This window comes from Salminus brasiliensis, chromosome 3 (assembly GCF_030463535.1).
Source record: "Salminus brasiliensis chromosome 3, fSalBra1.hap2, whole genome shotgun sequence".
NCBI classification, from domain to species: Eukaryota; Metazoa; Chordata; class Actinopteri; order Characiformes; family Bryconidae; genus Salminus; species Salminus brasiliensis.
In genome coordinates this window covers 43,624,392-43,843,249 of record NC_132880.1, presented here as the reverse complement: position 1 = coordinate 43,843,249, position 218,858 = coordinate 43,624,392, and the positions used below count along the sequence as shown (strand labels likewise).

The following is a 218,858-nucleotide window of genomic DNA, read 5'->3' as shown; positions in this document are numbered from 1 at the left end:
CAGACTTTGATACCGCAGGTCACGGCTAATCATAAACAATGTACAATATCATTTTTAATGATCTGATATTCAGTTAAATCCCTGCAGTAAAAGGGGAATTTTCTTTAGACAAAGTACATTAACAGCCTCCACCTTTAATCCAGTTAAATTGGACATTAATTCTGTAATGTAACCATTTAAACTGATCATTTTAGCTGCTGAACTGTTAACCGTTCACGTGTGAGGCTTCCATAAGGTTAAGTTTTACATTTTTTGGAGAAAACCAACAGTTCTGAGAATCTTTCTTCAATAAAAGTTAAGAAAAACATTAACTGTCTCATACATAAAGTTAAGATAAAGACACATCGTGGAAAACTTTTTATTTATTTATTTTGAAGACACTTTTGTGGAGGTCCATCTAGTTTGATATTTTGCAGTGTCTGTGGACGACTCAGGTTCTCAATCTGCGTCCTTGTGTGTATTTATGTTCCCGTGGACCAGCAATCAGTTGCAGCCAAAGTACAGCTCCAATCAAAAGCTTACAACTAGCACAGTTTAGTCCGAATGCCCAGATGTGTTTTTGTTCCGCCAGTGCCATCGAGGATACATCAGGACATGACGTATATGGAGTTGGCACAGCCAAATATCCCAGAATGCATTATGCACAACCCTGCTGTTCCAATTGCAAAGTTACCGTACAAAGGCCCCCTCCCTCCTCCAGAGTTTGCACTCGGGAGTTGAACTTGCCAAGTCAGTTCTACCAAGCACACCAGTCCGAAACTGGCAAACTTTGTATTAAGATAATTCTCAAGGTCCATTGTTTTGTGAGCCTGAAGATCTCCATGCTTAGTGGGCTGGCCTTAGTTGTAGTTGCTAGTTATCGGATGCAGCAGATGTTCAGCCTGCCAGCCAAATCAGATTTCTGGGATATGTAGAGTGTATCCAGATTGAATTTTGATAGTCTGGACAGGCAAAAACCACACCTAATCCAATTTGAAGGTTGTTTGAAATGCGATTGCAATCACATTTATACAAATGTGTCTCAGTCTGGATGCTCCAGCCGCTCACATTGGATTTCCAAGTTTCTTTTGCGTCTCTCAAACTGACAGACGACGACCACAGGGGATTCTCAATACAAAAGTATGGCAGTTTCAGACTGGTGTACTTGGTAGTGCCGACTTGGCAAGTTCGACTCCAAGTACAAACTTGAAGACGGGAGGACAGAAGTGCAGTTGCAGTTGGGACAGAAGTAGGGTACGCAGTGCATTCTGGGATACTTGGCTGTGCCAAGTCCACACAAGTGACTTCCAGGACCAGCGTTGGGATCCTCTTCCCTAAATGAAATAATGTGGAAAAGGTTTTTGCTGTCTAGAGTCACTAAGACAGATTACTCAACAGCTCCATGCTGTTCTGCATTACAGTCTGTGTGATGCAAACTGATGAGGCACAAGCATCTGTATCACATTAGCCAATTAGGACAATTAACCCACCCATAGTCAATCAAATCAGACATCTGAAACCACACAGACTTCATTTGTGGCAGGAGGGGAAAATGTGTAAATTTGACTTTGCAGGACCAAAAAGAATCTACTCAGATTTGCTCAACATAGTCGCTGAGTATTCCCGATACAATGAATACGGCTTTGGAGAAACCAAGTTGTCAAAAAGACAATTTTACAGACAAAATTGCAGGACAACACATTAAGATACAGTAGAGGTTCACATCAGTGAGAAATGAGGACAAGTTTTGCAGTATAGGCATAAAATACCAATTTATTACTTTGCACAATAACACGAATAGTCCCTGCAGGCTAAAAAAAAAAGAAAATTGAGAAAAAAAAAAAAAAAAAAGGGAAGGGTGAGATTTTTTTTTTTTTTTTGGAATGTCACATAGCAATACACCAACTGATGTGGCACTCTGAAAGAAGAGGCCAGAGGAAGCTCTAGCAAAGTAGTAAGAGCACCCTCTATTGCTATTAGACAAGTCACACAGCTCAGAACACTAGAATACAGCACGAAAAGCTACACGAGAAAATAAAATAAATTACAATGCACTTTAGTCCAATAACAAATTTTATATATCAAAGAGAATTAAAAAAAGATCATGCTCTCAATTTCAGAGGGATGGGGGTAAAGAGAGTGGGAGAGATGGGGGGAGAGAGAGAGAACGAACTGGTAAAAAGGTTAAAAAGAGGTAATCCTTGTGTAATCCTGGAGCATCTGGACGCATGGAGAGAGTGCGAGTAGAGGTGTCAATTAGGCAGTGCCACAGTACTACAGAGAAAACAGCCAAGAGGGCTTAAAGCCAAGCAGTGAAGTGGCACATCACTAACCAAACAGAGGGGGTACCGGGTCAGTCTTGGCACTCCCTGATTGAAAATAACAAAAAAAAAAAACAAAACAACAAAAATCACGAAGTACCTCGTTTGAATGGGAGCTCGTGCTAAGATTTGACTCGGCATCCCCTTCCAGCATCCAGCCTGTCACTCAGGAGTTACTGACTTATGTGAAGGAATTTTCTAATCTTTCCAAATGAGACTGGTTAATATTGCTACCCTAAAAACAGTCTCAGTTAATTCATGAAACATTTACCCAAAAAAAAAGTAATTTTTTTCTCCTCGTTTTGAGATAATAAATATTCTCTAAGAGATTTAGGACGTTACTCCAGCATGCAGGCGAGCAAAGTCTAAAATTTATAATTCTCCATAGAGCCTAAAGATCTAGTCCACCGAATGCACATTCCCACTGATTGATACAAGCAAAAAAAAAAAAAAAAAAAAAAAAAGTACAGAAACAAACGCCATTAGGCTATCAGACCAACCGCCACAGTAATAAGAATTATAGCTTTGCCTTGTTCATAATTTTGATTATATTGCTGTGCAATGAGAATATGAAATTGTAATTATTGTCCTTTCAAGATCAGCTTAGTGACCAGCTTCATGAGACACAATTGCTCCAAATGTAGCACAAGGTGGGTCGGTTGTAGAAGAAAAGTTGAGTAGAAACTTGGGAAGTTGCCTAACACCTTTATCCAACTTATTGCAAGTGATGCCTTGGCCCCCACCCTTCCTCAAAGGGCCAGCAGTCATGCCCTGAACAGGCGAGAGCTCAAACTCCTTTATAGCAAACCTGCTGATTTACGGATGGTTTATTACAAAAGGGTTTTTTGTCAAGCCGCCCCCTGACAAGGCATGCATGCTGACGCCTCTCAACACCCCCATAACCCAGGGCAAGGCTCGCAGTCATTCGGCCACACCAAGCCAGGTGTTGTCAGGTCCAAAGGCAGTGCTTATGCTTGTGTCTCTTAGCCAATGGTATAATGTTCTTCTTTTTCTCACGTCGTCAAAGAAAATACTATAAGACTTTATATATAGATACACATGTTCAAAAACACACACGCACGCACAACAGTAATAAAAACACATAGTAAGTGTAAAATTCAAATAACTGCCAACTATCTAACCAGCACTAATTTCCCCCCTGAGCCCTGATTGTCACTCATCCTCCGTCCATCCTTTCTAATCCAATCATCGTTGCCACCAGAGGAGACACAACCTCCCCAGCGAGCCACTGGGGGACTCGCGGGGGCCGAAATCAAATCTGAAGTTTTGCCACGATAACTTGTTACTTCCAACACAAAAAAAAAAAAGAAATTCAAATCACAAATGAGCCAAAAGGAAGACCAACCAAAGCACTTTGGGCCCCACAACCAACCATGGCCAAGAATGCTACAACATGTTCAGCTACGAAACCAGATGCACCCAACACCATCAAAACGACTCCTGGATAAATTTGTTATGCAACTGAGCTGCTGACTGTCTGATATTTATAATAGCAACAACATTAACAACGGTAGGAACGACATCGACTTTCTACACTAACAGTTAAGAAGAGAACCACAAAACAGTTTTATATTAAACTCTTAAAAATCTGATTTGAATCTTACATAGAAATGCATAAAAGGTAAGGGAGAGTGCCGTAATTTCTAAGCTTCGCTTTGCCTTCTGTTCACAATGCCAGCGCCCGATTGGCTGACGTCATGCCAAACACCATGCTAAGGCCACATCCCTGCACCTTATACGTAACCATCCAAACAAGGACGTAAAGTTTTCCAATCTTGCCACAGGCAGAACGCCACCTGTGCCAAGCCCTCGCTGCCCTGGCCTGATACTCGGTCGGTCACACAGCTGAGACCATGGGTAAAATGTTACTGCTACAGACAACCACCAGCTTATGCAAGCCTGTAAAAATCTACTGAAATAGGCTTATGTAGATAGTAAATATTTTTTTTATATATATCTATATGTGTGTAACTATAAAAAAAGAAAAACAAAAGAACTGAGGCATTTACAGCAGTTAACTCCTTGATTTCCCTTTACAATTCAGTGGCCTGCCATGAAACACACACTTACACACTTACACACTTACACACTTACACACTTACACACTTACACACTTACACACTTACACACTTCTCTGCAAAATGGGAGAAGAGTAATGGGTATGGATACCCAGGTCACCTCGTTTGTAAAAGACTGAGCAGAGAGAGTTAAAATACGATTGTAAAAAGGACAGAAAGAAAAAAAAAAATTATATAATAATAAAACAACCAACCATTCTCAAATCATGCAAGCCCCACCCCACCCAAAAGACAATGTGACAAGATTCAGCCGATACTGGCTTGAGGTAAAGGTAGACAGAGTCCAGCTTAGCTGAGAGAGCCAGAGCTGTCCTGACGAAATGGCGCAGGTTTGCTCACACTCAGTGTATATTACAAATAAAAAAGGAAAAAAAAAAGAAAAGAAGAGACATTCAAAACTGAAAAACAAATTAAAAAAATGGCTCAATTTTTTTTATATCTCTGTGCCTTGGAGACCAGCGGTCTCTCAGTGCAGGATTGCTGGTGGGCGGTTCCATTGAGGCTAACCATGTGGAATTGGACTTGTGGTCGGCCTGCTGGCTTTGGAACCGTTTTGGTGTTGATGAAGACACGATAGACAGAGAGAGAAGAAAAGGGGACAGAAAGAGAGAAAGAGAAAGCAAGACAGATGGAGAGTTAGAGAGACTGAAGAGAGAGAAGAGGGAGCGTAGAAGTGCGTCTCCTGCTGGTTGAAGTAGTCAGGCGAAGTACATGGTGTGCTGGGTGTCATAGTGAATCTGGACGGCCTTGGCCAGGGCCTGAGGGTCCCGGCCATTACTCTGGCCTGATACGTGACTGCCCTCGGCACTGCAGGGTAAGCCCAGTACGATGAGCCCAAGTCAGAAACAGAGAAAGAGAGAATTAGAGAACGGGACTTATTTCAAGACTAACATCAACCAGTTGTAGTGTAGTCCATGTTTCTAAGTAATCTTAATGGGTAATTGTAGAAAATCACAACCTTAAAGCCCATTTCACAGCAGATGCGGTAACCACACTAACAGCAAATGTAGTACTGCACACCAGTCAGGTGTGTCACGCAGCACCACAGCTATGAACATGCTTTTTGACTGGTGTGGTGCATGGCATTCTAGCAGTTTTAGGTAAAAACAATCCAGACAAACAAACCCATCTGCTGGAATGAGGTATTAAGTTAAATATCACAACAAGTTATTTGCCAACTGATATTGTGAACAAAACTAGTTAACAACAAAAAAAAGGCTATGCTCACATTTTGTCTAAATAAAGATTATTTAAGCAGTACATGGATAAAACATCCATTTGTAGCTGATATTTCCATCACAAGAAAAACAGAAAATGAAGTCTGGTGTGAAACAAGAAGGCTCTGGCATTGGTTGTTTTTACACTGATTATTCTTGCTGTGAAATGGGCTTAAAAACTCTTTTCCTTATATAACCCCCCAAAAAACTGCATACCTGTCATGATCTTTGTCCACCAAGTGATAGCGGGCACGGAAGGCGACAAGCCGGGCATAGTAGGCCGGCGCTGGGATGGACACAGAGCGAGTGCAGCGTACATATGTGTGGCACAGCTGGTAGGTGAGCAGCTGCAACTCATCTGCAGTGAAGCAGTTGTCGTCCCACAGTACGTGGTAGTGCGAGGGGCGACTGGTGCCCTACAAGAAGTACAAAAGATATGCATAGCTTGAGAAACATTGGGATGCAGGAGTTAATTCCTGAATGAATGAACAGAAAGGTGGTACAACTCACCTGGATACCAGCATGGCTGCACAGGTAGAAGTCAAACTCTGAGGGATGTGTGATGGTGCTGTCCACTGTTGTGCCTGCTGGAACATTACCACTCTTCCCAACCTTCAAGGGGAAATGTTAAAAAGTTAAATTCATGGACCTTATAAATAAAGAAATCTGCATAATTTTTTTAAACCTTACCATGAACTGATGCAAGAAACTTACCCTCTCGGCTTTGTCAGAGCAGAAGAGTCGAGTGTGGTGGCGTTTCTGCACTACAATGTAGGTGATCCCTGGCCTGTAGTCTTCCTCCAGACTGATGCATGCTTTCCTGATGGCTATGAGCTCCGGCCATGCAACCTAGACATAGAAAGGGAATCAGATACCGCTGAACCAGCACGCCAAGTTGTCTAAAGCCCATATTTATTTATAATTAAACTGAAATTTGTTCTTAGCCATATTCTAAGCTTAGATGCATCCTGAGCTCACCTGTTTCATCTGCCCCTCCGACACACCCCCACGGTAGTAGATGATACGTGTGGGTTTGAAGCGGGTAGACTTGTAGAACTGGATGAGCAGCTCACGCACCATGTTGGTGAGATCCTGGATGACTTCTTGGCTGTACAGCTGCTCCTGGGACAGATCCTGGCGTGAGGTCTGCACTCGCACGGTGGCACAGTAGCGGCTAGGGTGGCCGTCCATGCTGCCTACTACCGCTGCAATGGATGGCTTCTTCCCGTCTCCTGCTGGGGGATGAGTGACATCAGCCCCCAAGAATATCACTGGTTGCTGGAATACAGAAGGCCTGGCGGAGTAGAATGGTAGAGGACACAGTGAGAGGCAGAGGATACATGACCAGTCTTTCTAAAGGGCAAAAACTATACTACAGACTACAGAACCCAGTTTAACTAAGCTTACAGCACCCAAGACCAGAAGTCCCCAGCTTTAGAAATATGTAAAATTGTCCTGTTGAAACTATGCACTACAAAGAAAGAGACTTATCATAGGTTATATTTCTAGAACTTCACATCAGAAACAACCTAAACAGCAGGTAGTCCTCACCTCTGATGAGGTACCAGGACATTGTTGATTCCACCAAGCTTAGCGTTGATTTTGAGGCAGAGGTTGGACAGAGTCTGAGGAGAGGTCTTCACTACATTCTTCACCTGCACACACTGAGTAGCCATGCCCAGCAGAGTGTCACCAACACGCTTCACCTCCGCTATGGGCACAAGGAACACAAAAGTTTAGCAAAAGAATGGCTTCTAGAGTTGCTGCAATGTTAACCCACTATTTACAGTAACAACATTATTTGTTACATCATCTCTTTACCATAGACAGGGGTTTTCCCAGGCAGGATGACCACAATGAGTTGCAGACCAACGTAGGACATTTTAAGGTGCTTGAACATGGGCTCAACGCTGTCAGCTCCCTGGGCATACTTGCAGAAGCAGGGTTGGCCCTGGATTGGCATGCCTGCATCCTTAGAGATCTTCCTCAATTGGTCAGTGAAGCTCCTAAAAAGGCAGGTAAGAGACAAGTAGTATATTTATAAAATATAGTCAATTTGAACCGGTCAACTTTACTTCCTTAAAATAATCAAAGAAACATTCAGGGACTTAAGTCACAAGGAGAGTGTACAAAAGAAAGGACCTGTTTACATCCAGCATTAACATGGGTATTTTACCTGTATAGTATCTGGACCTACTTTGACCGGATTTTGTTTGCACTGGTCATTAAAACGCTGCCGCAGCGTGACTAGTGGAGATCCGATTTTACTTTCCCCACATAAAAAGCACACAAACACGTACATCATTTCCAATTTACTTTCTGTAAAGAATCACTTCTCATTAAAATGGTCCTGCTCCAGGAGACTGAACAGTTTAGAGGAACAGTGGGGTTTCTACAGCGTGGTGGAACAGACGGCTCCATCAAAAAATGCGACAAACTATTAAAACTGCAAGGAAACAATGCTCTCATCTACCGATAAAATAAAAAAATAAAAATAATAATAATAAAAAAAAGCTTTAACACATTCGCTTGAAATTTGCATGAATGTGGAGGAGATGGTCTTGGACCGCCACTGAATGAGTGCTTCAATCATAATCCGATCACAATGCGGCTTTGGGGGGGTTTACACCTGGCATGAACAATGTTTTTAGTGATCAGATAATGTTCAGATTTGACTTGTCCGCATGAAAAGTCAGGTATAAACAGGCTCAAAGTGAGGAACAGTCAAGAATGCCACCTTGTAAATTATGTGGCAGAGAACCACCATGAACTTATTCACCATTAAGAAACATTGGTCATGTACTCACTTGAGCAAGTCCTCTCGGCACTGTTTCTGAGGGGCAAAGCAGGCCACGGCCCACACCTTGATTTCAATGCCTGCGTAGAACTGCTTCCCCCTCATGTCCCAGACGCCCTGGTTGGGTGTAGCCACAGTCTTATTCTGGGGAGAGAGTCCCTACACTCTTAGTGAACCCCTCAGCCTCGTAATAGGATACATACATTACTCAAAGCAAACCTAGCCCAGCCCACCCAAACTAATTCTCCAACATAGGCTGATAGAATAGCACAGAGTGCATCACGTAGCATCAAGAAACCACACAGGTATTTATAAACAAGCATATTATAGTAGGGTAATAGAACATAGTTCACATGCAAGAGAAGCAACCATATATCAAGTCAAAGTAAGTCAGTGTGAAAATGTCAGGGCTGAACACTGAGTTGAGCAGCTCCAGTGTTCAGGAGATTTATAATTCAAGCTAAAAAGATGGAGACACTGTAAAATGTATATTTACATATTTTAGATTCCAATATTGAATACAGTTTAAAGTACATCCTGAAGACTGGAGATGATCACAGTGTTAGAATTGCAGGAGGATAGAACATCAGGACATTCAGAAAAGTGTTGAAGGATCAGAGCTTGCGCTTTTAAAAGGTCAGGAATACACGTCACAGCCAATGCAGTTATACAGTGCTTTTTTACATAATGATATCACTCCTTTTTTAATTCATTTTAAATTTACATTTAGTCGGTTAATAAATGACCCTGTTAAAAGAGTACAGCAAAACATCAAGCAGAGCATGGTGCAAACAGTCAATTAATTAAGCAACCCTGTGAAGTTAAAGTTCAATTTAAGAGACTGCTTTTCTCTTTACACAGGAAACCAACTGAAATGAGGAGTAAAATCATTGTTGTAAGCAATTCCTTGGCTAAACAGAAAAGCAGTCTTTCACACATTCCTGAGAAAGACGATAAGACTCCAGTGGTCAGGAACCTTCAATTCCATTACAACACTCTTAACAAGCTACACTATGTATACTCAGAAGAGTCAAACGCAACCAAATGAGTAAAATCTTTTAGTGGTCAAGTAAAATCTTTAATATATTTTTATTGTCTCTAATTTGTGTAGATTAAAGTAAAATTGAATATCCCCAAACACCGTCGTATCGCAGCATCAAAAAATACTACAGGCCGCAGACCCTGGAGTCTGATCCTCCTTCTCTTGATTAGTCCAGTCACCCCACTGCAAATCACAAACACAACCATACACACCCCCACCCATGTTTCTGACCCACCCGTACTCACCCTGCACCCGTGCCCCAGTACTCACCCTGCCACAGTCCCTCCCAGTGTCTGTACTCACCCGGCCCCCATACTGCAGCATGGGCGCTGGGAGGACCCGCCCCGTCACCTCCGTCATGTCGTTGTGCACCACGATGCCAAACTCTTTCAGGTAGGGGTCAGGACCACCTACCATGCTGTTACTTTTGACCTAGAAAACAGGAGTCAATGTGCATTGAAAAGTATGTGATGCACTGAGATTTAGGAACTAAAAGCACTCAAGGCTTTATCTGTAAGTTTACAAAACTGATAAGACAATATGCATGATGTAAGATGTAGGATTTCAGGCTGTTTCTGAAGTTGCAGTTCTGTTGTTGAGGTTACAGAAGTGGCTGGTTGCCACCATGACTAACTTTTTTTAAATAGATAATGCTTTTAATGACGTTAAACAATAAGGAAGGCATCTTAAAATCCAAAATGGGTGCAATCTGCTTCCAACACTCCCCAACCAGACAAAAGCCTAACAAAAAAGCCTGTCTAAAAGCCTTCATACCTGCTGAGGAGTTTTAGCACTGGAATATTCATTTCCCCTCCACATTAGCCGTTTTCTCACGTTTGCAAGTAAAGGAATAATTCCATGAAAATTGTCATTAAAGCAACACTATGGAAAATTGGCATTTCTTACTTCAGAGCTGCCCCTGCAGTCAGGATGAGTAACTTGAGCCATGGTGTTTTACACCACGCTAAAAGGCTTTTGGCCAAGCTGAGAGAACAGTTACCAAAAGTGAAAGAAGCATGTAGGCTGAGGTGGTAGAGGAAGAATTTTACACAATTGTGTCTTATGGTGAAGCTGGAAGAAAGCAGTCCAGAGAACGATGTAACGCAGCATAACCGAAGTTACAAAATGCAGTTAGCAGGATGCCAAGCCCAGAGTAGCACGAACAGTGACGTTATTCTCCCCCTGACCATGTTGGTCAGTGGAGCATTGCTATGATTTTAAAGCAGTCACTGTAAGGTAGACATGCTACATAGTGTTGCTTTAACATGATCACTTACCCTGATGCAGTCGATCAGCTAAGACATGGTTCAATATCTGACCTGCTGAAAAATCTATAAAACCCTGAAAAGCTATTAAAAAAAAAAAAAGTGTTGTATAAAACAGCATTAGTTTGTCCTAGAATTCAGCTGCTTAACACAGACACCTTTACCAGTTTGAACTGAAGTATATCAAATTTCAAAGCAATTTAATGCAGCTGTAATATTTGGATTCAGTGACAGTTTAGCACTTGTCCAACATTCAGTACTCGAATTGCTACGATAAGCAAGCATTTATTTTCAACCTGGTGTGTAAACATAACTTCTGTTTACATAAATAATATTCTGCAGTTCATATAATGTTTGATTTTTTTTTGACACTATGTAGGGAGTAGTAAATGAGTAGACCCCCTTTGTGTAGAAGACGGTCACCCCCACCTGTGATGGTTTAACATATGCTGTTTAGATTTTCCATTTTCTTCTCTACAGTCACCCAAATATCTAATCTAATAACTCCTATGGGTACTTTGATAGTTACCATCTCTGGGAATTAACTATATGCTTCTGCGTACAATAAATAAAAAACAGACCTTGATTTAACATTAGAAAATGTCATTTCAGACAAATTAAGACTTTCAGAACTTCCAGGCACCCTGGATAAACGCTCACTTTAAAGGCTCATGTTGCTTAGCGCATTCCACCACCTAGTGCTGCCCACTTTAAGGTTTGTTTCTGTTCATACAATGAGAACAGAGCTGAAGCAGTGTCAATTTCATCTGCTCGAGGCACACTCACCAGCCTGCTGATCTCCTCCTGACGGTCTGGAGCTGAACGGGCTGTGGCTTTGATCATAGTAGAGGTCTGGTTATCGGTCAGCTTCTTTATGCAGCGTTGGCCTGCCACAATGTTACAAACCTGTGAGGGCAAACAAGTTTAGAAATCTCACTGAAGTATTGATACAACATATTGAGAAGATTGCTCTTTATGGGGGAATGTCTGTCACACAATGGCTCACCTCCAGGGGCAGGTATGTGTGCTTTTGTTCTTGCCCCACCTGAAGGCAAGGCAGGTGGGGGTATTTAAGCTGCAGACTGTACTTCTGTTTGAAATATTGGGCAACAGTGCATTCCATGGCCTGTCCATTTTCTAGCTGCAAAGGAAACCTGTCAAGAGATATATTCATCACAAGAATGCAAGTTTTTAGATGTGATAGATCAGTGTTTCAGTACAACAGTGATTAAAATTAGACTATATTTAATAAACAAAAACACTGTTTTGGGGGAAAAGAAGAAAGAAAAAAAAAGTCTCACGTCTGGTGGCTGGCTGGGCGGCGCGTGACATTGCACACGCGGTACTTCCTCTTCATCTGACCACAGTGTGTGACCTCCACTTTCAGTCCTGTTTACACAAATAGCAGCCATTTTAAAAGCAGTAAAGACCAAAGTGCCTTAAACAAACTAAGTGGTTTATGTGTTAAATGTTGTCTTTTGTATCAAACCCAAAACAAGGTCAAGGTTCATATACAGATCCAGGCCCAACCTGCCTGCTCACCTCGAATCTCCTTGGTGAACTTGACACGTTGAGAATCTGTCAGGGGTTTGGTTTGCTCATTGATGTTTTGGATGTCTAGAACCTCACACATGAACTCAATCACTGGCTGGGCACGGTAGAATGCAGTGGCTGAAACTGCAGGATTGGGAAACATAGATTAATAAACAAAGCACACACACCACAGAAACTCCTTTTCAACCATCAAAAAGCCCATCAAAGATCTCTTACCATCGATGTTGAGCATCATGTTCCACATGGCTGGGCGGACGGATTGGTGGAACCCAAACCAGACCTCTCGCCCTCCTCCTAGCGGATGGTAGTATCCTTCAGGGGGAGAGAAGAAAGAGCGGCCTACAGGAGTGTACCTGCACAAAGGCAGCCGGAAAACAATGTAAGCCACATTAACCACATCACATACAATGCCTTAGAGGTATCAAATGAAAGACAATTTATTTGCTTGGTTTCAAAGACTTTTGAAATCCTTTGTCCAGCCACCAAAAAAAAAAAAAAAAAGCAGAAGAACCGCCTGTGAACAGAATCACAGGGGATCAGAATTTCAGCATTATTCTAAGTCAGAAAGACCAACAGTAGGACAAATAAAACAAGCCTCTTTAACAGATTTACTTCCAAGTACTGATTTTACTTCAAATAAGGTAGCACTTCGGGACTTAGGATTAGATGTGGTCTTAATCTCATGCAATTCTTCCTTTAAATGAGCCATAGAATGGTTTATAGTATAGGTAAATGACGAGAGCTTGGCACATGGGAACCTTAAACACTGTTCCTCACTATATTCATATATAATGTGAACATACATAAGCAAAAATGAGCTGGGGTTTAGGTTTGCCAAAGTTAGATACAGTAACAGAATGTGGTGAATATGGGCAGAATATGGTGCTGAGTTTAATTTCTTCCCAATGACCAAGGCTGTGCCTATGCTACAGCCCTTGGAAACTCAACTGTGGTGCTTTTCTATATTGCCCTGGATCATATCAGTTAAGTAGAGAGTGTTTTCCCTTGGTTTGGTTCATTTTCGCACAGGGAAAAGTCCAAGCTCACCAAAATGCTTCAAAGCATACAACATGAGAATGTGCTCTGCACACACTGGACATACCTGTCTGGGATAAAACAAAAATAAAATAAAAAAAAAATACAAAAAAAAGAAATACAAGAAGGAGGTCCAGTGCTCTGGACTAGTGCATATTTATGTGCAGTTTAACATGGAGCAACATCAGAGATGGCATTTGTTCATAGCTGTAGTAATTATCTGGACAATATATCATGTTAACTGCAAAGCACACCTGGCTACAGAAGGCCGTTTAGCAAGTAATGGATGGGTCGGATCGATGGTCAGATCACATTCAACACAACCAACCACTCCAGAGATTGTTTGGGACCAGACCTAGACCGACCCCTTTCTACAGCCTCAGTGCAGTGGTTTTATCCGCACTCGAGTGCGACTACTGTATTCACACCTGCTAAACAAATCACAGCAAGGCTGAAAGCGAACCAGATTCTGATTTAACCAGAATGAAAAAGGCATGCAGTTGCTAGCAATTTAATAGCATATCTCAAAACTTGCTTAATATTCCTAAAGATCTGTGACTATATTTACCAAAGAAATGTTATGAAAAAAGAAGCCCACACAAAATATTGATATGGAGAACTATATTGAGCTAAACATTAAATGGAGCAAAAAAAGCTGGAAAAACAATCTCTCTGTTCAGGACTGTGTGGGCATTTCAGTCTGCACATTAATTGACAGTGGTGTACCCATGGCAACGTAAACCGCGGCAACAGACTTCTCGTTTTCCTTTTATCTCAGATGATCAGATTATGGGACAAAGTTACGTTTAACTGGAGGTGACTATAGTATGTCTTTGTAAAGAGTCTGACTAGCAAGTTTTCTACACTAGACCTTTAAAGCAGGTCTCAGGCACAATTACGTCTAATACAACTGTGGCTGTGTCCAAAAACACACAACTCTGTACTGGGGCAACATGAACACTATATATTTGAATACGAAGGGCCGAGGTCAAGTGTAAGCATTACTAGAGTAATTTGACTGAAGTTTTTTTTTTTTTTTTTTTTTTTTTAATTACGACTGTCCCGGACCGGATTCAGTGCATATTTTAGAAGATCAGTTTCGGCTATTTTAATCCCAGGGCAATTTAGTGTCCTCAATGCGCCATAAATACATATGGTCACCCAGCCAGCGGCAGTGCGGACATTTTCAGAAGGTAAATAAAAGTTTAGAGTCTGCAGTGTGTAGCTATTTTACAGTGGAACTTGAAAACATACCATAATATCTGAAACTTGACATTTTTACCAGCGGGAGACACGCTCACCTTTTTTGTTTTAAAGCAAGCACTGAACAGAGCGTTCAGTACAGAGTGGAGGCTAATGCTACTGCTAACACACACACATGCTATAGAAACCCAAATCACAGCACATTTACTTCACTATAGAACAGTTATACTCCACATTAAGAGACCTATAGGATCGGGGGGCAAACAAAACTGATAGATTTCTACTATAAATGCATTTTAATATATTTATAATACTGATTAGAATCAGTGTTTAGCATCGCAAACTGAATCATTCCTAGTTACTTTTTAATCAAAACAAAAACTAATGAATCCTGAATCAATTTCCTTGCAGTTTGTTTGCATACTGTCCATTTTACATTTATTTATAGCATATATTTTTCTATATTTACTTTATTGGACTTAACAGTCACCTGTACCAAGAGAAACTCCTCAGTCATGTGGTACTTTGTATGTTTAACTTGAATGATAAAGAATCATTCCATTAGAAACCGTTAGAAATAGAGAAAAGCAAACAGAGCACAGAGAGCTGGCGATTAACAGGTTTTGCTTGCCTCATGGAAGGAAGGTGGCGCGTGATGACATCCAGGGCCTGGACGGAGTCCTCAGGGACCTCATTCAGGTGACCAGACAAAGCCTCCAGCAGCATCTGCAGACTGACAACCGACACCCACTGCAGAGATACTTTAAAGGTTTGGTCCTTCCCCTCACCAGGTAGAGTCACCTCCAGATCCACCTGAAAAATCCACATACCTATTAGAGACAGCTGTTCACAGCAGTTTCAGAACACATCACAGCATGGGATAAGACTGAACCTCATTATGTGATCTTTGCTTAACAGGAAGATGTAAAAGCTGAGATATCACATTTCTAGTGTCCAATTTATTAGGAGATCAAGTTGAAAACTTAAACAGGAAGATCTGCCTCAATCTTACTCTGTCTCTCCCGATGGGCAGTGGGTGAGCCGTGTACATATTCCTTTTGCCATCATATCCAGGTTGTCGATCCCCAAAGATCTGCATCTTGAAGTGCCTTACCATCGTGTCCACAACCTCTCTGTATAGGATTAGAAAGCAGTTTGTAAAAACCAATACCAAATGATCACAAATCACTCCCTCTCTCATTGCCCACTCTTACCTGTTAACCCTTCGAGGCCGTTTCTCTGGCTTAATTTCGATGTCATAATGGTAGACGTCAATCTTGGGGATTTGCACCTGGAAGTGATTGGCCAGCAGGCGAATCGGCTTTCCCACCGTGCCCAAGCCGGGCCGGCGAGGGGGCTGGAAAAGGGCGGTAGGAGCAGGCGGGCCTGTAAAACAAGCACACGAAAAATTACATTTATTAAAAAAAACAAACAAACAAACAAACTAAAAAACACCACCATCATTGTCTTTAGCATACATGACGTGATTAGGGGTGGGCAAGATGACAACACCATCACATCATGATACACTTCGTTATTGTGCTACACAATATGCTTTTCTATTGAGGACTACGCCAGTGCTTCAAGAACACTGACCAACAGCATATTTTATTACAAACAGCATAATTATTTAATTATATATTACCATATCGCCTGTCCCTATAACATCTGACCGGCTGAAATACACAAAAGGAAGCAATGGGGGCAACATGGTTTTAACATAAACTAGATTTAATTGCAACACAGGACTGCTACATAACATTTTGCTCATCTGCACTATGATTATTTGCACAGCTATATAGATGATCATTTTCTGTATATGTTTATATCACCTGTAACTTTCTGTACATAACAGTTCTGTGCATGTCTCCTTATGCTAGTATCCATACCTGAACAAGTACAGATTTTTACATCCATCTTAGCTCCCTTAGCTCTTTTTACTTTTATTACTTTTTAAACTTTATCATCATTTATTCTATTTATTATTTAGTGCGCTTTTCTTGTATGCAAAAATACTTGACAAATAAAAAATTGAGATTCTGAACTACTACAAGGGATACAGGTGTCATGATGGGGCAAAGTGAGGAGGGTAATACATAAGTGTGCACTACTCCCATATCATAAGCAGTCTTAAATCAGCCTCAATCATCCTAAATGCCAGTATATTCACATCTGCTCATATTTATTGAACATATAATCGCGGCCAAATAAAACAGTGACTGGTAAACAGGTGCTTGGACAGAGGGAGACTGGTTGACAGACAATGCAACATAGCGTAAACGACATCCAAGGTCTTGCCCTCTGGCCTACTAATGATGGACAAAAGACAAAGGAACACTGAACAATGATCCACAATTATCAGCACCTCAATCACAGCGTTTGCCCCCCACCTCACTAAAACGTATGTACGCCAACCAGACAATGGGTGGTGTGAGAGACTGGCAACAGCAGGACCATATGGGGGGGTGGGGGGATTAAACTAACAGAAACCACAAAATGTCATACAGAAAAATCATCAGCACACATTTAGCTAATAATAGCTTTTTAGAAAAAGAAGAAACTGTTAGAACTGGCTATGAAGTGCCATGAAGCAAAAGTCCCCTTTGTTTAAACAGAAGACTACATTCAGTTGAAACTCTAAAGAAGACTCTGAAGTTTCAATCCCCCTTCTCTCAAATAAATGACCCAACATTACAGAGGAACACATCCCACCTCACAAAACCCCCTGTATCATGTTCACTGAAACTGAACTGTCTTATTACAGTAACACAGTACACAGGAAGCTAAATGGGGTACAATGTGAGCTACTGTACATCACGTCAAGCTGTGTGTGAGGGGGTGGATGATGCTGTGCAGCTTTACCACATTGTGGAGGGGCTTTGTGGGGTATATGTCCCTCATGTTCCTACACGCTCCAGTTAGCATGTGAAGAGTGGGGGGTTGCATGTGTATAGGGATGGTGGTCATGGGCATCTATGCCCCTGCACTGTTCTTGAACCATGGAGTCCCCATAAAGCCCCTCCTCCTCCTCAGATCTTTATGCAAGAAACAGAGGCAGAGTACGCAGTCCAGACAAAACCACCTCCTTGTTTCTTCAACCATTATTAGTCATTAGATCAGGTCTACTCTCCATATAGGAGCCGTGTAGATCTACAATTCCAGACTGTAGTCCATCTGTTTCTCTGCATACTCCGTTAGCTTCCTTTCACCCTGTTCCTCAATGGCCCAGACCCCACAGGACTGTCCACCACAGAGCAGGTAGGAAGGTGGGTCATTTACAGCACTGAATTGGCACCGACTGACATGGTGGTAGTGGTGGTGTGTTAGTGTGTGTGTGTGCACTGCTCTGGTGGTATGAGCGGAGACACAGTAGTGCTGCTAAAGTGTTTGAACACTGTGTCCACTCACTGTCCACTCTATTAAATGCTCCTGCCTAGTTGCTGCAGTCAGAGACCGAAGCTCTGATCTGTTGCTGCACAGTTTGTCATGTTGGTCATCCTCTAGTCCTTCATCAGTGCTCAGGGGACGCGGAAATGTTTGAACCACTCGTGCCAGCACAACAAACTCAACCATATCAGGGTCACTGCAGTGCTGTGAATGAACCTCCACCCCAATATTACCTGCTCTGTGGTGGCCCTGACTATTAAAAAAAAAAAAAAACATGGCGAAAGTAACAGAGAAACAGACAGACTAGTCTCTTATTATAGCTCTACCGAGTGCTCCTATCTGGTGAGACAATAAAAATAACTGCGTATATAGATAATTAAGGTGGTATTAATGAAGTGGCTAGCTGAAGATGAGAGTAAAACAGGATCCGCTGACCTTCGCCTAAAACTAGGTGTTCGATAACCGTATAACAGCACCCCAACATTCTGTCCAAAAAACAGCATCTTCTATGTTCACACGTTTCCTGTTGCATCTATGCTGCCTTCCTGTGTGAAAGCAGATGATGGGTGCTCAAACTTTGGGCTATTTTACACCACAGGCATCTGGACCCTCAAGCTTGGTCACAGACAAGTAGTTTGTCTCACACAATCTCACAAAACAAAGCCATTCTCAGGGATTTCTGTCACTAATAATCAATACCACCAACATTACACTATATAGACAAAAGTATTGGGACACCTGCTCATTTACTGATTTCTGAGGATACTACAATATTAAAGAGAAAGAGTTTGCCCTGCTTAAAAAAAAGCCTCTACTGTCCAAGGAATGATTTCTACTATATTTTGAAGCATTGCTGTGAGGATGGATTATTAGCACCCTACCTCATCCTGATAGCACTGGATGGAGCACCAACCACCATCCCAGAGAACACAGGTCCACTGCTCCACAGCTCAATGCTTGGGAGCTATATACCCATCTAAGCCTACACCTGGGATTCACCACAGTGCCAATAGTTTCATGTTAATCTGCTCCAGAGAATCCTACTCTATTAGCAATATTTCTACACAAGGACCAGACAAGCTGTGTGTGCACATCTGTGTCAGCAATGGGTGCTTCTTAAAGCAGCTGAATTCAACCAGGACTTAGGGTGTCCACAAACATTTAGACATCGTGCATTACTGTATAAACCATGTGCTCCTCCTGTGTACCATCAGGTATGGTCTTTAAATGCGAACTAGCATGACAGGCTTATGATGAAAAGTGGCTGGATTAAGTGGTGAGTAATGGCACTGGGCACAATGTGAGCTGTCAGATCAGATCTAGGCTACATTGGCACACAGCGTACAGCATAAATGAGAACACAGGTGGATCTCTGGTGATCCTACAAGCTCAAAACCTCAACATTGCTAGATATTTATGTGAAAAAACGTGGGAATCCGGCACTGCATTAAGCTGCAGAGCTTTTGTGAGTCTATCCAACAAAGCATGAGGTAGGAGAGAACTTCCCTAAATGGCACCAATCAAAGCACACATCAGCTACTGAGAGAATAATGACAGAAAGCCTCATTTTCACACTGTTCCTTGCTGATCCCTTATGTTAATTCATTATTGTTTGGCTGTTAATTAATACAAAGTACAGAGGGCTATAATAGTACAAAAAGGGATCCATGTAAGCAGGGCTAATTATGTGCAAACACTGCCCACTACGCCTTGAATTCTCTGAACTGTGCCAACTCTTTACCCACAGCTATTGTCTGAGAACCCAAAGGTCAATATAGGCATGCTAGAAAAGACTAAAATGACAATTTAGTTGATTCATCCAAAAATACATGGGAATAAAAGTATAAAATAGAGGATTAATGACAATTCCATTTGCCTTGTGTGCTTGAAAATGTGCAGAATCCCAAGTTAGTTGGACAGCTTTTGATTCTTTTAACTTACTTATATGAATTTCATGCTTTTTAAATCACCTACAATGCCAATATTGCAAAAATAGATAAAGTAAATAAATAGTTAAATTACATTTTAAACATGAGTTCAAAGTAAATTCAGGTAAATTTGGTGCTTCCTTTTAGATCCCAACCCGTTTACTGCAAATGCCCCATTTAAAGCCTCCATTTCTCTCATATATTTAAACAAGGAAACTCATTACCCCACAGTTAGAAAAAGGGCTTCACAAAAAAGGCTCGTTAGAGGAAGTGGGCAATGACCATATTTATCCTACTGGGATGAATACGCTTTTTCTGAGCACACTGTTAATACGGCCAGTGCTAAAAACACTGATCAGCAGCCTATTTTATTACAAAGAGCTTAATTAACCCTGTTTAACTATATGGAGTGTGGCAACATCTGAATAAAAACCCCTGTACCATGTAGCTTTTAGATATCAGCGTTTAAGATCTACTACTTTGGCATTTTATCCACATAAGATCCCACATTTAACCATTTTGCCCAGCCTGATTTTTTAGGATTAAAGAAATGTTAAAAACTTCCACTTTACAGTCCATTTGCACATAAAACAGCTGTCCATTTCCAAGTGTTGCTCTCATTTAGATTTAAGAGTCTAGCCATTTTTTTGATGGGGCTCTGAATGATGCATGTTGGGTTTAACAATGCTGCCAATGTAGTGGAGTTGCTTCCCAGCCTGAAAGTCAATGGGTAGAGTTAAACTGCTGAAGACTGGTGTACATGGAGATGTAAATGGACTGTTTAAGAATAAAAACAAGTGACTTAAGACAGACAAAATTGTACTTTTGTAAGATCAACAATTCACACATACATTAAACTCTTTTATATTTATATATTCTTTTAAATCCGGATTCAGGTGCATGGGTCCTGTTTAACTGAATAAGGGAATAAAGTGTATCTAAAATAAATAAATTAAATTAAATTTAAAACTGCATTGGGACAGCAGTTCAGTTTTTTGTTTTTACAAATCTAATGCTGCAATATTTTTTTTTGGTAATAGTTCCCTTAACCAAATCATCCAGCCCGACTTGTTGGGGTTAAAGAAATTAAAGAACCCATCTCTTACATTTTTTGCACTTCATTTGCCTCTCTTCTTCCTCACACTTTTTGAACATAAAAAGCTGTAATTCCTTTTTACATAAACATTTTCCTAATTTTCCCATTTTATAACCAAGCCTTTAAATGTGTGGTTTTAACAATACTGCCATGCAAAAGCAGCCCAGGCCGAGAGGCTGCAGGTTCAACATCAATGGTCAGAACATGAATATGTAAATAAACTGGGTTGTAAGACACCGCAACTACTATTACAATATTCATTTGGGCTAAATTGCACTTTAACATTAACCTCTTTTTTAAAATCAGTGCAATGCAATGGTAGGATTGGGTAAAAGCACATCTGCTAGATTGGTGGAGTCCTATTTAACCAGATGGAGTGCATTCAGTCTTGAGAATATATGAATATATATATATATATATATATATATATATATATATATATATATATATATATATATATATATATTATTAAATCACTGTATGTAAGTATGGGGTGGTATTTGGATAGCAGTTCTTAAAACCTACTGGTGTGTTTTTTGGTGTGTCTTCTGCAGAGCTAAACCGATGCAGACTGTTGTACATGGACTGTTTTTGTGAGCCCAAAACCCATTCATTCAACCTGCACTGAAACATAGCTAGCTACTTATGTTAGTGATGCTTATAGACTGCCATAGACCGCTTATTAAACCCCTATTTCTACTAAATCAGTGAAATACAGTAGCAGGGGTGCATCAAGCAGATCCAGTTTCCAGCGCAGAACCACATGGGAGGCAAATTAGGAGAAATACAATAAATCACAACGACCCTCAGGGCTAATTCATGAAAACAGAGATTATTAAAAGGCTCCATAACGATACACCTCCATCTGCCCTGTCTGTAACGAGGCTGGCCAAGAGAGCCTCGACCATTTCGCACGGCACATAAACAAGCCAGGGAGGGATTTCCGTGTCTCCTTCCCCACTCATCTCAGGGTCTTCAGTCAATCTCAGCTCGAGGATATTCCTGCCCCCCAGCCTTCATTTAGCAGCGCTGCGAGCTCAAACACTAAACACAGCGTGGATGAAGTACCATTTTGCTCGTAGGCATGCCTGCATATTGCCGTGAAACAGGCGTCGACATTACCAAACAGCACGGAGGGACCCTGTCCACGGTGGAAGCGGCGCGGAAAGCCCTGTCAACACGGTGTCCAGCACGGCGTGGTCAGCACAACGCCTCGACCAGAGCCCGAATTCCCCCACTGACCACATTTAGACCATGTGCTTGAGGCAGCACGGCAGTAAGCCCAGAATTAATGACTGCAAAAATGCCCAAAATACCCCCGAACGAATCTGTAAGGTCATATTTATGAAATAAACGATTGAAATATGTATAATTCCAGCTCTAAGACAAACAGCAACACGACCAGGAAGAAAGCCCTTCCTCGGTTAAATCCCCCTCCTCGGCAGCACAATGCCGTCCTCCTGCCTTCCGCACCGCTGTGCGTTTGTGTGTGCCGCTGCTTCACCGCGACGCTACACAACAAATACCTGCCCATAAGTCCCTCACACACACTTGTTGACCTTCTGATTCAACTATTAGTCTCAGCTGCTCACGAAATTAGGCAAGAAAGCAGTGCTGGGTCTGCTGTGGCGAGCAGACGCGGCCCGACCGCCCGTTTGTTTTCGTTCGCGTTCGTCGAGGCCTACTCGGGGCAGCAGCAGACCACGGCCCCCAGTGAGGAGGCGCGCCGACCTGCCTGCGCTGTCACTCGGCTTGACTTTTTCACAGCTTACCGGGTCCGAGCGCTTCCATGGCCGAGGGCTCTCTCTCCGTCTCTGTCCCGGCCTGGCGGCTCCGTACCGACACTGAAATTGGGGGCGGTATCTCGAAGCTTAAGGTGGCTAATTTGAGAAATGGAAGGATGCGTAGCTCGTCAAGGGACCGAACTCGGGTTGCGCTGCGTTGTGTGATTTAAAGCGGATCCGTGGGATTTGTAAGTGCGCATGCGTGGGAGCTGGGGGTTCATAACGCGCATGCGCACTACTGGAACTCTAATGGTGAAGGAGTTCCAGGAAAGCCATCAGCTGTAGTTGAAATAAGTTGCAGCTTGTGAGCAAGGGGATTGAGTGGACCGCCCTCATATTTACAAAAACAAATAGTGCTAAACGGTATGGTTGCATATATGTATATATATATATTTTTAAAATATATTTCTTTTAATTACTTTGCAGCAATATGCATACATCTGCTGCACATAAACAGGAGTGGTTGGTGTAGCATGGTGTAGAGTAGTGGGTAACACCACACCCACCACGCTATACCAATCAGAGTCCTTAGGCAAAGGGGAGCATGTGTTATTGGCATCCAATTCAACAAGAAAAAAAGCATCGAGGTGCACTTTTCTGTCTTTTGAAAACTGTATGTGAATGTTTAAGGAAATGTGGGAAAGTGATTCAGGAAAGCCATCATCTGTAGATTCAGATTAAATAAATTACATTTTGTATGTGAAGGGATTGAGTGGGCTAAACTCACATCTACAAATCAATTAAGTGTGCTCGTCTAAAAGGTGTTGTTGCAGACATGGATTATAGCTGCTTTGCAGTAATGTAAACACATCCGCTGCATATAAACGCTAGTGGCTGGTGTGCACCAATAAGAGTCCCTGGACAAGACTCCTAACACTAATGTGATTCACAAGTAGGTTTCTCTGAATAAGAGCATCACACTGAGCTGTAATGAAAATGTAAGTATGAGACACACCGGTTGTGCAAGGAGCAGTTCTTAATTAGTTAGAAAACAGAAAATGAAGATTTTTTTAAATAGCTTGGCTATTGGCTTCATGCTCTTCTCTTGCTGAACAATTTTGATATTTGATTGAAGGTATCTAACTAACTGCCATGTATCAGCCTTGTTTTCCACGTTCCCTTCAAAACATCCCTGTAAGTTTCTACTTCAGACTTTGGAGCTAGTGAGTACAGCTGGGTAGATTTTTTTTTGTTTTGTTTACAAATGAAAGGAAGTATATTTGGCATTACTTAATGAACATAATGGGCATTAGGTAGTCAATGTTTTAGTAGTAAAGAGCATCAGTAGAATGCACTTGTGGATGAGAGAAAGCCATTACAGAAAGAATTTTGCTGTTCATGTGTTGCTGCAAAATGACAAAAATACGGACAGTTAAAAACTATTTTCAGGAGTTTGTCAATTGACACTCCCCAAAGTATGGGCATATCACAAGTCCTACTGGGAAATACGGCTTTGTGGTGGCATCATGATTTGAAGGCAGCATTATGGCAGACCAATTATGCCTAAAATGCCAGTCTTTTTTACTTGTAGAGCTCTGTAATGCAGTTGTTCCTAGTAGACATTCTAATTTCTGATATGATGTTTATTATTAAAAATATCACATCTACAAATATATAAAGCCATATATATTGTCAGCACACTGATTACATAATTCCGACTAGTCATATGCTACAAATAATTTGCATGAGATTTAATCTTTAATTGTTTTACTAATTAAATGTGGTCATTTTTTTTACAAGTACAACTTTTAATTCCAGAAATTTTTACTCTGATTCTGGCTAGTAAAGTCCAGCTCAACATATCTGTAAATAAATTCTGACTAGTGCAAATGCTATTTTAATATATGTCTAATTTAGTTTTGAGTTGTATATTAATATTTAAGATATGTACAGTTTCTGATCTCATATTTAGTTTTTTTCTTTTTTTTTTACTATAAATAATATTATTATTGATACCTTTGATACCTAAAAACTAGTTTTACAGTACAGATAACAACTTCTGCTAAATAATAATAGTAGATATCTTTTGACTTTTGACATACTAAACAATTATAGATAGAGAATTAAATTAATGTAAATCAATGGTAATATATGACAAAATACATTGATCAAATACATATTTCTTTCTTTTTAACTCACACATACACTCACATACAGATAAATATGTACATATGTATACATACACATATATATATATATATATATATACGCACACACAGACACGCACTATTTCATCTGTGTATATATATTTGTATATTTGTATTTTGTATTTTTTTTCTTATATTTCTATATTTCTATATTTTCATATTTTTATATTTTATTTTTAACTTAAATCTAACTTATTCTATTTTTATTTTTTTTATTTTATTTTTCTTTTGCACTTTTGCACTTTACTTCATTAAGTTAAGGTTTAGTTTAAAGGTTAAGTTTAAATGTAGATCTTTATTGTATAGCTTGATTTGGGCAGACTGTCATAAAAGCATTTCACTTTAAGTTATACTGGGTATGACTGTATGTGACAAAAAATTTGATTTGATTTGACATACATATATCAAAATTACATTGAGAATATGTCTTACTGGAATTTCTCTATGGAGCTTTTTCTAAGCTTTTACTAGTGTAAAAAAAAAGGAAACTTTAATGCAGAGATCTTAAATTTGAGTTTTATTCATACATGTATCCTTGGTGGCAAATTTTAGGCTGAATGGTTTCCCCTGCAGCACAATGAGCTATTGAAAGCAAGGCGCGCTTCCTATTTTAAAGATCCGTCCAATCAGCGCGGGTCTAGAGCGCATAGAAACCCTCTGACCAATCAGAGCGCCCGAAAGCGTTGACTGACAGGAACAGGAGAGGCGCTTCTGTCCAGCGCGCGAAAGGTTGAAATTGTATTCAGTGCGGCGGATCCGGCGGGAGATGAGCTCAAACTTTCGCGCTTTGCTGATATAATAGCCCCAGCGCTTCAGTCAGACAGTGTAGAGACCCTTCTTGTATGTTTGCCTTTTCTTCTTATCCTCCACGACAAGCTGTTTCTGCGTTTTTCATGTGTTTTGCCAACGAATAACACAAGCGGACAAAAGATGAGCCTGCTTCCTTCCGAGCGGGTAACGTATCTGGCGCAGCTGGCCGTCCTTACTTGGCTAGCTAGCTACATTTGTGTATTTCGACCAATTGACGTGCTTTAAAAACTGTCGAAACAAAAAATAGTCTTATTAAATTAAAACGACATCCTCAAATCATGTAGCTACCCAACTTGGCTAGGTCTCTAGCGGGCTTGCTAAACGTAGCTAGCTAGGTTAGCTAGCTAGCTAACTCTCAAAAGCTGACTAGCTGACTATCCTAGCTGACTGGTTTCCAGTAGCCGTATTTTGAGTTATTTAAGTGACTGGCTTGTTTGTCAGACGCCACATTTATTTGCAAGTTATGTCTCTGTCTGATTATGGGTAGCTAGCTGCATGTCATTGATGGTTAGGCTTCAACTTCAGCTCAGTTAGCCAGCTAGGCATTTACGCGCAGTGCTTGTTAGCTAGCTAGCGAGCTACGTGTAAGTTAGCCAGTTATCTATCCAGCGCCCCCAAAAACTCAAATATCTGGACCTGGGTGGTTAGTAAGCAAGTAGTTTATCTCTAAGATGTTTTAGGCGTGTTAATTATACCTTTTGATATAATCTATTGATGATTGATGGCATCTGGCTGTTTATTCTAAAGGTTAATGTGGTGTATTGTTATTGAAAATGACATTTCTTGCAGTATTGTGGCATGTAGACGAAATGCACCAGCAGATCCAAATAATCTCCCATACAGTGGTACACTGTTTTTACTCAAAGCTTTCTGCTCACCATCCAGTTAAACAGGACTGATCACACTGTCTGTAATAAAACGTGCAGTTAAGCAGTGGTTATGTCCATGATGGGCCCAGAAAAGCATATTGTGTATCACTATAACAAAATTAAGCAAGATTATAATAAGTGTTTTCATATTTACAATGTAACTCATCTATCTATTGCTCTTGTTTATGTCTCTCCCTATATCTGTACATCTATATAGAGCTGGGAGATATGGTAAAACATTATGTCAAGATATTTAAACACATTTATCACAATGCATGTAATCACAGAGTAAAATACTTCAGTAGAGACACTACTGGTCCGATATTCTCCTGGACTGAATACAGATTTTTATTTATTTATCTGTGGCACTTCATCTAATTAAACCTGTCTAATCACATGCAGTTGATTTATTGTGAGTATTTATTAAGCACTAACTATATCCTTGATATATTAGAAAAGCATATTGTGTGTCCTGATAACTTTCATCATATGATAAAATATGATATTGTCATATTGCCCAGCTCTAACTCTAACTGGGGTTTTATGTGTATGGTGTACATGGCAGTATATGGCAGTATACAGCAGTACACTGACTTGAAAAGTAATAAGTAAGTAGTTATTTTCTAATGTGATGTATGTAAAGTATTTAATCTTTTATAATAAAGGTCTCAAACTTATTGAACCTCCAAATGTCAGGAAGGATTTTTGAATTGTTGGATTGTCTGCCTGTCCGTTGAGCTGTCGGACAGCCAAATTTGTTTAAAAATGACTCTAAATGGAGCATTGTTGTGTGTAGTGTACATTAGCATATTTGACTGGACACTGACCTTGATGTTTTCTATACAGCCCGTGGATCTCCCTGTAGAGAGCCTCCAGGCTGAAAGTGACTCAGACAGTGGAGTGGGCTCACCTATGGATGACGCTGTGACTGAAAAGAACACTGGCACTGAGGCTCAAGGAGGTAATTCAGATACTTCTACAGTACTTTTACAGTTTGAGGGTGTCTAATCCTAGTTTAGCTCTCTGGAATGATTAATGTGTTATGATGCTCATATTGTAGGTCTTGTTAATTACATTTTCTGTTATTTTACACGTTCTGTGTACTGCGATGTTAACAGCCTTTTGTAAACTTGAACACACAATTTTACTGTAAATTACAAAGCCTTATTTAACATTTTATTCTCCAGATTCAGACGATGACATCGCTGTGAACCGGAAGTCTCGATCTCGGAAGGTCCTGGAGGACAGTGACAGTGAAAAGGAAGAGGAGGTGACCGGGATGGCAGAGGCTCTGGTTCTTTCAGAATCTGGTGAGGAGGAGACCAGTGAGGGTGAACGAGTAAGAAAAAGGGGGAAAAGGATATCCCGCATTTCCATGGACAGCGACGTGAGCGAACCAGAGAAAGATGAACCAACGGAAGAGAAGAAAAAGAGGGGGAAGTCACAGAGACGCAAGGAAAAGGAGAAGCACAGAGGTGCTTTAGTGAAGCGATTGAAAGAGAAGCCAGGCACTGAGGAAGTGAGTTGAATTGAATCTTTTAGGAAATAAGTGTCCATAGCTCTTGTCGTTTCTGAACACTATTCATTCTCTTTGTTTTCAGAGGTCCTCTTTGGGCAAGCCTCTCAATGACAGTGGCTGTCTGCTTGGTGATAATGATCTATTTGATGCCCAGCTGGAAGATGATTCAGCTGATGGGGAGATGGAGGAAGCCGAGTCTCTAGATGCAATTAGAGATGCTGTGAAACAGAAGGCCAAGCACAAGGTGAGAGCAGGACACATCCCTGAAGAAAGTGAGGATGGGAGAACTGAACCTGCTTTTATGCCCAGGAGTATTGTTTAGGGTGGATTTGAACAGAAGTGTGCATTCAAGGAATGGATGAGACTGATTTTTAATTGTCTTATCTGCCTGCAGCTCCATTCTAATGACTTGGAGGATGATGAAGTAGATGAAGAAGAGCTCCCTCAGCGCAAGGTATAGGGTGTTTTTTTTTTTTTTTTTTTTTTTTTTTTTTTCTTTCTTTCTTTCTTTCTTTCTTTTCTCTTCCCTTCCCCTTCCTTGCCCATCCCCAGTGTTTATTTGTGAAGCTGATTGTTTTGGATGATGTTCTCAGGAGAGAAAAGCAGCAAGGGCCAGTAAGGAGGCCATGAAACAGCTCCACAGTGACAGCCAGCGGCTTGTGAGAGGTTAGTAACTGGCTGATGAGTGGGTGAATCATTCCTATTTTAATCATTTTTTTTTTCAGTCACATTAAAAAAAAAAAGAAGCTTGGACCGACTGAGACAAAGTTTTAATGGTTTAGGGCAATTTCATAAATCATAAGATGCAGTAATTAGAATTATATAACAGTCCAGAGGGAGATGGTGAGCTGATGAGCATTTTTGTTTTCTAAACTGTGATTTAACATGTGAGAGTGCTGAGAATGAGTTTTTTTTTAGCTCTTACTAATCTTGTGGAGTCCCTTGCCTTGCTTTTCAGAGTCTACTATAGGGCTACCATACCACATGCCGGAACCCAAGGGCATCGACCAGTTCTTTAAGAAGAGAACCCGTCCTGAGGGCCCTGCTATGGTTTTGCTGAAGTATGTACCTTTTTGTATTATGTTGACTTGGGTACACCAAGCTGAAACTGTAGAAGTATGGCCTATATTGTAAAATATTGATTTTGTATTGTTGAAAAGTCTCTACAGAACTATAAAGAGCTACAGAGACCTATGATGTATGCAGTGTATGTTGTACATAACCTTACCTCCTCAGTAGCAGCTTTAACTCTGGGAACAATTTCACATGTAGGGTGGTTTTCAGTACATGTGCCATCATTAACGTGCTGTGTATTTCCTCAAATGAACTTTGAATTCTTCAGCCAGGAGATCCCACCCAGAGAGCACAATTGACTTTGTTGTCTTAGAGTGGGTAGAATGGCTCCTCCACCTACCTCAATCACTCAGCACAATGCTTGACCGTGCATGTCGAGCATTGCAATGAGTGTCAGTCAGTTGTCTTGGCATGTTTAACAGTTCAATAATGTTGGCTTAGTGGATGTTTGAGGGTGGTTTCAGACCTGAAAGTCTGGACCACGGTTCATGTTTTTGATTCATTGTAAACATTTGATCTGATTAGTTTTCAGCAAGCGCACTAATGACCTTAGTTTGATATGATCTCCCATCATCACTTACATGGGCTATATCTTCCTGTAATTGACATCGATTGGGTTGTAGAGTGGCACGCTGCGTTTCCTGGGACAGAAATAATGAACAGCTTTACTACTGTACTGCTAATATTTAGGCATTGCTACTAGCTTCAAATGCAGTGCCTCAAGTTCAAATTCATGGGGAGTCCTATTTGGAATTGGATATAACTAAAATGAGGATTTTAAAAGATTTTAATTTCTATTACTTCTGTTTCCCCTTTTATCAAGGTCTGCAAAATACCAGGCCTGTCTCTCAGAAGCATCTGCAGCAGCCCCTACAGCACAGAGCCAAGTAAAACCATCTGAACAGAACTCAAGCCCTCAGGCTGATGTATGCCTGGACAGACAGGACTCCGGCACCTGCAGCCAGAAGGAGGGGCCGACAATTGATGAGGAAACTCAAGCTGCTATTGGAACCACTGAGAACCAGTCTGGGACTGAATTGAATGCTGAGCTCCAAAACATTGTGGTTATGGAGGAAGAGGGTGCTCCTCCTGCTGTGGAGGTGCCGGAGAAGGCTGGTTCTCCTAAATTGGACCATGAAAAGCCACTGGTCCCAGTTCAACAGGCTGATTCTGAGACAGGGAATTCGGAGCAAGCTGGCTCTACCTTTGCACAGCCATGCTCAGTGATACCTAAAGCCAAGAAGGATAAGCTAGCTAGACTGCGTGAGCTGGGTTTGGAGCCTCCTCCAGTAGCAAAGCTGTGTGCAGATGATGGTGCTTTTGTCCAGCTGGAGCCTGCTCAAGCAAACCCAGGTGAGGAAGTGGTCTTGTCTTAAGGCTTTAGTTAGCCCTAAAAACAGTTTTGGCACTATAAGGCTGATCTAATGCTTTCTATTTACACACATAGATAATATCTGATGTCATTTTAAAGTGAGTGTGTCTGTTACTCAGCCCTGGAGGCACTAAAGGAGCGTTTTCTGAGGCATATCCAGCCGGTTCCACGTGCTACAAAAGAGCGCTCGATAAATATAAATGTGGTGAGAAAGGACAGCACCTCGTCTGGCCAGGAGGAGCTGCATTCGGAGTCCATCACTGTAACCGTGAATGAGGGGAAGGAGGAACCTGCACACACTAAACCAGGTACAATAACTGAAATACTTTAATGTTTGTATGCTTGTTACTGTGGGGTTTCTACTTAGTACTAACCTCAAACTTTTAAAATATGTCCTCCTCTGTCTTAAGGAGAGAAGTTGGTTCAGCTAAAGTGTCAGCTGCAGAAAGCCATGGCTGTCCGGCGGCAGGAGGAACGAGAACGCCGGGCTGCCCTCCATCGCCTGGACAATGAAGACTGTGAGGAGGAGGAGGAAGCGGAGATGACTGAATCAGAAGATGAAGAGGTACTAATGCAAAGAAAGTGTCTCGGCTGTTTAAACAGTAAAGATGTTTTTGGGAACCATTTTTCTGGAGTGAAAACATGCATCATTGCTATCATGACCAAATTATGAACAGGCTAATAGAAATGGTCCTTTTTCCAGCGCTGTGTGGCCATGTGAAATTTTGATCTTTTCAAATCCAATTTGATTTGTGGGCATGCAAAAATGAATGTAAACAGTCAAATTGGATTTCATGCGTCTTTTTGCCTGTATGCATGTGCTTAGTGCTTTTCTCACCAACTGGCAATGCTGTTGTGCTATAGTCTGACTGCCTCACACAGCAGTATGAACACAACAGATTCTTGTGCTTGTAATTCCTGTTTCTGCTCTTTTAAAACAGAACATCAGAACAATGTGTTTTTGTTGATCTGGGTTATACACACATTTCATCATTATGATGACTTGCCAGTAAAGGCAAGTGCTGTAAAGGCACACTAAGGATTAAATCTGTAAGCTAAGACATAAAAACTAAAGCTTCAAAAAATGGCACAAGTGTACTTGCATCTTTAGGCACAACGCTTGCAGCACGGTGAAACAACTGAGGTGATTACATTTACATTTAAGGCATTTAGCAGATGCTCTTCTCCAGAGCGACTTACAAAAGTGCTTTGCTATTTACCCAAGAAAAACCTCAGCTAGTTTGTATAGGCTTAAATTCAAAGATCCTCTAAATTTAGACTCTACTAAACACAAGACAATAAGGAGACCACTCTGCTATTCGCCCAAGTACTCTCAGAAGAGGTGGGTCTTCAGTCTGCATTTGAAGGCGGTGAGCGACTCTGCCGTTCGGACACCCAGGGGAAGCTTCCACCACTTTGGTGCAGGACAGAAAAAAGCCTGGACGCTTGTCTTCCGTGGATTTTGAGGGATGGCAGGTTGAGCCGAATCGTACTTGAAGCTGGAAGGGCTGTTGGTGCGGATCGGCTTTTGACCACTGCCATCAAGTATGGAGGGGCTGGTCCTTTCTGGGCTTTGTAGGCCAGCGTCAAGGTTTTGAATCTGATGCGGGCAGCAGCTACAGGAAGCCAGTGAAGAGCAGCAGTGGAGTGACATGGCTGAATTTGGAAACGTTGAAGACCTGTAGAGGGAGACCAGCCAGAAGAGAGTTGATATGTTTAGGCAATGTGCATGAATGCAGTTTTAAAAACTGATTCATTCACATTACAGGAAGATACAGGCTGCTTAGATTTATGAAGCCAAATCTGGTCTGAGCAAAAAATGCTCTGGGTAAAATGCTCTTCACATTGGTAAACTGTTGTAGACACTTCTTGGTTTGAAAAAGCACCAAAATGATTCCAATATTGAGTCAGGGAACCCTTTTCAGTTTTATAGAGAACCCCTATTTGTCTTTAGATATTCTGTGGACCTAGAATAAGACTAAGCCCTTTATTTAAAGGTGTTTTATTGTCTACTATTTCAATCTCCCTTTCCTCATAGGGTGTTGATGAGTTGCTAGGTGATGGTGGTGGTGGTGGTGATGAAGGAGAGGAAGAGGAGGTGGATGAAACTGATAAAGATGACGTGCTGGAAAGAAGTCCCTCTCCTGGTTTTAAAAGTCCATCTCCAACGCCATACGCTGATGGCACTTTAATGCTGTTTGCTGGCAGCTCCTGCTCCCGAACAGGGTATGTGTGTGTACGCATCGAGTGAATGCTGGACAGAAATAAAAGGAATCCGTTAATAACTAATTGTTCTTTCTCTTATTGTAAGGGATGGTGTTAGGCCGTCTGGGCAAGCTGGTCAAGAAAGTGACTGCAAAATGGGTGAGTTGGTTGCTCTTTGTTTACCCTCAAAATCAACCCCTCATAAATAGCTTGAGTATGGTTATATGGTCATAGAGATTTTATTCATACTGATAATGCTTCTTACAAACCTTCCCACAGAAGATGAGGATGCCCTTTCCCTAACTAAAGAGAACAGTCACAACAGCAGCTTTGAGCTGATTGGCTCCATGATCCCATCATACCAGCCAGTCAACCGGGCAGCAGGCAGAGGTCTGTCAGCAGGCGCATTTCGTTCACCCTCTCCCTGCCTCTTCAGACCCAGCTTCTTGGGCTCGGCATCCAAGGTCAGTCCCTTCTTGCTAGCTAAGGAACCTCCTATTCAGTGTTGTTTGGCTTTAATTGCTTTAATATTAATATAATATTTAATATATATATATTTTTTAATTTGAGGCATTTAGCAGATGCTCTTATCCAGAGCGACTTGCAAAAGTGCTTCACTGTTCATTCAGAAAATATCCCTAGATCATGTGAATAGACTAGAGGTATGATGCACATTATGAACAAAAGTTTTGGGACTCCTTCATGGTTTCTTCTGAAATCAGAGTGTATCCTGCTTTTGTTGGAGTAACTGTCTCTACTGTCCAGGGAGGGCTTTGTACTTGATTTTGCAGCATTGCTGTGAGGATTTGGTTGAATTCAGTGATGAACATTAGTAAGGTCCGGATGCTCACCAAGATGATCACCACCCCACCACTCCCATCCTCTAGCCTACACCTGGCTTTAGACATGGTGCCAATAGATTCATGTTTATCTGCTCTAGAGATTCCTATTCTATTAACAGTACTTCTCTATAGGGACTAGATGAGCCGTCTTCGCAATAGGTGCAACTTAAAATTGCTGAATGCAACTTAGGAGTGTCCACAAACATTTGGACACAATGTACCCCAAAAAACCCCAAATCATAATACTTGTGCTAAAAACTTATTCCTTCCCTTTCTGTCCTATCCACTTCTCTCAGAGCTCTGGTAAGCTGTCTGAGCCTTCTCTCTCCCTTCCTGTGGAGGACTCCCAGGACCTGTATGCTGTCCCCTCCCCAGGTGATGCTGGCCCTGTAGCTGACTCCCAAGGCCCATTTTCCTTGGAGGAGGACACACACTCCCAGCTGTTGGACGCAGATGGCTTCCTAAATGTGGGGCCCCGTGGCGGCCCGAGCCGTTCCCATAAAAGGCAGCTGCTGTTGGATAACCTGGATGAGAATGCCATGGATGCCAACATGGGTGAGCTTCTGGGACTTTGCTCGGGTGGGTTTGGACCAGGGCAGAGCCAGCCTGGAGCCAGCCAGTCTGTGACAGAAGACGAGCTGCTGGGCCTGTGCTCCGGGGCCTTTACCACCCAGCCTGGAGAGGCTTCTGACAGACCCAGAGAAGACTGCAGAGTCCTGGAGGCAGATACTAGGAGTGGGACGAGTCGTCAGGGTTCAGATGGAGACTCTGCTGATCAGCTGCTTGCTCTCTGCTCGGGCAAGTTTACAGGCAGCCCAGGTACATGCTTTTGCGGCTTTATTATAGCAAATATTTGTGAAAGTGGTCAGTCCCCCTGCAGTGCATATTAAACCCAGGATATTTGAGACCTTTGTAATACATGTGAATGCTTCTTGTTTGTTTTTTTTTAGCTCCATCCCCAGGGAAATCTGTCTTGAGTCTTGCTCTTGAAGACATGTCTGACAGGTAAATAAGCACTCACACACAGTGGTTTGACTTGTTTAGTCAAGTAGTACCACCCCCCATGTAACATTGTGTTTTAGCAGGATCAAGAAAAAGGAGGAAGAAGAAGAGGAGGAGGAAGAGGAAGGCAATTCTGAGTTTCGGCTCCTGTCCGACATGGACAGCCTCAGTGAGAAAGTAAGGGTTTGCTAAATAAGGTGTGGGTGTGCATTTTAATTGCAGATCATGAACTCCATTTAAGATGTTCAACCATTGCAGGAGGATGAGGAGGATGAGGAGGATTCAGACATTGAAGGAGGAGAGAATGATGCTGAGGCAGAGGATGAAGAAAGGGAGGCAGTTTTTGGTCATCGGCCAGGAAAACGGAAAATGTGAGTCTCTCTGCTGTGGCTCAAGTCACTGGAATGGTAATTAACGATCAATGTGACCATGATTTGTGCCTTTTTCTTTTTGCCTATTTTGTCAATGTATTCAGGCGTATGGCTGAGTTTGTGGAATCTGAGGCTGAGCTGTCAGGCAGTGAACTGGGCAGTGAAGACGAAGATGATGAGGACGGTGATGAATATGAAGAAGAGGAGCTACAGGAGGAACTTCCATCAGATGAGGAACTGATGGACCAGGTCAACAAAATCCACATGTAAGAATGAACAGGGAAAATGGCCCATGATGACTTTCTTGTACTGGCTCTGGTACACCAGTGATTTTCAGCCAGTTGCATGCATTAAAATATCCGCACAATATGACCCAAATAGGCTTTAAGCAGTTTCTGACAGATATTCTGGTGTTGATTTTAACATTTTAAGTCTGGTAGCTTGTGTAAAGACTTTAGAAATGAAGGCTCTGGGTGTGTCATGAATGAGATGTACCACTAGGTGGCTGTCTGTGCTTAAAATAAGTGCTTTGCGGTAGGGCTGTCTTATACTGGAGAGAAAAAAAAGGGCATTGAATAAATGTGAAAAGTAGAGGGTCTGAAGATCTGCATATCATGGAAACATTTTCTGACCTTCTCTTCAGATCGTCTGTCATTTAGGATGGAGACTGTAGGTGGACAGCCATTTTTAATTCTCTCCAGAGATGTTTGATTGGGTTCGAGTCAAGAATTTGGCTGGTCTATTCAAGGACCGTCACAGAGTTGTCCCAAAGCTGCTCCTGTTTTGCCTTGACTGTGTGCTTAGGGCTCTTGTTTTGTTTGAAGGTAAACCTTCAGCCCAGTTGGAGGTCCTGAGTGTTCTGGGTCAGGTTTGCATAATGAATATCTGTACTATCCCTTTAGCTTTTTAGCTCCAGGACTAAAAAAAGCGAAAGGTTCTGAAGACTTTCTGACTGGATTGTATATTACATTGTTAAATACAGGGGAATTGTCATTAGATTTCAGCTAAATGAAGGATATTGGACATCCACCTTTGGTAGATGGGTTATGGGAGGGGAAAAAAAAAAAAAAAAAAAAATATATACAGTGAGTCCAAGAAGTATTTGATCCCTTGCTGATTTTCTTCGTTGGCCCACTAATAAAGACATGATCATTCTATACTTTTAATGGTAGATGTATTCTTACATGGAGAGACAGAATATTAAAAAGAAAATCCAGAAAATAAATCTAAGGAATATATATTAATTGATTTGTATTTCATGGAGTGAAATAAGTATTTGATCCCTTAGTATTCATTAGCAGTTCTGGCTTTTACAGACCAGTTAGACACTCCCAATCAACTTGTTACCTGACCTGAAGCCACCTGTTCTCACTAATCACTTGTGTGAAAAACACCTGTCCACAGAATCAGACAGATCACACAGATTTCAAGTCTCCAACATGGGTAAAACCAAAGAGCTGTCACAGGACCTCAGAGTCAGAATTGTTGACCTTCACAAAGCTGGAATGGGCTACAAAAAGATTAGTAAGGTGTTGGATGTGAAAGTAACAACTATTGGTGCAATTATCAGAAAGTTTAAAGAGTATAACATGACAATCAACAGACCTCGGCCCGGTGCTCCAAAGAAGATTTCGCCTCGTGGGGTGGCAATGATGCTGAGAACAGTCAGAAATCGTCCTGCAACCACTCGGCAGGAGTTAGCAAATGACCTGAAGGCAGCTGGGACCACAGTTTGCAAGGAAACAATTGGCAACACTTTGCGCAACAATGGATTCACATCCTGCCCGAAAGGTACCCCTGCTGAAGAGAGCACATGTGGAGGCGCGCCTCAAGTATGCCAATGATCATTTGAAAGATGAACCAAGTTATTGGGAGAAGGTTTTGTGGTCAGACGAGACCAAAATTGAACTTTTTGGCCTCAACTCCACCCGCCATGTGTGGAGGAAGAAAAATGCTGCCTATGACCCCAAGAACACTGTGCCCACCGTCAAGCATGGAGGTGGAAGCATAATGTTTTGGGGGTGTTTCTCTGCCAAGGGTACAGGGCTACTTCACCGCATCACTGGGAAGATGGATGGAGCCATGTACCGCACAATCCTGAGGGACAACCTCCTCCCCTCTGCCAGGGATCTGAAAATGGGCCGTGGTTGGGTCTTCCAACATGATAACGACCCTAAACATACAGCAAAGGCAACAAAGGATTGGCTCAAGAAAAATCACATTAAGGTCATGGAGTGGCCCAGCCAGTCGCCAGACCTCAATCCGATCGAAAATCTATGGAGGGAGCTGAAGGTCAGAGTTGCCAAGCGACAGCCCACCAACCTTCATGATTTAGAGAGGATCTGCAAAGAAGAGTGGGCCAAAATTCCCCCTGGTGTGTGTGCTAAACTTGTGGTTAACTACAACAAACGTCTCACCGCTGTGCTTGCAAACAAAGGCTTTGCCACTAAGTATTGAGTGTGTTTGGCAAGAGGGATCAAATACTTATTTTCCTCATTGAAATACAAATTAATTAAAATATATTCTTTAAAATTATATTCTGGATTTTTGTCTTGATATTCTGTCTCTCCATGTTAGAATATATCTACCATTAAAAGTGCAGAAGGATAGTGTCTTTATTAGTGGGCAAACAAAGAAAATCAGCAAGGGATCAAATACTTCTTGGACTCACTGTATATATATATATATATATATATATATATATATATATATATATATATATATATATATATATATATATATATATATATATATATATTACACATACACACACACACATCAAGCTGCAAGCCCACATAACATTGCACACCCCTGTGCATATCCACATTGAGCTGACTGAAACAATATATTTTGAATCCATTCTATGAGGCATGCTGATATTAGCTTAAACTTTATAACTGTCCAGTGCTGAAAACCTGTTTGCTGGTTTTGAGCTGTGCTTGTGTCTTTAGGAAGCAGATCCTGGATGATGACAAACGCAAGTTGCGTTTATATCAGGAGCGATATCTGGCCGATGGAGACCTACACTCTGACGGACCTGGTCGAGAGCGGCGCTTCCGGTGGAAAAATATTGGTCAGTTTATATTTAAAAATAAATAAATAACTACTCGGATATTGAGAAGAGCCTGTTCTTGGGGTTGAACCTAATCCTAGAAGGATGCAAGAATCAGTTTTCTGTATATGACTGGTCTCTTATGCTATCTGTTTAATCCCTTGCACAGATGATGGCTTTGAGTTTGGGGTTGGTGCTCATGACGAGGAGGAAGAAGAGGAAGAGGAACTGGATCAGAGTGAGCTACAGAGGCGCAAGGAAAGGCTGGAGAGGGAGCAATGGCTGCGAGAGCAGGTGTGAGAGTGGTGGTGGTGGGGGGGTGGGGGTGGTATTTGTAATTTAAAAACAATAAATTAATTATTTAATGTTTAACATTGCATCATGACCTCACAGGCAAAACGTTTAGTGATTTGAATGGGGTGAAGAGACCTTGTTTAATGAGTACACTAACGTTGTCCTTTCACTCCTGTAGTCTGAAGCTCAAACAAAGAAAGGAGATTATCTTGAGGAGGAAGATGATGATGAGGAGAAAATAGGAGAGGAGGACAGTCAGTTTATGAAGATGGCGAAGAAACTAACGGCCAAGACGCTCCGCCAGAGAGGTGAATGTCACAGCAGTGCAACCCTGTGTTTCCATTGGGTATGCTTTAATATTCTGAACCTAACTGTGAGTGTTTTGTAGGACCCTCCTCAGTTCCCATTCAAGAGAAGACAGTCCATAGCACCAACCCTTTTCAGAAGCCTGGTCAGCCTATGGTCAGTATTGACATTAAGTGCTAAAATGATCGTCCTTTTCATGCATGCTTTTAAAAAAGCAGTATTACAAGAGAGGAAGAGCTATAACATGAAGGATCGCCACTGGTGTCCAGCAGCTGTAGAAGATCAGGACACCAGTGCCAATATCTCACATTATATTATGAACCTCAAATATATTTTTGCAGTTATCGCTGTTTAGCATTAGATTTAAAGGACAAGAAAAAAATGTGTTTTTTTTTAAACATTTGTTTAACACTCCACTGCTTAAACATCAGACTAGGACGAATTCATAATTTCCCAATCAGGGTTACAAGCAACTGCCAAAACATTAGGCAATGTTGCAGTTGTATTAACCCCATGGCTACACACTGCCACAGCCATAATTATTAAGGAAGTGGTTTTATCTGAACCTGAACTTTTTTGTATTTGTCCTCTCTGTAATCAAATTGTTCTACCTTAAATGGTGCAGCAGATCATGCTCCCTCTGATTTGCTGATCTAATTTTGTGTCTACCTGCCTACCCAGAAATGTTTTTGATAAGTATTGCTCTGTTGTAAACCCACAGTGTGTTTAGTTTACATGTGTGCTTTGGGATGCCATGTAAATAACAACAATTTTATTTTTTTTATATATATATATATATATATATATATATATATATATAAACACAATCTCCAGCTTTTAGTTTTCATTGGAAACATCAGGTCGGTTATTAAAGCTTCATCTTCCAAATGTAAATAAAAACTGATTACATTTTTTTTCTATTATTGTTTTTGGGTCAGTCTTGTTTGTTGCTGCTTTATTTTGGTGTATTTGTTTGGTTACGTGTGCATGAGTAATACGTTAAGAGCTTTGGTCATGCAATATTGGCACTCCACACCAAGACCTCTCTCAGTCAAGTCGGAATGAACTTGACCCCATATAATTGTCCCCAGATTGTAATACAAAAATATTAAATTCTTTCAAAATTGCTAAAAAAAAAAAAAAACAGGAAAAGAAAGTGGGTCTCAGCAGGAGTTGTTGTTTGCAGAATCTCAGAAGCTACAAGTTGTGTCTTTTCTGTTTGAAATATAACAAAATCAAAAGCTGTTCCCTTTGGTTTCCGCCATTCAGATGAAAAGAGGATCTTTGCTTGGCCAGCCTCGGGCAGTGCTGCAGAAGTTAGCCAACATTTCAGACAGCAACCCTCTGGCACCACGTAACACAAGAGGATTCCTCTTCCAGACGCTGTCTCCAGAGAAGGAATCGTCTGCATCTAATGGCCCCAAGAAACAGGTACTTTACCCTAGTGCATGTGAGGCGGTCATATGAAATTGTTTACAGCAAGATTATGTCACATAGTCTGAGCTGGTTGGTATAAGGGTGTAATTTATGCCAAGTTCACACTACATGATTTTAGCCTTGATTTTTCCACTTGCTGACAGTTTATGGAGATCACGTGGCTCAGTTATTATTGTGAACCGTTTTAAAGATGTGATTTGAGAGTTTGCTGATGCCAGAGCGATATCTACCAGGCTAAGTATGTGGAGTCCACATACTTTACAGATCTTGTAATGTAAAAATTGTCGTCTAACGTGAGGTATCATTCCTGTAATTAAGAACACTGTATCGCAATTGAAAACATTACCATGGAATTCAGTCTAGGCATTTAACCCATTGGTGGCAATAACCGCACTCTAGTGATCAGTGCAGTGAAACACACATCCAGGGTGGTGGGCAGCTACCTCTGTACCCAGGGAGCAATAAGGGGTTATGTTCCATGCTCAAGGGCACCTCAGCCATAGATGCCAGTCCTGAGGATCAGACTAAGGCTGTGAATTGGCAGCCTGGTGATGCGATGCACATCATGATACAGTTATGACTTATGATTCAGTATATTGTGATTATATTAAATACTGTAGGCAAGGTGATCTATTCAATTTAGTAAAATCAAATTTAAAAAAAGGTATTAAAACACTATAGTATTTCAATACTTCAGTAGAACACTTTTCTTACACACCTTTCAGTCCTGCTTTTCTACCTTTAGGCCACAGCTGCTCTAATCTTCTAATTTCTGACTCCCGTCGGTCATGTATGTAGTTTGTGTATAGTTTGTAAACCACTAGGTGGAGCCAAATTCTTAAGTCATATAATTAATAATCAGCTGTGCAAGTGTGGGAAAACAGGCAAACCTTATGTTTCTATTTCTATCTCCATATTTCTATCTGCAGTCAAGGGAAACAAAATATGAAACCCCTTTTGAGACCATTTATGCCAATTTAACTTGCATTCATAAACCACTTTGCATCCTAATGCTGCATTTTTGTTTCTATTAAATGAACTGTAGGCCAACTGCTTTCATTTTTATATATAGAACAAGTCATTTGTTCCATTTGTTGGTCTTATTTCCCTGTTGGTATTACCAGTTAACTTGAATTTGGGCTCCAGTACTGTATGTTGCAGTCGATCGATTTATCTCTTTTATACGAAATTTTTCCGAGTTGGTCCTGCATTTTAGTACAGTTTCATGGTGAGATAATATTAACTAGATTGATAAGTAATTCAAATGATCTGACCCCATCAGGATTGTATATGTATTTCTTTTTAAACCTGTAGGTTAGTTTAAAAGCATTTGTAGAAAATGATTAATTGGCTGTTTCCTGAATTTTTACAGGTGAAGAAAAGGAGTCCAACTGAATCTATTACGCCTCTCGCCAAGCGACCATGTCGAGAGAGCTCTGTAAAGACTTCTGGACCTCCGAGAAGTGTGTTCAGTTTTCTGGAGAATTAAAGCTGCTATAAATCTTCCTAATATCACTGACCTCAAACAAGCCTGTTCTTAGCTTTGCCGGGTCGTATGATGACTTGAACCATTGAAACGTGGCAGTTTTCATGATCCATAATCTAGGTTTTTGATGTGGCTGTTTTTGTTTACTTGTTTTATATAAATTTTATCATGTAAATATTGATTGTTTTAATTGATGTATTTTATTTGTTGTAAAACTGTAAATTAAAGTGTATTCTTAATGCTTTTGACTTATTTTATTTGTAAGCCGGGTTCCATTGCAATTAATGGCCCTGCTTCCTGAAAATCAGTGCAATGCAATGATTTTAACAGTTTAATAGAGCGTATTGTAGCTTTAACATTTTGTCGATCTTGTAACACTCACCGTTCTCCTGCAAAGCTCTTGAGAAATGGAGCCTCACCTGGATTCTCCAGAGATTTTAATTATTCATTTACCATCACAGACCTTGCGCTTCATGACTGGTGAGCCCTGCATGAACCGCTAACCTGTTTCTTAATGATGTAAGCTTGCTTCATGCTCTTGGTGAGTTTTTCACCTACCACATTCTCGTTTATTATGCTCGACATGCTGGAGACAATAGTAGACAATCCTGACCTATACTCTTCAGTGGGTTGGATGCTTCATCTAGATGACCCAGGTGCCATTATTTATTTATTTATTTATTTTTTCTAATGTCCAGTTGGCCACTAGTTCCTCTTCAGGTTTCTTCCTCCTGCTTTTTTTTTGGCCACTGTTCTCACCAGACTGATGAAGCAGCATGGTGACCTTCACCAATCTCTTCCTAAGAATTTTCTTCGTCAGATTTTCTGTTTTTTTTTTTTTTTTAAACGGCAGAATTTGTTAACCGCTAGATTCTTTACCCACATCTCTGCTTCCTCTTGTTGGGAGATACCAGGGGTGGTGCTGTGGGATTACACTGAGCAGATCAGCTTTTAACACCAGTGTCTCAAAGCTCACGGTCTCTCAAGCTTGAGCTATGCTTCTCGTGACCTGTACCAACTTGGGGCGAGGGATGAGCTAATTGTAGTCTAACAAACGGATGGCTATGAAGCGGGCCTTGTGGCATGGACCCCTAATGATCCCTTTATCTTGTGCTTATTAAGTGGGTCCTGCTAATCAGTGGGCTTGGTGTTCCTGGGCAGCAGAGGCAGGGGGCCCTCATTAATGAGGACTGACTGGTGCAGGGGTTTGAGATGGATCAACCTTGCTCCAGGCTGGCTGTGGATCTTCTCTTTAGCCTGGAATTTTCATGAGAATATAAAATTTGTTGGGGGGGAAAGAAGATTTTCTTAACTGGTGGTCATTCCTGGCATGGCACCGAACACCATGTCAGCTTGCTTCCATGAGCGGTGAGGAACCCATTCTCTCACTGTCAGCAGTTAAGCTTAACAGATGGATTTGCTGGTTCCTGCCAACTATGTGGTGCAGACTGTGTTGGGGGTCGAGAGCTACTGGCCAACTGGTTGAATGTGCAGTAGCTGCCACGTTGGATCAGAGCAGAGAGTGTTGACAGTGGCGCCCTATGGGTGCGTCCCTATGGGCTCTGTCACTGCAGCTGAGCTGAGGGAAATGGGTCATTACTGCAGGCTGCTTGCAACCAAACCAGCGCTGTTATTTACTGGCAACGGCGTGGCTTCCTTCCCCTTCAAGGTTTTTTTTGTTTTTTTTGTTTTTTTTACCCTGATGGTTGCTCATAATGCCATTGAAGCCTTAAGTGTGGTTATAACTCAAAGAATAACTATATACACAAAATCAATCGTTTGAAATGATTGAATATTTATATTGATATAGTTACACAGCCTCTGTTTTTGTTTTTTCATGATGAATAATACTTTAACATGTATAAAAACAAGCATTTAAAGTCTGAACCATCAAATAACTGCCCAATCATTTTAATACTTTAAAACTAGATGCATGTTTGCATATAGGACTTTTATTTTGTCATATTTGAGACATCTAGAATGTATTGCTCATGCCAGCTTCTTTATTTTAAACAAAAAAAATAAAATACAGAGCACAGCATTGTTTAACCCCTTCTACTCAAAATTTTACTCAAGTAATTTTAAACACAAAAATCTGTATGTAGTTTTCTGGTGCATGCAGTTCAAGGATGATCCACTGGATGGAGCAGATAACTTTATTTTCCAATATATTTTCTGTAATTATTATTAAACTAATTTTATTTTTGTACTTTTATATTATTTATATTATTTAATACGTTCGGCAAATTAATTAATCATCACACTGATGTTGCAGTGTTGCAGGTCACTATATCATCACTATATCATGATACACCTGGATTTAAAATGTTTTAAATAAATTACTGTTTTAAGGTTTTCTCTTACACCAATAAAAAATAGGCTACAACAATTTAGCATGCTAAAAAAAAAGCACAAAAGTAATTTATATAATTTACTCCTCCCTCACTTGTTTGGCTGGTGTAGATGGCAGTGCATGTGACGGGGCCCCGGGCTGCCTCTTTGTTTTTGATGTATTTTTTATGTGTTAAGGCCACTATTGAGCTGCAGCGGAGGAGCAGAGCGCTGCCCCAAGCTGCAGTGCCTGAATGGGGATGTTGTTGGACGGGATGGAACGAAGAGGAGGAGGAGGAGGAGGAGGGCGGCGGAGGGAGGGGGCTTCCGCCGCCGGCCACTGGCTGTCATGGGACGGGGATCCAGTGTACTTACTGAGTCTGTCTGATGTGCAAACACCCAAAACACACATGCAGTAGACATCGACACACCCAAATCATCCTGCTGTCGACAACACAACCCCAGTCTTGGTGGGATGACACTGAATCAGCCTTGGACTAGACGAGTGTATCATATTTGATACATCAGTGTTTCTGTACCCTGGTCTTGGAGACACCTTGCCCTGCACATTTTAGTGCTTTGTCTACTCCCATCTCACCTGATTCCACTAATCAGCTCATTAACAAGTCCTTTCAGAGCTGCAGGTGGTGTGTGTGTGTGTGTGTGTTAAAGCAGGGAATCCTCTAAAATGTGCAGGGCAGGGTGCCTCCAGGACCAGGGCTGAGAAACACTGTGATGCATATTTGGATTTTTGAGACTTTTGAATTATAAATGGTCAGAAGGTAAAATAAATTATATATTTTTCTGGCAATTATTTGATTAATTGAATTATAATTAATAATAATAGTTAATTACATAAGATAAGATACAATCTGTGAAGCGTGCACCACAAAATACATACCGAATATTTAATGGTACCTTTTAAGGTAAAAGAGGGTTAAACAATGTTGGGTTGTATGTGTTTTAGTTTGTATAAAAAACTAAACTGCTGTGATCAATACATTCAGGATTTATCAAATATGATGTAAATTAAAAGTCATATATGCAAAGTGTCATTTAACACTTTAAAGTCCAAACCACCAAGTAGCTGCCAAAACATTGTAATGCTTTTAAAGTGGGGTGTTTGTTGACCGTTCTCACCAATTATTACAAAATAAAATTACCCTGTGTTTCATTTTGTATCATATTTGATACATCTAAAATTATTTATTGCTCACAGCTTGGTATTCTTTTTTTTAATAAAACACATATAACACAAAAATCCTTAAAAAAATGGTGACATTTTAAACTTCTTAATCTAAAAATCTGTATGTATTTTTCTGTTGCACACAATGAAATCCACCATGTACCTGATTTGTTATTTTTGTAATTAATTTTTAATATAATTTAATTGTTATTAAATGATGCAAAAATACCAAAAATCAATACATATATGGTCAGTAGGTTAAATAAACACTCCAGTTTTAAAGAATTCCATTTTTCTGGCAATTATTTGATGATTCCGGCTTTAAAGGGTTGAATGTTAAATATTTTCTATATACAGGTATGGCCAAAGATACTGGCACCCCTGCACTTCTCTCAGGACAGTGTTGCAGTTACAAATGCTGTGGTATCCACATGTTTATTTCTTTTGTTTGCATTGATTTTCAACACAAAACAGCTGACAAACAAAAGCCAAACCTGATCATTTGACCCAGAACTCCAGAAATGGAGTGGACAAAGGGGTGGATAGTCAGCAAGTGAGCAGTCAGCTGCTGAAGGTGATGTTGGTGTTAAAAGCAGGAAAAACGGGCAAGCATGAGAATCTGAGCCACTTTCACAAAAACCAAACTGTCAAGGCCAGAGAACTGGGCTCTCCAAAACATGGCATCAGGCATTGTTCAGTTCCCAGCACAAACGGTCCAAGTAAGGACAACCAGTGAACCTGTGACTGGGTTATGGACACCTTATGCGATCCATGGAAACCCTTTTCTCACCAATTACAGCACTTAAAGGAAATGCTGCCAGATCCCACAGGACGCCTTCAGAGGTCTTGTGAAGTCCACGTCTCGAATGGTCAGAGAAGTTGTGGCAACACAAGAAGGACATACTCAATATTAGGCATGTGGTACCAGTGTTATGGCTGTATGCTGTACTACAGCATCAGCTCACAGTATCCGTCACCATTTAAATGAAATGGGATGCTATGGTAGGAGACCCAGGAGAACTCCACTGTTGACACAGAGACATACAAAAGCCAGAACTTACCTGGGAAAGCCACAATCTTTCTGGGAGAACGTCCTGTGGACAGATGAAACCAAAACAGAGCTTTTTGATAAAGATAAAAACATGGTTGTACCATTTACAAAAAAACCCCAAAACCCCCAAATGAGGCCTATAAAGACAGGAACACGATCCCTACTGATGAACATGGTGGAGGTTCAAAGATGTTTTGGGGTTGTTCTGCTGCTTCTGGAACTAGGTGCACGACATTATGAAATCTGAAGGCGACCAAAGCTTCCTGGAGCGCAATGTAGGGCACAGTCTCAGAAAGCTGGGTCTCTGTCAGAAGTTATGGAGGGTTCCAGCAGGACAATGGCCCAAAGCATACCTCAAAAAGCTCCAAGACAAAGCCCAGGGGAGATCTGAGGTGGCCAGCAATCTGTATACTATAGATCACCTGTGGAAAGTTCTCAAAACAACCCTGTTCTTCAATGGTCAGGACCCCACAAGACCACCATAGAACAGGTGGTATTTGGGTGTTGGCCATTCTCATCACTGCAGAGGCACTCTCGAGTGGCGAGTGTGTTAGTAGTGTGTGTTAGTTGCGCTGGTGGTACGAGTGTATGAGGCACAGCAGTGCTGCTGGAGTTCTTAAACACCTGCGGATCACTGCTGGACTGAGAACAGTCCACCAACCAGATCTTCGCATCTACAAGCTGGAGCAACTAGGCCGGAGTGTCTAATAGAGTGGACAGTGAGTGGACAGACACGGTGTTTAAACACTCCAGCAGCACTGCTGTGCCTCATCCACTCGTACCACCAGCCCAACACACACACACTAACACACTCACCACCGTGGTGGTCCGTCACAGTCAGTCCAGTGCTGAAAATAACCCACCATCCAAATAAATAATACCTCCCTGCTCTGTGGTGGGGCCCTGACCATTGAGGAACAGGGTGAACGGAGGCTAAGAGAGCATGTAGAGAAGTAGATGGACCATAGTCTGGAATTTCAGATCTGTATGGAGAGTGGAGCTGATCTAATGGACAAGGTGGAGTGTCCCAGTCTGTGATTGTGTTGTTGTCCAGCTTCCAGTCAGCTCAGCTACCCCTGCCCAGTTTAGGAAGTGAGTCATGCTAGGATGGGAGGAGGGGGGCGAGGAGAGGTAGCAAGCTAGCAGACAGGCTTACACACACACACACACACACACACACACACCGCTGCAGAGGCTCGCCTGCTGGAACAGAGGAAGGAGGAGGAGGAAGAGGAGGAGGAGGAGGGCTAAACGTAGAAGGGGCAGCATCTCGAAAACGGACGGTAAGACGAGGCCGTGTGTTTATCGATTCACACGCTAACGTTAGTGCCAATCATCGCCTTATGTAACGGTCAGATAAATGGAGGGAGAGCGGTGGTCTGTGCTGAGAGAGAGAGAGAGAGAGAGAGAGAGAGAGAGGAGCTCGGAGATGGGGTAAAGCTGCCATAACTGCGCGCTTATGTAACAGCAGGCTGTCCAGATTTAATCCACGTCGATGCTCGCTTGTATTTTCACTGCTGAAATATGATGGAGGTTTGGAGGTGAGCGGTGGCAGAGCCACCCCTGCCCGACTAGGAGCACTGGAAGGCTGGGTGTGTTTGGCGCTGGGTCACATCCTACAGGGTAAACAGTGATGGCCAGTGTAACGCTGGTGGATGGGGCCGGCTGGGTAGTTTCTCAGGTTATAGCATTTGGAGTCTCTAATGGCCTAATTTGAACTGTTTTTGTGGCATTTTTTTTTTTATATCTATCTATGGTTTAAAACATGCTCGGATGTCTAAAAAATAAGAAGATTATGGCATTAAATACTGTTTGTATGCTGTATTGGACATCATTAGTTAGAGTTACTGACCAGATTATAATCCATCCAAAATAATCCAACTTGGAATTGGTTAGAGACACTTATCGACTTGAGCCAAGTGGTGGCTCAGGTGGTTAGAGCGCTGGGTTCGATACCCAGGTCTGCTAAGCTGACGGTTAAGGGCTCTTGAGCAAAGCCCTTAACCGCCTCTGCTCCGGGGGTGCTCTAGCATGGCTGACTCTTGCTGTCTGACCCCAGCTTTTGGCAGCTTTGGCCGAAGCAGGAGACAAGAACCGCAGCCAGATGTGTTCTCCAGCTCTGGGGCTGTTAGGTCGTGATGCGACATTCTCTGCTAACCACTATGGGCTTGGACCCCTCTCCCCCCTGTCCCGTCTGCCCTGCTGGAGCCCACTGGTGCCTCTTTCTGGGAGAGAAAGCGGGGACGACACTGGAGGAAGAGAGCCTCCAGATGGAGCACTGCAGCTGTGGCCGAAGCAGGCTTGGGACCGGAAGGTCAATGGGTGGAGCCCCTGGATGTGTACGGCTCCCCGGGCGCTGAGGTGGCTGTCCACCTGTGCATGTGTTGCTACCATGGATGGGTTAAATGTGGAAGCTAAATTTCCTTGCACTGCTGTGGATGATCTGTGGATGATTTAGAATGTGATCCAAAACCATGAGTGAACATATGCGTATCTTCTGAGGTTACTGAGTATGTATTTCTGATAATGGTAAAATAGAGGTGAATCTGAACTATAACTATGAATTTCCTTTGGGGCCTATTTTGCCATCCAAAGCCAAACCCTAAACCCTCAAAGTTCTGGTCAAACAATGTCTCAGGCATCAGGCAGTGTATTCATAACCATTTTGTGCACCAACTTCCTGTGAGGGAGCTGTAAACCCCTTTAATGCTGATCTAGGACCACATGTATAAACTCATGAATTCTTAAGTAAATCTTTTTGTTGGCCTTTTAACAAAACTATGGATTTTCTTTCTCCTCTCTTAAAGAACTACTCCGTCTCAGACAAGTCCAAAAATGCTGAAGCAAGATCGACCTGTGAACCCGGCCTATGGAGGCCAGAAGCCTGGAGGTGCACCTTCCACACTGCGTATCCTCGGCAGTAGCAGCCAGAGGAAGTGTGAGAAGGATGGGAACTTCAACTTCTTGGGCCAAGATGACAGCCCAACGACAGGAGACGAGAACCGCAACCAGATGCGCCCTCGGGCTCTGGGGCTGTTGGGTCGCGATGCGCCTATCTCTGCTAACCACTATGGGCCTGGACCCCTCTCTCCCCTGTCCCGCCTTCCCTGCTGGAGCCCACTGGAGCCCCTTCCTGAGATCGAAAGCGGGGACGACACTGGAGGCAGAGTGCCTCCAGATGGAGCCGAGGAGGGCAAGATCGACGAGGAGATGAGGAGAGTGAGTGATGATGAGAAGGAGTCAAGGGAGCTTGTGAAGAGAGGTGAAGAGCAGGAACAGGAGGACGAGGAGGAGGAAGAAGGGGAAGAGGGGATAGACTGGGATGACAGTGATGATGAATTTGAATTCAGCTACAGGTCAGGGAGCTCTTCTCCTCTCAGCATCAGGAGTGGAGATGTGGCTGGAGGAGACTTACTCAACTCTATCTGGGACCGCGTCTGCGTGGGAGGTTCGAATGCAGAAAGTGGGGACGCAACCACAAACCCAGATGAAAAGCAGAAGCGGGAAGAGGACAAGGAGGCAGGGGTGCGTCGTAAGAGCCACGGAAGCTCCAGCATGCTAGAAGAAGCTTCCTCGGACACAGACAGCGACCCTAGCTCCGAGCTGCCCGAACTTATGGAAGCGGTGTGGACCCTGCAGGACCGGGAGAGGTTCAAAGCCCAGGAGATGGAGAAGCATCAAGTCCAGCTGACCATGTACCGGCGGCTTGCTCTGATTCGCTGGGTGCGCACCCTGCAGGGTCGTGTCCAGGAACAGCAGAACCGGCTCCAGTCCAGTTTCGACATCATCCTTACCCACAGGAAAGAGCTGCTGCGGATGGGTGCGGCCACAGCCACAGCCAGCCAATAACAGAGAGGAGAAGAAAGAGACAGGAGAATCATGGGACCAGCTGATGACCAAGGCGAAAACAAAGGACTATGAGCGTTGACGTCATGTACAGGGAAGATTCCTGCGTTTATCTCGTAGACTCTTTTAAAACAGCGGTTCTCACCTCCAGGCCTGAGGACCCACTGTCCTGCGCTTTTTCAGTTATTCCAACCCTGGACAACCAATCCCAACACCCCCAACAAATGCCGACCTAATACATTATCTAATCATCAAGTCCTGGATTAGGTGTTCTTTGGTGGCAGGGAATACCTAAAGCTGTGCTGGACAGTGGATCCCCAGGACTTGAGTTGAGAGCCACTGCTTTAAACCAAATGACCCCGTTGGAATCCCCCCACTGTCACTCCAGTGTTGTCCATGTCAGTGCTCCAAGCTGTACTTGTTTCTTTGCTGTCATCTGATGTATTTGAAAAGTCACTGAAGCATCTGTGTAGAGCTGTGCATGCATGGCTTGTTGTTTCCTGACTGTATCTGCTGACCTACGTATCCAGTATGAATACCAGAGTTATATATCATGAAAATATCTTCTAAAATATGTGAGCAAAGTTATGTTTGTTAAATATATCTTTAAATTATAAGAGAATTTATTGTCTTTTCCTGTGTGTGAATGAATAAATTCTATTTAAGTTTTGTTGTTGGTGTCCTTTCATAAGCAGTTGTACTAATGTAGGGAATAATGTTGTTTTAGGATCAAAATAAGCCAATGCAGTCAGTAAAAAGCCCTTCTGACTCTCAGTTTCGACTCAACCACTCCAGCAGCACAACAAGATTGTTGTTATCCTACTTGACCTTTCTCACAATGGTCTATTTATTAGCGAATCCACAATGTTCTTGTTTCTTATCACACGAGGAGGAACGAGCACTGGATAAAGAGCGATAGTCTCAGGAAAACTGTGAATCTACATGGCATAGATGGCGTGTTATGTGTTTGAACAGATAGCAGCGTTTGCACCTAAATCCTCAGTGTAAGCATGGCCTCAGGGCCCAAGGCCTCACGTTCCGTGTCCCTGGGGGGCAGAGGGTGTGTGCGCATATGTGCCTGAGGGCACCTGGTCCACTCCGGACCGGTGAGCAGACCCGCGGCCTGGTATCCCTCCACAGCCAAGCCCTGTGGCAAAATAGGGATAATCCATGGGGTCTGCCGCCGAATTTGGGGACTGAGGGCTTATGTTCTGTGCTTATCTTCCTTTTTTGTTTAAGTGAACCGCTTTGCAAATGTATTACACTATTAACACGTCTGTTGATGGTGTGTTTTGTCTCACGTGTCTCACAATTAGATTTAACAGAAGATGTCCATATTTATTTGGACAATGACACAATTTTTGTCATTTCCACCTCAGTGGATTTGGAATTAGGCATTTAATTCACGGGGTTTAACAATATATTGCATTTACATACTCCCAGGCTTCAAAGTATTTTGACAGCTGATAGATAAGTGGTCCTGTAGTCAGGTGTAGCCTGTTCCCTCCTTGTTCTGACAAATTAAGGAGATAAACATAGAGTAGATTCCAAGTATTGAATTTGCAATTGGTAGCCGTTCACGGAAGCTCTTAATATGCAGTCTAAAGAGGTGTTGATGCAAGTGAAGGAGGCTATGATTAAACAAAACAAACCTATCAGAGAGAGAAACTTGACTAACAGTGGCTAAATCAACAATTTAGTGCATTTTTAAAAAGAAGGAATGCACTTACAAGATTAGCATCACCAAAAAACTGAAATGCCCTAGTAGATAACTAAGGTAGATGATGGCAAAATTCTTTCCTTGACATCTAGTCTAGTCAAGGGGGAAGGCATAAAGGACGGATGTGGAGAAGGAAAGGAAGCGCCCGTGATTGGAAGCATACTACATTATCTGTCAAACATGGTGGAGGCACAGTTAAGGCATGGGCACTTATGGCTGTCAATGAAACTGAATTAGTGATGTTTACTAATGATCTGACTGCTGAAAGAGGTAAAAGGGGGAATTTTGGAGTGTATACAGCTTTACTTTCAGCTCAGATTTAGTCAAATGCTGCAACATTGATAGGATGGCGTTTTGCACTACAGACGAATGATGACCCAAAACAACACACAGCACCCTTAAGACCTTCTAAAAGGCAAAGTACTGGAATATTCTCAAAGGTCCAAGTCAGACACCTGATTTCAACCCAGTTGAGCTCACTGAAGAATGAAAACTGAGGCAGACCCACAAACAAGCAGCAAACAAGCTGAAGGCGGCTGCAGTAAAGGCCTAGCAAAGCATCTCATGGCAGGAAACTCAGTATCTGGGGATGTCCATAGGTTTCAGACATCAGGCAGCCATTGACTGCAGAAAATGTATGTATGATGTCCAAGTATTACAAATAATCCTCATATTCATAATTGTGAGTTTGTTTTTTTTTCGAGCCTGTGGAAATGGTTTTTGATTTGGAAATGATTTGCTTCAATTCAGATCCAAGACAAATTTTTGAAAAATGTATAACCGTCCAAATACTTACGGTTCTAACTGTACAACCAAGGCCGAGCTCTACTTATAGTTGCTGTATAAAACACAAAATAAAAATGGTCAAGAGCTAAAATGCCCACTAGTATTACAAAATATACGACATATATAATATGTCCAAATGTTTGTGGACACCACTTCTAATAAATGCATTCAATTACTTTAAGTTGCACCCACAGATGTGCAACTGCACACACACACACACACACACACACACACACACACAGCTTGTCTAGTCTCTGTAGAGAAGAACTGCCAATAGAATAGGACTCTATGGAGTGGATAAACATGAATCTATTGGCACCATGCTGCCTAATGCAGGTGTGGGCCAGAGGGGTATAAAGCCCCCCCAGCATTGAGCTGTGGAGCAATGGCAGAACTGTGTTCTCTGGAATGATGGTTGGTGCTCCATCCAGTACTTTTGGGATAAGTTAGGAAACTGGGGATAAGGGTGGGGTGGTGATCATCCAACATCCTGACCTTAGCAGCTTTTTTGTCGCTGAATGTAATCAAATCCTCACAGTGTTTCATAATCTGCAGAATCTAGCAGAAAGCCTTCTTCCCTGGACAGTAGAGACAGTTGCTCCAACAAAAGCAGGATGAACTCTTTTTAATAGCCCTGATTTCAGAAGAAACAGGGAATAAGCAGGCGTCAGGGTGTAGAAGGTATTTCAAGCTAGACTGTGGTTCTGTGGATGGAAGAGGCCGTGTCACTTACACTGTTACTTTAAGGTACTTCTCTCAAACACCAGCGCTCAGTTTTAGAAGCGGGACTGAAGGTGAAGTGCTAGGCCCCGCAGGGCGCCAATCCCTTCGCCTGGGGACTCGCTGCTGCGCCTCGCTCCTCGAGCATAGCTGCTAATTTAGCCTTCTGAAACACACACAGGCGGGAAAATATACAGTGGAGACAATTGCGGCTTTTTTTTGAGAAAACATTCCCGTCGGGGAGTGCACACAGCTGTGACACCCACAAGTCTGCGCAAAGTTGTTATGTCTGTGTGAAAACGTCCTTATCTGAATACTCATCACCTGTTGTTTATACACCGAGAAGAACTACTCCTGCTTCACTTCTGCTGCTCAGAGTACATAAAACAACTGAGGAAGCTCCTCTGGAGTTACTCTTTCTGAACAGTTCCTCTCTATAAACCAGGCTAATACAGCTAACGGAGACACACTAGCCTATATGTCCAAATGTTTGTGGACACCGCTTCTAATGAATGCATTGCAACCATTGCTGACACAGATGGACAAATGCACACATGCACAGCTCGTCTAGTCCCTGTAGAGAAGAAGTACTGCACAAAGAATAGGACCCTCTGGAGCAGATAAACATGAACCTATTGGCACCATGCTGCCAAATGCAGGCATGAGCTAGGGGGGTTTAAGGCCCTCCAGCATTGAGCTGTGGAGCAGAGGAAGAGCTGTGTTCTCTGGAATGATGGTTGGTGCTCCATCCAATACTTTTGGGATGAGGTGGGTGGAGATCATCCAACATCCTGGTCTTTTCTGAACAGTAGAGACAGTAACTCCAACAAAAGCAGGATACGCTCTTTTTAATACCTTTGATTTAAGGAGAAACAGTGAATGAGCAGGTGTCCCAATACTTTGGTCCATATAGTGTACCTTGTATAGCAGATAGCAACATACTCTACCAAAAACCGTCTAGTACTGGTTCTTGTAATAGTCCAGTAGGCCGTGGCAGGGATGTGAACCTGCCAGTCAGGCCACCATGAAGGGAAAACAGCGTTTCTCATTCTGAGGCAAAATAACAGGACTGTAGCAAGATAAAAGTCTCGAGTACTCGAGTATTTGGTATTTTCAATGACCATAAATGAGCTGCACTTCACTGCACATGGTAAATCCACAGTAATGCCATTTAAATTAAATAATGACATATTTCTAGATAAACCCTAAGTCTTGTACAATTTGCGTAAAGCCAATGAGCTCAGAAAAATGAACATACACAAATACAGTCCAGACCTGGGCCAACAGTTCAGACAGCCTGTTTGCCTCATGCTCGTCTCTGTGTGTTTATTTGGATGTGTTAGCTATTTCTCAACACTGGGGGGCAATATTATTCATATTCAGCATCAAATGAACAGACCAGCAACAAAAATCACTTGTGAGCTTTAAAAGGCTGGATCTCTCTCTCTCTCTCTCTCTCCCTCTCTCTCACCTCTACCACCCCCCCCATCCTTTCTGATGTAGTGTGACAGTGAACTAGCCCCCAGCCCTCTGCTGGCGTGGAAACAATCAGCTTTGACAGAAAGGGGGTGGTAGGGGATGGGGGGATGTTTGCAGCCAGGGGCCAGTGTATGATGAAGTGGATGGGCAGATTTGTCTGGAGACATAGATAGATGGATAGATAGATAGATAAATTAGTACTTGAATCTGTATTTAAATATAGGTGATATTAATGTGATATTTACCACTCATATTTAATCATAGCACATGCACATAGTTGTATGTAGTAAAGTGTGCAACGGTCGTAAGCATTGTACTGTTGCTGTCCCATGAAAATCTTATATCTCCATTTTTTAAATAATGTGAATGTGGAAGGTTTTTTTTTACACTTTCCTGATGAATAGACTGATATAAATGCTGCAGAATGACTGAAATTCTGAAATTAATACAATATTTTGGCATTGACTTCCATTAGAATAAATCAAAACATTTTAAGGTTAAAATCCTGATGTAACATATATGTCAAACCAACAACTTTTATTTCATCATTTTGTTCTAGAAATGGGCTCAGAACTGGCTACATGTAATTAAAAACTTGTATCTCCAATTTTGCTGTTTTTCCCCTTTTGACATAATGTGAATGTGTCAGTTGTCCTTCACATTGATGCAGAATTTAGAAATGCTGGAAAATGAATTGGGGCACAATCTTCTGGCACTGACTTCCATTGAAAGTTAAAATTTTTTGTTGTTTTTTCATGACAGCAGCGATATGTTAAATTATACATAAAGTTATTCAGCTGGGCAGTAAAATGAGACGACTTCAGTAACTGGTGAGCATATATATATATATAAGTGTTATTGTTATTATACATATAAAAGCAACAATAATAACAATAAACACTGTAATATTGAGGCCTTCATACAAAAATAATTAATTAATAAAAAATGTCAATGTAATTGGCTTGTGTAATTGAGTACACAGTGTTCTCTAATCTGGGGTAATGTTTGCAGTATGTGTAGTATAGTGTAGCACAGAGGGTAAAAACACTTGTGGCAGCCGAGGGTTCAATTCTTTGGGCAAGTAAGCACACCACACTACACCAAAAAGAGCCCTTAAGCTGGACTCCTATATTTACCATTATTTTTTTATATCATTATCACAGCTTTCTATTCTACTTGTGTTATAATTTTCTTCATTATTAGGTCTTGTTTTTTTTTTTTTTAAGTAATCACAGCTTTCTGTGAGATGGGTTTTAAAAATGATAGTAGCGATGTAAGGGGTAGGGGGTGTTGTTTTAGGTAGGGGTAAGGGATGTTGTTTTAGGTAGGGGTAGGGGATGTTGTTTTAGGTAGGGGTAGGGGTAGGGGATGTTGTTTTAGGTAAGGGTAGGGGTAGGGGATGTTGTTTTAGGTAGGGGTAGGGGTAGGGGATGTTGTTTTAGGTAAGGGTAGGGGTAGGGGATGTTGTTTTAGGTAAGGGTAGGGGTAGGGGATGTTGTTTTAGGTAGGGGTAGGGGTAGGGGATGTTGTTTTAGGTAGGGGTAGGGGATGTTGTTTTAGGTAAGGGTAGGGGTAGGGGATGTTGTTTTAGGTAGGGGATGTTGTTTTAGGTAGGGGTAGGGGATGTTGTTTTAGGTAAGGGTAGGGGTAGGGGATGTTGTTTTAGGTAGGGGATGTTGTTTTAGGTAGGGGTAGGGGATGTTGTTTTAGGTAGGGGATGTTGTTTTAGGTAGGGGTAGGGGTAAGGGATGTTGTTTTAGGTAGGGGTAGGGGTAGGGGATGTTGTTTTAGGTAGGGGATGTTGTTTTAGGTAGGGGTAGGGGTAGGGGATGTTGTTTTAGGTAAGGGTAGGGGTAGGGGATGTTGTTTTAGGTAGGGGTAGGGGTAGGGGATGTTGTTTTAGGTAGGGGTAGGGGTAAGGGATGTTGTTTTAGGTAGGGGTAGGGGGTAGGGGATGTTGTTTTAGGTAGGGGTAGGGGATGTTGTAGGGGATAGTTTTAGTACATTCAGCAGCAATGTTAGTTTATACTTCATTAAAGAAATCAGTTTATTCACGGTTAGCCTATACCCCTATAATTTAGTATTGTTTTTGTCACTTTTTAAAGACTCTGCTTTCTGTCCTTCTTTCCTTAAATGAGCTTTCTTAAGTTTTCTTGCCTGTGAGCTTCAGGGCCATGGCTGATCAGCTGTGCTCCTATGTGGGGGCCTGTAAAGCCTGTTGGTCTGGGTGGCTTCAGCTGCCTCGGCCGCTTTAACCAGCTAATAAATATGAAAACAGCAGGTTTAAACTTTTATTCGTTCACTGCTTTAAAGGATTATACCCCTCTATGGAGTCCCATGTAAATCTGGAAACCTCATAATGGCCAATGTTGTCCCATAAAAACGTGTTGAACAATAGAGGCTGAATGGAGGCTCTTTCACGCATAAGGGTTTTTTCGCAGGAGCTCATTGAGAGCAGGCCGGCGGCGCCCCGCCCCTCGATTATCTCTCTGTGCCGGTGAAAGGGCGCCTCAGAGCGGCAGGTGCGTGTGCCGAGCTCCGGGGGTCACAGCGCTGGCTAACGCGGGGGGGAGAAGCCGGCTTCGTTCGACCCGCACAGCTGCCGGTAGGAAAATTTTTCAGAGGCTGTCACTTCCATTTAGCCCCGCTCTTTCTCACCCCTTCATACCAAGTGCTCTCCTCGTGTGCCCACGTCCTCTCCCGCTTAGGAGAAGCAAAAGCGCCGCTAAACGGCGACGGCCTCAACAAAAGGCGGCCGGGGGGAGCGAGGCAGCCGCTTCTCGACGCCGTGAAATCGCAGATTAAAGAGAGAAAAGCGGCCCTCCGGACACCGGGGCTTGGGCTTTTCAAGAATGCAAATGCTTAAAGTGCTACGTTAAACGCACTCTTAACACCGCGACCCGGACTATATTCCCTTGATACCACTTTTGTTCAGCTATGAGAAATGCTCAGATAAGCCAGGCCGAGCTGACTGTGTGAAGGTGCGGGTGTGTCAGTCACACTCTCTTACACACACACGCGGTTGTATTACTGTCTTTGTGGGGTAGCCTGTAGCTACATATCCTACTGGTACACCTGATTACACCTAAGCTAAACCTCAGTAACAAAAAAAATAAAATAAAAAAATATACATATATATGTGTATATATATATATATATATATATATATATATATATATATATATATATATATACACATACACACGCACACACACACACACACACACATATATATATATATATATATATATATATATATATATATATATATATATATGTGTGTGTGTGTATATGTATGTGGAAGTGGTATCATACATGTGGGGAAAAGAGTGTGTCCCACACATTATGATGTGTCCCATCATAATTCCTTCTATAGATGGCATGTTTTGGGCCAAAAATGCCGAAATTGATACAGGAGGAAAGCCAATAAGAAATTAGCCGTGTATTTCTCACTTTGTTCGGTGTTCGAACAGAATTCTGAAATTAATACAATATTTTGGCATTGACTTCCAATAGAATAAATCAAAACATTTTAAGGTTAAAATCCTGATGTAACATATATGTCCAAACAACAATTTCATAACTTTTATTTCGTCATTTTGTTCTAGAAATGGGCTCAGAACTGGCTACATGTAATTAAAAACTTGTATCTCCAATTACAATATATATATATGTAAATATGTATATGTATGTGGAAGTGGTATCATACATGTGGGGAAAAGAGTGTGTCCCACACATTATGATGTGTCCCATCATAATTCCTTCTATAGATGGCATGTTTTGGGCCAATACCAGCACAAAATGCTGAAATTGATACAGGAGCGAAGCCAATAAGAAATTAGCCGTGTATTTCTCACTTTGTTCAGTGTTCGAACTGATTAATAGATTAAAGCTTTCAGATTGGTATTGACTGATACTGGCTGATACCCGAACAATGGTGTTGGTGACATAAAAAATGATCTTGTACCATCTCTAGTTTCTTTTCTTCCACATGACAAGTTGGGCTGGGTGACATGATAAACACACATATAAAAGGCACCTGTAGAGGCAGATCTTACAAACTGCAACCCAAATATCATCCCATACTTTCCTCAAAAATATATGTCTGGTTAAAGAAGTGACCCCGTAATGTCAGGATGTGCGCAGTTTCTTCTATTGGTGGCAAATCTTTATCGACGAGTGGGATTGGGTCACTGTCCGGATAAAATGCTGGAGGATGTGATGTTAGCTGTGCATTTCACGTGTCGAGTGTTTGGGTAAATTAAGCATTATGTCCCACTTTTAGAGGCTTATTTTAAGCAAAATTATTAAATTAAGTAATTTAATGCTTTCAGATTAGTATTAGCTAATAACTAATACTCAAGACATATTGGTATTTGTATTGGCTGATACTCCAGACATATCATATTGGTGTTGGTCGATACTCCAGACATATCGGTATTGGTGTTGGTCGATACTCCAGACATATCGGTATTGGTGTTGGTCGATACTCCAGACATATCGGTATTGGTGTTGGCTGATACTCAAGACACATCGGTATTGGTGTTGGCTGATACTCAAGACATATCGGTATTGGTGTTGGCTGATACTCAAGACATATCGGTATTGGTGTTGGCTGATACTCCAGACATATCGGTATTGGTGTTGGTCGATACTCCAGACATATCAATTTTTGTATTGGCCGATACTCCAGACATATCAGTATTGGTGTTGATATCAGAAAATATAAAGTGGTATCATGCTGTGTCTAATTCCTGCTCCTATGGGTGACAAATTATGGTTGGGCGATATGATAAAAAATATTATATTACAATATTTAGACATTTTTACGATTCACAGTTTTATCGCAATATTGTGACACACAGACAAAATTCCAGTATTAAACAGGGTTCGGCAGGACTAATTACACACTGTATAGAAACTTATATTTGGCCAGTGTTCTTTAAGCACTGAAGATATCAAAGATTTGCTCAGAGAAGCATATTGTTGCAATTATACAAAAACCTTGTATCTCCGAAATGGCCTCTCTAAAGGATGTGAAGATTTTAGTCCAAGTCATTTTGAAGCATTTGTATTGGTCTGATTCACATTATGTCCAGTTTTTTTTTCCATACAACGATATATTACATTTAACCAGTTCTAAGGTCATTTCCAAAACAAAATGATGAAATTTGAGTTATGAAATTATAGTAATGTAAAAGGATGTTATTTTAGTGCATTTTGAAAATTTTCTAATGGTCCATTAATCAATACTTTTGTTTAATGTAAACAACTGCCAAATTAAAATTGTCAAAAAGTAAAAAACGACAGTATGCACGACAGTAATGATATTGTGCATTACTAATTCACAACTTATTTAACATCATAATGCAATAAAATACTATTATATTGTTCACTTCTAGGACAAAAGTCCCCACAATGAACTAAATGCATTGCCACACACACATCTCTCATGACTCTCTCTCTCTCTTTCTCTCTCTCTCTCTCTCTGTCTCTCTCTCTCTCTCTTTCAACTGCTCACATTGATTAATTGTGTTTTTTAACACCATTTATCAACACCAGGCCACAATCTCAGGATTTGTGTCTCTATGTGGCATATGTTCCCTCCTCTGATACACAACTCGCACTTAACTCATGAATATGATTAATCCAGCCTGTCCCTCTCTTCTTAATCTGAGTTCAAAACCTGTCGCAGTCCAGCAAACTCTACCCCAAGGCTATGCATCTATAATCCCTATACTCAGATGAGTCCCGTTGGGGCATGGTAGAAACAGTGTGTCTGTCAATCCACAGACAGCGCTGTGCTTTTTTCCCCCCACTCCAACTCTGGCAGTAGAACTGATTCCCTTCAATAGGAACAATAAGATACACGTCTGTTTTATCAGGAGACAGCAGAGCGGGACATTGCTGTTTGGTAACCGCTTTTGTGCCATGTTTTGCAGTAGTGCAGCCGGTTACTGTGTTATGAGTATGCTTCATTTTGACCACATTTTAAGCACAGAGATGAAGCCTAGCTCATTTTCTCCATTTGAAAGAGAACCCAAAAATAATAAAACTGAAAAAAAGGACTGGGAGATAATCATCTTTCCATTAAACTTTCATCCAAAGCAAGTTAGATGTTCAAGGGGCCCAATTATAGCTCGTGTATTTTCACCAGAGCAGTTACAGCTAGTGTATCTGGCTCAAGGCTGCCGCGAGGGCATCATTATGGGAGCGAAGTGAGTGGGATTTGACCCCACAACACGCTGATGGACACGAACCAGATGCAACCTTGAACAGTGTGACGGATGATTAAATAAAGCATACACAGAGAGGTGTATAGATTTTCCGAGCAGATAGCGTGGGTGTGTGTGTGTGGGGGGTGTGTGGGGGGGGGGCGTTGCGCCAGGATTTGTGTCACAGTCTCTGTGTGTGAGTGAGAGTGCATGCGTGTGTGTGTGTCTCAGTGTATTAGCAGTCAGAGCACTGGGGCCCGGAGGCGATTCCTGTGTGTGCTTGCGATAAAGGGGGAAAGGGAGGAAGTAAGAGAGGGGTGGGGGTGAGTGATGTGGGTTGGGGTGGTGGTGGTGGTGGTGGTGGTGGTGGAAGATGGAGAGAGAGAAAGAGTTAGAAGAGGAGGAGGAGGAGGAGGATGTTAAGAAGGAGGGGAGGGGTGGTGAGGGGGGCGGGGGAGTGGTAGAGATGGAGAAAGAGAAAGTGAATGAGAAGTAGAGGAAAGAAACAAGGGCGAAAAACCAGCCGAGTTCGGAGCTTCCATGATGCTGTCAGGACTCCTGGATCATGTCCCCATCGGGCTCTCTCTCTCTCTCTCTCTCTCTCTCTCTCTCTCTCTCTCTCTCTCTCTTTCTGTGTGTGTGTGTGTGTGTGTGTGTGTGTGTGTGTCTCGCTTTCTCTCCCTCTCATGAAACGAGGGGAAGAGTGTCTTGGCAGGGTAATTAAGAATGGCCTCTAAACACAGGAGTATGGCAGGAACGCTCCAGATGAAAGTAAATGATTAAAATAATTACAGGCGCTGAGCTGACGAGCTGGAGTGCGGGGTGGCCGCCGGACATTTGTCGGTAATTAGATAATTAATCTGAATGCAAATTATGAGTCCTAACGAAGCAGTCAGGCTGAACCAGTGACAAATGCCGAGAGAGAAAGAGAGAAAGAGAGAGAGAGAGAGAGAGAGAGAGAGAGAGAGAGAGAGAGGGGTAGGGGGGATACAGAGAAAAAATTTAAATGAGTATGACACATCCGGTCTCACTTTCACTACAATGGTTCCCTGTGCATCTATCAGAAATTCATTTCAAATATGCTACAAGAGCTGCAGAACGCAGACAACGAAAAAAAAGAAAACAACAAACCTGGGCCTGTACAGGAAGAGCAGACATAAACAAATCATTAAAAGAGCACACGCTCGCAGTGTAGGAAAATCACATTTCAATCGTCTTTCCAAAGTAGTTTCAACTGCTATGGGCCGTGTTGCGTAGTGGGTCAGAACATCAAAGCCTTGGAAATGAAATCAAGACTGTGGCGTAGGCAAAGGGAAACGTTTTGAAGGGCTTTTGGAGGCTTTAAAGAAATCTTTTCATCAGCCTGGGAAATACAGGGTAATTCGCGCTCTGTGCATTCGTTTAATCTGCTGGGGGAGGCAGACTGTGTCCTCTGAGCTGCCTTCAGTAGGACACTGTCTGAGCATCAGCGTGAATCACTCTTAGTAATTCAGGTTACTCAGCAGGAAAAATAAAACACACACACACAAAAAAAGAAATTTTATATTCTGAGGGTATGAAATCTTATTTTGGAGGATGAAAACATCAGTAGCCCAAAGCACTGATCTACATCAGGGTCTACAAAGGACTAGTCCACATCAGGGGTCACTGTTCTCATCCACAAAGAGCCAGTGCGGGTGCCGGTTTTCGTTCCAGCAGGGAGCACACCTCGTATAACGGATCAATTGTGAGATAAGGCGTGCAGCCCAATTTCTCCCAAATTGGTACTACTAATTAACCCTATCCGTTCGTAGCTCCCCCTAGCAATAGCAATGCTCTTAACACATGTCTCATAACAACACCTCTTCTTCTGGCATTTTCAGGCTGCTGAAACGCTTGGAGATAAGCACAGAATCCCCAGCTCCACCGCATCAGTTAACAGAGGCCTGTGCCGGCTTAAAGAGTGATGAGGGGAGAGAGCACGGCCAGTTGTTGTTGTTGGCAGTTGCCTCCCAAGATCTTAATTGAGGCTCTCATAGAGAAAGTGTACTCCCATGACTCAAAGAAAGGTCTCTTCACCTCACTCGTGTTCAAAAAGTGTCGACTTCGTACCTGAAGAGGACTTAGAAAGGACCATCCGTCTCCTGAGATTCTCTCTAACGTCTGCCGCTGCACCATTACAAGCATCCTCACTGTGGGACGGTGTGGTATGGCAGCTCCTCTGTGGCTGAGGGTAAGGCCCTGCAGACGATGGTGTAGAATGCTCCCAGCTCCCTGCCAGCTGCCAACTGAGACATTCACCTCCAGCACTGTGTGCGGAGACTGCACAGCATCGTCAAGAACTCCTTCCACCCCAGACACACACTGTATAACCTCCTACCATCCAGGAGGAGATACAGGAGCAACTGTGCTGTTCGGTTTAGGACCAGCTTCTTTCCATCCACTCTCACTCTGCTGAACTACACTATCCATCTATCTATAGTCTCTATCTGTCTATATCTGTATATCCTTTCATCCATCCATCTATCCATCCACCCACACCCCACCCACCTACCTATCTGTCTGTCTATCTAAGCTGAAATGAAGGCCAAATTGGCCCTTTGTCAGTGCCATATTTATCAGGGATGATTGCATTGGCCCCTGTATCTGTATATGCTTTCATCCATCCATCTATGTAGTAAAAACTGATTAATGAAATGAAACCAGTATCCAAACAGGCCATTTCTAAGTGGCATAACTATTAACGAGTGATTTTACTGGCCCCACATACTCTTAAAATCTTCCCACAAACATACTGTGTATGCCCATTCAGTCACAGACAGTGTAGACCCCACAAACATACTGTGTATGCCCATTCAGTCACAGACAGTGTAGACCCCACAAACAGACGGTGTATGCCCATTCAGTCACAGACAGTGTAGACCCCACAAACATACTGTGTATGCCCATTCAGTCACAGACAGTGTAGACCCCACAAACAGACGGTGTATGCCCATTCTTCACAACCTCAGCAGTTAGCTTCCATTAACACTATGTTAAACATTTACATAGACTCTATCTTTGTAACGATTGCCACTATTTATTATCACCACCATTAACCATCATCTCTACTATGATTATATTTCTGTCATATAACATTATGATAATTCTGCAGACCTGAGCAGTAGAATAGTCTTTATATACAACAGTTAACATTTACATAAGGCATTTAGCAGACGCTCTTATCCAGAGCGACTTACAAAAGTGCTTTGCTATTTACCCAAGAAAAACCTCAGCTAGTTTGAATAGACTAATAATTCAAGTTTAGACACTAATAAACACAAGTTAGTAAGGTGACTACTCTGCTATTCGCCCAAAGTATTCATTCCATCTGGGTTTGAAGACAGCGAGCGACTCTGCCGTTTGGACACTCAGGGGAAGCTCGTTCCACCACTTTGGTGCCAGGACAGAAAAACACCTGGGCGCTTGTCTTCTGTGGATTTTGATGGATGGCGGGTCGAGCCGAGCCGTACTTGAAGCTCGAAGGGCTCTTGGTGCGGATCGGCTTTTGACCATTGCCATCAAGTACGGTTCTGACCAGGGGAGGATGGGTCCCCCCTTGTGAGTCTTGGTTCCTCTGAAGGTTTCTTCCTCCAGCTATGAGGGAGTTTTTCTATGCTCCTGTTGCTTTTGGCTGCTCACTGGGGTCTTGTTGATCTCTTGTCTGCTTATTGATGACCAATTCTGTAAAGCTGCATTGTGACAACGCCAGTTGTAAAAAGCACTGTACAAATAAATGTGATTTGATTTGACTATCCAGGAAATCCTGGTGTCTAGCATCTATCTCACTCTTACTTGAAAACTGAAAACAACTTGCACTATTATATATGAATTATTACTCTAAAGCTCAGACTGATTCCATCACACAGTAAGGTAAAGGTTTACATTTGTCGCTGTACTACTGTATGTAATGTGTCCTCTGCATTTGACCCATCTGTGGTAGTGATCACACACACACTAGTGAACTAGGGTCAGTGACAACACACACACCCAGAGTGGTGGGCAGCCAACTCCAGCACCCAGGGAGCAGAGAGGGTGAAGGGCCTTGCTCAAGGGCCCAACAGTGGCAGCTTGCCAAGCCTGGGTATCGAACCCACAACCCACAACTGTCATCAATAGCCTGGAGCTTTAACCGTTGACCCACCACTGCCTCATTACAAATGCATGCAGCAGAGCAATGGTTCTCGTGTGATAATACATATAATGTATTAACTGGCCAGTGAAGTGGCAGTCACTAAATGATATACTGAGACTCAAACAGATGCTCTGTTGTAAGTATTTGGGTTAATGCTAGACGCTAGAAGGTGGAGTGGCAAAGACTGAGAGCATCAGTTTGTTAGTGACTCACAATGAGTCCATCCTTGTGTATCCTAGAGCCTAGTGTAACCACTGCCTTTGGAGGCTAGGATCACCCCTGGTTTACATAGACCTTTCTTTGGCTCATAATGAGAAACACTGAGATTTGCCTTAAATGTGTTTTATAGTTGACCATAAACCTCTGCTTTTTGACTCTAAATGAGTTAATAGCCAGTCCTGTCTTTGGGCCTTTAAATCAGAGTAAACTCAGTAGCACACTGATTGTCTGGTGAGGCACTCCTGCCACAGTGAAGAGAGAGATTCCTGAAGACCTCACAAAAGGGTTTGTGGACTTCAATCAATCTGTATAAGGTTACAATGCCATTTCTAAATCTCTAGGGCTCCACCAAACTACAATCAGGGCTATAATAGTAGTCAATCTTCCTAGGAGTGCACACTCCAAAATCTTGGCAAAAGGGAGATGTAAAATCATCCAGGAGGGGACAAAGAACCTAGGAACAACAGGTAAAGAAGACCTCTGCAGACCTCTGTTGCATCAGATAAGGTCAGTGTTCATGACTCAACCATTGCTAACCCAGACAAATGTAAATGCTTATCTCAAATTCACCAAGAAACACCTAGATCAGAGGTGTCCAGTCTTATACACAAAGGCTGTTGGGGCTGTAGGTTTCAATTCTGCACTGAAGCCGAAGCACACCTGACTCCACTTGTTTATCCAGTTGGTTCCTCAGTCTTTCAAAAGCTGAAGTGTGTTCATAAAATGAAAACCTGCACCCACCGGGGTCCTCTGTGGATAAGGTTGGACACCACTGATTTAGAAGACCCTTCTGAGTTCTGGAACAGTGTCTAATGAACAGATAAGGCAGAGCTTTTTGGCCAACATGGTCATCATTAAATCTATCCATTTAGGAACCTCACACCAACTGTAAAGCATGGTGGTGGTAGTGTGATGGTTTATGGCTGCCTTGCTACCATTTTCTTTATTTGGGGAATCCTACAAAACATACCGAGCTAAAGCTGAAGGAGTGGGATAGCATTCCTCCACAGTGTTGTGAGATGCTAATTAACATCTACAGAAAGCATTTGGTTGCAGTTATTGTTGCTAAGGGGAATGTAACATGTTATTGAAAGAAAGAGGGTGGTGGCTTTTTCACACAGGGGGGTTGAGTGTTGAATATTGTTCCTTAATAAATACATTTAGATTAAATGTCTTCTCGTGGATTTGTTCCCTCAGGGTCACTTTTGAGCATTATTGAGTTATGATTTAAGATGTAATGTCATTACGTGGTTAAAATGTGCACAAATACAGGAATTCAGACATTATGTCGTAGCATACAAGGTTTGGGCTCCCCTGGTCAAAATTCCTTAACTGTAAATAGTTAGTGAGTGAGTGGAGATTGGACTGATATCCGAAAGGCATCATGTGTATTATTTCTGTTTTGTACAGATTTAGAGTGAGAAAATGAAAAGAAGCACCATGCAAAAGTTTGAGGACAAGATTTAAGTTCTCTGAGCGTGTAGGATTTCTAGAACGGCAAATCAAAGCCCCCATTTGGCTGGAAAATTTTGAAGACTCTGGAGTAGCGGTGCACTGTTCTACTGTGCAGCAACACCTTCAAGGAAGGGTCATCAGAAGAAAACCTTTCCTGCGTCCTCACCAAAACATTCAGCTTTGAAACCATTCAAATAAACCCCCAAAGCCTATTACATTATGTAAATGCAAAGGTAAAAAAAAAAGGTAAAGGTGCACGTATTTGTCACTGTACAGTGTACAGCGAAATGTGTCCTCCGCATTTAACCCATCTGGTAGTGAACACACACACACACGTGTGTTAGGGGCAGTGAGTACACACACACACACCCAGAGCGGTGGGCAGCCAACTCCAGCGCCCGGGGAGCAGAGAGGGTAAAGGGCCTTGCTCAAGGGCCCAACAGTGGCAGCTTGCCGAGCCCGGGAATCAAAAGCATGTTTGGGCAAAAAGGGGGCAGCATTTCATAAGAAGAACACCTCTCCAACTGTTACGCACTGGGTGGAGCATTCATGCTTTGGGCTTGTGTTGCAGCCAGTGGCACGGAAAACATTCACCGGTAGAGGGAAGAATTTATTAAATTAAATACCCACAAATTCTGAAAGCAATCAGTACACCCTCTGTAAAAAGCTGAAGATGAAAAGAGGATGAGCTTCTACAGCAGAATAATGACCCTAAACACACCTCAGAATCCACAATGGGCCAAAACACCATCGGAAATCTGAGCAGTGCTGCAGACGGCCCATGAATATCACCACTTGCAAGGAAGAATGAGTGAAAATCCATTATTATAGTGTTATTATAGTAAAACTGTAAATTAATAAGCTGAAAAAATACTCGTGCTTTAAATACTTACAAACTAAATGTTTAATCTTTAGCTTTATGCTTTTTTCAAATCTTGACTTGACTAGTTTTTTTTCACAAATACGTTCACCGGGGTGCCCAAACTTTTGCACGCCTCCGTGTCCACTTGTCATGCGCCCACGTGACCCAGCAGCTCCAGTAGTGTGATGACGACAGTCTCGTGCGCCGCTGTGCTCCACTTCTGCTGTGTAATTCCGACCCCGTTCAGCACGTTTACCTGAGCTCCTCTGTCCGTCTCAGAGATGGAGTATTTAATCGGGATCCAGGGTCCTGATTTTGTGTTGGTTGCATCCGATAACGTGGCCGCCAGCAGCATTATCCAGATGAAACACGGTAAAGATTGATCAGCGTTAGCTAGCTAGCTGAGTGGCTAACTCCAGAGCTAGCTAGCTAGCTAACAGGCGAACCTGCTGGCGATCTGGTGCAGACTTCTGTGCGAATATCATCGCTTGTTTATTAAACTGAGCTCAGCAGCACATTTAATCAATTCTTTAGTTGTAGAAGTTGTGATTTATGTGACTTTATCTTGGTTGATTTGTGCGGAAAGCGCTCCGGGACTCCCTTTTGAGCGAGCTAGCTAACTGGCTAACTGGCTAGCCGGCTAGCCGGCTTGCTAAGCACTTTTTGTGGGTGGAACAGATTTGCTGCTCGTATCTGTAAACATTGATCAAGTTATAATGATTAATATGCTGGTTTAAAGCACAAAGCTGTGTTATATAAGTAAATAAATATAAGTTGTCTGTCTGTAACGTTTTTAAAATAAACTCTTGTTAAGAGGATGAGATTGCAAATCTCTTATGAAAGTGAAAGTGGCTTTTCTTGCCCATTTGCTGGCTGATATTAATGTGATCAGGTTAATATAGTCACTTATCTGATTTCTGATTAATATATTAGTAACTAGAGCTTGCATTTAGCTTCTATTATAATGATGCAGAGCCAGTAAAGCTTAAATAAGGCAATAAAGGCTTAAAGCGTTCAGTCTTTTTTTTAATTGCTCCACTGATTTGACTAAAGTGTCACCTCTTTAATAATTATATTTACATTTACATTTATAGCATTTAGCTGACGCTCTTATCCAGAGCGACTTACAAGGTTACTCGTATTACAGATGTGGGCCAGTGTAGTGTTAGGAGTCTTGCCCAAGGACTCTTATTGGTGTAGCCCAGCAGCACAGTCACCCAGACCGGGAATCGAACCCCAGTCTCCCACATGGTGTGGTAGCTCACTGGCAGGTAGTGGTGTTATCTGTTGCGCCACACCGACCAGCTAATTAAAAAGTGTTGCCTATTAAATTATTAAGTTTAAGTGATTTTAGTGATTTTTCCCCCTGGATACTTCAGTGGCTCTGCACGTTGATACCAGTGTTGTTTTTTTGTGTTGTGGTGTTGGTGATGTCTGGAGGGTGTAGGCCTTACATGCTGTGTTTCCTTTTCAGACTATGATAAAATGTTCAAACTGAGTGAGAAGATCCTGTTGTTATGTGTTGGCGAGGCTGGAGATACAGTGCAGTTTGCAGAGTACATTCAGAAAAATGTTCAGCTCTACAAAATGAGAAATGGTGAGTATTCGCTAAACGTACCATACATAACCTTCCATTGTCAGGATGAGCTCTCTCAGCTTAATCCAGCAGATGTTCAGTATTTCACTGTAGAAACTCCAGATCTTAGAGCAGATACAGGTAAACATAAATCCAGTAAAAAGGAACAAGAGCTTCTCATTCTGAAGAAAGTAGTGAGATCTTGTCGGTGAGCTAGTCTGAAGAACAGAGCTCAGTTCCTTCCAGGTTTCTCTTGGACGCCCCCCAGTCCAGCCAGCACAGCGTGGAGGATGTGTTCAACTCCATCAGCAGCAGCAGCAGCAGCTCACCTAATTTACCATCATTAAGCCCTGATTTACCACCAAACCAGGTGTTGATCTGTGGAGAACTCTAAATAATACTAGACTCCATGAGAGAGGAGAACTTTGGAGATGTTCTAATGATGAACACAGTGATGGAGAACCACCACCACTTTCTGTAGGAGTGTTATTATTAGTGTTTATTCTAATATCAGTGTTTTGCTGAACTAATAAACTCTTACTGAAAAGATAAGTTAAGATAGTCCTTTATTAGTCCCGCAGTGGGGAAATTCACAGTGTAACAGCAGAAAGGGATAGCAGGACACTCAGTTACAAAAATTTGGATAAATAATAAAAGAAGCTTTTAATTCAGGTGCCTAAAACGTTTGCACAGTACTGCATGTATTGTTTGTTTTCTTTTGTTTATTGTTACTGTAGGTGCATTCAAGTGTTGTGACTGTACTCTTTAAAATCATGTTGATTTTCTATGACTAATATAATCTTTTTTTATTGTAGGGTATGAGCTAAGTCCAGCAGCTGCTGCAAATTTCACCAGGAAGAACCTAGCAGACTACCTCCGCAGCAGGGTGTGTATATGCATGTCTTATCAAGCATCTGTCGTTTTTAAGCCTCTATCTGGAATTAAAATTAGACTCCACACATAAACACAAACACTACGCAGTATAGTTGTGTTAAAAATGTCACACATTTCATAACACAATACAAGCGTGAGCTGCATTCTGAGCGTTGCCACAAGGCAACTAAGTTTAACAGTCTAAGTTAAATATACTAAGTTACTAAGATTAACAGTCACAGTAATGTAAGAACATTGGAGCATTGGCATTTGTGTTCAGTATGTTTCTAGCCTTACTGTCCAAAAGGGTGTTCTGTAGAGTTTCTTGTATTTTCATTTACTGCACCTGAAACTAGTATATTAAACAGAGAACAGTTTACATGGCTGCAAAATCATAACTACTCATGTGCAACAGTGATGTGTATGAAAGCGTTAATTATAGCTATTGTTACAGTTGTCGTGATGCACAGTTTCTCTAAATAATTAAAATGAACAGTACTTTCTGTATTGTACTGTATTCAATGTTTGTGCCAGGGTTTCCTTAAAGTCTAGTTGGCACTGTTCTTAAACTCCAGAGTGTATATTATGGGGGACGAAATGATGAAAATATTCACCCAGACGTTTTCTCATTGCAGTGTTTTGACACACAGACAAAATGCACCAGTAGTGTAAGACTGCGTAATGCGTAACTATCCCCGTACATAGATGTATGTACATTTATATATAGGATTTGCTGCAGTTACATACAGTTAAACAAGATTAATTACTCTCTTTGTAATAAAGACGTGCAGTTGGTCAGTGTTTAAGCTCTGGCGATATCCACAATATGCATAGGCGCATATAATGCAATTGTCATATTACTCACAGTACAACAAAAACCTCTCTCTCTCCCCATCAACTTTATTTAAACACCATTTAAGCGCTGACTAAATCCACAGCCTACACAATTGGTCGAGATATTGTTATATTGCCCACTAATAATGTATATATTCAGTGCATATATTCGGTCTTGGAGTGTGATTAGATTTGGGTTTCCAGCCCCCACCAGTGCTCATTTATTAACACTAAACAAACCTGTAAACATAACTCACACTGGGTTGCCAGCGCCGCACTGTGCACCACTAGCTGTGACTAAATGACCCATGTTGACGACGATCAAAGACAGATGTCAGTATGTTGTGAATGTGTGGAGGTGTGATCCGAGTCTCAGAGGCTTATATCTTCAGCACCTGTGTCTGCTCTGCAGCGCGATCCCACTAATCTCAGAAGGCTTCTTCCCATGTGTATGTGTGTGTGTGTGTGTGTGTGTGTGTGTGTGCGCGCGCCCATCTGTGTAAAAGGCCTGCCTCCATCCCGGTCCTGTTGTCTGGCAGTTTGTGCGTTAATTTGTTAGGAAGAGTGTAGCTGCTGCTTGTCACAATAGCAGAAGGGAGAAAATAATTACAAAAAACAATTAGAGCAGCTGATGTGGGAGGGGCTGCAGAGGGAGAGGGGGCCTCGGGGGCATCAGGCCAGGATCCCAAATCAACATGCTTCAGCTGTAGCCCTTCCACTTCTAGAGCATGCTTAAAGAACGGCCTGCAAAACTCGTCAGGCTTTTTTCCCCCCACAGGACCACTTTCACTTTTGTGGTTTGTGGGATTGGGTGGGGTTAAGCATTAGGTGTAATGAAAATCACCTAACACTGAAATTGATATAATTGCTTTTATGCTTATATTTGAGATCATCCAGGGTGACCTCGAAGAGCAGTGGTGGCTCAGTGGTTGTAGGTTCAATAGCACAATCCACTACGCTGCTACTGTGGGGGCTTTGAGCAAGGCCTTCAACCCTCTCTGCTCCAGGGGTGCTGTATTGTGCATGGCTGATTCTGTGCTGTGACCCTGGCTTTCTAAACTGGGATTTACAAATAACAGAATTTAATAATGCTGTATGTAAAGTATATAGGCAGAGTTTAACGGACAATAAAAGTAAATTATTAGGTTATTATTATTGCCTTAGTCTCAAAGCCTTGTTAGATATCTCTCCTCCGATGCATGCACAGCTAGCCACTGTCTCTTTTCAGCTAACCGGGTTCAGCTAACAAGTGCCTGTACCGGCCAACATCACTTAAGAGTGATGATTGGAGTGAGCGCCATCTACCCACTTGGAGCGAGCACGGCCAATTCTGCTCTCTTGGATTACGACTCGGCTCGGGATTCAAATTCAGGACCCCCGGGCCACAATGGCAGTGTATCAGACCGCTGAGCCACTCTGAGCCCCCTAACTGGTTCTTAACCCTTCAGCATGCACCATCCGTTATAAAACCATGCATTTGTAGAGACGGTTCTTCAACAGCTCCTCACCAAATAACCCCTTCATTTTGGAGACCCTAACATCAGTAAGGATGTATGAAACAGCAGGATATGCGTTAGTCTCAGATATGCTTAGATAATGTAGACACTCTTGTCTGTGGTGGCAGAAACCCCACTGGAACTCAACAGCGGTAGGACAGCTATTGTACGCAGTGTACGGACCAGGCTTCAGAAGAAAACAACTGGGCCTGCAGGGAGTCTCTGGAGTCTGCCTGCTCCCACAGACACAGAGATGGTAAGAAAGAAAGAAGGGTTGGATGTTTGGTGGAGAGAGATGGAGGGTCACATGGGTGACTAGTCCGATAAGATTGCATTTAACTACAGCCTCTCCTCTTGGATCTCTTGGATCTCTCCATCTCCATACGCTTTCAAAGACAACAGCCAATTCTGCGCCTTCCAGAGCTGCACACAAACGATTCTAGCAACGGTTTGGCATCTTTGCCTTACAGAAATATTGCTGCATCCCCCTGACTACACAGACACAAATAATTGCTGGCACCATATTGCACGTCATTCCCCTGCACTGCCACAGTTGAACAATTGATACAGCAGACTGGGGAACGAAGCCAGCACGGAGAGAGAGAACATGGCCTTGGGCAAGGAGTGAGAGCATGGAGGAACGCTGGAATGTGCACACACACACATATACACAGATGGAGGGAAAAAGAGGTGAAATATCCCCCGTTTATTCGTCCCCAAGCTATTTTGCTCCTGTATCCATACCTTGATCTGTAGGCTGCAGTGATGCTCGCATTTGTAGTAACAGTCAGCAGCCAGATCCTCCTGGGTGGGGTGAGAGAATTGCTGTTGTGTTAAGAGCTAACTCAGGTGGGGCATGTGTGAAACAGGTGTTGAATTAAGAGGGACTGGGCGTTAGATAGCACTCCAGGGAGCTCTGTAGATCCCTTATCTGGTGTCTCGACCAGGCTCGGCTCTAAACTCCTCTCTCTCTGCTGGGAGAGTATGGCAGCACAGCCAAGCCTGTCTAACACCTCCACTCTCAAACATGCTCTTGAGAGCAGGGAAGCCAAGGCTGTAGACTCTCTGGTGGTTTGAGGTGTGCCTCTAGTAGCAATGCGCCGAAATGACATTTCCAATTCCAAAATTTAAATTTAGGACACTCTGGACCCAAGCTCTGTAAACAGAAACAAAAAAATCTGATTTGTAATATTAAACACATTTTATAGAATTTATTATTGTCTGTTTTAGGAATTTCTGAGTATCTCAATGCAAAGTATTGGCCTATTTCGATCAGATCAGATCCAGATCAGATCTTTTTTTCTTTTTTTTAAATGATAGTTGCATAATTTAGGTAATACTCAAGTAAAATTGCTTTGTTAGAGATGTCCCGATCACACTTTTTTAAAATTATTATTATTATTTATCTATTTCCCCAATCTGATCTAAGTCTTTTAATGTTAAATACAGTCAGATTTAATCTGATCTTTTTCTTTCTATCAATAATACAGCCCCACAACTTAGGAAAGGTTGATCCATTAAAAATTCCTTGGATTGGCCCCTGATCCTGAGTCACTGGATCGGAATGGGAATCACTACACTTTGTTTTTAGTAACAGTTTTTATTATGAGACGTTTTTATGGTTTTATGTTGTTCAGTACTGACTTTAACAAAAAAAAAAAACCTTTTTTAGCCTGTTTATTATATTTTACTCCAGTCTGATGGAATTCCCAGTTCCTTTAAAAACACTGCATTGAAATCACTTGTGTGGAGTGTGTCTGCATAGTAGTACACACTTTAGAAATTTTCTTTTTTTTGCTGACTACTGATGTTAAATTACTGTTTTATAGTGTAATGAATCTGTGTAATGAATTTTATAGTGTAATGAATCTGTTTTGATTTAGTTCTCTAAAAAAGTATTTGAATTTCTGCTCAGTGCAGTGATTCCACAAGATTTTAGTTTATAACCAGCCATTATTTAAGAGTAAAGTCATGATGGGACTGCAGTTTCCCACATGGTTTTGGCAGTAAAGGCAAAAGCAGCAGAAATAGTCTCAAAGGCAGTGGAAGGTTTTCATGTTCCACTGTAAAATTGTTCCTCACTGCAGACTCTAAACTCTTATTCTAACCTCTGGGAACGCTCCTCACTGCTGCAGGCTGGGAATAATGGCCGTTAATAGTATCTAGAAGATGCCAAAAGATGCTCTGCTAGAACACAGTGGTAGAAACAAAGGATCGGATCTGGATCTGCCTTAAAAATATCCAATCCATTAAAGTATGCATGGGTTGAATTGGGTCATCCATATTCTGTATTTTCTTATTTTTTTATTATTATTATTATTAAATAAAAATGTGTGGTTTTGGCGCTTAAAGCAGCACTTTGGGAAGTTGGCATTTTCAGCTCCTGGGCTCCTTCTACTTCCAGGGAGTGTAATTTGTCCTTTGTACCACCATTAAAGGAAACCTTTTTATTGATGAGTGGAAAGATACAGAACCTTGGAAGGTGAAGAAGCATGTGACTCAAGGCGGTAGAGTGTTGTTCTGCCTGCTTCACCAATGTTACATACTGCATTTAGCCGCGGGCCGAGCCCAGAGTAGCTACAATAGAGACGCTGTTCTTCCTATTACAGTCGGTGGGGCATCACAGTGATTTGGAAGCTGTTGTAACTACTAACTGTCCTTGTCAGAAACCGCACAGTAGTTCCAGTTGTCTGACATGTTCAGTATTGAGCTGCCAGTCACTTTAACAGGGACAAAATTACAGGGTTTTGCTGACAGCCAATCACTAGCACTGCTTAAATTCATCAACGATGATGGCCAGTGTATGAATACGGCATCTTTCAGCCACTGATTTTCGTTTTCTGTAAAGCTGAGATGGTTTGCCATTTTTGCCTGTTTTTTTTTTTTTCAGTGCAGCCCTTTACGTGCGAGACTGGAGCCGGCTTTCTGCGGTCCCTCGCAGCGCTGTAATGAAATGGACAGCGGGTTAGTTAGTTAGTCATCTGGTCAGAGTCTGGAGCAGTTATATAAAAGTGCTAAAAGCTCAGAGCATGGAGGGGAAAAAAGACATAGCAGAGATAAAGTAAAAAGCAGTGATAGAAGAGCAGAGTTCGGAAAAGGGAAAACGCGCGAGAGGGAGAGAGAGTCAAAGAAGTTTTAATGAGATCTGGCGCTGCTCCAGGACATTGGGGTGCGGGTGGGTTGGTGGGGGGCTCAGGGAGGGAGGGGGAGGAGAGGACGGGAGGCACTCGGAGCAGCAGGGGTGCTGTCTTCCAGCAGATGTCACACTGCCGGTGACACCAACGACCCCCCAGACCGCTTTACACCACCCCCCCCCCCCCCCCCCCCCTCCCAATTCCCTGTTTCGGCTGTTTCGCACTTTCTCTCTCTCTCTCTCTCTCTCTCTCTCTCTCTCTCTCTCGCTCACTTTCTCTCTATCTGACGCTGGTTTAATGTAGAGAATGCTTTAGTCCTCTATTTTTGTTGAGTTTCTTCAATTGAACTTGTTAATTAAAGCAGTATTGTAGGATCGTAATTAGCTAACTTAATTTTAAAACTCATTTATGGCATTTTTTGTAAACAGCCTCCCGCCAGGTTTGGGCACATAGAACAAAGGGATACAGACAGTCATTACCTGTCTTAAAGAAGTTCTTGCAGCCGTCTCTCAGCTGTGCAGGGCTGTACTTCAGAGTCAGCGGGCGGAGCGGCCAGCAGCCCATTTAATGAGGGCTGATGTCGCTCTCTCACTTGGCTCTCTCACCATCGCTTTCCGAACCCCTGAGTGGGTACGTCACTGCAGCAAACACTTCTGATTGGCCATATAGCCCAACCCTGTCCGATACGTCCCCACTTATTTGCAAAATCTGGTTCTATTAGCGTCTTTTGCATTTGTACTTTAACAATGTCAACTGGTCTACCTCATTAGTAACCACACTTAGGTTTTTTTTTTCCAGATTTCTTTTCCCAGTTTTTCTCAAAAAGATCTTGATGGAAAACCCATTTCTCACTGACATGCTCTTGTTTTCTGTTCCCTGCAGACTCCGTATCACGTGAACCTGCTGTTGGCTGGTTATGATGAGACTGATGGGCCTGGACTCTACTATATGGATTATCTCTCAGCGCTGGCCAAAGCCCCATTTGCTGCACATGGATACGGAGCCTTCCTCACTCTGTCCATCCTGGACAGATACTACAGACCAGGTAAAACTTGTGTATCTCTCGCTTTCTTGTCAGTTATCTTTTATATACCCTTGATTTTGGAAAAAACTGTGAATGAGCAGGTGTCCCAATACTTCTCTATATAGTTAGAATGCCCTATACTTAGGAAATGTAACTTTATTTATATACATGTCTTGCCAATACACAGCCTAATTCATTTTTATGTATTTATTTATTTATTTATTTATTTTTATGTGCCAGTGTGGCATTGCTATTTTACTGGTACGCTTGTTACAACTCTCGGAAAAGCTTAACATCCTGCTGCATATTGCATTTCATAAAGTCTTTAAATATCATAATGTTGTACAGTATGTTTGCAATGTTGTCCACCCTTAAACCGATTAATGTGTCTTTTTGTCTGTGCAGATCTGACGCGGGACGAGGCCGTAGAGCTCCTGAAGAAGTGTGTAGAAGAGGTGAGCTCTCTACATCAGTTCATACATGCTGTCCTCTGCCTCTTCTGCTTTGTTTCAGATTGTTCTTCTGTACCAGCCTTTCCTGCTAGTTTAGGCTTTTGAAAGACCGTTAAAGCTGATGACCCTAGTTATCTGTGCTTGTTTTTTTTTCTACTTCAAACCAATGACTTGAGATTCTGGTCTTCCTGTTTCCCTGCAGCTCAACAAACGCTTCATCCTGAACCTGCCCTCTTTCACTGTCCGTGTGATTGACAAGGACGGCATTCATGACCTGGAAAAGCTTCCTCTGGGTGCTAAGTAACGACTACTTTTGCCTCCCCACAATGTCACTCTTTTGTACTGCGTATCTGAATCTTTTATGTCCGATTAAAACATTACCCCCTGTTAAGAGTGCCTTGTGTTTTGATTCTTGTTTTTATGTCTAACTGTTCTCTCTGTCCCGGTATCAATTTTAAAGCCTCTGCCATGACATCACTATACTTAAAACATTGAAAATCGATTAAAATCACCTAAATAAGGAGTACACTATATGGACAAAAGTATTAGGACACACCTTTTAATCACTGAATACAGGTGTTCTATTTAGGGAAGATCTTCCACCATGAACTGTGAGTGGTATTATCGAACAGTGGAAGCATTTAGGAATCAGCAGCTATGATTTGTCAGACCACATAAGACGTAATGACCAAGTTGCAGAGTGGGATCAGAGCTTATCAAGTACTGATAAGCATAGTGCATAAAAGTTACCAATGGTCTGCTGACTCGATAACTGCAGTTCCAAACCTCTAACATTAACATCAGCATGAAAACTGTGCTCAGAGCTTCATAGCATGGGTTTCAATGGCAGAGTAGCTGAATGCTTGTGTGATGTCTTTCATCACCATGCACAATGCCAAGCATGGAGTGGAGTGGTGTTCAGCACACCACCACTGGACTCTGGAGCAGTGGAAATGTGTTCTGTGGGGTGATGAAGTGATGTCTGGCACTCCTCACGAACGAGTCTGGGTTTGGCGAATGCCGGGAGAATGTTACCTGTCTGACTGCATTGTACCTGCAACTCTCACATTTGGTGGAGGAGGGATAATGCTATGGGGTTTTCTCAGGGCTTATAGGCCCTTTAATTCCAATTAAGGGAAACCTGGTTAGGTGAGTCTGATGTGGAAGAACCTGACTGGCCTGCACAGATCCCCTGAGTTGTAAAGGACAACCGTCAGATTTGAAATATGTCAAAAAGTGAAAAACAACAAAAATGGAGATACAAGGTTTTTGTATGACAGCATCGATTTGCATGCTCAGCTTCGCAATGGTTCCTTAGACTTGACTTTTCTTTTCAAAATGATTGTTAAAAGCACTTGCTTTTGGCTCAAAAGTGGCTTAAAGGTGCTGTATGTGATTCTGGAGAAGGACTGTTGAACTCAATGAATTTCACTGAATTTCAGTTTCCCCTTCTGAAGCTCCGCCCCCTGAATTCATGCATTAGCAAACTCTTGCTACATTGTCTGCTGGTGCTACCAGCTGTGATATATAGGTGAGTCTGATGTGGAAGAACCTGACTGGCCTGCACAGATCCCCTGAGTTCAACTCCATTAAACACCCTAGGGATGAACCTGAACAGGGACTGCGAGCCAGGCTCCCTTGTCCAAAGTTCCTTGATCCTACAAGTGTTTATCTGGATGAATGAGCAAAACTTCTCACAGACACAGTCTTGTAGAAGCTGTTATAGCTGCAAAAGGGGGAGCAGCTCCATATTAATGCCTATAGATTTAGAATGTCAATGTCAACGGTCCTGTAGGAGTAATCTCCATCATGGTCCATCAACCATGCGGGGAAATGGGCCATGTGCAAAATTGGCACATGTACACAGCTATAAACATGAGCATGTACTCAAATAGACTGTGGCATTCAACCAATAAGAGTTTGGCTTTAACAGACCTGAAGTGTGCCAAAAAACATTCTCCTCATTATTACACCACCACCTCCACCTGAATAAGGAGGTGTTTTGCTGTTCCTAATATAGAGATTGGTGAGTAACATATAAGTGGTTCATTTTCCTTGCTTCTGTTGTAAACAGCTCTGGTCCAAAGTAAGCAGAGGACCTAACTGATGAGTAAAGAACGTTCAGAGCCTGAGAACCTTCATGGGCCTCATTCACCAATATCTCCCTACGAATTTTCCTAAAGAAAAGTCCTGACAAAAAGTACAATACATACTAAAACTATGGCCGGAGGGGCGCGAGCGGTCGAATCCTGAGTCATGCCACTTTGTCATCAGCAGCCGGAGACCTAGAGAGCACAAGTATCTGTGCTCTCTCCTCATCACTCTTAAGCAAGATTGGAGAGCACAGGGGTCTGTTAGCTGGAGTGGTGGAGCTGGGGATCCGGCGCTGTCCTCAGAGCATATCGGCTGCCTGGTGATGCTGCAGTTTAAAAAAAAAAAGGCGGTGGCTGGCTTTGCATGTTTTAGAGGATACGGGTTAAGTCCTTACCCTTCTAATGGCAGGAGAACTGCTAGTGCTAGGGGGGACTACGAAAAGGTGGTTAATTAAAACCAAAATTTTATCTATAAATTTGAAAATAAAAGTCTAGGTCAGATTCCTAAAGTGCAGAATTGATGACGGATCCTATTGTCCTTGTAAATTGAACAAATCCTCATTAATAAATCTGCATAAGTGGGTTTTGAGAAGCAGGTTCTTCTTAAGAACGGTTGGTAAACGAGGCCCGATCTTGAGAACACTCCCGATTCTTTAAGCTGCTTCTCCTGCTGCTTTCTCTGTCTACAAATCCGCACCTGCCTGTTTAAGTGATGCAGAAAATTGCTGCTCTAAATTCTAAAATCATGACTGTATCTCAGTCAGCTAGTCTAGGCCTTTTGTCTCCGGAGCTGGCTGTGTGCTGCACTCGTAGAGCTGGCAGCCAGGTTCTTCTGGCTTGTTTGTTCTAGCATGGTTCTGCCTCTGAAGCAGAACTGCACGGGGAAAAATAGAAGGAGTGCTTCTCCGTCACTGTCTTTGTGAAGTGCTGTTGTTTTCTCACCCTTCATACTCAAAAGTATTTTTGTGTTCTTCTTTTACATAGGTGTGTGCAGGTGTGTGTGTGTGTGTGTGTGTGCATTCATCTGTGCGGTGCCACATCTCCCCCTCTGCAGACAGGTGAGATTAATAAACATTAAACAATCCCTCTTCTCCCCCTGAACACACCGGAATCTGCAGGGAAGAGGAGCATATGTTCGCCTGCAGGCACACACTGAACAGCACTGCGAGTGTCAGAGAGAGACAGAAAGAGAAAGAGAGAGAGAGAGAGAGAGAGAGAGAGAGAGAGAGAGAGAGAGAGAGAGAGAGAGAGAGAGAGAGAGAGAGGGAGGGAGGGAGTTTTTTTTTCTTCATTTGGGGTGGGTTGGTTGTGGGGGGTGACAAAGAGAGAGAGAGAGGTAGATTGGGGAATTGACACTCAGGGCGTGTGAGTCAGTAGGGGGGCAGGTATGGAGGTGTAGTAGGCCCCCGAGCAGTAGCAGAAAGGTAGAGTGGCAGATGGGGTGAGAAGGGAGAGAAAAAAACGAGGGAATTTAGCCACCGGTTCATGTGGAGCCCCCTGAGAGACCTGATGAGACTCGGATGCAATGACAGTCATGACTTCTGCTACAGAGGCCTGGCTCAGGGCAACACGCAGGAGGATCCGCTGTGGCAGTGAAACGAATAGACCCTACTGCAACTGAAATAATCAGTGCAAATGCTTAACAAGCAGTTCTATAAACAGTGAGAACGGGTTAAAGAATACACACCACCCTCCTGTTGTTCTCACTGTGTAAATAAGGATCAGGATGGTTAGCATTTCATTCACACGTTCAGCTGTCAACCGTTCAGGACCCCTTGCCGCCTTCTCAAATGTTGTGTGTAAATCTTTTTATTTTTGCTGTTGCTTTTCAATTAGGTCAGGAAAGCGAAGGGTAGCTGCCCAGATTTATCAGATCGATCAGATTTTTACCAACAATTTAGGCAAAAAGGCAAAAATGCATTTTACAGGAGAAGAAAAAAACTTCTTAACTTTCAATGGAAGTCAATGTGAAAAGATCTTAGTCAACCTCATTTTGGAGCATTTCTATTGGTCATTTCACCATCTAATTCGGACACAATGTAAAGGACAACCGTCAGATTCGAAATATGTCAAAAAGTGAAAAACAACAAAAATGGAGATACAAGGTTTTTGTATGACAGCATCGATTTGCGTGCTCAGCTTCGCAATGGTTCCTTAGACTTGACTTTTCTTTTCAAAATGATTGTTAAAAGCACTTGCTTTTGGCTCAAAAGTGGCTTAAAGGTGCTGTATGTGATTCTGGAGAAGGACTGTTGAACTCAATGAATTTCACTGAATTTCAGTTTCCCCTTCTGAAGCTCCGCCCCTGAATTCATGCATTAGCAAACTCTTGCTACATTGTCTGCTGGTGCTACCAGCTGTGATATATACCACTATCTATTCCAAACACAAAACAATACTGAGCGGTTTCTGTAAAACAGTCAAAATTCAGGCAGTTTTCCCGCCTAGCCAACAGGAATAGAGCAACATCCTCATCCCTTTTCAGGCCTCTCAACGTTCGGCGCATCCAAAGGCCTCACTGATGTTTACATGTGTCTTTGACCCTGATCCTCCCTCCCTGTGCACAAGCACAAATGCCCCCCGTTGCCGATTGGATGGGGCCCTTTTTTTGTTCACAGAGCCTGAGCTCAGTATGAACACCAGCACGCAAACAGACCGGAGAGCTAACGAAGCGTGAGGAGCCATTAGCTGAATCTCACTGGAGATCGTGTACTGCAGCTTTAAATGGCAGAAGCGTTGAGTGCTGAGGAAATCTACAGAGAGGAAATCTACAGGTAGATTAGATCCGACCTTTTTCCATTTTCCAAAAACAGCAAGACGATCGAAACCGCTGAACATCTAAACGTCATCAAGCTTATTTGTGTTTTGTTGTATTTCGTTGAAAAGATAGGTCCCCAAAATGCTGACCGAAACGACCATTAGCAAATACATCAGCTTGTGTGTAGTTTGTATTATCCTGTAACAACAAGAAGATATTAAAAAATGAATCGTTTGTTTTTTACAATAAATCAGAAGAAAAACAATCAGTAGATTTAGAATCCATGCCAGAGGTATCAGGCCGACACCATCCGTTATTTCGTTTTTAATAATATATTACATTTACCTTGAAATACAGCAATGATAAGGACAGTAATAACATTGATAATAAACATACAGCAGGGAGTACAAAAGGACAATATTTTTTTTTCTTCTTTTTTTTTTTTAACTACCTTCTTCATCCTCAAGTGGTGTGCGCCATCTCTAGCTGCCTTTCACAGTTCTGTAGTAAACACAGGGCCAGCGCACACGGGGTGTTTCACAAAGCAGGAGTTCAGAGTAAGGATAGATAACTTAAGCCCAAAGTGGAGACCTATAGTGTCCTATAAGACTTCCATTCCTCACCTTAATGATTGACGTATAACAAGCTAACTTTTACATGCTTCCTTAATGGTTAGTGGGCATGTGGTTGTAGGAAGAATCAGCCATAACATTAGTACCACCTGCATAATATCGAGTAGGTCCCCATTGTGCCACCACAACAACTCTAACCCTTCGAGACATGGACTCCACAAGACCTCTGGACCTCAAGGTTTCCTGTGGAATCTGCACCAAGACATTAGAAGGTCCTGTAAGTTGTGAAGTGGGACCTCCGTAGGTCAAATCAATGAGCATTAGGTGGCCATGACCCTGTTGCCGGTTTCTGTTTGCGCTTTGTTGGTGCATGTTTTGGTAGGTACTGACCACTGCATGCCACTGGAGCAAGCCCACAAGACCGGTCTAATGTTTTGGAGAGTTTGGTTTTTACGCTTGATTATTTCTCCTGCTTTAACACCTTCATCACCTTCAGGAACCGACTGTTCACTCGCTGCCTATGTAGATATGTTCTCACTTCACCTAATGTTATGGCTGATCAGTGTATGTGCACGTTTTGTAAACCTCTGTTATCATATTTACAAAACTGAAGATTGAACAATTTCCTTGGGGAACCAAATCTGGGTTCTTGTATGGTTCCACATCTAAGGAACCTTCTTAACGTTCAGTGGAGGTTAAGAATGTTAACAGACTTCACTTTCCTCTTCAGCACCTCTTGGGTGGGTGAGCGGCTTTAGCTTATTATTCAATAACATGGGAATCCATGCAAAAACCCTAATTACTGATATATTAGTAATTATTTAAGAATTATCATGATAAACATTGTTTCATGAAGTGAGGAATGGAAGACCGGCCTCTGACTGACTGAAAAATCCTGCCTTGTGAAATTCTCCCTGGTTGGACACGGCGTGATGAAGTGGGCAGTAGTGAACCCTGCTCAGGGCAAAAGAGGAGCAGTGGTAATCTCTGTGTCCAGAGGAAAACAGATCCTGCAGGCACAAACTCCTGTGATGCAGAGGACTGACCCCAGCTGCTTATGAGTCAGACTTGAGTGGCGAACTTACACACACACACACACACACACACACACACACACACATACGTACATACACACGCACATACATACATAAATACACTCGCACTCTGCTAAAAGGCTGGGGAAGTTCAGTCTCTGTCTGTGTGTCTGTTCGCATGTCTGTCCGTCTTAAAGGTCCCGAAGCTTCATTTGCGGTGTTTGAGATCTTTCTCCTGATGACCCTTGCCGCCGCCCTCGCCTTTGTCCAGCAGTTTGACGAAGCCGTGGGTCAGCAGGCTGAAGTGGGTCAGGCTGCCCTGCACCCCGGGCTCTAAGCATGGCGTGGGCCGGCTGGCCCCCAGCGGCGACCTGTCCTGGGACATCAGGTCAACAAACTCCTTACAGATCTCCCTGGGGGGACGAGCAGAGAGAGAGACAGAGAGAGAGAGAGAGAGACAGAGAGAGAGAGAGAGAGAGAGAGACAGAGAGAGAGAGAGAGAGAGATTTAGTGAGGCTGGGGCACCAAGCATGGCTTTCTGATGGAACTGTTGCATTGTTGTTAGCTATCCTCAGTGGTCAACCACATTCCTTCCATGTTCCTAATATTCCATGAAGTTAGGAAAACCCAATCATTGGGTTCAGCCAGAAATCACATTAAAAAAATCCTATACATTATATGTCCAAAAGTATGTGGACACCCCTTCTAATAAATTCAGCTATTGCTTACACAGATGTGCGAATGCACACAAACACACACAGCTTGTCTAGTCACTGTAGAGCAGTAGTGCAGTATTGCCAATAGAATAGGACTCTCTGGAGCAGATAAACATGGACCTATTAACACCATGCCTAATGTCAGGTGTATGCCAGAGGGGTATAAAGCACCCCAACATTGAGCTGTGGAGCAGTGTTTGGTGCTCAATCCGATACTTGAGTGAGTTTGGGAATCAGGGATGAGGTGAGGTGGTGATCATCCAATATCCTGCCCTTACTAATGCTTGTGTTGCTCAATGCTTTTGTCATGTAGTGTATGTCGAAGGTGATCAACTACTTTTGGAATGCATTTGGGAATAAAACTGGGAAAATCTTCCTTTTTTTTTTACCTGAAATTCACTTTTAAGGCTAAATTTGAATGAAGCTAGAACTTACTTGGTGGCCAGCAGCATGCTCCGCCGTGTGGGCAGCTGGTCCGGATCACTCTGCCTGCATAGGTACTCTGCTGTGGCCCTGGCTGGGAACTCTGTCTCACACACATAGCCAAAGTCTCTGGCCAGGTGCACCGCTTCACCTTAATGAAAGGGAAAACAGGAGAATTTAGAGTTGGGAATGCAGCTGAGGGTTCGTGACAAAGTGTTTGCAGCACTGAGAAGCATGTTAAAATGACTGCTGTTATCTTTCCCTTTCTGTGTGTGTGTGTGTGTGTGTGTTTGGTGTGAGTGTGTCTACGTACCTTCCACCAGTGCTGTGAGGAGTGTGACGTTAGCTGCTTTGCGGCGGCCGGCAGGCAGGTTCAGGCCGATCTTCTCCAGGCGTTCGCGGAGGCAGCGGCCACCATTCTTTGACTTGGCTCTGAGGAAACAGACAGAGAGAGGATTAGCACACTAAACTATCTCTCTCTCTCTCTCTCTCTCTCTCTCTCTCGTTCTCTCTCTGCTGTAACTACACAGGTGTGAAATGTAAGTCAGAGAAAGGTCAAGGGCCAAACATCCGGTGACCTGATTGAAAGGCTGAATTGCTTGTGACCTTGATAAATGGTCTTATTTATTTGTTTATTTATTTATTTATTTATTTATTTATTTATTTATTTTTCCTATAAGGAAACCATAGGTTTTCTGTTTATCCACCAACCAGGAATTATACCCTTATTATATATTATTATATATTATTATATTATTATATATATTATTATTATTATTATTTTTTTTACATTTTATTTAAATTAAAAAGTCTATTAAATGCTAAAGTAAACTCAGTGCAACAATTTTAATTAAGAAAAGGGCAGCACATAAACTAAACTAAACAAAATTAAACAAATAAATAAATAAGCTGGGTTTAAATAGCATGCGAATAACATCAACAGTGTGTTCAGAATTTTCTGTCATTATGTTTCGAACTAATAATAATAATAATAATAATAATAATAATAATACATTAATGATAATAAACTGCTCATATTGTGTCCTAAGGCTTGCTGGCCTTATGCAACTGCTCATATTGCTAATAGTTACAAAAAACCCTGCTCATTAGAGAACTGATGAAAAAAAGTAGTCCTTTCGCTAGTTTGGACCAGGTCATCAGCATGTGATGATGATTTGTGAGGAGACTGTAAGAGGGGAGGGGGGAGAACGCTGAGAACATTGAGCTGGAGTTTAAGTGGCTTCTACTCCCTCCTCTGATAAGTGACAGGAGACAGCAATGAGAGATCAGACAGGGGAAAAGTGAGGAGACGGGGTGGTGGAAGGATGCAAAAGTTTTGCTGTAGACATGTGAGCAAAGTAGAGATGGGGCTTCAGGCATGTTCCTCCTCCCAAAATGTAGTTATTTCATATCACCACTTAAAACAATATGGTTGCAGTCACGCAAAATTCTGGTATCTCCAAAATGTCACTTCACAGTAGAAGGAGAAATCTTCCTGTATCTTCCAATAGAAGTTGATGTGAAAAGTGATACTATTGGTCAATTCATCGAAAAACTGAAAAACTGTTAGATTCAAATATGATCCAGATTCAAATACAGTCAAAAAGTGAAAAAACAGTTAAAATGGAGATACAAGGTTTGTACTAATAACACAAAAGATTTGTTGGGCCTACTTTGCAGGTTGGTGTAAAGGCACTGAGAACAAAGTGACCTTAAATGTCCTCAGTATTTTATTGTCGTTCTGATTTATGAACCACACAGGATAACGCATCTCTGTCCAACCACTGTTCAATCTCTAGCTAGGTCCAACCACACAAGCTGATTGGCTGACAAGCGGTCAAAACGTGCTAGTATTTTGCCTTAACAGTGCGTTTGCCCCCCCCCCCCCCCCACACACACACACACACAAACACTGTATCACTCCGCTGAACACAGTTAAGTATATTAGTAAACAGCAGCATTAACGTAAAACATTAACGTTAATTAGTACATTACTGTAAAAACTGTGACTTTAATTGGTTGGTCGATGGAGAAGGAACAGCAGGCTGAGTGGAGTTCGTTGCTGTGACTTAGCGAGCAACAAGCTGCTTGTTTAGGAACTATAGCTAATTTGGCGGAAGGATATGCTGTCATTAAAACATGAAATGCTACGTTCACGGCTCATTTTATTTATTTCATTTATTTCTTACTTAATTTATTTTTCGATCTGTAGCATAAAGAAAAACGTAAGGTTGGTTGCTATTGTGAAATAACAGCAGGGCCGGCCTTCAGCTCGTGTCTCTTCATCTATTGCTTTAATATGCTGTATGTTGTCTCTGTAGCTCAGCGGTTCAGTCAGTAGCTCCTTTCTTCCCATCTGTACGTTTCAGTGATTCAGTGATCCATTCTTGAGCGTATGAATTTTCTCTAGATTTTCCTCACGTGTTCATCATGTTCATGTTTATTTACGTCACCTAATGTTTGGCTCTCAAAATGGTACAGTTTAGACAGTCAATCTCCACTGTCTGATCCACAGTCCCAGTCAGAGTGCCTCCTCTCTTCACTCACCTCCGCAGCACTCCTCCCAACAATGAGGCGTTGAGGCACTCAGGTGGGCTCAGCCTCCTCTGGACCTCTCCCACCGTCACCTTGTACTTGGATGTGGAGCTGAGGAGAGACAGGCGTCCAGGAACGGAGCAGAAAACTTCACCGGGGTTAGAAACGCCACCCAGGCCCAGGCCGTCCTTACCCAGGGACAGGACGGACAGAGCTGAGCCGTTCAGCTTGGAGGGGATGGGAACTGGAGAGAGAGGGAGGAGAGAAAAGGAGAGGGGGCGCACACGTTAGGCTCATGTTAGGCAGAAGAGCTCTGCTTTTTGCTGTTATTCTGGTGCTTTTATGAAAAATGCAAGAGGCAATGAAAAGTAGGACAACTTGTGTGCTAGTGAAGGAAGTGCTGCAGTTTCATGTGATGCAGCATCAGTAGATCTTCTCTCGTCTGGGTTGGTGGCAGATCAAGTCTCACTAGTGTTGATCTTGGTGTTTTATTACCTTTCTATATCCATAGATATAAATGCACAATATGGACAAAAGTATTGGGACACCTGCTCATTCTTTGTATCTTCTAAAATCAAGTGTATCTTGCTTTTCTTGGAGTAACTGTCTCTACTGCCCAAGAAAATAGAGTCTACTAGGTTTGAGAAGGAGCATTGCTGTGAGGATTTGATTGCATTGAGCAACACAAGCATTAGTGAGGTCAGGATGTTGGATAATCACCACCCCACCTCATCCCAAAACTCCCCAACATCACCCAAAAGTATTGGATGGAGTACCAACCATCATTCCAGAGAACACAGCTCAATGCTGGGGGGCTTTATACCCCTCTAACCCATGCCTGGCATTAGGCAGGGTGCCAATGCATCTATTCTATTGGCAATACTTCTCTACAGGGACTAGACAAGCTGTGTGTGTGTGTGCATTTGTACCTCTCTGTCAGCAATGGGTGCAACTTAAAGTAGCTGAATGCATTTATAAGATTGGATGTCCACAAACATTTGGCTATATAGTGTATGTTATGGTTGATGACTTTTGTTTGAGTTATGGGCCATTTAAAAAAAATGTGATTTATGGCCAGGTTTCCAATAGCGTATATACACTGATTAGCCATAACATTAAAACCACCAACCTGCCTTATATTGTGTAGGTGCTCCCTGTACTGCACTGCACAAGACATAGCCCAGCATTAACCTTACTTAACTAACTCAGCCATTTGTGTTACAGTAGCTCTTCTGTGGGATCGGACCAGACGGGCCAATCCTCACTTCCCACATGCTTCATTGAGCCCTAGGAGCCTGTGACCCCATCTGTGGTTGATGGGATGTCCTTCCTCTGAGCACTTTTGGTAGGTATTGACCACTGCATACCAGCAATACACAAAGTCTCTCAGATTGCACGTTCCTCATTTTTCATGCTTTCAATGCATCAACTTGAAGTGGTGCCACTGTGCCACCAGACAATCAGTGTTATTCACCCCATGTCAGGGGATTTAATGCTAAGGCTAATCTGTGTATATAGGCCTATAACGGCAGTAAATGAGGACTACATTGATTATATACTCTTTTTAAGTCTGTCAGGATGTGAAATGACATTCACCAAGCCAAGATTCCTCTCTGAAAAAATGATTAAGACTTAAAACACTTAAACTCTATTCAGCCTCTAATAATGATTAGCGCTGACATGGAGATGTGAGCCCCATTGGCTTTTCATTTGAGCTGGAGCATCTTTGTTACATCATCCTTTAAACCCTTAATTTGGGTTCAGTAGATTAGTGCATGTAGCCGCCTAATCCCACAGTTCCATGTTCACGGCTGTGTGGGCAGGATTTTCCACAACAATTCAGTTTGCTTGACTGAAGGGGCTCAGAGGCTCTGTATTCAAAAAACCAGCAATGCTCCCAATCTTCCCCATTCTCTGGTGTGTATGTGTGTGTGTGTGTCAGTGTGTGTGTGTGTCAGTGTGTACTGGGCGCTTCGTGGGGACCAAACATATCAAAAGGATGATGAAAAGCATGAACAATATGACTGGAGACGTTAGGTATTTTTCAATTCACCAATCTGCCATTACATTAATACCACTCTCATGATTACCTTTATCGACAGTGGTTGGCTAGGCGACTAGGTCAGGCAGATCGTGGTCAGTACCTACCAATACTGGTCCTAGAAAGGACAACCTGTATACCTGTGGCAGGGTTATGGGCACCTAAGGCTCATGAAGGCTCCACCTTACAACTTACAGTACTTGAAGGACACCTTCAGAGGTCTCGAGAAGTCCATGCTTCTAATCAAAGAGCTCGTTTGTTAAGATTTTAAAGCCACCCTGATTGGCCACCAGCGTTGATAGACGTTGTTATCTGTTTGAATGTAGGTCGTGACCTCAGGTGACCCAAAATCAGTGTCAGCACAACGGTTAAAGCCAACGAAGAATTTGCTGCAGAATAGTGACGACAGCTGACGTTGATATTATGTTGCTTTCAAGTTGTGATAATTGACACAGTGGAGTGAACACACACAGTGAACCACAATCCAACGTCTTCCAAACGTTGCATGCTAACGTCATTGTGGCATAAAATAGTTGTGAGGTGTGCGCCATAAGTGTCAAAACATTACTGCCCACACAACGTGAAATTGTAACGTTGTTGGACGTTGATGTGTTGCTGGTTTGAAGTCATGGTGTTAAGTAACCATAACTACAACTTAACGTCGGTCCAACTTTCAATGCTAGGAATCCATCATTTTAGCTAACAGCACACACAGCAGGGACATATACCCCACAAAGGCAATACTACAAATATCTGTAGTCTGTGTGTGTATTTAACACTCTGTGGGGACCGAATGTCCTCAGGGTGATGGACACCGTTAACAAACACAGCTATGCACTCCTAAATAACAGAGCTATTCAAGGGTTCTGCATTATAATAATACTGAGTATAGAACCCAGCCTAAATGGTTCTTCAATGTTTTTGCCTGGTTATTATGGTTCTTCAAAAACCTTTGAAATTGTTCTAGATAGCACCTAATCGGGTTCCTCTATTGTTATGCATCAAAGAACCAACTCAAAGATCCATTTAAAGGTTAAATGTTTTTTGCCTGATTAAACAATTCTTCTTTATGATAGTTCCCAAAAGAACTTGGTTCCTGATAGCACCAAAAAGGGTTCCACTATTGTTAGGGGTCATAGAACCCGAGTTTAAAGCCACTTCACTTTCTGAGGTTAAGATTATATCTAGCTTGAAGTACAGTCCCTGTACTAAAGTCCCCAAAAGGACAGGAATACCGAATGCAAACGCATATGTGTGTGTGTGTGTGTGTGTGTGTGTGTGTGTGTGTGTGTGTGTGTGTTGAAAGAGGACCCCAAACCCATGTACCCGCCTTCCCATTGCCTACATTTGACACTACAGTGTGTGTGTGTGTGTGTGTGTGTGTGTGTGTATTGTGTCCCGTATTGTAAAGACCGCTCCGTTTTGCGTGGGCAGCGCGCGCTCCCCCCCCTGCGCTCTCGCCGCTGATTGGCGGACAGTGTCTGCGCGAGAGAGGCGCTTAGAGACGCGCGCTCGCAGGCCTGCATTCACGTGGGCTTCGGGTTTGTTCTCGCTCCCAAATCCCTCAGAAAAGCCCGCGAGACTAGCTCCGGAACGGATGCGCACATGCGCGCACTCTCTACAAAACACACGGCGCTTTAGCGCGCGCATATAGAGAAAAAAAAACGCTTTAATCTGTGCGTGCGTGTGTGCGCGCGCGTGTGCGTGTGTGCGTGCGTGCGTGTGTGTGTGTGTGTTAGTTAGAGACGCAGAGGGACGCGCGAGCTTCTGAAGGAGAGGCTGCTTTGCGAGCGGCTCTCCCTGACCTATAAAAATCCAATTTCTTGGTATTTGGGTGGAAAGATCACACTGTGAATTCCTCATAACTCTTCTTTATCACTCCCCCTCTCCCTCAGACCCCCTCCTCTTCCTCCTCCTCCTCCTCCTCCTCCTCCTTCATGCGCCTGTCTCTAATCCCTCTCTCTCTCATATGAGCGTGAACACTTCATTAACACTCGGCGCTGCAGGGAGAGACTCCGACTGAAACAGTCTCTACTTCAAATCAAATGGCAGCGCTGAATTACTTTATGTGTGTGTGTGTGTGTGTGTGTGTGTGTGTGAGAGAGAGAGAGAGAGAGAGAGAGAGAGAGAGAGAGAGAGAGAGAGAGAGAGCATAACACCCACTGGGGAATGAGGTACCATACAATTTGGTTCCCCTATATACACTATATGTCCAAATGTTTGTGGACACTCCTTTTAATGAATGCATTCAGCTACATTGAGCAGCATTGAGCAGTGAAACTCCTGTGTTCTCTGGCATGACTTTTGGGATGAGCTGGGGTGTTGAGGATGAGCTGGGGTGTTGAGGATGAGGTGGGGAGTTGAGGATGAGCTGGGGAGTTGAGGATGAGCTGGGGTGTTGAGGATGAGGTGGGGAGTTGAGGATGAGGTGGGGAGTTGAGGATGAGCTGGGGTGTTGAGGATGACTTGGGGAGTTGAGGATGAGCTGGGGAGTTGAGGATGAGCTGGGGTGTTGAGGATGAGGTGGGGAGTTGAGGATGACTTGGGGAGTTGAGGATGAGCTGGGGTGTTGAGGATGAGCTGGGGTGTTGAGGATGAGCTGGGGAGTTGAGGATGAGGTGGGGTGTTGAGGATGACTTGGGGAGTTGAGGATGAGCTGGGGTGTTGAGGATGAGCTGGGGAGTTGAGGATGAGGTGGGGTGTTGAGGATGAGCTGGGGAGTTGAGGATGAGGTGGGGTGTTGAGGATGACTTGGGGAGTTGAGGATGAGCTGGGGTGTTGAGGATGAGCTGGGGAGTTGAGGATGAGGTGGGGTGTTGAGGATGACTTGGGGAGTTGAGGATGAGCTGGGGTGTTGAGGATGAGGTGGGGTGTTGAAGATGAGCTGGGGAGTTGAGGATGAGCTGGGGAGTTGAGGATGAGCTGGGGAGTTGAGGATGAGGTGGGGAGTTGAGGATGAGCTGGGGAGTTGAGGATGAGGTGGGGAGTTGAGGATGAGCTGGGGTGTTGAGGATGAGGTGGGGAGTTGAGGATGAGCTGGGGTGTTGAGGATGACTTGGGGAGTTGAGGATGAGCTGGGGAGTTGAGGATGAGCTGGGGTGTTGAGGATGAGGTGGGGAGTTGAGGATGACTTGGGGAGTTGAGGATGAGCTGGGGTGTTGAGGATGAGCTGGGGTGTTGAGGATGAGCTGGGGAGTTGAGGATGAGGTGGGGTGTTGAGGATGACTTGGGGAGTTGAGGATGAGCTGGGGTGTTGAGGATGAGCTGGGGAGTTGAGGATGAGGTGGGGTGTTGAGGATGAGCTGGGGAGTTGAGGATGAGGTGGGGTGTTGAGGATGACTTGGGGAGTTGAGGATGAGCTGGGGTGTTGAGGATGAGCTGGGGAGTTGAGGATGAGGTGGGGTGTTGAGGATGACTTGGGGAGTTGAGGATGAGCTGGGGTGTTGAGGATGAGGTGGGGTGTTGAAGATGAGCTGGGGAGTTGAGGATGAGCTGGGGAGTTGAGGATGAGCTGGGGAGTTGAGGATGAGGTGGGGAGTTGAGGATGAGCTGGGGAGTTGAGGATGAGCTGGGGTGTTGAGGATGAGTTGGGGAGTTGAGGATGAGCTGGGGTGTTGAGGATGAGCTGGGGAGTTGAGGATGAGCTGGGGAGTTGAGGATGAGGTGGGGTGTTGAGGATGAGCTGGGGAGTTAAGGATGATCTGGGGTGTTGAGGATGACCTGGGGAGTTGAGGATGAGGTGTGGTGTTGAGGATGAGCTGGGGAGTTGAGGATGAGGTGGGGTGTTGAGGATGAGCTGGGGAGTTGAGGATGAGCTGGGGAGTTGAGGATGAGCTGGGGAGTTGAGGATGAGCTGGGGTGCTGATCCCCCAACCTCCTGACCTCACTAACGCTCTTTCAGCAATGCTCCAATATGTAGTCGAAAGCCTTCCCTACCATTTTCCTTCTTCTATTATGTGTGTGTGTGTGTGTGTGTGTGTGTGTGTGTGTTGCATGATGCATGCTGTCCTTTCTGCCCCCCCACCCAACACACTGTCTTCTCCAGTGGTCTCTTACCTTTCTTGATGACAGAGTGGTCCAGGATCCCCAAAGAGGAGGCCTCTTCCATCCCCTGATGAACAGAAGAACAGCAGTGGTTTGTTACCCAAAGCTCCTCAGAACTTTAACCCTTTACCTGGCTCTCACTGTTGGATTAGGACTGCACTCTTAAGCACAAAGCTGCATAGGGTTCTTTGAGCGATTCCATGGAAGAACCACTTTTGGTTCCATAAAGAACCAGTTTTGTAAAAGAGATAATTCTGTGAAGAACCTTATAAAAGATTTTTAATGGAGTTGATGTAAAGGTCTTTACTAATTTAAAGGTTCTTCACACTCACAGTTCTTTATGGAACCAACGATGGTTCTTCTAGGGCATCACTCAAAGAACCGTTTGTAGCACCTTTGTTTCTAAGAGTGTGTGATTATGAAGTCTGGGTCAGGACTTAGAGACTGAACCTTTGACTTTCAGGTAGAATATGGTGAATGTATGTAGAGCTATCTGACGTCAGATAGACGTTGGACAGCTGGAATTTTAGCTGAAAATTAAACTTGATGTCAAAACCCAACGTTGTACAGATGTTGAATTCTGGCTGGAGCTCGAAGTCACACATCCATCAAAAAACAACATTAGGTTGATATCAACCTCTAACGTTAAACAGACGTCGAAGTTTGGCTACTTAACATCATGACTTAAAACCAGCAACATATTAACATCTAACATTGGTTAGAATGTCATGTTGTGTGGACATTATCATTATGGCGTTTAGAAGATGTTGGGGCTTTATGTCAATCTGACGTTGGCATGCGACGGTTGTGGTGTCAGAACCGCGACTTAACGTCACAACTTAGAACCAACTGTCGTCACTATTCTGCGGCAAACTGACGTTGGCATTAGACGTTGCCCTGACACTGATTTTGGTCATCCGACCTCACGATCTGCATTTGGGTCAAATGACAACATTCATCGACGTTGGTGCCGCGCTGGAGAAGCTTGGAGGTGTCTTTGGACAGATTAGCTTGTTCACATTGGCAAGGGGACACATTTGAGTGGACAGAGTAGTACTTCTGTGGGTTACTCTGGATAAGAGCTTCTGCTAAATGCCATACATGATAATGTTGTCGTTTATATTAATTTAAATTAAAAACAATATAAAATTGGCAGTTGCTTTAGTGCATTCATGAGTCTGTGAAGTTCAGAGGAGCTCAATCTGCACTGGTGCATGAATTATTTACAGAACAAGACATGAAGGAGAACAATAGAAAAAACCCACCCTAAACCCACTAATAAAATCATCACCACCACCAAAATAATAATTATGATTATAATAGGGTCGATAACTGTGTCAACATTTTAAACAGTTATTAATGTAAACGCACAGTGGAGGTCCTGATTCTGACCCAGAAATTAAACGCGTTAAAAACTAAACTGTACAAAAATAGATGTTTTAACAGCAAGACTGCACTGCCCTTCACCCATGATCAAACTGGCCACTGTTGTTTATTCCCATAGTCCTCGCTAGAACAGAACAGGGAACAGTGGGAATAGTGACTAAGATGTGAGTAGAAACTACAAAAGCCAGTCAAATTCAGAATCTAATTCGGGAAATTCTGACGTTCTCACTTGCGAAGAAATTGAGTTTTTATTAAAAATGCTATTACACAAAACTGAAAGTCGCTCAGGTTGTTTTAGGTTGTTTAGGTTAAGTCAGCACCATTCTCAGAATAAAGAACATCACGGCTGAATTAAAACGAGTCGCTTTGCAGAATTAAAAATTAAAAACGCGAATAAAACGCTTTTATTTTGCGTTTTAATTAATGTCACCGTAATCAGTTGACGCCAGCGTAATCAATCTTCTTTAGAAATATTCCTCAGACTGTCCACCAGACAGTCCTTCATACTTTACTCAAAGTCTCAACACTTAAGTGTGTTTACACTCAATCCCTCTAATGGTCGAGCCTCATTAAGAACACACAGAGCTGCTGATTCTCAGGAAGGTGAAATACTACGGTCTAATTTTGAGCTCCTTTCTGTTGCGCTTACACACCACTCTCACATCTGCAGATCGTCGCTGTCACGCAAAAACCTTTTTTCTCCATTTTTGTCCAATTAGTTTCTCACTTTTTTACATAACGCGCGAGTTCTTCTTTGTATTGCGTCAAAATGTCATGATGAATGGGCCAATAGAAATGCTCTAGAATGACTTCATATTTTTACATTGACTCTAAAATGAAGAATTAACATATTTCTGAGTGCCAGTGAAGTTATATTCGCTGTGAATATTTATTATTCTTAACATTACAACGATTAGGTCTAAATACAGGCTAAAAGTTTGAGCACTCCAGAGTCAGATTACACGTGAACACCACGTGTAAATAAGTGTAAGGTGTAAATAAATCTCTAGAGACATTTCTGGACATACCAGTCATAATCACTGCACTTACGTGTTCAAACGGAAAGGCAGGTTTCGCGCTGTTTTCATTATGTTAAAATCCAAATAATAAATAGGGGTTTTTGTTTTTTTAGTTTGAAAGATGTACTCACTTATTTCAACTTAGGAGAAACCCTAAATATGAGCAATGGTGTCCAAACATTTGCATAAGACTGTATGTACAGTGCAAGTCCTTTCAAAGTACCCCATTCAGTCCAGAGCACAAACTCTAAACAGCGGAACTAAACCATTTATTTATCCTTTTATTGTTTATTTCAGTGTGTCTATTTTAGCTCAACGAACCCGGTTCAATTGATTGTTAGCAAATGTAGACTAATCTGGATTTTTATTATTTAAGTATTTTCACAGAACTTTATTATTGTGGTCAAATAATTGCAGTCAACCGTTCAGTTCTAATCTCCTCACTTTTAACTTTCTCTCATTTTATGTTTTTTTTCTGTTTATTAAAACAGGCAACAAAAATAGTCATTGGAAGATTATTTAAAAGACACAATTTAGAGATTAATTAGAGGTAGAATTTAGAGAATTCGAGTTTAAATATGAAGGAGTCGCTGAAAACAACCGTTAACATGTATAAATTAATAATTTATAACTGGATTGTTTTAAATTGGTTTTATTTAAACGCATATCAGTAAAAAAATAACTTAAGAGTTAAGAGTGGTCACATTTCGATTCTAATGTAAATAAAGTTACACTCGACTCTTAAACTGTATTGTTTTTAAAGTGATTTTGGTTTTATTGAGATCCATTATTCTAAATAAAAATAAATAATCTAAAAATTATCCAGTTTGGAGTGTTTACATTAAAATTCCAATAGAAACAAATGTTCACTATAACTAACACCTGGCAATTTAGCCTACATGATTAATGTTCTTTATCTTCATAATTTTCCTTAATTCGTATTTTCTTTATCAGTGGGCGAATCCGCGTTAATCCGGCTTTTTTGAATTCACATTAACACGCGCGTTTACGCTCAGAGAATTATTTACAATAAAGTTTATAGACTGACCTGGAGGTCGTCCATCCCGTGATGCATTGCGATCGGGCCGTCCTCGCCCAGGCCGTGCAGGAGTCGTGGCACCGTGGAGTAGTCCCGGCGCAGAGAATGGGGCAGCAGACCCCCGTCATCGGCGCGGCTCCGCTGGGACAGCCACTGCTGCTGCTGCTGCTGTTGCTGAGGGGGCAGGTGTTGGGGCAGGTGCTGGGACGGGTGCAGGGAGCTCAGGGGCTGGTATGGGTCCGGGAGGTGCGGGTAGGATGCGTCCTGGCTCTGGGGGTACGGCAGGGAGGCCTGTGGGTACGGCGGGGGAAAGTAAGGGGGCTGGAAGTCTGAGGCTGGAGTGTGGCAAAGCGGGGGAGCCGCGGAGAAGGAGGACAGCTGAGGGAGGCGGGAGGGAGGTGAGGAACCGGAGACTCCATCAGCCCGATCAGGAGCCTGCACACACACACACACACACACACACACACACACACACACACACATACACACACACACACAACGATAAATGCTTACTCTACAAACCACACTGGTCAATTCTCTACGTCCAAAAGTATCCAGACAGATTAATGGGACTACAGGGACTAAGGTGCTACAAATTCTTTGAGCGATGCCACAGAACAACCATATTTGGTTCCGTAAAGATCCATTTTTGTAACAGAGATGAGGAACCATTTGTAGAACCTATAGTTTACACCATGCCCAATATCAGGCGTCAACAAGCCCCCCTGCATTGGGCTGAAGAGCAGTGGACCTGGTTCTCTAGAGTGATGGGGCTCCATCCACCCTTTGGGATGATCTGGAGTGGCAGGGCTAATCATCCAACATCAGCACCTGACTGACCTCGCTGATGCTCTTGTTGCTTTAGTATGTTACTGCAGCACAGAGGGGTGAGGGGGGGGGGTCTCTATTTCCACCAAATAAAATCGATTTCAGAAGAAACGCTGGATGAAAGTTTAACTGGCTCTGAATAGTGGTAGAGGCGAGTCACAAAATAATAAATAATAAACATACAACACAATTACAAATTAATAAAAACACAAATAAATAGCTGCACAACAAGAGTCAGGCTGGCATACATACATACCTACACTTCTAAAATATAAAAGATGTTACAACGGTTTTTTGAGCGATGCAATAGAAGAACTTTTGGTTCCATCATTTTTGTAAATGTAATAAATGCGTGGGAACCTTTTAAGGGTCTAAAGGATCGCTCAAAGCTCATATCTCTTTTACAAAATTGTTCGTTAAGAAACCAAATGTTGTTTTTTTTGGTAACTTAATTTTTTCACGAATAAATACAACAGTCTCGCGTAACTGCGAGCCGAAAAGAGGAAAGTAAACTAACAAAAAAAAAAAGGAGCAAAAATGCAAATAAAGGCAAATAAATAAAACCTAAATATAAGTAACGTAATAAGTTGTTCACGTTCAGATATAAGAATTGAAACTACACATAAACCAGAATTAAAACGCTGCGCGGTTAAACTAAACGATTTCATTGTGAATTCCGTTTAAAGTCCAATAAATTAAAGTCCTTAAAAATAAAGGGAATTGAGCGACGCCAGTTTTGGGTCCAAAACGAGCATTTTTTTGTAAAAGTGCTGAGTGTAAACGTTTAAAATCAAGTGAACGTTTTTTAAACATGTAAAATGTTGGTCATACTCCTGCACCTATTTTACAAACAGGTTTCTTTACTGAACCAAAACTGCTTCTCGCTCCCTTTGTGCCAGCTTCATTTTTACCAGTTGAAATTGACATTATTTACATTATTAAGTTATCTGATCAACACAGTAATAATTAATAAACGAGGAAATGTTATGATGACAAACATCCGATTTCTTTTTACACTGAATATTTGAAAACGAATTATTTTGACGTTTCCTTTTTATAAGAACTGATGTACTGTTCATAAGCAGGAGTGAAGAAGATGTGTGTGTATGTGTGTATATATATATATGTGTGTGTGTGTGTGTTCGTGCAGCAGGTGTCCCAGTGTTTTCAGGCAAATCTGATTATATTAATACACACGGAGCTCACTCCACTAAGAACGAGGAGTCTCGTCTGCTCAGCCAGACTGAACAGAGGAGCGGTCAGACAGTCAGTCGTGTGAGGGTGAATCAGTCAGACCACAGTCGATGACCAGCTGCGCTGAAATCAATTCAGAATTAAAGCTGGAGCATCTAATAAACCAAGCAGTTACAACTCAGACCGGCTGCTGCAGTGTCGGCTGCTTTAACTCCTGCCCCAAACTTCCAAACGTGACCAGCAACCTGAACATGGACCTTCAGCTCTCCCAAATCCAAACTACCTCCCCGACTGCAAACCTTCATCTCCACAAGCCAACAGGTTTAAGACACTGGACTCACCATGGCCGAGTAGGTGTGCACGAGCATGTGGATGTGTGTGTGTGTGTGTGTGTGTGTGTGGAGAGGGGAAAGTGTCCTCCAGATAGATCAGGATAGATCAGTGAAAGTCCCAGAGAGGCATTAGAGGAGTGAGTGGGAGCAGGGGGCCGGTTCTGCCCTGGTTCTCCTGCGCTCCGGCCCTTATACCCCCCCACCCAACACGAGGGGAGGGGGTACCTTAAAGGGCCAATGCAGGAATTCGTCAAACTGAGTTTTTATCATTTTCAATCCTGCAATAACCTGGTCAGTAGAGTTTGTTTTGGGGTCCAAATTCAATGCATTAAAAACCTTGATGTGAGCAAAAAAAAAAAAACTCCGGATGTATCAAATATGATACAAATTCTTAAAAGTCTTAAATGCAAATTGTTAATTAATTAATTAATTAAATAAAATACAAAATAAATGAAAATATATATTTTTACTAACTGGCAAGAAGCTCAAATAAAGACTGCAGTGTTGCATGATTACAAAGTCCGGTGATGATTTGATGGTTCACGCTTCAAAGAAAAAAAAAAATATCCCGAAATGTTATTTTACGTAAAACCGGTGTCGCGCGCACTAAACATAAATATCTGTAGTGATCATACAGTACTGCTAATTTTAATAGTTTACCCAGGTGATTTTATTATTTAGGAGTCCCAAAACAATTCAGAAGAGAGAAGCCAGGCGAGCTCAGTTTCACTCAGAGTAAAAACAAAACCCCTGAAAACATCACACTGACAAATGCTTGTTCCTCGTGCTCGTTAACAACATCTGATAGACAGTGATGATCAGTGTTCGACCTCTTTAATGCAGCCTGAAACTCTCTTCCCATGCAAACCCACTCCTGTCGACCACCCAAATCAATAGGGAACAGCCGGTAATCTGTAAAAGTTGATACAATGCTCGCGCGCGCGCGCGTGTCTGTGTGTGTGTGTGTGTGTGTGTGTGTGTGTGTATATATATATATAATGTGTGTGTGTGTGTGTGTATGTATGAGCTTACCTGTATGCAGTAGGGATCAGTCTTCGCCCGGGATTTCCACAGCATGATGCTGCTGCTGAGATGTTGCCTTGAGGATGAGGAGGAGAAAAAAGGAGAAGCGCGTGGAGCTGCACGTAGAGCGCAGAGTGAGAGCACCAACAGCACGCGCACTTTTATTCACACAAAGAGAGAGAGAGAGAGAGCATGAGAGAGAGAGAGAGAGAGAGAGAGAGAGAGCATGAGAGGGGCGGGAGAGGGAGAATGGGGGGGGGGGTGGTGAGAGATGATGGGGATGTTGATACCAGGACTGAAGATACAGGCTCAGACCAGCAGACTAGACCTACAGTGATCTCACGCGCACTGTTGTTGAACTGTGGGATGTAAAGGTTGATCTGGAAGTGTGCAGGAAGCTTCATCTCCCATGTCTTCAGCTCACGTGGGAAATAAGCAGTCATCAGGCCTAAAAAAATATTGGAGGAAATTGTGGAATTGCTGGAGAAACGGCTGCAGAGATCAGCAGGGATGGGTAGACCAACCAACCCACCCAATCACCCACCCACCACAGCCCCACTGAAGGAAAGCCTGATTATTAGTCCAGTTTAATCCAAGTATCCAAGTAGAAAGAGTCGTAGCTATCAGAAACAGAACACCTTTAAAACAAGTAAAACAAAGTACACCAGATATTATATAATAATAATAATAATAATAATAATAATAATAATACAAATGGCTTATTCCAGCCAATTCTAGCCAATTAAAAAAACTGTCAAGGTAAAACAAAGCCATAAAATAAGCAAAACAAGTAGATTTACATACATATACATTAATATAATTAATATAATTAATTAAAAAAACCCAACAGATATTAAAAATAATTAGCAGTATTTTTTGTACTTAGTGTAAACTGTAAATATAAGTTATCACCCACCTCAAAAACATGTTCATAATCTATCAGAACTAGGCCCAACATTACCCTATATTAAATTAACCTCACCCTCACCCTGTTCATCTAAGCCTTATTCAGACCTTTTAACGCTTTCCGGATTAATTACCGTCACCAATCATTCAACTTTAACCAGATTGTAAAAAAGGCGCCACCTAGTGGCAGCTGCTCTGTTCCAGTAAACCCTGAACCAAAACAAAACCCATGCAAAATAAAACCAACCAAAACTTTCAGAAGAACTAAAACAGAACTGCAAAGCAAGTAAAAAGTGGATTATTTACAAAAAATGCTCATTTTTATACTCTATTAATATTAATACTGTATTAATATTAATACTGTATTTAAATAGTTTAGTAGTGAACCTTAATCTCAATAAGATGCGAGTGCAGTCTGTAAATGTAACTAGTCACCACCTACCTCAGAAACATGAGCCAACATTTTCCAAACGTTACAAAAAAAACAACAACAACCCAAATCCTCGTTCAGACCTTTTAACTCATCCTTTTAGCTTCATCCTTCTCTCATTCTTTTGCTTAAAAATAAAAAGCAGAGGTGATTTAACTATGGAACAGAAAGTAGCCAAGTTGTGAAATAAAGCTAAAACAGGTGTCATTTAAGCAAACAGGTAAATTATTCACAAATAATCTGATCTGAATACAGTAAAATAAATTAACACCCAATACTTTTTACCCAAGTAAATGTAAGTGTAACCTGTAAATGTAACTAGTCACCATCCACCTCAGAAATGTAATGTTCAGAACCAGACCCAACATTTCCCCACGTTACATAAACCGAATCATTATTCAGACCTTTTTAACCATAACATTTTATATTTCTCTTATTCTTTTAAAATCTTAAATTAAATCTGGAAAGTTGGACATGGAAAAAGAATAGCAGAGGTAATTGCTCTGCTCAAAAAGTTGTGAGGAGCTAGAACAGAGCCATAACATATAAAAAACGTTGATTCTTCAGAAATATATCCATATAAGTAAAAAATAAATACATTTTAAATTATTAACTTATTTTACAAATAATTTAGAAGTAAATTTTATACCCAAGTAAAACGTAAGTGTACCCACTTTTAAAACTAGATCCAAAAGTTCACCCTTATTTAGAGCTTTTAACTCATTTCAGATGAATTAATATTACTGATAATTCAACTTTGACCAGTTTGTGATAAGGACGCCATCTAGTGGCAGCTGCACTCATACAGTAAAGGTTCAGAACAGAAAGTAGCCAAAAAGTTGTGAAATAAAGCTAAAAAGGAACAGTAATTTAAGCAAACAAGTAAATTATTCACAAATAATCTGATCTGAATACAGTAAAATAAATTAATACCCAATACTTTTTACCCAAGTAAATGTAAGTGTAACCTGTAAATGTAACTAGTCACCATCCACCTCAGAAATGTAATGTTCAGAACCAGAGCCAACATTTTCCAACATTAAATAAACCAAATCATTATTCAGACCTTTTAAGTCTTCTTCATCCTTCTCTTATTCTTACTTTAGTATGAAGTTAAATATTAAAAGTTAAAGCACAGAACAGAAAGCAGCCACTTAAATTGTAAACAGCTAAAACAGAACAAAAGAAATATTAATTTATATAAATTCATTCCAAATAAATCTGAATTTAAGTACAAATAAATAAATGTTATTTAAAAGTTTCATTAAAAAAAGTTAAACATTATTTTACAATAAAATAAAATAATTTAGGAGTACATTTCTTAACTAAGTAAAATGTAAGTGTAAAGTGTAAACTGTAAATGTAACTAATCACCCACCCATCCATAGAAACGTGCTGTTTTTAAAATTAGACCCAACATTTCCCAACGTTACATAAACCGAATCATTATTCAGACCTTTTTAACTGTAACATTTTATATTTCTCTTGTTCTTTTAAAATCTGAAATTAAATCTGGAAAGTTAGACATGGAAAAAGAATAGCAGAGGTAATTGCTCTGCTCAAAAAGTTGTGAGGAGCTAGAACAGAGCCATAACATATAAAAAACGTTGATTCTTCAGAAATATATCCATATAAGTAAAAACTAAATACATTTAAAATTATTTTACAAATAATTTAGAAGCAAATTTTATACCCAAGTAAAACGTAAGTGTACCCACTTTTAAAACTAGATCCAAAAGTTCACCCTTATTTAGAGCTTTTAACTCATTTCAGATGAATTAATATTACTGATAATTCAACTTTGACCAGTTTGTGATAAGGACGCCATCTACTGGCAGCTGCACTCATACAGTAAACCTCCAACATAAAACACAACAAAATCCACTTTAAGCAAAAATATTTTATTTAATTGTTTGGGTTGAGAGGAAATAACTACAGAAACCATGTTTATATATACATATTTTAGAAATTACTGATGGAAGAATAATAATTATGACTCTGCAGTCATGAGCACCACCACAGCCAGAAAAATGTACAAGGCAGAAACAGGTGGCATGAGCTCAGTCTGTCAGCACCTTCCTCAACTGTGCCATGCCATGCAGAGAGCTTCTCCCATTTCTTTTCATGGATTTGCTGATTTCTTGTCGACAGAGTGGGCATTGGCGGGCGAAGGCACACAGGGCCTCCTCCAGAGCTTGTTGAGAATGGGGGTCTGGCAGGCTGCTGCTGGACTCCAGCAGGCTAACTGTGTTCTGCAGCCAGCCGTCCTCTCTGGCCAGGGCCGTTATCCAGGGCTGTGCGCTCACACAGCCTCCCAGAGCCTGCAGCCCGAGCCTCCACAGCTCGCTCACCTCCTCCCAGCACGACTCCCATACAGGGCTGAGCCGTGCCTGGTCCCCGTTCTTACCTGGTTGCAGCGCCCCCAGAAGGAACCGCAGCGCACAGGAAAAGAACCGCCGTGGACCAGACTCCACCGGACCTAGGGCACAGAGGAGCAGTGATAAGAGTAAGTTGTATCCTGATAAAGTGGATAAGAATAACCTGCCTGCCTAGTTTGTGTATCTTGATGGTTGGGGAAATTTTTATTTAAGGGGTATCCAGGTTTTGTTGGAGTAACTGTCTCTACTGTCCAGGGAAGAAAGCTTTCTCCTAGATTTTGCAGGAGCATTATGATTGCATTCAGCGACAAGAGCATTAGTGAGGTCAGGATGTTGGATGATCACCACCCCACCTCATTCCTAACTCGCCAACTTTGAATGGAGCTCCACTCATCATTCCAGAGAACACAGTTCTTCCACTGCTCCACAGCTCAATGCTGGGGGGCTTTATACACCTCTAGCCCACGTCTGGCATTATTACGTCACAGCATGGTGCCAATAAGTTCATGTTTATCTGCTCCAGAGAGTCCTATTCTATTGGCAATACTTCTCGACAGGGACTAGACACGCTGTGTGCACATTTGCACTGCTTTCTCAGCAGAAGGTGAAAGGGTGCAACTTATAGTACCTGAATGCATTTATTAGAAGGGGTGTCCACAAACATTAGGACACGCACACACACCTGAAATTATGACAAAATGGTAAAAATGGAAATACAAGTATGTTGTGAAAAATGTACATTTTAATGTTCTACATGTTCCTGGTGTGCATACCGGTGGACGCTGGTTTCAGTCTGCCAGTCATGAGACCCAGAGTGCAGCAATTGGCTGTCAGCACCAGGAGGCGTGGCTTGTGAAGGAGTACAGGAAGCGCTTCACTCAGCATTGCCTCAAGGGAAGCAAAGCAAGCATCAGTCCTGCAAACACACAGAGCAGCGAGGGACAATGAGTAGATCCACTAAACTGAACCAAGCCCATTTGAGAGTTCCTTATGTTTCTAGGTTGATGGTGACGCAAACAAGAACTCTGCAGCATGTGTACCTGACTCTGTCTGGTTCTGTGACGGCAAAGTTGAGCAGGGCAGAGCAGGCTGTCTCCAGGCTAGGATCTCTGCTTACAGTTTTCCCACTCTGTGTCCTCAGCACTGCCCAGCCCCGCTCGAGAAAGTGCACCAGCAGGGCTGGAGTGTCCAGGGTCAGGAGCACCTTTCTTGGACCCTCTTCAGCTGACAAGTGGCACAGTGCTGGAAGGAGATATCTGAGAGGGAAAGAGAAAGATAGTAGTTGATGTAGTGCAGAGGTGGGATAATGCTGGACTAATGTAAACACTGCAGGCTTATTTACATGCATGGCACTGGGCTGATACTGTTATCCAGAGCAACCGACACTTGAATCATGTTACTCAGGCAGAATGTAGTGTAGTATTAAGGCTGAGCCCTTTCCTGTAAAGTCATGTCAAGTTCAGCAAGACTTTTCTGGCTCAACCAACCTTAGGACATCCTCTCCTGACCATCTCCTCGTCTGTGAGCCATCGCTGACCGACATCTTTGACATCCAGTCAGAAAGGCCCTTGTCTTTTCTATCTTGTAGGTGCTGTTTGGCATAGCCAACAAGGAAGGGCAAGAGAGCAGTGACCTCCTCCCTCAGACACGAAGTCTCTTCAGCCAGCCAGGCGCAAAGAGATCGAAACGTGGCAAAGAGGAAGGGATCATCATAGCAGCTGGAGTCAACCTGTAGAAACACAGAATTGAAGAACACAGCTGTGATTTGTATTCGAGAGTGGTGAAACTCTTGAAATTGAATATGAACAGCATTTCGTTATTGAAAAAAGTATTGAAAAATGCAGGATAACACAATCAGTAATAAACTGTGACCAAAGAAAATTAGGTAGACAAAAGTATTTGGACACCTACAGGAGCTTTTATGACATTCCATTCTAAATCCATAGGCATTAATATGGAGTTGATCCTCCTTTCGCACCAGCTTACAGACGCTAGTGCTGGCCAACATCGCTTTTAAAAATGATGAGGGGGGGAGAGAACGCCATCTACCCACCCGGTAAGAGAACAGCCAATGAAAGCAGCCAGTATACAAAAGGATGCATATTACCCGCATCATATTTGTGTACTGTGAAATTCATGCATATCACATTGTTAAATACTATCAGGATATTTTAATGGTCAATATTTTGTCACATGTGGACTGTGGTGACACGTTAAATTCAAGCCATTTTCAAATATCTCTCACCTGCTGCAAGTGGTAAATGACTGCAGAGAAAGCCTCCTCCAAAACCCCGAGGACCTGCCTGCTCTGCTGCAGAGTCAACCCAGCAATGGCTGTCTCTGGCTGGGCAGGACTGGGAATAGTGCCCTGAGTGCACGCTTGTTCCATGGCTGCCTCCATGATACGATAGCAGGCAGTAAGTGTGTGCTGCTGCTGAGCAGAAAGCTGTGTACCTGGTGGCTCCTCCAGAACCATCCTCACTTCTACACATGCCCGGTTTACCAACAGACAGCAGAACTTTGGCGAGCCAGTTGGCTCCCAGCCACACAAGTCCAGCAAACAAGCAGACAGCACCAGAACGGGCCCCAGATGATCTATGCTGAGTTTACCCTGGACCATTGGACGTAAAGTTGCCCACAGACTAGAAACCGCATCTTTGAGCTCTTTGGTCTCGGGTTCTCCTGTTGGTAAAGGGAGGAACTGCGGTATCCTAGAGCACATGTCCAGGCGATCCTGGTTTGAAGCTTGGCTAAAGTTCTGTGAGATGGTAGCAAGAAGAGAGAGAAGTTCTGCTGGGTGTTTGCTCCATGCCCGCTCCCTAATATTGCTGGACAGAAGGTGAGCCAAGAGTGGAAGACCTTTCTCATGGCTGAGTGTCTGCTTTTTCAACACAGCCCTGCACAGAGCAGGTACAGCACCACGAGACAGCAGCTGGTCAGGGCCACGCGGGAGAGAACATACAGTGTTCAGAACCTGGTAGCAGTCAGCAGCCAAGGCCTCGTCTAGTGTAGTGGCAGGGGGCTGGACCTCTTCCCCATTGCCTAGGGAACTTTCTGGAACATCCTCTCCTGAAGTGCTTTGCTCTGCCTGACAGGCTGTGAAGTTTCCATTTGGACACGATTCCTCAGAAGACGCAGTTTGAGAGGCAGTGTTGTGCTGGGCTTGCTTCTGACTGGCTGGTATTCCACTTTCCAGCAGGCCAAGGAGGAGAGGGATGGTGCTCAGCAGCTGAGGGTGGGTGGCCATGTCTAGGTCTGTGCTGACAGCAGCCAACAGAGCAGTGCCCAGAGAGAGCAGCTCCTCAGGAGGGAGCCCAGAGCTCTCGCTCCTCCGGATGGCAGTCACCAGGAGGCGTGCAGGGAGGTTAAAACCCACTGCTTCGAAGACACGATGCAGGGTCACCCTGTCAAGCTGACTGGCTGGACACAACCGCGTAATCTAGACAGAGGACAGAAAAAAATCACAGCAACTTGGATTAATACATGTTTGGTCCATATTAATGTTCAATAAATTTAATAGCACTTATGGAAATTTAACCTTGTTAATGCCTCTGAACCACCAGTGGTTTCAGGCGTTTTATATTCATACTGTTTTTGACCTTTATATAGACTTCTATTATTTAGGAAATTAACCAATTTAATCAGAAATTAGTTATAAACTGTAACAGACCTGGAAAGGAAGATTTTATTGGATATCTGCAACACTTCAGAGGTGATAATCATCATGTTGGAAAAGAGGACTATCATAGAACTTACTGATATTATTAATAATCAAGATTTTACAAGAAAATATTCCATTATTCAATTATTTTTGGAGATTGTCCAGGCCTTTATTAACAATGACAACATTTTTAAGCACTATTTAACTTTAAACTTAGCCAATAATGATGGTTATGAGAATGTATATCTTACAATTAATGAAATTAACTAAATTCATATCAGTCCAGCTCAAAGCAAAACATTAGAAAGTGATCATTTAAATGAACTAGTTGTGGTTACACTACTCAGCTGACAGAATGGCTTTACCAGGAGAAGGGCTGCCAATATGTGGCTGTCATTTTTGGCATGAGTGAGAGCGTGCAGACAGCGCTCCAGAACCTCTTGCTGAGCGTCGGACAGTCGGTTTGATTCAGGTGCAGAACCAGAACCATCTGCTTCGGATTGCTCCTCACTGTTTGAACAGTGTTGGGAGGAGATCTCCTCCATGATGATGGCGCTTTCACTTCCAGCCATCTTCAGTGTCAGTCAGCATATCTGAAAACAAAAAGGGTGACCAAATGTTGGGACAGGAGGGTGGCAAAGTGCAGACTGTAGAAAAGCAAAAGTCAACAAGAAACTAAAGCCAAATCCCAGATATTTCAGGAAATGATGACATTGCAGCTTCTTTGAAATGACACATCTTTCAGGTCCTGGAAATATGGACACACTAGGATGTGGACACTTGTACAAAAGCCTAATTAATGAATCTTTCGGTCTTCAAGACATACAAATACACTGGGAAACTTACTAGATGGGACTGCCTGTGCATTTGAGCAGACATGACAAGCAAACGATCACACATATGGAAACAGACAGGCTCAGGGTAGCCAGCTAAGTGGGGTATACAGTGCTGACCATTTTCGAGCAATTATATATCTTTTATACATTTTAACAACCAGACAATTGTGCTGTTCTCCAGATCAAGTTAGTGACATACCTGGGTTGCCAAGTTATCTAGCTAAAATGAGCTAGTTAGCTAGCTAGCTAGCGCCCTTTCTCGATCGTACGTCCTACAACACATACATATCTACCTATAAAACACGCCACACTCTCGATTTACTCTTTAATTAAAGTTTAAAAAGCTAAAAGAAAGCCACCTGCCTGATTGGGAAATCCCAAAAGGTCAAAACATCAAACCACGAGGCTAACGCGTCAAGTTACTAACGTTGGCCATGCGACCAATCACTGACTTCCGGTGAACGGCAAATTAAAAGTCGTGTGAATTTCAAAATAAGCATTTATCAGCCTTTTAAAGCCTAATTCTAATTCTTTTTTAGACATCTGCAGCATTAATGTTATAATTAAATAATATGAATTAGCTATATAAATAATAACAATCATATATAATATATTTAAGTGATAATAATTATTTAAATACATAATAAAAATGATATTTTCTGGTGGAGTATTCGTGTACTGCATGCAACAGAAAAATACATAAATGTTAATTTTGTACAGGATAGAGAGTGTGACCCATACATAGGCAGGTGGTTTTAATGTTATGGCTGCTTGGTGTGTAGCTGTGGCGAGGAGATGGGCTGGTCGCCACCTGGTGGAGGAACTGGAGCGAGAACAACAGGAATCAGGAAATGACGAAGATCAGCGGCTAAAGCTGCTCCTGCGTTTGAAAAGGAAGGAGGTTTTCACGTTTATCCAAAGAAGTTCGTGGATTTTCAGGCAGCGTTTGAAAGTAAGTGAAAGTAAGGGTCTGATGAGGGTCTTGGGCTTACAAGCAGAGCACGAGGCGGACCCTTTCTTATGGTTTTCATTCATTAGTTGTGTAGATTCTGTCAGCTAGGAGGGTCTTCACCCCCTTCAACAAGAAGAGGGCAGCTACTGAGTTACTGACTTACAGCTGCTTAGTTCCTCTCCATCAGAGTCATAGTTTTGTCTTCTCCTTGCAGATGGCAGCTTCTCTGCCTCAAAAGGCTCCAGGTCCTGGAATGGTTGGGTTGCCCCCTCAACAGCAACAGCAGCAGCAGCAGCAGCAGCAGCAGCAGCCTCCTCCCCATCTTGCCCCAGGTTCAGGCCCTGGGCAGCCCCCCCTGGGCCCAAACCAGGGAGCTCTCAGGGAGATCTCTCCTGTTTTCCTTTGTCGAATTGGCCAGGAGACAGTTCAGGACATCGTCACTCGTACTATGGAGATCTTCCAAATTACAAGAGCCACCCAGGTGGGTTAAAAGCTTTATGCGTATGTAGCTCCGCTGAATAATATTCACAGTTTATTCATATGGTTTGGAAAGTAGCGTCAGATTCTGATTCTGAGACACAGGAGCAGGTGAGTGTATTGTGATTAAATAAAAATGATTATGATGAATATTGTGATTGAATAGGTTTGCAATAGGGAGAATGGCGTCTCCGTCATTCCCACTCCAGGCCCGGGACGCTGCAACTTTGCTGGAGCTGCACGAGAACCTCTCTCCTTCCTAACCCGAGTCATATTAGTGTCACATCCTGTAGCATCACTCAAAAGTGTCAAACCCTTGTTTACTCCAGTTGTTAGTTAAATCTTAAATTAAATTGTGGTTCATAAATGAAAGTTAAGTGCAGCAGATCATCGTCATCTCCTAAACAGCAGCTTTACGGGAGAAGAAAAAAAAGTCTTCTTGACTTTCAATGGAAGTCAGTGTAGAAAGATTGAACTCATCATGAAATTTGGACACAATATAAAGAACTGGCAGATTCACGTTCTATAAAACGGGAATATTGGAGATACAAGGTTTTGGACAGTGATGATATAAAGATTTTCAGGTATGCCCACTGAGCATGCTCTGTTTACAGCACTTTTTAATGGTTAAAGGTACAGCGCTGTTTTAAAGATTTAAGGCCAGATTCACAAGAATCCTGAGAAATCCTAAAGAAAAAATTTATAAAAAATCTGGTGATAAAAGTTATTTTATTTTATTTTTTTAGGCATTTTCTTATATAGCTATTATTGCCTTTTATGCTTTTCTTCAGCTAAACATTAACAATACCAGACATATTTTTTATTTCCCATTATTCAGTTAAATCTGTGCAAAGGCGAGCAAACTGGAAAAACAGCCCCCCCCCCCAAACAAAATCTTTGAGAACAATCTCCACTTTTAATCTGGTTAAATTAGACATTAAATCTAGTAATTTAACTATTAAAACATAAAATTTAAGGGACTAACTGTAGATTTTTATTTATTTATTTATTCTAGAGTTTTTATAAGAGGAAAGTTAAATATTAAATACGAAGTCTTAAATACGAAGTTAAGGAAGCTAATTTAAAGCAACGCTATGGAAATTTGGCATTTCTTGCTCCTGGGCTCCCCCTACAGTCAGAAAGTGTAATTTTATATTCCACCACTATAGGATGTTTTTCTGAACGAGCTGAGAGATACAGAACCATCACTGAAAGTGAAAGAAGCATGTGGACTAAGCTGGTGGAGTAATACCACAGGATTTTACACAAATACGCAGTGATGTACAGTTCTCGCTAGTGTTTCCCTCCCCGCCTCTCTAAAGTTACATAGTGCAGTGAGCAACCTGCTGAGCCAGGAGTAGCAATGACAGTGATGCTGTTCTCCCTGTTGCAGCTGGTGGAGCATCACAGTGCTTTGTGGCTGTAGTTCGAAGGTAAAAATACATAATGTTGCTTTAGGAGGAATGTATTTATTAAGACACTGGAAGCAGCTGGAACAGTTTGTACATAATGCATTTTTCTGCATTGTTGGTTGGGACCACCTTTATGCTGTACGCATGTAGCAGCCTGTGTTAATGAACAGGCTCACATGGAAGCTGTGTTGTATTGTGGGAGTATGCTTTGCAGTCTTGATGGCCTTCTGTATTCTCTGTAGTTGCCAAACGGTGTGACTCAGAGTCAGGCAGTGTATCAGGACCGCTTTGGCAAACTGCAAGAGCACCTGCGCCAGTTGACCCTCCTCTTCCGCAAACTCCGACTGCTGTACGAGCGCTGCGTAGAGATGACCTCTGACCTTCAGGAGTCTCCTGCTGAGGTGAGACCTGTTTTCATTGGCGCTGAGTGTCTGATAAGCTTTAATAACTAAAATCAGCTTCTGTGTTTTAGAAATCTTAGACAAGGGACATAGGCAACGAAGGTTCTGTCTCGCTTGGTTTTAGTTAAACAGGGCTAAAGAATCAGTTTTTCCAGAAAAATAAATTGATGTAGCAACATACTAACCGTAAAGGAAATTATAGATAATATTTATAATTATTATAACTATGTCAGTAGGTCCTGATACACTACTAATAATTTAAATTTTAAAAGTTAAGTGGTTTCATCTACAAGTGTTATTTACTGAATTAGCCCTTTAAATGACCATCCCAGATGTCATTCAGTTGTCACTGAATGCAATCAAAATCTCACTGCAGTGTTTCCAAATCTAGTAGAAAGCCTTATCTGGACAGTAGTTAGACAGTTACTTTTAAAAAAAGTAGGAAAATCTTTTCAATATGCTTTCTGAATAAACGATGAATGAGCTGGTGTCCCCATACTTATGTCAAGTCAAGTGGGTTTTATTGTCATTTCAACTACATACAGAGTACACAGTGAAACGAAACAACGTTCCTCCAGGACCATGGTGCAACATAGACAGTGCATACAAGACACAAGTGCAACACAAACAAACAAGTGCGGACAGACAATACAACACAGTACAGACAGAGAATAATAAATAATGACGGTAGTATGCAAATTGTGCAATGTGCAATAAATAGAGTCCAGTGAGGTAGTAAAGTTATTAGTGCAAATGCTTGTGCAAAAAATGCTTCCCATGTTATCTGGGGTAAATGGTTGGAAAGAGAGAGAGAGAGAGAGGGAGAGAGAGGGAGAGTGTACATGTAACAGAAAAGACATCAGTTCAGAAGTTGAGTTGTGTTGAGGAGTCTGATGGCTTGGGGGAAGAAGCTGTTGCAGAGTCTGGTCGTGTTGGACCGGATGCTGCAGTACCTTCTTCCTGATGGCAGGAGGGAGAACAGTCTGTGTGAGGGTGGGTGGAGTCATCCACAATGCTGGTTGCTTTGCGGATGCAGCGGGTGGTGTAAATGTCCATGACTGAGGGGAGAGAGACTCCGATGATCCTCTCAGCTGTCCTCACAATGCGTTGGAGGGACTTGCAGTCAGAGGCTGTGCAGGTCCCAAACCAGGCAGTGATGCAGCTGCTTAGGATGCGCTCTATGGTTCCCCTATAGCAGAGGGTGAGGATGGGTGGAGGGAGACGGGCCTTTCTCAGCTTCCGGAGGAAGTCCATATAGTGTAACTTTTTGGACTTTGTACATTTGGGACAGTCACACAGGAAAGGGACTACTTTCTCATACTGTTACCTCAAATTTGAAAGAATAGAGTTGTGTACTGTGTTTGTGTGCTGAAACTGCACCCTTCACTAGAACTAAGGGGCCGAGCCCAAATCCTGACGGTCTTCCCCAGGGCGTTATCCTTCCTCCTCCAAACATTAACTGTTGACACTGGGCAGTAGAAGACGGCACGTTCTTCTAGCATCTACCAACCCCGATTTGTTCTTCAGGCTGCCAGAAAGTCACGCAGGATTCATCACTCCGGAGAACACGTTTCCACTGCTTTAGAGTGCAGTGGCGGTATGCTTTACACCACTTCAACTGACGCTTGGTATTGCACATAGTGATCTTAATTTGTGGGCAGCCATGGCCATTGCCCATGGAAATCCATTTCTTGAAGCTCCAGTGGCCATGTGTTGATATTGCTTCTAGAGGCAGTTTGGAATTCTGTAGTGAGCAATAATATTAGCACTTACGGTTGGCCAGGGCAGATCTAGCGGGGTAGGACTTTATAATATATCAGCTGATTCGTATTACTACCACTGTGAACAACTGTGATTACATTGGTCAATAAATGTGAATTCTCCTTTTCCTGTTTGGCATGTTTGTTTTAAATGCAACGATCATTACATATCATGGACCATTTTTGTCTTTGTACTTATAGCTGGTGCCGTATGCTGGAGAAGAGGTGGTTCCATTGAAAGTTGAGCCCTGCAGTCCAGCAGTGAGTCAGGACCGACAAGAGGTTTTAGAGGTTTGTTCCATTCATTGTTATTGTCATTATTGCCACAGTAATAACAGATCTTATGCTGGAAAATTATGGAAATATAAACAGAGTGCAGAGTTTGTGCAGAATAACATCAGTGATGCCAGCCTTTTGTGGGAACCTAATAGTCCAAAGTGTTGGGACATTTAATCACAAAAAGCAAAGAATATGGACATGTTTATTTTAATCGAAGGTAATATTTCCCATGATTTTTAAAACCAAACTTACCAAAATTACCTTTACCTTTAGCATTATTTCCACATGTGGCAAATGTGGCTTGTAGAGAAGGAGTCCTGATAGGTTTAATCAGTGTATTAATAACACTGAGGAAGGCATCACACTAAAAGCACATAGTGTCGGTCTCCTTTAGTGAATTCTGAACATTCTCCAACTAAATATGATCAACCAAACACTATAAAAAGATATTGTAAGTGTGCTTTTCGTAGAAATGTGACTCAAGTGTAAACTTCCAGCCTTCAGTCAGTGGAAATGCTGCTCCGTGGGGTTAAGGTCAGGTGACTGAATCTGCCATTTAAGAGCATTTCGTTGCTTTGCTTTAAGAAATGAAAAGCAAAGAAATTGAATGGTTGCTTTTGCAGTATGTTTTGAGTCGTTATCCACCTTTAACTGAATCTGTATACTCAGTACACTTCAGACATCCAAGGGGCTTTTCTTCACCAAGGCAAAGAATTCTGCGATCATCCACCTCTAGTTGTCTTCAGGGGTCAGGCCATTTGTTTTTACATGCCATGGTATACCTAAAACCAGTATACCGCTGCAACCCTAGTTATGAAACTGCTCATCAGTCAGTTGGTCAATTCCTTTAGAGAAAATTGTGAAAATTGAGGGACTATGTAAAAATGGCTGTAATTCCTAAATGCTTAAAGCAATATTTTTTGTTAAACCCACTTGAATTAAAGCTAGATGTCGGAGCTTCAATCACAGTTGTTTGCTTTGCTTAATTCCAAATCCAGTAAGGCGGAGGTAAAGAGGTTAAATTACAAAAACTGTCTCTGTCCAAATACTTTGTCCCTGACTGTAAATAGTACAGTCTGATAATTACAGAGTGCTGTATACAGGCTTTTGAAAGTTTGTTAATCTCCTCATTGTTGGTCCTCTCAAATTCCACTTGGAGCAGTTGGAGGTTTTCATGCCATAAATGACAGGCAGGCTATGGACTCAGTGATGCAGCTGGCTGTGACAATATACATAATTTGAGCTTCATTGCACTAGCTACTAATGAGGTTCTCCTTGTGAAATGCACTGTATATATTGTAAAAGTACATGTGGTACAAATTGACCTTCATAAGCATGCTTGTGTGGTTTGATTTGAATCTTTGTGTGACCTCCACAGAAGGTGAGGCAGAAGAACCAAGAGATGAAGGTGCTGATGGATCAGATGAGGAACCTCCTATGGGATATCAACGCTATGCTCACCATGCGCAAATGACCAGAAAACCCTTCCTCTAACCCCCTTCCATCCAGTATGTTTAGATATAGTCACCTCCCCCACAAATTCTTGAGGTCCGGTTCTCTTACAGGGCAGCTGAGGACAGCAGACTGCCTCCAGATCACTGGTACTATTAATGCCATGTGGTGTTTACTCTCGACTCAGTGAGAGCAGACTCGTCCAGCCTCAGGTGGAGAACTTGCTCCATTTATTTCTTGGCTGTAATGAGAACTTTTGCCTTCAAGCACTGAACTAGTATAGCTTTGTATTAGCAGGGACCTGTAACAGCAATGTGACTTCAGCGCCAAGCACGAAGACTGATCCTGAGTAACTGCTAGAGGGATAGATGGGGAGCAGATTTCCTTTGTGAACACTAGTGTGGAATCCTTGGCTCTGTTTAGTGGACTGTGTGATGTGAGCACGCATTTGCACCCTGGCAGCTATATTCTCAGGTGGAGAGCTTGTGTGTCTGTGTGTGTGTGTGTGTGAGAGAGAGAATGTGTGAGAGAATTAATGTATCCTTTAGTACTGTACACCTGTTCATACACCTGCTCATAACCTTAAAAAAAGAATGACTTGAGCACATCTGTTTTCTGTAAACTGAACTAGCAAAAAGCCCTGAAATCATTTTCTAAAGAAAATAAATGAGGAAAAAAATTTTTTTGCTTGTATTTTATATTTATATTATTATTTGTTTGAGCTTGCATTAAAACTAGTGAATTGGATCCCCCATGAAGGCTTCTGCTGTATATTAATATATTGAAAAATAGATATCTGATCTTCATTTGAACAACACCACGATAATCACTGAATCACCTGTTCAGTCTCTTTCTGGTGTAGATGCTGTCATTTGATATCATCTGTAGCAGGAGATTCTTGTAGGTCTCATGATGACATATTAGGATTGTTGGAGACCTCTTGAGACATTTTGTGGTCTGTTCTTGGGCTGAACTTGGTAGAGCGATCTGACCTGATCATGTTGGCACTTGTTTCACTTGTAAATGATTTAGTGGACAGTGGAACATCTGATTTCTCACTGTTCTGAGATCTCCAATCTTCTTACTAAAGGCCACAGACTCTTTGGATCTGGCCATGGTGATCTTCACCACTCATTTCAACAATCAAGAGCAAACCAGACTGAGGTTTAAATAAGACCCACCAGAAGGGATAAGCTCCTCCAGAATCCTCTTTTACTGACCATCTGCAGCTGATGAGGAGCTGCACCTGATTCTAATTTCATACATTTAAGTAGTAATAAATATGGGGGTGTCCTAATTTCTTCAGTTGTATGTGCTTATTTATATTACCTCTATCTCTCAGCATTGTTCACATAAGGATCAGAAGTCAATATATTTAAATATGTTAAATATAAAAAATATATATTTTTATCACATGACTTTATATCATCTGCAAAAGACAAAAATTTAATGCATTTGTGGAAGCACACAAGTTCTCTGGCAGAACTGCATTTCAGAAATGTTTTATTGGTCATGTAGTTACAACTTTGTGGATTGAGCCAATTCCTTTGTGACTCCTCCGGCACACTGCAATGTGTTAGTCCATGGTACAATCAGCATCTTGCTAGGTGCTAATGTCAAAGCTCTCCGACCCCGAAACAGCAGCTGGGCAGTTCAAAAGCTTTTCCAAATGCTCACGCTTGGATAAAGCTTATCCACTATGCTGTCCGTCCAAAATAAAGAAGATTCAGTCACAGGTAGGTTTAAGGAGGTCCTCCTTCTTTCTCCACCACTGGTTGACCTTTTCCAGGCACTCTGGGCAGGAGGCCTCAGCCAAGGCTAGCCACTGTATTCTGCAGAATCTTTCTGAGACCACTCCTTGAGAGACAATGTCTGTCCATCAGCATGTCCTCCTTCTCTAGCCTTATGTGTTGTCGTTTGGGCGTACGTAGGTCTGTCTGTCTGTCTGGCTCAGGCACGCTCAAGGTCTTTGTACTTCTTGCGCAGCACAGACACGTGGTCCTTGAAGAGAACGGGGTCCAGGCGCAGTTGAGAGTGCACCAGGGGCATGTAGCCAAACCAGCTCGCAAAGGTGTTGACACAGTCCTGCCTCTGATTAAAGTGCTCAGGGGTCGCCCACGGGGCCATATTGGTGCTCTGCAAAGAGAAGAGTGGGAATATGGTAAATGCTGGGTACTGTGGCAGCGACTCCCCTGCTCCCGGTGTCTCTCTGTCCTGGATAATTAACAAGCCCTTTCTGAATTGAAGAAGTAGGTGAGCCCTGACTAGATCATTTAGATGCACTGGATTCACAAGGTCCCATTACGCGGTCACATTGTAATCCCATGCTTAGTTGGTACAGCTGTTTTAGTGTGTTAGTTCTGAGGACCTTCATAGCTAATGGAAAAGGCTGCTGTGCTGTGCTGCCACCAGAAGGTCCACATTTGCCCTCTATACCCATGCATTTGGATTTGGTTGGAGCACAAATCTGAATTGTATGAGGGTCCCGGAGGACTGGCTCTTATAACCGTCAACACTGAGGCCAGGAAGTTACACTAAAATACATCGAATAGAATACATCTGAACACCCATGGGGGGTAGCCTAAGGGGAACAACAACACAACGATGGCTAGTGACAGGGGGAAATACACACCAAGCATGCAGATAGCAGGTGCCAGAAGCTAGTGGGAAAGGTGTTAAGAGTATGGTGGGAGCCTACAGTAACATCCTGTTTATTTCTGTGTGTGAGATAAACTCAATTATTACTCTTACTGTTAAATAAACCAATACAATGTGGAATTTAGTGAAATAAACTCACCTGTGGACCAGGCATCTCTTTGTACTGCTTCCTCTGAGCCACTTTGATGGGTGGCAGGTGTGTCACTGACGATACCAAGAAGTTCATCAGGATGTCCTCACAATTTGAGGTGCGGTCTACTAGCGCCCGTAACGAAGGGGGTAGGTAATGCGAGAACAGGTAATGGTAATACCTACAGGAAGAAAGAAAAGACTGCATTGGAACTGGAAATTGGACTAAATTGGTGAGAAAACATCCTTAAAAAGTAGCAGTATGCATTATGGAGAACAGGCATTCTGTTCATTCGAATATCTAATGCAGTTATCTTCTTTATAAACCAATGTTTACAGACAGCAGAACCAGTTAACACTCCGCTCCAGAAGGTTCAACACTGCTCCCACCTCCCAGTTCTACTCTTTTCAGTAGATTAAACAGCAGCATGACTACAGTACATTTACATTTATGGCTATTTATTTAGCTGACGCTCTTATCCAGAGCGACTACAAGGTTACTTGTATTACATGTACATGTAGTGTTAAGAGTCTCACCCAGGGACTCCTATTGGTATAGTGCAGCATAGACACTTAGACTGGGAATCGAACCCCAGTCTCCCACGTGGTGGTGTAACTCAGTGGCAGGTAGTGATGTTATCTGCTCCACCACACCAACCACTAGGTTGGACATTTTTACGATACACAATATTTATTGCAATATTTTGACAGACAAAATGCATCAGTGGCATCAGATTCTTCAAAAACTGCAACCCAAATACTTTGCCATACTAAGTACAGTATTTTATTCAGAATCTGCTGCACTTCCAATCCAATTAAACATTAGTAATTAAACGTGTCAGTACTGATGATAAAAAATGAGTTTCCTCCTTCTTTTGTTGGAGTAACTGTCTCTACTGTCCTGGGGAGAAGGCTTACTACTAGATTTTGGAGAAGCATTGCTCTGAGGATTTGATTGCATTCAGCGACAAGAGCATTAGTGAGGTCAGGATGTTGGATGATCACCATCCCACCTCATCTCTAACTCCAACTCATCCCAAAAGTATTGGATGGAGCAGCATCCATCATTCCAGAGAGCTCAAAGCAAGGGGGGGGGGGGGTTATACTAGTCCACACCTGGCATTACGCAATGTTGAACAGAATCATGTATATCTGCTTCAGAGAGTCCTATTCTAGTCCTAGTCCTATTCTATTGGCAGTACTTCTGTGTGCGTGTATGTGTGTGTATGCATTTGTGTATATACATCTGTGTCAGCAATGGGTGCAACTTAAAGTAGCTGAATGCATTCCTTAGAAGGGGTGTCCACAAACATTCGGACATATAGCGTAATTCAAAAATGACGTTTACTGTGCTTGTGGAGAGTGTAATCAGTACCCAAATCAGGTCTCCATGCCCCAATTGCTTTTTCGGTTTGCTTCATGAGCACATTTCTCTGAGCCGCATTGTTGAACCTGCAATGGTACATCCACTGTGACCAGTTACCTGTGATAGAAGGCTGCTCCAGTCAGCACAATCGAGTACTCGTTAGTCCATTTCGAGGTGTAACCCCATGTTTTCTTCACAGGGTCCCAGAAATGACTTCTAGGAGGATATCCTACGATCCTCTCAGGGAAACTCTGCCACACATGGAAGGCAAAATTGACCTGCAAGAGACGATATGAAATACACAATGAGGAGGCTCCCAAGTGAACGACCTAGCTACTGTATGTGCCTGCCATCTGTGGTAGAAGAGAGCACAATAGGCCTACTCTGTGGGTGGGAAGGATGGCCTAGAGTGGCTTAGCTCCTTCTCTACTGTTAATGTACAACAATGCTAGCCTTTTTTGTTGTGTCTGCTCTCATGTACAGGTGCATTTAAGCTGCTCCACTACATTGTGTGCAGCAGTTGGAAAAGATGGCTCAGATGAGGTGTGGTATAACCGGGCAGACTGACAACAACCAACACTGATTTTTATAGTAGCTTTTTTTTTTTTTTTTTTACCTCTAAGCTTATGGCATTTAGCAGATGCTCTTATCCATAGCGACTTCCAAAAGTGCTTCACTGTTTACTCAGGGGATAGATGCTCAAGCTAGATGCTGCCATAAACAAAAGTCAGTATGGATACCTGGATACACAATACTCATTCGCTACACTTTGCCTGAATATCAAACAAATCAAGTGCAAGATAAGCTCTGATTTAAGTACTTCTGAGAGAAATGGGTCTTCGGTCAACGTCTGAAGAGAGCAAGCGACTCTGCCGTTCAGACACCCAAGGGAAGTTCATACACCACTACTAAAAGTAGATTTTTTTCTGTTTTGCTTTCTTTCTGGTAAATGATCTTCCCTCAGCTAGATCACCAACCCTTCTCTACCTTACATACACTCTTAAAAATAAATGTGCTTCAAAGGTTTCTTCAAAAAAATACTTTAGAAGATCCACTTTATTTGTATAAGGAACCATGTTTGTGAAAAATGTATGAGTGTGAAGAACCTTTAAAGCAGCAATATGCAAGATTCAGTATTCAGTATTCAGTATATCCCAAGCTCCCCCCAGAGTTGGGAAGTGTAATTTGCACTAAGGACACATTTACACATGCATTTGATGACAAGCTGAGAGATACATCTGAAGAAGCAAAAGCAGCATCTGAAGGATAAGAAGCACGTGGACTGAGGTGGTAGAGTAATATTACAGGATTTCACACCAATACGATTCAGGTTACACAGTATTACACAGTTCTCGCGAGTGCTGTCCTGGCAGCTTCATCAGTTACACAGTGCAGTTTCTGGAGTGCTGAGCCTGGAGTCGCAATGATAGAGATGCTAGTCTCTGACTGTTACAGTCAAAGGAGCATCACAATGATTTTGAAGCTGTTATTATAAGGTTAAAATGTTACATAATGTTGCTTTAAGTTGGCAGATTATCTTTTCATCCAGTGTAAGCATTGCTTAAAGAACCTTTTGAAGCATATGGCGTATATATGCAGTTTACATGTACACACATACATATCACTGTACTTTCTTTTGTATGGATGAATGGACAGATTTATCTGCTTTCTTGCTTGCAGCTACCTTTTAATTATTTGAACCCTTAGTTAAATGATTAGATCAGAATCAGGGCAACACTGCTAAGTTCTTGGACTCCAGTATAACAGCTGATTATTCCTGATCTTGGATAAAGTGTGAGAGGGATGCTCTTACCTCACTGGTCAGTAGCACCGTGTCTTCATCCAGGCTAAGCACCGCTTCAGTCTCAATCGTGACATGGGGCAGGAAACGGCTACTTGTCTGTGGAAAACAGAAAACAGAGATGGAGTGAGCCACGGCAAGTGGGGGAGGGGGGTCTGGTAGCACATGGCCACAGCTTGTCTGTGCTCTCATTTGAAAACACTTACTTTCCTTCTGCCATCTGTGACGACGAGTGGCACTGGCATGGGCGGCCACTTGCTCCGGTGAGGGGGCGGCTTCTCACTGTTCCACAAGATGATGATCTGCAGAGGGGCAGATATGAACAGATCTGGTCACGATCGACAGATATACTGTATGTACCTGTGGAGTCACCTTCACATCACCGTTCTCTAAGGATCAAAATCTTGCAATACGTTTTTCATACCTGTGAGCAGTATTTTGACTTGGACACCACCTGTAGAAGCTTCATGATTGGCTGAGACTGTGACACTAGAGGAGAGGTGGCATGGATGACAGCAGTAAACTCCTGGCCAGGGCTGATTCCTGCATTAATAGAGGTCACATTAAAAATAGCTGAGAAAACACCTCACAGACCAAACACTCTCTCATATTATGTACTCTGATAAGTAAGGTTGATGAGTTCTGTAAATATCTAAACTCTAATGGGCCTCACATCTGCCTACATTCAATCACAATTTTAATTTATTCCCGAGTGAAATTACATCTATGTAATGTAAACTGCATACTACTCTGTAATCTACTGAAAAAACAAAAATAATAAAAAAGCCTCATAACTTGCAAAGGCCTGGTCACACCCACTATGACAGCTTGCATGTGTAGCCATTCATCCAAGGTTTACAGTGCAGAACCGTACAGCCTGCTCGTACTAGAAATGTGCACTGCAAGTAATTATGCTCCACAGATCTCCTTTTCCCAAACGGGTTCATGGTTAAACCAGTTTCTTTTATAAGAGAGGATGCTGGACCTGTTTACCCTCTGCAGTTTTATCTTATGTGTGATTGAGCAATCATTTCAAGCTTGTCGATCTACGAACCTCATTGTTTTTTTTATAGCTTATTTTATTGTTTAGTTCAGGTTCAGATTTTGCTGCATTTTGAAAAAAAAACATGCCCAGCACTCATTCTCTGAATGCAGTACCGCTTCTGGGAAATGTTTGAGACAGGCTGCATTGCTATTGTGAAAGAGTCAATTTTGGACTTTTTTCCCCCTTACATAAACCATTCCATTTTATGGAATTGACAAACCATGAACCTCTGGTGTCTTTTTTCAATAGCAAACCCCATGCCAGTAAAACAGAGCTATGAAACAGGCCAATTCTAAAACCCTCTAAAGGCTCATTTCTGCGCAAAGTCAAATACAGATACGGACAGTACCGTATGTCCATACAGTGCATTGATTATATCCGTATTTGTGCACGTTCTTGGAAAAAGGGATCACATTCTTATGGATATGGACAGAACGGACCAGTGCTGTTGAAAAGCGTGGGGGCAGTGTAGCCAAATAAAACACGACCACTGCTTTACTCCACTTTACGATTGTTTACACCGATTACTCTTTCATCTTGTTTGTAGTAAGTTTATCACAACCTCCTCCACCGTATTGATTTTCATCATTAAATTAAACCTGTCGCTGCTACTTTGGGAGAATATAGAAGCAAGAGTAAAAAAGGCTAAACACTAATGCTAGGCTGCCTGGAAAAGGGAGTGGGCCGACTGGATGAAGCACTGCTGTAGGTATCTACACAGGGAAACCGGATAGGTGATGAAGATTGCGGGTGCAAGGCTCATAGCTAAACTATTTGACCAGGTACAATCCTTTCAGCTAAATGATTTGTTCTTGTTATGGTGTTATGATATGTTAGACTAGGCTATTGGCTAAAACCAGCCAATAAAATCAGACTTACCAAGGCTCAGGTAGTAGAAAGGGTAGTGGGCCAGGTGAGTTGAATATTCGGGCAGCACCACAAGACCCCCGGGCAGGGCATTCCACATAAACTTGTTCCTGGAGATGTGGGCGTACACTCTGTCCTTGATGATCTTGAATGTCAGACAGACAACGACACAGACACTTTAAGCTCACTAGGATATCTCTCCTTTTAAAGTTTCATCAGATGTTTCATCCATGTTAGAAAACATCTTCCATGATTTTCCCAGGACATTTTATATGACTTCCATACATGACAACATACATTCAATGAGAGTATTAAAAGCCTCTCACTAATACATACATGATTATTAAATGTGCACTATATGGACACAAGTACTGGGACACCTGCTCATTCACTGTTAAGGGTATTAAAAAAAGAGCTGATTCTGCCTTTGTTGGAGTAACTGTCTCTACTGTCCAGGGAAGAAGGCTTTCTTCTAGTTGCTGTGAGGATTTGATTGGATTCATGGACAAGAATGTTAGTGAGGTCAGGCTGTTGGTTGGTCACCACCCCACCTCATCCCCAACTCTCCAGCACATCCCAAAAGTATTGGATGGAGCACCATCCATCATTCCAGCTCAATGCTGGGGGTTTTATACCTCTCTAGCCCACGCCTGGCATTAGGCAGCATGGTGCCAATAGACAGATCATTATCTGCTCCAGAGAGTCCTATTGTATTGACAGTACTTCTCTACAGGGACTAGACAAGCTGTGTGTGTGTGCACATTTGCACATCTGTGTCAGCAATGGCTGCTATGAATGCAAGCCGAATGCATTCATTCCAAAGGATGTCCAAAAACATTTGGACATGTAGTATAGAAGTCAGTTTTACAGTGGTTTAACATGTAAATCTTTTATGCAAGATTGAATAAATACAGTTTAGCCAGATTTTCCAAAGTGCATGGAAAACCAGCTTCAATATACTGGTATTGCTGAAGTGTACACTTTGCTTTTGTCCAGCAGAGGGCAGTGCTGCATTGTGCATCCTTCTGCAAAACCAACATTGTGCTTGGCAATTAACCTGAGGGCTGAGGACTAAGTGGGTGTTAATGATGCATGCCATCTTAATCCTTGTTTTAATTTCCCCTAAGAGTACATGCCCCATCACACTCATGCTGCCTACAAGTGACTTGTGAGCCACCTTTCACTTACCTCCAACGTGGTGAGAACAATCTTGTCCACTGAGGAGAAGTAGGCCTCCCAGAGCATCTGAGTGCGCTGCCTCAGAGCCAGCACCCGGTCGATGCCCACGGCCCGCACTGTGGAGGGCACCTGATGGAAGAGAAAGGGGCTTTATCTAGGAAACAGGCTATAATGAAGGTTGTACATAAAAAAAATGCCATCTCCCAGATGTGCCAATACACTGATCAGAAAACACACAGATATGTACCCCAATCAGCCGGATCATTACCACCACTGAGAGGTGAAATAAAAAACACTGATTATCTTCATCTACAATGACATCTGTCAAGGGGTGGACATACTAGGTCTTGAAAGTGATGCTTTACAAGCAGGAAAAATGGGCGAGCATAAGTATCTGAGCCACTCTGACAAGAACCAGACTGTGATGGCTAGATGGCTGGGTCAGAACATCCCCAAAACATCAGGCAGATCTTGTGAGGTGTTCCCAGTATGTAGTGGTCAGTACCTCCCAAAAGTGGTTCAGGAAAAGACAACTGGTGGAAAGGCAACTAAGGCTCGCCAAGGTGATCCATGGAGGCCCCACCTCACAACTTACAGGACTTAAAGAATCTGCTGCTAACGGTACTCTTGGTGCCAGATACCACAGGACACCTTGAGAGGTCTTGTGGGGTCCATGCCTCGAATGGTCAGATTATTGTGGTGGCACACGGGGGACCCACTCAGAATTAAGCTGGTGGTATTAATGTTATGGCTGATCAGTGTATATGAATTTTGTGCAGCATTAAAGATAGAATGAATACCGCCTCCAACATGGACAACTTGAGCTCAACCTACTCAAACACCCCACAGGAAGGTATACACATGACAAGTGTTAGTGTGTGCTATTTTAGGATAATTTTGTTGAGAACTGTGGGTTCAAGTCTCATCTGAATCACATTTGGGGCAGCTGTGTCCTAAAGGTTAGAGAAGCGAACCTGAGACCAGATGTTTGCTGGTTTGATACCCTTGACTGGTAGGAATTGATGGGTGGGAGGAGAGAAGGAACAGTGCTTTCTCCTTCCTCAACATTTACAGCAGAGGTGCCCTTGTGCATGGCACCTAAACCCACCAATTGCTCCCTGGAGACTGAGGTTGCCCACTGTTTTGGGTGTATGTTCCCACTGCCCCAATTTACTACTGTATGCAGTGTGTGTTCACTGCAATGGATTGTTTAATTGTGGTTGAAATCTGTTGTACTGCTGTGCGATGGCTTTAAACTGTATTTCTGATTCTGCTGATACTGGCCCAGTACCTTGTATTGGATCAGGTCCAATTCTAGTTTACTTTGGATGGAATTTCATCATAATGTACAATAAATTACTGAAAACCTAATTAAATAACTAGTCAAAATCAAAATATTTATTGGCCTGTAGACAGGGGTTTCATAATAATAATAATAATAATAATAATAATAATAATGGTTTTTGAGGTCAAAGGGAAAACTGTTCTGACCTTACTGTAAATGTAGCCGATTAGCCAAGGTCTGTTTCTGACAAGTATGACAAACGGTTAATTATTAAACTGCACAAAGATGCCACAATAAGATGCCATATTTTTATGTATGGACAAAAATATTGGGACACCTGCTCATTCATTGTTTCTTCTGAAATCAAGGGTATTAAAATAGTTAATCTTGCTTTTGTTGGGGTAATTGTCTCTACTGTGCAGGAAAGACTTCCTCCCAGCATTGCTGTGAGGATTTGATTTAATTTAGGGACAGCGTCAGTGAGATCAGGATGTTGGTTGATTACCACCCCACCTCACCCCCAACTCCAAAACTCATCCCAAAAATATTAGATGGAGTTCCATCCATCATTCCAGAGAACACAGCTCCACTGCTCCACAGCTTAATGCTGGGGGGCTTTATGTTCCTCTAGCCCATGTCTGACATTAGGTAGTTGGTGCCAACAGGTTCATGTTTATCTGCTCCAGGGAGTCCTATTCTATTTGAAATATAGATGTACTATAATGGATATTCATTTGATATAACTGACATTTACTTACATTTGCATACATGTATAATCCATATATTATACATATGTGTCCCACATATGACACTTACGCTAAGCTCCATTGACAAAAAAAATTGTTGCGTGAGGATGATATAAATACCTGCAGGGTGTGCAGCGAGATTCATAGGTTGAGAAGAGGTGGAACAGTGTCTTGTTGGATTTGTGGAAAATGGGTCACAAAGCAGGTGTTCACGATTGGCATTTGGGTGTGGCAAAGACCACAGTGTGAAATAGTGGCTGAATCTGCAGTTGTATAGAAGTCTCATGGCATACAGGTCTACCAGCAGTGGCAGAAATTCTCGTCAGACCGCCAGCGTGTTTCACGGCTTGTGAATGAAAACCGTTTCACTTTCAGACAAGAATTCCTTCTAGAAGTCACCGCAGGTCCTTCACCACCAATATCTGAAATAACACTTAGCAGGAACCTGCAGTCTATCAATATAATGTGGCTCAAGATTGAGGACAATTTCCTGTAGACTGGCATATCTGCCACTGCTGGTAGACCAGTATGACCATCTGCTTTCATACACCTGCAGATTGAGCTACTTCACACTATGAACTTTAGCACACCCAAATTCAATCATGAACATCTGCTTTGTGGCCCATTTTCCACACATTAAACAAGACACTCACTGCACTGTTCCACCTCTTCTCAACCTGTGAATCTCGCTGTACACCCTGTAGATATTTATAGCCCGATCATCCTCACGCAACGCCACCTATCGTTATTTAAATATATTTAGAAATATAGACCCAAGCCTTATGATACATGAACATAAATGGCCATATATCGGATTTATGTATGGGTCTGTCCTATGAGGACATCAGTCCTTCAGAGACTTCAGCTCTCAGTGTTTGTTAGCGTGCTGTTTACCTGTAGCAGCAACCTCTCGTCTCCCTCGATGACTGCCTGGTTCCACTGGATGACATCAGAGAAGGGCAGCTCCCAACCGTTGCTGAGCAACACTGGGATGCAGGCGGCCTAAGGGACACGCCAGGAAGAGACAGAAAAGAGGCATACACCGTTGTTAGCATCTCCTGCATGTTGCTAGTGGGGTTGCTGCAGACAAAACAGTCCTAAATCCCTCCGGCTCAGAAATAAAGATGCTGTGCATTTCACGAATTCCCGTTAGGGACGATAATCGCATTGAGTTGGGAGCGGGAACTAAGCGGGAGTCGGGACATGAAAGTGGTCCCACGAGACCAGTGCATGACTCATTCTTCCTATCTGAGCCCCCTGAGAGACTCAGCCAGCCAGTCACGTTAGAGTGTGGAGGACCCCTGGCCTGCTAATTAAACAGCATCCCTGCATGTAAGCAGTAGTAGGGGGGTGGGCCATTGTTGGTGAGGGAGTCCATGACTTATTGAAGTACAGTTTGATGTTTCTCATCCCTCTTGTTTACTGTCAGGTTTTGATGTTGCTCTACTTTCTCCGTGCGCACTCTCTCCACGATTGCTTATTTGCGCTAGTTGTTTTCCCTTCCTTCAGCATGTAGCCTATTCTGGTCTATCGTTAGAATTTTCTAATTAAATCACAGGAGAACGCATTCTTAAGAACAGGCGGAGATCAAACATGCCCCCTCTGGAGGCGTGCAGCCAGGCTTTCATGCTACACAGGCCTTAAAGGACATTAACAGTGGACAGCGAGATCGGCTAACAGGTAACAGACTGCTGATTGGGCCCACCGAGGCTCTGTGGAGCCTGGGCCTCGCCTGTTTTTCACACCCAGAGGAGGTGAAGCAGAGGCAGCCAGAATAACACTAGCCTGCTGCAAAGACAAGTATGGACAATTTATGGGTGTGCGTCTAAGAGTGAGTGTGCTAAAGAGAGAAAGGGAGGAGGAGGGTCAGAGATTAGAATGTGTTAAAGTTGTATGTGTGTGTGTGTGTGTGTGTGTGTGTGTGTGTGTGTGTGAGAGAGAGAGTGTCAGAGGATGTTCGAGAACTTTCCACAGTGCTGATAATTGCCAGTTCTTTCTGTGGCTTTGGCTGGCACCAAAGAAGACAAGCTCAAAGAAGGGTGAATGGAAAAGCAAAAGAAGGGAAGAGAGACACAGAGAGAGAGAGAGAGAGAGAGAGAGAGAGAGTCACACAGGAGTGCACTTGGAGAAAAAATAGAGAGAGAGAGTGAGAAAGAGAGGGGGAGAGTGAGGGGGAGTTACTGTGAGAGCAAAGCCGGCTGCCAAACCCACTGTTTTGTGGATTTGTCCATTCAGCACTGAGGGCAACCTACGCAAGCTTCCGGCCTTTTTCACACTCAACTCCAGGAGGCCCGGGAATACACACGCTTGGGAAGTTTTTCCACTCAGCACCTAATGTGTTGTTTATCTAGAAAACCAGGACCATTCTGGCAGTTTTCCGAGCCTTTCTTGCCCGCGAGGTGGTCTAGTCATGTTTTTTTCATACTGCCTACAGAGCAGAGCAGCTGCTGGAACGTAGAAAGCCGGCCGTAGGTCAGATCACGGTTCGGCAGAAGGTCAACTAATACTTGCGTACCTGTAATGACTCCAGGAAACGGAAGGATCCCAAGCGCCGCCCGCGAGGCACCAGGCAGAAGGTGGAGTTGTGGAGCAGCTCCTGATAGTCGAACCTGCACACACAAAAGAGCAGACAGAGAGCCACCATCAGCACAAGGGCAAGCACAAGCTTTTCTCCATACAGTAGAAAGAGAGCTTTGTAGTCCATTGAGAGCTGCTCTGGCACTGCTCGAACCGCAACCTCGCTGAGAGACGTTTTGATCCGGGCAAGCCACCATCCTTGCCGCAAGCTGTTGTCCCTGGCAACTGTTTAGCATTTCTAAGAATAGGCCGAAGAAACCGAAACCAACGCCTTTGTGCGATTGCCACTGTCGGGTGATTAGTGAGTTCGCAGTAGAGAAAAAAGTCACTGTTGACCCAGAGCGAGCTAATGAGCGTGGAAGATAGGGAAGATGGCATAGCGGATTTGATCTCGGATGGAGGTGGTGTCAGCATAGGACATACTAAGTAAAAAGCCGGCAGCTTCACAGAGATGCCCCAAAACTGTCCATTTACCGGCTGGGAAATAACAGTGAATCTGCAAAGATATGACAAAGGCTTTTTTTTTAGCCAGGCCTTGGGAATCGGAAAGGGCAACAATTTGGAAAATAACATAGAAAACAAGTTTCAAATGATCTGTGGCTTTCAGAAGAAAATCTATTTGGTGAGAACTGAAAGCTTTGAGGAATGTTGTCAGTAGGTTTTCACAAAAAGTCCAAATGCAACAGTTGAACCAGTCAAATGTCGCTGACACATAATTGCTTGCAGGAAAGCAAGCTTGTCGCGGTCCAGCCAATTGTGCACCACTTTTCAAAAGTCTGGAATCACTGTTTTCAGTTATATCCCACCCAGCACCAGCATCATGTGAACATTGTATTTTTGGGCTAAATCTGGTTGGATTGCCATGGATTTTATTTAGCCCAAAAAGAGATGCTGAATAATGGGCTGTGTTTGGTCCAATTTAGTGATTTGGTCCAAATTTTGCCCAAAGTGGACGTCCTTTTTATACCAAATATAGCTCTAAAATAGCCGTGAAAATAATTAGATAAGAACATTGTGAACAAACCCAGACTAGTCTTTCTCGACATAATCACATAATCGCTGCTGTTCAAAACCTAATATACTGATGTCTTGGAAAAGAAGGAGACACATAAAACCATTGCTTTTGTACAGATGTTCTTACTGGACTAAAACAGGATTCTATTGTATATAAAATCATATCTTATTTTAAAGTTTTATTTCTGATTTTTAAACCCATTTTCCTTTATTTGGATTGCCAATTACCCAACCTATACATATTCCCCCCCTATCACATGCAATGCTCCCGACCCTGGGAGGGTGAAGACTGAGACACGCCTCCGTTTTTCAGTCATATCCCACCGAGCACCAGACGTCAGATGAACATTGTCTACCACTCTTGAGCTGTGAAATAGAGCTGTGTATATATATCTGTGTCCAAGACAGAATTTTATCTAGTGTAATTTCACAGCTCTGGGCCGGCCCTACGGCCTAACTGCTACTCATTAAGTGTGAGGACATCATAAGCTCAAGTCCCAGCAAGATTGAGACTCAACTCAATCTGTACTGTTGACAATTCTGAGATGCAGCGGTTAAAATGTGAATTAGGAGAACCTTTGACTCAAGATCAGTTGCAAGTTTATGTTGACCTGACTATCATTTTTTACAGTGTGTAGATTAATATCCAAAATGCATTATTTGAGGAAGAATATCCAAACTATTAAATATCTAAACTATAAAAATTAGTTAAACCCTGTAATGTTACAGACTGGAGTCAGCCGTAAAAATGAAAAGAGGCTTTAATTTAAAGGGCAAATCCAAATATTGGCCAGTCGTACGTCGAATCCAGCAAAAAAACACAGCCAAAACATCAGATCCAAAATACAAGCCAAACAGGAAACCAGAGAAGAAGAAACAGTGTAAAACAAAACAAAACAGGAAAGCAAGGCAAAAACTGAAGAAAAGGGGCCAAATACAGAAAGAACGTTTGATATGTCGCAGGGAAACAGTGGCAATACTTCACAAAGCACAATCCAACAAACAGGTTTATAAAGACTGGAGTACAAGTGAAAACTGAAACGTAGAGCTCAAAGATGTAAGCTATGAGAACTTCAGCTTAAAAAATACAGTGCAGACATTTTTAGAAGGGGCACAAATGAAGACCATGGATGCTTCTAAAACTAACTTTACAGCTGTGTAAAATGAAGGATGATGCATATTAAAAAAGATCACATTTTAAAAACCTGGCAAAACTGTATTATTTTATATTGTATACTGTGTATTACTTTTTACTGGACTAAAACGAGATTCTATTGTACTTTTAATAATAATGATAAAAAAACAGTACTGTAAGTGTCAATGCCTTACCCAGAGCACCAGTTCTGTATGGGTTAGTGTATACAAGTCTGCCTCTGGCTGCTAGCTGCCGCTTTTGGCTTCTTCCTGTCGTGCTTTTACTGTAAGACCGTAAGACCCCTCATTTTGCTTGGCTTGGGTCAGCCCTGTGTGGGCAGAACCGTTATGCTGCTGAAAGAATCCAATGTTCCCCGGTGGGCCAGCAGAGCATGGTGACGGTGGCGGCGGCTGGCCTCCAGCGCCACTCCACCAGGAGAGCAAACAGCCTGCTATAAAAGCGCCTCTATCTCCATTCCGTGGAAGACATGTTTATTTACTGCTGCAGCGAGAGAGTAAACACCTCCGCCATCATTTTGGCCCCTCTGGCGCCCCCCTCAAAGCCCCAACAGTGTCTAGAGCCAAGCTACTGGCTTGACTCAACATGCTTCTGAATTCGAGAGCACAACATTAGTACTTAACCCCCACTCGCTTACACTGCCATGAAAACTGTAATTATCCTGCCAAGGTGTTGGCAAGTGGGTTTGTGCTTTCATTAAAACACTAGTTTTACACTGATTTGGTTTCTAAAGTTGGCTTGTTTAGCTTTGTACTGGTGCTATGAGGATAGTGGTGTTAACATGTGGTGAAGGTTTATAGCTCACCAATTGCTGTCATATGGTGGTGAACTATGAATATTAGATCTAGGCCTTTAGTTTGGGTCATAAAGGTCAAAACCGCTGTCTAATGCGTAAGGCCATCTATACAGCTCCGGAGGGTCTAACCAATGGGAGAGCTCACCCTGAACTGTATGTATATATTCATTGTTTACTGAAATCAAACGTATTTAAAAAGAGTTTGTCCTGTTTTTGTTGGAGTAACTGTCTCTGTTGTCCAGGGAAGAAGGCTTTCTACAAGATTTTGGAGAACTGCTGTCAATACTAAAAAAGCGTTAGTGAGGTCATGATGTTGGATGATCACCACAGTTTCCCTGCCCCACAGCTTAATGTTGGGGGGCTTTGAACCCCTCTAGCCCACACCTAGCAATAAGCAAAAGTTTGATGTTTATCTGCTCCAAAGAGTCCTATTCTATTGGCAATACTTTTCTACTGGTGTGTGCATTGGCATATCATTATCAGCAATGGGTACAATGGGTAACTCAATGCATTCATTAGAAGGGGTGTCCACAAACATTTGGACATATAGTGTATGTATGTTGTCTGTATTTGACTCTGTATTATACTTTGACATTGTATATTGTCTATTGTGATATTTGCACAATGTCCGTATATATGTGTAATATATCACACTACAGAAACACCAAAAGACTGAACCTGACCCTTGTGTGAAAGAACATACTTGGCCAATATATCGGACTCCATGACTGATCCATGTCTGGGCAAACACCCCTATGACTTTAAAGACAACAAAGACTGTAATAACTATAAATTAATAAATAATTATGAAGTAAAAATGAACTAATTAAAGATATGTTTGTTTTAGTTGGCAGAAATTATTAGGTCTTCTCTGAAAGCCTACAAAGCCCTGAGAGTCCTTCCTGACACAGACTACTGAAATCATCTCACAGTTGCCAAAAATCTCATTAAGTAATCTTAAATAGGCTTGCTTCTGACGTTTCTGACCCTGTGTGCCCATCTGTTATCTGCAGAAATGGACGAAAATACATTGCGTAGCTAAAAATAGTAATACAGCCTTCAGTGGAATTGATGGCTTCCTTATTGCCATTGCATTAGAATATAAAGGGTCTTAATGTAAGGAACAGAGTATGCTGAAGGTTGCACATAAAAATCTGCCAATACATTGTGCAATCACAAGATGTTGCACAGGTATGTACTCCGATCAGCCATAACATTAGTACCACTGACAGGTGCAGTGACATCTACAGTAACATCTGTCAAGGGATGGGATCTACATATTAGGCAGCAAGTGAACAGTCAGTTCTTGAAGGTGATGATGTGTTAAACGCAGAAAATATGGACAAGCATAAGAATCTGAACCACTCTGACAAGAACCAAACTGTGATGGCTAGACGACTGGGTCAGAACATCTCCAAAACATCAGGCAGGTCTAAAGGGGGTTTCCTGGTATGCAGTGGTCAGTTCCTCCTAAAAGTGGAGTAGAAAGGACAAAAAAGGAAAACTCACTGATGCAATCCATGGAGACCCCATCTCACAACTTTCAGGACTTACAGAACTTACAGGGGCACAACTTATAACTTACAGGGGTCGTGAGTTTGAGATCCGGGCTCTGCAAACTGCCACTTTTGGGCCCTTGAGCAAGGCCCTTCACCCTCCCTGTTCCCCAGGCTCACTGTCACTGTGTGTGTGTGTGTGTGTGTGTGTGTGATCACTTTGATCACTAGTGTGTATGTGTGTGTGTGTGTTCACTGCACAGATGGGTTTAATGGCAGTAGTCCAACACACAGCTCAATATTAGGCAGGTGATGCTAATGCTCGGGCTATTCTGTGTATACAGGCAGTTTTCCTCATGCTAAGTGGTGGCTAAATGCTTCAATGGCATGCTAACTTGTAAATTAGCCTTTTTTTGAGAACTGCTGCTATAGGCCCTTTAATACAAGCTAAAGAAATCTCTGTGCTAACATAAGCTGGCTATTATATTAGAAACACACTCAGTGCTGAGTGTGAAGTCTCATGCAGAGTCGGGGGTTCATTTGTAGGTCTGTACCCCACACAGGCCTTTTTAATGGCCACTTGTTTATGTTGCTAGCAGCTCTGCAGTCTGAGATGTTTAGGGAATATGTGGATGATGGATAAGGTGGTAAAGCTGGCTCTGTTAAACAAGGAGCCACTGAGCTGCTCTACTGTTTAGTACCTGTTGAGAGAGTGGGCCCGTTTTCACAGATGCAGCGCCAACACTGGGAATTCAGTGCGAGCTCATATGCGACGTGCATAATGCATGTTAGCCTGGGTGTCTGGGTGCACTGACGTCTACGTGTGTGTGTGTGTGTGTGTGTGTGTATGTGTGTGAGTCTAGACTTTAGATTAGCTGCGACTCATTCCCCACTACCCCTCCCCCCCCCACCCTGTGCTTTTGCAGTGTCTTCCTCAGTGTATTTTAATGAAGCCATTTACTCAGAAGTAGTGGAACAAATAAATCATTTAACAGTGTTTTGTTTCCACAAGCTAATAAACAGCCTTCTCGCTCCTGTGTTTCCCAGAGCTGAGCGAGGAACTGAGCCAGTTTTGCTCTACATGGGTAACTGCATGTCTCTCTCTCTCTCTCTCTCTGTGTCTATACATGTATATATATATATATATATCTGCTGTGAAACTTTACGAGTTGCTGTGGTTCCTAAACGCTTCCACTTTTCAATTATACCACTCACAGCTGATGGTAGAAGATCTAGGAGGGCAGAAATCTCTGACTTCTTGTTGCAATGGTGTCTCCTATTACATACAGAACCACGCTGGAGTTCAGTGAGCTCTTTAGAACCACCCATTTTTTCACTAATGTGTGGACAGGCAGACTGCATGGCTAGGTGCTTGATTTTATACACCTGTGGCAATGAGATTGAATGAAACACCTGAATTCAATGATAAAGAGGTGTGTCCCAATACTTTTGTCCATATATATGTATACACATATATATACACAGTACTGTGCAGAGGTTTTAGACACCTAAATACATGATTGGTTCCAGGTTTCTCCTGGATGCCCCCAGACAGCATGTGGCTGTGCTCAATTCCATTGCTAACTCTCCTGACTTACCATCCTTAAGAACTGATTTACCAAACCAGGTGTTGGATGAGAACTGTAGATAATACAGGACTACCATGAGGAGAGCTTTGGAGATGTTTTAATAAACACAGTGATGTAAAACTATTACAATACAAGCTTGATTGGGCTATAAATACCTGTGGGTGTGTGACAGGATTCAGAGGTTGAGAAGAGGGGGTACAGTGCAGTGTGTCTTGACACACTTGCAGAGTGGCATGGACAATGGGCCACAAGGACATGTTATTGATTGGCAAAAAGGAGTGACTGGCAAAGGCCATAGTGTGAAGGAAGGAGCTAAATCTGCAGGTGTATGGAAGCGTACGGTCATATGGGTCTACCAGCAGTGGCAGAAATCCCAGATTACAGGAAATTCTCATCAGAATTGTGGCAGAAAGATGAAACTGAAAGACAGGGACAGTTATCGTTTCACTTCCAGGCAAGAATTTCAGCGCAGGTCCTTCACCTGATGGTGATGATGATGATTCTGATTTATATAATAATAATAATTTTATATTTACACTACAGCAGCTGTGGGACACTAGGTGATGTGGAGCATGTCTCCAGTCTGTAATGCTGGGGCATAACCCACTAATAGAGTATATGTGTGTGTGTTTGTGTATGTGTGTATTTGTACATGTGTATTTGTGCATGCCCACAGATGCACTGCAAAACCAAGTCCTTCACAGTTGGCTTCTCATACTGTGTGTTCATATGTGTATACAGGGGGCATTTATTTGTGTTGATGTCTGAGTGGCTGCAAGTATTATAAATGTCAGAAGTGTGTGTGTGTGTGTGGTACAGAATGGAGTAACTGGACACATATTATATATTAATCTATTAGGTGTGTGTGTTTAGTGTGTGTGTGTGTGTTCTGGCACACATGTACGTGTTTACTCCAGCGCAGCACAATGACGCCTCTCAGTCAGGCTTCCGATCGCTCGCCTCTCCAGGGGGAAAAGCTTGTTAAACATTTAGAAAAGAATATGCAGGAAATCCTTGCTGGAGCAGAGGAGGATCTAATCGAGCAGTGTGTGAGTGTGTGTGTGTGTGTGCTAACAGGCAACACATCAGCCATTCACTTCCGTTCCTCGATAATATACTGCATTATTTAGCTCTAAGGCACTGAACCTCTCTCTCTCTCCCTCTACTTTCTCTCTCTCTCTCTCTCTCTTTCCCATCTCTCTCGCTCTCTTCCATCTCCCCTCTCCTCTCTTCTATCTCGTCCTATATCTTTCCCTTCGCTCCTTTTCTCTTTTTTCACTTCATTCTCTCTCGTTTCCTTCTCTCCTGCTCTCATCCTCCCTCTCTGCCTTCACTATTCTCTTCGCTCTTCCCTCTCTCTTCCATTTCTCTTTCCCCTTTCCTTCACTCTCTCTTCTTTTCCTCTCGTCACTCTCTTCCTCCTATTTATCCCCTCTCCCTCTCCCTGCCCTCTCTCTTTTGCTCTCTGCCTTCACAACTTTCTCTCTGCCTTCACTCTTCTTTTTGTTTCTCTCTTGATTCTCTCTCTCTCTCTGTCTCTCTCTCTCTCTCTCTCTCTCTCTCTCTCAAGATTTAAAACAACAAAAATGAAAAACAACAACAGTAGAGAATAAAGATAATAATTATTAAAATGAAGGTTTTGGCATGTTTGCAAATATATATATTCATATATACACACTATATACCTTGATGTACATATTTACATTAAAGCAATAGAACACAAGAGGGAGTGTGTTATCGTGAAATAACAGCAGGGATGTGATAAGGCAGACACAAGCTGAAGGGGAGTGCTGTTATTTCACGATAACACACAACCTTGAGTGTTCCACTGCTTTTATACAACCGTCCGGACAATAAACAAAGTATTACATTTCTAAATTGAGCCGCGATTTCGTTTAATTGAGACTTTGCATTTCATATGTTTTAATGTTAGCATGTCCTTCCGCCAAATTCTAGTTCCCTAGCAGTTGTTACAGGTAGTGGTGGCTCAGTGGTTAGCGCTCCGGGCTACCCATGATAGAGTTGTGGGTTCGATTCCTGGGCTCGGCAAGCTGCCACTGTAGGACCTTTGAGCAAGGCCCTTCATCCTCTCTGCTCCCTGCTGCCCACCGCTCCAGGCACGTGTGCTCACTGTCCACTATGTGTGTTTCACTGGTGTGTATGTGTGTGTTCACTCCACGGATGGGATAAAAGCGGAAAAATTCCATCTGTGTTCGTCACAAATGGTCAATATGTTTGTCTTGTCTTGTTGCTACATCCCAGCAAATAACTCCACTCACTGCACAGCCTGCAGTTTCCTCTCCAGCTCCTTACCCAGAACCAGGGCTGCCTTACATTCCCTAAAAATGTATTAATTGAGTATTTTGGCAGAAATGCTAGAGTTATGGGACCCAATGTAAACTCTTCTCATGGGGCCTAAAATCTCTGGCAGCGGCCCTGCGTAGACCAAGTAATTAAACTCTTGTTTGTTTGTTTTTTTGTTCTTGTTGTTTGTTATTGTGTGTTCTTGTCTTAATCCTTTTGTAGGTTGTTCTTGTTTTCTTTTGCTCACGGCGTTTACAATACTTCTTGCTTACTTATATGATTTATAGCAACAGCGTCCAGCAGAGTGAGACAGTATTAGTGAAAAAATGGTAAATGGAGTACTTCTCAACCAGAAATAACTGTTGTGCATATATATATATATATATATATATATATATATATATATATATATATATATATATATACATATTCTTTAACACCATTAGTTATCTATCTATCCCACTATGTCTCTCTCCCACCCCCCCACCCCCTCTCTCTCTATGTCATTGAGAAGTCTGAGGGGTTCTCTCTGGAGGCAGCTGTTACTCTGTGTGTAACATCGCTGCCCAGCATTCCTGGCCTGCTCAGCTGTTGTCAGTGGCTGGGGAAAGAGAATGTGTGTAAGAGAGAACAAGTGTGTGTGTGTATGTGTGTGTGTGTGTGTGTGTGTGTGTGAGAGAGAGAGAGAGAGGGAGAGACTTGTTTGGGAATGCAGGGGCCGGAAATAGGAGGATCAGGGAGAGGATGGTGTTTAGTCCCAGTCGAGCATGTTGATGCGCATGCATGTTAGAAGCTGAACTTAATAGGCATAGCCCATAGTGTGTGACCAAGCTGTGCTCCGCCCACAAGTGCGCTCTCTCCTTGTGACTGTTGCCTGGTTGGTTAAGCTGTGGAGAATGTTTCCAATTCAGTCTAGTTAATTCAGGTTGGAGTTCCGATTTGTTGCGTAACCATGAGGTTCCAGTTTAAAATGCTAGCGCTGTGTGTGGTTGCAGCTGGCCAAAACCAGGCAGACTGGAAACAGCAGTGTGATGTTTCACCTTCATTCAGAATAATGGCATTTGGAGTGGAGCAGAAGTACGCGAGAATTGGTATTGTTTGTACCTGAGTAGTTCAGTTTACTCCACTGCAGTAAATACAAATCACCCCCTGAGCGCCCCCTCATGGACAGCTGTACACATGCATTTCTAGACAAGCTGAGAGATACAGAAGCGCCGTCTAAAGTGAAAAAAGCATGAGGACTGAGGCGGAAGTGGAGTAACACAAATACGCTATATGTCCAAATGTTTGTAGACACCCCTTCTAATGCTTTGCACCCAATGCTAGGTATGGGCTAGAGGAGTATAAAGCCCCCCAGCATTGAGCTGTGGAGCAGTGGAAGAACTGTATTCTCTGGAATAATAAATCGTGCTCCATTCAATACTTTTGGGACTTTTGGGGAGTTAGGGATGATGAGGTGGGGTGGGGATCTTCCAACATCCTAACCTCACAAACAAACTTGTCGCTGAATGCAATCAATCAAATTCTCACAGCAATGCTCAAAAATCTAGTAGAAAGCCTTGCCTGGACTGTAGAGACAGTTACTCCAACAAAAACAGGATAAACTCTTTAAAAAAAACCTTGATCTCAGAAGAAACAATGAACGGTCAGGTGTCCCAATTTGCTGCTCGTGAGCTCCCCCTACAGGTATGAAGTGTAGTTCACTTTTACACCACTGCAGTAAATAGAAAAGATGCTTTGAGCTCCCCCTTATGGACAGTTGTACACATGCATAATAATACTACATGATTGTACACAGCGTTACGCACTTCTGGCGAGAGGCCTCATGCAGCTCCACCAAAGTTGGAGTGGCAATAACAGTCGGTGGAGCCTTAACACGATACTGAAGCTGCTATTTTAAGCTAAAAATGCTCCATAATGCTGCTTTAACACACTGTAATGTAGGCATTCTGTTTGTCACAAGGCTGGTAGGCTGGGATTTATGCCCGAGTAGTGTGAAGCTCATCCCAGTCTCTCTAGTAGCTAAGAAGGGCCACATTTTGGTGGTGAAATACACCACTGCTGTTTCTATTATATAATGGCTTATTGTGCATTTGATGTATTTTGCTGCTCTGCATGTTAAAGACGAAATCAGGTTATTGTGAGGAGCCACGTTTCTGCTCTTGTGTTTCTTGTGTACGGGTTTAGAAACAGGGCTATATGAAAGCAGCAGCCTTCCAACCCACCTGCTTCTCTCTGATCTCATTATCATTGATGCTCTGGCCAGACAGACTCCAGCATGCTCTCTCAATCTCTCTCTCTCTCTCTCTCTCTCTCTCTCTCTCTCTCTCTCTCTCTCTCTCACACAAACCCACAGCGGGACAAGGCCCTTCTCCTGTGATGGACAGCCACCAGTTGTCCACTGATCCTTCTCTCTCATCCGTATCGGAAGCGCAAAGGTCATCTGTCAATCTCTTTTCCTCTCTCTCTCTCTCTCTCTCTCCCTCTCTCTGTGTCTGTCTGTATCTCTCACTCTCTGTGCAGTGTTTGTGTGGGATTAAGTTTTTAATCTCCATGCAAGTCTACACTGCATATGTATCATCCGACAATGCAGCTCAGGAAGACAACAGCGTAAGACCCTCGAATTAAAATGTTCTTTCTGGAAACAGCGCCGCTTAAGGACGCACTTCAAAGCCCCTGGTCATGCCTGCTTGCGTCCATGTGTGTGTGTGTGTGTGTATGTGTATGTGTGTGAAGGGGTGTTTCTGCCTCACAATCAGTGGATTAGGAGGCATAATTTCCAGCACTCCACAAGTCGTGAGCTGTAAGAACACTTGGATATAATACAGGCAAGGCTTGGGCGTGTGACGGATAGACCGTATACTGCAGTTTTTAAAAATGTTGATGGTATCTGAAAATCTTGACGTATCTGATGTGTCAGATTTCTGTTCCGTGTCCGAAAAAGTTCATTCCCCCATGTGCACTTAAGAGAGCCACAGGGTGGCGGTGCTGTGGGAGCTCACTGATTGTTGGAGTCACGGTCTGAAAACAGTGATACGGAGTTCAACTGAAAGACAGAGCAAGCAAAGCTGGATGAACCAGTGTACTAAATGTGCCAAAACACTCCCAGGATCATTCACTCTGCTTTGTGCTCTCAGATATAAGGCTTTATCCTCTAAACGTGTGTGATTTGGGCCTCTATGCTGTGGTGTTTACTCTGCTGACTAACTTACCTAAGCCTAGAAGGTCAGCTACGAGTCCAAACACAGCACAACCGGTCTCTCATTTCTCCTTTCTGCTTCTCCCGACACCAGTCGCTCGACTTCGCTCTCTCAGATATGAGTTTTTCTCATCAACACTTGTGTCAGTGGCTCAGCAGTAAGTCAACAGCAGCTGTACTGAGCTGTCTGATACTCAGTGGAGCTGTAGCCAAGCTAGTTAAACAAAGGCTAGCTTAGCAAGTGGGTACAGATCTGAAACCATAGGGAACACGCTTCAATTTCAGCTTTCTGTCCTTTTAACTGCAGTCGCTCGAGTCATTATCGTCTAAACGGTTAAGAGGGCTTTCTGTCAGTCGGGTTTTAATTTGTTCTGAGGTGAGCAGATTATTGAATGATTGATTTAAAACTGTGCAGTGTTCACTTTGTCACCCTGTGAGCAAATTGAACATTGTATTTGGTCCATTTTCAGTTTTAAAATAACACTGGATGAAATTGTATGGAAGCCATGTAGAATAATAATGGTATGAAGTATGTGCATGCTAAATGTGCTTAACCCTCATATCTGAACCAGGCCTTTTTAATGTTATTGTTTTTGCATCAAAACTGCACACTGTTGGTCATTTACTTCCTTAGATGACTAATGCCCTATTTAGAAGGTGTCTAAAACAAGACCTACCCACAGGGGGCTTACAATGGAGGTTAATGGGGCAAGTTGAAAGCATTAAACCGTACAAATATGCCCCTTTCCCAGCTGCCAAGGGTACTGGCTTAACCAAACATGTCTTCTGGGCACCCTCCTATAAGCATTTCTGCCATTAAAATTGATCTGGAAAGAATGCATGTGGTGGGGGCGGGGGGCGGTGGCGAGGAAGTCCAGATTTGTTTCAGTGTTACTGGAACCCCTGAAAATGGAGAACATGGTCATCTCAGGAGAAAAAGTCAGCTCAGCACATATTCTAAGTGAAAGCTGATGGAGCTTTACGGTTCTGAAACGGACATATTTGCAAGGTTTCAAGGCTTTGTTCTGCCGTGCACTAAGCTCCATTAACCACTTAACCCTTTGACGCCAAGAGGCTTTTTGCATTTAATATACTCGATAAAAGGTGATTCCCAAACCTGTATCCCATATAAAGGTTAGGGAGGTTCTATAATGTAATTTGTTAGGGATTTTACTGGCTGATCGTGCAGGAAGGGAAGATAAAATATCCGTGAAATTTCCACAAATTGAAACATCCTAGCCTGGATGTCCAGCACGGTGCTCTTAAGGCCTATTCACATCAAGAGTGATTTTTTCGGCTGATACCGATACTGCAACCTTGAGTATCTGCCGATACTGATAGCAATCCGGTACCAATTTTTCCCCTTTCTTAACACTTCTGTGTGATTTTGTGATAGTTTGACATAACTTTATTCACCTAAAAAAATCCAAAGAACATATAAGAGATAGTCACACATGCAATGTTTTTTCAGGAGACTGTAGGTTACTTAAATATGTCTGAATGTGAGATGTAATTATTAACAGAATTTTAATAAGATATTTATACAAATTTGACCATCAATAATTAACTTTATGCCTGCAGTTGGAGTTGGACTGTAAAACATGGATAGATAGGGGAAGTATTGCTGCTTGTTATAATGTTTGGACCCATATTTAGTCATTTTACGTGTGTTATTATTGCATGGTTTTGTTGATGTCCCTGTTATGCTAAATTTGGAAACCCCCTTTTTAAGAGTGTAGACTTTAGGGGGTTTAGTTATAACAAGCAGCAGTGCTTCCTCAAGACTTCTTCAGTAAAAGCAATGATTCTATACAGAACCATTTAAAGAACGCCTTCAGTGCTTAAACGTGGCCCTGAATGGTGAACTTGTGTATTAACTTTAGTTTAATAATGTGAGTTCAGTCCAACGAATAATTGTAAATCTCAAACACTGTTGTCTCCTCATTACAAAGCAAAACCCATAGAAGGAAAACAGGGCTGTAAAACGAGCCAATTCAAAAACTCCAAAAAAACGTCTTGCCTCACGTCTCCAAAACGTACATACACGCAGCCCACTGGAAAGTAAGACTTGGGAAAAAATACAACAATAATAGTTACAGTGTACAGTATTGCTATGCTGCATGGCTCCTGTGAGCTGTAGTGGTGAGTCTATCATGTTTGTCATGAGCCCAGCATAAAGGGAAAATCACCACGTTTCATTCTGAGGCAAAATAACAGGGTTTTTAATGGGCGTCTAGAAACGCATCTGAACCAAAGTCACACACTTACTATTTATACACGAAAGAACAGCTTAAAATACTCAATACATGCATTTTATGGTACCTTTCAACTGGAGTTCTTTGCCTGGTTAAATGGTTCCTCAAAAACAAGAAACCCTTTTGTTTCTTTACAGAAACATGTTTCTATACAGAACCCTTTTCAGTACTGTAGACCCATTTTGCTCAGTGTGTATGAGTTGATGTGTCCAGACCTCTTTGTTTTCCTGGGACTGTTCCTGGGACAGTACATACAACATACAACAATATGTCTGAAAATTGACCAACACGACTTCATATAAAAAAATAACATTTATAAGTGTGACATCATTTTAAAAGTTTTAAAACTTCTTGGACAACACTGAAAGTGAAGTCACCAGTAGATTTTATATAGAATAAAGGGGTGTGTCCATAATGTCATCAGTTGTATTTGAAGTGCTTTAGTTTTACCAGGGGCAGTGTTGTAATTTCAGAAAGAGTTTTTATACAGTGTGTATTAAAGCTGTGAGAAAATATCAATATATCAAAGTATCACAATATTATGCTTTTTAATACTGTATCCATTCTCACTTTATACAACAGGAATATACATAAATATACATATGTATAATTAGCTCCACTCTCTTTCAGACTATATCGGTCTCATAAATGTACATATCAGAGAATTTCTACAGATCTTTGTATATTCTGTATTTTGTGTATATTTTGTGTGTATTTTGTATTTATTTAATATCATTTTTTATATAACTTTATTTTAATATTTTTAGTATGTATATAGTTTTGTCCTCTTATAGAGCATCATCCTGAGCCTCACCACAAGCATTTCGATGCATAAATGTCCTGACATGTGCAAATGAAAAATAAACCTGAAACTTGAAAAACACAGTAGGACTGGACAATTAATCAAAAAATGAATGAAAACCAACACATAGAACCTATAATTGATGTTATCTTATTCTGTTAATATATTTTTTTAATTCCCAACTGTGTGTGTTCATGTACTGCCCCCCAACAAAACTCTACCTCCTGTGTAATTATATGACTCCGCCCCAGCCAGTCTGCAATATGGAAGCAACATGCAGGAAAACTTAAACACCTAGCCAACTCAGCAACTCGAGCAGCGTTTATTAATCATAATCATAAAGGTAAAATGTTCAATAAATCATGACACTGATTTGAATATCAGTATAGATTTTGAATAAATAGTTTACAAGATTGTTGGCAGACAGTGTTGTGTTTAAACCCTGACTAGCAGTGTTGTGTCCTGACAGATGCCACTGTAAACTTCTCTCTTTCTTGTACAGTACTGCTATAAATGAATTAACAAATATTGTAAAGCCAGGTTCCTGCCAAAAGAGGGTGTGCACTGACATCACGTTCCTGCTGGAACACTTGTCTGCTGGTGTCTGATCAAGCTAAAGGCTGCTTGACTCGTCAGTGATCCAACCAAATTACCAAAGGACCAATGGTCCATGGACATCGATGTCCAGCCAGGAACGTCTAGCTAACTGAAGCTCCTTTCGTATCTGAGAGCACAAAGTCGAGTGAATGGCCTTAAAAGTGTTTCCAGGCAGATTTAAAAGACTGCTTCATTTGGGTTTTGCTTGCTTTACCTTTTACTTGAACTTAGCATGTTGCTGAATTCACAACTACAGTGGGCTTGTTTTTTCTCCACCTGTTTTCAGAGTGTCACTTCACCAAACAGTGAGCTCCCACACATTTCGGTTCCTGGATTCCAGAATTGGAGCAACCTATTTGCTTCTCATTTCTTGAGATTTCGTCAGTCTGTTAAAGGAGAGCTCTGAATTCCTGTTAAATCTGTTTGTAAAGTCAGTCGCGCAACAGCTCTTTCCCGTTTTGTGTTTCAGTAGCGTTCACACTGAACGGTTCACCGGTGATGTCACATGCATACCCTCTATAAACAGCTCTAGTGTGAATCACCAGAGTCAGAAGTTTTTATTAATCTGACACAATGATCTTCCTAATTGTGAACTGAAGGGCCTTGAGTCCTCAATATCTCATTCAGATCTTCTTAATCCTCCTGTGTGAACAGCCTGGCTCTGTGTTATCACTGTGTTATTGAGTGTTGAGCCTGGCTGCACTGATCTATACATCCAGGCTGTGGCGTTCCTTAATGAATCTTCACCCTAATCTCAGACAGTGCTTTACAACAATGAGCCAGTTGCAGGATCAGTATCTCCAACACCCCATTCTTATTGTGAACCTTTATGAGGCAAAGGTCAGGCTGACCTCTGGTCAGTGCTGTAGGACTGGCTATAGGTTGAGGGCAGGGTGGGCGTACAGATACAGTATGAGGTCGAGTTTCAATCTGCAGACAAAAAGACAACTTGTGAGCTCCACTTACTCTGAACTAATGGAGGGAGAGATCGAGAGCAGGAGAGAGAGAGAGAGAGAGAGAGAGGGTTGAGATAGGCTGAGTGTGTGAGAGAGAGCAAGAGAGAGAGAAATAATAAAAAAAAGGCAGCACCAGAGGCCATCCAAGCCCCAACGCAAGAAATGTCTTATTATAGCAGTAACTAGATCCCATCTCTCTCTCTCTGTCTCTGGATCTCGCTCACTCTCTGACTGTATCTCTCTCTCTCTATCTCGCTCACTCTCTGACTGTATCTCTCTCTGTCTCTGGATCTCTCAGTGTTGTTCTCCTACTCCCTTTTCCTCTCTGCATCCTTCCCTCCTGCTCTTCTCCCAATTTCTCTCCTCCTTTCTGTCTGTCTAATCTCTGCTCCCACAGCTGCAATGCCAGAATGTTGCTGCTGTGCTGTGCTGTGTGTGTTTGTGTGTGTGTGAGAGAGAGAGAGAGAGAGCTCTGTGTGTGTGTGAGAGAGAAAGCTCTGTGTGTGTGTGTGTGTTGTGCGCAGATGTTTTAATCTGATTGTACGTCTGAGTTTGTTTTTTTCTCTCTCTCTCTCTCTCTCTCTCACGGTGGGGCACAGCAGCGACCGTTGCAGCAGCACCACGATAAGCTTCTCTAGTTTTTCTTCTGTCTGTCTATCTATCTGTCTGTCTGTCTGTCTGTCTCTCTCGATCTGTTAGAGCATGGGTGGTTTATGAGTCATCCGACAGCGCTGTGTCACACTGACATTTCTAAGCACTCACGTTAGCTCCCTGTAACATATGGTTCTGTTAACTGGTCTATTAGAAATGCCAAAACACAGATACATACATACACAACATGTCCAAAAGTTTGTGGACGCCTCTTCTAATGAATGCATTCAGCTACTTTAAGCTACACGCAGTGCTAAAATGAGTGTGCAAATGCACAAACACCAAATCTAGTCACAGTAGAGAAGTATTGCCTATAGAATAGGACTCTCTGGAGCAGATAAACATGAACCTATTGGCACCAGGGTGCCTAATGCCAGACGTGGGCCAGAAGGGTATAAAGCCTCCGATCATTGAGCTGTGGAGCAGTGGAAGAACTGTGTGCCCTGGAATGATGGATGATGCTCCATCCAGTACACTACTTTTGGGATGAGTTGGGGTAGTGATTATCCAACATCCAAATGTACAGTAGAGTATACTTTACAGTACCAGGGTACCAGTACCTTGCTCACCTCTGATGATAATCAAACCTGTTCAGCGTCTATCTGATGGTAGATGCAGATCTTTGACATCAGCTGTGGCAAGAGCTACCTGTAAGCCCTGTAATGACATTTTAGGATTGTTGGAGACTTGTCGTATCTTGCAGTCTGCTCTTGGGCTGACCTGGCCATGCTGGCAGTTGTTGGAACGGCTGATTTCTAATGGTTCCGAGATCTTTTTAACCCCCTTCCCAGACTCAAAAGGCCTTCCTAAAGGCTGCAGAGAGCTCTTTGGATCTGGCAATGGTGATCTGATCTTAAATAAGACAGGCTCCTCCAAAATCCTCTATAACCATGATCTGATCATCTGCAGCTGATGTGGAGCAAATGATTCTAATTTAGCCATTTTAAGTAGCAATAAATGATGTTGGGGAGTTTCTATTTTGAAAGACATTTCTGCAGTAGGATGTGTTTAGTTATATTAACCATTTTGTTTAAATGAAGATCAGATGTCCAGATGGGGTGTTATGGGGTGTCCTATTTTTCCCACATAACTGTAGGCATTACATATGCATCTGTAAATGTAAAATATAATGAATACGAGACTTGCATATGGATATAACCACACGTCCTGATATTGTATAAAAACAAGGATGTGTGTGAGTGTGTGTGTGTGTGTGTGTGTTCCATCCCAGTGCACAGGAAACCACACGGCTAAATCCAGCACTGTTCTGCTATTTGTCCTGGCCTGTGAACTGACGCCTCCCACAATGTGCTCAAATATACTGCCCACTCGCTCCCTGTCATTAACTATATACACATACTCTTTGTGCGTGTGTGTGTGTGTCAGTGTGTGTGTATGCTTTTTATATTCTTCCATTACAACCCCTGCACATTCCTCTGTTCTCTCTGTTCTAGATTTTATTCTCTTTCTTTCTCTGTTAATTACAGGAGGATGGGGATAAAAGGCCTAAGCTCTCTAATCTGGACCGATACGACCTTTTCCACCAGCTGATCCATTTACACCATTACACACACACAAACACACTGGATGACACACACACATACGGACTCACAAACACGCAAAAACAGTCTGTGATATAAGTACATGCTTTGTTCATGCATATTACAAAGTACATACAGTTTGTTTACTGTGTAGAAAACAGTAAGGTCTGCCGTACTACAGGTTAGATATGATGAAATCAGAGATCAGCACTTTTTAGTGTGTGCCACTGAAAACAGGCATGTTGGAAGCACTGGAAAGCTACATCGTTAACATTAGGGAAATTTAGCAGGCGATCGCAGCGGGATAGCCAGCTAAAAGCTTAGAGGCAAAGTGCTGTGGGAGGTTTGTGTGTGTATGTGTGTCTGGTTGTGTGGTGTGAGTGTTTGTGTGACACTGAATGTCCATGGCAGTTCTAGAGTCACGATACTGTGGGCCCACATCTTGTCTCCAAGCCTCAAATCCAGGTTCATGTTTTATTTATGGCCTACTGCATTCAATTCCTACAGTCCAGGTTTGGGATGGGGTGAAGGGGGTGGAGAAAGTCTGCAGATATAATTATTGGCCATTTTTGCCACGTACTTGTGATTTTTCTGACACTGAAACAAAAGGAAACAGAAGTGCAGACTTGAAGTCATGTAAATTGTCAACAGCGCTTCTTAAAACTTGATGTTATTGCAAAGCAGCTTCACAGAAATACATAATTAAGGCAAAAAAGAAAGAAAAAAAGTTCCAAGTATGACCTCAGAGATGAAGGAAAAAGTCTTGGGAGGACTCACAAGGAGTGGACCCACCCTCCTCTGGTCAAACCACTTATAAATGACTAACAAATGGTATAAAGGTACATTAACAGCAGAGAAATCCATTGTTATGCACAGACGTAATGACACACTTAGACAAAAGTATTGGGACACCTGCACATTCATTGTTTTTTCTGAAATCAAAACAATATTTACAAATTATTTGCACCCAATTTTTCCACACCCATTTACTCATCCCACCTGTGAGTACTCTTCCCCATTACATATAATGCTCCCCACTCTGGGATGAGAGGATGAGAATTGACACACTTCCTTGACACATATGCAACCAGTTACCGTCTCTTTTCAGCTAGCAGACGCCCGTGCTGACCAGCATCACAGCAAAGTGATATAGGGAGAGAGAGCAAGCCATCTACCCATCCAGAGAGAGTAAGGCCAACTGTGCTCTCTCTGGCTCTGGCTGCTGATGGCAGGCAGAGTGACCCGGGAATCTAACCAGCGGTCCTCTATAATCAAGGGTATTAAGTAAAGAGTTTATCTTGCTTTTGTCTGAGTAACTGTCTCTACTGTCCAGAAAAGATTTCATACTAGATTTTGGAGCATTGCTGTGAGAATTTGACTGCATTTAGCAATGACAGCTCCCCAAGTCATACCAAAAGTATTGGATGGAGCCCCATCATTCTAGAAAACACAGTTCCACTGCTCCACAGCTCGATGCAGGTCTAAAATATGTACCTTGTGTCACAGTGCATCCCTGAAACTATCCCTCTTTGTTCATTGAGCATGTGACGAGTGCAGAAAGCCGTTCTGACAGCTAGGCCACTCTCTGATGGTGGTCGTGTGTAAAATGCTCTGAACGGAGTGCTGGGCGCTCAGGCAGGAATGCAGGCTGATAATGTCAGGCAAGTGTGAAAACATGAAATATGAAAAGGCTGAGCAGAGCCGTGCACAGACATTCAGAGAGGCAGGGGGTCTAGTCATGTTTGGTCCCGGCCCTGCAGCTGACCTTGCACCTATATTTTGTCACGCTTACAGAACATTACTGCTGTAAATGGCAAAGCAGCTGGTTTATCTTGGAGGAAATAAATAGCAGACTTGATATCCAGAGGTGATTTTGTATATCAAATGTAAAAATATTTAGATTCTGATTTAGCCCACCTTCAGTTACTGGCAGATAGAGATACATTCTAGCTGTAGCTGACTGTAGTTCAGCAGTAAGTAACAATATATGTCTGTAGTTCACTGTAGCATCGCTGTAGTTAATTTGTGTGGCTGTGGTTAACCGTAGTACAGCTTTAGTCCACTGTAGTATATGGCTGCAGTCTCCTGTGATATAGCTGTAGTTAATTGTAGTATAGCGGCAGTTTACTGTGTCATTGCTGTAGTCATTCAGCATGGCTGTAGTTATTTGTAGTAAAGCTGTAGTTCACTGTGGTAACTGTAGTATAGTTTTAATGAACTACTATGGTTGTGGTTAATTGTCCCATGGCCAAAGTCTATTGTGGTAATAGCTGTAATTATGTAGTATGATTGTAGCTCACTGAGATCCAGCTGTAGATAACTGTAGTATGACTGTATTTAACTAGCATAGTTGTATGAAATTATTGAATGGCTGTAGTTAATTAGTGTGGTTGTAGTTATCTGTTGTATAGCTGCAGTTAACTGTATAACAATTGTAGTGAATTGATAGAATAGCTGTGGTTTCCTGTGATATAGCTGTTGTTAATTGTAGTATAGCTGCATTTTACTGTGGTATAGATGTGACTAATTAGCATGGCTGTAGTTAATTGTAGTATAGCTGTAGTTCACTGTGGTACAGCTGTAGTTAATTGATGGAATGACTGTAGTTTTCCACCAGTATACCTCCAGTATACTGAAGTATATAGATAAGTATATAGATAAGTGTAGTACTGTAGTACAGTGTAGTAGTAGTGTGTTGTTGCACAGCTGCAGTTAAGCAGCATGGCTACAGTTAACTAGTAAAGCTGAAATGTAATAAACTGTAGTGTAGCTGTAGTTCACTGTAGTAGGGCTGTTACTAACTATAGCACAACTGCATCAACTATAGTCTGGTTATTATTTTGAGACCTGCTTGAGACTCTATTTTGCTGATTTTGCTCAGCGCTCAGATTTGTTACACTGAGATGTATTACATTAAAAAGTCTCTGCTCCACTTCCCTCTGAATTCCCCAAAGCTGAAGAATAAAATATCCATTCTGAGATGGACATAGCTTACTGAGACTTTCCTGAGCTGTGTGACAAAATATGATACTTTTCTCAGCAATGCCAGTGCCCACATGTGCTGTTACTATGACCATGACTACAGTCTGATCATGCAAATGGGATCTGATCACCTTTAATGATACAATGTGAACAGATTCGAGAAAAATCTGATTGAAGCAACATCCTTTATCAATTTCTCAAGCTTTCTGAACAAAGACATAGAAGCATAAATCTTAGGGTTTTTTCCTCTTATGTGAATGCACCTGCTGCCATGATTTTGTTATATCCAGCTTATCTGGCCATCACACCCTACACACTGGGCCTGCTCTTAGGAGTGGGGAGTGTGTCACCAAGCCATTTTAGTTGTCACTGAAAACACAGAAAAAGCAAGAGAGAGGGCGGTGGGGGGTGGTAGAAGTGGCAGGGATTGATGGAAGGAGTGGGGAAAATAAGGAGGAGATTTCAAAACTGCGTCAATTTTCCTTGCTGGTGAAAGAAATGGCGTTGAATTATTTATAGTAGATTTACACATCAATGACAATCCCTCCTCCATCCCTGCTGCTTTCGTCTTGCCAATAAATTGATGTAGTGTGCCTGGATCTGCACTGTAAGTTAGGTGGGATTATAAATGTGAGGGAGGATGTACATGCGGACGAATTATGCTACTATGTATATCACCACTGTAACGTGGTATGTCCTGGTATGTCCAAAAAGGCAGCTTTAAAGGAGAAGAACAAAAATTGTCTTAACTTTCAATGGAAGTCTTTTTGAAGCATTTCTATTGGCAAATTCTTTACGAAATTTGGACACAATGTAAAAGAAAAAGCCTAATGCCAGGTGTGGGTTAAGCTGTGGAGCAGTGGAACTGTGTTCTCTGGAATGATGGATGGTGCTCCATCCAATACTTTTGGGATGAGTTGGGGAGTTAGGGATACGGTGGGGTGCTAATCATCCAACATTCAGACTTTACCAATACTTTTGCCGCTGAATGCAATCAATTCCTCACAGCAATACTCAATGCTCAAATCTCCTCGAAAGCCTTCCCTGGATTGTAGAGACAAAGACAAAAACACATGTGAGCACAAATGCCCGGCGTGGTGGGCTGCCATTGCTGCATTGCCCAGAGATCAGCGAGGGTTACGGGCCTTGTTCAATGGCCCGACAGTGGCATCAATAGCCTGGTGCTCCAACCACTGAGCCACCACTCCCACCTAAAGAGCTGGACAAGTTACTCCAACAAAAGCAGGATAGACTTTTTTATTACCCTTAATTTCAGAAGAAACAATGAACTAGCAGGTGTCCCAATACTTTTGTCCATATAGTGTACAATGTTTTTGCATGACAGATATGCATGTGCTTCATCCCCAAGTTTGTCAGACTCTGTACATGTGTGCTCCACATAAACTCCAAATAAATGGCGGTCGAAAATCTTTGTGTGTCTATGTGCATCTTCAGTCTCGCCTTGCTGGCCTGTTTGTGTCCTCCAGTCCACTCTCTCACAATAGGTCCTGGACTACAAAGCTGTCCGCTCTGTGCCTCTTGTCCTGCTCTTCAGGCTGGTTGAGGAGTGCCGTCTGAAAAGCAGCCGCACTTCAAAATCGCCACAAAATAAGTGCTTTCATCCAGCTATTACAGGAGCCTACAACACGCTCTGCTCTTTCAGAATACTTTGCCTAATCAAGCTTTCGTTTGCACAAACACTTTCAAACGTGTTCATTAATGCAGCTTGATCCTAGACAAATAGAACTGCTGAAGTGTTTTGTATGGGGGGCAGCTGTGTTAATAGTGGCGGAACTGCACCCAGAGCACAAGGGCCACTGCGGCCGGCTCCCGGCCTGTCCTTTTGTCTTTTGATCCGTTTGTTGTTTCTTTCTTTTGCCGTCACTGCAATTCGGATAGCGGCTCACTCAGCTTTCGAAGGCTGCATACATGCATGTATATGCTTTGGCTTTTTGGGAGCTATTAAGCATCTGCAAAAAACATTAAAGAGATGGTTTTGGCAAAAAATTTAAATTTGCACACTGCAAAATTTCAATTTAGCTATAGTTTGCCAAATGTAAAAAATATCTTCTCTTGTGATGTTAAATGTTAAAATCTGGGTTCGGATCATTTGTTCTGTATTAGGAAGAACTGATGGTCTTGAACTATCTGGTCTTGATTACTTTAAGATCTCTAAAAATCCTCTGCAAACAAACATTATCCTGTTAGGATGTATGGATGAGGAGACCTGGAGCTTTTGAATACATTTTTTAATAAAGTCTTTGGGTAACAAGACCTACATTAGTACTAGCCTGGTCCTAGCAAGGTAAGCTAGTTAGCTAGCTGCCAAACCTTTTTTTCCCTGCAGAAAAAAGAACAGCCTGACCAGCTCAAGATGGTCAAGCTAGTTGACCAGTTTAGCTCTTGATCAACACAGTGTATGTTTTTGTTTGAGTTTAATGGTTCAGCTGGTTTACAAGCATGATCAACCAGACCCAGTTAACCACCAGTCTGACCAAGTTTGACCATGCTGGTTGACCAGTATTACCAGCAAGGCAAAGCTGGCCGACCAGCATTACCAGCATCATCAAGCTGGTTGACCAGCATAACCAACAAGACCAAGCTGGCCAACCAGTAGGATCAGCAAGACTAAGCTGGTTGACCAGCATCATCAAGGTGGTAAACCAGCATGACCAGCAATACCAAGCTGGTCAACCAGCTTGACTAGCAAGACCAAGCTGGTCAACCAGCATGGCCAGCAAGACCAAGATGGTTAACCAGCATGGCCAGCAAGACCAAACTGTTCCACCAGCAAGCCCAGCATTAAATGCAACATATACAATACTATTCAATAGCTTGTTAACCAGCTGTTTTACCAGCATAGAGTATGTTTCTGTCTGGATGACCAGCAAGACCAAGCTGTTCCACCAGCATCACCAAGCTGGTCAACCAGCATAACCAGCATGACCAGCAACACCAAGCTGTTCCACCGACCAGCATGCCCAGCATCAAATGCAACATATACAATACTATTCAATAGCTTGTTAACCAGCTGTTTTACCAGCATAGGGTATGTTTCTGTTTGGATATCAATCACCTTGACCACCAGAGTCCAGATTAGGCCAGCCGAAACCAGCAGAAGCAGGTCTTGAGCTGATTTTTTCCCAAAGGCTTAGCCAAGAACTAACTAATAAATAATCAGGTGATCTGATCTAAAACTCCAAATGTTTTATTATTATTAGTGCTTTGCTTGCTAGCTTACTAATGATCTGTTATTTGTATTTTCTGTTTTAGGTTTTTTAAGGCAGTGCAAATTTTGCAGATTTTTGACGACAATCAAGACCTATATTAAACTAACAGTTACTGAAGCTGCTGGTTTTGTCTGAACAAATTCTTATTAGAGTCAATTTCATGGTGTTAGTTAACACAACAGCGTAGCTTGTTTAGTAAAGTAAGATTTAGTCATTAGCAGAACTTAATCAGAAAAGCTTTTAAAGTTGATAAGTTATTTGTACAGAACAGCATCAACACAAACTGTGGTTGATCAATCAATACGTTGGCTTTTCTTCTTTAGATTAGTGGTTGTATCAGGCTACTGTAGCAAACCCATAATGCACAATTATACCCACCAATTAGCATTGTGTGAATTGAATGCTTAAATCACACACACTTCCCCTAAACCTCATCAAGATGTTAAATTACAACCTGAAGCGTTTTATCAACAAAATGTACAAAAACAGGCTGCAGATAAAATTCAGGCTTCAGGACGGCTGCTACTTAGCTGTATTTCTAACTATGTGACGTAGCCTAGTTTTCTCCATATTTACAGATGCCAGTGTGTTACAAATCTTCAGAGCTTAAGATACCAAACATGTCTTGGCTGACTGACTACATTTGGTTTAAGGGGGAAGAAATTGTAAATCTAACTTTAAGCTGAACTAAGCTAGCGTTCGCTCTCACACACCGTGGGAGCTCGTCTGCCTTTGGGCTGCAACGCACAGTGGAAGAAATGCAGCTGGTTCGAGTCGTGACACTTTTATCCCATTCAAATCCACTTGCATTGACTCGACATATTCTGGCAAAGGTGGAAACGGCATGGAAAGGCACATGAGGGCACTAGCTATTATACCAGGGCAACATATACCTCTCATCACAACAGCTGGTTCACAAATATCTTACCTGAAAGAGTGAGCCGTTTGACAAAGGGACTAAAATACCCCAGGAAGCCCTGAAGCCTGCCAGGACTTCACAGTCTACAGCTCATTTTTAAATCCAGTGCTTTTACACATGGAATGAGTGTGTCATTAGTATTGAGTACTAATTGATACAAATTCTTGATTAAATATATGATATATTGAGATCTGTGAACAAGCATTCTGTTGTGAAGTTGATGGTTTGGGTGAGCAGACCTGGAGCAACTGGATAATGCTAAACCTGGCTGTCCTGACCAATTCTCACAATTAGCATTATTCATTTTTGTATTATGAGCCTTACTGCGTTGTTTAGCTCTTTAACTGTAATTTTAGGATTTGTCAGTGTAAAGAAACTAGTAAAGTAGCTAATAATGTAGGGTGACCAGATCCTCTTGGCCCCACATGTCCTCTTTTTTTTAGAAAATGTGTTCAATCAGGAATTTTAAATCAGGCCAGAATTCACTTTTATGCCAGTGTTTCTTTCTACAAGCGCATCATATTCAGTGTACAGATTTTTACAGCTTTAAACACTTTATCTTTAATCTCTCTTTACACTGCCCTTGTCCCAGTCATTACTGAGCATTTCTATTGGTCAATGTATCACAAAGTACTACAACAATATGAAGGACAACTGCAGGATTGGATGTCAAAAAACAAAAAATACAAAAAACAACAGAAATAAGCTATAGTCATAGGTGACCTTCTTTATATTGCCATGAAAGTAAAAACTGAAAGCAGATAATTTGGCTATACAGGCTATTAAGGTAATTTATTGGTTTTGGTAAATTAGTAAATATCAATGTACTTGTATGTTTTAAAGGTATTAAAGGTATTTAAGTCCCTCCCACCCTCACACATACATATTGCTATGATTCTACAACTTAGGCCTACTTGAAGTCTCCCAGCCACAACATCCTTACCACAGTGGATGCCTGCTTTTCTCTACTGTTTTAAAAAATAGTCACCTACGTAATGTAAGGTACAAATGGAGCTAATTACTCTAGCTAAACAAGTTGCTAACTAGCAAGCTGACGAATGGAACCACGGCATCCATGTTTTCTACAGTCATTGGTCAATAGTATTCTAGTGCGTCTTGATGGCACCAGAAAAGCTGCAAAGGCTGAAAAGGCTGGTATTCATCTAGTTTAGGTCTTGTTACCCATAAACTGAAAGAAACAAGCTGGGTCTAACGTGAAGTCGCACTAGAATACTATTGACCAATGACTGTAGAAAACATGGATGCCGTGGTTCCTTTCCTTTCCACACCATAGAAATTAAGCCAAAACTGTCCACCATGTTGTCAAATTTGCAACCTGTAGCAGCATCTCAAAGCCTAGGCTGCTGCCCAGGTGGACTGCCTTTCTTGGCCGCTACATCAAAGAAGGCTTTCCCAAAAACTGGAGATTGGCAGTGTTGGAATTAGACACTGGAGATGGAAAGCCAGTTCAGAGGAGAAAAATGAGGTGGAAAATGGTCTATTTTGTCATTGGACCATATGGGGATGGGCGGAGCTACAAATATCTTAAGTATCTGAATACAGGTATTATTGGAATGGGCTCGCAGGTTGTTAGACCAGGCTTTTTTTCAGTTCATGTAACAAGACCTAAACTGGACGAATACCAGGCCTTGTACTAGCAGGCCAAGTTAGTTAGCTAGCTAGACACAGTTGATTTTAGACCTGAAGTCAGCTTCATTCCGGCTCATCTTTAAAGTCAGTGCTTTTACACATGAAACGAGTGTGTCACTTTTCAGAGACCCCGAGAGAAAGATGGCGGATGCTGGCCTTTTAGATGGGAGTTCAAATAGATTTCTTCTTTTTCACCTTCCCTCCCTCCGTCCTTCTCTTTTCCTGCTTTTCTTCGGTTATTTCTCCTGAGCGATGCGAAACACAGCTTCAGCAAAAATTAGTCATGGAACGCCATTAGCTACACCAAGGGGAGTGCATGAAAAGTGAAAAACAGAGGGAGCTTGAAAATGAGAGTAAGGCAAGTAAAAAGAGGCCAAAAGAAGGCAAAGAACTATAGGGCTGTAAATATAATTTATTCCTTACTGCTGAGAGAGAGAAAGAGCCAGAGATTGAGTGCCCTGTTTTTCGGCGGATGAACACGTAAAAGAATCGATCACCAGCAAATGGATGACAGGTAATTCACATTACCCCCTCTGCTTTATGGCCCTGACACTGGCTCTGCCATTGCGCCTTAATCAGTTTCAGCTCGACACACCCCTAACGTATGTCTGTATGAGCGCGCATGTGTCAGCGTGTGGGTGTCCATGCTTTCGGTCAGCACATACAACGCCCCCCCCTCCTCCTCCACACCATGTCACAGATTAAGTGCTTTGAAGCCACTCTCACAAATGTACCAGATTCCAACTCTGCCCTAGCGTACGGCTAAGCCCTGGAAATATGCATGTCATCTGCATAGGAACATAGTTCCATTCTTATCTCTTAGTGGATTATTATTGAGCTCCGGGCCCGGCACGCCGGCATTAGAAGCCCAGCAGTGGCTATTTCAGTGCTGCCTCTCGGGATACAGCAGTAGCATTGTTTAGGTGTCACCTCTGTGGTCTGTAGACTGTGGCTTTGTGTTGCAGCAGTGTGTCTGAAAAGTGCTCATTGTGATTCGCTGCATCGGGGCCTTGTGCTGCCATCACGCTATCGGAATTACTGTCAGTGCAAGTTTCCGACCCAAAAGTCACAAAGGAATGTGGGGGAGGGGGCGGTTTATCCAGAAAAGTAGGTGTACAAGAATTACCCTATTTTTTTAATGAATATCCAAAGCGTTACGTTAAAATGTTAAAACATGAAAACAAGCAATTTTATAATCCGGAATGAAAACATCGGATACATATTTAGCCTGTTGGCCTGTTACTGAAAGTCTTAGTCAAATCTAATTGTAAACATTAGAAGGGGGCATATCCCACCATTAGAAAGGGGCATATCCCACCATTTATTGCATATGTATGTTGTTCTTTTCCAGTGAGACTTCCATTCGAATCATGTTACATGGAGTCGGAGAACGTAGTGTTAGGAGTCTTGCTCAAGGACTCTTATTAATGTAGTTTGGTGGGCCAGTCTGTCAACGGAAGGGGGGGTACTGGTACAAACTGGCAGAGACTGGTGAATGAGGAGATGGGCCAAAATATCAATGAAAATTCTCATAAGGCTCAACATGAGGTCTGTTTATGGATAAGTCCTGTCCCTCATCAAAAAGTGCCAAAATGGAGGAAGGTCGTCGATATTGTGATGCTAGCAGGGAAACCCCCCTCCCTCGTTCTAGCAGTAGCCAGAAAATTTATAATATGTTTCTGAAACAGTAATCAGACCTTCAGTTTTGAGTATTTTGGTTTCTACCTATTCTGAAAATAACTGCCTGTCAGCCAAGTGACCAGACTTTGGTACCGGCCCACTTCGAGCACTGCTAAGAACAGTATTGCAGAGCTCTGACTGTTGAGTGACCACATTACTGACAAGCAAGTTTCTAGGGCAAACTTCTTTATTTGTGTGCTGGTCTGAGGACGTCCAGTCTCTTCAGGTGACCCGGACATCTACTGTGAAACTACCTCTTATACGTCTATAGTTGTTTTTAATTATCTTTGTTTAAAGTAAACTTTTAAAGTAACTTTTGTTGGAGTAACTGTCTCTACTGTCCAAGGAAGGCTTTCTAGTATTTAAGGCTTTCACCAAAAGTATTGGATGGAGCACTGCTATTGGATTCTAGCTTATGCAAACTAACTAGGGATATTTAGAGACATTAAATGAGCAGCAAAGCATTTTCTCTAAGTCGCTCTGCATAAAAGCATCTGATAAAAGTGTCTTTGTCCTTAATTTAATTATCTGTATATAATTTAACTTAAAATCTTATTTTTTCCCTTATTTAAGATCTAGGCAAGGCTAGATTGTTGGCAAGCCAGCTGGTATAGTGTAGTGTAGTGGGTAACAACACTGGGGCAGACTGGGGATTGATTCGTGATTTTGTGGCCATGTAAAAATGTAAAAGGTAAGCTTGTAAAATAACGAAAAGCTCAAAAAGAAGAACTTATGTTAAAGGCCTCTTTAGGCCTTCACACATTTTTAAACACTTTACTTTTAGTAGTCACAGATTAGCTACGAACATCTACTTTCATCAAAAGGTAGAATATTACATTTTCATAAAGGTAGAATATTAAAGCAGCATTATGTAACATTTTTCCCTTAAAAACAACAGCTCCACTGATGCTCCACTGACCTGTAATAGAGAGAGTAGCACCGCTATCGTTGCTACTCTGGGCTTGGCATGGCAAATTTAGTATTACAGTAATTATTGGTAACGTGGGGCAGGATAACGCTTACGAGAATTGTGTAACGCTGCAAAACCCTGAGTCCTCTTTGTGTGAAATCATGTAGTGTTACTCCACCTCAGTCCACATTTTTCTTTATCTTTCAGTGAAGGCTTTGTATCGCTCAGCTTGTTAAAGGCATGTGTAAAGTGTGTCCAATAGTGGTGTCTCAAAGTGCAAAATTTGACTGTAGAGGGAGCCCAGGAGCAAGAACTGCCCATTCTCACATAATCCTCCTTTAAGAAAGGGAAGCAATAAGCAGAATAGCTAACTAGCTAATGTTATTGGTCAATGTTTTTTCAAGTGTTCTACCTGTGTTTTATTTCTCACCATATCTGTATCATTACACAATAACAGTCGCATTGCTCTAAGCTGCCGGAACTACTTTCTTAGGTTGAGGAAATGTCCAAATCACTGCTTTACTTTTCTGGGGGCAGGCACCAGCTAAAAGCATGTTCTCTTACTTAAATAGGACCATCCAGCTAGCATGTGAAGGCAGCTTTAATCCAGACTGCCTTTATGTCATAGTTCATGTGCCGCAGACGAAAGGTCAGTAGAGGAACCTTAGATGGTCTAAATAAGGCAAACACTCGCTTAAACTGAATGACCACAGGGTGAGTGTTATTGATTTGTGTGTGTACGTGTGTGTATTTATGCGTGTTGTCTGAGCATGCGGAATGCTCCCCATCGAGTGTGTGTGTGACACCTGTGTAAACACATGTTCAACAGATAAATAACTCCAACAGAGGTCACTTCAAGGGGAGCCTTTCATGTATGGGTGTGTGTGTGTGTGTGATGGTATGTCTATGTAAGAACAGGAAAAACAGTACTGCAGCATGATCGCACATCAGCTATAGACCCTGATCACCATCAATCAACACATATTGCTTCCATAGCCTCACTTTCTCTCACACACACATGCTGCCCTGTCTGCAGTAAGAATGTGAAGAATTCTCCTGACCACTGAGGCACAGACTGTGGTATTATATGTGTGGGAGACTGAGGGGCTGGGGTGGGCAGTGGCCTCTGATGGAGAGGAGCAACAGGCCATTGTTTAACTAGCCACCATGAGCTCCACTCTAGACCCGGCACGGCTCCACTGACCACTGACTGCACCATAAAGTATATAAAGTACAGATCATATATATATATATATATATATATATATATATATATATATATATATATATATATATATATATATATGATCTGTCACATAAATCTGCATTTTTCTATTTTTCACAGTTTGACATAACAGTTTTTGACATTAAAACTGGCAGTTGGTCCACAATTGGTGGCAATTGGTCGCGTCATGATGAATGCACCAATAGAAATGCTCCAAAATTACATATTAAATATATTACATATTAAACATATTAAATCTTTCTACATTGACTTCCATTAAAAGTATTTTTCCTTCTCCAGTAAACTTGCTGTTTTGGAGATACAAGGTGTTTGCCTGACAGCAACAATATACATACAATATACACCATCTGCCATAACATTAACACCACCTGCCTAATTCTGAGTAGATCCCCCTTGTGCTGCCACCACAGATCTGACTGTTCAAGGCATAGTCTCCACAAGACCTCTGAAGTATCTGGCACCAAGACGTTAGCAGAAGATCCTGTAAATTGTGAGGTGGGCCCAAACAAAACTCCCCAAGACCTGCCTGATAGTTTGGAGATGCGCTGAGCCGGTCATCTAGCCATCACAGTTTGGTTCTTGTCAAAGTGGCTCAGATCGGCTTCAAGAACCCTTGACAGATGCCACTGGAGATTAAGATGTTTTTCATTTCACCTGTCACTGTCACGGTACTAATGTTATGGCTGATTGCTATATAAATATATATAATAAAAAAACCCTATCCAGATAAATCACACCATCCGGAAAGTGGTTGTGGTTGGATGAGAAGTATAAACATACACCATTCTGACTCCCTATTGGTTTGTTAGTGATCCATTGCACCTGCACACGTCACGTCACTCTCCAGCAAGCACACAGCAGACGTCTGTAGTCTAGTATGAAGACTGTGTCAGTGGACTCAAGAGACTCAAGAGACCTGCAGTGAAACGTCCCGACTAAGCCCCACATTTACATTCCAATAAAGCTTATTGATCACACGCCTCTGAAGTTTGACTTTCTGCAGCATTACAAAACTTCTAGACAACGACTCCTCATATTCTCCTCCATGAAGCTCATGTTAATGCTCAGTAGTGCACAGAGATGCTCCTTTAATAGAGCTGATATTACTAAAATCCATTCATTTTCAATGGGCAGATCTGCAGCTGAAACAGGAGCCTAGTGCAGCCCAACATTTTTCAACATCAACAGTTTAATAGAAGATTATCATCATTATGGCTTTTAGAGAACTGTGTTTTTGGGGAGGTGGGGTAGTGCACTATAGCACAGCCTCCGCTTTTGGCCTTTGTTTTCCTTCCATTACTTTTACTTTTATACTTCTATAGAAGTCTTTTTAAACCCTAGTATCTACACTTCTACCTGAGTAATGAATGTCAGTGCTTTTGCTTATGACACCTTTGCTTATAGATAAAGGATAAAATTGAATCCCAAACGGCTCCCTCCTCCCATGAATCACTATGTGAGTCATACTACTATGGTCTCAACACCCAAATAGCACTATATGTCCAGTAGAAATCTGAGCAGATAGGTCAAATCCCAAATGGCTCTTTCTTAGCCCTATAATGCAGTGTTTGTATACAACAGACTTATTTTTGTGACCTATTTAGTGCACTAAGTGGAGAGCAGGGAAGCACTTCAGCCTAAGAGATTCAGCTTATCTAAGTAGCAGCAAAGGCAGTTGTGAAGATAATTAGCTCCAAACAGCACTCAGCCGTTCATTATTAGAGCAATACAAAAACAGAAGCATGGCACATGCGCAGGGGGGTAAAATGCATGGTCAAGACTGGGATATGTATCTGGTCTAGGACCACATTTGAATTAGCTCAGATCAGATCTGGTTCCCATCATGGAATTGTGCTTCTTTAAGCTGCCAATATGAATGTAGCCCAATAGATGTGCTATACTGTCTCGATTGTCAGATGGGCATAGTTAAATATGACAGCCAGACCTCCATAGTCACTTAGCTCAGCTTAAATAATAGCCACTAACACCATTTAATGTGTAATGCAACACTAAGTACACAAGCCCATTTGAGCACTTTGTCCCAACAAGCTCTGACACACTCAAACATTGGGTTGGTGTACCACTGCTGTGTGCTACTGCTGGGAAAATGGTCTTGAATTCACCCCTCATTGTTTCGCTACTTTAAGTTGTACCCATTGCCGTCACAGATGTGCCAAGCGTGGGCTAGAAGGGTATAAAGTCCATTGAGTATAAAAAAGTATAAAAGCATTGAGCTCTGGAGCAGTGGAACTGTGTTATCTGGAATGATGGATGGTGCTCCATCCAATACACATCCAATACACTCTTCTAGAATGGTCATCCCTATTTACACAGCTCTAGAGTGTCAGTCTCTATTCACACTGTTCTAGACTGCCAGTTCTACACAGTTCTTGATTGTTAGTCTCCATTCTTACTGTTCTAGAGTGTCAGTCGCTATTCTAGACCGTCAGTTTACTTTCACACAGTTCTAGATTGTTAGTCTACATTCACACAGTTCTAAAGGTAAAGGTACGTATTTGTCACTGTAAATGTGTCCTCCGCATTTAACCCATCTGGTAGTGAACACACACTCACACACACACATGTGTTAGGGGCAGTGAGTACACACACCCAGAGCGGTGGGCAGCCAACTCCAGCGCCCAGAGCCTTGCTCAAGGGCCCAACAGTGGCAGCTTGCCGAGCCCGGAAATCGAACCCACAACCCTGTTATCGATATCCCGGCACTCTAATCGCTGAGCCACCACTGCCACCTCTAGATTGTTAGTCTCCATTCACACAGTTCTAGATTGTTAGTTCATTCACACTGTTCTAGATTGTTAGTCTCCATTCACACAGTTCTAGATTGTTAGTCTCTATTCACACTGTTCTAGATTGTTAGTCTCCATTCACACTGTTCTAGATTGTTAGTCTCCATTCACACAGTTCTAGATTGTTAGTTCATTCACACTGTTCTAGATTGTTAGTCTCCATTCACACAGTTCTAGATTGTTAGTCTCCATTCACACTGTTCTAGATTGTTAGTCTCCATTCACACAGTTCTAGATTGTTAGTCTCCATTCACACTGTTCTAGATTGTTAGTCTACATTCACACAGTTCTAGATTGTTAGTCTCCATTCACACAGTTCTAGATTGTTAGTCTCCATTCACACTGTTATAGATTATTAGTCTCCATTCACACTGTTCTAGATTATTAGTCTCCATTCACACTGTTCTAGATTGTTAGTCTCCATTCACACTGTTCTAGATTATTAGTCTCCATTCACACTGTTCTAGATTATTAGTCTCCATTCACACTGTTCTAGATTGTTAGTCTCCATTCACTATTTAAACTGGTTCATGCCAACACTAAAATGTGTTAGCTGTGGTTAGTTGGTGTTAGCTGGTCTTAGCTGTGGTTAGTTGGTGTTAGCTGGTCTTAGCTGTGGTTAGTTGGTGTTAGCTGTAGTTAGTTGTTGTTAGTTGGTGTTAGCTGTAGTTAGTTGGTGTTAGCTGTAGTTAGCTGGTGTTAGCTGGTGCTAGCTAGTGTTAGCTTTGGCCTTAAAACAAACCCTCCTGAAAGAACTGAGCACAGTGTTAAAACACAGCTCACAAATGAAGGAACAGTTTATATATAGAACATTTAAAGTGACATTATTGGTTCTCTGGAGCCCAAGTGATATATTGCTTGGACCGTCGTGCTTAGGTCGATAAATATTATGACTCAGCATAAACAGTCAGTCTGTCTGTCTGTCTGCCTCCCTTCCTTTTCTTTCGGCCTCATTCTCTTTGCCTCTGTCTTCCCCATCCTCGCACAGCCTATTTCACACTGCTAGTATGTATATTTATACAGTAAGTATGTGTGTGTGTCAGTGTCTGTGATAGGGGCACTGATAGCACAATTCTGTGAATGTATATGTATGTGCAGGAGTGTATAAATAAGCAATAGACTTTCTGTATGTGTATGTGTGTGTGTATGTATGTGTGTGTGTGTGTGTGTGTATAACTGGCTCTTATCCATGGCTGAAACTGCTTCTACCCAGAGACACAGTGTAAATTCAGCAGCACTGCCTCCAACCATGCGGCAGCCCTGTCACCGGCTCACAACCCACACCGAGCACTGCTAATACAATAACGCACATCACTGCATGTGTGTGGTTGGATAACTAGTTAAGAGTTTTCTACATAGGCGTGCAACACACACTCTTAGAAATAAAGGTGCTATAAAGGGTTCTTTGAGGAAGGCCAGAGAAGAACCACTTCTATCACTTCTGGGCAGCGGTGGCCTGAAGGTTAGAGAGGTGACCATGCAAGGACAGGCCTGAAGTGCCCTCCAGTAAGGCAACTAACCCTGCAACTTGCTCCCCGGGTGTCACATCCACAGTTCCGGGCATGTGTGCTCACTGTTCCCTAGCATGTGTGTGTCGCACAGATGGCTATTTAGTGGGTCTTCCTTTTGGTTCCACAAAGGACCATTCTTGTAGGATACAGTTGTGTGAAAAAAATAGGACCCCCTCATCTAGAAGAGGCAATTTTGCTCTGACTGACTGAATGATTGATGGACAAACTTTGTTGAAACGTGCATGCGCAAGGACTGCCTCTTGTTTGCCACTATAAGGAGCAGATATTATGCTCCCAAACTCCCCATTGTTGAAATGCAAATGGCAGTTTTGTGCAGCCAATAGCCAATATTTAAGTACATGACACATTTAAGAGAGGGGGTAATATAACTGCACCCTCCGTACTTGATGGCAATGGCCAAAAGCCCATCTGCACCAAGAGCCCTTCAAGCTTCAAGCATGGAGGCTTTTTTCTGTCCTGGCACCGAAGTGGTGGAACGGAATTCCCCTGGGTGTCCTCAAAGTCGAGTAAAGACCCACCACTTTTGAGAGTACTTGGGCTAAGTGTAGAGTATTATGGTCTCCATATTGACTTTAGTAGTGTCTAAGCGTAGAGGTATCTTTAAATTTTGGTCTATTTAAACTAGCTGAGGGTATTTTTTGCTGTGTAAACAGAGAAGCACTTCTGTAAGTCACTCTAGATAAGAGCCTCTGCTAAATGCCAGTAATATAAGTGTAAAATTATAGACTTGTGATTAATAGAAATACAATTGTCTTGTATTTGGTTCTTGAGAGTTAGCCCACCACCACATTTATTACCACTTAAAATGTCTAGAACTAGAATCAGCTGCAGACGATTAGAACATGGTTAGAGAGGATGTTGGAGGAGCCTGTCTTTTTTCAAACCTCAGACATTTAGTCTTGTCTGCTCTTGATTGTTTAAGAAGTGAGTGGTGAAGATCACCATGGCCAGATCTAAGAGCTCTCTGAGGCCTTCAGAAAGAAGGGTGTAGATGCAGAGGAGTCTGGGGATGTTTTTTAAAGATCAGAACAATTAGAAATCAGACGTTCCACTGTCCGCTAAAGCATTTACAAGTCAAACAACTGCTAACACGGCTAGATCAGACCGCCATAGCAAGTTCAGCCCACAAGATGCAGGAAGAAGTCTCCAACAATCCTTAAATGTCTTCACAGGAATTACAGGTAGCTCTTACTGCAGCTGATGTCAAAGACCAGCATCTACCATCAGAAAGCGCCCGAAAGGGTTTGATTTGTGCAAGGAGGAAACCCTGGTACTGTAAAGCTCACTCTACTGTACAGCTATGGGGTGGAATATTCTAATATAAATAGGCCTATATGGCTGTGCATATGTTTGCTGGTGGGTGTGTATGTGAGAGACAGTGTGTGTGTATGTGTGTGTGTGTGTGTGTGTGTGTGTGTTTCGAGGCTGGGAGCCAGGTTGCACTTTCAGACAGACAGCTAGATGCAGGGTGCATTTATGAATATATTTCAGCCCTCCAGGGAGCTCCATACATAATGACTAAGTCCTGCAGAGAGAGGGGATTATTAATGGCAACTTGTGAGTATGAGTGTGTGTGTGTGTGTGTGTGTGTGTATTTTTGCAGGTACAGGCAGATGTGAGAGAGGCTTCACCTATGACAATTAATGGAGGCCTTCATCATTATCGCCATGGTTACAGACCTCACCCCCTCCCCAACCACTGGCACATCTGTCTCTCTCTGATATATGACTGTCACACACACATACAAACCAGCACACACACACACACACACACACATGGAACTGCATTTCACTAGGTTGCAATTCACACATAAGATTTGAGGAGTTGTCACTTTGTCACAATGAAATGGAACTTTTCCTGTTTTCTCTGGTGTGTACGCTCAGGGCTCCCTCACACACACACACACACACACACACACATATGCACACTGGTTGTTGTCGGGCCGTAATTAGCAGTACAGTTAATTAGACACAGCTCAGTGTGATGAGCTCTCCTGCGGGGCCTCTCTACATATATCATCTCTCCAGAGGAGAACATCTTTCTCTCTCTCTCTAACTCTATCTCTCTCGCCCGATTTCATTCCCTTTCTCTCTTAATTCCACTGTTTTTAACTATCTCATGCTCTCTCTTTCTTGCAGTCTCTTTCTCTCCCTCCATCTTTCTATCCTCCTCTTCTACCCTTCTCTCTTACACATACACACATGCATGCATACACACACACACACACATTAACAGCTTGAGTCCTCCACCGTGGCACTTAAAATGCCGTCTGCTTATCGCTATGCTTGCTGCTGGCAAAGAGCAAGAGGCATCAATGCTACTGTAAACCAGCCTCCTGCTAACAGAGCACTGTACACCTCCCTTCTCTTCTCCCTCCACAGGCGCAGGGGCAGCGCACTGCCTCGGGATGTTTTCTCCCCCGTGGAAAAGAATAACTCCCTACACACACACTCAAACAGACTCTTACACACATACCGTCCCAGGTATCTCTAAGCTGACATCAGTTAACCACCCTCCTCATTACCAACCCTCCACAGGACCAGTCAGTGTGGAACAGGCTGCACCGAACTGCCACCAGTTCAAATACATACACACACACAAACACACACACACACACACACTTACAGTTACAAAATGGTGATGCAGCCTCCACTGCATATTGGAGTTATTAGCAATATGTACAAACCCCTTCTGCTGTTATGACCATTGCAATGCATAACCAGAGGAATTGAGGAATCCTGAGGAATCTTTGCCTATTCTCGATGGGCAGCGGCCTTTAGCTCACTAATATTCTTAGGTTTGCTGCTGCAACTGCCTTCTTTAAATCCCCCCAAAGATTTCCCATGGGGTTCAAGTCAGGCGACTGTGAAGCACACTCCAGAATCTTTCAGGACTTCTTCTTAAACCAAGCCTTGGCGGTTGGTGTGGCGCAACAGGTAACACCACTACCTGCCAGTGAGCTTCCACACTATGTGGGATACTGGGGTTCAATTCTTGACACCTAACACTACATTGGCCCACCTCAGTAATACAAGTAATCTTGTAAGTCACTCTGGATAAGAGTATCAGCTAAAATGCTGTAAAAGTAAAGTAAAGGGTATGCTTGGGATCATTGTCCTGTTGGAAGGTCCAATGACACCCAAGCTTCAGCTTCCTCACAGAAGGCTTGACATTTTCCTGATACTTGACTGAATCCATAGCCCTCCTAGCACTCCTTTTACCAGATGTCTTTTTAATGACCTTTTCACCAAAAGATGGCTTTTCACATTTTACTTTAAAGCTAAATATCAACGCTGTTAAGACATCATGCCAAGTCATCTTTTTAACATCTTTTTAAAAGGTTTTGCTGGGTGATTTATACTGTAATTGAGAAATGGCAGTTAACAGGAACGGTAAAGGTCACACTGAGGTCTGGAAGACCAAAAAAAGAGCTTAGAGTTGGTGGTGCACTGTTCTACTGTGCAGCGACACCTGCACAAATATGGCTTTCAGTGAAGAGTTATTAAAAGACCATCGTTCCTGCGTCCTTACCACAAAATTCAGCGTCAGAAGTAGGGTTGGAAGTAGGGAACTTTGGAAATATTGCAAAATGTATTTATTGGAATTATTAGGAAATATTGGATAATTTAAAAGAACTATATCAACTATATCACTAACATCAATGTACCATTTTTTGTCAACAGCAGATAAGAAAGCATAACAATACAAACAATAACTGTGACATAGTTAGCTGCAAGTAGAACTTCATAAATGCTTCATTTCTTCATTTCATTCTTTCATTGAACAATAAAACGTTCAATCAAAAGACCCATTGAGGCAAAAAAAAAAAAAAAAAAGGTAGCTAGCCTTGGTAAGCTAACCTCTTGATAGCCTGCAAGCCTTGGTGAACTAGTCTCAAATGAAATTGCTCATTAAGCTTTTCTGATTTACCAGAGAGCGAGCAGCGGTGAGATTACACCTTGATTTAAAAGCTGCTGAAATGTTTCAGTGATAATACTGTCAATAAAAATATGAACCTGACTTTAGGCAGTCCTTCGGCCCAAATGTGTGATTTCAGTAGTGGGGAGTGTCAGATTTCTAGAAATCATCTGGACATATGCTGTACATTTGATGGAGGAATGGACAGTGCATGCAGGGGGTGTGGTCTCAATAGCCCTGCCCTGTGTAATGTGCCATGTGCCTGGGAGTGAGAAGCAGCTTTGCTATTCAACTGTTTTGGTATCATCAAGTTTTTCACCTTTAGCTTTGAATATTCTCATTTTATTCCCATTAATTCCTGTTAATTCACACAATTACCTGTTAATTCCTATTTCTCATAATTACTCATTAATTTCTGTTAATGCCCTTGGTAAATTTTCCTGGACTTTTTGCAACTCTAGTCAGAAGTTCTCAACGAAACATCTAAACAAGCCTTTCAGAACAAATCCTGCGGACTAATGAAGTTTAAAAAGTTAGTTTTTATTATTTTGAATCTGTAAAAAATGCTTAAAAAATATTAAAGAAATCTGTCATCTTTAACATTATGCCTTTTTGAAATCATTTTACATCGTTTCCTTGCTTAGCTATTCACAGTAACAGATATTTGGCCCAGGGGCCCCCAAACGTTTGCATGCCGCTGTAACAGCTCTTCTATTTATTGGGTAGAGGAAGCTGAAACTGCCTGCTATAGCTGAGATGGAGCAGTACGTCTGCAAGTTGTTAAAGATTTGGCCTTACAAAGACCTGCAATCTGTAGCTTACCCACTGCAGGTCTGTGAACATGCCCAAGACTGGCCAGGAGGTCAACAGGCTGTTATTTATATCCTAAATTATCAATGGCGCACACACAGACACACACACACACACACAGACACACACTCACACACACAGACACACACTCACACAGAGTATGGGCCCCGGTGCTGTAAACACTCAGCATGTGTTAACTGTGTCAGCAAGTGGGCCTACTGTTTGCTGTATGCCTGGGTGGTCAGTAGCTGGGACGGATAATGTGCTAAACTCCTTGTTAAGGTGGGCAATTTGGCTTTTTTAAAAATACAGCAGTTCTGCTGCTCTTTCTAATCCACCTGAATCATCTCACCATGCTGCAAACACATTTTTACCATTGTGTTAAAGCAGACCCGCAGTGTTGTGCAGACCTGGCAGTGCTGCTGCAGTTTGGTAACCTTTAGAAAGGTTGTGAGAGAACTTCAGTGAGAGCAAAAAGGGCTTTTATAAGCAGCGTTTACTAGCTGTGAAGGTGAGAGAGGGACTAGTTGTGAATAAATCTCTCCCTTTGTTAGTGGAAGGTCAAGCTGACACGAGAGGAAACAAAAATACTCTCAGCTCCACTGAGTGTGTGTGCGCGAGAGAGCGCACAGGGAGCCTCTGAGAGCTCACATTGGTGCTGGAGTGCATGTTGGCTGTTTGTTTACATGTAATTGGGGTTACACATGAGTGAGTGAGTTGCCATCTCAGCTTACGCACACACACACACACACACACACACAAAGCACACACACAAAGCACATAGAAGAAATCAGGAGGAGAGACCGGAGAGAAAAAGGTCTGGAGAGATGAAGAGAAGGACGATAAGGAACCTCAGAGAGAAGCGGCCTGCTCAGTTCAAGCAAAAGTTTGGCAAAAAATCAAACACACAACTCTCCTCTGATCTCGGATATGGTGGTCTATTAACCAGGACATGTTTGGTGTCTTAAGTCTGCTTCTTTTTATTTTCCTCTGGGAGCTAATGAGGCTAATGTGACTAATAAGTATTAGAAGCATATGTCTCACTAATTAGCAATATGCATGCCTTCATGGCTGTCATGCAGAAACCTAGTATCTCTAAAATGGCAGCTTTACCTTAACATCTTAACTTTCAATGGACGCCAGTATAAAAAGATTGTAATCCAGGTCATTTTGTAGCATTTCTATTGGTCCATTCGTCCTCAATTTGTGACACAATGTAAAGAACAACTGCCAAAACTACAAAAATGGAGCTACAAGGTTTTTGCGGGACAGTGTGTTTTTGACAATGTATGTATCATTATTATATCTAAAAAGCTCAAAATCACAGATAAACTTCAGGTTTCAAGATGATACTACTGTTTGTAAGACTTGCAATGCCCATTTTTATAGTCATACAGTAGGGATGTACTGATAGCACTTTTTTCTTTCCGATACCGATACCAGATTTTTAAGTATCTGCTGATACCGAGTACCGATACCAACTCGATACGATAGCTATAAATCCTGATACTGAAGGATACTGAAACAGCATGTACTGGTTGGGTAACTGCACATTTGAAAAGTTTTAGAGCTATGAAACAATGAAAATCACCACAATGCAGTAAGCTAAGCTTACTAATCTTGCTAAGCTCAACCAAACAGCTTTTTATTTGGTGTTTAAAATTCACATTTCATTACAAGAACACGTCTCTATTTTAACAAATACTTCAGTATGTGGCCTTAAAACAAGCTGCTTAAACTGAACTTTTGGTTTTAGAACCAAAAACACCACATGGAAAGAAAAAGTTCTAAAAGTTCCATAAAATGTCTGTTTAATGGTAATAGATATTTATGACTGGCTGTTTACTGGTTGTTTAAATGTTTGGTTTTTAGAAAAGTCTGATAGATAGATAGATAGATAGATAGATCACTTTATTTATCCCACAGGGAAAGTCAGTTTTTACAGCAGCAAAATCAAACAAGAGAGCAGCATGATAGAGGCATAAAAGCGTAAAAAGTGATTGTAGTGCAGTAATAATTACATTAATATAATGTAATATACAGAATGAATTATGTGTAATGTAACAGTGCAGTAACTACATTAATATAATGTAGTGATGTAAGGCATCCTGGGGTATCATTACAGTATAGAGTTTTAAAGTGGCAGTGCAGATGACAGAGCTGTGTGGCAGTACATACTGATGAACAGAATAGTGTCCGATTGAGAAACAGCGGGACTGTTCTGGAAACCAAAATTTTAATGTATGTAAAAAAAAAAAAAGTACAGCATCAGGAAGCTTCATGGTATCGGTGCTCTCTATTGCCAATACCGATACTGTCTGTAAGTGCCAGTATCGGTGGCGATACTGATACAGTATGGGTATCGATGCAACACTATCATACAGTATCAAAAACTGTATAAGCAAGATTATTTGAGATGACTTAAAGGGGCTCTAGAACAGTGGACCCCCTGTACTGTACATTTTAGTCTTTTCCCTGCTTTAACACAGTCAGTGATTTACAGAGGCCTACCTCACAGCTTACAGGACTTGAAGATCTTAAAGGGTCTATTGCTAACATCTTAGTGCCAGATACCACAGGACACCTTGCTTGAATGGTCAGATCTGTTGTGGCAGCACAATGGGGACCTACTGAATATTAGGCTGGTGGTACTAATGTAATGGCTGATAATAAATCACAGTAGTTTAACAACCTGTTCCAATGAAAGTACAGTTCAAGGAGACTGTGTCTCTGCTTACTGTTTGATCCCTCATCCTATGTTTATCCCCTCTAAGTCTGCTCATGCCTCTGAGGGGGGAAATACGCGGGATTTCCCCCCACCCTCGTCCACCCCACCTCACCTCACCTCATCCCCCCACTTGTGACTAGGAGCCATTTTGTTTTCTAAAATTTCTCCGGCCTACGTGTCATTTGCGCTCTCCAGATTCAATTTCCTGTTTGGTCGCTGTGGCGACACCCACGGCCAGCCTCACGGGGCTGACAGCCAATCGATACGTGAGGATGTGATGACTGATGGGCTGTGGCCAGTCCCTGAGCCAATTAGAGAGTGGTTGACGAGACTGTGGTGAAGAGTGTGAGGCAGACTGGGAGAAGGTCATCGCTAGGTCTATTTGCATGTAACATTTTCGAAATGTCATTCCTCATTCCGGCTGTAAACAGCAGCGCTTGTTTCAACCACCGCCACTCTCCCTCTTGCTCGCTCTCTCTCTTTCTCTCTCACTCTCTTTCGCTCACTCTTGCACACACTCTGCTCGCGAGCTCTTATTTAAAAGCATGGCTGTGTCCCCTTAAATTCAACTGGAAAGATTCAAGCTTCTAAAGGGTCGCTTCCCCCTAGATGACATCACAGAGCTCATGCGTGCATTGCTTATCTATAATCCACCAGGCCTTCCACTTATAATACAGTCAAATCTTCCCAGTCGCAGTAGCCGCAAAGAGTCATGGGAGCGTGCAGTTGGCTGTGTACTTGACTGTTAGCTTGGTAAGACTTGACTTCCACTGTAGACGCTTTGTCGATGCTCAGTCTGTCATTTACCCTCCTGTTATGTTGCAAATATAAACAAATACAGGAAAAAAATATTTTTAATTATTTTAGAAGCATACATCTTTTTCTGCTGGGCATAATTAGTGTAAATAAGCATGTAAATGGAAAAAAATACCAATTAAATGTGTTGCAACAGCCTCACACACTGCCCAGGTCATGCAGAACATTGATTAATGGTTAAAATGGGTAAAAATATAAAATTGAGACACAATGTGATTGCTAAATCATGTTTACTTCAAAATCAAAAATTTCATTATATTAAACATTGATTAAAGTAATATTAATTGCACAAAAGGCAATGTTTATGGAGAAAAATATTCTAGTTTTGGATGGTTAAATATGCACTGGGTCCATTTGAAACTTGACTGAAGGTCCTGAATTGAACTTGACCTCTGCTATTGACGTTCTCCCAACGTGGCTATTTAAGACATTTTTGATACACCTGACCTGGATGTTTTGTGAATTATAATGCAAGTTTGTGAGCAACATAATCCGAATATGGGCAACCTGAAAATCTACCAGCCAAAGTTTTAGAAAAGGTGCTTTCAGTAGGGTTTTAGGGCCTTTCAGACCTCAGTCTGTTCTTATAGTAGTAAATAATGACGTCTAACTTCATGCTCATTTTTAGGGATTGTTCTTGTCTAGTTTTGCTGACATTGAGCATTTGGAACACTGTGGTGGAGGTGTGTTTGGCTCTTTGTTAGATTCTCTCTTATATTAAACATAGGACACTAGAGAATACTCCTCTGCATCTGCAACTACGACATATCCAACGATTACTATGATCATTTTCTGGTACCATGTTTGCATATTTATGTATGCACCAGGTACCATGTTTGAATATTTAACTGCGCTACACTGTGTGCTTGTACTCCGTTGGAATGTCAATAAAAGCCTCTTGACTTGATTTGATCTGGGCTTCTACAAAGGTCCATTGTAGGCCCGTCCATTTTTCATATATATACGAAAAATGGACGGGCCTAAAATGCTCTATCAAATTACTCATGAGCATCTCATTTCATTACCTTTGATCAATAGATATCTATGGGAAGACTCACAGATAGAACTGGATGACTCACGGCTTTCCATCTTTCTACAAGTGAAGCAAATGAAAAAGTGAAGCTTCCAGCGACTTTTCCAATTCAGAGCTCCAGACTAAAACAATTTCTTAATGCTTCAGATCTGGCTGAAGTCACTCATGCCTTTGTTACTTCTAAATTGGATTAGTGTAATGCACTGTATTTGGGAATTAATGAAGCATCTCTCGCTAATCTACAATTAGTTTTAAAATGCTGCAGCCAGAATATTAACTGGTACGAAGAGAAGAGGGCACATTGCTGTACTTTGCTGTGGTAATGTATGCGTGTTTTGTGGAGAACGGAGGCTGGAAATCTTTGTTTTTTTTTTCCAAATGTATTTTATAAAAAAATAACTTACAAAAACAGCAATTAAACATTGATTAAACATTTATAATCTGTACTCTTAACAGAGCTGTCCCATGTGTTTAAAAACTTACATTAAAGACATTTAGCAGATGCTTTTATCCAGAGCAACGTACAGAAGAGCTTCACTCTTTACTCAGACAATAGTTACCTTAGCTAGTTTGTATAGACTAGCTTCCAAAAGATCCCTCAATGCTTAGATACTACTGGATACAGAAGGCAGTATGGTGACCTGCAATATTCTATATACACTACTACTCTGCTTAAGTACTCTTGGACGAGGTGGGTCTTCAATCTGTCCTTGAAGTCAGCAAGCGACGCTGCCTTTCGGACACCCAGGGGTGGGGCAGAAAAGTAACTTTTGTAATTGGCAGCAATAACAGCACCTTCTAATGCCTAAATTCACCTTCACTTGACGTAACCCTGGTTCCAATATTAATCTCATCAAGCAGTTTATCCTGCTTTTGTTGGAGTAACTCTCTACTGGCCATGGGAGATGGCTTTCTACTAGACTTTGGAGCATTGCTGTGAGGATTTGATTGCATTAAGCGACAACAGCGTTACTGAGGTCCGGATGTTGGATAATCACAACCCACCTCATCCTCAACTACCTTCATTTTAGAGAACACAGTTCCACTGCTCCACTACTCAATGCTAGGGACCTTATATCTCTCTAGCCCACTCCAGGCATTAGGCATAGAGCCTAAAGGTTAATGAAAGGACAAGCTGTGTGTGTGTGTGTGTGTGTGTGTGTGCATTAGCAAAAGGAGCAATTTAAGGTAACTGAATGCATTCGTTAGAAAGGATGTCTTTGTCATTTAAGCCTTTGTAGATATGCCATAGGGGTCACACCATAACACCTAATCATCCTAACTGCACCTAATTCACCTTTTGAGTCAGCAGACAGCAAGACCCACAGCGTTACCTTGGCTGGAGCAGTTGCCAGTTTAAAATTATACGACAGCAGCTACAAGCTGACAGAGCATTACTGTGCTGAGTGATTGGAGGGGTCCAGATTCAGACGAGGGCCCTCACCTGGAGGAATAAGTCAAACGAGCAGCACCCCTGCATCCAAATGACTATATGCATGCTTAGGCAGGCCAAAACTAATGAGTATATTGGAGCATCAGGCTCACTTTAACTGCAAGCTTGATACGTACATCTCCGGATCAATAAGGCATTAAAGCTGAAGTGCTGCGTGGAAGAGTACAGTCTATTAGGATATTCAGGCCTTTCGCCATACCGATGGATGAAAACTCCATTTGGGGCGCCGGCAGACAGACTGCAGGCAGGCGTGCCCGCTGATGAGAACGCGATTGGCCGTGGGCCAGGCATTCACAGCCTGGCACTGTCAATCACTTCCACTGTTGTGCCTGACTGTGAGCCGGCGTGTGGGTGTGTGTTTGTGTGTGCGCGAGATGCATCATTACACACATCTTTCATGCTCTCCTGACCTGCTAACGTTACTTGTTTTCAGCGCTGTGTGCCAAACTGCCTTGTTAAAGTGGAACGTCCAATTAATTGAAATCCAATTGATGGTGGCGCTGGTTGGCGCATTAAGCGGAGGCAGGCGGAGATATAGTGGGGAGTAAAAGTAGCTGATGCCACGCCATCAGCATTCAATTCTTCTGCAGAGGAGGAGAAGGAGGAGGAGGCTGAGAGCAGAGGAAAACACACTAATGCAATTTGGTGAAACACTAAGCTTCAACGCTGCTTAGATTTGTCTTATTTATGAGTCTGAGAGTTTGTCTGGCGTGAAATAAACTAAAGTCAATTTGTGGCACGAAAAATGCCAGGAAAGGCTGAGAAAAACTGTGTCTTTTCTTGCATCACTGGAGCCTCGCTCGGCTTTTTCACAAACTTGGAGCATTTCTATTTAGTAGCTTCAAAATAAGAGCTCCAGACAACGCCTCAGGACAAACCGTTATTAAGGTGTTCTGGAGACAGTCAATAAACGCATTTTCAGCTATCACTGCTGTATGGAGAGCGAGTCTGGGAGGGGAACTCATGTCCAGCTCTTTCTGAATCTTGAGGACAGGCGCAGTTCGTGCTGCATTCCGCCAAGAGCCTCACGCTGGTTTACAGTGCCAGGACCACGCCTCGACTTAAATGTTATCTCAATGCAGCAGTAAGCTGATCCGGGCATAACATTACGGAGGAATGGCCAAGGCATTAATACTTCAGCCGGTGCCTGGATTCTCCGTGTGGGAGGGCCAAGTGTGTGGGGATCGGTGAGGTCATCTGATCCACCTGCCTGTGGACTGCTGCTGCAAGTGCTGACCGGATGACCCGGGGTGCCGGAACTTCACTTAATGCCAGCAGTGCGAGAGTGAGAATGTGGGCACACTACTGCTCATGAGATTGATATCAATGTCTAGAACTTACAGTTTTCAACAGCACAAAGCATTTATGGAGTATTCAAGTTGTTGTGTGATGTATAAATAGAAAGTATGCTACTGTGGTTGGGGTGGAAAATGCTCAGATGTGGGTTTACAAGCTTATTTACAACCCTGTCACACTTATATTTGTTGTTTGTCTTTTACTAGCCTGTTTACGGCACTGGCGACGTCTCACAGAAGCCTTGCCCCATCTCACAGAAGTCAACCCCCCACTCACTTCCCCAAGTTTGATTTTTGTCAAGTCTTACCATAAAAAAAAATAAGCCGGTGCTTTCCCTTCTGATGTGTGTTTAGCTCTAGTCTGGTTCAGCTGAGGCAGTCCAGTTTGTTTACAGGGGAGCAGACGGTGAAAATAAGGGATGGTGAAGGCTATAGCTTTTAGCCTAGCACAGATCCCTGTTTGCCTTTGGAGCTTTTGCTTTGTCGTGTGCTGAGTTTAAGCTGAATAACTGGCATAACTAACTGTCATAACTAGCAGTTTCACCAGCTTTGACTGGAGGGCTGGGTTTACGTCAGTTTGTAGTTTATTAATTCAAGTCAAGACTGTGATGTAACAGTTTTGTAGTTTTAGAATTGGCCTGTTTGCCAGCTCTGTTTTGGTTCTCTGGATGTTCTTTTGAAGGAACAGCCGTGTTTGAGGTCTACGGTTTGTCACTTCCATGTACTGAACTCTTATTATTCAACTGAGCCATAAATGTTTATATATACAGATAAAACTTTACAGCATCAAAAATGAACAAATAACTTTAATATCCAGAATATCAGAAAAGTGGTGATTGAATCACACATATGAAGGCAGATAACACTTCAGTTTGGATAATAATATAACAGTGTATTATTAATCATTTTAAAACTAGAACCAGTAAATAAAACATCTCCAACTACATTCTGGTGATTGGTTTTTAATACCTCAATCCACCCCATAGAAGTCCACTGTACCTCCCTGTCCTAGAGTTCATTATTCAGCAATGAATGGTGGTCTGTTGATGGGTCAGTGAAGGTTAGGGGGTAAATATGTGATAAGTGATTCCAAACTTTTGCACAGTAGCTTATGTTGGGGTGTGTGTTTGTGTGTGTCTGTGTGTGTGAGTGTGTGGATATCATTTCGGGAGCATACTCGAGCCTTTCTGACCCTGGCCTTGGGAGTGTGATCTGGGCAGGAGGAGGGGCAGACGCTCCAGAGCTTAATGCAGTTACTGGAGCAGAGACAACTCATTCAGTGCACCTGATCACATTACTGCAGAGAGAGAGAGAGAGAGAGAGAGAGAGCAGTACAGCAAGGGAGCAGGAGGGTGGGAAAAATCAGATCTAGTAAATGAGTGTGAAAACCTGGGGGGGAGGAGGAAAAGAGGAAATGAGAGATGATGGCAGAGGGCAGGGCGAGATTGGCGGCGAGAAAAGGGAGGAGAGAGAGAGATGTGAGTGACTGAGGACATGTGCGTGTGTCTCTGAGCGAGAGACGGGGTGTAAGATTGAGGGCTGAAATGACACTGATACCTTGAGAGAGCAATATGCAGAAAGAGAAAGAGAGAGAGAGTGTGTGCGCGCGTGTGTGTGCTGCATCCCTCACTCAGGTGGTGAGTGTATAGGCTCCTGAGAAGCACTGATAGGCAAGAGACAGCTGGGGACAGCACATCTCTGTCTGAGCTATAGAGATTAGAAAAGACTCAGGGTGTGTAGTAGTAGGCCAAAAATACCCAAACATGTACATTCAGAAAAGCTTGTAGTGAAAGTCTATCTGAACAGGATGTGAAGGGCAAGCTGTAGTGAGCGGAGGCGGAGGGAGGAGGGGGGAGGGGGGGGCGTTGTTGTGGACAAAGAACAATAAAGGCTTATCTATGGGGATGGGTCAGAACCAAGGGAAAACAATAGAGATGGGTGGGTATTGACATTTATGGAAATTAGGTCGACAACACCATGCACTGGGATAAAGGGTTATTTTTGTTCATAACTCTAACAGCGGGGTGACGCAGGGCGATCCCAAATAGAACACAGCGCACTATAGAGAAACGTTCCTCGCAGCAGTGGTGACAGAAAGCAGGGGTCACCACGTCTGCAATGCAAATATGGCTGTTTTATTTACTACCCTATTTTATATGAGTTTCTCAAAATGTTCACTTCTTCTCCCAATTTACTGCTGCCAATAAACCCACCCGTTCGTAGCTCCCTCTAGCCCGAGTAACGCATCTCTTACAATACATACAAAGCCAGCCAACGCCTTTTTTTTTTTAAACTGCCACTGATGTGGCACCGCCGACACACACACACACCAACATTGCTGTTAGAGTGATGAGGGGAGAGAGCACCATCTACCCAAACGAAGAGAAGACAGCCAATTGTGCTCTCTAGGACTCCAGCTGCTGATGGCAAAGCAGCGTGGCTCGGGTTTTGAACATGCGACCCCCATTATAATAGTAAATAATAGTATATGTACTCCTATGTACGATAATAATTGATAATAGTATAGATAAGCCATACTACGCATTTTTGTGTTGTCTTGCTGCACTGCTCTTTTGAGGTCTAGCCCCAGGTTTTTGATGATGCTTAAGTCAGAAAACTATAAGGGCCACGGTAAAACCTTTTTAAGGTGCTGAAGTGTTCATTGAGGATCATTATTCTTTAGTAAAAGCCATTCTTTTTAATCTTCAGCTTTTATTATTATTTATTTATTAAATAAAAAAACTTGCTGGCATTATACTGAATCCCTTTTTCTCCTTGTTTCCTGTTTCCACTGTCTGCAAAACAAGCCCAAAGCATGAGCCCCCTACTTAACAGTTGGAGAGGTCCCCTATAATAAAATTCTGCACCTTTTTCTTTTTGCTCACGTAAGTAAAACAGTAAGGACTATTTTAACCACATCAACCCACAAGACTAAGATGTTTCTTTAAAAATGTCAGATGCTAAATGATGCTGATGCCTGATATTTGTGCAAGTGTTGCTACACTGTTACACTGAGGTCTAGCCTCAGGTTTTTGCTGATGTCTAGGTCAGGGAACTATAAAGGCCAGTGTAAAACCTTCAGTTTGCCCTTCTTGAGACAGTTCACTGTGGATTTTAAAGTGTGTTTAGGATCATTATCCTTTAGTAAAAGCCACCCTTTTTTCATCTTCAGCTTTTATTTATTTATTTTTTTCCTAATGGTGAGCTGATTGCTTCCAGAACTTGCTGGTATTACATCAAATCCTTTTTTCTCTCTACCAGTAGAAAGTTTTCTGTGCCACTGGCTGCAACGCAAGCCCAAAGCAGGATTCACCTACTTAACAGTTGGAGAGGTGCTCTTTTAATACATTTATTTTTTCTCACTGCAGCCAATAAGTACTATTTTAACATCATCCATCCAGAGGACTTTTCAATACATCTGGCTTGCTTAGACGTTCCTTCGAAAACGTCATGCTGAATGATGCTGATGCCTGATATTTGTGCAAGTGTTGCTGCACAGTAGAAAAGTGCACCTCACATTTTTTTCATGTTTTCATGTGTTTTTAGGACAATTCTGTTTTGCATGGGTGCATTTTATGATTTTAGCTTGATGCTAAATCATTTGCTTGAGTGGTACAAAAGTTTACATGGCAAATCAGATTTATTAAAATGAAAATATAAATATTTCTTGTATCCCTTACTACCTAATCTTTACCCTGATACTGTGTTTTAGGCTATCCACATATCCTGCCACTACCACTTCCGCAGGGAGCATTTTCTCATGTGGTGATTGTAGCTCATCAGAATACCCTACCAGCTGCTTTACCTATGAATATACATATGGTAACACTGGTAACTTAAGAAGACTGGCATACACAATCAAAGACGTGACTCAAAAAAGAAAGACCATTTAGTTCTCCAGATTAGAGTTTACATTTACATTTACGGCATTTAGCTGACGCTCTTATCCAGAGCGACTTCCAGGGTTACTTATATTACAGAGGTGGGCCAATGTAGTGTTAAGAGTCTTGCCCAAGGACCCTTATTGGTGTAGCACAGCACAGTCACCCGGACCAGGAATCGAACCCCAGTCTCCCACATGGTGTGGTAGCTCAGTGACAGGTAGTGGTGTCATCTGTTGCGCCAATCCACAGACAAGGCGACGGAAAGACTGCATAGTAGTGGCGGAAGTAAGTGGTCAGAGTATGAGAGCTGTCATCTTTAAGCAGCAGCGTGCTCATTGACGTGTATGGAAGACTCTGACCAATGAGTTAAGCAATGAAGCTACTGGATGACCACACATTAGCTCCAGGGTTGCAAACCTCAGGCCTGGAGGGTCGGAGTCATGCACAGTTTGATGGTCTCCCAAGTTTAGCAGGTCTTTTAAGAGAAAATCACTGGACTGTGTTGGATTCCGGCCCCCCAGGACTACCATTAGCCACCGCTGCTTTAGCTCAGCGTTTCCCAAACCTAGTCTTGAATCCATACTGCCCTACACATTTTAGTGCCTTTCCTCAGTATCAACTCAGTAAAGGGTTGTTAATGACCAGATTAGTTGGGCCAGGTATGTTGGAAGCAGGGGAAGCATTATAATGTACAGAGCAGTGCGCTGAAACCAGAGCTGGAAAAGGCTTCTTCAGCTAATTTGCTGTTGTGTTTAATTAGATCTAGTCCCAAATGGCTCCCTTCTCCCCATATAGTGCACTAAACAGATTACAAAAGTAGTTTTGTTTACAATCAAATAGTGCACTTAATGTCCAATAGGGAAATGTGCAGATTGAGCCACTTGCAAACGCAGTGTGTAAAGCATCATTGTTGCCTGTCTCTGCTCTCTTAGCTAACTGGAAATTAAAAATGTGGAAGCATCACAGTCACAGGGTGAATTGAGGTCTAGAAGTTATCTTTGGGCTCAAATGATTTACACTGTTCCATCTACTTCTTCCAATTGTAGAAAACATAAGCTTACACTTACCCTTAAAATGTGTAGCTTTATTAAGTTTATGCCTATAGATCAGTTTATCTTCTACTATCTTGAAATATGTTGACCAGAGGTGCTCAAACTTCAGCATGCCGTGGTAACATTAAGTCATGAAAGCTTATAGCCATTCGTTAGCACTCACAAAATCATTACAGACTTACTGGAAATTGCAACTAGAAATTTCTTCAAACAGACTTATTTATGTGGTTTCTGGAGCTGTAAGGCATACCCTAATCTATAAAATGATCCCAAGTACCTTGCAGAGATGAAATCAGCAGCCTGAAATTTTGTAAATTTTTGGCTTTAGATCTACCCAGTGACGGAGCACTAGGCTATTCATTGCAGATGGGCGTTTAGTTCAGCCAAGGTAGACATACATTATTTCTAAACTGTTGCTACAATATCAGCGAAAGAGTGCAGACTTGTTGGGAGTGAGAACAGTGTCATCAAGGCCATCGTTAAATAAAAACTTTGACAGCTGCACTCATGACTAATTCATAAAGTTCAATACGTTCCTCATTTGCCTGGCCGGGAGCCTCATCTAGGGCATGTCAAGTTGCCGGTGTTTAACGCCCCATGCCTGTCTCTGCTGGGACACTTAACATGACGAGGAGCTGCTGGGATCAGGCAGGGTCACCATGAAACAATATGGGCAGTGCTTCGGTATTACCCTGCTGAGAGCTTTTAGCACGCCGGACACACCTGAATACAGAGCTTACACAGAACCCGTCAAAAGTTTGGAGACACCTGGTTGAAGGTGTACTGATCATCATATTTAAAGCATTTGATGCAAATTCTAGGGTGACCATATTATTGTTTTCAACAAAGAGGACACTGGGGACACACGGGTATCCACCGTAGATAGGATGTCATAGATAGGCTTCAGTTCAAGTAGTTTCAAGTAGGCATAAGCTGTAGAGCTGTGGCAGTGAGTATGTGCGAGGGTGAAATACCTCTCAAATCATGCAGCTACAGCATGTTAATGTACATTAATACATACGCATTTACTCATTTAGCAACAGACCAATAAATAGCACTAATAGCCTATATGACAAAATCAGCCCCTTTCTGTTCAACGTAACATTTAAGTGTAACCGATTTAACTACTACTAACGATGGTTGTCCCCAGTGTCCTCTTGTTTGAAAACAATAATGTGGTCACACTAGCATTTGGATCACATGTTTTTAAGATGATGATCAGCTCAGATTTACCATTTTATATTAATACTCAGGTATTAATCCCTGGTAGCTCATAATAGTAAACACACTAGCCATATTAGCATTATAGGGTCATCAGGAAACACATGAATGAGAGCTTATATGTGCTTTATGACCTGATTCCTGGTGCTTTTACATAGAAATGCATTTCATACAGTTCATGGGCTGTAAATCAACACTGGGTGTTTTAGTGTAAAAGCCAAACAAAGGCAAGCATCACCACTCTTAATACGTAGCCTGCATAATTAATGCAAAGCCTATGATGTCCCAGTTCAGATGATCACATGTATAATTCTCCTTTGAATAAGAGTGCTGATCTGGCATTCCTTACTCGCCTTACTCGTGCATTTACACAGATATGGAGAACTGACCCTCAGTGAGTGTCCGGATTCACTTAACATTTATTTTAATATTTAGGAAAACAATCCTTCAAGTTTCATCTATAAATGAATCGAAATCTTATGGAAGTCTGACAGTTGTCATAGACTACAAGACATAATAATTACATTTACATGGGGTCCTGGGGTGATTCTCTCTTTTACGAGGGCACGTCTGTGATTTTAGTCCCGTCCGGATCGACCATGTCTGCACTTTCCTTTGTCGTTTTCTGAGGAAATTACAGGGTCAACTACCTACTGTTTTTCACCCAATTCAGCAGCCGTCTGATAATTTTCTATGCCGTCTGGATTCACATCTCCATGTTTTTCCAGACAAATATCGCCTCATGTTAAAAAAAGAAAGGTTTTTGGATACTGTGCACATTGCATTTAGTTTCTGGACGCATGTATTACACCTCCTCTGGTGAAATTTGAACACTTTCCTAATCGCTAAACAAAAACCAGCGACTCTTTGAGTGATGACTCTATGTTTTTACAGTGTGCAGTGACTCTATGTCATCACTTGCACATGTAGCTTAGCATGCTAGCTTACATAGCTGCATTTATGTTTCCTGACTCTGTACATGCAGGACCACCTAGAGGGCTGGACCGGCCAAGAGGAGGCAATTTCGCTTACTGACCCATGCGCACGAACTGCCTCCTGTTTATCTAGCAGACATTGCGATACCATGGCGACTGCCGGTCTTGCCCAGCATCGCTACCCTACCGGAAGCCAGCCTCGCCCAGCATCGCTGCCACGGTGACCGCCGGCCTTGCCAGCATCGCTAACAAAGCCTTAGTCACAAGGCATTTTAATGAGGTCCTTGGCTTCACATCTAAACACTGGTAAATATGTGGTCTGCAGCTTAAGGCTCTGAGGGCAAGGCTTGACTTCTTCACATGAGATGCTACATGAAACATAATAGAGGTCATTTTATGCCACTGAACCTTTGGCCCCAAACTCCCCACTGTTAAAATGCAACTGACAATTCAATGAAGCCCAGTGGAGGTCCAGCAAAACTAGGCTTGTCTGTTTGTTATTGTTAATGTTTGTGTGTACATGCACTCTATTACACTACTGTGTAAGATGTTCAATCTGTGGCTCCTCCCCCTCAATCTGCTTACTGTTTATTCCCATTTGCAGGTTAAAAGACCGCACATGACATCCCCAGACTGGGTGGCTTTTGACAATGGAGAGCTGAGCTCTTGCTGGGATTTGAGCTTATGATCTCCTCACACTTGATGAGCAGCAGTTAGACTGCAGGGCCGGTCTAGAGCTGTAAAATTACACTACGTAAAAACACACAGTTCTGAGTAAATTTACCAATCTGATCTTTCTCAGACACAGAAATGTACACAATTTCACAGCTCTAGAGTGGTGTGACTGTCTAACTGCCTTCTTGTTAAGAGACTCAGGAGATCATAAGATCAAACCCATCAACATCACAGCCCTCCATAGTCAGGCGTTTGAGAATAGGAAGGAAAATAGGAAGTTCTAACCTGCAAATGGGAATGAACAGTAAACAAACTGAGGGGGAGGAGCCACATTAGCTCATTTACTAATGACTCTATATGTGTTGTTGTACAAATTTAGGAGACATTTTGACTACACTAAGTTGAGTTTACTCAATTAACACTCTAATCAGTTACTGCATTATTTTAAGTTGGCCTGACTTCAAATTTTGACAGTGTGTGTAACTGTGACTGTAGCATAGAAAATAAGACTTTCTTAATATTTTCTTTGAGAATTTCATCCTTCATGAAATTGTTCTTGTACCTTGACCTTGTGGCATAGCTGCAACCCCTGCCGTTCTCATGAGCTCATTACCAAACCCTCCAGCTGAGCACCAGAGGAAGGAAGACATAAAATAACACATCTCGAGGGTGCTCCTGGAGAATCACAGGAAAACCCAGGAGCAGAACAGGGTGAGAAGGCAGTGAAGGCGTTCCTGCGTCATTCTCCCGAAGTGCTCCACTCAGATGCTCTCCAAAGCTTTCCGCTCTGCTAGAGCCTGACAATAGCGGCCGCGGCGCTGGCGGCTCCTCGCACTCCAGCCTCAGCAACACAGAGAGGGGAGTACAAAGAGCAGATTAGGACTCTAAATGCCCTCCCATTACACACACACACGCACACTGGTTAGCATGGAGGATGCCAGCACACAACGCCTGGTATATTACCTTACCTAGCGCATGTCAGCCGGTCAGGAATCACAGCAACTGGCAGGCCTTTTTAAGACACTGTAAAAATGGAGACCTTCAAACGACAACAATAACAACAAAGAGCAATATATAGCAGCATACACTGTAACTCTGAGGAAGGCTATTTCTGAACAGGGCTTTGGGGGTCCGTCTGTGGGTAATCCAGCTTTATCATCAGTAAGATCGTAACGAACATTTTGGAAAACTTTTTCAAAACTTTAAAAAACTTTTTCACAACTTTTTTAACACTTAAAATGAGGTTTTAGAACCAATCACCTCCCTTGTGATACTTTCGGAAACTTTGTCTCCTTTAATTCGTTCAAAATCTTACACCAGAGTAGCTTGGCTGCTTGGATGTCCATACTGGGAATAGTAAAATGGATCAATGCGTGGAATTTTTGAGCAGTGTTTTCTTTCACTGTATAAAAGATGCATGAGGCTTCCTTTATGGATGCCCTGTGATTTATTTTCTAAGTGAGTATGTGAGCTTGTTCGGTAAGAGCTTATTATGAACTATTCTGTTGAATTACAGTAAGGTTAAGCAGCAGCTGTGCCTCCTATATTCCTATCCATGCATTTTCATATTCAAGCATGTAGTTTGTGACACAAACTTAATGAAATATACTATTTTCTGGCTTTGTTAACACTTAAGCAATGCATTTACAGTACCAGTCAAAAGTTAGGACACACCTGGATGAAGTGAACTGATCATTATCTTAAAAGCATTTGACCCAAATGCTAGAGTGACCATATTATTGTTTTCAAAAAAGAGGACACATGGGTATCCACCATAGATAGGATGTCATGGTTTGGGGAGGGGATCAGGTTTCAAGTAGGCCTAAGCTGTAGGACCGTGGGAATGTATATGTGTGAGGGTGGAAATTCCTCTCAACCCATGCAGCTACAGTATGTTACAGTATGTGTAAATTATTATATACACATTTACTCATTTAGCAACAGACCAATAAATAGCCTTAATAGCCTATATGACCAAACCATGACCTTTCAGTCTAACCTACAACTTAGGCCTACTTGAACCACAACATCCTAACTACGGTGGATACCAGTGGTTGTCCCCAGTGTCTTCTTGTTTGAAAACAGAAATATGGTCATATTTGATGGCCTCTCACTATCCAGGTCTCTTATCAGACAATGCCACCAGGCAAGGATGGTGAAGGCTAGGTATTATTTTTTTAATAATGTGTATAGACATTTTTTGTGTTAGTTTAATAGAACTGGCTCAGCTTACTCCACTATTTAGCTCAGTTTACCCCTGTATCAGTTGTGGCACGTAACATTTTTCAGACTGCAATTTGTTTTTACTATTTAAAGTAAATAGAAATGTCTGAAATGTCTCACAACATGCTTTACTGGAATAAGTGTGGTACTAGTATCAATATTTTGCCTTATTACAATTATGGAAAATGGAAAAATGGCTCATCTTACTGCATTCTACCTCTTCTACTACTTCTTTACTAGGCTTTACTAACCCAGCGCAGTCTTCGAGATGGAAGAAATGCTAAGGCTGATTAAACAAGTGGAGCACAGCAGTCCGCCAGGAACAGTCTGACTTCACAAAGCATAGAATTCATTTAACACGTTCACATGTGTGTGAACAGCAGGCCTACATTAGTCTGAATCTGGAGGAAGGAAAAAAAAAAAGTCTGATAGGGGTTAAGCGTGAAAACTCATTCTGGTTGTTAATTTATGCCAAACGGCACGCAGCGCACAAGCCCAATAAATCCTTTACATCACGCACACTGCAGCTCTCTTTGCATTTGCCAGCTTTTGTGGGTAAATTGAAAACTGACAAGCTCCTGTATGTCATACAGACATCTTATACCTGTAAGAGCCCAACAGAAATCAACTCTAAACATCTTGACGATTATTGAACCCGAGCAGGGGGGAGGAGGGGGACAGCCCGAGCATCTGTCTCCTGTCCTGACATTTCGGGGGTTTGTTTTTTTTCCCTCATGGCAGCAGCAGTATGCCTACCAACGCTTTTCTAAAACGGTCACCTCAGTCACCAGTCCGCCTGTAATTCAAAGAAGTATGCTTGCCAGCTTTTTCAAACATGTATAAATAGCTTTGGCAGGCTGAGAAGGTTTTGGCAAAAGTGTTAAAACCGCAGGCAGACATTTCTGAACAACGGAGTGACAGTCCTGACACTGAAATTTAAAAAAAACTCTGACAGAAAGCATTTGGGTCAAGCTGTCCTTTTCTAATTCATACACAGAGTTAACTGTCAATGACGGAGAGATTCATATTTACAGACTACATTTACATTTAAATAGACATCTGCACTGCTTTTCTCATTACACTGTAATCGGCTCTATGTGCCACACAAAGCAGCTACAGCGATCTTCTACAGTCTACAGATTTACCTGCGTGCCTCTGTAAGCCTTTATTTTGAGATAAACAAAAAACTTTGAAAATCCATGACTGTGGCATTCAACTTTAAAGCCCTTTATTTGGGCCCATACCTCAACTCCATGCCCTCAAAAAGTTACATATTAGTTTACATAGTAGTTACCAAATAATTCATACTGAATAATTCATAACTCATAGATACTGAATAATTCATAGTAGATACTGACTAATTCAGAACTCATAGATACTGAATAATTCAAAGTAGATATTATATTATAATATATAATTATTATATAATTCATAACTCACAGTTACCAAATAACTCAAAGAAGATACTGAATAATTCTTAACTCATAGTTACTAAATAATTAATAGTGGTGACTGAAAATTCAGAATTCATAGATTCATAACTCATAGTTATCAAATCATTCATAGTAGATACTGAATTATTCACAATTCAAAAATACTGAATAATTCATAGTAGCTAGTCATTAATTTATAACTCATAGATACCGAAAATGCATAGTAGATACTGAATAATCAATGATTCATAGATACTGCATAATTTGTGATAGATAGTAAATAATTCATACCTCATATATACTGAATAATTCATAGTGATTACTGAAAATTCAGAAAATTCCTAAATTCAGAACCACTGAGTAGCTTGATACTAACCACTGAATAATTCAAAACTCATAGATACTAAACACTGAATAATTCATAACTCATAGATACTAAACAATTCATAGTAGATACTGAATAATTTGTACTCATTGATACTGAATAATTCCTCTTAATTTTAAATGTTAACAAGAAACCAATTACATTTGTGGATTCAGTGTACTTTTGAAAAATATTTAAGAATTTGAGCAAAATAATCTCAGTGTAATGATTTAACATTTCATTACATATTGAGCACAGCTGCACAAAGTATCACTTGTGAGCGACTGGTGTAATAAAAATGAATTGCTGAAACATTAACGAACAGGGAACCAGGCCTTGGTTTTGCTCAATCAGTTTTCAACCAGTAAACATCAGCGTTTACATTAAAAATGGTTACAATGCAGTTTAGAAGTAAAACCAAGCTAAGCTAACAGTACATTTCATTGTTGTAGTATCTATTATCACGGCTATGAACACAAAATTCAGTTTGTATAATATTAAGAAAATTTGGTCATCTAGTCTTGAGTCTTGATTTAGGATGTACTCACACTAGACCTGTCTGCCTTGTACCGTATCCAAGCACAACTGTCCTCCCCACTCCCCTGCTGGCCTGCACTCACATTGCACTTAATGTTTCAAGTCTGAGCACGCTTACATCATCACCATGCGGCTTTTTGGGTCAAAGAAAAGCGCCACCTGCCCAATTTGGACTGCACATGCACAGAATTTCAATTTTGCAGAATTGCTTTACTCTTTATTTGGACGCACTGATGCACAGATTTATCAACTATGCAGCACAAGAGTTCTGTTAATTGTGCTGCTTGAATAAGCCAATTTCTTTTAAGCCAGCATCACTGACCTGACCATGAGTTCCATGTCTGAGCACAGGTAGCAATCACGCTAGATGCATAGCCATGCCAAAGAGTCCACCTCTTCAAGCAGATCCGGGCACGGCTCACTTTACCGTAAACGATCACACTACTAAACCTGGTACAGATCGCCTAGTGTTAGTATACCCTAGGTCCAGCCCCCTCCTGGTCTCAGTTCTTCAGTTGTTGATTCAGGTTTGAAGTCTCAGACTCGCGCCTAATGGGCTCAACTGAAACACTAGCTTGAACAGAACACATCACAGAGTAAAGCTATTACAGCCTCCTTTGCTTTTTTCTGAGAATTGGGATGCCTACCAGGCATAGCTAGATCATGACTCTTTAGTCCAGAATAAGAAACTGTCATTGCCAAACATTATCAAAATAGCTCAGGCAAGCAACACGTTTCGCCTGGGGAAATACTAAGATGACTCATTGAGGAGCACAGGGTTGTCTTCAGTGCCAATGACAATTCTCCAAAGGAATCCAGTGAGGATGAAACAAATCTGTGAAGTCTTATTTCAATAAAAAAGGGAAGGAATGAAAGAACTGTGACACCAGTGTGTGCAGGAAGATACCACAAGTTCCTGTGCTAACACTGCTGCAGTGTTCCTGCTACTGCATTTGTGTACCCTTGTTGAGCTGGCGTCTTGGACATTTGGAAACGTTCAGCTCTGGACTGCACTCTCTAAAATAAAGGTTCTTTGAGTGAGGCCTCATAAGAACCACGTTTGTATGCTTATAATGGAGATGTGCGAGTGGGAAGAACAAGTGTGGTAGTGAACACACACACACACACACACACACACACACACACACACACACACACACACTAGTGCACTAGGGGCAGTGAGTACACACACCCGAGAGAGGGTAAAGGGCCTTGCTCAAGGGCCCAACAAAGCCTGGGAATCGAACCCACAACCCTGTTATCGATAGCCCGGCGCTCTAACCGCTGAGCCACCACTGCCCCTACTACCATTGGCTGTCATTGGCATTTCAACAGTGTGTTCAGGACCTAGATATCTGCTCTTTATTGTAAAAAAGGTTTTGTGGCATAAAATGACCTCTATGATGTTTCATGTAGCACCTCATCAGACCCTGTCTGGTAAAGGACTCAAGCCTTGTCCTCAGAGCGTTAAAATGTAGACCACATATTTACTAGTGTTTAGATGTGAAGGGTCCAGGACCTCCTCAACATGACTTGTGACTACCGCTGCGGTAGCAATGCTGGGCAAGGCCGTGGCCAACGTGGTAGTGATGAAAACACTGCAGTAGTGATACTGAGCAAGATCGGTGATCGCTGTGGTAGTGATGCTAACGCCCCGGTAGCGATACTAACACTACTATAGTAATGCAAACACCATGGTAGCAATGCTGGGTGAGGCCGCGGGTAATTGCGGTAGAGATGAAAACACTGCGGTAGTGATACTGAGCAAGATCGGTGATCGCCGTGGTAGCCATACTAACACTACTATAGTAATGCAAACACCATGGTAGCAATGCTGGGTGAGGCCGTGGCCAGCGCGGTAACGATGAAAACACTGAGGTAGTGATACTGAGCAAATCAGTGGTTGCCATGGTAGCAGTGCTATCACCGATGTGGTTATACAAAGACGCTGGTCGCGATTCTTGGCGAGGCTGGTGGCAGACACACATTAATGCAACAGCATGTCGGTGCACCACTGTCCTTTACCTCAGCTTATCTAAAATTACATGTCCTCTCAGCTGCTCGGATACAAGTGTTAGCTTTGTGGCAAAATGTAGTCCTCAGACCGTCAGTACCAGAAAATGTCTTTTCTAGGCAAACAAGAGGCAGTTCTTGGGCATGCATGTTTCAAAAAGGTTCATCAGTCATTCACTCAGTCAGTAAGCACCCAAAATTGCCTCCTTTGAAGCTGGCCTGCTAGGCGGTCCAGCAAAAACATCTCTATTATAAACACTAGACCTTACTCAACAACCATTCTTAAGAAGATTTCTTCTTATCTTCCTAAAACCAAGCAGAGCTAAGAACAATTCTGTGCTTTAAAACACATCATGAATCTGATCAGGACTTTTTCTTTGGACGTTTCTCAAGAACAAATTCAAGAAAATTCTTAGGAAGATATTGGTTAACCGAAACCGAGACCAAAAGTGGTTCTTCTACGGCACTTCTCAAAGAACCCGCTGAAACACCTTTATTTTTAAGAGTGTACACTGCCGTTGTATAGCCAACACCACCTGCTTTTAGCAAATATATGAAGTAGATGCCAATCCTGAGAGAATACACATCTATTGATGAGGAGGGGTTCAGTCTGATGAGGTGCAGGAGACAGGGAAGAAATGTCATTGGGCAGTGGGCAATTGTGCAAGTCCCTGGCCAGCATGTGGGGGAAATGTCACAATATATACAGCAATCAGCCAGCATGTAGTCCCCCATCAGGCTACCCATGGCCCCTATAACACACTCAACCGCATCACTTCTGACAGTGTATGAAACACAGTGTTCCACACACAGTTTCAACAACCAGGCAGGCCAGAGCAGCCCTTACCAGTCAGCAAAATACTGGAGATGCACTATATGGGCAAAAGTATTGGGACACTATGTGTATTAAAAAGAGTTTATTCTGCTTTTTGTGGAGTAACTAATCTCTACCATCCAGGAAGAAGGCTTTCATCTAGATTATGGAGCACTGCTGCGAGGATTTGATTGCATTCAGCATTCACAACAGTTAGTGAGGTCAGGATGTTGGATGATCACCACCCCACCTCACCCCCATACTCTCCAACACATTCCAAAAGCATTAGATGAAGCACCAGCATCCATCTTTCTACACAAGCTGTGTGTACATTTGCACATCTGTGTCAGCGATGGGTGCAACGTAAAGTAGCTGAATGCATTTATTAGAAGGGGTGTCCACAAACATTTGGACATGTAGTGTACATACATTCCCATCATGATTCAGGCTGACTTCAAGCTATCCTGTAAATTCTCCAAGAACTCCTAACACAGGCTTCCCCTCATCCTATGTTCAGGATTGTGCTTGTAGGCCTGCTTTATTGAGCAGTGTACTGGGAGTGGTCCTACACCTGCAGAAAGACAGGGGGCAGTAGACTGAGTGTGACGTAAACTGCTCTACTGTACTGGATTAAGCTTTTCAGAATCCTGAGAGGCAGAGGGCAAAACCTTTCACTGCACACATATCCTGTGTGTGTGTGAGTGTGTGTGTGTGTGCCTTTTGCCAGCCTCAGAAGTGTGAGCTGTGAAATATGTATGTCTGTGCACACGACAGTGTGTGCTCATGTACGCATGAGTAAATTTCATGCTTGTGCCTGTGCACTGATAACTCGCAGACTCTGTGTGTGTGTGTGTGTGTGTGTGTGTGTGTGTGTGTGTGTGTGCAGAGGATCTGGCCTGAAGAAATGAGAAGTGTTGAGAGGATCTAGGGACAGTAGAACTAGAGAAGAGCGGAGAAATGCCTGAAAGTAATAGAAAAGGAGTGTCTCTCCCTCCTAACCTATGTCCCGACAGGTCTCTCTGTCTCTCTCACTCACTCTCTCTCTCCTTACCTCTGTGTCTTTCTCTCTATCTATGCCCTCATGTGTCTCTCTCTCTCTCTCGTTACCTGTCTCTGTATGTCCCCATCTGCCTCTCTTTCTTACTGTTCCCAAATTTTACTCTCTATCCCTATGTCTTTTTCCCTCTATGTCCCCACATCTCTTTTTTACCTGTAGATTCATATCTCTAGATGTCCCTACATGTCTCTTTTTTATACCTCTGTCTCTTTCTCTATATATATGTTCCCTCTCTTTATCTCCATCTCCTTCTCTCTATATGTGCCCTCCCCCAGAGTTCTCCACATGTGCCTCCATCTTTACTGTGGTCTCCTTCTCTGTCTGTATGTCCCCACAGCGCTCTCTTTTTACCTTTCTCTCTCTATTTGTCCCCACATGTCTCTCTCTTTTTGTCTCTTTTTTACATCTCTCTCTATTTGTCCCCACATCTCTCTCTTGTTTCCTTTCTTTCTCTATTTGTTCCCACATCTCTCTCTCTCTCTTTTTCTTTCTCTCTCTATTTGTCCCCACATGTCTCTCTCTTTTTGTCTCTTTTTACATCTCTCTCTATTTGTCCCCACATCTCTCTCTTGTTTCCTTTCTTTCTCTATTTGTTCCCACATCTCTCTCTCTCTCTTTTTCTTTCTTTCTCTATTTGTTCCCACATCTCTCTCTCTCTCTTTTTCTTTCTCTCTCTATTTGTCCCCACATGTCTCTCTCTCTGTCTCTTTACACCTATACCTTTCTCTCTCTATTTGTCACCACGTCTCTCTCTTTTTGCATCTTTCTCTTTCTCTCTCTATTTGTCCCCACATCTCTCTTTTTTCACCATTCTCTCTCTATTTGTCCCCACATGCCTCTCTCTCTCTTTGTCTCTTTTTACATCTATACCTTTCTCTCTCTATTTGTCCCCACATCTCTCTCTCTTTTTCCCTTTCTCTCTCTATTTGTCCCCACATCTCTCTCTTTTTCCCCTTTCTCTCTCTATTTGTCCCCACATGTCTCTCTCTTTTGGTCTCTTTTTACATCTATCTCTTTCTGTCTCTATATGTCCCCCCTTGCTTCTCTCTGTCGCATTCTTCCTCTCTCTCTCTCTCTCTCCCTCCCTTTTTTGACTCTCACTCCCTCTGTCTCTAAACCGCTCAGTCTCTTGCTAACTCCACATGTCCCTCGTCTCTCTTTCCCGCTGTCTCTCTCTCTCTCTCTTTCTCTCTCTGCACTTACTCTCATTGAGTTCAGTCTGTTCGGTTGGAATCTGAGCCACACGAGCCATGCTCTCTCTAGGGGTACAATTTCACATACCCCCTAATTACAGTGGGGTGTAGCGTTTCTTACTGGGGCAAGCCAACCACACACACATACACACCTACACACACACACTGTGTCACAGAGCGGAAGGGAAACAGCCATTACTGGTCATCATGCTGAAACGCTGATGGAAGAATATCCCCAGTGAAGGACATTAACCTCCATATTAAACATAATGCAACAAAAACAGTGAAAAAGAAGAAAGCTTTTAGGGAGATAATGCTCCGTAAATCTGTCTGTGAGTCGCCGAGAGCGCGCTTTTCCCCCTGCTGCCATGTTTCAGTTGGAGAGCAGTGTATAAAATTCAGTATATTGCTTTTATTGGGATTTATTTATTTATTTATTCAATCATTCATTTATTTATTTTTGGTCTGCAGTGCTTTTGGGAGTTTAGGGATGGTGACCTGCATGCTGCTCGTCCACATGGCAGGAGCGTCGTCATAGAGACCGCACAGGACATTAAGGAAAGTACACCATTTTACCATTACACTCGATCTGCTTTAGCCATATGCTTCCAAACACACACACACACACACACACACACACACACACACACACAAACTAACAGTATAATACTGCAGAATTTCTTGAATACCAGTCAAGACTTCTGGGAAGGCGTGCAAATTTGTATGTGTGTGTGTGAGATACTGTGTGTGTGTCCCAGAAGTGTCCCAAAACAGCTTGTCCTATTTTTTTCAACCAGCTCTCACATTCTCCCTCATTTGCATTCTCAGTACAATGCAGGTTTTTCTTTCCTTTAAAAGAAGAAGAAGAAGAAGAAGAAGGCAGTGAAGTAAATGAAAGTAGGCCATTAGGTTGTGGTAAGCCTCTGCCTGTCTGTACTGAAGCATGGCCTTCCCTCCCACCCTCTCTCTCTTGTTCCCTCTTGCTCTGTCTCTGAGTGCGGGGAGGGGGGTTCGGCAGGGTGCTGTGAGGTGCTATCAGGTTAATCTGCAGCACTAGCAGATGCTGGTCGTCATTAACCTGGGAACACCTCCTAAGAGCTATTCCTGATCTTCCGCCCTTCAACTGAACATGACAGGAAGAGCGAGAGCGTGCAAGAGAGAGAGAGAGAGAGGGGAGAGATTGCAAGTGGAGAGAAAGAGAGGAGTTAATGGGAATCTTCATGCAGCGCTGGTCTTCAACAACCGTTGCCCTTCACTTTTCCTTTCTCGCTTTCTCTCTCGCTCCTCTCTCCTCAGACGCCACCACAGCCACACTCCTTTCTGCCTGCTGAGCGCTAACTCAAAATAACCCCCCCCCCCACCACTCCACACCCTCCCCGCTTCCCCGCCTAGATCTCCACAGCTTAAGTCTCTGCTTTCATTACCAGAGGGGGGAAAAAAAACTGACGGATTTCACAAACGGTTTTCTTCGTCAGGCCACGGACCACCAAGCACCCCTTTCCTACTGCGAGCTAGCACAGCTGTAAGACCCTTCCCTTTCCTGAGAGAGAAAATGAGCGAGAAAAGGAGAAAGAGAGAGAGACCCTGAGAGATAGAGACCCTTGGAACCTGTGGTGTGGAATAAATGAACTTATTCATACAGTGCTGTGAGACTCTGTCCCCACCACAAACCCAAAGCGAACCCGTACGAGGAGCTGCACACAGACCCAGCCGTTAGAGCTCTGCTAATGGCCAACACTAGGACTCAGCCACATGCCTTCTCAGCAGTGGTGCCCTCTTTACTGATGCACCGTTCTGATGCACGGTAGCAGAATCAGCAACGTTACTGACCTTATTAGTCACTGCTGAACTGCACCTAGAACAATAATCCTAAAAAGAACATAAGTATATGAGTCATTCTGCAATTTTAATAAAATGTCCAATGATTATTAATATCAAGATATTATGATTAATTTAGCTGGAAAATTACTTAACTGGCAGTTTTTGCCATGTCAGGTTTAAGCTGAGGGTGTCTCAGTATCATAATAATGCAAAAAAACCCTAAAAAACATTAAAGTCACAGCCTATTTTATTTACTGCAAAACTGTAAATAGTAAATAGTACAAAAACAACAATAATTGTCTTATTTCAATAATTGAAATTTCTTATTTCATCAATGTCTGCAAAAGTTCTGGCAACTAACAGAACCCCACCCTCCAATTAAAAAATGATTTGTCCCAATACCATGACACCACCCATCATTTTCTCTGTGGTGGGCTTCTTAAACACTCTGTGGGGATGCTCCCTGCATTTTTCCAATATTTCAACTATAATGGCACATAACCAAGGAGTATATGAATTGACCGTCAACTATGTTACCACACTGTTATGGGTACACTGGTCAGCTAGACAAGGCCTATTTATAGGTTAACCAATGTTGCCTGTCAACTAGGGGGCGTTTTCACACTAGAACTATTTCTTTCTGGACCCAGGCCAGTATGTTTGGTCAAGCGCAAAAAAAATAAATCTAGCCCATCTCTGGTTCTCCTGAAATCGGTGGTCTGGGGTTCACCTCTCGGTTCGCTGCAGGTGTTGAAGCTATCTGCTCCCAGTGTTGTGTGTGGGGTTGTGTGATTGGTTCATTTGTTCATGTGACAAACATATATATGTAACACATATATATATATATATATATATATATATATATATATATATATATATATATATATATATATATATAAACATATACATATCGCCTGCATGGCTAAAAACCTTCTCCTATGAGAACGGCTCCTTGTTTGCAGGTGTTTCTGCATGGTGGAATGCCATGACTTCAGAAAGCACTGTTCCTTACTGTGTGAGTGTTTGAGTGCATCCAAGAAAAATAAGGAAAATCAATAAACGGTTGCACCTAGGTCACACAATGGTTTGAATGGAATTCTTCTGTCCCCCTAAACTAGCCCTTCACTTATTGTCTTATTGAGAGAGAATGCTGCTTCTGTACTTTTCTGTTAATGTGTTAAAAGTCCCCTAAATGACCCATAGTGACCCATATGACTGTCTCTACTAGGGGACACTGGTCTCCACTGTATATTTGTGTTTATTCACATATGTGCTGCTACGAGACACAAGTGTCTTACCAGAGCTCTGGTGTCAGATCAGTAATCTGTATTGGCCGACACCCACAGTTTACACGTCAGTGCAATATACTATATATATGTATACAGCCATATCGTTGCTGTCATGCAAAAACTGCATATCACTAAAACATACATTACAGGAAAAGCAAAAAACCCTTCTTTACGGTCAGTGAGAGTCGATGTAAAAACATGCTATTCCAAGTCATTTGGAGCATTTCTATTGGCCCATTCATCATGAAATTTTGACACACTGTACAGAACAACTTACAGATTCACAGCATGTCAGAAAGACAAAATCAGTGATATATGCAAAAGTGTTGTCATCTCTGGTCAAAACATCTGGTTTTGATTATTTGTTCAAAACATAAGTACACATCTCATGCAGAGATGATCTTTGTACACGGCATATTTTATGATTTTGTTTGTTTAAATTCAGCATATTTTGCACAAAACTGACACATTTAAGTTTGTTTACATCATTGTTTTACTTATATTTATAAATAAACCATACAAATAAATTGTTTGAAAATAAAGAAGTGATTTTATGCGTGTGTGTGTGTGTTTGAGTGTGTGTGTGTTAGCTCAAGCATTTCCAAAGCTCTCCTAGAGGAAGGCCAGTACTTCCAGCTCCATTTCAACACCTAGTTTATCTAACCAGTCGAGTAAAATCAGGGGAGCTGCTGGAGGAACCCAACACACCCAGAGAAGTCACAGAGAAGCCAGGAACCACACCTGTTTTCTCCTACTCTGTCCTTCTAACCAACATCTCAATAACTGACTAACTGACTGACAAGCAGCACAGTCTGACTCCTGCATTTCTGTTGCATTTCTATTGGTCCATTCATCATGGTCTTTAGACCCAGTGTAAAGAAGAAACTGCCAGATTCGGACTCCAGCGTATGATGCTTTGGGAGAAGAATGTGAGCGAGGGGGAGAATATTTTGGGCTGGGGTTCGGGTGGCTTTTGCTTTGTGGTAGGAAGCCAAGTCCCCTCTCTGATGTGTGGATCCAAGGATGATAGATGGCAGGGTTAAAGGGGAGCTGACAGGGTGACTCCTTTAGACATGCGGACAAGGCCGAGATGGAATTTACAGGACGTCAGAGTAGGGAGGAGTGACTTCAGGCATGTTCTTCCGCCAAAAAATGATTTCATAACTCCACTATGTGATTTCAGACTGCTGTTGATCACTTTTGTTCTATTAGTATCAATGTATTTTTAAAAGCTGTCCTACAGTTTTTCATGCCAGACATTTGTAAATGCAACAGTTTTCATCCAAACAACAAAACTGTAAGAAAAAAATTTATTACTTAGATGTTACTTAAAGCAGTCCTCCTTCCCAAGCACTAAGCACAGCTGTGGGTGTAAGTTCTCATTAAACTCATTTAAATCAGCTGATTGAAATTACCTCCTAAAATCAATATCCTGTAGAGCTGCCACTGCCAGTAAATTAGCCCACCCGTATGCTTACACACATTTCTTTACCTGCACGTCAGAAAGTGTCCAATTTCATACACCTCCTGCATGCCCACTACACATGTCTTACACAGGTAAACAAGCCCCTGAAGCAGTAACTGATAGCATGTTCCGCTACTTAATACCGAACACGCAGCGGCTCCAATTCATAGCCAGCAGCATCACTGAGAAACTCCACATTCAGCCATGCTCTTTTACTGAAACTGAGCTTCTGACAGTGTGTAAGCCTTTTCACACAGCGCTTTCCAGACTCAGACCTGCCGTCGGCTCACTGGCTTAAAGGGGCCACATCGTCACATTCGAGACAAAATCAGGTATCTCCAAAATGGCAACTTTCCAGGTGATGAGAAACCATGCTCAACTTTTTTATGATTTGACAGGATTGTATTCCTTCATTTTCATATGAAATGAAAGTTAATAAAAACACAGAAATGGTGATACAATGTCTTGTCCTGACTCTAGTGATAGACAACACTTTTTTTCATGACAGTTTAACCTGCTCAAATTAAACATGCTCTTCTGTTATTGTACCTTTAGAAGTGATTTATGCTGATAAGCTTCAATATTATGACCATCTAATATGTGAAATATCATCTTAAGCCCACACTATTCTATATTGTGGCCTTAATATTATCTTGTGGCCTCAATATATGTTCTTGTGGCGTTAATGTATTATCTTGTGGCCTCAATATATAATATTGTGGCCGCAATCCATTTATTATTGCAATTATATATTATTTTGGGGCCTCAATATATTATCTTGTGGCCTCAATATTTTATCTTGTGGCCTTAATATGTTATCTTGTGGCCTCAATATATAATACGGTGGCCACAATCCATTTATTATTGCTATCATATATTATCTTGTGGCCTCAATATATTATCTTGTAGCCTCAATATATTATCTTGTGGCCTCAATATTTTGTCTTGTGGCCTCAATACATTATCTTGTGGCCTCAATATATTATCACATGATTATCACGATATAGATTATCGTGTTGCCTTAATAGATAACTTATTTTGTGGTCTATATTATTTTGTTTCCTCAATATATTATCTCATGGCCTTAATATATTACTTTATGGCCTCAGTATGTTTTGGTGGATTCAATATGTTATAAACCATAATATCTTGCAGATTCTTCTTCATGTATTATGTTGCTTCAATGTATTATTTTGTGGCCTCAATATATTATCTTTTTATGGATTCACTATATTATCTCATGGCCTTAATATATTAGTTTGTGGCCACGGGCATTAAATTATGTCAAATATTTATCAGATATCTGGATGCTTTAGAAAACTATAACGATACATTTGATCCAAAGTCTAATTCTTTTCATCCACTCTAATCTCCCGCTGCAGTAACTCAGCTACAGACTGCTGGAACAACACTGGGCATCACTGTATCCTGAATAAGTGGGATGGATCGCTGTAGTATGCAAAGGATAGCCTGGCCCCCTTTAACTTACCTCTCATATTCCTGGTTGTCATGGTCACAGCGTGCATCCTTGTGCTTCTCCCAGTCTTTTCCATGCTTGCACGTCGTTAAAGAGACGATATCCTTGCCGTTGTGAATGTGATGCAGTGCATTTCGAGTGTCCGAGCCAATGCCCGTCAGGTAACGTTTCCCCTTAAACATGAGTAGGTATTTCCGTCTGGGAGGCACAGTGTTGCGCAGCAGCCAGCCTCGCTCGCCGCCCTTCTGCGGGTGGTCTTTGGAGAATAGGGGGATTGAGACATCGAATCCTGGCCGGAAGTGCTCTGTGTTCAGACTGGCCTTGGCAAGGATAGCCTGGCCCACGTTGAAGCCCAAGTCCTCTGTGTAGTTGGGCCAGGTACCCGAGTAGAGATTGAAGATGACGTGGTTGCGCCCGTCGTTCCATAGTGGGTAGCCACGGATGCGCTCGTCCACGTTGGGCACAAACTGTGTTGACAGCTGGTCCCTGTCCAGTGTGTCAATGCCCAGCACAAATAAGCAGGCCTCACGCGGGTCAGATGTGTAATACCTCCGAATCAAAAAACACATACATGTCACGACTCATACAACAGCAAAAGTTTAGGGTTAGGCTAATCAGTACGTTAAGTTTAGGTTAAGGCAGATTCAGTTTTGCTTTATGCTGAGGTGTAGGTTCAGGTAATACATTTTCACTGGTTGCTTTGGACCGTTCTCTCCTCAAATCCTTTGATTTCTGCATGTCTGGGTTGGGTGCTAGGTTTGTACACATAGGTACGGGTTCCTCCTGAAACCAGGCTGGTAGGTCAGTGGTTCTCAGTCTTACACACAGAGTATCCTTAACATGTCCTGCACAATTAGGGGATTCTTCTGCTCAGACACACCTGATATGAACTAGCTACTCAACAAGCCTCTCCTTGAGTTGAATTGAGTGTGTTATGATGGATTTGGAGAGTCACTGTACGCTTGTAAAGGCTGAACTAAACTTGGAAATCCATTGCCTTCATTTTTAACTCATTTATTTCAGGATAAATCTACAAATCGTAGGTAAACTGGTAATTCTGCAGAAAACTAGTACACACAGTACAAGGCAGAGGTTGTAGGCACAGCAATAAGAGAGTTGTTACTGCAGAAACTCCAGATCTCATTAGAACAGATGCAGGTAAACATAAATCCAGTAAGGAGTAACAAGAACGTCTCATTCTGAAGAAAGTAGATGAGATCTTGGAGCTAGTCTAAAGAAGAGAGTCTGGTTCCTTTTTTTGTGGATAAATAAATAATATATATAACACTAGACTACTAGAGTCCTAGACTACTATAATAATAACACATTCTTTAAATTCCAAAAGTGTTTCACTGAGAAAATAAACACTTACTGCTCATATAAAAAGCTTTTTAATGAACAATTTCCCAAATGCCTAAAACATTTTAACAGCATTTGGTATTTAAAATAAATAAGGTATAAATAATAGTTTTTGTTAAATGTATGTATTTTTTTAACAATTATTTAGGAAATATGACTTGGAAATATAATAACTTTTATTTTATGTTATTATAAACATTCATCTACTTCATTTTTCTAACTGGTAATATTTAACAGGTTACTATTAAACTCAATTGGTAAAATTAAATGTACATTATTTTAAGTAAAATAAGCACATTTTAAATTTAACATGTATTATTATCAACAGTCAGCTGGTAAATGAATCATATAAACCATACAGTTTATTCTGGCTTAATATACTCAGTGTCAAACCTTATCCGCAGGTTTTCATTCCAGCCTAGCAGGAGCACATGTGATCAGTTGTTTAAGAACTCATCAATTGATTAAACAAGTGGACTCAGGTGTGCTGCTGCTTGGCTGGAATGGCTGGAAAACCTGTAGTCACACCGGCCCTTTGCGTATAAGGTTCGACAGCCCTGGTTTACTGTGTTTACATGGTATCTGCTGAGTATATATTGAACTGGCCTGGGCTAACATGACCCGAGTCAGCTCCTCAGATGCACCTCTTGTCTGAATGCATCGCTAGAGCAGGGAAAAAAAAATCTAATGTGCCAGACGGGTGTACTCTAGGCTCAGGGACCCATGAGTGTGGGCGCATAGAACAAATCTTCTTTATGACACAAAGATGACAGAACAGAAAGAACAGCTAACAATCAGTGTTACATACCTCGACTCGGCCACTGAGGCCAGGATTTTGCGGTAGCTCTCGGACACACGGTCACCCTTCTCGGGTGGGTACACATACACTCTGAACCCGTCCCGTCCCCGGCAGCGACCGAAGTCGAAGCATGTGTCCATCCTGCACCGGCTGTCCTTATAAATACTGGCCCAGGCCTGCCGGCGTTGCCGTGGCGACTCTCCAGTCCCCCCGCCGTCCTGCAGCTCTGCATTCTCCGCATAGCCTGGCAACAGGGCCCGGTCCAGCCAGTCGGGCCACGGCCGCACCACCTCACCCTGCCGACGGGTCAGAAAGCTCAGGAGGCGCTCCTGCAGGCCGCCCCAGTAGAAAAGCAGCAGCCAGCAACACGTGCACAGGCCCAGCAGCACGTACTTCTTGCGTGCCTGCATGGGACCGGCTCTCGCTCTCACGCCCTTCAGCTCTCCAGTGCCCAGCTGGGAGCTTCAACAAGGCACAGAGGCCAAAGCATAGCTTGTGGTGGGCAGGGGCCCAAGCACCAGCATTGCTGCCCCGTCTGCTTGTCCATTAGAAGGAGAAGATATGGTTCTCTGCCTCCTCCCCCCCGTCGCTTTCTCTCTATGTGTCCCTCTGCCTACAGTGCAGCTCCGGCCCGTTGCTGCTGCTGCTGCTGCCTTAGCTGCGATAGTATGAGTGCGTATTCTTCGCCTTGTCGTCCACTGAAAGTGATGAGGGGCGATTTCTTCTCTCTCTCCAGCCGTGCTCTCTTCATGGCTCACTGAGTGCCTCGGCACTTTCCTAGCAGAGAAATCAACAACAACACACTTCACTACACAGCCTTCTGTTCACTTAGTCGGGCGCTGTCACTTATGAAAGCTCTCGCCAGACTCCAACACTCCATACAAAATAAATACACAGTTTACTGAGATTCTGCACTGGGGTATAAAGGCATTCATTGTAAACGCGGCTATAATTCTGTAACTATACTTTGGCAAATTCACCTGCGGTATACAAAGGTTGCAGGTGTATGTAATGAAAATAATACTGGGACAACAAAATGGACAACAAGGCAGCTACTGCGATTCAGTTCAATTTGAATCTATTCGTTTTAAAATTAATGAATGATATATATATATATATATATATATATATATATATATATATATACACACACACACACACACATATATAACAATATTAAAATTAATATATATTATTAATATATTAATATTTGAACTTTGAGAGCATTCATAAATCACTATAGTGAAATAACCTTGACTGCCAATTACAGCTTTCATGTCTTGGCAGGCTCTTCACTAGTCTTTCACATTGCTGTTGGGACTTTATGGCATTCAGGTGCAAATTCAGGTAGCTCAGGTTTGTTTGATGAAAAGCCTGAAATAAAGCTTCTGTAATAAAACATCTCTGCCAGCAGTGGGTTCAACAATGTAAAGTAGCTGAATGCATTCATTAGAAGGGGTGTCCACAAAGATATATATGTATATATATATAAATATAACCAATATAATTAATATCAACTGTGTATTCTATTGTGTTCTATTAGTTATTGATGAGTGACATTTACATTTACGGCATTTAGCTGACGCTCTTTTCCAGAGCTAAGGTTCTTCATATTACAGAGGTGGCCCAATGTAGTGTTAGGAGTCTTGCCCAAGGACTCTTATTGGTGTAGCGCAGCATTGTCATAGTACTGGTGTTATCCATAGGGCCACACCAACCACACTGACATTCATGTTCAATTCTAACATCCCAATACTGATACCTTTAAAAGTCTTATTGGGTCATTATTTAATAAATCATACATTAAATAAAAAAATGAAAAGCCTTTGTTTTAGTATTCGATATATAAATACATTTATTTGTATGATAGAAACCACTATCCTACAAATACCACTACACAACACTGCTAAGCAAGTGTGTGTAATAAAATGAATACTGTATGATATTTAAATCTACCCCAAGCACATAAAAATGAAACACACTGCTGCAAAATGTTCCAACCAAACGTTCCACCTCAAAATACCTAAAAATAGATAGCAAAAAGCAAGTCCAGCTATTCCTGTTAAGCACAGAGACTCAATGCGCAACATGCTGCACGTCCAGTCATTCAGCCTACAGTAAGTACAGTCATCCTGAGAAAAAAACAAACCATGGAAAGTACTCCGTTTGTCAGCGACTTCTGTGCTCACCCTGCAACATCAAAGGCGCTCGCTAGGGCACTCAACGCCGCGTCCCGGCCCTGATGGCAGGCACAAAAGAGCATGTGTGCACCAGTATGTGGCCATGCTTGATTTGAAATGGGTGCGTTTAGCCTGGTGGTCTGAGCCACGGCTCGGCTGTTGACACACACACTGGCCCAGTGTTTGGGCTGATCGTGCTAAACATGAGCTGCGCAGAGATATCATCGGCCCTCTCCAAGCTCCAGTGAAATACAGACAGATAGAGCCAACATGCAGGGAGGGAGGGAGGGAGAGGAGGAGGAGGATAATTCAACTTTTGGGAACTGAAGTTAAGCGCAGGGAAAATGGACCTGCTGTTATGGCCGCGATGTCCGTTAATCTTGGGAGAGACTGGACTTTTTGTGTTTGGTATAAAAACAGGCTGCAGTTTTGAGGTTTGAGGAGTTTGCCAAGAAACCCACTCCCCCTCATCTTCATAACCCCCTTAGTGTGTGTGAGTGTGTTTGTGTGTGTGTGCAGCACCTCACAGAGAAGGTCAGTGTTCCTGTTGCCAGCCGACGCACAAAGACAGCTTTCACGTCTCACCTGGCTTCCTTTGCTTTTTGCTTTTTTTACGTTCTCACTCTCCCTTACCTTTCCTCTACCTCTCTTCCCCCTGACGCTGCCTCCCACCTCTATCAGTGCTGGACCGCTGTCCACCTTTTCGAAAGCTTCACCAAAGGCCTGAAAAGCATGAGCAGTGATGTGCGGTATATTTGACTGATTGGGTACTTACTTAAACTTAAAGAAAAAGGCCCAGAAGTCGTGCGTCATGCTGCGGTCTGAGTCATGCACATTTTAGGAACTCTGGTTCCAAGCTGGATTTTTTCATAAGATAATTGAGAATTGGTTTACAGAAAACCCCCCCTCCCCCACTCCCAATGACCGTTCTACAGAAATTAAGCCAGAACGGTCCGCCATGTTGTCAAACCAGAGTCTGTGCAAGGCCCTATATATTAAAAATACCATTGAATAATAAAACGACTCATTTCGTAGATCCGCCCCCTTCTACCAGACCAAGCGTATCTCAGACCCCCTTCACTGAGCTTACAGCACAGAAGCAAAGCCAGTTTTCCCCTTGAATGTGAGATTGAGAGTTTTCGAAGGCACTCAACATGGAATCTGTTTATAGATAAGGTAAGGGGGGAAGCGCTGTAGCCAGAACAAGCCAAACAAGCATGTTTTTGGGCACTTTTAAGGCCGAATGCTGCAAACTGTTCATGAATTTTCCTTAAATTTAACCTGAATTCAAGGTTGGGAGGGGGCTTTAACCTCTTTTGCTTCAACCAGGCCTAAACTGGCATCAATATTTTATTGTAATAATAAAGATATCCTATACAGAACGGTAAAATGCATGGGGATATATACAAACAGTCGATGGATATTTTGGCAAACTCGCGCTGTCCAACTATGCATGCATTCAGAGCCACTGGTCTAAAACTGCTGGTGTAAAAGTGTGACTCTGCGGCTTTGCAATCAGACACTTCTCATGAAATTTGGTTCCACGTTTCTTTCATCAGTCTGGGGTTACCATGTGAACCAAACTTTATCTGTGGCTTCCTGCAGTCTAAGTTCTGACACTAGTGACACATTCATTTTTATTGTACATTCATTTCCCCTGAAATGTCACTGGATCCTCTGAATACAAGGTCATTAGCGAGGTGGATGCAAATGATGCTACATGTGAGCCTCTACCAGTGATGCACAATGAACTGATATCAGAACTGGCAACCATCAGAGACTCGGACAGCAGTGGCTCAGCGGTTAGAGCTCCAGACTATTAATGACAGGGTTGTGGGTTTGATACACGGGCTCGGCAAGCAGCCACTGTTGGGCCCTTGAGCAAGGCCCTTTACCCTTTCTGCTGCCCACCGCTCTGGGTGTGTGTGTGTGTACCGGCCCTAGTTCACTAGTGTGTGTTTGTGTGTGTTCACCACCACAGATGGGTCAAATATGGAGCCTTTTTTACCTGTACTAAACCAGCAGGCTTTCTGAAATGTGCTGGTTGGGTTTCTTTGGCAGTAGTTTTAAGAAGCTGGGGCTGGATTCACAAAAGTGTCTTGAAAAAGGAATTCTTCGTAGACGTGCTTTTTTCCCCAACTGTGTGATTAAGAAAAACGTTACACTGAATTTTCAGATTTTTCTCAATTTTTCACTTAAAAAATATTATAGGAACAATCAGCATCTCTTAAAAAAGGCCTTAAGTATGTTCCATAGGTCAGCTTCTAAAGTGATCAATTTTAATAGCAGCCTCATTTAAATGGATTAAGAGTGGAGATTGATCTGTTAGTTTCTACAGAAGTAAAAAATCACTTCTAGCTTTTGTTTTCTTCATTTTGCCTCCGCTGCACAGATTTAACTAAATATTGGACAATTAAAATGCTTGAGAGAATGAACACTGAGAACTTCTTAATACTTTTTGGAGAACTGCATTTAGGGTCGTTCTTCTAAACTAATCTTAAGATCCTTCGTAAGTTGTTTTTCTTAGGAACGCTTTTGGAAATCCGGCCCCTGGTGTCCATTGACATTTTGGACCAAAATGTACAAAACCTGATGTTTTATTTGCCCCATTGCTTTATTATATAAACTCAAATCCCATTCTTTTTTGTCCTATAAAGAAATCCAACTTAGACCTGGAGTTCCTAATACAGGGAAGACGGTGACTACACAAGGTCTATCCTTGGACAAATACAGAACAATAATCAGTTGCCCTTCCTTTAAGCAGTTTTTGGTAGATACTGACAACTGCATACTCCATAAGAAAACCTCCACAAGACCTGCCTCATGTTCTGGAGATGTTCTGCCCCAGTCGTCTAGCCATCACAGCTTGTTTTTGTCAAAGTGGCTCAGATTCTTATGCTTGTCCATTTTTCCTGCTTCCAATACATCACCTTCAAGAACTGACTGTTCATGAGCTGCCTAGCACACTCTGTGTATGGTTCTTTAAGTCATGCCATAGAAGAACCACTGTTGGTTCAATAAAGAACCATGCTTGTCACAGAGATGTGAGTGTGTAGATACCCACCCCCCCGAAAAAAATATTTATATAAAGGTTCTTCATCAATTTAAAGGTCACATCTCTATTACAAAAAACACTCTGTATGGAACCAATAATGGTCCTTCTATGGTATTGCTTAAAGAACCTTTTGTAGCACCTTTTTTATTTAATTTTTTAGAGTGTACATAGATCCAACATCTTGACAGGTGCCACTGTAACTAGATCATCAAGGTTATTCACCTCACCTGCCAGTGGTTTTAATGATATGGCAGACATCTCTGGACCGTCTTTTCCTCTACGTGTGATAGCACGCTAATCCGATTGGCTCTGCAATGCAACGTATTGCTAAATATGTATTATAGGTCAGCTTCAGTGAAACCATGCTAAATTTCTCTGACCGAGGATAAGCACGTGTCATGTCCTAGTTGGAAACCGTTCCCGTAATCCTGTCTTCTGGCATATTGAGTAGGCAGTTCCACACCCAGACCACCTCCCCCTTTTGCCTTATCTTGCCAGGCTTCCAACCCGTATCTCCTTGGATAGCAAGGCAAAAGTGCAAACATCAGTATTCCCAGTGAGCAACAAATTGCTCTCTTCTGGTCGGTGTTGGATTCCAGCAGCGTGCCTGAATGCTGGACAGACGCATGAGTCATACAGCTGGTTTGATGCTGAATAACCAGGATCTTTACACCACTGTCATTTTGCTGATTCCAGAGTCTGCAGCGCTACCAGCAGAATCCGAGAAAGTATTTTTCCAGCTCATGTGTCATGAATTCGTCCAAGGTACAACCAAGGTCGAATACGAGGGAATGGGATTCCAGCACTGAGCGCTCTGTCAGAATGTCACTTCTGAAGAGATGACATTTACAGTATCCCCATAATGGACATATGAAAAGGCAATTTCTTCCAAATGTTTGTGGACACCCCTTCAAAAGAATGCATTCAGCTACTTAAGCTGCACCCATTTCTGATGCAGATGTGGAGATGCATACACACACACACAAACAGCTTGTCTAGTCCCTGTAGAGAAGTACTGCCAATACAATAGGACTCTCTGGATCACAAATAACAATCTCATCACCAAACTGTACAACTTGCATCCTGTAGTAGCCAATGAAGTGACAGCATACACTAAATTGACAAAAATATCGGGACACCTGCTCATTTATTGTTTCTTCCAAAGTCCAGGGTTTTAAAAAGAGCTGACCCTGCCTTTGTTGGAGTAACTGTCTCTACTGTCCAGGGAAGAAGGCTTTCTAGCATTGCAGTGAGGACTGCTGTTAATTACATTCAGTGACAAGAGCATCCTCATCTTAAAAGTACTGGATGGAGCACCAACACCATCATTCCAGAGAACACAGTTCTTCCACTGCTCTACAGCTCAAAACTGGGGGGCTTTATACACCTCTAGCCCACGTCTGGCATTAGGCAGCATGGTCCCAATAGGTTCATGTTTATCTGCTCCAGAGAGTCCTACTGTATTGGCAGTACTTCTCTACAGGAACTAGACAAGCTGTGTGCAACATGGTGCAACTTAAAGTAGCTAAATACATTCATCAGAAGGGGTGTCCACAAATATTTGGACACTCTGCTTCTGAATTTACACCATTGTGTAACCACACACCCAAAACTGACAGACAGGAGCGGCTTCCTCTTTTTGGTAAGAGTCGACTGCTCCTTCTACAGTACATGTGCAGTATTCACAAGAGTGCATGGGTTACATAAGCTCCCAGATCCAGATTAAGCCTAGGCCTAGTTCTAAATACGGTTTTTAATAGCAGAACACCTCTAGACAAGACCAGATTTAATCCAGGTCCAAAAAATCCAGCCTGACGTGTTTATCTGTGCGCATTTGTAAGCAGCGGATCAATAACACACTCCTTGCATCGTGACGCTCCTCTCGCAGTGTGCTATGCGGCGAGCGTAGATATTTGTCGGGATTCAGACGCCTAGGATTCCGTTACATGCCTCTCATCGATAATTCATGCCTTCCTTTAGTTAAGACATTGATTTCCCTTCCTTTCTTTCATTCGCCTTTTCCTTGCCTCGCAGGTGAAGTTAATCTCAATTTTCCTCACGAATCGATTGCAGTTAAAACATCTGTCCCAACTGCGAAGGAGGCTCCTGCAATCCCCTGCAATAGATGGTGGGAGCAAGAGGAAGATAGCCTAGCTAATAAATATAGGACAATGCAAATCCAGGACACGTCTGGGCTTGGGGAACCCAAGAGCCGGCCAGGGAGAGGAGGTAGCTGAGCCAGGCTGGATCTGACAGGAAAAGATGACTGGTTGGAGGCCAGAAGTGAGTCTCTCTCTCTCTCTCTCTCTCTCGCTCTCTCTCGCTCTCTCTCGCTCTCTCTCACTCTCTCTCTCGCTCTCTCTCTCGCTCTCTCTCTCGCTCTCTCTCTTTCTTTCAGCCTTCATCTCAGTCTCGGAGTCTCTGTCACTGCTGGTGTCTCTTTTTTCATCACCATCTCTGACACTGTCGTTTTCTCTTGCTTCCCTCCACCGCTCAGTCCTCTTCTTCACAGCTTCTGCTCGATCTCTTCTGGGTTTCAAATGTTTGTGACCTTCAGCTACTTTAATTTGCACCCATTGCTGACACAGATGTGCAAATGCATACACACACACACACAGGTAGTCTAGTCCCTGTAGAGAAGTACACTACTACCAATAGAATAGGACTCTCTGGAGCAGATCAACATGAATCTTTGGGACCATGCCTAATGCAGGTGTGGCTACAGGGGTCTAACCAACCCCAACACCCCCCCCACACACACACACAGTATTGAGCTGTGGAGCTGTGGAACAGTGTTCTCTGGAATGAAGGTTGGTGCTCCATCCAATACATTTGGGATGATTTGGGGAGTTGGGGATGAGGTGGGATGGTGATCATCCAACATCCTGTTGCCACTGAATGCAATTAAATCCTCACAGCAATGCTCCAAAAGCTGCACAATGTAATAGAAAGATGGGTTTACCCTTGGTTTCGGAAGAAACAATGAGCGATGTCCCAATACTTTTGCCCATGTAGCGTAATGTCGGATCTCAATCCTAATTCTCCATTTGGAACAGCAGAAGGATGCTGATAAAGACACGCATGAACTCAACCAGTTCACGCGAAAGTGGGTTAAACTGGAAAGTGGCTCAAGTGACTTCCGTAATCCTTCCCTGACTGAACTGGCATTGCTATTAAGGTAAGCTCGAAGGTAAGGGGAGGTGTAGCAAGTATTTAAAAAAGCAGGAATTCATACTCAAACTCACTGAGTATGTTTTAGACTTTTCAGCAAACGATCACCACACACCAATCTAATTGCTGTATTGCTCCTTCAGGACAAGAGCCTTCCTGAGACTGAAAGGTCGTTGAAATTCAGTGGGGTACATGAGAAGGTGATTTACTGAAGCTCGACAGAAGCTTCGAGGGGGAAGAACAAGCAGGTGGACTGGGCTAGCATTCCGCAGTTGTTAGCAGGACTCGCTAGCTCCCAGGGCCCTGGCGACTGACGCGCTCGCAGCCCAGACGGCAGCCGCCTGGTTTGTTTTCTCACTTGGAGGACCGGTGACAGCTGGACTCGCAGCTCATCCTCTCTCTGCCTCCTTCCCATGCAAAAACCTTGAGGGCAAACCTTAGCTTGTGCCTGTTGTCAAAGAAATCTTTCATGGCTCTGTTACGGCGGATGACACAACTGGCATTATTTCCTTCAGGGTCAAGTTGTCTTCCTATCTGTCTCGACGGGGATTCTGTCAGATTAGCCACAGGTGCTCGTGATTGGTTGGCGATTCATTGGGGCGGCTGGCATCTGACAGTGCGCGGTTACAGGAAAGAATGTACCTTCGTGTCAGCATGAATCAATTTTAAAGAATATGACTTCCAAGAACGATCTCCCTATTGGCATTCTTTCTCTCTTCCTGCCCCACAGCGGCCAGAGTTACTAAGAGTATTGGCTGCATGACTGCTGTTCCCACTCTGAAGACCATAAACCATTGGCATTCAGTCTTGTTATTCTCAAAATGTGTGGCTGGACTTCTCACTGGTCAGGACAAACGGCTGAAATGGGGTTCAGGTTGCGACAATGTGCTGGTCTCACAATTGACCTATGCTGTATGTCCAAATGTTTGTGGACACCCCTTCTGATGAAGGCATTCAGCTACTTTAAGTTGCACCCACTGCTGACACAGATGTGCAAATGCACAAACACACACACACACACACAGGGACTAGCTTGTCTAGCACCATGCCTACTGCCAAGCATGGGCAAGAGGGGTATAAGCCCCCAGTATTGAGCTGTGGATGCTGGATGGATGGTGCTCCATCTAATACTTTTGGGATGAGTTGGGGAGGTGATCATCCAACATCCTGATTTCACTAATGCTGTTGTGGCTTATGCAATCAAATCCTCACAGCAATACTCAAAAATCTAGAAGAAAGCCTTCTTCTTAGAGACTTAGTTACTCTTAGTTACTTCAACAAAAGCAAGATAAACTATTTTTTAATACCCTTGAATTTGGATTTTTGAACAATGGATGGAGGCTACCCTACAAATTAGTTGAGAGGTTGGGCAAGCTTTATAGATCTCCCATCTTTCAACGTAATGAAACGGCTGAGTTCTAGCTCTAGCACGCCAACTAAGGCTGCCAATTGGCTTACAAGTTGAATCAGGTTTGCTTGAGCAAGAAAATCACCAAACTGTGCTGGCCTCCAGCCTTCAGTTCCTGAATCATCAGGTAGTATGGCACTTTGCCACTGTTCTGTAAAACTAGCCCAACCTCGGAACCATCGCTACCATTCAATGCATTTGTAGGCGGAGCGGGGATTACTTATCCACACGCCGTATCAGTTCTTTGTGTAGAAGCTTTTCCAAGCAGGAAGCAGTAAAACCATGTATCGAGAAGCTGTGATGCATTTACCTTGCAACGGCAAGGCTTCCAAGACTGGAGCAGTGGCGTATAAAGCGAGTGAATAGGATTATAAAAAATATGGGAGTAAATCTCACCTCAGTCATTCACAGAGCCCAATCCTTTAACAAGGGAAACCAATCAGAACCCAGTCCCACTCACTGGAACGTAACCGGCTTCATTATGATGAAGATGAGGTCTTCTGAATGGAGAGGTTGTAGGAAACACAGGCAGGGGGCCTACAGAGTCTGATACACAGGCTCTGCCCACAGCTGCTGTTCCAGATTGTTGGGTCGGCCTAGCCCAGCTATAATTGCAGAATAACCACACTCGTCTTTGAAGAGAGGATCTGCTCGCTGGCAGCGTGTTTGGGGTTGCTCTGTGATTTCAGCCCCTGCTTGAACTGCAGCTGGCCTGAGACGGAACGTGAAAGTTGTGTAAGCGGCGACGGCGGCGGCTGTTCTGGGAGGGAAAAAAATAATCTATAAAAAAGAAATAAAAAAACAAACAAACAAAAAAAAAACACGAACGGGGCGGTGAGGTGAGCGAGGAGAAGTTTAGCTAAAATTAAACGTGGCACTGTCATTATGGGCTGTGCAGCGCCGCCGACGTCGGGGCAGCCCATGCTGGCCTGCATGTTTGTGGCGAGGAGATTGACCGGTGGCTGGGGCTGCGGCCCCGTCCGCAGCCGCACCATCTGACCTCACCTCAGAATGCGCTTTTGAACAAACACAGCCTCCGAATGACTCCGAATATATCAGTCCACTGTAAGCTCTTCTGAGAACCCGGCCGTGTTTCCTGTTGTGTTGTTTTGGCCAAACTGCCACGGGTCTCTCAAGTCATTCTGCAGACGTGAGAGGAAAACTAGAAGGGGAAAGGAAAGGAGAAAGGAACTCCGAACGTTGTTGTCTAAGAGAGGCTGGAAGGGTGCGCCGGAGTTAATAAGATGTTTACCTTTCGCTGAAAGCCCCCTGCTGCCTCTCACGTCTTAATTTCCAAACCACAATAATTACTAGTCGGTTTGATTAATTATGCCCCGACAATATGCTGCCTGCGCACACGCCACAAGGGCTAATTAACGAACAGGATGGGCCGGGACAATTAGAGCTCTTCTCGTGGCATTAGTGGTTACGGCTGTACGAATACTTTACATGCATATTTCTGCCTCTCGCTCTCGGTGGTTTAAGATGCTGTGAATGCACAGAACCTCCACTGTGCCATAATGCAGGGCTATTCATCCCCCCCTCCACGCCCCCTCTTCTCCACTCCTCCTCCTCCTCCTCCTCCTCCTCCTCCTTCTCCCTTTCACCTTCCCCTGGCCCAAATGAAGTCACATACATTAGGCCGTATGACGCTATGGAATGAGTTATTGGACCCTGTCTGAGGGGGCTGAGATTCCAGTCATTTTTCCGTCCCCTCCCCATTACCCCCTTCCCTTTTTTCCCCTTCTACACGCTGGAGGTGGACACTCCATTCATTTCAGCGGCTGCTCTCTAGGGGACCAAAAATTCATTTTAGATGCCAAGACCTGCTGCAAAGGTCAGAACCTGCTGGACGCCACCATTCATCACACTTTCCCGAGATCAGCATCAACATCTCATCTCTCTCAACTGCATTTAAAAACAAGCCCTGGACCAGCAGGTTCCCTCAGACAGGACGTGAGCGTGCCGGACGGCCAGCCTTTGAGCCAGTTTGAGTTCTGACCACAGTTTAGCACTGTCTCGTCTTGGGATCTCATTAAAGGAGATGATAGCCACGGCGTAAATTAGAATGCTGGGCTGCTCCTCAGCTGGGGACTGAGATGCCAGACATCAACAGAGCACGTAGGACCAGTTTAGAAGAAAGGTCCATCACAGGCATGATGATAGACAGCTGTCTCCTCAACATATCTGCCAGCACATACACACACATGGGTATATATATATACATACACACACACACACACACACACACACAGACCCAGCAGCATTGTAAAAACACTACACACCTGCTCCCTCAGATAATAAGGCTTTAACTGTTGCTGTCTGTTCACGGCCCTTCTTCTCCCATCTGTGGAGGAGAACAGCAAACCTGTGAAGGAGGAGAGGGTCCTACCTGTCAGTGGAGCTGAGCTGCTGCTCCTCCACAATGGCCGAGCGCGGGACGCTCACATCACATCCTCCTCAACCTCTTCTGTGTAAAGTCCTCGCTCTCTTCTCCTCTCCTCTGCCTGCTGCACGTGATATGATAGACCACCGTTGAGTGGTCACTACAGTCCGGCTACACGAGAAGCCCTCCACTGTGGACAGTGGACACCCCCTTTACTGCCCGAGCAGGAGCTGCGCTCTGTCTCTGTCTCTGTCTCTCTCTCTCTCTCTCTCTCTCTCTTACACACACACACACACTCACTCACTCTTCAGCCACGCGCTCTCCAGCCCCGCCCTCCGTCCGGCTACGGCGTAACGCACACTGACGGCTTCAGGTATCGCAGGCACGGTGTTTGTTGGTTTGTTTATTTATTTGGTTTGTTTTTTTTTTTGTTTGTTTGTTTATTGTCCCCCAGTTGTGGCGCTCGTGCACATTATTTAATCACCGGTTTGAAAAAACAAAAAAAAGGAAAAAAAAAAACAAGAAAGAAACGCACGCGCTCCTCGCATCCTATGCACCTCCTCCTTCCTCGTGCATTAACGGTTTCTTAGGGGTCCAGCAACGACGACCACCTCCTCTCCTCCAGAACAACGGGGAGGGCAGGGAGGGGGGCTGCTGCAGCTCACGCGCTTATGAAATACAGGCAGGCTACAATGGTCGCGGTGCCCTTGGTGGTGGTGCTGCTGCTGGTGGTGGTGGTGTTGGTGATGGTTTTGGTGGAGGTGGAGGTGGAGGTGGTGGTGGCGGGGATCGGGTTGCGCTCACGTGCGCGCGCTGCTTTTAGTTCTATAACGCACGAGCCGTTTCCCCAAGCTCTCGTGCCGCGAAGCCGCGGAGGAAGCCGTTCATAACAACAGCGCAGAGCAGCGCGAGCCCGCCGAGTCCCCCCTCCGTTCTCCAGCGGCGGCAGCACCTCGTCCATCCACTCCCCGCGGCGCTGCCCCTCCGCTGCTGCTGCTCGCGCGCCGCAGTCCGAACATCACACGCGCATCTCCCCCCCCCCCCTTCTCCACTTCACAGTCCGTCCTAAGACCTGTCCGAAATCCACCCTCAGTGATGTGGAGGTTCAGCTTTTTTGGGGACTGTATTGTCCGTTTTCCATCATCCACGCAACATCCCACATGCCCCGCCCCTCGGCGCCTCTGATTGGTTCAGGCCCCTCGAGGTGTCTCTGCTACGAAGCTGCATTTAAAGTAAACACACGGGCGGGCGCGCACGCGCGCGCACGCACACACACACACACACACACACACGCATCTGACCTGCTGTGTGGCGACTCGCTAACCAAGGTCCGGCGACCTTGGTCAGACACTGTAGGTAGGTCAATCTGACGTTAGAAAGATGGACTTGAGCGTTGAACAGATGTTGAAATTTAAGGAAAAGGCCAACATTGTCCAGATGTTACATTTTGGTTGGAAATCAAAGTTACAAATCCACCAAAATACAACATTAGGCTGACATCAAGCTCCAACGTTAGACAGACGTTGAGTTTTGGTTACTTAACGTCACGTAAATGCCTCACAGCGTTAGAATGTCACGTTGTGTGGACGTTTACATTATGACGTTTAGCAGACGTCTAGTTTTGGACACCAAACATTACGACTTAAATGTTATGATATTTTATGTCAATATGACGTTTTATGGCATACTGACGTCTGGAAGATGTTGGATTGTGGTTACTTAACATCACAACATTAAATTTTGGTCATCTGATGTTACAACCTTCAGTCAACCTTGACGTTGGTGGCCAGCTGAGTGTCATCCAGAGTCACTTATATTTGAGCCATGTTACACAGGTGGGAGAAGGTAGAGTTAGGAGTCTGTCAAAGGCAACGGTAGACTCCCTCAACTCCCTCAAAGCCAGACGAAAAAACCTCGGGAGGAACCAAGGGAACCTCCTCTGGTCAGAACCATGTACTAATTATTGCAATGAAATACCAACACTAGCCATTACTGCTATTGCCATCAGCAGTCGGAGTCACAGAGAGCACAATCGGCCTTCCTCTCTCAGGGGTGGGTTGGTGGCACCAGTGACAGGGTATGGGCTTCTAAGGGTCATTGATGTGATCCATGGAGGCCCCAGCTCACAACTTACAGTACAACTTTAAGGGTCTGCTGCTAATGTCTTGGTGCCAGATATCACAGGACACCTTCAGAGGTCTTGTGGAGTCCATGCCTCAAATGGTCAGATCTGTTGTGGTGGCACAAGGGGACCTTCTCAATATTAGGCAGGTGGTGCTAATGTTATGGCTGATCAAATGGTTTGGACTTTAAAGGAATGGTTAGCTAATAAATACATTTACACAATTTCCCCTCTTATCTCAAACAGTCAGTTGTTATGTGTGAACTACTGCTTTACATATTACAGTAAAGGTATAGGTACAGTCAGTATGAGGCTCTTTTATTTCACTCTACTGCCATCTTGTGCTCAAGTATGGAACCATCTCCTGCTGCTCTGCTGTATTGCCCTTTTAAAATCTGTAGTTCAGCAGAAGGAAAAAACAGCATATATCTGTAGGACTTATTCTTAATTTGACTAACTGTTTATTTGCCATGCAATGCAATGTGTAAACAAACACATTCAGAACTTCATCTGAGAATAAAATAAGACTCATTCTGACTGGAATCATCTTAAATATGTTATCCAAATGTGCTGGAGAATGAATCTTGATATTTGAACTGAACAGCAAAACAAATCATCGCTGTTGAATAAAAAATATGTATCTCCAGAATGGTGGCTATACAGGAGAAGGCAAAATTTGGTCTTAACTTTAAATGGAACTTCATGTAAAATAAGTTTATTCAGAGCAATGTAGAACATTTCTGTTGGTCTATTAATCTAGAATTCTCCTATACACTTCTCCCTTCAGAAGTGCTCACGCATTTCCAAGGTAATGATAATAGGCTTGCAGACTAAAACACCGGCTTGGAGGCCTCGTCCAACATTGCTACCATCGCTCCCTTGCGATGCCAGCTACCCGCCTCATCCAACATCACTTCCTCTGTGGTAGCATGACATCTACTGTCCTCGTCCAACATCGCTACCTTGCAAATAACACATTACTCTTCCAACATCGCTTTCTCCGTGGTACCTTGCCGTCTAATGGCCTCCAAATCGGTATCTTGGTGGTAGCACAGTGGCTATCAGCCTCGTCTAACATCGGTACCTTGGTGGTAACACACCGGCTACTGGCCTTATCCAACATCACTTCCTCGCTGGTAGCACACCAGCCCCGTCAAACATCGCTACCACGGTGTTAGCATGCCGGTTACCGGCCTCTTTACACATTGCAACTGGTCTTGTCCAACGTCACTACTGCACTGTTAGCAGTCCAGCTACCGGCCTCTTCCAACATCGCTACCTTGCAAATAACACATTGGTTACTGTCCTCTTCCAACATGGCTTTCTCTGTGGTAGCATTCCGTCGACCGACCTCGTCCAACATCAGTATCTTGGTGGTAGCACAGTGGCTGCAGGCCTCATCTAACATTGGTACCTTGGTGGTAACACACCAGCTACTGGCCTTATCCAACAACACTTCATTAGTGGTTGCACGCCAGCCCTGTCCAACATTGCTACCACGGTGATAGCACGCCGGTTACCGGCCTCGTTCAACATTGCTACCTCTCTGGTAGCTCACCGGCAACTGGTCTTGTCCAACATCACTACCATGCTGTTAGCAGTCCAGCTACCGGCCTTGTCCCACATCGCTATCTTGCAAATAACACACTGGTTACCATCCTCTTCCAACATCGCTTTCTCAGTGGGAGCATTCCGTCGACCGACCTCGTCCAACATCAGTATCTTGGTGGTAGCACAGTGGCTGCAGGCCTCATCTAACATTGGTACCTTGGTGGTAACACACCAGCTACTGGCCTTATCCAACAACACTTCATTGGTGGTTGCACACCAGCCCCGTCCAACATCGCTACCACGGTGTTAGCATGCCGGTTACCGGCCTCGCTTCACATTGCTACCTCTCTGGTAGCTCACCGGCAACTGGTCTTGTCCAATATCGGACTATTAGCACTCCAGCTACCGGCCTCTCCCAACATTGCTACCTTGCAAATAACACATTGGTTACCATCCTCTTCCAACATCGCTTTCTCAGTGCTAGCATTCCGTCGACCGACCTCATCCAACATCGGTATCTTGGTGGTAACACACCGGCTACTGGCCTTATCCAACATCACATCCTCGGTGGTAGCACACCACCCCCGTCCAACATCGCTACCCCGGTGTTAGCATGCCGGTTACCGGCCTCGTTCCACATTGCTACCTCTCTGGTAGCTCACCGGCAACTGGTCTTGTCCACTACTGCAACTGTTAGCGTTTCAGCTACCGGCCTCTTCCAACATTGCTACTGCATTGTTAACACACCGGCCTCATCCAACAGTTGTGATTGTCGATCACAAACATTTGCAAATAGGACAAAACAATACTGGGCACTTATTCTAAGTCTATACCCACCTGTCCATCGTTCAAACGCCTCACCAATGTTTACGCGTCTTCATCCTCGCCTCATTTTAGACCTTTTTGTTTAGTATTTGTTGTCTATTTCTTAGCCATCTCTCCTCGACAATACATGTAATTCAGCACATAGCTACCAGTTGTTGTTACTTTCTCATCTTAAAAAAAACAACAACATTGAGCATGTTCAATCTTCACTTCATTCATCGTATAAAACACTGTCAAGTGCCTTGTGTGGTGATGTAATTGATTTCTTATTTGAGTTACAGGAGTTGAGTGCTAAAAGGTGGTGGTGGGAGAGGGTGAGTGAGTTGACCGTATTCATGCATTTTTTGTGTATGTAATGGTTTTATCTTTATGTGTTTTTATATACTTGTATGCATGTTTAAAGGACCTCCTTGAAAATGAGATCTTGCATCTGTAGGGTTATCCTTTCAATAGATTCTAATTGAAATTCTTTCTGTGAGATGGATAACTGTCACCTCGCAATTGTTCCTTTGAGCAGAGACTAACTTTCAGTCTGGAGGTGAAATGGAGAGAGTGTAAACAAAATACCAAGCGATAGCTGGATGTATCAGTAATAAGGAATCTGGATTCCTTTCGCCTTCATCATATCTTCAGTCTCGTCTCGGAGTC

The 218,858-nt window shown here is 42.6% G+C and overlaps 8 protein-coding genes across 11 annotated transcripts; 4 read left to right on the top strand and 4 right to left on the bottom strand.

Annotated features, from left to right (window-relative positions):
• Positions 1–1,734: 1,734 nt before the first annotated feature.
• On the bottom strand, positions 1,735–22,856 carry ago4 (argonaute RISC component 4). Its single transcript, XM_072676301.1, has 18 exons — positions 22,696–22,856; positions 15,727–15,898; positions 15,525–15,645; positions 15,144–15,325; positions 12,491–12,627; positions 12,263–12,397; positions 12,022–12,109; positions 11,727–11,874; positions 11,507–11,626; positions 9,726–9,887; positions 8,424–8,557; positions 7,438–7,622; positions 7,168–7,327; positions 6,595–6,910; positions 6,331–6,465; positions 6,127–6,228; positions 5,833–6,032; positions 1,735–5,206 (listed from the first exon to the last, which is right to left on the bottom strand). Exons 1-18 carry the CDS (start codon positions 22,712–22,714, stop codon positions 5,098–5,100), a joined length of 2,625 nt encoding a protein of 874 aa, XP_072532402.1. The 5' UTR covers positions 22,715–22,856; the 3' UTR covers positions 1,735–5,097.
• A 2,755-nt stretch (positions 22,857–25,611) lies between these two features.
• Positions 25,612–41,734, top strand: LOC140551470 (claspin). 3 transcript variants are annotated; one of them, XM_072674907.1, is made up of 24 exons: positions 25,612–25,808; positions 27,380–27,494; positions 27,721–28,052; positions 28,135–28,296; positions 28,447–28,506; positions 28,646–28,718; positions 29,011–29,113; positions 29,950–30,479; positions 30,618–30,806; positions 30,909–31,063; positions 32,537–32,724; positions 32,810–32,862; positions 32,983–33,167; positions 33,842–34,364; positions 34,496–34,550; positions 34,631–34,724; positions 34,806–34,918; positions 35,023–35,184; positions 37,870–37,991; positions 38,140–38,264; positions 38,443–38,572; positions 38,653–38,726; positions 39,840–40,001; positions 41,380–41,734. In XM_072674907.1, the coding sequence occupies exons 1-24, from the start codon at positions 25,785–25,787 to the stop codon at positions 41,494–41,496; spliced, it is 3,846 nt and encodes a 1,281-aa protein (XP_072531008.1). In that variant the 5' UTR covers positions 25,612–25,784; the 3' UTR covers positions 41,497–41,734. The 3 variants fall into 3 exon arrangements, with proteins under 3 accessions (XP_072531008.1, XP_072531009.1, XP_072531007.1); XM_072674908.1 differs by having other exon boundaries at positions 34,628–34,724; positions 38,665–38,726; XM_072674906.1 differs by having other exon boundaries at positions 34,628–34,724.
• Positions 41,735–47,229: 5,495 nt separating this feature from the next.
• On the top strand, positions 47,230–50,577 carry LOC140551469 (uncharacterized). Of its 2 annotated transcripts, none has more exons than XM_072674904.1 (2): positions 47,230–47,344; positions 48,869–50,577. In XM_072674904.1, the coding sequence occupies exon 2, from the start codon at positions 48,897–48,899 to the stop codon at positions 49,908–49,910; it is 1,014 nt and encodes a 337-aa protein (XP_072531005.1). In that variant the 5' UTR covers positions 47,230–47,344; positions 48,869–48,896; the 3' UTR covers positions 49,911–50,577. The 2 variants fall into 2 exon arrangements, with proteins under 2 accessions (XP_072531005.1, XP_072531004.1); XM_072674903.1 differs by lacking the exon at positions 47,230–47,344 and adding an exon at positions 47,363–47,495.
• A 17,131-nt stretch (positions 50,578–67,708) lies between these two features.
• psmb2 (proteasome 20S subunit beta 2) lies at positions 67,709–77,296 on the top strand. Its single transcript, XM_072674902.1, has 6 exons — positions 67,709–67,888; positions 68,991–69,113; positions 69,908–69,978; positions 76,312–76,474; positions 76,859–76,908; positions 77,108–77,296. The coding sequence occupies exons 1-6, from the start codon at positions 67,798–67,800 to the stop codon at positions 77,207–77,209; spliced, it is 600 nt and encodes a 199-aa protein (XP_072531003.1). The 5' UTR covers positions 67,709–67,797; the 3' UTR covers positions 77,210–77,296.
• Positions 77,297–83,570: 6,274 nt separating this feature from the next.
• Positions 83,571–98,955, bottom strand: tfap2e (transcription factor AP-2 epsilon). Its single transcript, XM_072674901.1, has 7 exons — positions 98,929–98,955; positions 96,575–97,000; positions 93,134–93,188; positions 87,049–87,280; positions 84,815–84,933; positions 84,514–84,652; positions 83,571–83,775 (listed from the first exon to the last, which is right to left on the bottom strand). The coding sequence occupies exons 1-7, from the start codon at positions 98,953–98,955 to the stop codon at positions 83,571–83,573; spliced, it is 1,203 nt and encodes a 400-aa protein (XP_072531002.1).
• Positions 98,956–103,163: 4,208 nt separating this feature from the next.
• On the bottom strand, positions 103,164–108,600 carry ncdn (neurochondrin). Its single transcript, XM_072674900.1, has 7 exons — positions 108,517–108,600; positions 107,683–107,910; positions 105,902–107,095; positions 105,144–105,385; positions 104,697–104,912; positions 104,430–104,572; positions 103,164–103,757 (listed from the first exon to the last, which is right to left on the bottom strand). Exons 2-7 carry the CDS (start codon positions 107,887–107,889, stop codon positions 103,339–103,341), a joined length of 2,421 nt encoding a protein of 806 aa, XP_072531001.1. The 5' UTR covers positions 107,890–107,910; positions 108,517–108,600; the 3' UTR covers positions 103,164–103,338.
• Positions 108,601–109,319: 719 nt separating this feature from the next.
• LOC140551465 (mediator of RNA polymerase II transcription subunit 30) lies at positions 109,320–115,537 on the top strand. Its single transcript, XM_072674899.1, has 4 exons — positions 109,320–109,586; positions 111,237–111,395; positions 113,357–113,446; positions 114,813–115,537. The coding sequence occupies exons 1-4, from the start codon at positions 109,320–109,322 to the stop codon at positions 114,906–114,908; spliced, it is 612 nt and encodes a 203-aa protein (XP_072531000.1). The 3' UTR covers positions 114,909–115,537.
• An 841-nt stretch (positions 115,538–116,378) lies between these two features.
• ext1c (exostoses (multiple) 1c) lies at positions 116,379–214,714 on the bottom strand. The gene is made up of 13 exons (XM_072676306.1): positions 213,719–214,714; positions 201,522–202,289; positions 199,367–199,903; positions 128,478–128,571; positions 126,857–126,964; positions 123,941–124,060; positions 122,765–122,897; positions 121,265–121,383; positions 121,047–121,142; positions 120,853–120,939; positions 119,157–119,317; positions 117,684–117,855; positions 116,379–117,022 (listed from the first exon to the last, which is right to left on the bottom strand). The coding sequence occupies exons 2-13, from the start codon at positions 201,920–201,922 to the stop codon at positions 116,837–116,839; spliced, it is 2,214 nt and encodes a 737-aa protein (XP_072532407.1). The 5' UTR covers positions 201,923–202,289; positions 213,719–214,714; the 3' UTR covers positions 116,379–116,836.
• Positions 214,715–218,858: the final 4,144 nt, after the last annotated feature.

What these genes read in the sequence shown, in the direction of transcription:
- ago4 (XM_072676301.1), bottom strand. An exon ending in AGGAGGAGATCAGCAGGCTG is followed by an intron (nt 9,888 to 11,506) that starts GTGAGTGTGCCT and finishes CCTGTTTTCTAG; the next exon opens with GTCAAAAGTAACAGCATGGT. An exon ending in GTGGACAAAGATCATGACAG is followed by an intron (nt 5,207 to 5,832) that starts GTATGCAGTTTT and finishes CTTACCCTGCAG; the next exon opens with TGCCGAGGGCAGTCACGTAT.
- LOC140551470 (XM_072674906.1), top strand. Translation starts at nt 25,785, where the DNA reads ATGAGCCTGCTTCCTTCCGAGCGG. An exon ending in CAGCCAGCGGCTTGTGAGAG is followed by an intron (nt 28,719 to 29,010) that starts GTTAGTAACTGG and finishes CTTGCTTTTCAG; the next exon opens with AGTCTACTATAGGGCTACCA. An exon ending in TGGACAGCCTCAGTGAGAAA is followed by an intron (nt 34,725 to 34,805) that starts GTAAGGGTTTGC and finishes CAACCATTGCAG; the next exon opens with GAGGATGAGGAGGATGAGGA.
- LOC140551469 (XM_072674903.1), top strand. Translation starts at nt 47,422, where the DNA reads ATGGAGGGAGAGCGGTGGTCTGTGCTGAGAGAGAGAGAGAGAGAGAGA. An exon ending in GAGAGGAGCTCGGAGATGGG is followed by an intron (nt 47,496 to 48,868) that starts GTAAAGCTGCCA and finishes CCTCTCTTAAAG; the next exon opens with AACTACTCCGTCTCAGACAA.
- psmb2 (XM_072674902.1), top strand. Translation starts at nt 67,798, where the DNA reads ATGGAGTATTTAATCGGGATCCAGGGTCCTGATTTTGTGTTGGTTGCA. An exon ending in GCTCTACAAAATGAGAAATG is followed by an intron (nt 69,114 to 69,907) that starts GTGAGTATTCGC and finishes TTTTTATTGTAG; the next exon opens with GGTATGAGCTAAGTCCAGCA. An exon ending in GGACAGATACTACAGACCAG is followed by an intron (nt 76,475 to 76,858) that starts GTAAAACTTGTG and finishes TTGTCTGTGCAG; the next exon opens with ATCTGACGCGGGACGAGGCC.
- tfap2e (XM_072674901.1), bottom strand. Translation starts at nt 98,955, where the DNA reads ATGCTCGTGCACACCTACTCGGCCATG. An exon ending in ACGGGATGGACGACCTCCAG is followed by an intron (nt 93,189 to 96,574) that starts GTCAGTCTATAA and finishes TCTGTTCATCAG; the next exon opens with GGGATGGAAGAGGCCTCCTC. An exon ending in CCTCACAGCACTGGTGGAAG is followed by an intron (nt 84,653 to 84,814) that starts GTACGTAGACAC and finishes CCTTTCATTAAG; the next exon opens with GTGAAGCGGTGCACCTGGCC.
- ncdn (XM_072674900.1), bottom strand. Translation starts at nt 107,889, where the DNA reads ATGGCTGGAAGTGAAAGCGCCATCATCATGGAGGAGATCTCCTCCCAA. An exon ending in TCAGGAGAGGATGTCCTAAG is followed by an intron (nt 104,913 to 105,143) that starts GTTGGTTGAGCC and finishes TTTCCCTCTCAG; the next exon opens with ATATCTCCTTCCAGCACTGT. An exon ending in ACAGAACCAGACAGAGTCAG is followed by an intron (nt 104,573 to 104,696) that starts GTACACATGCTG and finishes GTGTGTTTGCAG; the next exon opens with GACTGATGCTTGCTTTGCTT.
- LOC140551465 (XM_072674899.1), top strand. Translation starts at nt 109,320, where the DNA reads ATGGCAGCTTCTCTGCCTCAAAAGGCTCCAGGTCCTGGAATGGTTGGG. An exon ending in TTCAGGAGTCTCCTGCTGAG is followed by an intron (nt 111,396 to 113,356) that starts GTGAGACCTGTT and finishes TTGTACTTATAG; the next exon opens with CTGGTGCCGTATGCTGGAGA. An exon ending in ACCGACAAGAGGTTTTAGAG is followed by an intron (nt 113,447 to 114,812) that starts GTTTGTTCCATT and finishes TGACCTCCACAG; the next exon opens with AAGGTGAGGCAGAAGAACCA.
- ext1c (XM_072676306.1), bottom strand. Translation starts at nt 201,922, where the DNA reads ATGCAGGCACGCAAGAAGTACGTGCTGCTGGGCCTGTGCACGTGTTGC. An exon ending in GTTTCCTGGAGTCATTACAG is followed by an intron (nt 126,965 to 128,477) that starts GTACGCAAGTAT and finishes CGTGTCCCTTAG; the next exon opens with GCCGCCTGCATCCCAGTGTT. An exon ending in ACGAGAGGTTGCTGCTACAG is followed by an intron (nt 124,061 to 126,856) that starts GTAAACAGCACG and finishes CTCTTCCATCAG; the next exon opens with GTGCCCTCCACAGTGCGGGC.